This window comes from Xylocopa sonorina, chromosome 7, assembly GCF_050948175.1.
Source record: "Xylocopa sonorina isolate GNS202 chromosome 7, iyXylSono1_principal, whole genome shotgun sequence".
Classification (NCBI taxonomy): Eukaryota; Metazoa; Arthropoda; class Insecta; order Hymenoptera; family Apidae; genus Xylocopa; species Xylocopa sonorina.
Window position 1 is genome coordinate 6,401,154 of NC_135199.1, and position 288,358 is coordinate 6,689,511.

General features: G+C 43.2%; 13 protein-coding genes across 34 annotated transcripts in view; 4 read left to right on the top strand and 9 right to left on the bottom strand.

Moving 5' to 3' along the window:
- Positions 1-52,532: 52,532 nt before the first annotated feature.
- On the bottom strand, positions 52,533-59,953 carry LOC143425152 (sodium- and chloride-dependent GABA transporter 1). The gene is made up of 11 exons (XM_076897704.1): positions 59,728-59,953; positions 55,863-56,159; positions 55,285-55,419; positions 55,067-55,195; positions 54,829-54,982; positions 54,369-54,740; positions 54,084-54,300; positions 53,621-53,773; positions 53,338-53,541; positions 53,057-53,227; positions 52,533-52,813 (listed from the first exon to the last, which is right to left on the bottom strand). Exons 2-11 carry the CDS (start codon positions 56,152-56,154, stop codon positions 52,676-52,678), a joined length of 1,965 nt encoding a protein of 654 aa, XP_076753819.1. The 5' UTR covers positions 56,155-56,159; positions 59,728-59,953; the 3' UTR covers positions 52,533-52,675.
- Positions 59,954-62,946: 2,993 nt separating this feature from the next.
- LOC143425148 (uncharacterized) lies at positions 62,947-77,590 on the bottom strand. Of its 2 annotated transcripts, none has more exons than XM_076897699.1 (9): positions 77,505-77,590; positions 68,887-68,986; positions 67,730-67,850; positions 66,675-66,885; positions 66,135-66,530; positions 65,391-65,753; positions 64,737-65,015; positions 63,477-63,692; positions 62,947-63,321 (listed from the first exon to the last, which is right to left on the bottom strand). In XM_076897699.1, the coding sequence occupies exons 1-9, from the start codon at positions 77,578-77,580 to the stop codon at positions 63,170-63,172; spliced, it is 1,914 nt and encodes a 637-aa protein (XP_076753814.1). In that variant the 5' UTR covers positions 77,581-77,590; the 3' UTR covers positions 62,947-63,169. The 2 variants fall into 2 exon arrangements, with proteins under 2 accessions (XP_076753814.1, XP_076753813.1); XM_076897698.1 differs by lacking the exon at positions 77,505-77,590 and adding an exon at positions 69,576-69,699.
- Positions 77,591-79,022: 1,432 nt separating this feature from the next.
- Positions 79,023-86,344, top strand: LOC143425390 (pre-piRNA 3'-exonuclease trimmer). The gene is made up of 12 exons (XM_076898133.1): positions 79,023-79,213; positions 79,292-79,526; positions 79,605-79,883; positions 79,960-80,164; positions 80,253-80,357; positions 80,442-80,549; positions 80,619-80,715; positions 80,791-80,890; positions 80,966-81,049; positions 81,131-81,219; positions 84,850-84,948; positions 86,184-86,344. The coding sequence occupies exons 1-12, from the start codon at positions 79,083-79,085 to the stop codon at positions 86,251-86,253; spliced, it is 1,602 nt and encodes a 533-aa protein (XP_076754248.1). The 5' UTR covers positions 79,023-79,082; the 3' UTR covers positions 86,254-86,344.
- A 13,843-nt stretch (positions 86,345-100,187) lies between these two features.
- On the top strand, positions 100,188-143,521 carry Serca (ATPase sarcoplasmic/endoplasmic reticulum Ca2+ transporting SERCA). Of its 6 annotated transcripts, none has more exons than XM_076898121.1 (14): positions 100,188-100,668; positions 104,824-105,015; positions 122,734-122,751; positions 127,615-127,697; positions 129,423-129,809; positions 130,032-130,519; positions 130,605-131,610; positions 131,694-131,914; positions 131,997-132,132; positions 132,209-132,361; positions 132,434-132,567; positions 132,653-132,770; positions 132,887-133,004; positions 140,251-143,521. In XM_076898121.1, the coding sequence occupies exons 2-14, from the start codon at positions 104,898-104,900 to the stop codon at positions 140,277-140,279; spliced, it is 3,009 nt and encodes a 1,002-aa protein (XP_076754236.1). In that variant the 5' UTR covers positions 100,188-100,668; positions 104,824-104,897; the 3' UTR covers positions 140,280-143,521. The 6 variants fall into 6 exon arrangements, with proteins under 6 accessions (XP_076754236.1, XP_076754235.1, XP_076754231.1 ...); XM_076898120.1 differs by having other exon boundaries at positions 141,401-143,521; XM_076898116.1 differs by lacking the exon at positions 140,251-143,521 and adding an exon at positions 134,316-134,514.
- Positions 143,522-145,294: 1,773 nt separating this feature from the next.
- LOC143425380 (actin-binding Rho-activating protein) lies at positions 145,295-149,031 on the bottom strand. 2 transcript variants are annotated; one of them, XM_076898122.1, is made up of 4 exons: positions 148,879-149,031; positions 147,353-147,483; positions 145,882-146,131; positions 145,295-145,681 (listed from the first exon to the last, which is right to left on the bottom strand). In XM_076898122.1, the coding sequence occupies exons 1-4, from the start codon at positions 148,894-148,896 to the stop codon at positions 145,574-145,576; spliced, it is 507 nt and encodes a 168-aa protein (XP_076754237.1). In that variant the 5' UTR covers positions 148,897-149,031; the 3' UTR covers positions 145,295-145,573. The 2 variants fall into 2 exon arrangements, with proteins under 2 accessions (XP_076754237.1, XP_076754238.1); XM_076898123.1 differs by lacking the exon at positions 148,879-149,031 and adding an exon at positions 147,974-148,130.
- A 13,698-nt stretch (positions 149,032-162,729) lies between these two features.
- LOC143425155 (myelin regulatory factor) lies at positions 162,730-207,912 on the bottom strand. 5 transcript variants are annotated; one of them, XM_076897712.1, is made up of 18 exons: positions 207,656-207,912; positions 172,187-172,280; positions 168,325-168,522; positions 167,909-168,000; positions 167,506-167,828; positions 167,101-167,364; positions 166,549-166,727; positions 166,026-166,242; positions 165,594-165,752; positions 165,164-165,493; positions 164,770-165,029; positions 164,341-164,685; positions 164,084-164,255; positions 163,915-163,990; positions 163,700-163,812; positions 163,342-163,595; positions 163,033-163,258; positions 162,730-162,836 (listed from the first exon to the last, which is right to left on the bottom strand). In XM_076897712.1, exons 1-18 carry the CDS (start codon positions 207,702-207,704, stop codon positions 162,762-162,764), a joined length of 3,426 nt encoding a protein of 1,141 aa, XP_076753827.1. In that variant the 5' UTR covers positions 207,705-207,912; the 3' UTR covers positions 162,730-162,761. The 5 variants fall into 5 exon arrangements, with proteins under 5 accessions (XP_076753827.1, XP_076753825.1, XP_076753826.1 ...); XM_076897710.1 differs by having other exon boundaries at positions 167,515-167,828; positions 168,313-168,522; XM_076897711.1 differs by having other exon boundaries at positions 166,026-166,230; positions 168,313-168,522.
- A 1,362-nt stretch (positions 207,913-209,274) lies between these two features.
- Positions 209,275-219,108, bottom strand: LOC143425137 (tyrosine-protein phosphatase non-receptor type 5). 5 transcript variants are annotated; one of them, XM_076897660.1, is made up of 9 exons: positions 218,770-219,108; positions 217,983-218,187; positions 213,448-213,640; positions 213,151-213,349; positions 212,848-213,063; positions 212,350-212,760; positions 211,979-212,274; positions 211,688-211,897; positions 209,275-211,605 (listed from the first exon to the last, which is right to left on the bottom strand). In XM_076897660.1, the coding sequence occupies exons 3-9, from the start codon at positions 213,468-213,470 to the stop codon at positions 211,491-211,493; spliced, it is 1,470 nt and encodes a 489-aa protein (XP_076753775.1). In that variant the 5' UTR covers positions 213,471-213,640; positions 217,983-218,187; positions 218,770-219,108; the 3' UTR covers positions 209,275-211,490. The 5 variants fall into 5 exon arrangements, with proteins under 5 accessions (XP_076753775.1, XP_076753774.1, XP_076753778.1 ...); XM_076897659.1 differs by having other exon boundaries at positions 217,983-218,194; XM_076897663.1 differs by lacking the exons at positions 217,983-218,187; positions 218,770-219,108 and adding an exon at positions 214,407-214,590.
- Positions 219,109-240,973: 21,865 nt separating this feature from the next.
- On the top strand, positions 240,974-244,320 carry LOC143425654 (sorbitol dehydrogenase). The gene is made up of 5 exons (XM_076898625.1): positions 240,974-241,131; positions 242,396-242,653; positions 243,337-243,574; positions 243,741-243,919; positions 244,060-244,320. Exons 1-5 carry the CDS (start codon positions 240,994-240,996, stop codon positions 244,261-244,263), a joined length of 1,017 nt encoding a protein of 338 aa, XP_076754740.1. The 5' UTR covers positions 240,974-240,993; the 3' UTR covers positions 244,264-244,320.
- A 76-nt stretch (positions 244,321-244,396) lies between these two features.
- On the bottom strand, positions 244,397-247,531 carry Lac (septate junction protein lachesin). Of its 3 annotated transcripts, XM_076898622.1 has the most exons (6): positions 247,248-247,531; positions 246,671-246,912; positions 246,337-246,593; positions 245,847-246,250; positions 245,429-245,549; positions 244,397-245,311 (listed from the first exon to the last, which is right to left on the bottom strand). In XM_076898622.1, exons 1-6 carry the CDS (start codon positions 247,291-247,293, stop codon positions 245,290-245,292), a joined length of 1,092 nt encoding a protein of 363 aa, XP_076754737.1. In that variant the 5' UTR covers positions 247,294-247,531; the 3' UTR covers positions 244,397-245,289. The 3 variants fall into 3 exon arrangements, with proteins under 3 accessions (XP_076754737.1, XP_076754738.1, XP_076754736.1); XM_076898623.1 differs by lacking the exon at positions 245,429-245,549; XM_076898621.1 differs by having other exon boundaries at positions 244,397-245,549.
- Positions 247,532-250,612: 3,081 nt separating this feature from the next.
- Positions 250,613-258,995, top strand: LOC143425567 (anoctamin-4). 3 transcript variants are annotated; one of them, XM_076898469.1, is made up of 15 exons: positions 250,613-250,856; positions 252,324-252,657; positions 253,738-253,885; positions 254,495-254,777; positions 254,857-255,008; positions 255,066-255,311; positions 255,437-255,636; positions 255,706-255,843; positions 255,909-256,126; positions 256,198-256,506; positions 256,569-256,878; positions 256,967-257,172; positions 257,261-257,551; positions 257,627-257,929; positions 258,381-258,995. In XM_076898469.1, the coding sequence occupies exons 1-15, from the start codon at positions 250,818-250,820 to the stop codon at positions 258,390-258,392; spliced, it is 3,189 nt and encodes a 1,062-aa protein (XP_076754584.1). In that variant the 5' UTR covers positions 250,613-250,817; the 3' UTR covers positions 258,393-258,995. The 3 variants fall into 3 exon arrangements, with proteins under 3 accessions (XP_076754584.1, XP_076754582.1, XP_076754583.1); XM_076898467.1 differs by having other exon boundaries at positions 250,614-250,856; positions 254,854-255,008; XM_076898468.1 differs by lacking the exon at positions 258,381-258,995 and having other exon boundaries at positions 250,614-250,856; positions 254,854-255,008; positions 257,627-258,190.
- A 4,205-nt stretch (positions 258,996-263,200) lies between these two features.
- Sos (Son of sevenless) lies at positions 263,201-271,339 on the bottom strand. 2 transcript variants are annotated; one of them, XM_076898465.1, is made up of 20 exons: positions 270,818-271,339; positions 269,628-269,891; positions 269,458-269,541; positions 269,251-269,331; positions 269,024-269,173; positions 268,716-268,924; positions 268,452-268,635; positions 268,118-268,364; positions 267,787-268,011; positions 267,334-267,697; positions 267,058-267,250; positions 266,743-266,979; positions 266,459-266,614; positions 266,193-266,375; positions 266,000-266,117; positions 265,596-265,885; positions 265,294-265,519; positions 264,804-265,129; positions 264,396-264,651; positions 263,201-263,593 (listed from the first exon to the last, which is right to left on the bottom strand). In XM_076898465.1, the coding sequence occupies exons 1-20, from the start codon at positions 270,923-270,925 to the stop codon at positions 263,502-263,504; spliced, it is 3,993 nt and encodes a 1,330-aa protein (XP_076754580.1). In that variant the 5' UTR covers positions 270,926-271,339; the 3' UTR covers positions 263,201-263,501. The 2 variants fall into 2 exon arrangements, with proteins under 2 accessions (XP_076754580.1, XP_076754581.1); XM_076898466.1 differs by lacking the exons at positions 269,628-269,891; positions 270,818-271,339 and having other exon boundaries at positions 269,251-269,327; positions 269,458-269,524.
- On the bottom strand, positions 267,765-275,443 carry LOC143425568 (uncharacterized). Of its 2 annotated transcripts, none has more exons than XM_076898470.1 (5): positions 275,149-275,443; positions 274,685-274,798; positions 274,293-274,415; positions 274,073-274,190; positions 267,765-267,775 (listed from the first exon to the last, which is right to left on the bottom strand). In XM_076898470.1, exons 1-4 carry the CDS (start codon positions 275,259-275,261, stop codon positions 274,076-274,078), a joined length of 465 nt encoding a protein of 154 aa, XP_076754585.1. In that variant the 5' UTR covers positions 275,262-275,443; the 3' UTR covers positions 267,765-267,775; positions 274,073-274,075. The 2 variants fall into 2 exon arrangements, with proteins under 2 accessions (XP_076754585.1, XP_076754586.1); XM_076898471.1 differs by lacking the exon at positions 267,765-267,775 and adding an exon at positions 272,195-272,424 and having other exon boundaries at positions 274,089-274,190.
- Positions 275,444-282,439: 6,996 nt separating this feature from the next.
- The window catches only part of LOC143425213 (uncharacterized), a 7,913-nt gene continuing 1,994 nt past the window's right edge, over positions 282,440-288,358 (bottom strand). The window contains exons 2-4 of the mRNA XM_076897841.1: positions 287,263-287,385; positions 283,311-283,428; positions 282,440-282,569 (exon numbers count right to left, since the gene is read on the bottom strand). Of these exons, the coding sequence (XP_076753956.1) occupies positions 282,519-282,569; positions 283,311-283,428; positions 287,263-287,385 (292 nt within the window). The 3' untranslated portion in view covers positions 282,440-282,518. The remainder of the gene's footprint in view (positions 282,570-283,310; positions 283,429-287,262; positions 287,386-288,358) is intronic.

Below are 288,358 nucleotides of genomic sequence, written 5' to 3' on the forward strand. Positions count from 1 at the left end.
ATTCACTGCGAACCGTAAATACTGACAGACGTAAATTTATTTTACTGAAAGTTGTACGAAACGAATAATCTGTTACGTCTTTCCATTCTCGTACGCGCGTACGTCTCAATGTCGATACTTGACGCTGATTGGCTCTGTCATCGATGAAGGCGCGAAGAGAATCATGGGTAAAATCTTGTTAAATAGTAGTTGACGCGAGAGTAACATGGCGTACGTATGTGACGCGTGAATTCGTGGCCCTCGTAAGTGAAAATTGGTAACAGAGGATAAGAAACAATGACAAAGCGTGTCTCAACGTTATTGCATAGTAACCAGAAGCTCGAACGACGAGATATACGCATAAATGCGTGTAGAGAGCGGAAATAGTAAAATGTGTGACAAATAACTGTTCGTTGAATCGTGATAAGCAGCAAGGATGCAGTATGCACGTGAATTGTTTAATCAACCCTTGACAGCCATTGGAGGTACAGCATGTTCCTGACAAATATCAAATGGTTGCCATTCGTCACGTAAGTACTATCTTTTCCTCTCTGTGTATATGCACGTCAGTATCTACGCGAGTTTAATTCATAAGTGATATGACTTTTTAAATGTGTCAAGTATTACCTTGCCAGTCTTTGATTGCGAGTGACACAGTTATGACCTTATCAGAATTCAATCTTTCCATCACTTCGTTTTATTTAGTTTTAAGGGATAATCTGATACGTTGTCGATGACATATTTAATTTTTTACGAACAATTTAGCTCTCTCCACGTGAAAAAGATTCTTGGCAACAGATATCAAGCAATAAATTTACATCGAACGAGCGATATTGTGTGTAGGAAAGATTGTAGGTGCTGGAAAAGGACGTTCAACAACCTATTGAAAATTGCATAAAAGAAGTTTACTAAGCAGACGATATCGGCAGGCATTTTGCGAGCGTAAACGAAGTAATCCTTGTAGCTGACACGCGCTACTTTGCCGATAATAAATTTTCTAGGAAAAGAATTGATCCCATCGAGGACACGACGTCTACGTAGTAATTCTTTTTTGCATTTTAAGAAGCGCAGCTTCCCAACGACAGCTTACAAAAGTTTCTACCCGACTTCCATGCAAGACTAACAGCTGTTTCAAGTTTTATATTTAAAAAAAAAAAAAAATAGTTCGCGAAGACTCGTTCGCGAACTCGCGCTTTTTCTCGACTTTAGACTTAGAATTTCACGTGAAAGTCTAATCAGAGCAGAAGAGGCCGATCGTTACTTCGTTGTTGGTACAAGCATTGAATTCTGATTTTCTTTTCATTCCATTCAACGATGTGTTTAATGAAAGATATAATAAAGCTTCAATATAATTCTAGTTCCTATATTCTACGAAATTCTAACGAAAGCAAACTATGTACAAGTTCTACCCGTAAAAAAATACCATTCCGCAGTCCAAGTAGAAAATTATTGAAACTACCGCTGCGCGACAGCAACCCTCGAAATGTAAAACGATCAGTAGCGTAACAGGTTATCTCTCTCTCTCTCAAAAAAAAGGTACACACACATTGATGCGCGTGTACAGCAGAAGGGCGATATCGTGGTGGCTGTTTTACAGAATACATAGAGCCACTTAGTCTCAATTTCAAGCTCGGGCTCGCCATCGCGTACAGCTGTACACGTCCCACGGCATTATCGTTTCGTCGTGGCTCGCCCGTTATACGATAGCTCTATTTCACGTGTAGCTACGCAGAGCGGAGATTCGATAAAAATGTAAATGCGCCCAAGCATATTTATGTCGCGAGTCGATCGCGCGAAAAATTTCAATACGCGACCCCCTGTTTTATCGGTCCTTTACCCTCGTAAGTGTACGCTGTAAACCGCGGCAGGCTCGCGTGAGACTCGCATCAATTAGTCCCTCGGCGAGCGTATCAGTAGAAACTTATATTGCTCGGTTGCAGCCTAAAAATTCGTGTAAATCTCTGATACGCGATTTTAACGAGCGCAATAAACCCTCACCACTTTTCTAGTTCAGAACGTTGAAAATAAAGAACCACGAGCAGAGACATAAGGATTTTTCGAGGGTGTAAATTTATTATAATATATTCCTCGCGAAGATGTATAAGAGGTAGCCAGATGGCGTAAACGGGGAAAGGGGAGGACGAAAAGATTTCTTGGATCCACCGTCGATGGGGATGATTTCGTGTCGCAGAAAGGGATTCGATTAAATGTAAAATAGCCTCGTTTCTGAACGCTGTCTCGCGACTTCTTTCACTCCCACTGTCGGAATTATAGATCATAAATATTAAAGCTGGATCGCGCGCTGCTCCGTGACCGAGTGCTCCCCTTGAGGACGCTCGAGCGACCCCCTTGGTTCCTTATATTTAACGCGCAGGGATCCAGTAATTTGCAGATCCAGTCGAATTTTACGGAAAGTTCCGAGGCTCTCCCGTTAGTTGCTTTTCTTTGGCTGGGCACGTTCATTCATCAACCCTGTGCGCCAAGTAATCCTCAGGGGGGATGAAATATCCCCGGGTTACGAACACGGTCCTTTGTAACCCTCGAAATGAATAACAGCCTATCCCATCGGCTGGCAAGGAAATGGTAAAGCGATATGAAGTATCGACGCGTATCCCCGTGAAAAGTGGGCGAAAAGTCCGTGCTCTACGCTCCTGTTTTCCTATACCAACGTGCACTTTAAGCGCTGAAGTATTACCATTCATCGATCGCGGCCCGCTACACGCCCGTAAGGAAAGGGCGCTGGCAAAATATAGCGGAAAAACACTCCTCTCGCTTCAGGCTGCCGTGTTTCCCCTCTTCCGGAATATCCTCGAAGAAATCGTCGGAAGTAATGACATCTAGCAGCATCGAGCTGAGCGAGAATGTACACCGAATGATCTCGTTCGTATCGTGTTTCAATTTCGAGCGAGCTTCGCTTACTGGCGAGCGCACGACGCGATAAATAAAGAAACGAATGAACGAGCGGAACGTTTTGGTATATGGCGAATAGATGTAGCAGGTGAGATTTGCATTCTCGCCTATGGGTTTTTGGTAATTGGTACGGTATCCTGATGGGGATCGGCGTGATTCGATTGGCCTGGTTCTGTCGAGCTTAGCGTAACCACGATATTCAGAATGGGACATAAACCAGCGCGGAGTTGTCTCGCCGTATGGTATCGATCCCATCCAATTCTAGAAGGTCAGAAGTGGGATACATCGTTATTAATTGCACATCAGATCGTGCAACACGGTACTAATCTAGATAATTGCGTTGTACCTTGCGGATCGAACATCCGGCCGCCTCGGCAAATCGCAGCTGGTTAATTGGTGAATCGAAACATCGAAATGCGCCGATTGCTACCCGGTCTCCGATCGTTGCTAGACGGAGAAATTTAATAGAAACTCGCCTGAGTTTCGTAGAATTTTCTGCTCGAATCGCCTTGCTAAATGTCCGTTTCTTTATATTTTTTTTTTTTTACCTTGGAAAAAAGTAACGCGTGCTTTGCGTTACGGAAGCCTTCATTTTCCATGAATAGCAATGAATTCTCGTATGTAATTAATTTACATACTAGTAACACCGCGACTAAATGGTTCTGTTTCACTTGAACCCGGGTTCGGCGAGCGTGCAGCGTGTTTTCCACGAAAATGTATCGTGCTTCGCGCGTGTGTAGCGTTCGGCTACGTTTGTGGGCCGAGTTGAATATGAAACTTTACTGTACGAACCAATAAGAGTATACTGCAGCGAAGCAACGATGCGAGATCGAGTAATCACATTTTTCAACGACAAATGTTAGCTTGGAAGAACGACTGGGATTGACGATAATTAAACGTCGTTCTTTCGTTAAAAAGTAACAACACGGTACTCGGAAGGATAAACGAATTTTCTCAGCGAAATTTATGAAGAGACAACGACGATAACGCGAAAGAACTGGTCTCTGTTCTTTAACCAGGTGTTTCCCGTAGGAAAATATCGCGTTCCGTGAGAACGTTTCGAACGACTCGTATCAAGGGGAGGGTGAAAAAAAGCAGACAAATGCAAGCGTTGCGTGAAGCCAGAAATTCGAAGCACGCGACACACATCATGCCACCGCGGTTGCAATAAGTAAAACCTTATCTCGGCTTCATTTTCTCGAATTAAAGTCGCCCCTAAATGACGATTTTATACGCCACTCGTGCGATCGCCAGCTCGCATCGTGGAGTTAAGGCGTAATTTCGCCCTGCCCGTACAACTGTTACGTATTCTGTATCCGCGAAATTATCCAGTCGAAGCTTTACGTTTCTTTCCAATTTTCTGTTGTTATCGCCTCTATACGTACAGCTTATCGCGAATACGCTCGGTAATTTCGTCTATCGCAATGAATGTCGCTTAATATCTCTGCGTAAAGGATGCTTCGCCATATTCGCGGAATTCTAAACAACGTTCTCTGCTTTAAGAAAGCCTGACAAATTTCCCCCATTCCGGGAAGCTCGAAGCAAATCTCTCTGCTCTCCGGCAATTCCACGCAATTCTTTTTATCCCGATTGCGATGAATGCTAATTGCGAGCAATCCGTTTCAGTCTAGAGGACCCCAAACAGTACTTTCCACTTTAAAAAAATCGTTGGAAATCCCTTCGCCTCTGCCAATCCCTCAGCAATTTCTTCCACCGCGAACTTTTCTATTGTAATGCACAACGGGAACCTCCTCCCGCTTCCTTTGAAACGGTGTAACGTGTTCACCGCGAGCGGCAAACGCAAAGGAATTTATCGCACGGGCGATAAATTCCTTTGCGTAAAAGTTACCTTGAGAGCAAACTTTGGTAATCGTCGCGTGCATGTAAAAAATGGCGGACACACAGAGACGCGACCGTAGAGCTAACGCGAGGGATGATTCTTTGGGACCAAAAAACGATGTACGGAAGGGTGAATTACTTTTTCGTTCGAGAGAGACGCTGATTGCTCTGCGTCCAAACCAACGACAGGGTTTCACTGGTAGTTTCTTCTGGCGCGTCGCAAAGTCAAGAAACGACCATTCCCCTTTCCTGTCTGCACCCTGGCCATTGTTGCTCGAACTTCCGCTGCGCCGCGCCGCGTTAACGCTGTTGGTACACAACGACAGAGTTAACTTTGCCCATTCATCAGTTGACCAAACACACTGCTGACCAAATTGAAGCGTTTTCATCGCGCTCTAACTCTTCCTCTCTTTCTAGTGGCCACCCTTCCATTGGCGAAGCTGACTGTGGAGCGTGCGCCGTTCCTACGCGATCGAGGATGTTAGCTTCGGGACGGAGAAATGCAAATTCCCCCTCGTCGAGTGTCGAACGTGCAATTAAGCCCAAAAGGAACGCTCGAGTTACATCAGATCTGTTAGGTCTTGTTACTCCCCGCTGGGACACCGCGCATGTGGAACGCAGTTACGACGGAGGTTACGAATTCAGGATTGGCCATCGAGATTCCGTCGCTTTGTTCAATTTGCATTCGTGAAACGATATTTCTATTTAGCAGAATCATTTTCATTTACATCTGAATACGAATATTCAGAAATAGCGTATCTGTTTCTTCTGTGTGTGGGGAAATTTAACTCGAATTATCTGGCTAGTTAAGATTTTATTATAGCTCGCGTGGTTCGATCGGATAATGTCGTATTTAGGCCTCGCGTAGACGACTCGGGTCTGGTCGAAGTCTGGGTCAGATCTAGATTAGTCTCGGATTGGATCCGGGTCAAGTCTGGGCTACGAACAAACCGTCCCGTTCCACGGCTCGGGGAATAAAAATTTGTCTTCTTCACGGGGAGAGATTGCACCGGAAGTTCTCGATTCTGTTCAAACGGGAAAGTTTCCGCGCACCCGTACGCCGGGTCCTCGATGAAATTCTCATCGAACTTTTGAATTCAGCGAGCCGAAGAACTGCGTGCCGCGGGTGAAATTGATTCGTTTTTCTTTCGCCGTTAGAAGCGCGAGGAGAGGTTCTTCTCGGTAGCGGAAGTATGATTGAACTTCTCGAGGAAACGAGTATCTACGTGTGTATATATATGTAATTGAGGTAGTTGAATCGGAAATGCGTATCGCCTTCGTATCTCTCAGTTAATTTATATAAGATAACGCGATGGTAATTTGAAATTTACCATTATCGCAATTAGAGATTTTGTTAGCGTTTATTTATTATACTATGTAATTAGAGACGCTTTTCGCGTTGACGATATTGCGGTAATTCTACGTTGCTGGATTTAATTTTTTTTTCTACGCCCTCGATCGGTTGCACAGTGCTGTAATTTCGTGTCCGTTGCGTTCTGCCTGTGGCAATTCTTTCGTTACAGCTGTCAGCCGTGGAATCGTCCAGGGACACGTTAATTGCGATTCCACGTTAACTAAACGTCGTTTCAACGCGTTACGTGCGTTACGTGCCAGCCTGACTAATATCTCTCGTGACAAAGACGATCTCGTCCAACGTTCACGCTCGCGTGAAGCACGTTACGAGAACGCAATGTACGCCTCGCAACGTCAACCCCTTCGCGGTGGTTCCGATCGAGCAACTTTAAAGGCCACTAATTTGCGGCTCGATATTGAATTAAGTTCACAATTTAAACGCAAACATTACTGAACAATGAAGCTGATGGGGAAAATGTAATTGTCCCTTGAAATTCTTTGTCGTCGTTTCGCGTTAATTCGTTCGAGAATGGGATATTGTATTCCAATCGCGCGAGTGTAATTCTGTTACCGTGGTAATCGTGCGTATTTCACTTTCCGCCAATTTCTTTCGGGAGGAGCGTGTTTTAATAGCGACGAGAATTGTGGATGAACGCGAATGGGGGTTGGCGAGTGCGTTTCATTTCGCTTGCACGCGAAAGACTGGCTTGGTACGTTCTTCTGCCTTTTTTTTTTGCTTTGTTTCTTTATTGAATTCTTTCTGATGGTTGAACTGGACTTTGTGATTTCAGATTACCCAGAAGCTCACCGGTGCATTTACTTGGGCAACCTAGTTAGGTACGCGGTGGCGAGATAAGTCTGTGGCGGTATTAAGATCGGAGATTACGCGTCACACGCTTGGGCTTCGTACATATATTTAAAAGTCCGTTAAAACGACATTAAACGTAAGTACTGTTTAGATATACACGGCTGTTTATCTTTCACTCTCGCTCGCTCTATCTGCGAGAACGAAACCGGGAACTGGCCCTTTGAGGAACACCTTAACGTAGCGCATAAGTGAATATTTTATGCGATTCGGTAAACACGCCCGCGTGATATTACCGAGTGCATTCTATTTTCTGCGCAAGTGCACGTTTCGATGTAGTGAAGTTAATCGGATTATTCTTGTGATTTTACGTATCGATTGTCAATTATTGTTCGCTTCTACAGTCTTTTCAAACAGAGCGATCGCGTTAATAATTTTTTTCAGCTCCAAATATATCTTAAGAGCATATTATCTACATACAGTGTAAGTAGTTCCAGTTATGCATTAAAATTGTGGTAGAGTAGTTTTTTTATGACTTGATAGCAGCATAAGAAAGCACGAGAAACGGTCCACGTCTCATTAAGAATTGATCTGATATTTTAGGATTCTTTTTCCAGAGGAAGCGTCCCAAAGCGAACGAGATCACCAGTTTCAGAATATTTCAACACATCGCAGCGAATTGACTTTGACTCCCACGACGACGAACTTTGTCGTGTATCACATACGATGTCCAAAAAAAAAGAAGAATGAAAGGGGAAAAAAGACACGTCGAACATCGCAGTGTCTTTTCTCGCCCCCTTACGATGTTTGCTTGTGCTCGCTTCTGTTTGATCGTCTTGGCGAGAAGAGAAGAAAAAAAAGGACGAGAAGATCGATGCATAATGCTTGCGAGTTCAGCGAATCTCGCGGGGTTCGATGGAGGCGAAACTCGAAGGCGGGGATCGTTCGATCTTTAACGCGGAGAGACGGTGTTTCTGAATAGTCGTTTGCATACGAATCGCATCCATCGTACGTAGAATCGCTTGGCTACCGATACTTCGCTCAATGCCAATTATTCGACTACCCGCGACAGCTTCGTTATCGTTTGCCTATCGTCTCATTCAATTACGCTCGATAATAATAGTAATTACACCTCGTTTCTTTTCGTTTTACTGCCTGGTACTTTGCTATTCTCGTTTACCATCGTTTAATTTGTTTGTTCGAACGATGGCGAGACGATTAGGCGAGCGTGTGTAATTATTCATGCGATTACTATCTGGGGACGTTGCATGACGATGCGGTGTACTGTCTTTATCGACTACCTTTTAATTCATGACACATTTACTTCTCGCTCTGTACCCAGCTATTCTTCGTTATTTTTGGCTGGGCTGTATATCTTCAGAGAATTTTCTTTTACATATCTACCTTCCATTGCTCGTATTCTTCAGCGAGCTACTTCGAGATACAAGTCAGCGATGTTACCGTACAGTGCTGTTTTACACGCCGATACATATTCATCCAAAGTTTGTTATCTTGTCGTGCAGTTTGCATGAGGGCGCATGTATGCCGCTGTAGAACGTCTCCACGTAAAGAAACGAGATCTCCATTTCGGTTGCTGAATTCTGGATTACGCTACGAAATTTTAACGTACGACTTTCAGACCTGTTACGCGTACATGAGATTTGATCGAGTTGCATCGCGATTAAATCGTTGATGTCTTATCGTTATCGATAGTTTCTTTCGTATCTTTGAATCCTAAACGAGCACCAAGGAAATTATTCAGACAAATATTCCAAGCGCAATCAAGAATTCCATTTTCTTTACCTCGTTGGAAATGCAATTGGTAAGGGTCCGTTTATCCCGCCTCGGGGTAATAATTTATCTGCAAAAAGGGAATTTTCGCAATGGAAATTTCACGCGCGCTTACATTGGATCGCGTAGGAGCGCGGTGCATACGTATCTCGAAGAGGGAAGGCAATATATCCTTTCATCTTGCGTGCTGAATTACGCGAATTCCTACTCTGTTCTGGTAGACATTACGCCCGGAAGAGTGTCTACGGATGCAAATTCTCCAGGCGAATTCCTTCGCGAGGGTCTCTCAATTTACGAACGGATATAAATAAGCAGCCTGATATATTTTAATACAACATTGGTAGCCTCGAAGAAATTTTTATTCCTTTGGTAGCGCTCGTCGTAGCTTTTAATCTCTGGACACAATTTTCAATTTCTGGAATTACGCTCGCGTACTTTCAGCGTGTCGTTTCCGCGGGTTTTCGTAATTACGGTTTTTCACGCTCGTATTACAATTTTATTCGAATCCGACGCGATCTCTTATCGCTGTGGAAATTTATAGGTCGATCGTATAATTTTCTCGTAGAATATAATAGTCGCACACGGAACGGGGGGGAAATTGTCTTTCGAGGTTCCATTTCCGCGTTTGCCGCGTACGATTGCTGCGAGGTGGACCCCCCTGTGTAACTCAATGGAATTTTTCAGCGCGTATTCGAATACAATATCAACGCGTTATCACGGTGGACGTGGCAAAGCGATTCGTGGGATTAATAAACGTTCGTTTGGCGGAATTCAGTTGGTGGATTAGCAGCGGCGGGATTGGTGGACTTGAATATTTCACTCTACGTGGAACAGGATATTCTAGTTTATGGCTGTAATCTTCCGAAGCAATGCAACTATAATATCACGGACGATGTTAAAGTCAAAGCCCTTAAACCCCTCAAGGGTTCCGTAACGCTTGAATTTTTAACGGCTCACGGTCGTTGATTGCCATCTTAACGAAATAGTTGGAAACTTTCGAGGCGTCTTAGCTGGTATAAAAATTGACGACTTGACGCAAATTATGGGACGCATAGCCCGAGGGAATTGTGGCTCGAAGTAATAACAACCCGGATGGATAGCAATTACCCCGTCTAAACAATTTAATATTGTCAGCGAAGATCGCGTTGCGCGTAGACCGCGTTCATTATATCGTCACGCAAGGTTAAGTCGATAATTAAAACGATGGTAATTAATTTCTTCGAGGGAAAAGGGTTAAACCGTGTCGAATTAACGAAGCACAAAATGGCGGACGGACAAAGCGGGATGAGATGAAAAATTTAGATCCTATTTGAACGTTCAGAAGGCTGGACCAATTTTAATAACGTTTTGTAAAAGCTGGACTCTCCAATATTGTTTGAGGTGTTAATATTTTCATAAACAGAGGCACCGTTGTTTTATAGAATAAAATGGGAAAATTACGTTTGTATTTTGCGTTCGATGGACGTTTCCAATCAATTCTAGTTCACTTTTACGCGGTTATATGTACATACTGTTAATTAAAATTTTTGTTGGAGTTAATCTTGCAGCACAGCTGCTACAAAGCATAAGCATGGAATTGTTCGACGCCATTCTACTCTATATTTTACTATTACCAAACTTCGCCATCGAATGCCAAGGTCGTTTATAACAACCGGAAGTACGACCGTGAGAACTCGCAACCTCTATCATCGCGGGAGCAACATAGGTAACCGTGAAATGTCGTAAATGTCACACGTCCGTCCGTCGAGAATCGTAAATCCTATTTTAGTCCGTCGAAGTGATGAAATGTTAATCAACCAGAAGCAATCGGAGAGATCGCGAAATAGTCGAACGAATATTCCCTCCATATTTGGTAGAAACGAGCCGTACACAAATATATTTCCATTAGCCGTCCCCCTGTCGATTTCACGAAAAATTCGACGCGTTATTTTCGCGACCGGTTCTTTCGACGAGCTGGCGCGGCTACAGTGTCCCCGTAAATGAACGTAATTAGTAATTGGCGCAGCGAGTAATTGAATATTGACACATATCGAATATTGATTTTTCCGGCTGCATCGACGCGTTGGAATTCGGCTGATTGCTCGAGCGACGACCCTTCCCCTCGTAACGGGGGCGCGAGTCGATGTTACGCGGTCAATTTTCATAATTCATAAAACCGATTTTATCGACTCGACGCCTCGGATGCGTTGATTAATAATGCGGCACGGTGTTCCGAATCGGGTCTCATCCGGTGGTGTTATTTCGATTTCCATCGATATTTATTAGACTGATATTAAATTTGCGGAATTGAGATCGCGATTATGTCGTCTGTCATCTTCACGCGAAACAGAGAATATTTTCAGAATGAACGTAATCTTAATTGGGTACACAAAGCAATGCCATCGCGAAGTTATCGAGGCTTGCCAGAGAAGAAAGTTCGAGGGTGACTTACGTGAACTCTATAATGGGAGGATTCCTAAATTTTTAATTCGAACCTATCCCGGCTGCCACAAAAATTTTACGATTCCTCTTAAATTATAGATCGTAAACTCTAGAGAAATATGGGGTGCTCCAAGTTTCGAATAAGCCCAGTCTCGAAGTCCTTTAAACTTTAAAAATTTCGACTGCTAACTTCTGAAGATACGAACCGATCTATGGATGAAAGCTGGATAATAACAGTTGGAATTTTGCACTCTTCGAAGGTGCAACATTTAAGGCCCACCATGTATTCTTCACACACATACTCGTTCTTTCATTCTTTGGAAAATTCGCTGCGAAGGGTTCTCGACGCGTAACAGGGAATTCCCTTATGAAAAAGGGACGTTGACCGCTTGAACCAGGGACGTCGAGTAAATTGTCGCCACGAGAACGCGGATCTTGGCAGAAACGATCGATACTCTTGGTGAAAAACGTCGTAGTAGCAGCATTCGACGATGAATCGTTCGCTAAACATAGAATTACATTTTGGTTGAACGATACGGTAGATCGAAGCCAAGTGACTCGACTATGTAACCGGTAGAAGCACACTTGAAATCGAGTTGACTGTAATTGAAACAGCTGTTCGTCATTCGGAGATAATTTCGCCTGAATTCGAGATTGGTCGCCACGACGGGAAGTTGACGCGGACTACCGATCCGCGATAATGAAATTGCAGGTTGCGCGATGTAAATCGTGGCGATTCTATCGTCAAGGCACAGACAGATTGCCGTACTCGTGGTATATTCTTCTCGTGAGAAAGTACACATTCGAGCAGGTGTGGAGGGTTGATTGTAACGTTTCACCTGATCGATACCGTTTTAACGTATCCGCCAAAAATTCGATCAAGTAGTCTATGTACCTTTAATATCCCCTACGTGTCGTTTCAAACAGCTTCGTTTACATCGCGATCAATAATTTTAATATTCAGGTATCTTTAATGTTCACTTTTATATCACCTCGTGCAATGACTCTTGATCCAATCGACTGAAATACACATCATCTTAAATCCATTGTAGATCCCCAAGAATAGCGTCACCAACGCGGTTCGACGGGGAATTTTGAACGTGCTCGTTCACGAAGAAGGTAACCACCCCGGAAGTCGGCGAAAGTTTGCAGAATCGTGGCGAGTCACAAAGAGAGGCTGTAAGAATGCGTCCAAACGAGTGCATGGGCTGACTACTGAATTACAATGTCCGTTTTCCTGCACGATCGATAACGCCGGAAATGTGAAGTTTGGCGTAAGTTCACTGGTCGAATCACACTTCTTCTTTCCAGCGCCCACCGCTCGCTTCCACCAGCCGCACCCTCGAGTCGAATTTACATTTGGGATTTGTCAGTGGACGAGGTAGGAAACTTTAGACCGATAGAGCGGAAACTTGTCCGGAAGGGAACGAACGTTCGACGTCCGGTGGGAACCAGCCGATCTTCGGTCTGACCAACGTCAAAGGCGATTTTATACATAGAAATGGAATTCATGGGATGCTCGACGAGAGGTCTCCCATGCGAGGACGAAAATTGGAGAGCTTTTATTTTTTTCCTCTCTGTACGTCAAGGTTCCACGCGTCGATCAGACGAATCCGTGTGATAAATAAGTGAGGAAGGGTGCAACGTCGCTCGAAGGATCGAATAATCCTGCTGCTTTCGCGATTGAAAGGAGCACTTCGCCGGATATTAATATTGAAAAGAGGAAACTTGCGAACAAAATTTCAGGTATACTCCTCGATCGCTGTTTCATATAATTGCACTCGATATTCGAGCGATCGTGGAGTCTCGCAAAAGCGATCGTTCGGTGTTTAAACAAAAAAAAAAATGAGAGTACACGGGCGTTTCAAGCTCTCATCGTTTCCCTTTTTATCCTTGATTTAACTTTTTGCGCTTTTCAAAATCGTTTCGTACCACGTTCCATTTGTAATTGATACTCGATTTCATTGTAATTTGTACTTTGGCACATTGGCTCCCATTGTTCCTCGTTGGAAACAGTATTTTTTTTTTTTTTTCATATTTCAAACATTGAAGTTTCAAACTGTTCAATTGACAGTTCTGTTCGTGAATAAGTGACATCTTGTATTTTATATTCGTTCCGTACATTCTCAGAGAGTAATGAATCGTTCATGAGAAATCAGAATACTCTTCACGTATAAAAACATATATATGTAATAAGAATAACAGCAATGCTTGCAATGCTTCCTCTTAATAGCGTATCGCATTTTCGACGTTTACATTGAAGAACAAATGTTTATTTAAAAAAAGAGAAAAAGTAGAAATAAGGCGCTTGCAGCCCTCTCCGCGTCGTTCTCAATTCCCATGTTTTCGCATCAAGAAACCACTCGAGCAGTTCCCTCTCAAAGGAAGAATAAAACCCAAAGAATTCACCTCTGTCCCGCGATTCGTACCGCAGATTATTTTTACAGCGACGCGAGGGGGGTCACCCTTTTATTTCACCCGGGAACCAGGGATATTTCCAGCATTTTCGTGGCTCGCGCAATTATGTCGTACCGCTAATACCATAACGAGTCACCCAGGTTGACCCTGGAAACATTTAATCCCGCTTAATACGGTGCATCCTGTGTCTCGCGTAATTCTCTAGGTAAACGCGAAAAAAGAAGGAGTGTGGACGAAGCAGAGGAGAGAAAAAGGCAATTCTTCTCGGAACGCAACGATAGAAACGTCTTTCTTTCGTCGGAAGTCTCCTGCTTTTCAATCGCGATCTCTTTCTCCTACTTTTTATTTTGACTCGCGCCCCGAAAGCCGGTTAATTAAAATTTCAATTAAACAGGGATTCGGACAGGCGCAAAGGGAAAGTGTGCCTCGGCCAGGCTCGTAAGTCACCGGAACGGGATTTCTGTTCGCGGTTTCGAATGTTTAATTGGCTCGACGAGGGCGCGATCTGAATTTCGAGACGTTTTACTCGCGAGAACGGCCATTTATAAATCTACAAGCGTTAGCTATTGCGATTCTTGTAAAACCACTCTTAAATTCACTACGTAAACAATCTTACCTTTAATATCTCTGTATCAATTAAATTTCCAATAGTTCGCTTATACTTTCGTGTAGCTATACATATGGATGGTGAATTCTATGGGATTCGATTAAAATTCGCTTATATTAAAACGCAACGTCGTTTAAATGGTACATCGAAGGGGTTAACCGTGCGTTAAGCGGAACGAACGAGGCGGGGGTCGTAAAAATCGTCGCACATTGAATCGTAGGCACCCGCGGACCAGGAGTAAGCCTCATCCATTTTAATAAACGCGCCGCGCGACTCGGGGTCTCGAAATTAATAATTGCCACGGGTCCTCTTGGGTCGCGTTATGTAAAACGCGTTAAAGTTGAAGCCGAGGGCGGAAGGAAGTTCCCGTTCCGCTCCCGCAGGATGATAGTTAAAAATCTCGAGAGGGACGTCCCTTCTTTCGTTAGGGAAATATCCAACGGGAACACGGGGCTAGTGTTTGCGATAACGAACAGCGTCCGTGTCGCTCGCTGACAATTAACGGCCTTCGAGAATCCTCTCGTTGAACCACTTTTCCCTCGCTCGATCGACAGACGGGCCTTTGCGATCGACTCGTTGGCTTTTTCGTGACAACTGTCATAAAAATATTCGAATCTCGTACACGATTGTTTTATCGCGGAGCTGGTAGTAGCAGTTGCGTGAAAATGGAACGGAGAACGGTCACAAAAGTATTCGAATCCCTTTGTCTCGATCGTCAGTTTTTTGGGGATTTCTTTTCTCCAATCGATCGTTGAGAGAAAATCACGAGAAAGTGAACACTTTAAAGTACAGAGGAATTCCTGGTCACGACGCGAAGTTTTTCTTTGAACCCTCCACAGCGAGTAACGTCGTTTTCTTGCACTAGTGTGTAACTGTTTTATCAGAAAAAAGGGTGAAAGGGTGGGACAGTTCGCACGAGGCGAGCAATTTTTCTCTCTAGGTATACTGTATCCGGGAGAAAATAACGGACGAACCAAGGCGAGGGGAACACGATTCCAACGCAAAGGGAGATAGCCGGTGATTGCTATTGCCGCGGTTCGCGCGAAAATCAGGGGTGGCGTCGAATACGCCGAAAAGGTTTCAAGTATTATCACGCGGCTCGAAGCTTTGGCACGATATCGTCGGCTGATAACGTTACACGAGAGCTCGTTGCGTCCCACGGCGACGAAAATTGAGGGTCGTGCCACGGCGTTGGTTCTCGTATAACCAGCCAGCGAAACCTGTTCTTTGCGCCCGCTCCGCGTGTGCTCTTTCAGAGGGGGTGGTTTTCGGAATTTTATGCACTTCTCGTGTTTGTTTCGCAAAAATTATTTGGGAGGGATTGCAAGCTGCCTGGCGAGATTCTCTTTGCGTTCAACGTTCCTTTGTGGAACGTTTTTACAACAGACGTTGGAAAGCAAATTATTGAAAACGAAGGGTCCATAAATCACCCCTTGGATTCCATGGGAAGGTTAAGACTATTCGTTTGCTCGCGCTTCCTCGACCAGAAAGCGATTCCGCAATTAGAAAAGTAAATTCTTTCGAGGAAACGACTGTCTCTGGAGAATGCTTCCATTCTTAAGCAATTTAGCGAACGTCTCGGTGTTGAAATCACCGCGAGCGCAATTAGCGCGCATCTGGGGTGGAGATTAAAAGATCGCTTGCGCGTTAACGGGATTGGAATATATGGTTAGAGGTAATCACGAACCTCCAGAATAAACGCAGATGTTCGCGATCTTTCCAAGTTCGAGGAACCACATTTTTCCAATTTTGACACTCTAAATCTTTTGTAGCTCGAGGAACCACATTTTGCCAATTTAGACGTTCTCAAACTACAACGCTTATTTTCGAGACGATAAGAACTGATTTAAGCGGTGATCAGAGAACGAACCGGAACTAGTACGAGGACTTTAATACCTTCCACCATTTAATTCGTTGGAACGCTGTGGAAGGGTGAATTAGCTGACGCGAGAGCCCATGTCGTGGTGACTAGAATATAATAACCGTATCGATCGTCGCGAAGACGAGGGTGCGTTTAGGCTCGCTTATGCAAGAGGAGAAATATATTGCCACGAACCTAATGAACGTCGCGATTGTCTTCAGACCAGCTGGTGTAATATCGAGCAAGGGTGAGTGTCGACAGACACAAGAGGAACACTGTAACGAGATGAATTTTCTGGACCCTTAAAAACGGCCGAATGCGCCGAGTTCCTCTAACGAAAGCAATTTCGTAAATCGATTTCCTCGACCACAAAAGTTTCTATTAGCGCGTGCACGGATGAAAGTTTTCACGGCTGCCAGGGGTAACAAGTAAATTCACCCTGGTGGGAAAAGGAATTCATAGCGTGGGAGCAACGCGAACTTAAAATGCTCGATTCTATTCCTGCTACACGGCCTGCTGGGTTTACGAGCTTCTCGAACCTGTTCTTCTTCCGCGTCGATCGGAAACTTGGAACGACGCGTTATTTATGGAAGACTGAGCTCGTTGGGGTGAATCGATGTCCATACAGGGACGTTTTTTGGTCGCTCCTACGATCTCCGTGACAATTTGATCAGAGGCGCCGCGGAGGGAAGTGAAAAAACTTGTTAATACACGTGAACGATGTGGGATTAAACTCGTTGAAAGTATGGAAAGTCGAACGTGTTTGCCAACGAGAAATAATCTCGCATAATTTCAAACTGAAACGTGTCTACAAGAAAAAAAAAGTGTTTCATCTTCGTAAAGTTAAGAGCAAAGAAAAAGTTTTAGCCCCCAGAAGAGTGGGCTGAACTTCCCATTCGAAACGCTAAATCACCCGCAACCCCTTATACGAAAGATCCGTTGTATAATTTTCCCATAAAGGGATATCCACCTAATGAAACGACCGCTGCTAACATGGAACGTTTTAAATATTCCAGGCGAAACAAGCATGCGGAGAAGACGTTCAGAGGTGTCCATCGAAGAGGTCGAATTGAAAATTACGGCTAGGAAAATTCACCGAACGAGCACGGGATGAGCAAGCATCGTTATGACACGACGTTGGTTTCGCGAATGGCAAATAGTTCGCATCCAAAAGGATCGAAGAAGTCGAATTGAAAATTGGAAAGAAGGAAAATTCGCCAAACGTGCACGGGACGAGCAAGCATCGCTATGACACGACGTTAGTTTTGCGAATGGCAAATAGCTCGCTGGGACACACAGTGGCAGAAGGGTGGAGGCTTTGATAGAAGCGGAAACGGCAAGTGGCCATGTTGCGGACCTCCCGTGGGATTAAACAAATAACCGCGAGCGAGCACGCACACTCGAATCGGACACACCCTGCGCCCTTGCACGAGCGAAACGTTACAGGGGCGGAAATTCGGGACGTCGTCGACGGCGTGGTGTACGCGCGAACCAAGAACCGATTCTCCGGAGGGTACCTCGTTGGATTTCCGCCCACTGCCATTACTTCTCGGCCCAACATCCTCTTGGACGGATTCAGACGTTTTCGTGTTCTGATGTTGCGCGTTGAAGGCAACTGCGTGCGATGGGAAGAGCTTAATTCGCGACAAATCGATGAACGGGGATGGTCTGCGAGTTATGTCCCGTTGGAGTCGGTTCCATTTGAACAATTTTTATCCGTAAAGGATGGATAGTAATTTTTTTTCAAAGAGAATATGATACCTTAATGGATTGGACAGGGGCTATGGTTATGGAGGTGTGTTTTATTGGGTTTTAGAATTTTAGAGGAGTGTATTTTATACGGTGGTTTATTTGCAATGCTCTCGTGATGTATTGTAGGGCATTTGCTGGGTGTTGGAGAATATATTATAGCTGCTTGAAGAATTGTAAGATTCAAAAGGTGGAGTAGCATTTTTATGGTAGAGGAAGATTGGTGCGCTGGTTTCAGAATGAGGTTTTACTACTTGCATTTTTGAACGAGGAAAAATTGCGCGAGATATGTCGTTATCTATTGTGAACGTGAAGTATTATTTTTAGCAACAAATGGCTAGAGACGAAGGATATTTTCGACGCAAGAACCCGTAGCAAGACGACTGTTTTTGACCGTGAAGAATAATACGGATCTCTTTTGAAAATCACTTGGACATAATTTAAAAAGGAAATGAAGTTCAGAGTCGCCCAATATAAATTCAGAAGGATTCCTTTCAGCCGCCAGTTTTAATCAAATCTCGTCCCAACCTTCCTCTCCGTCCAAGGATCCGCACAATCAGACGAACTCCACACGAATTCCACTAACCACCCTACGTGCGACAGTTCATCAAATTTCTCCACCCATTTTACGAATTCTCTCGTCGAACTTCGAGGAATCTCTCACGAAGACGTCTCATAAAATTACTAACAATCATCGTCAACAACCAGAGAGCAAGTTTAAACGTCGAATTAATCCAAAAAAAAACTAGAACGACCAAACGAGAGGAAGAAAAAGAAGACACGATGAACACGAACGCCATCGCGACGTGTCGAGACGCGTCTGAATGCGCTCGTGTGCGTTCGACACAAACTGTGGGATGGTAAGCCGGGGGATGCAGCCAGATCCGGCGAACAATGGAGGCAACGGTGAAAGAGCCAGAAGCGGAAGAACGGAGCCACTTGTTACGCGCTACGCTCGATGGGAGCCGTGTCTTCGGTTCGTCGTACGTTAAACTCGGTGAATTTCGCGGCACGATCGATATCGTGCTCGTTCTACTCGTGTCCCCTGGCCAGTCGATTCGAAACAGGCTGCCTGTTGGAACGCTCGCTCGTCGACGTTCCTCGAATCCCAACGAACCGATGGTAACCGCGAAATGGGCGTCGAGAGACGGCGGACATCGCGTTCCTATTACAACGCTCGTTTTATCGTCGCTCGTGCGTCTCGACAATCTACATTGCACACGACGCATGATCGATTTCTTCCTGGAAACCGTGGGCGAAAAAAGAACGTAGGCGATGCGACGCAAGGTTCATGCCCTATTTTCCCATTTCCGTAGTTCGTTTCTTAGAATTTATAGAGGTGGAGCGCGTCGCGAAGATGGATGGCGATAAGTTTGTTGGGTTTCCCGTTCGCGAGCACATGAAATTTCAATGGGACACGTAGTACGCGGAGGGTAGACGGAGGATCGATAACGTTTGTTTTAAGGAACTAGAGAGCGTTCTGGAAAATGCTACGAAAACCCTTTGATCTTACGCATGGTAGAATTTTCAATACGTGTGGGATTTGCTGCGAGCTACATTGGTTCTCTGGTATTTCCGTGAAGCCAGAAATTTCATGATATTCGTTTGAGAAGTGAATACATTCTCTCTTGTTTCCTTGAAAAGGTTTCGGTTACGCGGGTTTGCCAAAGTTTTAGTTGGTTCAACGTGGAGTATGATAACGTAGAGGGGTTGACAAATGACCGATGGGGGGTGAGTTTCTTTGCAAGCATCCGATAAAAAATTAGGAAATGGTTACTCACGTCAGTTTCGAGAGCCCCTTTTAATTAGCTCGCCCGAGCGATACGAACTTTTTCCGCGTAATAACCGTCGACCGTGGCGTGCACTTAACGAAACTAGGTAAAAATCTTCCGTGCAGCGAGCTCCATTTGTCACCGTCACCAAGAACTTCAACGCTGACAACGATCAATTCTTGCCGAGCATGGTAACAGGTGTCTGACTACCATTCGTCGTGCCCGTGAACAAATAGGCACCCGCCTCGCGACTTCCGTTACGAGGTGCGATAAAATACGTCTCTCGACGATACGCGACTCGAGCCAGGGGTGGAATTTCGTTGTCGATCGTCGCAGGATTTCGCGAACACTCGTGAGAGAATTTACAAGCCGAACGAACTCGGGAGATATCAATCGGATAATCGTTTAGACCCATGAGCGACCCATCTGAACAACATTCGTTCACTGGACGCAACGCGCGAGAGGCGGTACATCGATCACAAATCGAAGCACACGATCGAAGCGACACTTCTCCAATTCTCCCGCGGGAAACGGTGCTCACTTGTTCACGGGCGTCGATCACTGACTACGATCACTGATCCGTCCGGACTCTCGAAATACACCCCCGCGAGCGCGTTCTTCTTTCACTTGTCCAACTCCTCCCCCGATCGGGAGGATCAATCGCGAGCGGGGAACGTGCTCCACTCGAGTCGAGAGACACGATCGAAAGAGAGGGACCACTGGCGTGAACGGGAGATGGTCGCGAGGGATGGTATATAGGGTTTCGTGGTGGGTGGTCGGTGGGTATATAGCAGCGTCGAAGCGGTTGGTGATGGTGATCGAGGGTTGATCGCGACGGTACGGTGTCTGTCACTGACCTTGGGGTCCTCCGGGTGTTGCTCTCCTAGCTGACGGACGCGCGGGAACCGAGGCTCATGTCAAGAGTCGTTCGAGCGACGACGGGCTACCGGCGAGCGACTTTGCGTGGGTTAAATTGGACCTCGTGATCCTTTGGACTCCTGCCGCGCTCTGTGCGGTGGCGGAGCGCGCGTACCTTAGCGGGACGCGCGAACACGCCGACGCCAAAGGCAGGAGGCCACCGTTGCACCTGCGCCCTGGCCACGATCCTCCTCCTAGCCGAGTTGATCAAGCCCAAGCCCGTTTCAACCGGATTCGAGCACCTGACCTCCCTCTTCGCCGCACCTGAACGGCTTACGTCGAGGGAACGTTTTCTGTGCTCCTCTTCCCTTTTCTTCTCGCCTCTCTCTCTCTCTCTCTCTCTCTCTCTCTCTCTCTTTCTCTCTCTCTCTGGTTCTGCACCCCCCTCGAAACGCGGACGCGCGCCGCACGAGGAGCTGTTTGCAGGTGTAACTGAATTCGTGTAATCGGATCGGTGCGACAGAAGTGCTCGAATTGGGCGGGGGAATACGAATTTTCCTTTTTTTTTTTTTTCTGTTCAACCCCGCGCGCTCGAGAGGAGCGGACCCACTTGATCCTTCGAACTGGAGGGGACTAGTCGTTTCGACGCGAAGGACTTTTTCATTTCGACGCGAAATACGTGTAAATATGTTCTGATTCATGAGGATTGCTTTGAGTGGCTTAGTAAATGGGACAGTTCGGTGGAGAGGGTTGATTGAAGTAGGTTTAATAGATTCAAGGGTGGTTTCGATGCGAGATGGGCTTCTATGTAGTATCGTTCCCAAGTCGCAATCTTTTTTATCTTTATGGTTTGCTTCGATAAGACGTTGTTATCCATAAGACAGCACGATGTACGAGGGAAACAACGCTGTCGTGCTCGTGTTTCGCTCACGCTCCAGGTTGCTAACTAAAAATCTTGTCGCGCTCCATTAAGCAGCGCTACCCTTCCAGGCGAATTGTGTTTTTTCCTCACGAGGAGGACGCAAGAGTCCCGGCGCCTATTTTCGCCAATAAAACTAGCTACGTTCTCCCCTTCGACGAGCAAATCTGTTTATACCGCCTATTATCCTTCGCCTGGGCGAGCAGAGGCGCAGAGACCGTTCGAGAGCTTAAGAGACCGACTCGAGCGAAATTCGCGAGGCAAATGGCGGCACGTATTCATTCGTAGTAACCGTGTTACCCCGGTTAAACCGTTGGTGATTGGTCTCCGTGCAAGAAAACGTCTCGACTCGAGACGAATACTCAGTCGTACCTCGTGGATACGAGGTATCTCGCTCGTTCAATTTCTGACAAGAACAGATCCCTCTGCTCGCGATCACCTACGTACAAGACATAATGGCCACTGTGCTGTTGGCTCACGAACCGATCCCACGTCAGACGTGTCGCTTAACCAAACGAATCGGTGTACACAATGGAAAAGGTGTCCGAAGCAAGTGTTACTCTTGCTTCCCTGATAGTTGACAGGCCTTGTAATTGGAGGAGTTAATGGACTGTTGACAAACACACGCACACATAGAATAGTAGTAACAATAATCACAATATCAGCAGAAATAAATCGCCTCTATCGTGCAAAGGTTGCATAGAAAATAGTTAACATTCAATTCTTGCTCGAGTGGTGTCCTTTTAAACACTTCACTCGACGATAGCAACTGCACTTCTCGTAGGGTTGGAATTTTTCGAGCGCGCTTCTCAAGCTTTCACAATTTGTCTAACGAAGTGCCGTTGTAATAGAAATTCCGTTACATCTTGCAGATACTCGGAGAGGAAGTACAAAGAACGAAGAGCGAAGTTAAGTTTACCAGGGGGGGCGGAAATATTTTCAAACCGACGGTCAATGTTTGCGTTAAATTTCCTCTGGTATGGTCGGTCACGAAATCCTTCCTCGCAGCATTTCCGGACAATGGTCGTTCTCTGCGCGTTTTATTTAAGGATCAGCGATTCTCGCACCCTGCTCGACACCCACGGTTCGATTCGTCGGGGCGCGGATGCTTGTAGGAATAAAATAAAAATTCACCGTAACGTCAAGTCACACGGTTGCGTCTATCGATGGAATTTTTTAACGAGATATCAGGACGTTGCACCCGAACGTTTCACTGTCGGCGATAAAACGGTGAGAAACGGCGTCGCGATGAAAACGGGAGGGAAATAAATGTATATAGTCCGCTATGAAATTATCGTGCTGCGAGCGTTTGTCGAATTGTTACCCTTTCGACGATTTATCCGTTCGATTTTACGCAGTCTAGCGTTTCCTGTTGCGTGTTCTTCAATCGACAACCGATTCAGCGTGGACTCGACGATAACGCCTCGTGAAACGCGTTCCAGTTTTCTTTCGAATAATTCAACTCGCTTCATTAATCGTACACGTACTACTTAGACATTGATAATGTTATTTTCAGCAGAGAGATCACAGAGAAAGCTCTTTCGAAACTTCGACGATCGTTCTTGAAATTTCAATTAACTCGCCCATCAATCGTTTCGAAACTCGCGAAAGAAATTTTACTAGAGAACTAATTAAGACAATCGAGAATTCGAGCAAACTTGAATATTTCGACTGGTCGACCGATTCTTCGTCCCATCGCGAACTTATTTCGTAACGGAAGTAACGCGCGTCCACCCAACGTCTTCGCAGTCCACTTAGCGTCTCATTATTCGTGATAGTTAACAGCATTGAGGAGGATTGTGCATCGTTCTTAATCCTTTGCGTTCGAACAGCGATTCTCACTCGCCACGATGTTTCGCGTGGCAACTCGAGCAGCTGTATTTACGCTGAATTTCGTTATCTCCAGTTGATAAATACGAAGTATTGGTTCGCGAATATGTCCCTTAGGCTGTTTATGTCTTCGGTTGGAAAGTGACATTGTGACGTAAAATTCGTCTACGACTGTAGTCCTGAATACGATGTGTCGAGCGTTAGTACAGTTTCGACGGTCGTAGCGAGCACATTTGTCGCGAAATTTTCCACCACTCGTTCGAAAGTTTTAAGGCGAGTTTGATTTTCAATTGATCATGATTAAATTGGTGGTAGAGCAAGTGTAAACACTAATGACGTATCGCGTGTGAGAAATAGAGAAATTAGTGTAATACACAGTGAATTCGGAAGTAGCAGTTGATGACCCACAAGATCCTGGCAACTCAGAATGCCCTGGTAAGTGTTTTGTGTAATATCACACTAAACACGACTACAAAACTTGAATTTCGATAATTATCTTTTTCAAAATGTAAACTTTAAAATTGTCTCGAGTTGCAGAGCCGCCTGACTAAAAAAGCCGTCGAGCGCAAAGGGTTAATTAACTCGATCGTGCCTCGTGCACGAGCCACGTCACGATTTATTAGCATCAATGATGATAGAACAACGAGATTGGTCGTTAAATAGATCGCCACCTTCCATCGCGAGATTCTTACTCCACGTCCATCTTTTCATTTCGCGTCGCGTCCCGTCGTTTCCGTTATTCCACGATGCAACTCGCTCGTTAAATCGATACGAAGTTGAGCCATTATAACCTCCAGCCACGTTTTATCTTCTCTCGTATACGACCTCTGGTATCGGCTGTTTATTTATTAAACGCAGGTTGGATAATGCGTGCGCACCGACGCACGCGATAAAGAATAAATGATGCAACGGTGTTTCTTCTGACCGATGCCACTTTTTACCTGATAATATATGTACCTGGAGTCGAGGCGTAATTATTTACGCCGCGTTACCAGCGATGAGAACAAGTCGCCTCGTTAAAACTAACAAAGAACACGACAGACGTGGTCGTAATTATGTCGCGACTATAAATGATCGCTTAATTGCGATACAAACGTCCTGGGTGTCTTCTGGTGCTCGTAACGCGATTACCAGACAGGGTGGAACAATGTTCGATTCGTTTTGGACGCTTTAGTTGGTCGAAGAGTTTTTAAAACGCTGCAACTCTTTTCAGGTTCGTGAATGGGATTCTTCTTGGTGTCGAGACTCGACTGGAGGAATGGGATAAGGGATGTTTGTGTACGATTTATTACGAGCGAAGTTCGTTTCATGTTTAACGCGACACGATGTCGACGGACGCTCGTAGAGAGACTGGGCTGGTTCGGTGATTTTTCAATCTGTTTAATGGAAACGAATTGGGGGGGTGCGCTGGATAAAAGGAAGCAAGAGAATTCTATGGAGGTGGCGTCAAAATCAAATCCATAGCCGGGTCGAGGTTTTCTACAAAGTTGATTGACGTATTCGTTAGAAAAGCCGATAATTGATGTACGACCACTCCGTGTTCCCCGCACGCCATTAAATTCGATGGAACAGTTTTCAATTAGTTTATAAACTTGAAATATCACACCAAGTTCGCGTCGATGAATCCTTCGACGCGAAATTCCCTCTCTTGCGGTTGATTGACTTGGCGCAGTTTTAGAGCAGTCGATTTTGGATATTCGTGAATCTTGGATGGCGATTCTTTCGCTGCGTTTCGAATATGTAACATCGCGAGGATTAATTAAGACAGCTTGAAATGTTTAGCGATATGATTCTTAGACCAGTCGGTTTTGAATATTCGCGAATCTTTGATAGCAATTCTTTTGCTGTGTTTCTAGTAAGTAATATCGCGAAGACTAATTAAGATAGCTTGAAATGTTTAGCGATATAATTTTCAGACGCTACAAGTATGCGTTCTCTTGCACACTTTAATGCAAGTATTTCCTACGAACCAAACATTTCGAATCCGTAATATATCGTTAGGTAAATAATATCTTCGATAGCAATTCTCTCGCTGTGTTTCAACTAAGTAACATCGCAAAGACTAATTGAGACAATTTGAAATGTTTAACAGTATAAAGTTCAGACGCTACAAATATGCGTTCCCTTGCACGCTTTAATACAAATATTTCTCACGAACTAAACACGTGAATCCATAATATATCGTCAGTTCTTTTATTTCACAATAAAATAGAAAGAAGAGACCAAAGGGTGGTGGGTGACAAAAAGGGTGTATTTACTAGAAACAAGTACCGAGGGATACCATTACCGCGACTGAAAAGTCACCATTGTCCGTTTCATTCAGCAGCACGATGAATTAAAAACGGCGAACCGCGAATGCTTTCCTCAAGCGGCGCACACAAGGTGGATTCTCGCACGACCGCGTGTGTATTGTGAGCCTAAGGAAATTGTCAGTGTCACACACAGGGTCTCTGATGGAGCCCACAGTTCGCGCTCCTCGACACGCAAAGGAGTCCTTGAAAAAGAATCATCCCCTCGACCACAGAGGGGCGACGCTTTGAGGAAGTCGCGACAATCGCCGGCAAACGCTGCGTGTAACCCCGTTTAAGCGTCGTACGGGAGGGTTGCGCAACGTGACACGTTGCGCGGCTGCGAGCACCGCACGCTGCGTGTAGAGATGGGTTCGAATGCGCCTCAAGTTGGGTCAATAATTCTTGAACACTTTGAAACGTCGCTTGTTCGAAGAAGAGGTGAGAACAGTTGAGATAACGTCGAGTGAAGTCCATGGATACTTTCCTTGTTCGACAGAAAAAATTCTTACACTTTATTAACCAGTAACAAACTACAGATTACATTCTCATGTCGCGTGTACAGAAGAATGATCAAACCAAAGTAGCATCTAAGTATCAAACTAAAACAAAAGGTACGTTCGTAGTCAGCAGAGTTTTCGTGAGAAATATCGAAAATTAGAATCGATCGAACCCAATACACTGCTCTCGTATGTACAAAACAATGATTAAAAACTTCAAATACCTTAGAGATATCACAATATTTTCAGTCAACAGAGTTTTCATGAGAAATATGGAAAATTAGAATCGATTTTGATTCGCGAGATCGAACTGCAACGATATTCCTTGATGAACAAGTATAAGAAACTACAGATTACGCTTTGTAGTTTCTCGTATGTACAAAATAATGATCAAACCAAAACGAAAGGATACATTCGCACTCAACAGAGTTCTCCTGCGAAATATGGAGAATTCTAATTGATTTAGATTGGCGAGATCGAACCCATCGGTAGCTGCGTGACAGCTCGCGCACACAGCCTGGCTGGCTGCGTCTGTGTGCCGCGTGAGAGGGCACACCGCCGCCGGAGGGTTGGAAGAGGGTGAAGCAACAGCGAGCGCCACCAACTGGGTCAATACTGACGTCCCTGTCCTTCGTCAGCCACCCTTCACGTCCCCGCGGTGTTCTTGGCCGCCCCTTGCCGGGGCCATCGCCGAAGAAAACGCTCGTCCGCGCGTCCACTTCCGGGGGCGAGGCGCTGGAGGCCTCGAGACGAGATGGGGGAACCGGAGACGACGCTCGTTTCGTGCCTGCTCGATCGTCCGGGGCTAATTTTCTGCTTGGAATCGTTTAACGAGAATGATCTTCCGATACTCTGGCGCAGGATACGTCCGTAGGACGAGAATGGAAGAGGGCTGCGTGGGTGTACCACCCCTTTATGGAGTCGGAACGAAATTACGAGGAGCAGAGAGATTCATTTCTTTCTCCTCTTGGGCTTGGGCTGTTTCTATGTTTTTATGGAAGTGCACGTTTTATTGTTAGCTTGTTCTTAATTTCTTTTGCAAACGCGAGAGGATTAACGAAAGGTCAATACAGAGTAATATATATATCTGTTTAATTTTTGTAGTTAAAGTTGAAGATTTCAATGGTTATGGTCTGAAATTGTATATACGATTTGTATTGTGTTTCGCGTGTAATTATAGCGAGATATTTAAATCAATATAAAGCATACGATGAAACAGCAAGAGAAGTCGAAAGAGGCTAAGTAAATATTTTTATGGTTAGAGTTGAAAATTTCAATGGTTATGTTCTGAAATCTTGTGTACGATTTCTATTGTGTCTCGCGTGTAATTATCGCAAGATATTTAAATCACGCGATACAAATGTACATTTTTATTGACAAAGCGTACGAGTGAACAGCAAGAGAAATCGAAAGAGGTCAAGAAAATATTTTTGTGATTAGAGCTGAAGATTTCAATGGTTATGGTCTGAAATTCTGTGCACGATTTGTATTGCGATTCGCGTGTAATTATCGCGAGACATTTAAATCACGCGATACAAATGTACATTTTTATTGACAAAGCGTACGAGTAAACCGCGAGAGAAATCGAAAGAGGCCAAGAAAATGAATTAAACACGCGATTGTTCCGGCAAACGATGTTGTTTCGCGTTTTATAGGGGGAACAAGTATACTTTACTTCGACAAAAGCGGTATGAAAAACGGCGAGCGTGCTGCGTAGCAACGTTCCTCATTTTGCTTTTAATTAACATGTAATTCTTACGCGCGAGCCGCAGAACGCGATTTTACGCGTCATTACTCTCGCACTTATTAAAAGCAAAGCAGGTTTATGTACCATAGCGAGAAATTAAGCTTGTTCTTTTCTTCTTATCAATTCTCGATGACGCATTTTTAGGAGCATCGATTCTTCGTACAGACAATTAACCTTTGAAACGAAATTCCGTTAAAAAACCTCGAGCAAGATAAAATTGTTATCGAGACAGCCTGCTGAATCGATTGCAACGCAGGAAGTAACGTAGAACCGGCTGACGAAAGGAATTGAATTCCCGTTTGCACGGACAAGCGTGTGGAGAGGCGAGTGTGGATTGAAGGAGCGTGTCAAAATTGGCTGAATACGTAAAAACTGAAATCAGTTGAATAATTCAGGTACATCCGGTCGCTTTGCAGGGGTTAAATAAAACTGCATAATTGAACGTCCTCTCGCGGATCTATTAATATTTTGCTTAGCAATTTCTTCGAAACGCAGCGCGAAAGTTCCGTTTCTTCGAGGTATTAGATTCACGAAATATTTGTGCTCGCGCTGTTCGTCGAAATTACAATTCTCTTATCGATAAACTGCACGGTATAAATTTGTACGATGACCTAATTCTTCCATCAAGATCGCAGGTAGGAGAAAATCAACCCTGGCGAGACAGTGGAAGCAGTCGAATTCGGAATAGTTAAACGTGAACGATCAAAGGACCAAGTGGATGTGCATTTGTCGACTATTCTGCGAGCGTAAATCAACGACAGGATTCTAATTGATTACTGGTAGCGTCCGGTTTTTGATCACGTCGATCCAGCAATAAATGGCGGTATTAATGATTGCAAGGGGACGATAAATCTCGAAGGATTCGCTGGCACGTTCGAGTGACTCGGTCATTAACACGTTCGCGAATCACACCGTGTCTCACGTGAAAATTGATGGTTAATGTGGGCCAGGCTGCTTCTAAGTCGTAAAATCACCGTAATTCACTCTTTCACCGTCGTTTTCTGGCTTATCGGGGGCCCTGGGCTTGATGACCTCTGCGAGCGTATTTTTATCGCGATCCACGCGAAATTCAGGTCGCGCGGGTACACCCGGGCTATATCGCGGCTCGCGAAAAACGCGAAACTGAAATTTCGAAGGAGAAAGGGAGACAGAGTGGTCCGCGATCGATGAATAATGGCGAGCGATAAACGATGACGATAAGGAGGCAGCGATTCTGATAAAACGTTGAGGACAAGGCCTGCAAGACGTCTCTGCAGGATCTATGCGGTTCGAGTGGACTGTAATAACTCGTAGTGGTTTCATTTTCTCCCCGTTTCACGTTCACTGTGAATATCCGTCGCAGAAATTTGAGAAACGATATAAATCGTCGAACGAGCCTCGCCAAAAACCTTCTCTCGCCCGTCGTTCGAGAGTCGTATAACTTTTGGGGACGTGGCCACGAATACGTGACCCGAAGAAAGTCTCAATTATGGCGTCGAGTCATTTTTATCGTAATTAATCTCGAGGCCACCGCGCTCGCATGTTTACAACGCGTCAAACACGCATGCACTACTCTCGGCACGTTAATTATAGGCCAGTGTCTGACCAGCTAGAAGTTCGTTAAACTAACCCCTATCGCGATAGTTTATTCTTCTTTCATTCGCAGACAATGCATCAATTTTTATATCTTGCTTCTATCGGACTTATTACTTCAATTAAGAATATCTATAAAAGATTAGATATATCGAATAGCATAGTTGGCAGTAATTTCGATTTTATTTTAATTATCCGCGAAAAAGTGACAGAAATCACGTTAATTATAGACCAGTGTCTGACCAGCTAGAATATCATTAAACTAACCCCTATCGCAATTGTTTGTCCCTCTTTCATTGTCGCCTACTCGTGCCTCTGTGCATCATTCACTTTTATACCTTGCTTCTATCGGATATATTAGTTCAGTTAAGAATATCTATAAAAGATTAGATACATGGAATAGCAAAGTTGGCAGTAATTTCAATTTTATTTTAATTATCCTCGAAAAAATGACAGAAATCAGATTAATTATATATCAGTGTCTGACCAGCTAGAAGTTCGTTAAACTAACCCCTATGGCGATAATTTTTCTTCTTTCCTTGTCACCAGTCGTGCCTCTGTGCATCATACATTCCTAGACTTTGCATCCACTTTTATTTCTTGCTTCTATCAGACTTCTTACTTCAGTCAAGAATATCTGTAAAAGATTAGGTGCCTCGAATAGCAAAGTTGGCAATAATTTGTTTATTTTAATTATCCTCGAGAAAATGACAGAAACTAGCGACGAGGATGAAGAAAAAGAGTGGACGAGGCAGCACGCGAGGCGTTGGATAACTATTTATCAGATAACACCGCGTAATTCTTGCGAATCCGTGCCTGTCGACAAGCTGCACACAGCGTCGAGCGGTTTATCCCGACTAACACCTCCGCCGCACGCCTCCACTTCCGCCGCGAACTGGAGCGCGCCGCTTAACGAGTCGAAAGCTGCGCTTTCGTGGCCGCCACGAATACCAACAACCGGTTGGTGTCACCGGGTTAATCGATGCCTCGATGCGCCCGCGAAAAATAAAGACGCGGAACGTGACGCGAGCGGGTAAACCGTGATTCCAAGCGGGACCAGGCCACGTTTCATCCCCCATTGATCTTTCCGTTCACGCCCGGAAGCTTTGCGCGCCAGCCCGCCCGAGTCGTCTGTCAACTCGTGCACCGAACCACCAAACAAATTCCGCACGAACGACCCCACGAACCAGTTGCTTCGTTGTCTCTATCAGTTCTGATCGATGCGCGTCCCTTTATCCCACGCCCCTATTTGGTCTCCACTTTTCTACGTGGAGGAACCTGCGAATCGCGCAAATATTCCGTTAAGAGTGTGTATCCTCATCGCGAGGCTAGTTATGTGGATTATCGCGAGCGTTCAGCCAGATTTCGCGTCGTAATCGCGCAACGAAGTGCACGGTTGAATTAGAGGGCCGCGGGTTGATTACTCTAATGGCAGATAATTGAAATCTTTCGCAGTGGTAACAATTTCAGCAAGTTGCCGCGGAGAGTTACTTGGAGATAGCGAGTGCCCAATTAGTCCGAGGATTAGCTCGCCAGGAGGAAGTAATTCCGCCGCCCATTTTCGGTCTGATAAATAGCACCGGCTCGTATTAATGGGACGGCTCCGTCGTTTTCTTAGCTTCGACGCGTTCCACGTGTTTTATAAATTTCGCTCCACCTGCACGGACCTGCTCAACTATCCCCTCGTTTCGTTCTAATTACTCTGTTTGCCCCTTATTCCGCGGACATTAATTCCCCGCAGTTTCGCAATTCGAAATACTCCACGCTGCCCGCTCGATGGAACTGTCCGACTGCTTCGAAATTAATTGCGATTCATTTAATTTATAGGAAACGACGCGCATATCTCGATAAATAAAGCTATTACTCGGCTTCATTTCGCGCCCTTCGTTTCGCGAATAAGTTCAGTGGTTGCTCCTCGAAGGTTCGTAACGAAAGATGCGAAATTTATGGCGCGCGATATGGTTCGAGTCCTAACGTGACCCAATTGAAAACGGAGTCGAATAAAAAGTGCTGCCTTCATAGACGAGTCGGTCGAGCAATCACTTAGTCATTATCGGATACAATGGCCACAGCTCGTCCCACGTAACGAGCAAATATCACTTTTCCTTCCGTCCCACGAGTCGATGGGGCCGGCGTTATTAATATGGTCCTCGGACGATACGGTCCGCTTTGTTTAAAATCAATCTTACGTAATTACCAGCCGTTCTCGCTCGGCTACGGGCTACGTCGAACCGCGAACGAGAGCTTTCCTCTTAATTAGCCGCGCGGCAGCGCGACGACGACGGTCTATACGTCCCCATCAGGCATTATTCGCGGCACGCGCCTCCGGTTTCCCGTGTCTCGCGTCACGTCCGTTCGTTTCGCTCGCGACGCTCCGCGCGGGCACAATTTTCCTCCTCATTGGAGGAAGTATAAAGGCCCCGCACCAGGATCAGTCCCACGCGGCAGTTCTCGTTCGATCGGGCACGTTTCACCGATTATTTAATGCCACGGACGTTGGACGGATGCCACGCGGTTGTTAATTAATCGATGGCGCGTTCAGTCGTTGAATACAGGTTTGCGTCGATGCATGGGTTTTCAAGATTCGTGATTTAAGTTTCTGGGTTTGGAGTATATGATTTCTAGCAATATTGTAGATATTCGAAATAATTTTCGAATATAGCTTTACGTCGATGCTTAGGTTTTCAAAATTCGCGATTTGTGTTGCTCAGTTTGGGATATTTGATTTCTAATAATATTGCAGACATTCGAAATAATTTTTGAATATAGCTTTACGTCGATGCGTGGATTTTCAAGATTCGCGATTTGTGTTTGCTGGATTTTGGGTATCTGATTTCTGGTAGTATTGTAGATTTTCGATATAATTTTTGAGTATAGCTTTACGTCGATGCATGGGTTTTCAAGATTCGCGATTTGTATTGCTGAGTTTGGGGTATCTGATTTCTAGTAATATTGTAAATATTCGAAGTAATTTTCGAATGTAGCTTTACGTCGATGCATGAATGTTCAAGATCCGCGATTTGTGTTACTGGATTTGGGGTATCTGATTTCTAGTAATATTGCAGATATTCGAAATAATTCGAAACGAAGTCGTGTTTTGTAATAGACGATTCGATACGGAAGAGTTCCCAGCGTAGAGGGTTATTAAATATTCACTAGTTATCCGGCTGAGCTCTGGTTCGATCGTTAAATATCTGATGAAGTTCCCAAAGAAATTGGTAACCGTAATTGCGAGATAATCTAACTCCCAAACGAGGAGACTATCCGAAGAAACGATATGGTATTGTGTATCAAGTAAAGAGAATAATGTTGGATTTAAATCTGCGATCGTTGCCACGAAACAATTACGTTTATTTTACGAAGAAGGAATAAGCTGATCGCGAAGACAGAACGTACACGCAATTTATTTCTTTTCATTTAGATTTTACGTCAGACTGTTACCCGTAGATGGTGTCCGTAAAAACCGTACATTTCGCGCGCAGCGACAGGTGTCTGGTTCTTGTCCGGAAAGAATTTTCGCAATCTACCATTTTTCACATTTCTCCCCGTCACTGACTAAATTCTACCCGCATCTCGTCTCTCATTTTCGCTGCGACGCGTCTCGCGCGAGACGCAACGGCGCTGGCTTCCGGTTCCACGTTGCGCTCTCAAAGAATTGGTAGCGTTGCAAGGGTTAACTGGTGACGAAATTAACGCGAAATCGGGGCGCAGAACGCGTGAAGATCGGTGGACGGACGAGAATGATCGTTTCGCGGAAGAGCGGCGATAAAGTTACGACGATATGCAAATTTATGTTTGCTCCCTTAGCCGTGGCCCTTTCTGTGCCCCACGCGAAACGACTTTCGCATTCGAAACGACGCCATCGCGGGGATTTACGCGCGCCCGTTTCACGATTTGATACCTCGCCGCATTTACGTGTAATAGGAAACGAAAATGATAGCACTTTACGACACGCGAATGCACGTTTATTTTTCTTGCGTCCTTCGATCGTTCCACGGTGTTTCTCTCTCTCGCTGCCTAAACTTCTATCGTCGACAAGTCTTCCACTTTCGAGTGGTTGATCGTAACGGTTACACGGTGACCGACGACCAGTGCGCAATTTAAGCAACGTCGGATCAAAGGAAAATATGGCTGGACGAGAGGGAGTTTTTTTTTTCCTCCCTCTGATTCTCATTTTGCGGGACCACGTTATTTAGGTGACTCAAGGGTCACCCTGTAGGTTCTTTACAATGTTATATCCGCGACGTGGGCAGATCGAGAGTTGAAAGTTTAACGAAGCTGCTGAAAATAGTTGGTATTATAGCGTGCTCGTGGTTTATGCCCGGAAATATGCGTCTGATAGCGTATCGGTTGTATAAAAATTCGCGCGAAAGTCCATCGAAGTCTCTCGTTTCTTAACGATTCTTTTTTTACGATTTTCTTTCTAAATTCTCTTGGCACGATGGTTTTTCTTTTAACGAGATTTCTTCGCTGAATCTCATCTGTTCTTTCAATTAGCGTTGGTTAAAATTTAAGGCGACATTCGTCGTTTGTTAGACCTGCACGTGAAGAAACTTGAAATGCACGCCATCAAGTAGTCGCTATTTTTCCTGCTGCACGACTCCTCGTTATTATCGATATCTCATCTAAACAAATCAGCGCCAGCAAGCTTCTCAAGCCTCGAAACTGGAGCAGTAACAATTCAACTTGACGCGAACTCCCTGTCTCATTTGAATATTTATAATCCACCCGCCAACGCCTGACAAAACTTCCAACTAGCCACGCAGTTCGCCGATAACCTAAACTAACATCCAATATAATCCTCCAATCAGCATTACTCGGGAAGAAAAACCTGGATACCATCCAAAGCACTCGCAGACCATCCAGAAACAGTCTGATATCCAGTCGAGTAACAGAGCAAAGTGCTAGAAGTAGTTAGTGTCGCGTGTATATGTAGATAGAGGTACTTGTAAGTAGTTTCGTAGTTCGTTAGTCAGCCCAGCAGCGCCAGAAGCTACGTCCCCAGTATTTTATTAATTCCACTGAAGCAGAGGATTCTTGATAGTTTCTCTAGAAATCAGTTGCCACCGTATTTCCTTACTTTTTATCGAGACACCAGGTATAATTTCTGTGCTGAACAGCACGTCGAACACGCAGAACAGCTCGAAACGTCGGGACCATGTAAATACGATCTCGACGGTCGAATTAATAATTCCGCTACCGCCCAGCGGAAGTGAGCTCGCCGCCATTTAAAAGGCCGCGTTGTCTGCTCGCTAGATATATTCAATTCGCGGCTATCGCCGCGGAATGGACAACTGGAGGGATAAATAAAGAGGAAGGTACAGATAGAGGGAGAAAGAAAGGAACACTGCGAACAAAAGGTGGGAATAAGGGCTCGTTCTTTGAATACGGTGGCGCGTGATGTTCGACCGCCATATTATGCGTTTCTCGATCGTCTAAAGGCCGGATATAGAGGGGGATGTAGACGCGCGACTCTTCTTTTGTTCGACGGCCCTCTCTGAGTTTCGGTCCACGACCGCGACATCGCTCATAAATCTTTCAGAGCAATGCATACAAATGCACAGGCCGCTTTTTATAGAGCCTCACGAATCGCCGGAGACGAATACCGCGGCCTGGCTAAACCGAATCGCACCGAGTCACGGATCAAGGGAGCCAGACTCCTCGCCATTTCTTTATCGCCTTTTTCTCATCATCTTCACTTCATTCCATCTTGTCCTATTACTTCCTCTTTTTTTCTCTCTCTCTTTCTACCACCTCTATTCATCCAACCCTACTGTTCCTCCCCTTCTGTCTGCATAACCTGCATAGTATACCTTATATTTAAATACATCTCTCTGTACAAAGTAAAAATACCAAAATATATTGCCTTTGCACCCATGTTCGAACAATATTTGTTGAATATCCACGTGCAGTATCTTCTTCTTTCTCATCATCTTCACTTCATTCCATCTTGTCCTATTAGTTCCTCTTTTTTTCTCTCTTCTCTCTCTCTACCACCTCTATTCATCCAACTCTACTATCCCTCTCCTTCTGTCTGCATAACCTGGATGGTATACTTTATATTTAAATATACCTCTCTGTATAAAGTAGAAATACCAAAATTTATTGCCTTTGTTATTGTATTCGAACAATACTCGTCGAACATCCACGCGCAGCATCTTCTTTAATTATTTATAAAAGTAAACACGCACGGTTGTACATGAGCTTACAATTTTCTATAAATCTCGTGTGCAACCTATTTCTCTATCGCCACACAGCTGTCTCTCGCACCCTCTTGCTTTCTTTATCGCTCGCGGATCCTCTTCTCCCCGTTTCTCCGGTTGCAACCCCCGTCCGATACGGGGTAGCTCCAAAGACAATATAACACGGCGAAGTCTCGGTTCGCTAGTCACTTACGCTTCCTCTTCCTCTCGGTGGTGTTCTAACCGAGAAGCTTCGCCACCTATTTTCACCCTTTTCAGCCTCCCTCGTCTACGTCCGACTACTACTTCCGTTCATCCCCGTCGCGCCGCACCTCCGCGAGGGTATAACGCGCATCCTGTTCGCGATGAAAGGGCCACAGCTTCCCTTTTCTTCCATCAACTGGTCGCCTCTTATACCCACGCCTCCGCTTAGCTGTTTATCGCGAAGAGCTGCGGATTTTCGATTCGACGAACGACCCTTCGATTCGTCTCTCAGCGTCCCTCTCGATTGATTCTCCATTGATTGTCGATCGTGCTCGTCGCTTTAGCGATATAGATTCGAACGGATGGAACGACAAACGAAATGCGTAGTAAATAAATTATTTATAACGTAGAATTGCTTTGTCTGTGCGTCTCTGTTGGAGAATTGAAATATGTCGGGGGTACTTGTCAACGTGTGCGACTCGAGGACGATCGTACCTCGATCGTCACCCTTTGTAGCGCGTCTCGATTTAACATAACTGTAGAACCCACCCTCCATTATTCGCAGAACAGAGAAGGACGCGGGTAGACAACGGTCGATCAACTTGGGGCATTATAAATATTTATCACGATCGTTCACCGGTACTGCTATATTTGAATATGCAAAATATATCGTCCCGTGTTTAGCTTTGTCAAAAATGTAATTAAAAATGGCATCTCTGGTGCGTTCTCCAGCGTGGTTCGCGATATGAAACGTGATTTCTCTCATCGACATTGCAGACTATGGGTGACATAGGTCACAGTGTGAGTAATTTATTTGCTAGTTAAAAATTGGGCGCATCACGGCTCCTTGAAGTTTTACAGCCACACGATGGGATTACATTCGAAGAGCTAGAGAAGCGAGTTTCACATGCAAATCATCGTTGATACACAATACGCGAGGCGATTTATGAAGGGGCCCGTTGCATAAATCCAAGATCATTCCAGACATTCGTGTCGCACGCGAGTCAAGCTCGCTCCCGTTTCTGCATCGTTCTGTACCGTTATCGAACCTCGAAGCACTGTGTGCGTGTCGCCCCCTTTATCCGGCCTTTATCCACCTGAAAAAAACTTGCGAACCACGTCCTGCCCCGAGTCGTTGTATTTTATGCCCAACGATCGACGTCAAGATCGTCGTTGATCTTTATTACGCATTCAATGATTTTGTGTTTGCATCAGTCGTAGGAATATTACCATTTTTTTCTTTTTTTTTTAGCAAATTATAATTATTGTAATCGTTGGACTCAGTTAGTCTTGAAAAAAACTTGCCAACCACGTCCTGCCCTGGGTTGTATTTTATACTCAACGATCGACGTCAAAATCGTCGTTGATTTGTATTACACAGTCGATGATTTTGTGTTTGCATCACTTGTACGAATATTGCCATTTTATTCTTTTTTTTTTAGCAAATTATAATTATTGTAATCGTTGGACTCGGTCAGTGTTGTATTTGGGACTTTTTGAGGGTATATATTCAAGTTGGATGGAGTTCTCGTCGAAAAGTAGCAATTTCGAAAGCCATTATGCGGTTATTATGCAAATGATGCTCGTTTAAAACTTGCCAGGGTATTTATCTCATTTATCTTCCTCCTTTTAAGCACAACAGGTGTTTAAAAAGACATAACAATCGCTCTGGTGGAACCATCCGGGAGCATTAACGTTATCTTCGCGACTACACTCTTTCCACCGTTATTTCTCCTGCTTTTAGATCGAAGTGTATAAAATTCGTTTAATCCCATCGAGAGCTGGTCGAAGGGAATGAAGAAGCTCTCGAGGAACTCGAACGCCAGTTTCGCAGTCCTCGAAGCGTCATTTGTCGAAGTTCGAAGGTGGCTCGTGTTCCAGAGACAAACGTGAACGGATTAACCCTTTGGCGTCGCGGGACGAGCGCCCAGTACTCACTCTCGATACGAATAGCTAGTTCAGGATTCAAAGGATTAAACGAGAGGCCGAGTTGCGATTCGTTCTTGAAACGAACGAATTTTCCCACCCTTCGACTTTTCTCTTTTTCTCTTCTCTCGCCTCCACCGCCCTTTTCCATCCTTCGCGATGCATAAAAATTTTGCATAATCCCCGTTGGAAGGCGAGCGGATAAGATACTGTCAAGGCTAAAGCGATAAAGATCACTCGTTGCTTTTAGGGCGAGATCCTCTCGGGTTGCATTAACGAAGCCCAGTAAAACTGCCCTCGCGCTTTCTTCCGGGCAACTACGATGCACCGGACGGAATATAAAACGCGAGAGAAAGCAGTGATTCATAAATAATCGAGAGACAAATTGCACGGGGACCTGCTACCAAATGACTGCCGCGTTGGGGGTCGAACAGGGGGCGCGTCGATCGTTTTTGGCATCCTAATTCGCTCTCTCGCTTCCTCTTCTTCTCTGCGTGGAAACAACACTAACCAAGTTCATCGATCATCTTTCGAACCACGCACTATTACCACATCCACCGTTTTGCGAGAGTAAAAGCTCTGTCGATTTGATCTCTAATGGCCAACGAAATGTTCTTCGAACGTTTCGTCCCGCTTCGACACGGTGTTGCATAGATATCGCGACGATACGCGATGTTGTTCAACAAATTTGTATATCCTTGATGCAATCGACGAAACGCCAAATGACTGCCGCAGAGGGGCTCGAACGGAAGCACGTCGATCGCTTTTGGCATCCTAATTCGCTCTCTTCCATTCTCTCTTTCTCTATGTAGAAGCAATTCTAACGAAGTTCATCGATGATCGCACTATTACTACATCCACTGTGTTGCGAGAGTAAAATCTGTCGATTCGATCTCTAATGGCCAACGAAATGTTCTTCGAACGTTTCGTTCCGTTTCGACACGCTGTTGCATAAATGTCGCGACGATACCCGATGTTGTTCAACAAATTTGTATATCGTTGTATATTCAATGGACGAAACGCTTGCGCACGACTCTCGTTCGATTAAGCAACAGAAAGTTAATTGGACTGCCTGGTGACGGGTGGAATGATCTCGATTAACGGCAATGAAAATTAACGGGGAATTAATTCCCCGTGTGCTTAGTCGACGTCGACCGGATTCTCGCGTTTTAATTGAATCACGAGCAGTATACTTTCGAAGAGAATTAACGTGGGAAGTTCGCCCCGTCGAAGTTAAATCCACGCTGGGATGCAAAAGTTTCGCGCGGGTGAAGAGGTTCACGTGTGCCGTTTACGGTATTGGCTCGTTATCCGCCGTTTCCACGGCATCCATTATGAGCCCCTCGAACTTTTCATGGTTCCTCGAGAACGCGTACGCCTTTAAGGGTCACCCTTAAAGGACCCTCCGTTTACGATTCATATCGATTTTACGCGAAGTGAACGTCGTTCACTTCTTGCGATATTGAAAAGCCAACGGGTTGATTATTCTCGATGCAGACCTCCTGGTCGCGTGGTCCACGTTCTCGTAGCTGAGATTACGTTGACGAGAACTAATTTTGGTTGTTGCGACTATGTAAACGAGTTGTTGCGCGGTACAGTTGGCCATTGTGTTACTCATTTACATTCCATTTTATTCGCTTCGAGAGTGGAAATCTCATACGTCGCGATGTTGCATCTATCAGATCTGGGAAATCGTTGAAAATGACAAATATTATCTAAGTTGTTGTTACAGTTCAAGTTTCTACGCATAGAAACGAATATCTCGCGTTAGAGTAACTTACCTCCTCGAAAGAAACGATATTTCTTTCGGGCATCGTAAACGCGATCGAAGGAACGCAACAAGGACCAAAGGCAGGACGAAAGAATTCATTTCACGCCACAGCGAAGTTAAATACTCGAGAAAAAATCGTTAAAAATGAGAAATCAGTTACAGTTCAAATTTCTACGCATAGAAACAAGTATCTCGCGTTAGAGTAGCTCAGCTCGTCGAAAGCAATTATATATATTTCTTCTCGCATCGTAAACGCGATCGAAGAAACGCAACGAGGACCAAAAGGAGGACGAAAGAATTCATTTCACGTCGTGGCGAAGTTAAACACTCGAGAGGAAAAGTTTGACGGCGATCCAACGATTCCTCGACAGCGGTTACAAGACAATACACTCGAGCGGTCCGCGCGTCACGTCCCGAAGTTTTTAACGCAATAAAAGAAAAGTTGCGCGGTGCTTTGAAGTTACGAGGCTCGCTCCATAAACCTCGAATAAAGAGCGGCCGCCGCCATTCCCCTTGTTAACTTTCCATTTTAATCAGGCAAATACGTAATTAGTATCAACGCACGCAGCGCTCCCAACGCTCTGCCAACGAACGCAGCGCACCGCCGCTGTGTTAAATGAAAAGTTCTCGTAGTTGGAGATTTACGCGGCGACTTCGCCGACTCTGATCAAAGTTTCGCGCACGCTGAATTTGTTTCGTCGGGTCGAAGAAGCCTGCAGGTCGCTGCCGTACCGTCGCCACGAGTGAGACCTGCTTTAAGTCCAACCCCTCGAGAACCAACGCGGTTGATCGATCGGAAAACTCGTCGCGGTTATGGTGAATGTCGAACGAAGCTTATTAATTACCTGACGCGAACCAGGTGCAAACGAGAGAGCTTCTCGTCTGGCAACAAGTTTCTCAATTTAATTCGCTGGTTTAGCCGTTGAACTTGTAATTTGTTCGACTCTTTTTTTTAGGATTATCAACACGCGTCGCTTCTCGATTCGCATCTCGTATTTTGTCGAATCTTGAGGTTATTTACTGCTGTTTTTTTTATCGATTTAACGTTGCATCGATAGCAGAGGGATTTTTTCTGTTCTCTTCGGTGATGTTCGAGCTGTACTCTCGTTACGACGGTAATTTGTTGGCAAGATGAATGCGTCGCGGTTCTATTATATTTAGAAAGGGTGTTTCTCTCAAGTTTTGATAGCTACCCGAGTTTCAAGTGAGAGAAGGGGGTTAGGGATGAATAACAGCCCTCGGCATCGAAGTCAACCGAGGGCCGAGCGGAATTTTTCGAAGTTGCCAAGTTTTATGTACAGCAGTTTCTGAAGTGCATAATCTCGCTGGCAATTTCACGTGGCCGTAAAATGCGGGACGAGGTATAACAGAACGGGGAATAACTTGGAGGCAGAAAGAGATCTCGAGCGACGACTGTTAAAAAAAAAACCCTCCTACCGCCCTCATCCGCGGATTAAATTCTATTCCGTCCAATTGGTAACTCTTTTTCTATACTAAATCCGGCGAGAGTCGCCTGAGCCACGTCGAGCGTCGACGAAATAGCCGTCTGACATTTTATCGCCACCCGTTGCTATTTAAAATCGCTAGATCCGCGTTTTGACCGCGCATCGACGCGAACCGTTGACATTTCGAGCGTGAAGAATCGCGCGGGAGATCGTGCCTCGCTGTTTAAACAAAAAATTTTCATAAAGAAATACGAGTCGACGTTCCGTCGAGCAATCCACTCGTCGTGGACTGTAGAAATCGTGTTCCGTGACAATATATGTAGGACACAAACTTCAATCTAGAACGAGCTCTTAAAATTGCAGATCTCGATCCAAGTGCTCAGAAAAGAAATAAATCATAGTTGTTGTTAATAGATAAATATGAGCTTTATTAATTAAAAGGCTTCGAGCTCGACCTCTTGAACCCTGTTGCACGCAGTCGCTTCACTTATTTCCTTGACAAGCACTCTTCTTTCGCACCTCGACCTGTCGAACCCAGTTGCATGCAGTATTTATTTCGTTCTAAACATTTTGACACCCACGCATAGTCATTCGCACGCACTCCAAATCGTTCACACCCTACAAATATTGCAAAAATTGCATTTCGAAGTCTAATCGCGAAACTCAGACGAGCCAACATGAGAATCCAGCAAGAGTGTCGAAGAACATCCTTCGACTTACTCTTCGAAGGATATTTTAATAGCGCGCTAGAACAGAAGATCGATAAAGCAGCGATCATATCGCAAAATACAGGCGATAAAGAATCAATGCTACTGATTAAACAGAAAAGTTTCGAGCGTGCGACTGCCTCAACCTTTCAGCTGGAAATAATCGCGATTCTAAGTAGACCACGCCATGTCGAGGCGCAGAAAAACAGAGTGGAAGTCCTCGCAATTACGCCGCGACTTTTATCTGGCTTTGTTAATGAAAACAGCAAAAAGCTCGACGCGAGCAACGTGGAGGGAGCTTAGCTTGTCGCGCGGAGAGGAATGTCTCGCGTGGTATTTCCGCGGCCGTTTGAATTCATAATGGCCACGGAAAGAAAGACGGTAGGGTTGGACGCGATAGAATCAGAGCTCGCCGCGCGTGACCGTGGATGGCACAGAGACCGAGATGTCCCCTCCATATTGTTTCATGGAACTTTTATAGTCTCCTCGAGCTTTAACGAACGGAGAGGCTTTGATAGGCGTTCTGCTGCACTGAGAATTCTCTTCAGCGTGGAACTTCGGAATTTTTTCACATGCATCTCTTGGATATTAAAATTTATTAGAATCCAAGCCACTAATAAGAAAAAAATTATTCACAATATTATTACAACGATTAAGCTTAAACTTGTGACTGAAAAGCTGCGATTGCATTTCGTAGCTTATGAAGAAGATCGAAACAGCGACTGAAAGAGCAGAAATAATTGCGTGAGGACTTTAGAATCTCTTCTAACGCATTTCTAAGATATTAAAATTTATTAACATCTACGCTAATAATAACAAAAAAATTATTCATAATATTCGTACAACGATCAGACTTAAACTTGTGACTGAAAAGCTACGATTGCATTTCGTAGCTTATGAAGAAGATCGAAACAGCGACTGAAAGAGCAGAAATAATTGCGTAAGGACTTCAGAATCTCTTCTAATACATTTCTAAGATATTAGAGTTTATTAGTATCCACGCTAATAATAAGAAAAAAATTATTCACTATATTATTACAACCATTAAATCTAAACTTGTGACTGAAAAGCTGCGATTGCATTTCGTAGCTTATGTAGAAGATTGAAACGGTGACCGAACGAGCAGAATTAATTGCGTGAGTCTAATGAATTATGCAGAGGCCGTGACGCGGCGGTAAACAAAGGCTCGTCGATAAATATTGCACGTAAAACACGGTCACGACAGGCGGTGGCATTATAACGGAGCCGAAATGTTGCGCCCCCGCGTAGGGGTAGCGACAGAACGTGGGCGAGACTCGATGGTAACGAGACGTTAAATATTCGAGGGACGCCGCGTTAGTGTCGATTTATGGCGGGTCGCTTAACGTGTCGCGCGCCAAACTTTTCACACGATGGGATAAGATGGTAAAAGAGGATATCTCGAGGGTAACTTTCCGATGAGAATGTCCTGCATACGCGTTCCTCGAGCGTGTCTTGTGGAGCGGTTTGGAATTTGACTGATCTATTCAGTGGTGCTTTAAAAAAAAACTACAAGGTTTGCTACAACGTTCGTACGTTTTATTCTGGAGACGTCTTCACTTGTCAAGCCTTCGAGATTGACTGAACTCTCTTTGGCAGCCCAGTCTTTACAATTTTTTTTTCGTCGTCACTGCTCAGTATAATCAACTAGAACGTTTTTTCGCTGGAATGATATCGCCTTTACTTTTAGAACTTTTTTTTTTTATTAAAAAATCTGTAATTGTACTCTACTTGCTGGTTCTTACCAGGTAATTGTAAATTTCTTGGTATGGAGATAGACAGTTTTGCAGCTCTCTTTTGAATTTTCGACTTCTTTCAGTGGAAAGGTCTGTGTTCAAGAAAGATGACTCGAGATTTTCAACTAAGCTTAGAAGTGCAGTGTTGTACAAAGGTTTTCGCAGTTTTCTTATCGTGTTATAGCGAAGCCGTGTTATAAGATGCCGTGTTGTATGAGAGCTACCTGTACTTAACAGTGAGAACTTAACCAGAACGAAAATACATCAGTGACCATAACAGATGGCCATTTCATCTTTCACGATGAATTTAAGTTCATTTCTCTACTGTCTTTAAATTACGCAGTAAATGAAACTAACTTTTCGCGATAGTTTAAAGAGAGACTGTGAAAATCTCGATGCTAGCCGCTACAGTCGCGCAGGCGTCCTCGACGAGACTCGGAGGAATCTGAGAAATGGGCGAGCGTCGTCGCTCTCGAAAGGATTAGACAGGATTTGTATAAGACGGTCCTCTGGAATCGTGGATCCCATTTCGACGATCCAGTTTTACCGTAATTACAACTCCGCTTGCTTTCCTACAGTGGATTTTCGTTTAATAACCCTGGAAAGAGACGCTCCTCGTCTTCTGTGTTCATTTATCAAAATTGAAAGGTTACCCCTGCGAACTCCAGGTTTCGATTGAAGTCACTGTACGCCTCTGCGTTTCGATAATCGTTCTCTTTCGACGTAAAAACTTCCGATGCAGTTTAGTCTGCCTATGAAATTTGAAATTAGCGCTCTTAGTAGACGTAGGTAACTCTAGTCCTGAATTCTAGTCAGAATTTAAGGAAACCTTAGGTAGCTCGCGCGAGTGTTGCATATTAGAACTAGCAATGCATAATTTGTGGTAAACTACGGTTCATCTATGAAATATTTAAAGTTCACAGGCGCATAACTCTTTTAGTCGAACTATCGTCTGTTTTTTATAGTTGTACGATGATGTCGTTTGAATTCTACAGGAATTAAAGTTCGTGCGAAAAACTTTTTTCGATATCAACGCTGATGATTGACGACTGTTTGAGCGTTTTCTTGGAATGATCTGTTTTATTGTTGAGGCTTGTGGTAAATAAAGCTTGATATATGCACGAAAGTGTAAAATATCGAACAAACCACTGCATAACTGAACCCTCTGTCACCGGAACTAGCGCGCGTCGTAATCTTCGAGATTCGTGGCTGCAGTTCCGCAGTCAGGAAACCGGAAACCCCGTAAAGTATCTCGATCTGAAGCTCGCGTCATAGTGCTTCGTCTAACCATGTTTCATCTCGCAGAAAGACGATTTTGCTGAGTAAAATTGCATTTTGAATCTAGTTCGATGAATCTCGAGTTCGAGAATCTACTTCACATTTTGTTCCTCGCAAAAGTGGAAAATCTATTTACGATAATTTTAACGTACACTCCCTTCTCGTCGATAAAGAGAAACCGTCTTCGCGAGAAAGAAATCGATTCGCAAATAGTTCCTCTTAACTTCGAACACGAGAATTGCAATCCTCGAAGTCGAGCGTTCTGTCAAAGGCGCGAGAGCGTTCTTGGTCGACGGTGACAGAAATCTGGTGCTTCATATCGCTTCAAAGACCGCGAGAGAGGTCTAAGAAAATTGAATTTAATAAATTACCGATCGTAACCAAACCCAACTCGATATTTATCGCATTTCGAGCAGAAGATCGCGATCGTTTACGTTAGTCGAGCGGCAATCGAGAGATTCGATCGTGGCCGGTTCAACGACCGGATCGACCGCGCTGTCCAACTTTTCCAAACTGCACAACTTCTCCCCACTTCAGCTAATCCCTCGACTTCTAACATCGTAACGATCTTTAAAAGTTAAGGCTCGCTCTCGCGCGGATCGATACGAGGTTACGAGGAGCAATTTAAAAGGACGCGCGTGTCCCACGCTCGAACAACTTTTCACGGTTCCTCTTCCATTCAGCATCTATTGGACCACGCACCTGGAGGAGATAAGACTCGACGCAGAAGTCGCAGCAGCGGCTACGTCGGCAGTTGGATCTAGCACTTGGAGTGACGCATCCAACTATAATAATTAACTATAATAATTAAACCGTTCGTCTTTATTCAGACACTCGTCATAATTCACTCAAGGAAACATCTGGCTACCAAACTTCCAAGTTTCACAAATCCTGCAAAAGCCCTAACCGACACGTAGCAACGATAAACTCGTAAAGCAACAGGATGTCGTCTCATCATAAACCTCAAAATTAAGTCTCCGTAGTGAACCTTCAAATTCATCATATACCATATATCTGATCGTTTTACTGTTTTATTGTCTGCTCTTCTCACCAGTCGCCATCGACTTACAATCCTTAGACCTACTCTTCGCGCCTTCTTGAAAAAAAGAAGCGAATTTACAGATTTTCCACCAATAACGCCTCATCTAATTGCTCACACCCTTGACCAGTTCTTCATACAAATTCACTATAAAACATTCTGACTTCATCGCTCAAGAGCTTAGTAGAAATTCAGATTCAGACACATCAGAAGACCAAAAAAAAAGAACACTCAATCTTTGTCGATTCATTTTAAGTTAAATATAATTGTAGTTCGTTAAGAAATCATGTCAATTGCAATTGTATCTAACTATTTCCCTATTACTGTAACACTTATTAGGGTGCACGTTGGAACAGTGACGAAAAGGTTCGTGACGAAAATATTTACACCCTTCGTTGGCTTATCAATCGAAAATAAGCCTCATCGTAACACGTGCTCAAACACAACCCATCTTTCAACCTCTCCCACGTAAGTCAGCTCTCATTCGCACTCGACTTATAAAAACTAGTGCGCGTCATGGATCCACAATTTGGAGCATTTTGTTGCGGAACGCGGGTCAGTTAAGACAAAACTGACAATGTTTAAGCGATTTGTCCTCTTCGAGAGCCAGCAAAGGAGACTCGAGGCGCGTGAAACGGAATTGCGAGGCTGTCTCTTTCTTTAGTTGAGACACTACTGGTTACCCTGTTCGTTCGAGATGAAGCGCGATAAATGTCGACTCGGTTCCCGTGGATTTCAGCTGGTAACATACAGGCGTTCGTAGCAGCGCACGAATAAAGCTGCGAGGCGGTTGTAAATCAAGTCACGTGCCCCTCGTGCGCGAAACAAAAACTAGCTGGCTGGCTTCTCGCCACCTGCTCGACGGTGACGAAATATAGGGCTACTTCGCCGTGGATTTAAACTAGATTTCTCCGTCGAAGTGGCGCTCATTTTTCTGGATCCCTGCGCGAGGTGTTCAGTTTCGATGGATATTTTCCATTTCCGTTCGAGTGTCTCCGATTGATTTTCCAGTTTTTCTTTCGTCGATCTCAAGAAGTTCACATAGCTTTCGAATCGATCCACCGTGGTTACAATAAAAGAAATACTATTTTTTTTATCCACGAAATAGAAATTAGAGGGTGAAAGAGAATGGAGACTGTCTTTATTCTCAGTTAGTTAATTACGATTAATTGAAGGGGTTCGTTCCAAGATCCTCCTCTGCGCGGCACTCGAGCCTGCGACGAGGGTTCGAAACGGACGTCTTAACCGTATTCTTTGAGCAACGCGAACTACATTATTTGAAACGGAAGCAGCCGGAAGAGGTGTTGTCATGGCGACGACGTCCGTTTCGGGATCACGTACCCGAGACTGCGTATCCTCCGCGCCTCTTTCCACGAGAATAACGAAATTCCTGTTCCTTTGGAAGGATGTGGGAATGTTTCTGCCGCAAGGGTGGTTTTTACGATTCTTCGATTGATAGTTACTGTAATCGATTGCTGTTTCATTTCTATATGTTCTAGACTAGATTATGAACCGTGGAAGAAAAGAAAGAGGAAAGGAGCAGAGTGGGGACGCGATAATTTAGAATAGAACGAGCACGAATGATAGAAATAAGGGTTGAACAATTCGAACGAATGGTTAAGCTAGATTCTGAATAAAAAGAATGAATAAAATGGTAAAGCTAGATTCTGAATAAAGAAAGAGAAAAGCAACAAAGTAGAGACGTGATAATTTAGAATAGAGCGAGCACGAATGGGAGAAATAAGGGTTGAACAATTGGAACGAACGATCAAGCTAGATTCTGAATAAAATATATTATTATTGTTATACGTTATCGAGTTAAATGTGCAGAATAATTCAGCGAAAATACCTGTCGATGGGCCACACAATTCTTAATTTATTTTTAAATTGCACACCAGCGTGCACGTACAGAACAGATTTATTGCTCGTCGAACCGCGTCTCGCGATTGAAAGGCGCCACGGGATTCAGATTTAGGTAAAGACAATAAATGCGTGGAATAATATTCGATCTGATGTTGATGTACGACTGGTCGTATATAATCACGTCACTCTGAATGTAATCTGGCCAGCGGCGGACGCGGGGAACGCTACGCCTCCGTCGAAGCTTGTTAGAAGTTTCTTTCACGGAGTTCCGCTCGTAACACGCGAACGGAACAATGCGATTGCACGAGACAGAGAGCTAAGTGGTCTGCCGAGTACAGATTAATTGATCGCCTTGGTAGAACTGGGCCAATGCCTTCCCTCGCTGCTCGTTGTTTCGGACACATTTGTCAAATCTAGTTCCCCAGTCGCAATTAGACGAAACTCCATTTCTGCGACGCGTCCCTCTCTTCGTTTCAAGACCCTCCACCCCTTCTACTCGGGCAATCTCGCGCGATCCTCTAGAAATCCAGCATTTTTAATCACATTTTCGCAGAGTTTAACGGCTCAGCTTGAAATTCGTCGAAACGACTGCGACTCTGCGATTTCTCGCGCGAAAAGGTGCAACGCTCGCTATTCAGTCTACGTTCAAAGTATCCGATCCTCCTTCAGACAGCTGTTTCTTTCGCGCACGAAGTATATTTTCCAATTAATTACGTTCAATTCTAAATTATACAGATCTTCGAATCAACGGAAAGATCTTACCTTAATCCAAGGGTAAATCTAAAACTAGCTTCTCACTATCAAAATTCACGTAAAAATTTCCTCTGAAAGAAACCAGGCGAAACCGATTCCGTAGTTGTATCCTGATCTTTCGAGCTCACAGAAAGCCGCAAAATAATTCCACAATCAACCCTTCCGATTCGCGCACGCGGAAATCCCCGTCAAATCCAAGGTTCGAGTTTTGAAGCGAGCGACAATAGACGCGGGTCGTTCGTTGGTGCCGGTAGCGGCTAGAAAAGGGGTGGAAGAGGGAGAAGAGAGGAAAATCGGAAACCCTGTACAGAATTTCCGATTGAATCCGTGACAAAGGCCTCGCACAATCAACGCGTGCCGCGTGTCGTGCTTTTTTCTCTTCTCACTTCTCTTCTCTCTTTTTTTTTCCCCCTGCCCCCCCTCGTCCATTTTCGTTGTACTGTTTTCGAGTATTCCGCGGGATATTTCGTTTTCTTTCCCAGGGCGCGGTTTGAATTTTTCACGGACGCGCAACGGATAAAGTGCGCGGCGTATGACGGCTGGCTGTATCAATTTTTTTTTCTACCGGCGCATAAATCCCCAGTCGTAAATCCTGGCCCGTGACGCGGGATCCATTCGCGCGGAAGTAGTTATCCGCGCGCGCCTCTCTAAATTGGAAATTTTATGGACCACGCCTGAGGCTTCTGTCTGCGATGTAAATTCCAACCGGCTACTCCGGTTGGAAAAAGCGTCCAGAGTTTGGATCTCCTTCCCTTTTATTCCTTTCCTCTGTTTCCAACCCTTTTCCTCGTTTTTACGTCTCGAAGCATCGATCTGGTTATCGATTCGAATTCTCATCGAACGTGTCGTTCCCGTCTCGTTTCTCTGCCACGTTCTCGACGAATAATCGAGAAGCGTCCTCTTCTACCTTCGATCTATCTTTCTCGCCTGTAAAAATCGGTGTAACGAGAATTGATAGATATTTACGATCGAACTTTCGAAGTAAGTTGGTTGCAATGATCTATGCAACGCGTCACACCCATTTGCTTCTACACTTCCAAAGAATGTAACTTTTATAGTCACATGCATCATGATGGCGCATCTAAGTTCAGCGTTCCAAAGTAAGGGCGAAAGCAGTGCCATTTATGATTTTGTTTTTTGTATATTTCTTGAAAGTACAGAGGGTGGTTTTTGGTGGGTTTTCATTGGGTTAAGGAGGATGTACAGTAAAATACGACGCTTGAATGGTTTATTAGATTTCGTTTACTGAAATACACTTGTTTCCATCGGAACGGCTGGAGTAAGTGCCAGTTGTATCTTCGTGTCTTGATTACCAGATTATAGTTTGTAGCTGGAATTCGCACGAGTATATCTCGAGTCATTCGAGAATGTTCCCGTCGCGTTTGTTTGTCGGTTCATCGTGCAATTGCCGCGAGACTGCGGCTCGCTAAAATTTAACGGCGGAAACGAAAGTTTCGAATGTCTCTTTAATCGCGAGATAATTCAAGAGATACACCATCGATCGTCGAACTCGCGACAAACATCAATGAAACTCCGTCGACTTTCCGCTAATACGCGAAACACTCGCAATCCGCAGAATAATCGTGAAACAACAAAACGAAAGCGTCGACGATCGCTCGAAACGAAAATAAACCCCGGTTACGTTCACCGCGATCGCATTTAATTCTCGCTTACGAAACAGTAACAGCTTCCAGGCAGCCCGTCGTTGATTGTTTCCAGAAACAATTGAACCATCCTTTAAAAATAAAAAAAAAAACAATTACAAAAAATCGCTGGAAAGCATCCACGCGAATCTAAATTGAAAAAGAGATCGCTCTGGCAAATACAAAATAATTCCCAGCGGCGAGTCGCACCCCTCGTTTAACCCTCTGAATGCCGCAAACCGATCCACAGTCGATCGACTAATCTGAATCAGAAGATTAGCAGCTCACTCAATGCAACACAAACATCCGTGACCAGGTTCCGTCGTTCCTCGAGCGACATGGTTGCGTCACGCGTGGACGCTAATTAAGAGCGCCACCTCCGCGCACATCGATCGCAGACGAAGCAAACATCGATCGACAGATCGACAGAGACGCGTCGACAGACACGATTCTCTTTGTTTGCTTCTGTTCGACTTGGGACCAAACTCTGGTGCGTTCTCGATATTAGCGCGGGTGGGTCAACCATCGATTCGAGGGTGGGAATTTACTTGTCGCGCGTTCGAGCCGCGGAGGAACGACCAGAAGTAGATTGATTATCGGTAATTAGCGAGCATTCGTGTCACGGCTAATCGTTCGATCGATTAACGAACCGGGTCGAAAACGGAATTTCAATGGGGCTTCTGTGACGCGCGATGACACGCGTCATCGTTTCACCCTGTTTTAGTTTGGTTCAGTATCGAGCTAATCGATTCGAAGTAACGCGATGGATCCATTTAGAGATGGTTGATAGCAGCCATTGAAACTGAGAACAGGACATGTTGCAGATCAAAGGCTGTTACGATCGAGATATTTCATTTTTCGATAGTTCTTCATCGACATAAATTCGATGAACGTATTTACGATATATACGAAGAGATGGGTTCGATTTTTGTTCAATTCTATCGCGAGCTTTTTCAGGATACACGCAATTCACTGGACGATTACAAAGCGACCATCGTTCGTTTTCTGGTTCGCATAAAATCATGGTAACGTGTAATTATTATGGGAAGCGTCGATGCAGAATAATCGCATCGTGTAACAAAGAGTTGTAATAGAATATAAAGTAACGTCGTATAAAGTATTTGGAGGACTCTATAGTACAACATTAACAATCGTTAAGAACCGTTTGAATTACGCGCACCGCGTGGTCTGCAGACGATTTGAACGATGGAATCCATGGTTAGGCCTGTTTCTCACGTTTATTGCTTCACGTTCGAGAACTAAACGAAGCGTTGAGTATTCCAGCGACTCGTGACTCACGGTTTTTTACGAATCTCTACAGCTATTCAGTTTTTATTTCAAGCGTTCGTTTTTCCTTTCCTTCTTTTAATCTACGCTCGTCTCAAACAATTATAGATTCGTCTCGCTTGTCTCTTTTCGCGAACATCGTTCATACGAAATATAATTATAATGTAATTAACAGTACCTCGAATAATAAATACTGGAGAGTGTCTTATCGTTAGTGACTTTAGGATCGTCTGTCGATCTAATAAAACTAATCGTACGTTCTTATCTTACACTCGTAGCTTTTGCATTCGCTGGTTTCACAGTTCCCATCGCTGCGATTCAGAAAACTAGTTTAAGAAAAACAGAGGGTCGAGCAATGTCGTTTGGAAAATTGTTGGCAAACTCTGGACAGCTGGTATCTCGTGAGTATCGAAAATTCTGGTACAAATTCTGGTACAAAGTAGTTCGTTCGTTAAACGAAAGGCTGAGTGAGAAAAATGAAATGTACGAATTATACCAACATCTTCAATAATCGACTGAATAGTTCCTCTTTGATAAAACGTTGCTATCGAACAAAATTTTGTGGAACGCTATATTTTTCCCACTCAGCTCTTCAAATATAAATATAAATCTTTTCTTAATAATTCGTGTCTCGCAAAAAATACGCTCAACATTTACTTCAACTTTTTCTCATAACTACTTGCTCTAGATTCGTCAGCTACTCGAAGCCATCCTCGCTTTTTACTTTAAATCTCTGTTTCACCGCTAAAAACCGATCGAGCTATCGACTAAGCTATTTCCTTCGTGTGGAAGAATCGTTCGCAGGAGCATCGCGATCGACGATCGCGATAGAAAAATATATGCCTCTTCGATCTCTCTATAATTACAATCACGTGTAATTGTGATTACAATCGCATCTAGCGGTAACTAGTGTCGCTTGCTACTGTCGTAAAACAATTTCAGTTTACTTTCCAAAGCCAGCGTTTCCCAAACTTGTCTCACCACTTTATTCTTCAAGAATTTCTATTCAACACCAGAGTAACTTTGAATTTTTGCAGACAACATTTCGTTGCTCTTTAATCTCGAATTTCATAATTTTTCACGAAACAATTGGCGTGTACAGTTTGAGTAACGCTGTTCTAAGAAACTTTTTTTCACTGATGGCATTCGCGTCGACCAATTATAGAAGGAGCGAGGTCCCACGCGCGAAGGGTGTTTTGGGTGCAGCAGAATGTCGAATTTCATTCACCTGTTGTCACGCGTTTTCACTCTCTTCGATTCACAACCCTCCACATCGCTCACGCAAATTCGTAAATGAAGAAAATGTTTAATCGCAAACGCATCATCGAATCTAACATGCTCGCAAGGTACATCGAACGTTTGAGAATCGTAACAGATGATAAAACTACTCGAACGATCCTAACACGAGTCCAACAGCCGTAAATTACTATAATCTTGTCTGAAACGTTTCGTCCTCTCTGATCGACAGTACTCGTTCGACATTTCTAGTAAACGATTGAGATAAGTCGAGCTCCTCTGCGTGTCAAACCTCGCTCGTTAAGTCCTTAAAGTGCTACGATTAGTACCTACGGTAGGGGATAAAGAGGCGTTATTTACTACAGCGATCATGTTTGACTGAGGAAACTGTGGTTCTTGGTGATCAAACCAGCGCTGCTCTCTGACATTGGCATCACTGCTGATTTCTCGCCCTTTGGTAGCTTCGGATGCGACTTCATGTTCGGCTGCAGACCTTTCAGGATATTCTGAAACCAGGTACAGATCGACTCAATTTCTCTGCTAACTTGAAACGAATTTAGAAATAAAATTGTACATTTTAAATTAAATTTAGTCGAATCTGCGAGAGCAACCATATTGGGAATATTAAAGCATGAGAAGTTGAAAGCAGCATCGAGGAAAACATTTATGGTTCCAGATGTCGAGTGTGCAAGTATCGTCGTTTAAATTTGTCTTTGTTTTGTTTAAAAAGAGGAGTTCGAAAGAATCACCTCCTTAATGGATCCTGGAGTGACGATAACGTAGTAGACAGCGTAACCAGGTATCCAAATCATGGATGACAGACTGAGACAAACGCCCACCGCTTCTGCCCATGTTGGATACTCGTAATCGCTGCCGTATTTCAGTGGCTTGTACTGGACGCATTGGAATACGAATATGAACTGGAAAATGAACGAGAAATCGAACGAAATTACTTCGAGTAACGCGTGTATATTTCATACAATTTTTTGTCCATTGTTATCAATCACTAGTTCATCGAACTGATACTTACAGCCATGATAACAGGAGCAAAGAACACCCAGCATATGTACCAAAATCTGTTCAATCGTATGCCCATCATCTGGCGAATACAGTCGCAGAACTTCTTCGCCCCGAATATCCACGAAATCGCGATCGTTTGGAAGAAACAGACCCACAGTATCGACATGCCACTGGCAGAGTAGAAGTCCATTAATTGGAATATATAAACTCCACCCTGCAACACGGAAGTTCGTCTGACAATTTCAATGGGAAAGAAAGGAGTAGTCAAGATTCAATAATTTTTTTATACTGACGTGAGTCACCATGGGGACACCCAGCAGGAACATGAGACAGCAGATAGCGATGGTGAACTTCTTTCTGTGGGGACGAAGCAGATCTGGCCAGTTATCAACGACTCCGGTAATGAAGGACTCGACGATGCAGAATTCGCTGTCGATACCCAGTATCTATCGAAAGAAGATTAAAACAATATTGTTTCAATCGTAAACATTACTTAATAAATCTAAGCAAGTGACTCCAGCTTTTATTCTAACTAGCTTTCGTAAAGTCAAATTCGTCATCTAGAGAACTTGAAAATTGAATGCCACATGGTAATTACTTGGAAAGAGAATCGATGCAACCATGTTTTAATAACACATATTCCCAATGGAACACGAGGAAAGAGAAAGAAATGTATCATTTTGAAGTGCTAGAGATTATTAGTCTCAAAAGTAGCAGAGTGCGCTTTCTCAACCTGTTAAATTAAACCTTCCTTACAAGCAACATGACGAAGAATATCGTAGCCCACATAGAGGCACCAGGAAGTTTCAGGACCACTTCTGGATAAGTAAGAAACACCAATCCAGGTCCGCTCTTCACCACCTCAGATACCTCTGTACCTTGTTCCAACGCAATGTGACCCAGAATGGAGAACGTGACGCAGCCAGCCAATAGACATGTCAACGTGTTCACCACGCAAGTGATCAAGGCGTCTCTAAAATAAGAAACTCGCCGTACGAAACGATCTGAACTACCTAAAAACGAGAGAATCAGCGCTCTTACTGGTAACAGTTGTGATGGAACTTGTTGTACGACCCGAGAGCAGGCAGAGCCCCGGTACCAATGCTGTAAGCGAAGAAAATTTGCGTGGCGCCGTCGATCCACGGGCTAGGCGACAACAGTTCCTCCCATCTGGGTGTGACGTAATAGAGCAACCCTTCGTAGCTGCCGTCCAATGTCACCGCTCTTCCCAAAAGAATGAAAAGCACCACGTAGGGGAACAAGGCTGAAAACCAGATGATCTTACCGCTCTGATGAAGGCCACGGCGGATGATCAAGAACACGAGCAGCCAGCCGACGATCAGGCTACCAAACAGCTCCCATTGCATGCCGCCAATGCTTTCGATGCCGCTCGTGATCCCAAGAACCCGTCGTCTGAAATTCAGATCACATTTTGTCTCATGAAAAATAGAGAAGTCAAAAAAAGAATTTGTGAGAAGCAAGAGAGAGAGCCTTCACTTACTCCCAGTACTCTTCTACAGGGGTAGTATGGTGAGGGATGCTGATGTTACGCGTCGAATTTGTACTCGACAGGGTGGTATTCGAGTAAAGAGTATCGTTTAACTTGTCGATACCTTCGATACCATCGTAACAATTGTCTGTGTTCCACCAGTTACCTGCAACGTTAAGAAGCGTCATTGAGTACTGGATAATAGTGAGTTTAGAGGTGGTTGTGTCTTGTTATCGATTGGTTGACTGACCGCAACCCTTCCAAGGTACCCCTGGTATGTTGACAAGGGTACTTATGAGGTAGAAAAGCGTCCAAGCGATTATGATGCAGTAGTAGACGTCTAGGAAGAACACGATCGTCATGGTAGCGTATCCAACACCTGAATGTAGTATTACACGTTGTAATTAATTACTTGTGGATGTTGGCGTACTGAGAGAAGGTTGAATATGAATTGTGATTTGAAAGTACCTTGCAGAAGAGGACACAATTGCCCCACCAGAGTCATCCCTCCAGCACCAAGGTACTGGCCAATAGCCACTTCTTGGAAGAATATAGGAATCCCGCAGAACAGCATCGCGATGCCATACGTGATCAGAAAGGCACCTGAATCGTGACAGTCGAAATGATCGATTCGTAATCGCGTTTCAATTCGAATTCCCCGAATTATGCCCCCGTTTAGAGGACACAAGCGTGGGTGGGCATGCGATTGTCAACAGAATATGTATTCATGGTCGAGAATTAATTGCCTCGCTTAGAGAGCTATGTGTCCCCCGTATTTGATCGCGCATCGTGTTATTTCAACGTCATTGGTACGCAATACAAATTAAACGTTTGCTTGTTTAGAGTATTGAATTTCCAATGAAAATCTTTCCTCATAATTTCATTTAAAATATACGCATATCTCTTAAGAGTTTCAAACCTTTAGAATTAAATTTGATCACGCTTCTTTAAAATATTCCTGTAGCTTCTTGAAACTCATAAGATACGAATGTTCGCATCGAACAAGCGCAGTCAAACGATGAATTATTTCTGAAAAAAGAACTCACCGCCTCCGTTCTTGTAGCACAAATACGGGAACCTCCAGACGTTGCCAAGGCCCACAGAGACGCTGATGCACGAGAACAAAAAGTCCAGCTTGTTGTCCCAACCCCCGCGCTCAGCGTCCTCCTCGCGGTTCCCGGCTTCCGTCAGCCTAGCCTGGGGCGCTGCAACCGTCATCCTGCCTGCAGCGCGCGACGACTCCCTCGTCCTGTCCGACTTCGCCTTGAACTCGATGAAAGTCTGCTCAGGATCGACCTGGTCCTTCTCCTCGCCCCAGTAGTACATCTTCTCCGGCATGGCGTCTGAAATCACGCGATACGTTGATCGTTCGGACCGACGCGGCCTTGGCCGTTCGACCGTGACTTTGGCTACGCGAGACGGATTATTATTGGGTTAGGGTTACGTAACACTGTCCCGCCACGCAGCTGGCCATCGTCGTTGCGAAGATCGCACGCGATTCTTGGAGGAGTACGCTGGTTACGAGGCATAACCAGGGGTGGTTTCGCGTGGGAGTTTGTCGTCGACGAGTAATTGGGGTTCGAGTTAATGGAGGGTTTTTAGATGAGAGTCTTACTTTTTAAGTTCTCTATATGTGGAATCGATATTGGTAGATAGCATTGTGTGTGCAGAAGTTAGGAGACGTTTTTGGAGGAATGCGAGGCTATTGTTGAGAGCAGAAAGGGTGAATTCTCTTCTTTTGAGAGAACGAAGGGGACGCAAGTAGGAGAATGTAATCCCTTCTGTACTATGGCTGGTTTATTACCATGAGTCTCGAGGGGTTTGGAATCTCTTAATTTGAAACATTATTCCTTGCGTCCTTTCATTGTACCATCAATTTCAGACGAAAGCTTTTAATTTTCCTCGTTTTAAGTTCCCGCGTTGGAGACATTTTAGGACGACCAGTTGAAGAAAAACGGAACGCGGTTCGTGGTCGTTTGACATTCATGATACTATAAATTTCAGAATATTCTCGAAAGAAGTGCACGTTCGTTAGCTACGTCTAATGCGTCGCGTCATTACTCGCGCAATTCAAGGATTTCTCTCGTGTTACACGGCTGTTTCATTCCAAGTTCTCGTCAGATTTTAATTGAAGCATTCTCGTTGGTTTTTCAAAGATAATCGTAACGAGCGCGAGCTTGTTTGGCGTTCAATGTGTGGACAGTGCCACGCGGTGCTCCAGTCTCGCAAGCGAATACAGCTATTAGTCGTCTTTATGTGTGCTTGGATGAAATATGCGAATGAGGCCAGGTAAGCTGGACTGAGTTACAATATTGGCTTAGCTGTGCACGATCAGCCATCAAAACTCGATTCTCAGCCGATAAACAAAACGGAAACATCGAATTACCATCGTGCAATTGCAGTTGATGGCTACTGCTCGCGTTTCTAATGAAGAATCGATGTTTATTATTCCGCGAATCGATAAGAAATCTCGTGGTACACTGTACACAATGTTCAAGCCATAAATTCTACATAAATTTCAAGTCATAAATTACATAGCCTCGTAAAAAGAAATCCGTACAAATCGATCTTTTTGAAATAACAAAAAATTTCTTCAGCGAAAAGAAATTTTTCACATTTCAGAACATTCGAAGTGAATCGTCGCACGTTTGCGTTAATAATATTTCAAACTCGTTTCTGGGAATTCATTAATTTTCCGTGCCTCGATTCCTCGTCGACTGAAACGCTCTTCAGCGCGCCACGTCGAGTGGACGCGCTTACATAGATAAATTTAATTAACGCGACAACGGATTTCGCGAACGGACAGCACGCAACGTTTACACGTCGTTCTCTCTTGTAAGCTTTTCAATTCGCGCGTTCATTACTGTCACGCGTGCCACGCTGACCTTTATTCCAGTTCAATCTCAGGATGAAAAAACAACGCGACAAAGACTGTTGCGACGATGCGTGGCGAGCTGGTTCATTTTTTCGCATTGCTCTTAACGCACGATCGATCGAACTTGGGGTTACTCGAAGCTCGTTGGACGCGATGCGTTAATTACGATGGAATGCATCTTGTTTCACTCGCGAAAGTTTTACTGGAAACTCAATGTTCCGCGTGTGTTACGGTGATTATGTGCTCAAATTAATTTCCGCGATGTACTTCAGCTACGAGTACCATCACTCTGCGCGCGAGTTAAACGCGTTAACGATTAATCTGCTGGGCTTTTAACTGCCTAAGCTAATGCGATCCTCTTAGTCGTAATTGTACTAAAAAGTGGAGGACAAAGGACAGAATTTTGGAATTTTATCGAGAAATAACGGTAATTAATGATACTTTGGAGTTTTGTGAAGATAACGTGGAAATTTTAGGGTGATATCACTAGATTCTGTAAATCCAGTAGTACAAGTCGACGATTCAGGCGCAGCTATAGAAATCTGAAATTTAACCGCGTCTTTGCGTAATGTTGTGCTAAGAATTAATAAGAAGACTATATATTTCATCATCTAATATCAGTAAAATATTAAACGAGTGATTATCGAAGGAGAAAAGTTACTTCACACTACAGTTCTCGTTAGCTGAAGTCTCGCAAGCGGAACGTTCAATTAATTGCTGTGACTCCTACGTGTGTCCTCATTAATTAGTCAACCAGCGAAGAAATACCAGCTTCAACAGTCTAACCTTCCTCTAATATATCGATTGAAATATGTTTATTCAATATAAACGAAATGTCGCAAGCGAGATATTCAATTAATTGCTACAACTCCTACGTGTGCCCTCATAAATCAGTCAACCAGCGTAGAAATACCAATCAACTAGCTTCAACCATCTAATCTTCCTCTAATGCATCGATTGAATATATTTATTCGATATAAACGTCATATTTATAAAAATTACCGACAAAAACTGATCGCCATTGGTATTCAACGACAGCAATTGAATTAATCGCGAGGAACCCGCAACGACACTCGAACCCTTCGCTACTTTCTCTCTTAAACCCCCTTAATACTTCCATGGCGATGTTGAGGGGGGTTATTTTTAATCCGATCCCTCGTGCTCGCGAGAACTGGCTGCCCATACTGAATGGGAGCGTCCCCTTTCCTCGAGAGGGTTCTTTACTGCGTGATTCGCGACCCGCTACCCTTGTTATCGCTGGGACGATTCACAGGCGGCGAAAAAAAAAGGGGGACAGGGCGAGAGGGAGAGAAAGAGACACACGCAGGACACGTGGCTGCCTTCCTGTACACGTGTACGAGCACCAGTGCGTGTGTTTGTGCGTTACTGAATCGTATCGCGCGCTCGTGCGCGCGTTCGCACACAGACAGGCCCCGTGTGCGTGCGCGCGAGCGTGTTCAGCCTCCTTTTGTACACAAATGCACGCGCGCGCGCCACGGATGCGAACGCAAAATCAATAGGAAACTTTGTTACGCCACGTTACGCGGTGCACGTGGATCTGTGGACGAGCTGGATCGTCGTTGCTCGTTAAGAAACAACCCTTTTCCAGAATTCTTCCACATTGAGACGTTTGACGATCCAGATCGATTAGTTTTCGTGTTAATTGGGGACAATCGGTGGTTGTGAAGGAATTTCGAGCGTGGTGTTCGTTAGAAGACTGTGGTATCGGTAAGAGAGGTTTCTGGATGCTAATTTTCCTTGATATTTCATTATTTTTAATAGCAGAGTAGATATTGTAGAATTTGGATGGATGTGTCTTCAGTGGCTTTTGTGTTAATTAAGGGCAATCAGTGTTTGTGAGGGAATTTCGAGCGTGGTGTTCGTTAGAAGACTGTGATATCGGTAAGAGCGGTTTCTGGATGCAAATTTTCCTTGATATTTAATTATTTTTAATAGCAGAGTAGCTATTGTAGAATTTGGATGGAGTGGTTGAGTAATTGTTATAGAATTTATAAAAAGTAAAGCATATATCTTACCAAATGTTCCTCCAAGTATTAAAACAGCAAGGTAGTCAAAGTTTCACGAGAATATACGTAGATTCTGGGGTTGTAACGTTTTGCTAGACTCCCTCGTCGTCTGAGGAACGTTCACGTCCCAAGCAACCCGCAAAAGTCTTCCTCGGCTCACAGAGGACGACGTCCGCGAAGGAAAACAAAATCGTTCACGCCCGATCCTCCAGCTTCTCGTGGACCGCACAAGAATCGCGATATACTCGACTCGTGGCTCGATTTATCGATTTAGAAATTTATTTACGTGTGAGTGGTAGCAGCTACGCGATTGACACGCTTTCGACTTCGTGGTGGTTTCACTGCGTGAGAGATCGCAACGAGCGTGCCTCGTGTCGATCTACCCTGCGAGGGTTGTTACGGAATAATGCTCGGTCGCGAAACGGGGAGTGCTACCCCTTTTGGACGCATGCGTGGCCGCGAACCACCCCCTCAAGACACTTGGGGCGAACTTGTCCTGGGCTTCGAGCCATCAGGACTCCTCGCCTCGATGAATTATCGAGGAGGATCGCTGGGGATGTTTAAGAACGCAATTTCGAAGTCCCGTCGATCGTTCGAGGCACAGTTTGTCCTTGGTTTTGGGAATTTTCCGCATTTTTGGGTCTTCAGATAGAGATTACGAAGTAAAACAGAATCGTGATTACGAAAAATACATATGAGTATAATTTTTATGGTACAATATAGTACAATATCTTCTACAATCGTTCTATACTTATATTATCCTATTTATATCGTATTCTGTAAGGGTAGAGAAAATAATGAGACGCGATTACTCATCTACCTGGTTTCTGAGTACTGCACAATTTCTCTCTGTCTCTTCTTTAAAGGTCTCGTTAGAGAAAATAATTACTCGTGCTAATAAATGATTTTCACTGTTACTCTTACCATTGTTAAAGCGTATACGTCGTTCTATAGTCCTCAAGCATCATTATATCCACGAGATCTTCAATTTCTTCAACTCGCACACTTCCAACTGTCTAGTCATGTCGTCATATAATAAATTCCACAGGTTCAAATCACAGATCGCTGACTCAATCCATCGCGAATTCATCGAAACCCGTTCGACACGCGATGTCTTCATAAACAACCCCCTCTACCACCCACCCCTACCGCAACCAGGCTTCGCGTGTCATCAGAAAAATCAATTTCACAATTCATGACCCCGTTCGACTAACGGCAGCTCAGAAAATCGTCGCGTCGAAATTTTCCACCCCAAATCGAAGTCCAACCCCTCTCAAAACCACTTCTAACAATACCAATGGTGTCTCACGACGCTTCTTTCAACATCCACTCGACTGATCGCTACAGTTATTCGGTATAACCGTGTGGCAGCCACGTTTGTAACGTAACTGCCTTGGCGAGAGGTCATCCGAGTCCTGGATGTCGTTCACCACGGCCACAGTGTGCAAGGACTTCATCGAGATCTTCCTTTGGGGGTCCTTGTAACTGGCGAAACTCGGTTTGGGCGTCCAGTTGGTCCCGTACGAGATGGGCGACACTTCTCGTCGCGGCTGATGGACCACGTCGCTGGATATCTCCGATCGACACTCGTCGCAAACGGAACTGGCCTCGCTGTCGTTCGTCTGCGGACATTTCTTCTTCTCCAAGGGCTCCGCTTGCAACCAGTACGATTGGAACGCGAACGTAAGGAGACTGGATTTAGTGGTCGACATGGAGTCAGGTTGTGGGATAAATAAAGAGATTCGAGGCTGTTAGAGAATTTTAGGGAAAGCTGACCTTCTGAGGTACGAGTCCAAGTAATTTTTGCTCAGCTGAAGAGCATCCACGATGCCTGACAGAGATCTCAGGATAAAATTCCGCGCTCGATTCGTGGAAATCGCGCAGTCTAGAGCGATCGTGGAGATCGACATCGAGATCAGCCAGCTGATGAAACTGGATGACATCACTGGCGGTCGTAATGGCGGAGGGTAGTAGGAGGACCAAACCTGTTGCCACCATTGACAGGAAACTTTTCTGTATTCTGATTCCTGTGGACGATACTGGTTTTTAGTTATTGAAAGATCATCAAATACTTTAAGAATTGTTTCTACTACCACAACTGTAATGCAATAGAATTCTATGCTATAGACAATTTCAAGCAGTTCTACGTTAACATCTAAATAAACGCATCAAAGCAGTTTTACAAAGCAACAGTAGTCTAAAACCGCAAACTAGCGCTACCGCGACTGTAACATCACCAAATTCTACGCTATCGACAATTAATTTCAAGCAACACTACGTTAACATCTAAACAAACGTATCAAATCGACTTTACAAAGCAACAATAGTACAAAACCGCAAATAGGTGTCCAAAAAGAAACCTCTACTCACGTAACTCCAAGCAGCCCAGACGCAGCAATAGACCAGCCTCTGCACCATCAACCAGAACCACAAAACCGCGATGGCGACGACCCAGCTGACCATCAGCTTCGAACACAAACACCCTTTAAACGTTACCCCGGCGCAGAGCATCGCGAAACATCGCTCGACGATACCTGAACAGCTTTGTACAACATCGTGGAGGCAGCAGCGTGGGCCAGAACGTTGCAAGATGGCGGATTCCTCCACAGGACGACCGCCACCGCAGTCAGGATCAACAACGACGGCAGCGTGTGGATGAAGTCGGGTCCAACTGCGATCTTGGCGTATTCTCGGAACACCTTGTGCTGGAGGAGGAGGACTTCGTGCGGCACGGAGAGCAGGGTGCCCAGCTGCGAGTCGAGGGCGTCCAAACAGGACATTGCGGAGGAGGCTGCGCAACCAGCCTGGTCCCTGGCTAATTTTGTCCAGCCAGCATCCAACGCGTCGATGGTTAGAGTTCTCGACGTTAAGAACGTGACGTTGCGAACGAAATGAACCGCGGCGTTGATGCTCCGCTGTTCCCTGCTCCCATCTTCGTTCTTCTTTGGAAAAATCGACCATTTGGGGTAACTAAATTTAGGGTTGTTCGAGTTTTTGATGGATACTTGTGGTTGTGGATGAGATGATATTGAGGATGATTGTGGTAGTTAGTAACGCAGAGGTTTGTATAAAAATTTTCGAGACATATACTCGATAAAAATAGAAGGGAATACATGAATTGTTCGCCATCGTTTGTGATGGCGATTGAGGACGATTGTGGCTGTAAGTAACACAGAGATTTGTATGACAATTTTCGAGATATTTATTCGATAGAAAAATAATAGCGAGTACATGAATTGTTCGAGGTGTCTGTACAAATTTCACGAGAAAGAAACTTGCAAGGAATGCATCTTAAGAGAAGCGTTTATTTAAAGCAGACTCTCGCTTACGATTAAGGGAGAGAACAAATACAATGCTAAGTCTTTAGCCGAGGCGTGTATATACTTCAGTCTGTCTGTATTTATTTACAACTATATACACGACCTGCACGATTCTTAAGGAAGCTAGCAGTCTATATGAGGAAGTAGTCGGGACCCACGAAAGACCCGCACTTGGGGAAGTCTTCCGGTGCTGGTACCATGTCGTTCGCCTCTCCTACTTTGAGTATCACGTCCAAACCCCGCGTCCAATCAGCTGCGTGCTCGTCTCGTAGCATCCAATAACCTGAACAATTTCATTAACAGTAATAATTAATTATTATATTTAAGTAATAATTAATCATAAAAGGAAAAATGAGAAGTTCGAGTTTAAACTGTTTACAATGAAGCGTTTTGCTTCTTTTTTGTTCGTCAAGGTGAAAATTGAAAGATCACGAGTACCTGGATTATCCGCTTTGAACCTGAGAGCAACTGCGCCGAATTTTGGTACCACCACGGTGTCCTTGGCCACGGTGCAGTCGAGCTTCCGCGAGAACAGTTCGCCCTTGTCGTCCAGGTTCTTAAGCTCCTTCAGAGAAACGCTGCGCCCGAATTTTCGAGCGCCCACTATGTAAAAGCTGTAACCGTGTAGATGATAAACCAGATCGTCGAGACCACCTATCGAAAAAAGGAAAAGAGGACGTGAATTTTGAATAACGATCACCTTTTAACTGTTTTGAAAAATATTCGTAAAAGCTTCTTGGAATTGAACAGAAATGTTTATCCTTCGATAGACGACGCAGGTGACTCGTTGGTCTCGCACTTGATGATTTCTTTTACAACATCCGTCTAAACTCGACGCGACAAGTTCGTCGATTGCAAATAGAAAAGTTAAATGAAAGTTCCAATAAGAACAGAGAAATCGTATTTCAACACTCGCAGGTAACTCCTTCGGATGGGATAAACGTCGCGATCAATATTTCCAGCTTCCGTAGCAGGAATATGGATCAAGGTTCTTAACTCAAGGCCACGCTCCAGCGAGTTTGCTCAGGTTATCTCGTCGGATCGTTGCGAAGCAATTTCTCTGCGTATATCTTCACGTATTTATCCTTATCGTATTAAATATAATATATTAGCAATATCTCGAGCATCCATTTCCTTTTAAGTCGCGAGTTTCGTAGTTTGTTCTGATCAAAACCGGAATGCTTGTTACAATTAACTCGACGCGGTCGTGTTTATCGTGGCTGCAATTGGAAATCGAATCTCTCGTTTCATCGTGGACGAAGCCCCACGACCGAACATGTATTAGGTAAATACCCCCCTTTGCATGTTTTTGAAATATAAAACCTAATGAAAAAGTACCTTCCTGTACAGCTAGATCAAAAATTCCAACGGCATTTTAAAGAGCGTTCCCTGGCGCATCTTTTAGCATAGAAATTAGAGAAAATAATATTTTAATAAAATTCGGAAAAATTTTGGGAAATTGTTTTCTCTAATTTCTATGCTAAAAGATGCGATTAAATATCTTAATTGCTTGGAATATCACCGTCGAGAACTGCAACCACATGACTCTTTTGACTCAGCTAAACTGTCGACGTCCCAAGAAAATAATGATAACAATATTAAGCATTTCAACTCATCATTAGCAAAAGTTTACGATTACTAATATCGTCGCAGTCGCGTCGAAAGGGTAGAAACATCATCGAATCGAACATTGGTTACCTTGATCGAGCAAGATGACCTCAACGGTCGCTCCAAGCGGTATACGTCTTACATGGACGCACTCGCAAGCGTCAGCGAGTGCAGCGACATCGCGACGGCACCGTCGCGACGACAACGACGTGGTCTCGTTGTTCTCCGTGCGAGCGTCGTCCTCCTCGGGAGTGGACGAGCACAGGGTGTCCGCAGAGACGTCAACAGCCTGTGTCAACAATGGCGACGACGGATACGTGAACGTCGCGTTGTTCACGTTCAGTACTCTCATCCCCACACCAGTGTTCCCTGAAACAGCAGGTGTATCCGGTCCGCTAGACGTTTAATTATCGACTGGATCGATTCAGACGCTGTCGATGGACAAGTAAATTGCAGATTGTCGAGACTGGTCGTTAGATCGGCGTGCAAGCGCGACTATTAACGATCAACTGGAGAGATACGGTGCTCGATGATGGACAGCTTCCGGTTTTCTCGTGTCCACGACTCGCGTCAACCATCCTCAACCCCTTTCGCCGTTCACTCGACGCGAATATCGATTCTATGCGGATATCGATCTCCACGTTGCATTTAAATGTCTAATTAAACCCACGCCGCTCTAATCTAACCTAATTTACTCAACAGAGGAGAAGAAAGTAGGAGAGAGGGGGTGGAGAAGTAATTTACCTAAGATGTCGTTCGTCTGCAACCTGTAATTAATTGGTAAACGAATGGTGACGTCGGTTTTTGGGTTCGCAAGCACTGTTGGGATCTTTCGTAGTGCTTGTATCTCTGTCACGCAGAGGCCTTCAGGATCGTCGCATTTTTCTACGGGATCTGTGGTCATCGCGATCCGACGCGCGGTCTCCTCGACTTCCGTCTGACCGATAGGCTCCGTCGTAGACGATGGATCCTCGGACACGCTTCCTTTGTAGCTGAGAATCGCCGCTCCGTTGATTGGTCTGCTGCCACATTCCTTCGACGCGTGCACGTTCATCCAATAGGTGGCCACTCGTCTGTTCGCTTTCAGAATTACGTCCGCCCTCTCGCCTGCGGTGCAATTAGCAATTCTTTAGTTCCACCGTGTAGTTTCGAAGATAATCGAATTTTTATATTCTGTATTACAATTCAACGTTACACCCCGTTTGCATGGGTTTAAACTTGGACTTTACGGAACCTTGAATTTATTACTATACAATTATTCTCTTACGCGATGAACGCGCGTGCAAATTCACGGTTACTCGCTCTTGGCTATCCAATAAATAATCGATAATGGCAACTGGTTCTCCGTGAGATTTCTAAAATCGATCGATTCTAAAACACGATTACTAAATGCTTCGAGTATCCCTGAAATCGACCAAAGCAATCCTCTCATCCACCCAATCCACGTTCCATCCATCTATATTCGAAAGTACACGCGTCGACGCTCACCTTTGGCTAAAGTAATCGAAGTGACTTGTCGCGGTTCCACGGGCTGGCCATCGAGAGCGATCAGAAGAAGCGAATGAGCGTCGACGGACATGGTTATCGGACAGGAACCAGCACCGCCAGCGTTCGCGACACGGAACCTGTGACGACGACCAGGAACCACTGTGAACATGGTCAGAGGCACCCTTGGTCCATCCGGCTGGCGTCCTCTTCCGTTCACCAAAATGGTCGCTGGTTTCGCGCGACCCTCCGTGAACGCGATCTCTGGCGAGTGCTGCCACTGGCTGATCAGTACCACGTGATTTGGGTCGTCAACGTCGTACAGAGCGCGTTGTGGGTCCTTTATGTCCGCTTGTTTCACGATCAACGCACCGAAAATTCCGTTACCAACATCAGTTCCTGGAATGAGAGAGATTTTCTTTGAAATTGAACTCTTAAAGGTGTTACTGTATTTTTGTCAGTGATACTTGTCACTAAGTCGTAACGTGAAAGGTTCGAGATCGCTAATAAGAGCAACGTTACCGACTACGAGGATTTAATTACCAGCGTGAGCGTGCCACAAGTGGGTACCAGCCGCAGAGGCGCGGAATTTGTATTGGAAGGTGGTGTAGCTGGGTATCGGGCATTGGGTGACCAATGGCGCCCCGTCCATGTACGGGGACTCGATCTGCGTCTGGCCACGCCAGTGGATCGCGGCTGCTTTACCCGGAAGTCGGTTGATCACGTCCACCACTAAGATGTCGTTCTCGCAGACCTGCGAAACGAGAGATCTCGTTCGAACGCGGTTTATCCAGAAGAAATCGTGCGTTCTCTCGAAGGAGGTATTTTGAACGGTACGATGGCGAACTCAGATGGATCGAAAACCGGAAATGCAAGTTACAGTCGACTTACTCGAACTTCTTAAAGTTATGTTTCGCGACAAATGAGTTGAAGTAACTTGTAGATCCACTTTCTGTAGTTTTTTGTTCGAAATTCTATTACCAAAGCGTTCGATTTCAAAACTCGCGTTTAAAATCGAGTCTCTATACTCCTGTTTCGCGAGCGAGCGATTTAAACGCGAGCTTACGTCCGCAGAAATAATTCGCTCGCCATCGAACGGTGTTATGTCACGTAATACCACTCGAATGCGACTGCAAATCGTCGTGACGCAATCTGGCATGGACATACCGCGGATAACATCTCGTAATCTCTCGTAACGGGAATCTGTTGGTTCCCAACGAGAACCAAATACAAAAATTAATCTCTTGTCCTCAAATAGGAAGAAATCGCATTTCTTTACAGATATATATATTTCTAAAATTCGTTTGTATAAAAAGCGATAGAGCCTCGCGCACAGACACGATCAGTGACCAATACTCGAGGTCATCAGCTCTATACGTTTAAACTATACTTCAATTCTTTAAAGAGATTGCGAGGCAAAGGTCACTTCCAATGCGTGGAAACAAAAAACATTGTAGTATAATAATAAATCGCTATTAGAGCGATTACATTACTACATTACAGTATAATAAAAATAAATCGCTATTAGTTATTCCAGCAGAATTGAAAAGCTGAGTGAAAAAATGGCGCGCGTGGCGAGAGAAAGATTGGAATACCACCTGAATGGTTGGGCCAGGTAATTGTCGATTGGCGGTGAATACACCGCGTCTGTGTCCATCCGCCGAGACGCAATGATTAGACAGGCAGGCCGTCTCGTTTTGCGGGCAATCGGCACACGATCTGCGGGTGAAAAGAACGCATAGATTACTGGGATTACCGGGACAAGCGTCTGAGCGCGAATCGAACGATCGACGAACGCGTTGCGTCTCGCCTGACGGCCTTCCGCGTTTCTGCCCGCGAGACGTTACGTAACGGTTGTTGGAACGGGCAGCTTTGTCGATGACTTTGGAAGAAACGATCGCGCAGCGAGCCTCGTTTCGTATACAGTCTGTCGCATAAATGCACGTCGATGGAAGAGAAAGAAGAGAAAAGTATTGTATGAACTTATGTTCGATGCGTCTTGAACTTTGAGTTGCGGATGGTTGAGGAGAGATTTGCCAGGATCGAAGGATAAGACGAGGAGGATTCTTCTAATTTCGATTTATTTAATTATTTGAGATTTTGTGCATTCGTGGCATCAGACACAAATAGCGAAATTACAGTTTATGATATATGAGTTAAAGTAACTTGTAATTTCACTATCTGAATTTTTTTCTAAACTCTGCTACCAAAGCAGTCATCAACTCTTTACTTTCATTTTTCACTTGCGAACGATTCGATGCATTTAATGCGATCAGAACGCGATTTAAGCGAACAACGCGAGCGATAGGGTACGAAATTGGTTTGGAATCGTTCGAGGAGTGTTTGGTATCTTCGAGAGGGTACCGGAAGTGATCTGAAGAAGCGTCGAACGTTCTCTTCAGTCGTTCGTAACTCGAAAACCGTGATGTATCGGGTATGCGTTCGTATGGTATCTTTTAATTGTTTCAACGAGTGGATGTAGCTTCTGAAGTATCGACATAAGTTTATGAAACATACTGTACGCTATAGATTATCTTCTCGCGTGGAAGCATCGATTATTGTAACGCGTGTTCGCGAAAGTATTCTAGTTTCTTCTAATTGGACAAAGTTTCAAAGAATGAGAAATGGAATATACAAAAATTTGATCTGTTCAACACTTTTTAATCGAATCTAATCAAATTGGATCAAATTTCTGGTTGTCGTTCGCAAAATTAAACGACTTATCACTAAAACAGTAGACAAAAAGTGATCTTACTTGCTAAGAGACTGGAACAGTTCCAATGTGAGCTTCACGCGACAAATCATCGGCCAGTCCAAGTGGTGGCATGGCCTGTCGCAGGAGAGGAATATTTGCTCTGCAAACAACACAAAAACGACAAAATAAATCAACGCAACGTAAAACCCGATCTGAACGAACCCTCGTTCGCTCGTTTTCTTCGTTCATTGATCCATTTGATCAACTCAATGAGAAAGTGAACGAATGTACACTGAAATAAAAAAAAAAGGAAAGACACGTCAAAAAATCAATTTAACGAATCTCGTTCAATTTTTTTTCAGGAAGAGGTGGCTGGCTTCTCTCAAGATACGTCTAGAATAGAAAAAAAAAGAAAAGACACATTAAGAGATCAATTCAACAAATTTCATTTAATTCTTCTTCAAGAAAAGGTGACTGACTGCATTCAAGATTCACCTAGAATAAAAAAGAAAAGAAAAGGCACATCAAAAAATTATTTTCAACGAATTTCATTTAATTCTTCTTCAAGAAGAGGAAGCTGGCTCTATTCAAGATTAGTCTAGAATAAAAAAAAAAAAAGAAAAGACACATCAAGAGATGAATTCAACAAATTTCATTTAATTCTTCTTCAAGAAGAGACGACTGGCACCATTCAAGGTTCGTCTAGAAAATCCTCGACTCGAGAGAAAACGCGCGTCACCCGGACTTACTGGGTCTGTAATTGTTCACGTGCAAAAAGGTAGCCGCAGCGGCGATCGTTAGGACCACGACGAGGAATCGCAGCGCGTAGGTGATCAGCGTCACCGCGTAGTCCGTGCACTTGGCGGCTCGCATCGTCCACCTGGTTTGTTACGCGTCGATAACAGTAGGTGACTGCATTCTCCTCGCGGCCATCGGATCCCAGAGGGTCTCGGAAGCAACCCGCAGCTGCTCGGACCTCTGGGCGCTCGGGTGGTTCTTCCTAATCGATGCAATCGTTAAAGAGAAGAACCAAAAAAACATCGAAGAAGAAAGATGACTCGAAATAGAAAAGTAGAAAGCATGATTCTTTTTTTTTTTCACGCGTCTTTGGGTGACGGTGAATCGATGGCCAGAAATTCTGATGTCAGCCAGAGTGAAAGTGAATCCCGCGAGGGAAAAAAGCGAAAGGAATAATCGTTCAGGTGAAGATGAAAGTTCGTTTCATCGGCAGCTGTTTCGCTTCCACCGCTTGTGGACAGACGAGGAAATTATTCACGCGAAATCGACGCTTTTTCTTCTATCTTCCTCTCCTCTTTTACCCATCCATCTGTCCTCTCAATTTAAAATAACTGGTAGAATTCTCGAAATGATATCTTTGATTTACTCGTTGGTAACAATCGAAGACTGTAATGCTGGTTGCACGTAACGTTTACCAACGATGCTGTCGAATAGAAGTAACCATTGTTACGATTATGTTACTCCTGTTATTAAATTTATCGCGATTCTAGTGATACTAATTGTTCAACCTCGACGTAAGTACGCGCACTCGTTGCGTTAATCGTGATAAACGCAGAAATGCTTTTGTGGAACGATCGATAAAAACTGGTCTAGCCCAGTCGATCTCGATAAATTCTATCTAGCGTTTTTCTCGATTTTCCTATCCTGCTGGAGGAGAACGGGTTTCCGAGGTGAACGATACACTTGTCTCGATGTCGTAGCTGATATAATTGAACGAGATTTCCTGGGGAATATCGCGCGCAAGAGGACGCATAAACCGGAAGGACGTTGAGTAACGTCACGAGGAAACGCACGAAGGCCATTTAATCTCCGGTCCTCGTTAAATTGGGTCGTTATTATTACGTAAAAACTTGTGCAATCTTTCGCGTGACAGAAACGCTATCGTGAGCCTCGTGTCCAATGCTGGTCTCGTTTACTATTCGATCCACCATCCCTTTAATTAATGTCTAATTGAAACTGCGATACCACGCGCTCGTTTAATTCTGTTATTAAAAAAAAAACGATCGCTTTTATGATAGTTTTATCGTGAGTGTTCGACTCGAGGTGAGAGGACTGTGCAAAGATAAATAGTTCGAACCAGCAGCGAACGGAATTGGAACATCGAGCGGCAGGTTCGATCGAGGAAAAAGGGAAACTCGACGAAGAAAGTTCGTAGCCGGAGAAGAAACTTTATGGCCGCGGGTTTATTGGTTGATCGGCTACAAACCTTCTAATTACTATCGAGCTAACTGTCCACAGTGTTTTAACGCCTCTTTGAACCGCATTTGTTCCGTCTCGTTGAGCAGAAACGTGTAACATCGTATCGAAAAACCGCGATATTGGTTTTAATCGATCTCACGAGGAACGGAAAAAAAGATAGAGAAAGCACTCGAGCGATTTCGATCGAGCGTCGTGAAAATCGAGCGGCAAAGAGAACAGTGGCTCTGGTCTTGTTGTGGACTGCTGAGACGGGGTGAAAAAATACGCGAAAGAGCCATCTTGGAGAACCCTCAGTTTCACCGAAAAGGAACGATACGGGAAATAATAACTGATTCAATTATTTCTGCTCGATTTCACTTGGGAAAGCTGATCGATTATCGCGCGAAGAATGCGTTCGTAATTCTGGCTTGATCTTAGCCTCGTTTGCGAGCCATCCAGCGGCTGCCATTTTGGTACCACTGAACAGAAGCACCAAAAGATAGAGCGATACAAAAACGTCTACGTGTGAGAGTATAGCGAGAATGTGGAGTTGAATCGATGATCAATGATTATGCGAACTCCTATTTTATTGAACCTGAACCCGGCGCACGTGAACACGTGAACTGGTGAACGCTGTTAGGCTTCCCCGTGGACTGAGGCAGTCGAATTTTCAGAGCTGCCATCGAACCGCAGTCCACTCTCCACCTCTGCTTTTTCCTTTCTCTTTCTACTGTTTTCTTCGTTTCTTTTGTCAACTAGTACACGTCTATACCCGCGTGTGACCTAGTAGCGTTCTCAGATCGGTCGTCGAAGGGTTCAGAAGGAAACGAGGAGATCGTGAGAAAGAACTGGTCCAATTTCTCTTAGAACTCTAGTCGATTCTTAAATCGTGATCGTTTGCGTTAGATAATTCGATCGAACAATTTCGTAATAAGTGTCCACTTTTTTCGAACGAGATTTAAGAGTCTACGAGAAATTCGAGTTACATTTCCGTACTATTTGAAATCGTATATTGCGTCTGATGGACAAGTATTAGAAAAATCTTTGTATATCGTTTGAGTTCACGTTTTTTTACAATGAGAATTCGTGTTTCTTCCTCGCGCGAGTGAAACAAATTTACCACGTGAACGTGTAAAATTAGCTTCGTAACCAGTTGTACGAACGATTCCTCCTTTCAATGAGAACAGAGGGGAGCTCGATCCACGAGAGATTAAATCGCGCAAAATCGTATCCATTCGCGATCGTCCGTGTCCAATTAGATCTAAGTAACGAGGCAAGCAATCAGCGTTAGTATCTCTGTCTATTTCTCAACGACGATCCACGGAAAATTCGGCTCGCGTGATCCAGCGTCGATTAAAACTTGCGCAACATTCGCTTCGTATAGCTCAGCGAAGCAGCACGTGCAGAAGCGGATTCGTACCAGCAAACGTTCAGATAGCTGCGAGCAAACCGATATCGAATCACGTGTCGAGAATTTTTCGAAATAACGCGCGAAAATTCAACTCCATTTCCTATTTATACGTGTATATATATATATTTATGCTTCTATTTTATCAATTCGAGAAGACGACAATCCCAATGAGAATTCAATTCGAATGAATCGACGCGATATGAAGTCGACGATGGCGAATGATCGTCGAGAGTGAAAGCGTGGCTCCAGAACCGATGACCATCGAGAAGAATGCGATTGTTTCTTTAAGCTCACTGCACAGATACCAATTATGCGCGATGAACCTGGCACCAGGTTGCGGCCGAGACACTGTCGCGGTTCCCGTGGACGACTGACGAGCACTTTTGACCGAAATTTCGTTCCCAGAACTGGCGGTAACCTTTTTTCCCTCTCTATCCCGACCCTCCCTTCCCTTCGTCCTTCTCTCTCTCTCTCTACCTCTCTCTGTGTCTTTTTCTTTCGATTTTTATACGTATCCATACGCATTTCATAATCACCCGTTTGTTCGTTTCTCCTCAAAACAAATCGTATCTAGAAGCAATCGTCCTCTTCGTCCGGGTAGACGCGAACACCGCCTCCCCCACGACTGTCCTCTGGTAGCGCGGTTACCATCGAATATGTGTCAGAGACGGCGAAATGGTCAGTGAAAGTTCGCCCGGAGGAAGGTGCCAATCGAGTCTCCTCCCTGGGTTTCGACTCTACACGCTTTCATCTAACCATTTCTCCCGTTTCTTCTCGTTTCTTCTCGTTTCTTCTCGTCTTCTCTCGAGTTTTCTGAGGATTCTTTCGTAGGTAGTTTCTTTTCTCCGTTCGTTTGCTCGATTTATCGACACGGTTCTGCGCTTGCTCGAGTTAATTGGCTGGTGTAATGGGATCGATGTAGCAAAGTTTGACTCGATTAGCTTATCCGACGCGTTTAATTGGGAATTTCCTGATGGACGAAGTAAAATCTATTTTCTTGGCGATCGCTCGTGATTTGATTGCTAATGTCCCTCTTCGAGGTGGATCGTGCGTTTTAATCTGATCGCGTGATTTTTTGCTCCATATCGTGCGTGCTTCTTATTTTTACTTTGTACGAGACGAACCTGATATTTTGTATCAGATGCATTCGAAATGAGGATGGAGGAAAAGCGCTGTAATAGTGCAATAAATTGTACGATATTATTAATTATGAATAACCTCGTGAAACGATACATTTTCTGCTACAATTTTGTTCGTTTTGACCGTGTGTATAATTCAAGTTAGATTAATTATATCCTGGATACCTATAAGTCAAATCTTTATCTGCATTACTCCATCTACTCGTGCTATCCATCATTAATGGTCTGGAGGCTTTAATCAACTCTTAGTGACGGTACACGAATACTGATGGAATATAGAAGTTACCAGCGATATTTGTCATCTTATAAAACGCTCATCACCAGCTTATACATTATTCCTTCACAGTTGAATGAAATTTCTAAAATTCAGATACCATCTTGTCGTATCATTACCATCTAATCTAAAGTTTTATATAAATTACGTAAAGCTGATTGTAGAGTTTAATTTGAAACATTATTTGAAACTTATTATTCGATAATTATCATACGATGAAATGAAAATTCATTTAGTATTATTATCAGTCTCGAAGAACTTGTCGCAGAATTTAGATAATTAGCAACAGTGAAGAATCTCGCAAAGTACGCTTCGAATTAATTTTTTAAAGGTCCGCGCAGAGAAAGCTGAATCATTGCAGCCTCTTTTGCCAACAACTTCGTGACGAAAGTGTACATATGCATTTACGAAGAATACGCATTTAAATATGACAGAGTTTGTTCATCTCCAATACAACTATCTTCTCTTTTGTAAACGCTTCATCTTTGTCCTGCCATCGACACAACGACCCAGGCCATCCCGATTTCCCTTTCGCTGATGGCGGTTCTAAACAGTCTTGGCCACTCGTGGAACAAGTGCCGTTTCTGCGAGGTACGCACGCACCCAAACCACCGCGCTTTCTATTACACTTGTTACGACGATTCGCTTAACTCTTTCATCGACGTGTCACTAATTTTTAATACGAAACTGCGCGAGAGAAAATAATTTTACTTAATCGACAAATGAAAAGAATTTCGCGTGTTTATTAATACGTCAAACGAGAGCAATGAAATTGCGTTAATTTGTAACTAACGTAACTAACAAAGTAATTAGAACTTGTCGAATTTCGAGTCAACAATGTTTCAACTTGATTCGTCTTCGATAAATAATTTAATATTTTATTTTAATCTAAAACTGTGCGAGAGAAAATAATTTTATTTAATCGACAAATGAAAAGAATTTCGCGCGTTTATTAATACATGAAACGAGAGTAATGAAATTGCATTAATTTGTAACTAACGTAACTGACAAGATAATTAGAACTTGTCGAATTTCGAGTCAACAATGTTTTTCAATTTGATTCGTTTTCGATAAAGATTCTCTGTGATTAATATTTTTATTGGTATTTCCGATTTTCAATTAAGACACACTTCTGTGGCGGCTTGTAAGTAGTCACTGGAAGTGTTAATCACTTTCCAAACTCGCTAATTGGGAATCGCAGTGCCGTCATGCGAGTGCAAAGAAAGGTTCGTGCGTATTTTTTCTATAGCCAGTTAAGATTCCGCTTTCCACTGGCGGAATGACGTTGAACGCTGGTTGAAATTATAAGTTTATGTATCCGCGTAAACACGCATCGTTTACGGCTGATAATTAATTACTTAAAAAGTGCATTTAACGCGATCGAAACGCAGACTCTCCTATAAATAACTTATTTAATTCTGCAGCAAAAACGAAACTGATAGCACGCAGAATTAATTTCACGTTCGACGCGAGAACGAAACTTTCAGCTTGTAATTACATTATATTATATTCGAAGATGTGTTCGACGTTTAAAAAATTAACGGAGAACGAGCAGTGTAAGACACGAGTCGAGCGTCCAGCGCTTGGGTTCGACGCGACGGTTTAATAATATTCACTCGCTTTCACTTTCCATTGGAGAGGGGTAAGCCATTTTTTTCCAAGCTTCTTTCGTCCGCGAAACTTTTGTTCTCGACGAGCCTCACGACTCTCCACGTCTCTGGAATGCGTCTTAAACAGTCAGGAAGCGATCTTTGGTTCCTCGCAGACCGATTTTACGAGCGTTTTTTAGTCCTGCTTCGAAGGCGAACGTCCACGCCAAAAGGAAATACACTCTCTTTCTCGGTTACGTAACTGCCGACGAATTACTTTCGTTCGGGGCCACTGGAACTGGTTTCCCATTTTATCTCCAATCCCGCTTCTAATTGTTCTCGAGACACGACTCTCCAATTCATCGATATAAAAAATAATATATATACAACATATTAAATCAAAGAATTTCTTATAATTTTCTATTTCTTTGATAATTAGAATTTCAAGAAACTCTTGGCCCAAGTAGTTTCTTTCTACTAGTTTATTATTATTATTACGTCTCGACGCTAATTGATCAATGCCAATGATCGAAAATATACAAAGAAACTCGTAAGGTCTTGGTTCGAGTAATTTCTTTCTTCCGCGAAGAGCTCGAATTATATTTAAGACCAATTACTATGATTACCATTACGTCTTAACACTGATTGATCTCTTCCAATGATCCAACAGCATGTATCACGAACGTCTGCTAATGTATAAAGTAAAGTGTGACAGAAATTGATACCTCGCAGAGTGGAACGAATGATAATAATTTATGGACTTAATCTATAATCGTTTCCAATATACTCAGACTTTACTGTGAACCGTCGACGTTGCGAAACAAGTTCGCGTACGATCTCGAATTGTCGATTGTCCCTCGTGGTACCCGTTACTTGGGGGTGAAAGTGAATCGTAACAGCGTGTCGTGTTTTCACGTATAAATAAGGTGACAGACGAGACGAGTGATCCCAGCTGGTAGCGATTAACAGCCGAAGAAGCTCGAAAACCGCGACGGAAGCGCTGGCTTGGGGCTCAGAACCGGAAGAAAGCGCGGACGGTTGCCTGGCTGTGGGCGCGCTTTCACGCGCGACTTTCGTCTCGTGTTTAACATTTCGCCTGACGATTAACGGACGGGTTTAACGTTTTTACGTGGCGAGGAATTAATGGACCGTTGATTGGTCTCAACCATGGCTGTTTCAAAGTTTCGATCGTAACTGAAGAAAAGAGAAAAGATCGATCTTCGAAAGCGTTCGAAGATCGATTTGGTAATTGATTTACGAGTTCTAATATTCTTTGTGTAGTAATAAATAGTGTTTTTAAAAATAAAAGCTAAAGAAATTAGTATTTGCAGATAGAAAAAGGTGTTTGTTGGAATTTTTTGTGTGCGTCAGGGTCTACTTTCGCAAATTGTTGGAAGTTCGAGTTGTGGAAGAGAAGACTCGTGATTTTGCAGTGGTAGGATAAAGACGAGTTTGAATCGCATCTGCTGTAACCATCTAACGGTTATCGTATTTTTGATAGCAATGTTACTGGCTACGAATGAATATTCGCGCGAGGATAGCCAAGAAACGCCGCGATCTTGATTCGAGTTCGTTCACCTGCGTTTTTACCGCCCATTGCGAATCATTCCGATATTAACCCATTCGAAACGATCGTTCTATCCATTCGATGTCATTGTGCGTTCGAAAACCACGACAAACTATGCTGGACACCGTACAGAAAAACCGGAAATACTGGAACCGCTCAAGCTCGTACGTTACTCTCAACGACAGACTTGGTATTCTGCAACTGAACTTATCTGGAAGCGTTGTCTCGACTCTTAACAAATTAGCAGACAGTAGAATACTTTCCTTGACAAATTTCTATTCTCATCGATAGTAAGAACAGCATCTTCCACGATCAAATATCCCATTCCTCACGAAATTACAAAAGAACCGTAAAATCTATTATTCTACTTTACCAAATTCCCTTTCACGATAACAATTCACTGTGTGAAAGAAATGTTTGTGAACAAAAATTACCATCAATCGTTGTACGAATTCATGAAAGAAACTCCACTTAACGACACCAACGTGGAAGTGACACTGACCTGGAATAGGCGTTAAGTAGATGATGGTCGCGACCACGGAGCTCAAGCCGACGAATATCGCGAACCTGAAGAACATCGCTGTAAAATCACCGGTGTACTCCGTGAAAACGGTCCCTGGTGTCGCGTACGAGGATGCGGCACACTCTGCGGGTGGTACCAGCGTGGAGACGAAACGATCAGCGAGGTGAACTGGCCGGTTTCGCGGCCGCGGATATACTAACACGATAGCGGCAAGTTCATTGCCAGAGAGAGAGAGAAAGAGAGAGAGAGAGAAAGAGAGAGAGAGAGAGAGAGAGAGTTGTTTCCCGATTAAAAAGAAGGATCTTTCGACAGACGGAAACGGCCGCGCGTCGGCTCGCGCGTTCTCTGTTTTGCTCTTTCAACGCCGTCCACCACGCGTCGATCGAGTCACGCGAAAACTGTCGACGATTCTTTAACGATACGCGAGACGCGTGTGATCCAGCTGACACGATCAGCGGACAGCCGACGATTATGCTCGAACGGAAGCGTCGTACTCGCGTATTGGAATGTCTGCAACTTGCGTGGAGAAAGGAATCTTAAACGGCAGGGTAGCTGAATCGTCGTTATTCCTTACTTTTACGCCAGTTCGTAGTCGTCGCTCAGATTAAACGATACGAATGGCATTCAACGAAACGAGATCTTGATTTCCTGGATACTAATTGCGGAGTATTGCGATGAGGACGTCGAGCGTGGATCGAAACGTTCGATGCTTGATGGTGTTTTCTGTGAGAGGTAGTCAAATTGAATAGTTTGCGTTAGTTTGAATTAACGTGTGGCTATGGTTTTTGTTGTACAGTTCAGTGGGGGTTTGTTTTAATATTGTGATTTGAAGTTGTGAAGTTATTAGGGAGCGAGGATTTTTTCAACATTGCTCCGAATTTTCTTTCCTAATTTCTTTCGCGTTGGTTTCTCTTTTATATAAGAAAGAGAAATTTGCAAATTTTTCTTTTTTTTTCTTCAGCGTTAGGTAGAAAGTTTTTGGATAGAAGTTGCATGCTCGAAGTTTTCTCGGCTTTCTTTCGTAAACAGATTCGTGGTCAGCAGTATTGTTTTCAGGAAGTAGAAAATGCTGGCTGGAAATTCACTCTCCAGCGAGAAAGTGGAATAATTAATGTATGGATTCCTGAATGAGCTACTTCGATTTCTTTTATCGATTAATTGTTCATAACTATAAGTAAAAATTTAATAAATATTAAATTATATTAAACGACCATTAACAGACGAAATTGTCTATTTTAAATGGTAACAGAAATATAATACATTTTACACATGTATAAAAGATACTTGTTTTTCATTTTTAAGATAATATCATCTTCGATTAAATAATGTTAATACGGTCAAATTTTTAATAATTTTCTGGACAAATAATTTTCCATACAAATCGAATTTCGAATGGACAGATTCAAACAAAATTTCATTTAAACATTTTTTTGACTAAACTCTCTCCTGCCTGATAGGCTTCATCGTCGGTCCTTCAAGCAGCTTGGTTAGGTTATATTTACGTGATCGTTCGCTGGTGAGCAGAATCACAGTGTACATAAGTAATTATAATTTAATATGATTGAAGTTTCGGAGAAAAACTTTCAATCTTTGTATCCAGAATTAGAGAGTGTTATAAACAATGCGTCCTTCATTGCTATAGACGCTGAATTTACAGGTATACATTCAGAAGAAAATTTGAAGCCTAGGTTAGGTTCACTCGAGGTTTGGGAAACATCGTAACTTTTCTTGTATTTTTCGATCATTCATGTCGTTTTTATTTACAGTCTGTTCGATACACTCGAGAATCGTTATAAATTACTGAGGAAAAACATTCAACAATTTGTAATCGTACAGTTTGGCATTGCTGCGTTTCATCATGTTCCTTCTAAGAATACTTATGAAGCGAAGTGCTACAATTTTTATTTGTTTCCAAGACCTGTACCTTTTAGGAACAGGCAGTTTACTTGTCAAGTATCCGCCTTAGAGTTCCTTCATACGCACAAATTTGATTTCAACAAGGTATATATCGTCGGTACATGTTTTTGGTAAAGTTAAATCATCGTACATTTGTAACAGAAACTTCGATGTATCTTGCAGCTTGTAGACGAAGGTATTTGTTACCTCGACGAAGCAGATGAGAAGCTATTGACTCATCATTTAGAACAAGGAAATTTATTAAATAACTTTGATCATTTATCGTACGAGGAGGAAGATGTTTTTAAGGATTGTAAAAATAAAATTTCTGAGTGGCTCAAGAAGGACAACAATATGGTCTCGATTCAGGTGGAAACTCCTAGTACAGTTTTACAGTACATGGTACATAAAGGGTTAAGGAATAATTTTAAAAATATTTGGACTACCTCAGGACATAAAACAGTATGTATATGACTCGTTTGTTATCCCTTTTTTTTATAGTAATAAAAACCGATGCACGTGTTTGTTCATTTTTCAGGTAGATGTAATAAGAGTAACACCTGATATGCATGAACTGTTAGAGAAAGAGGATAACAATCGTTTGGAAAAAGCATTGTTAGACTCGTACCTAGGGTTTTCGAAGATATTCAAACTCTTGTCCTCGTCTAAAAAACCTATAATAGGGCATAATAATCTCCTGGATTTGATGTTCATACATCAACAATTTTATAAACCACTGCCAGGTATCGAATGAATGTATTTAAAAGCAGGTGTTTAAAGTACATTAGGCATTGAGGATGTATAAGTAATTAAAATTCCTGCATATTTCAGAATCGTATAAAGAATTTAAGAGTAATGTGCATTCGCTGTTTCCACAAATATATGATACAAAATTCGTAAGTTTTGAATTACGAAAAGTATTGAGTAAGGATGAAGGTAATGGATGTTGACAAAAAAAGTTTAATTATTAATGAATGATATTGAAACCTATATACTTAAATATTTTTTTTTTCTTTCAAGCAACCTGGAAACTAAATTCATTAAGTACTTTGTACGAATACTTTACAAGTGAACAATCATGCTTAACATTCAACTCGCCACGCATAGATTTAAGTGAATATTCTTTAGGTAATAATTGTTCTAGTGATTAATTAAACTTTATTGCCATGTTGCTTAGAAATTTTATTCGTATTTTAGATATCAAAAGTTACCATAATGCTGGATGGGATGCTTACTTTGCGGGATATATATTCATAAAAATGGGACACATATTTTGCGTTAGCAAATTTGGAATGTAAGTTTGCTAATGTACTACATTACTTAAAAAAATATAGTTTATTATATTTAGATTTCAATTAATTATTTACAGGGGTTTGGAAGAAAGATCGGTTACACATTCGGAATTAATGAACAGCGTGAAGGACTGTGTAAATTGTGTAAATATAACAAGAGGCAACGAAGTATACATGGTAAGCTAAATATACTTATTAACACCTGAACAGTACATGTAAGATGATATTTCAATTACACCATAAATTGTTTAGAGATTCGATGGACCGGATCCAACGCTTTCAAGACCGGAATGGCTTCACGTGAAGTTAAAATCATCATCTATAGATCCCAAACAGGTATTTAATCCTTCAAACATAAAATAATATTCAAAAATTCTCCTTTTAAAGTCGTTTCTCGCTGTTCAATTTCTTTTCTAGTTAGTCGAGAAGTTTTCAACTTTTGGCCATGTGGATGTGATGCCCTTCACCCGGAGACACGTTCTGGTGGCTGTCGCGAATCACAAAAGGTTAGTGCGATCAACTTCACACAGATGACATTTCTCAAGTCATTATTGAGTTAGACATGCTTTGCTCGCGTTTCAATATCGTTCATCTTCACTTTCGATCCGCCTCTCGTTCCTCGCAATCGGAGACTTTGTTCAGGAATGCTTCCGACTCTGCTCGCGGGCAACCGATTTGTCCGATCGCTGTTCCGAACGTTATTTCTGATTTCTAACAATGTATTCATTGCATCTGACGGCCTGCGAATAACAGTCGACGCACCCAAATAGTTTCTAGCGATCAGCACATTTAGCGTGAAACAAATTTAAACTCTGTTGTCGCCTAGCATAAATATCCTCACGGTTGGCCGTCAAGCTGACATGAGGCAGGCTCTTGCGGTTACTCGTATTTTACGCTTCGCGCGTCGCTCTATTGGGGTTACCAAAACAATGGGGCAAGATTAAAGGGAAAAAGTGCAGGTACTACACGGCGAGCCACGAGCAGAACCGGTGAACAGGTGACGACCTCCGTCGACTATCTCGCGCGCCGTGCCCAGCCTTTTCTGTTCCTCTTGTTAACATTTTACTTCACGCACCGACCAAATATAATTAGGTATTAAGTACGCAGTTGGTATTTTAGTATGAAGCTGCCTCGAACTAAGGTGCCGGAACTATTTTGGATCATATCCAAGGGCGACCGTGTATACTCGTCGTTGCACTTACAAAGTGTGATATCGATGCACGTGATTTTATATGACGTAACCGCGTTTTCGTTTTGCCAAAATTTGCCCTAGTTGATACATCCTTGATACTTTACCCGCGTATTGTCCCGCGGGGCTACATAGATCAGCGGTTCTCAAACTTTTTTTTCACCACGGCACCCTTTCGTGGGGCTAAAAATATTTCACGGCTACTTATGTTATCCTTAAAGCGGCTTTTACATCTGTTGCCCATGTTACAAAAACAAATTCTACCACTAAATTATGAAATTTTAGTGAAAAATTATATAGGCATTTAGGGTCTGATTTATGGTTTTGCGTGATCTTCTTGAGTGGATGACAGACCAGACCGAAGTTTGCATGAGAAACGACCCACAAGTGGAGCAAAACTTCCCTAAGAGGACACTCTCACCCTTAGCCTCGGAGGCAGTCAACCTTTGACTTTAGAAGAAGTAGTTTAGAAACAAGTAAGGACTTGGTACACCAATCTGACAACATATAATTTTAACCAGTTCCTACAATTAAATATTATTGCCACGGCGTCTAGTTTGAGAATATATAGATAGACAGGTACAGTCTTTTGCATCACAGCGAGCAATATGTAAAAGAGTTGGAGGCGCGGACAGGTGCCTATCGGCACGAAAACTCGTTCCTTTTGTCAACCCGATTTTTCGACGCAACAAGACCGATATAGCATTACCAGGAAACGGATTAATTATAATCGTACGCGCTGTCAGTGGAGCATCAGCAGGAAAACTATAAATATCGTCGGAAAAGGTGAACGACCGAAGATTGTACGGGCCTCGTTGAAGTACTTACTCGGAAGCCGATAATTTAGGATACATTACGCCTCTTCCGGCTGCGAAAATACACTAGCTACTAAGAAATCCCGTCGATTGCTTCGTTTCACCTCGCTTTATCCGTTCGTCGCATGCAACACTCTTTACTGTACCAAATAATGTAGTCGTGTCTGCGTTACGTAACGCGGAACGCGAGATGTGTAGCGCCTTTCTAACGATGAGAAAAAGCGTGCAAAAATATTTCTAATCACATAGAGGCTTTACTTGTACTTTTTCGTCGTTGATTACGCGCGATTACGTCTCACTGTACACGCGAGGTACTCAACGACGTCGTTCTATACCTCGTAATATCATTTGACAAGATCATTAAGTGACGCTAGTGGTACGGTGGAATGATATAACGTCGTGCAAGCGATGCGTATTTAATGACACGCCACGATGGTGGTTTCCTCAAGCTAAGCGGGATATACATTATTCACGAGAAGAAGTCAATATCACACCGTGGCAGGGCGATTCTTGTTTCACTCGAGTATCGGAGTCGTTGAAACTGCCGGCAACGGCTCTCCCACGCGGTTTATTTTTCCGGCTGGCTCGAATACGCAATCGATCGGGTTTTCTTAATTCAGACAGCTTGAAACCACAAACCGCCGTCAGCGTCGATATCATCGTAGGATCCATTAGGATCGCGTTTACCTTTCCTATTCATCGTGCTGTCGAAACAACGAGCGCTAGGGAAACGGTTGCATCCGACTGTGTTTTCGATCGTAAATCCAGATCGCGCCACGATGTTTGTTGTTCCGTTTAACAGCTGAGGACGACCGCCCATCGGAATCGTTCGAACTCGATGAACTGGTCCACTTAATTGTCTTAATTATTCTCCAGCTTCATATTAATATCAACAAGACAAAAGTATCAAATTCGATACGTTAAATATATATAATAATTTGATTGGAATATGAAAGTTTGAAAGATACAAAAATCTTCTTCTACTTTTTTCTATGAACATTTGGATCACAGAATTTTTTGGAACTTTAACCATCCCTAGAATTCTTACGAAACAGCGTGAGTTTAATTAAGTAAAAAGTTTTCATTTAAATGATTTCACTCGCTTCCTGGGAGAATACCAGATAAATTTTGTCTCGCGTCTCGAAGAAGACAACGACAACAAGACTGTTGGAGCCACGAAACAATAATTTCTACGGAGAACGCGAAATGGAATCGTTCAACCCTGTAAAGTCGCAGTGACGTGGTTCCCCGCGGATCGGGTGACTTCATCGCGCTCGAATTAGATCGAAATGAATTATCTGGTGGCCCGGCTATCAAGTGTGCATTTTCACGAGCCCGATACATTTTCTTTCGAATCGTTAAGCGTCCGGCACGATTCACCACCACCGCGCGCGCGTTCCTGCGTTATAAGCGTCAGATTTTCCACGTCGCTGGCATTCTTCCAACCGCTTCCGTCTCTTCGTGCGTGTCGTTTCCACCATCGAACTCTTGCGTACCGCCCGCGTGTATCGCATCGTTCGAGTTAAATGAACCAATGGAGCCAGTCGTCCAACGTATTTCATCGTGCGCTTAAACCATCGAACGATCTAGGGGATGAAACTGTTTGGGGTTGCACCGCTTCGTTCGCAATAAAACTTTTCGTTTCGTAATTTCACCTTATTATTCAGAACAAATATTGTTTTCCATTTTTATATCATTTTCACAGCTTAAGATTTTCCATTGCTTTTTTTTGAGATTCTTCAAAAGGTACTTTGCTTGATTGGCTGTTCGTTGAAATAGTAATGGAATAAAACTTTTCGTTTCATAATTTCACCTTATTATTCAGAACAAATATTGTTTTCAATTTTTACAGCTTAAGATTTTCCATTGCTTTTTTTGAGATTCTTCAAGAGGTACTTCGCTTGATTGGCTGCTCGTTGAAGTAGTAATGGAATAGTAATTGAATTAATTGAATAGGAAGCAATAAGGTGAAATGGGAACGCGAAGGAATATTGTTATTTGTTAATTCAATGAATTTTATTAATTCTCCGAGCGCGTCGAGGAGACCAGGCCGCTCGATCGATACATTTATTTTTACCCGTGTATTATTAATGCGTTGTAAATCGTGGCCGCTTGAAAAAATTCTGTTCCAGCGCGCAGTACATACTGCAGCACTTCAAGTGCAGCCAGGAATTCCAGGTGGCACGGTACAGCCGCTTAAGGCACGCTGCACCCATCACTATCTGTTTATGGTAAGTCTGAACACTTTTCTATACATTCCACATTTCAATCTTACAACTTAAACAGCAAAATGCTTGTTTTTTTTATTAAGACACAGATTTAAGAGCATCGATTTCTCTCTTCATCCGTTGCATCTCTAGAGAAAAGGGTGGCAGTTTAGAAATATCAACCCTTTACACTTCTATATCGCTATATAGTCATTTAAGTTAGCATTACATTCTAGGAACCCTTGTCACAATGTACTCTTTCACTTTCTGCTAAAATCTGTGCATCCTTCTTAATTTTTCTTATTTATTTTCTTCGCGAATATAAATACAAGCACAAACGGTCGAAGAGGACAACAATGGAACATCTCGATGCGATCATTCGTGCACGGAAAATGTGGTACGATCCCGCAATGACTCACTGGATCTAAAACTGAGTCGTTTTATCAACCGATCCAAGAATCGCGCGGGCCATTTGCGACACGGTTAAATCATCAAATCACTGTAAAACTCGCGATGTGTCCTCGACAATCGCGCGTCTCTCCCTTTGTTCGCAGCCATTCCCAGATTTCCATCGATATCAGTCGCGAGGCTCGCCATCGAGACTCGCCCAGCGAAGAAGCGGCCTAAATCCGATCCTCGTGTTTTTTTCACCTCGATTCGAGGCTGCCCGCGTTACGTCGAACAAATTAATGGCCAGTAGGGTCGCGCGCACCCCGCGGAATCTCTAATTAGCATCGAAGATTGCCGTAGGCGCGTAAGTCGCGATCGCCGTGCCAATTGTCGCGAGGCTAGGCTTCGACGCTGAGGACCGTTCCGATCCGATCCGTGGCGTCCATCTCGCTCGTTTCGAAACGAGCCTTTACGTAATCGCTCGTCACTCGATTTTCGAGAGGCGGTTTTCTCGGAAATCGCTACGCGAATTCTGACAAATCCCTCGTGAAATAATCGACGAATATGCTCGCGAGGTATAAGAGAAGTCTTCGCGATTCGAGAGCTTCAGACGAGCTCGTCGAAGCTGTCTTAATTAAAATTTTCTAGAAATCTTTAGAAGAAGCTGCTGATCAGGATTCGTAGGATCTCTGCTGGGAATTAATTGTTTCTAATCGAATATGTTCGCGAGGATATAAGAAGTCCCTCCGTGGTTCGAGAGACGATCTCGTCGAAGCTGTCTTAATTAAAATTTTCCAGGATTTTTTAAGAGAAGCTGCTGAAGAGAACACGCAGGATCTCCACTGGGAATTAATTGTTTCTAATTACAGGAGCGGCGTGGTCTTGTCCGGTGGCATGTTAGCCTGGATGATTAACCGAATGTTGGTGAAATCTTCGTGAATCGAGCGATCCAGCTAGGCTTTGTAATTAGTGTCGCTCGTGACTGCCTCCTCCTGTTGCGTAATTGTTCAATTGTAATTACGAAGCACGGCCACAGTCACGATAACGATCGCGTAGGAGTAAGTGTAAATATGGAGTCGAACCTGTGTACAGTAATCGTGATTCGTACGCATCGCGAACAGGATCAAGTTTAATTATATATCAATGCGTGGGAGACGAATTTCCGGCACGAAATGTGAATTTTAATATCAAAATTTATTTTAAATTCGTTAGAAATTTTTGCTACCTTTAAACCATGCAAGCTTTAAAATCAAAAGCTTGCAACTGTCTCAAATATTTTCTGATCAAATCATATCCTTCATATTCGCCTTCGATTTGTCTTCCATGGTATTTGATACATAATCAACGAACTTTCCTATAGTAATGAGTCACTAGAAATATTGTATACTCGTACTTGAAACAGAATAATTCATTGTATTTAAATAAACTTCGCCGCACGACACATAAGGTAACGCTCGCAAATGAAGAGTCTGTATATTCCAATAACAATTATCCCTGAACGTCAACGAACAATTATGTGTGAACGAATTTCTCAGGTCACTGGACCAGCCCAATTTTACACCCCCGTGAACGCAGTGGGCTGGCTACCACAGAAAACAAGAGAAAGAAGCGATCAGGAAGATCCGGTGAAGAAGCCAGCAAGAAGAAGTCGCAGACGTCTGCTGCCTCTCGCAGATTCGTTGACGACCACCAGCCACGGCAGAGCTATTTAAATGTCAGATAGAAATCGCGACGCGGAATCTTCGGCTAGAGCTGTTATTATTATTTCTCGTTCTGGTTTGTCGACGCCTCGGGCCAGGGCTGGTCCGCCATCGTGCCAAACCACTGTGCGTTAGCGGATTAATCCGCGATCACCATCGCGAGCGATGGTCCATCGATCGAGATCACCTTTTCGTTCCTCCCAGTCGCGCTTCCTCTCCGCCTCGCGCCTCCTTTCGCGCCCTTCGTCGAGCGCGTCGCGTTCAGCCGCTGCCAAATAGCTCGTGTTAATTAACGAGACGTCGACGACTGGTGCAGGCGTCGAGAATTCCTTGGGGAACTCTTTGCCTGCGCTCTGAACTTCAAACTGTGTCGCTGCGTAAATGGGCCACGTAGTTATCAATGGTGTGTCAATTGTACGAAGCAAAAATGGCTTGGAATAGTCGAAGTAGAATTGCAATGAATCCAGAGTCGAGATGTAATGGTACAGATTAGTAAAGTGGAAACGAAGATAATTGACATCGCCATTGAACTAGCCTCGACGTTTGACAGAGTCGATCGAACTCGTCTTTGTTCACCTCGATTCAAAACAAAGGTCCTCGTGAATGCAATAAAAGAACGAAAGGAACGAGAGGAGCACCTGACAGGTTGTATCGTAAAGCTCGCTGCAATCTTGGCAGAGAGTCAGCTTGTCGTGCTCTGGAACGAGGAGCCAATTCAATTTGCTACCATCAAACAATACTTCGTAGTACAGGCGACAGGCGACCGTAACAAATCATTTAACGATACTGCAAAATCGTCTACAAAATGTCCCTATCAATCTATCAATTGGTGAACAATTGAACATATACAAAATTCATCATCGAATAACAACATCGCAATTGCATTATATAGTACATAACATCTTAACGACAAGATCGATCAAAACGCCGTTTCTCATTACTCGAAAGCCACCCAACAACTGCACCAAAGGCTGCAATACAGTTCTCACCCAACTGGTGTCTTTCGCGCGCGATTAATTGTACCTCGCGGTGGTCAGATCGATACGAGCGGTCCGTGTTCCAACGTTAATGAATGAATATGATAAAACAGGTGGGCAGCTGGTCTCGAGGATAAGAGGAATGCATTCAGAGGGGCGTTGGGACGGCGCTAGGATGCTGCTCGATGCTACTCGCTCGGGCACTTGGCCGCTACTCTGCACTTATCGCGAAACCCCGATAGCCGAGGAAGAGGCCAGGCCCGTTCCACGATATTTCAAAAGTTTTCTCTGGCCACCACCCAAGGCTAGAACACTCGAAATAACGCGGCAGCAATTCGTGTGGGCGCCGCACGACGGACGGTCAGAGCCTGGTCGCGATGGTGTCCGATGGCAGGTGGATTCACGCTGTTCCTCCGGGTTCGCCGGAACTCGACCACGGATGCAAAGGTCGCGTGCAGTAACCAGGTCTCTGGAACTGGGTTAAACATATTCGCTGTCTTATTCGTGGTGCTAGACGCCATTTTGGACCACTTGGACCCTTGCAGAAGGTCTTCGCGAGTTGGAATACAACATTGTCCCTTCGTTTCGAATATTCATCGGATTGGGAGTAATTATTCTTTTCTGTCGGTGTTCTTCGCAGTGGTTGGAAACGAGGGGACGCGATGTCTTCGTGCATCATTGTTCCTTCGAAATTGGACGATCGCCAAGGTCAGTTTCCTAAATGCGAAGCTAATTCCCAATCACTTCCAGGTGTTCATCAGTTCTTCCACTACGGTGGCGCGATGTTTTCGTTTAAGAGTCTTCCCTCTGTTTTCTAAATTTGTTTTAAATTGCCAGCTGTTTGAATCCTGATCGTTACCTTTATTTTCAGTTCGTATGTATGCGATACATTAGCGAAGAATGCGATCGGAAAGTGGTGCGTTAATTAGCGTAACGATGGAGGACCTTGAGGATCTGATCTCGCGTAGACCATGGCGCAAGAAGTATTCTCTTTCCTCGAAATGGGGACCAGTTAACGGAAAATGGTACCATTGCGGTGCTTCAGAAATTTCGCGTCGATTCGAACAATGGTCGTCCATCGATTCAGCCAAGTACCAAGTAGAGGCGAGCACGTCCGTTTGGACCCTCGTGGCGACTGGCGAGCGGAAAGAAGCGCTGATTGAAAATACCCACGTGCCGTTCTGGCCTCATCGTTTCGAAATCCAGTGCAGCTGAGAATCGTAGCGCTCCACGCAGGCACAGGCTGCGCTTTTCCTTGGCATGGACCGAGCACCTGTCGCGCGTCGCCCTCGGTGGAAAAATAGCCGTTCGCGACGAGGAGGAACCGCGCGCGCCATCGCTGATACAGAGTAACGCGATTCACGTGGCCTGCGGTAATTGCAATTACCACGGTAATTACGAAAATAATTGTACTTGTACGCGATGACGCGAGCTGAGCTAAGTCGCGATTTAGAAACGTGTCACGTTTTCTTTTTATTTTTATTCCTCGTCAATTTGGACCATTGGACCATTGGATTTAGCAGGTTGCTTCTCGAATTCAATTGACTAATTACCACGGTAATTACGGAAATAATTAAAACTTATACGCGATGACTTGAGCTGAACTAAGTCGCGATTTAGAAACGTGCCACATTTTTTTTAATTTTCATTCCTTGTTAACTTGGACCATTGGACCATTGGATTTGTCAGGTTGTTTCTAGAATTGAATTGATTTGACAGAAAGACGAATTATTACCGATCACGGTTCCTCGTTTCGAGTTACGAATTGGGAACGATAGAATCGATGAGATGCTAGACACGCATGGTGAAAGGTCGAAGAAATACAGACCCAGCCCTCGTCTGTTAATACGAATGGTGATATAGAACAGGGATTAATCGAGCGAGCAATAAAAATCCAGCGAATATAAACGATCGGTTTTAAAATAGCGCAGATAAGGGAAGCGGACGATGGGGTGGGATTGAAGAAGGTTCCCGCTGAAGTGGCGGAAGTACGAGAACCGTCTTTCTGGATGGGGGTACCTGAGGTCCCAGCGACTTCTTGTTCGAAAGCTGTGTAGGACTATTTTTGTCCATAAGCTGAATTGCGGAAATAGCCTAGCCTAGCCCCTGGCCTAGAGCGTAGGCTTGACCGGCCATAATAGCGCCTCTTTCAAGGATGTTCCGTGATGTCACGATTTCTTTAGCGAGACAAAATCGTACGTCATCGACCGTCTAAATGACGGTTACTTTAATACCACGTAAATCACGCGAGCAACTGTACAAATCTGTTGCGAAAAATAATTTCAATCGCGTTCCTGTCTTGCAACATCGCGATCGTTACTATCGTTTGTGAATCGTAATTCTAATCGTGTCACGTAAGTGCGCACGGTTTATCGGTATCGAGCACTTTGAAGCACGCTGTCCGTCGTTGGATGGCTGACATTACGTCTTGTCCGATCACTGAAAGCATACAAAAATAATCCGACATTTTAGAGAAGCGCCGTAATATAAATACTTGTGAACACATTCGTCGTGGTCGAATGAACTTCGTTTCGTCAATGAACCTTTTTCTGTCTTAACAAAAATTCTGAAGTCTATCCGTTTCGAACCATTCGATTTTAATTGCATATACTTACAATTAATTTTTGTATCCGTCTCATCTAGATACTTGAATCTAACCAAGCGGAATTTTAATTATTCCAGAACGTTGTAGAACATAGATACGTGGCTGGCAGTTTCATCTAAACATCCTACTGCACTCTGGTTTCCTGAGAAATTATCTGCTTCCTACTTCACGTATTTCCTGAACAACCCTCCACACTTCCTAACACGATCGTACAGGATAAACTACAAGTTGAACTCCTAATATCCAAGGTGAGTCGAGAAAAAATATTAAAACCAAGACAATCAATCCTTTTCCTTAAATCATGAGGTAAAAACTGTTTCGTTTCGTGAAACACTGAATAACTGATTAAAAGCTGCGCTGAAATAACTTATATCACTCGAGAGCTTCGCACAATTTACCAAGAATTGAATAGTTACAGTAGACCAAGAAGTTAGAGAATTAAAGAAGTCTTAGGTTCGAAAATTGCAGCGTTCTCCAATCTCAACCTTGATACTCTCGAAGTTCGTGAATTAAGGCACCTCGATGACTCGAAGGCGTTCTCCACTTTCAAGTTTTCTATTAGAGACACGAGGCGATGAATGATTGATTAGAAGCTGCGCTGAAGTAACTTACACCACTTGAGAGCTTCGCAGAATTTACCAAGAATTAAATAGAGTAGACCAAGAAGTCAGAGAATTAAAGAAGTCTTAGATTCGAAAATTGCAGCGTTCGCCAATCTCGACCATGATACCCTCGAAATTCGTAAAATAAGGAACCTCGATGATTCGAAGGCGTTCTCCAATTTCAAGTTTATGATTAACAGCTGCGCTGAACTAACTTACATCACTCGAGAGTTTCGCACAATTTACCAAGAATTAAATGGTTAAATTAGACCAAGAAGTCAGAGAATGAAAGAAGTCACAGCTTCGAAAATCGTGGCGTTCGCCAATCTCAACCTTGATAGCTTCGAAGTTCGTGGATTAAGGAGCCTCGATGACTCGAAGGCGTTCTCCAATTTCAAGTTTTCTATTAGAGACACGAGGCGTTCAGTTGCTCGAGAGCGCAGCACCCCATGTGCCAAGCGGAGCGACGCGCGCACGCTTGATGGCATCACGGTGACGACGACGTCGACGGGGCAGAGCCGGTGCGTACACGCGATAATCCGCGCGCACCCTTGACGCCAGCCTCTCCCGTCCACGCTCGGGCCAAGTCCGACCTCGGTCTATCCTTGCGACTATTTTCGCGCGTAACGCGTTTCGACATGATAGATGAGAGTTTTCTGCGTTTCCTCGACGTCGCCGTTGCTCGAAACCTGCCAAACATCCCCGTCCTCTTACCAGTGGCAGGGAGGAACGTCGAATAATTTAGAACCGCGGACAATACCTGTCGTTTCGCCACCGCCTCGCCCTCCGCTTCGATCCGACCATCAGAACGCTTGCCAGACCTGATCCTCTCTGCCTCGTTCGAGCACCCATTGTGTATATACCATATTCGATGTATCAATCGTAAGAACGTCGAGAGGATTGTTCGCTCTTTATCAGTTTCTCACAGGATTGTACCACGTTCGACTTTTTGAATTTATTGGTAATGAGCATTGTTGATTGCTTAGCTGATTGGTTAACTCGTTGGCGTCACGAGTTTATATATACACGGAATTTTCCTAAGAATTCCAGTATTTCTCTGTAACGAAGAGGTAGGTAGGTTTATAAAGATGTAAATGTATTTTTTGTATGATATAGATGGGTTGAAGGGTGCAAATGGGTTCTTCTAATTTTGTATTTTCATTTTGGCTGGCTTTTCATGTTGATTTCTCTTTGTTGAAGATCGAGGAGTTGTTCTTTCTAGAGGGGCTGTTCTTCAGGCAATTGTGACTCTATTTCGATTACGCGTGGCTCGCAAGAATTTCAACGGCTACGTAATGCTCTTCCATAAACATAATCGCTGACTCGACGCCAGCAAACAGTTACGTTCGCTCTGTTCACCTCGTCTTCCGCTCCGCTGTTTTCCTTTTCGCGTGCAATCGTGTCTACCGGTCATGTGGAATTCATCAAATTGCCGTAAAAGTTCTGTTTGCTCGTTCCATCTCGGTTTTCGGGGAAGAAAAATAATAGGAGATACATTGTATGACTTCACGCGCACAAAAAATCGTGGAATTGTTATTTTTAATTCTCCTTCAGCGTTCATCATTTTCCACTTTTCCTCTCTGTTCTGCGATTTTCAATCGTTAACATCCCATTTAAAGCACCAAATTACCCGTTTCCCTCGCTTCGACTCCGTTCTCAACCCCATCTTCCACGAGGACGAGCGTCCCTGAAACTATACTGCTTTAAAGCAAAAAAAAAAGGACAGGGTTGGGTATATATAAATTTCACGTGTTATTTATATGGAATTTTCCTTGAGAATCGACCCTACTTCCTACCCCATTCGCATCCCCGCGCTGCTGGCGCTAGGATAAAGGTTCCGCCTCAATGGCCATCCGATGCAAACGTCCGCGAAACGTCACATTCGCGATGTCACCGGTCAATATCGACGTCGAAACAATCATCGACGTGATACTTATTTATAACCGTTGCACGTGTCGCCGTGGATCGAATTAAAGCGAACGTACGCAGTGTAGGTTTTTTTGGCAGCCGACCGAGCACGAGTAGCCGCCGCTAGCGAAAATCGCAAAATTAAGTTCCTGGCACCGGTCCGTTCCGACGAGATTCCTCGAAAAATTCACTACACGGCCGGCTATCGCGCGGTTTTTAACCAGCGAGAAATATGTCTCTCAAATAACTAACCGTAATTCAATTTACACAACGTACAAGTAATCTACACGTTTACCTAAGAAGTACTTACTACGACAAAAGATTGCATTTATAAATCTCCCTATCTAATTATCTGGTAATCACTCGATGATAATCACTCCGAATATTAAAAAGCAGCCATTCGTCCAGCAAGAATCGAACAATCAAACAATACCCCCTTATCCGTGTTAAACCAATCCTTAATTGTCAACCTCGATGTTCTCCCAAAAAATGGCGCTTAAATCCAATATACCTGGCCGCGCGTATCAAAATTAGAGTGTGGAGAGATCCAACGAGACTCGAGCATGGCCGTTAAGGGGTAATCGCGGTGACAGCCGCTATTATACTCCCGTTGATGCCAACTCTATCGTAGGTAGACTCGGCCGGCTGTACGTACAGATGTCGGACTATATTTGGGACGTTGAGCTACGGTTACTTCACTGGCCCAGTTGGCCGTCGATCGGACCCCGAACATATTTTTAGTTTAGGTCGCGAGAGCGCGCGCGCGCGCGCGCCACTGGGGATCCCGCGAGCGCAGGTAACGAAGACGCGCGCCGCGACGCCCTGAACCGACCCGGACCAGGCCTCACTGCCGTCTTTATTATTAGAACACCGCGATCTTACTCGCACGCGAGATTTTACATAAGCGGCACCGATACACCCCGCCTGCGTTAACCCTGAAAGTCTGAACGAGCGCGGATTCGCGAGTGAGAGAGAGATAGAGATAGAGAGAGAGAGAGAGAGAGAGAGAGAGAGAGAGAGAGGAGGTTGTAGGAGCGTGCCCGAGGAACTTCGCCACGGGACGATTCCGTGCGTTTGATTCGCGGCTGTCACAGCCTCGCTTGACAGACGCGACTACCACTGTCCCAGACTTCCGGCCGGAAGGAATGCGTCGGTGTGACGCAACGTCTACGAGCCAAAGACCTGTTGTTATTCTTCATCGGCACGTGCAACCGTGTACGATCGTTCGTGCACTCGAGGATTAAGGCTTTTTTTTTTAGGTCCTCCACTGGGTGGGGTGTAAACAGACGATGGTACTTGACACGGTTCTGTATAGGCGATGTTGTTTGTGTGGCTCCTCGTAGTGTCGTCTTGGTTCGCGTACCAGACCAGGCTCGTTCGATGGATTCGAGGATCGTTTTATTGATGAAGATGTTGTATGCGTAGACGTAAGAACGAATGGCAAGCTAACGTTGATTACAGACATTTTTCTGTCTGATTGATACGTGGTTGGTACTTGGTTCCTAGTGTCAGGATAATAGAAAGGATAGTCTTAGTATGTTTTAAGTTTAGAAGGTAGAAGGAGGCATAGTACGCGAATTAATTACCTGTTAAGCAACAATTCTGCAGTATGTCACAAATAAACTCTATTAAATAACTGAACATTAAATTTGGAGTTCATCCCTTTCAATGTAATTGAAGGGACTGTTCAATGTTTCAAGTGTGATGAACCCTCACGATTCACGGTTTCGTTCCGAATTTTGGTTAGGTTTCTCAATGGGACGATGGGTAGGGGGAATGCGTGAATTATATTCTCCCAGTTCCGTTTCTCTGTCGACCAGAACCAAGGAACCCTCATTCATTTCCAGACGCGTAAATTATCTCGGCCAGCTGTCCTACGTCGTCTACCGCCAACCACAGAAACCTGCAACGCGTACATCTATCAACGACACTTTTCCTAATTTATCATCGTTTCCAGCTACGATAAAGAACCAACCTGTTCGACCCGTCTTCCGGATACCACCACCCACGCATCGAAAAGAAAACTCCAGAGGAAACCCATAAATACAATCTCGCGTGTAGAAGAGTCTATCAATGAAATTTGTCCTCTTAAATCAGCTGTTAGCTCGCGATCTCTTAATTATTCGTTAAACAAAGTGTCGCAAATCAAAACCTGTGAAACGTCCTACTGCACGTTGATCAGAGAAGCCCAGAAGTTAAGACTGCTCGTCCATCCTCTTCGAGAACCGTTTCATGGGCTCGTATATCATTTTAACCGCGAACATTGTATTACAACCGATCGAGATTGATCCCACAGACGACTCTATCAAGCCGCTAGTTAGTACAGCTCATGTGCCACGAGGGATTAACTCGGACATTAACAGTTTTTCGACAGGACTTAAATCACAGTTGAAATAAACACACTGTCCACGCGTGAACCAGAACGATACCTCGGACACCAGCCCACTTGGATGTCCGTCAGTTCGCTCGTTTGGTGTCCCATAACACGGTGTGAAACGCTTCCATGCGATTAATTTTACGAGCCAATCGTGCGTATCTCTTCGTTCGTCCAGCGTCCACGCGGTCACGGGACGTCTCGCCTCGCGTCCAAACGATGTCGTCCCTGTCGTGCCCGCGCGATTCAACGCTCGACACTCGTTAAAAAGTGAACGCACCCAGAGGCGTCCGCGCGTTATTCTTAGCCGATCGTCAGGATAACACGAAATTAGAACGGCGCGGCCTTTGTACGTGCCGCGTCATTAGTCGTCCGCGGTTTACTAGCGTCCCTGGCGGGCATCATTGTTGCCAGAATCCAGAATAGACTCTACTAACCCCTATCTGTCGTCCCAAAGTCTCAACTTTGATCCCGCCACGAGGTCCGCCGTCTGCGGATCCTCGCTGGCAACGCGTCCCGCGTTCGGACGTGATTTGTTGCCCGAGAACGAACGCACGGCTGGGCTTCGTGATCCCTCGCTCGGACTCCATCTTCGTTTCTGCATCGAGGGTACCGCGCGATCAGCTCGCACCAACTCTTCTTCCTCGAGTCACCGTCAGGCATCGTTGAAATTGCTATTTTCGACCGTGTTTCTTGCTTTTCGTGGTCCACAGAAGACTCTTCCTCGTGTTCCGTCCATTTAATAATAATATCGAACGAGTAGCAGCAATTACTCGAAAGATCGTTTCACTGTTCAAGGCCAGTCGCTCATACAATGTCACTGTCACAGCTGCATCAAGGCTCGTTACTTGTTAGTCACTTATAGGTGCTGGTTTTTTAAGGACAGCTTCCAAGAAGTACTTGGAAAGCTCGCTGGAGGTTGTTTCACTTTTTCCACGACGGGAATCATCTGTTACTTGTTATCATTGATGGGTTCGAGGAGGGACGCGTCCCGTGAACTGTCGCGGGCCCGACACCCGGGTGTCATCGTCGGTGTTTAGCACTTCGTTTATAAAAACGTCCATAAATAAAATAGTATTTGGCGTGAGCGGCACTCGCGGGCCGGCTAGCGCGTGTCCGACGCTCTATTTTCAGGGTCTGCCCGGCGAAATTCACGTTACCGTGGAATATCAAAGGTTCCGGAACACGTGTTACGCTTAATAGAGCCGCCGTTAGGGACGAGCCTCGATCGCGGCGTTAAAACTCGATTTAGAAGGCGTGGATCGAGAGATGGACGCTTGGGAACGATGGAGACCTTGAGGTCACTCCCTTCATCGAAATGTGAACGTGTATATTCTTGGTTTTCGCGTGAGGGACAAATGAGATTGCCAGTTGAAGAATTATTTCGTATATTCTTGAACGTTTAAAATGTTTTAGCTTCTTTTTTTTATTTCGTTTTAAGAATTGTCGAAAGGAGTAAAAGAAAAATGGAGAACCGCGCATTGGTGCCCCGAGACAACGGTACACCGCTTAACTTTTACGTAACACTTTATGTTTCACCTAAAAATAACACCATGCTTTAAACCGCTGCTTCGAGTAAGCGACGAAATAACGGCGTCTATTTTTGCCCGCCGTAATGAGAAAATACCGATGGCCTGTGTACCTTTTGCGGGACTTATTAGCGGATGGTTCCTGGTAGATAGTCGTCCGAGCGCTATTCTTTTGTCGTACCATAAAAACGCGGTCATATGTTAAGTTATAAATTTTGAAATTATTCAGAACGATGATACTTCAATTCAAATAATTTGCAGGCTTATCTCGCAGATAGATATATATTTACAATTAATTATGAAAATTGTACGACATATCTTGGGGGCAAGAAATCATTTTTATTCGAATAGAAACAATTTCCACGTAATTTTGCAACGTCACAATTTCATTCTCGCCCATGGGTTCTGCTTCGATAAAAATTTCTGGCTTTCCTCTATACCTCTATGGTAGATCGTTCGTCATTTAAATACAGTTCGAAAGAAACTAGAAATACCCGAGAAATTCTCCACGAAATCCCTGACCGTACCCAAAATCGACCTTGTCCCTGTGTCTCATTCAAGGGCGCTCCATTTCCATCGTTCTCGCTGGTATTTTCCCGAGGTCTCGATTTCGCTATATATATTCCACCACGGGACAAGGGTTATTTCTGACCAGTTAATATATTTTATTCTCCACGATCTTTTCCACGAATCGATCGAAGCTCCTTGGTCTCGATCGAGGAATCAGTAACAAAGAGCATTCTAACTCTTTCTCCACGCATATACGAGTCGAAACGTGTTTTACTCGAACGAAAAAGTTCGAGAACTCTTCAATAATACTAAAAAGAAGACAAACGTAACCTCAATAGCTATAACCTAGAACTAACGCAGCCATCCTCTACTGCAGTGCCACGCCAACTGTTTACACTGTTAAACCACGAAACACGCTATGAAACCAGTGAAACCGACACCGTAACTCGTCTGTACGCAAAGAAATATTAAAAGTAGCATAAAATCTCTTACGCGAGTGGCATTCTGTCATAAACTGACTTGACTATCCTTCTTATCGAAATTCAGCGAGACTTGCGAGTCTTATTTGCGATGTTGCGTTTCCATGGACTATTAAAATGCACTTAGAAGTCGTGCAAGAAGCGGACCGTTGACCGTCGCGTTCATCTCTCACTTCTTCCTCCCTTTTCGACGCCCATTCGTTACCAGCACGCTCAACCCTCCTGCTCTCGCACTTGAGTCGTTCAGGCGCCGCCGCGTGGGCAGCTAATGCTTCTTTTATGCTACTATTTACGAATGACGGTCTTGATGCGTGTACACGCGAATCCTGATGCATTAGAATCGACTAGAGAAGACTGATAAATACATCGACGATTGGGTTTTGTAAAACCTTACTGCATGTACATTCGAGTGAACTTTGATCTTTATACCGCACATCTTCTCCCTTCACGTGGCTTTGTCTCATGGACTCTTATTATTACTTCTCGCGTTGTTCTTTACTCGAAAATTATTTTGAGAGTGGATTATTATATTACTCGATGCGCGTATAATTTTTCTTCCAGACGACAAAATTCGTTTCCCTGCTCGCGAAATGAAAAATCCCATAGGAAACGAAGCGCGTTCACCATTGTTGGGTAAATAAAATTTTTGTTTGAAGCGCGTCGCTGTCGAGCGGTTAATAAAGTTTATTTTAATTAAACTTGGAACAAAAGCCCGTAAATGGCGCGGCGTGGCCTGTAATTTCGCTGGGTAATTCCTGGCGGTAAAGGTTGAACGTTCGACCGGCAGGTTGCGAAACGGAATCGATGATCCGGTGGACGGAAAATGTCACGGGCGATCGCTGAGGACCAGGCGCGTTTTGGCGCGCGATTTCCGCGACACGAGCGGGCTGAGGTCGACTCCTCGGGACAAGGAGTTTCGCGAGCGAAATTAGTGCGGAACAATTACAGAAACGAAAATGGCACGATCCTATTTTAGATACGCCGCGTACTCGACCATAATTACATAACCGGTCGCGGTTTTCGCGGGAGGAACGCGAGCGATTCGCCAAAACGGACGTTCGACGGCCGTGAAACGACGCGGAGGATCGAGATCTGGTCGCCATGTCGGGTTTGCTTCCCGGGACGACCCGAAATCGCCCCGCGAAATAACGAATTCCCGCGCGACGCTCGACCATCGGCCGTTCGATAGATTGTCTTCGAGGATGTGTCCGATATCGCATTTGGACATACGCCAACCACCTATTTTCGATCTTGAGAAAAATGCGTACCTTGAACGTTTCCAATAAGAACATTGTGCGGCTGCAAACTGAGTGATGGCTTGTTGAAATCCTCTTGATCTTATGTACGCGGTACTGACAAGCAAAATCGATTATGCCGATTGGATACAAGCTCATTTCGGATCTAAAATTGTCTTCCGCCATTTGTCAATTTGCATGGGTATCTGTTTTCTTTTCTCTGCCTTTTTTTTTTTAAAGATGATGCTTGTCCAGAGTCACTAGGAATAACTAATGGTAGGCTGCTATTACGTGGAGTACCATGAATTACAGTACCCTTCCAAGAAGGTCATCTTAACATTCCTCCTTGAACTTTGATCGATCAAATTTTCATTCAGCTCCCTTAAAATTCATACGAGAATTCATCGTTGCGAATTATCGAAACGGGACCACCTCGAGCTTAAAAACCTCGAAACCAATCTCTCTTTCAATGAACAACTTTCACCAGAGTTCGACTCGTTTAGAAAAAAACTCATAAATTTATTGACACAATTCCTTACAAAAAAAAATCGTTGATGTACATTTTCTATACAAAGAAGATAATACAATCATTGAAAACTTAGAACGCACGCAGAGAAGCTCCTGAGAGAATACGACACGCAGGATGGTCGCAATGGCGACCGCGGTGTCCTGCATCCGGAAGTCGCTGGAGCAATCGTCGACGACCATCGTTCTCTTGAATCCTCCTGCACTCGAGAGCTGCTGGTAGCACCGTGCCACTGGTCCCCGCAATCGTAACGATCTTCGGATGCGAATTCGAAGGTTAAATGGAAAAAACTGTCGACGAACAGGGCGAACCGGGAGGCCTGTGACGGCCGCCGCCGGGACCACTGGCTTCCGGCCAGAGTTTTCCCTCGTTCGGTGTCTCGCCGCCAGGTAGCGACGCCTACGGACTATTTAAAGGAATTTCGGCGAGGTCCGTCGCTTCGTTTCGTTCAGCAGCGCAGGCGTTGCCCTTTGAATGTTTGTTTGTTTTCGCCCTCGACACCCTTCATGCAAAGAGGATAGCAGAGGAACAGAGGAGGAAACCGCGCGATCTCACGATACGATGTTCAGGGAGGAGTAGCCGCATCGTATCAGCGTGGAGAGGCTTCGCAAGTTTGCCACAAGTGTGATCGCATTCGCCGTACACTCGTCGCATCGTTCGTTCTTCTCCGTACTGTTCCTTTTTTTTTTTGTTGCACTTTGACTGCGAAAAACCACCGTTCGTTCCGCTGGACACGAAACTCGGACGGTCGGTCGTTGAAGAAGCGACGAAGTGAGACCGGGACCCAGCTGAGCAGCGGTGCCGGTTTCGTCGGGCCACGAGACGACTACGACGACGACGACGAGGAGGAAGAGACGTTGCCTGGTGCGAGAAGAGGCGTGAAACGAAGAGCGAGAAGAGGCAGGATCGGTAAGTCTCTGCTTGCAGCAGGATCGCCAGGTGAAACACGGCTGGCTTCTCTCGCGAGACACCTACATAAAGTGTGTTTTTGTGACGACGATGTACATGTACACAAGTGCGACACGAAATTAATCGCGGTAGCGCGAGGAGACACGAACGATTAGCCGAGAAGTGTTGTGTGCCAGGAGAGAGATAAGCAAACAGGGACTAGCCCAACGAGATCGTGAACCATTTGTCGTATACGTTTGTGGGCAGCATTGAAATGGACAGTCGTGACAGAGATCGTACTACGTCGAGGTCCTTAAGTACAGTGTACAGTGATCGACGAGTTGATCGAGATCGATGGAACACGCTCGAGTTCAGTTGAGAATTCCAATAATCGGAGAACTTTGTTCGCATCAAGTTCGAACGATTCCAAGTCGTGACGTATCACGTTCGTGGAATGTTCCCTTGGAAAGTTAGGCTCGTATAGGGAAGTCGTTCGAATTGGCCACCTCGTAAATAGTTAGCTAGAGTGGCGATAAATTTGGTTACGTTTTCTGTGCGACAGAATAGAATTCGAGGGGACGTTCATTCGTCACGTTCTCCAGTCGATTTCGCGTTGTCAGAGCCGCCCTGCGACGTCCGTCGTCGAACCAGACGACGTCCAGCGAATGTTGGTTACTTCGAAGTGTATCAAAGCAGTCCAAGTAGTCAGCGAGGCTAACATAGGCGGTATATTGCTTCATCGTACGTGTCGATGTGAGGCTCGCGTTACATACAACCACGACCTCTACTTGTTTGCCAACAAACGTACTACATCTCCTATCTTTATAGCCCGTCCGACGTGTTGCATCTCATCTTCAAATAGAAACTGTTCCTGCCGCGCGGCCAACCATCGCGAACATTATATCACGGCCAGCGGCTATTACCTAACGAGCATTAAGAACATTAAACGTTTAATCCTGTTTCGATCCGACTGACTCATCCCTCCGTCCCGAGCGCCCAAAATGGTGTCCCAGAATCTCGAGATCGTCGCGCGATCCGTCGCGGGACCGAAAGTCGCGGTTGCAGTCGTCGCAAGGTCACCGCGAAAGTAGAAAATAGACAAGCGAGGGAGCACGCAGGTTTTCGCGAGCAGGATCCCCCGTCTAGGTTGACGTCAATGCAAGAGTGAAAAAACGAATTGGAGAGGACGAGGAAAAAATAGATGAAATTTTCGCGCGAGAGTTTGGCGGATGAAACAGAAGGCAGCTTGTCCAGTCGGTGGAACAGGGATAGGGGTAGCTCGCGAGACAGGGACGCGTGGAACCGCGAGGGAGGGGTAAGGAAATCAAAGTGGCTGCTGGCCATCTCTGCCAAAATAATTAGGAAGTCGCCCGTCAGAGACGTGCTAAAATCGTCCGCTGGGGCACGCGCGATTTGGCCGGCTAGTCGCGTCCCGGGCGTGCGAGCGAGAGCTGGTCGTTCCGGACGGTGTTTCGAACCGGTCACCGAGCGTGCCGACAGTCCCGTGCGACCAATCGACCAGCCTTAACCGTCCGTCTCTCTCGTCAATCAATTTTGACGCGCGACTTTCGTCCAAGTTTACGACCGCGCGTCCATTGATATGGTCGATACTCGCTCGCGTACCTCGCTGCCACGTGACGATTCCTCGTTTTAGCATCGAAAGGGTTAGTTGTCGATGGGATCCTTTTCTTAGACACTTTCGTACGTTCGAGCGTGTAGTTTCTTGGGCAGGAAGGAGAGAGGAATGGGTTGAGTTTCCGCTGAGGCCTCGTTCACGGTTTTCTTCGCTTGGAATTCGTTTATTGGGGTTCCATGTTCGAGTGAGACTTGCTCGAGCAAGACCACGAGGCGGGTTTTAAAGACGCAGAGTCATTGTTGACCGATTCCGATGACCGTAACCCCAATCGAATCTCCCAGCTTTACCGCTGCTCTTCCATTCACGCTTAAGTTTAGCGCTAACCTTGGCTCCGGCGTTCGCCGCACTGGCTGCGACCTTTGCACTCGATTTCGAGTCGTCGTTGACCTTGAACGTGCGACGATCTAATCGCTTTAAGAAATTAGATATCGTTTTGAAATTCGTGGACAGAACGGAGTTATTTTCCATCTTCATTTTCTTTTTCTCATCTTCAACCTCTTATCGTGAACGTGGACGCAGACACGCGTCGCAGACGAAGAACGTGGAAGCCTAGTAACTCGATAAAATCCATCTTTTTCTAAGAAAAAGTATTTATTTGCGCGCGCGTCGGAACGATTTTGTTGTAGCATCCCGCATTCTGTAAACTCGCCGGTTTACGATGTTTGGAATGTCTAAATGTGCTTGATCCAGTTTAATGACTAACATTACCACGACACGGGGAATCACGGTTGCTACGAGGAGCTGTAAACTTAACCGTGGAAGATTGTAAACTTAATTTTAGATACACGTGCGGACGTTGCACGTCGAGTACGAATATATTACATAACGCGTAACTTCGTTCCGTAAAGAGAGGGTGAGAAGTAAGCAACAGTTACAAAAGAAAGTATTCCTCATCGTAGTAACCAGTGCCATTCTACCAATTCCACCACCAATCATTACGTTCGAATATTCGAACAGATCACTAAAGAAAAGTTCCACGTCCCCAGTTACATAATCGCGTCTGAAAAATTTCATATTACCGTCTGCAGCCTCCCGGTCGTCTCGTTACGTAACCAGAGAACTGGCGGACAACCGCGGTTCTAACCCTGCCCCGCTATTTTAATCGAACCTGTCGGTTCAGGCGCGAAAATCGACGCTCGATCGGCGAACGCTCGATCGCGGCCGGCCGCGATGGAAATTATATAACGACAATATACGCGATGTCCTTTCGGGTGTCTTAAAATACGCGCCAAGGAAATAGACTAGCAGAAGAGCGAAAATAGCCGAGTGCGTCAGAGTTGACGGAGCGGCGTCCAGCCAATGGCGACGCTCCACATGCTCGGTTCATTCGACTCGCACGCATTTTGCTGCGGCACGGTGCGCCGCGACGTGACGCGTCGTTCACGCGAAAACCACGCGGGTGAACGAACCGGGGCGCACCTCGTTACGGGAATCCCGCAACGTCGTCTTCGAGAAAGAAACGCGCAGCGCCGGGGCGGTTCGCGAGCCAGTTTTCCCGGCCAGCAGCCCGATTGGCTCGATTTATTTACGTTTACGAGATCGCAGACGGCGCGCAGGCAACCAACGCTACAACTTGTTAATGGCGCATTCCGCGAGGTGGCGCACGTGTGCAATGATTTGCCGTTCGCCGTGTCAGTCTTACGGAAGAGGAGGTTTGCTTAGCATTTAGGGGAAATATATCGTGAGGAAAATGACGTGCGTCTCAAATTTCTGTGCCCGCGTGTCGTGATACGTCGTGCCCCGGCCGTGAAACATCTCGTTTTAGTGCCCGCTGAAGTTTATCCGTGCCACGTTCCTTTCGTTTTCTCTCCTCTGCCCGTTCCCTGCCCCTCACTCTTTCTCGCTCACTCTCTCACTCTCTCGCCCTTTCCTTCCCTCGCTTCGTCTATGTGCTCGAGTGCATCTTTAGGGACCTGTAGCTAACCTAAATATTCGACAGCCGTAACGTAATTTCTCTGTGACACGTCGCCAACGAATACATCGCGTTTGTCCCCGGTGAGTTTACCCGTGGTTAATCCTGGTCTGACGGTGTGCACGCTGCTGTCGAACGTACGATCGAGGGAGATCGTGTCGCGTGCACGTTGAAGTGTTTCGTGGCCCCGCGACGAGGTTTTTTAACCTGGCTCGCGGGTCTGCGTCGAGGAACGCGGCGTGCACGCGGCGATTCTTTTTGCATCGAGTCCTTGTCCGGACCTATTTCCCTGGAATCTCGGTTTCGACACGTTTCTGCGAATCGCGAACACTTGCGAAAGAGATCTGTGTAAGATACGTTCTCGAGCGAGTCACAGTGTTTCTTGGTTAGAATCCAAGTTTCAGGGTCTGTCGGAAACTCGAACGCGCCAAAACATTCGTCTTCGTTACCGATGGTTTATTGCTCCATTTATTTTGCCACCCCCTCCCGCTCCTCGCTCGCTAATTTATACTGTAAATTTGATATCTTTGTTATCCGTACTTGACACATGTCAGTTAATGTGCGTAGGCCATTCGGTGGTAACACCTTAGATCGATGTTTAATCTCCGATTACTTGTCTGAATTACAGAAAACCGCAGTGTGAATGAACGTGGATAACCACTGAACAGATAAGATTAGTGAAGTACTAATACAGAGGTAACCATGGAGGACGGCCATTGCAAAACAGTGGAGGAGGTGTTAGGTTTCTTTAACGTTGATCCCGACAAAGGATTATCCATTGACCAGGTCAAGAGGCACCAGGAGAAGTATGGTCTCAACGGTGAGTAACTTACTAGCCTTCTACGCTACAGCTTTCACATTACAGTATCTTTGATTCGTACGCATCGATAATCACCAACTTTATAATCGGAGAATCTTTAGTACCTAACAAGTCCATCTTACATTACGCACGGCTGGAATAGAGTTAAGCGCAGTACAATTTTCAAGAGACAGAAACACGAATCAGTGTTACGTTGTACAATTCATTGGAGTGAACCTTTGAACTGAGAGAAAAGGGAGCGAAGAGCAATAGCTTCTTCAGTCTCTATATAAAATTTGCACAGTAAAATCGTTTGTAGAAGCTCGTCCAGTATTTCATGCAGTTAGAGTGCGATGCATCGCGAATCCATTTGCCTAATGAAGTCCAGCGTCGTGGTAAAAAGTGACTTTATCGAGCTGCCAGTATAGTTGTTAGCATTGGTGCGTGGACGACGCGCGATGTTTATCCCCACCATGGAACGGTACCTCTGCCAGTGGTCTGGTACACGTGTTCGTAGCCTCCTCAATGACCCGCATCGAAACGTCCTGCCATTTCACCGACTTATTATATTCTCTTTCCACGAGCGACGTTTCCTCCTGCAACGCCGTCATCGAGGCCCCAATCCTAGTTTTCAAACGAGGCAAGATGGCCACTCGTCGCTCTTTCATTCAGCATCGAATTTACGTCGACCAGAGACGTATTTTATTACATTATAAATTAGGTTCATCGCAACCACTAAACAACTAAAAGCATGGAAGCTGTTTGCTAGTAATATTTCATTCAAAGGCTGTTCCATCCCCGCGAGGGATGTTTTTTTTTTTATTGCACCATAAAACAGGATCCCAATAACTTTTAAATAGCTCCGAGGAAAATAGCTACTTTGCACGTTGCTAGTGATATTTTATTCAGTGTCTCGTGGCTGTTCTATATCTCCTCGAGATAGCTCGAGATTATTCGCTACGTTGGAAGTCGCAACGAAATTTGTTCGTTCCTTTTTCCCCCGATGAGAAAAAGGTCGACGTTTAAAGATAAAAGAGAGAAGAGCGAACGTGGAGAACCGGCAAGGTTGTTCCTGCGAGTTGGCGTTGTATTTCAAAATAATAATAGATCGTGCATTGTCAATAGTGGCCTTGGATCATTAGTATCGCGGCATTCACGGACAACCAGTCGGAAGATGTGCGTTACACCTTTTCTGTAGTGGCCTGGAATACCTGGCGAGTTGACGTAAAATCGATTCGAGACGCGTTTAACGTTTAATCACGCGTAATTCAATACACAATTACTCATAAATTCGAATCATAACGATATGGCTACGTTACTCACGTTCGTTATGAATAATTCAGTTTATTGCATTACGTGGGAACGATTAGTAAAATTAGAAAAAATATTCCAGCGTTCCGTTGCACCGATCATTCCTAACGTAATCGAGTAATTTTCTCGTCTCGAGTATCCTTTCTTCTCGTTAAATTCAATTTACGATACGTTCTGTGTACAGTGCACACGTGCTCGTTTAACATCACGAAGTAACGCGTTCGATGGATATAAAATGCTGCACGAAAATGGTGAAAAGAGGCTGGTGTAACGTCGAGACACGTACTCGTAGCTAATCCACATATTTTCATCACGAACACTTCCCGATTCACCGTCGAAACCAGTTAACGTACCACTGAATCGACCCGACGATCCGTGAATAAGTCCACGTCTGAACAAAAGCCTTCCATCACGCTGGCGAAACACGAAAAGAACCACCGTTACATCAACGAATAGCCTCCTCTCCTTTGTTATCAGCACCCCGGCGAATTTTAATGGAACAATCGCAGGTGGCATCCGTCCTGTATTTTCGCTGTGAGCTCATTTAAGAGCTGGACGATAAAAAGGCTCCAGTAGCTCTCGAGGATTCTGATGAAATTTCAATGGACAGAAGTGAATTCAGAAATTAAAGATGCAACGATCGTGTACACTGAACGCTCTTCAATCAGTTTGATTTAAAAATACAATATAAAATTTTTGAATACCAAAAGCCGATACTTAATGATTCACAATGAATCAGCGCAGTGAACCAGGACTAGTAAACATTTCAGAACAGTGAAATTTCGTTTCGACGCTGTATTAAAACCTAAACAATCACTTAATTCAATTAGCTACCAAATGCGACTTGTTTACGTGCTAATTACCACCTAAAATTCGCCCAACAAGCGTTACTCTACTAAAGAGCCTGTCATACTCATACATACTATGTTAACAATTTATTTTGCGATTGAAGTAGCCTCAAAAAAATTGATCCCTGTTTACCCAATTCCATAGCTATTTACTCGCACAAAATACATTACCACACGTGTGCACGTGTAGGTTAAACGTGCAATTTCCACTCGCCCAACAAGTGCACACGTATTCACCTATTGGCACGATTTACAAACGATATCAATTCCGCGAGGGACGTGGTGGGGGTCGATGAAACGAAGAGGAAAGCGGTACGAACTTAACCAGCCAGGCTGTGCATTATCGATTTTCTTCTACTTATTCCCCTCGCGGTGGTTTTTCTTCGAGGGAAGTCCGGTTCGTCCACGTCGACGAAGGCGAACCCTCGCAGCGGCGCTCTTGGCCACGTGTTTGCTCGATAGTGCGTGACGTAAGTCGGAAAAGTTGGCGATTGCTGCGTTATCGTGACCGCGAACACCGATTGTTTCCAGCGTGTACGTTGCTCGCCGATTTGCGTACCGCAAGTCACGGCTCTCGCCTTAATCTTTTATCGTTTCGCTTTCCTGCCAAGCTCATATCGATCGTTTCCTTCCGATTGGAGCCTTCTACGTCGACCGATCTGTTATTATTACCTGTTGAACGAGTGGAATAATGGTTTCAAGGATCTGATCGGTAGCGAGGAAGGCTTTGAACGATTGATTCTCGAGTAAGGAAACAAGCGTTGCTTATTTTGGATATTAGTTACACGTACACTCGAGAATCAATTTGTTTAATGAAAATTTGTTAAATAAGGCTCGTACGAACGTTTGCTCGGTGTTTGATTGATAGAGATCTTAAGATCTCTGCGCTCGTCGTGATTTTTTAAATTATCGTCAGTTCTTTTAGTTTTATTTCGTTCTTTTGTGTACATTCATCTTGTCTGTCGAATTGCACCACTCGTTTGCATGTACTGCGTTTCTAGCGTGTTTGGTTGAACAAAATTTGCAATTCATCCGTGAACTTGCATTTTTAATCGCACAGTGTTTACTTTCGTTACGCGAAACATTGTTTTTCGTTTGTGTAATTAATACTAGTAATCTGTTCTATACTCGAGCTTAGAACTTGTTTGCAGATCGATCATAGGTCGATTCGCACCATGCATACTCTCGTTGCATCGTGTACAGAATTGTTCTTCGTACTCGTAAACAACCACGCGTCTGGAAATTGTTGAACGTTAAAATTGGATTTGCGATGATTGCGTCTAATTCGAGGGATTAATTCGATTCTGTTAGCTTAGATATACTTGTTGATCTAATTTTCATTCGAAGTCGATCACATCGAGTCGTTTAATTAAATAATGCGAGTTAAAGGAATTGCTCGATGGATGTATAAATTGTAAACAATGTTTAAAAAACTAGCTTTTTACTGGAAAAATTAAGGCTCAAAGGTACTAAGAATGAAGTCTGTCTCTGGACATCCACAAAATTATTTTTATAATTATTATTTCGGTGAATCTCGGCTCGAATCCACATCGATTACCGTGGAAATTCGATAAAAGTGATAATCTGAACGCGACCGGGGTTAATACACCGCGACACGTTCGAACATTATCGGTTATTGTCGTACGATCTCACTTTCCACTCATTTAATTATGTCATCTGAACTCGCGACGATAAGCAAAGATTCAGAAGACTCCTCGCATCGACGCTCACCTCGCGATATCTCGAACACGGTGGCATCTTTCGAATCGCGATCGCTACCAACGACTGACTCGCTTCTCGAACTCTCATATTCTATTCCTTTCTAGAATTTTAGCATAATCCTTGAAAGGTACCAAGTATGGTAACAACACTTCGTACCATTCATTTCGCGTGGCTATCGAACAACAGAAATGAATAGTAGGCGAGGAGCAACCGAACGAAATGAATAAAACCGATATCTGTACACGATACGTTTCATAATTCCCTAATATCTACGTAAACTCATATTTATGCGAACGCATCGAATCGAGATTTACTTCACGCTCCGTGTATCACGATGTCCACGTTATTTTCTGTATCTTTGCATATCGCACGTGTACCTTTGACCACGGGAATGGAGAACGTTTCAACGCGTCCATTAATCGTCCATTCCACAATAATCGACATTCTGGTATTACCAAATTTCATTTAAAAGATAAAGGTTTTCCCTCGTTCCTCGAGCATGCGATTACAGTTTAACTCGCGATACGAGGCGGCGCGCTTTGTACGCTTGTACGCATTTTAGAGAGCATCAGAGAGTCTCTGATTCGCCACGAATCTGGCGGCGATTTCTCGTCGTAATGGGCACGATACGGGTGCAGCTCAGCTAATTCGATCGCTTCCACCAGCTGTAAGGGGGCGCGATCGTACGCGAGTCGTTTATCCCCGGTTCCAGAAATATTCGGAAGCGGGCGTCGACACTCGCATTAGCTTGTCCGCGGGGCGCGCGTTACGATTTTTAATTCCCGGTTGAAAGCGTGCCAGCGTGGCGACAGTAAACCCACGGGAGATACGATGCAAATAAGCGGTGGTCTTTTTACGCGGACGAATAAATTAGAGGCGTATCGCGAGCCGAAACCTGAAGCAACGTGGAAATAAAAGGTCGCTTTGTTCGATGCTAAATCGACCGTGTTACGAGCCACTCGCTCCTCTGATTCGAAGCTGCAGACGAACGCCTCGAGGACATTTTGCGTCGAATGCATTTTCTGGGGTCGAAGTAGATTTCTTTTCCTTTTTTTTTTTTTTTTACGATATTAATATATCTCTTTCGATATTTGTTTCAAGTATTTGATTTTCGCTTGTACACGTGATACACGTTTTTCTTGGATAACTGTAGTTTCGCTGGCAAGTTGGCACACGCAGGAATCGATACAGCGATCCGAACGTAGTTTGTTTATGTACGATGCGATATTTGATTTGAACGTCTGAATTGGTCAAGTTATTATTAGAAGAAATAATACACGTAGCCGGAGCGCTAAATATTAATATTGCTTTTTCTCATAAAAACTTCGCGCGTCTGCCTTTTCTCTAGCGCCGGGGATCTCGATTTCCTGAAAATCGAGGGGCTTGAGCGAAAACAGTGTCTGTTATTCCCGCGTAGAGCCCATCATCCGCGCTGTTACGTGACATTTTACGTAATGCTGCGCGTACTGTAAATTCGTGTGTAATAAATTCGAGAAAAGAAAGAGGAATTTTTGTGTTCAAGTTGAGATTGTTCCGCGAGACGTTGGATCGATTCAGATCGATCAGCATCGATTTTATTCCACGAGCAGCTACTGCTAAAAATATCGGTACAGTTTTCTGCCGTTTCGAGGTCGTCGAATCGGAAATGTATTTACTTTTAATATTCGCACACCGCGGGAAGAATTCGCGAACGCACTCGCGCAGCTTCCTTTTATCGCGGATTCTTGCGTGCGCATGTACACACACGCCAGATAACGAAATTACGCTTCAAATAGGCCAGAACGACCTTTAAATCTACACGAGTGCAACGCGTCGCTGCGTAAATATTAATTAACACACTTTTTTCTTCTTCCTTCCTTTTCTTTCGCTAGGATAGAAAGATCTGCCAGCGAAACGCGTTACCAACGGTTTTAACGAGTGGCATTGCGCTAACCACGTCGTCGCGTTCATAATTCAACATGGTTGCCAGGCGATTTCCTTTGGTATGGAGAACTCGAGGCGTTCAAACGTTTCTGTTCTGTTAAGAAACGTGTAGATTCCATTGTAGCAACATTATCGCCGCTAATTTCGTTATTTTTCTTTTTCTTTTTTTTCTTCGAGTCGAGGAAACTTTAATTGCAGACACTAGACGACGGTGTTGTTTCAGCCTCGAGGCTCTCGAAATACAAACGTCCACCACTTTTTATGCTCGTACGTTCGTATGAATATTTCATTCCCCGGGCGCTTAAATTTTTTTATGGGCCAGTTAATGAAATCGAAAGAGCGTAACAGCGTAGTAGAAAGTTAGTGGTATCCAAGAGTGTTCTGTGGCGGGGATCGCCAGTAATAATTTCTTCTTTAGTACGAAAACAAATAATTTATCTCGCGAATCTGTATCATTTACATTCCTCCAGAGCATCTATTTTTCTCTTTACCTTTCAAACAAATTCCACCGAGTTTATCCGGCTCGCTGTGTATTTTCATTGAATCGTTTAGGGACTCCCACGTGTTACGGATCCATTCGAGCTGAATCCACGATTACTGCGACAATCGCGCGTGTAGAGAACCATTTTTGAATTTGTTGCTCGAAATGTAAGGTAAATTCGATGTTTATTAACTTCGCGTGGAAGAAACACTCGGTTAAGCTTACTCGAGCAGGAAAGAAATGATTATACTGTTTCGTGGAACTTGGATTTCACTTTTATCCCGAGGAAAAGCTCGAAGAAGTGGTTGGCTGTTTGGAGAAGCGACGAGGGCCCCTTTTCAGCGCATTCGTACGAGTTCGTTGCCTCTCTCGCGGACAATGGCCAGCAAAACGCGGGTCACTTGCTGCGACTCTTCTTTAGATCTTTGCTAAACGTTCAGTCCTTCGTTCAACCATGAAAAATGGCTGATTATTTATCCTAAATATTACTAAAAACTTGAATATTCGTTTTCGTTTGTGTGCTTGCTCGATTTTCTTGACGTTACCAAGAGATCCGCGCTCGCCACGGAAGAATAACAGGTTCCTTTGAAATAAAGCCGATCTCCCGGGAGTATCTAAAATCCGTGTTGTGCCAGTGAGTCATCCTCTGAAAATTTCCTCCCTTCTGTCTGAGGAACTGCCTCTCCAGTCGCAGAAACTGCAGACAGTACATTGACTTTGGATCGTTGAACAATCAGAGACGCAACTGGTCGCCTCCACGTGGACGCCTCGTAATTACGTCGCCTCTGATACCAGAGATAATTGGTATCTCGTGGTGGCAGGTAATCGGCGCCGATAAAACTCGCGGCGATCGCGCGCTTGATCGATGGATCGATCATCTTCGCTTGTTAGAAGAAGTAATTAAAAATATCGTAGACGCAAGAGGTTTCGTATTTCAATTTATTTCTATTGGAACGTTATATTATTCTCCTCTCGTTTTCTATCTTTTATCTGGAAACTTTAATTAGTACCTCTCGGATACTTCAAACGTGGCCCCGTCTGATACGTACGTATTCGATTACCGTATAAATTGCAGAAAAATGAATTGGCGATATTATTCCGTCGAGCGGTCGATAACGCAATCAGCGTGTAATTTCATCTTTCGCGGGAGTTTATTATCGTTGGTAATATGCGGATGGAGCACGGCGCTCGGCGTTTTTCACGGGTCGCTTTTGTTTGGTTGTTCAACGGGAGGTACGGACGTTCTCCTGGCCACCTTCTACATCGTAAAGCTCCCTTGGAAATTCACCGACGCGATATCGCGGGCTATCTACGAGATTTCGATCTCTGTCCACCATTTTCTTAATCGGGAATTAGAATGGTATCTCCTGGATCCCACGCGTCGAGTATTATTCTCTTCTTCTATCGTTGAACTCGTGTAAATTCGAGCTTGACCCTCATTTGAAATTTTACGAAATATCTTATTTTCGAGAACGCGTGGAAATCGATAACAACTTCTCGTAGAACAGCTCTTGGTGTACCTCGAGAATCGTAGAAACATTTTTATCGGCTGCAGAGATTAGTGTTTCACGTTCGCGCTCGGATTTTCCTCGACACGAGGAATTTTCCTGGAACTTGGTATTGGTTGTTGTTGAAACCGAGTGGTGATGGTAAAAGTCTCCACGCTCGATTAGATGAGGAGGATAATGGGCGAGAAATACAGCGTGAAACAGTCGTTATCTGGTAGCGGTGCTATCTGAAACGTTCGTCGATGCAATAACGCCAGATGCAAATTGCCTCGCTTGTAGAGACAGTCTATTGCAAACAGAACATCATAGAGATACAATGTACGCGTTATCTCCGTTATGATTCGCGACTCAGATAGGCGCGCGCGTTAAAGTCTGCGCCAATTTCCGTTTCCGCTCGATATCGCGTGACTGTCTGTTTCATCGACACCAATTTCGAATTGATCCTCATGATTTTGCGATAAATCAGTCCATTTGTAGATCGATTGGACAATTACAATTATTCTCAAGAATTAATGTGCAAAGAAAGTCAAATTTTGATACTCTACAAAAGGCATAATCTGAACGCTTGTTGCGCAAAACGCAACATACGCAAAAATATCGTACGCTATATATACGAGTATAAGAGAAGTAATTATAATTTCCACTTATGTGCAACGAGATTTAAGGAAAATTCGAAGCAGAAAACACGTCGCGAAAAGAAAGGGAAACAAAATGTATATTGTCCCAATGGGTTCACGCTCGAGGAATCCCGAGAATCTTTCCGCTACCGGTTCCCCAATGGCCACTTTAGTCCGACGCAGGCATATACACCTGACGTGGTCGAGTTCGAGCGTAAGCAACCACGTCAGAGTAACTGGTTGTCTGATTCATTATTAATAAGCTCTCGAGCAGGGAACGTTCCTCCACGCATTTGTTCGTGGCGTCGTGTGTACACTTGGAATCTGACGATTTGAAAGATCAGTTTCAAATATTCTGAAAAATTCATCCAGCGATAAAAATAGATCTTACAAGAATGAAGAATGCAATAATTAATTTCTACATGTAGAGATGTCCTCTGAAAGTAGTTTATTTTCCTTTGTTTGGACGAACAGTAGTACAATCCGCTATTATTGAACAGAGGTTAGTACCAGTTCGTTGGTCCACGGCTTCGTCACTTTCAAATATTCGTAAAAATTCATGCAGCGATAATAATACATCTTACAAGAATGAAGAATGCAATAATTAATTTCTACATGTAAAAATGTCCTCTGAAAGTAGTTTATTTTCCTCTGTTTGGACGAACAGTAGTACAGTCCGCCATTGTTGAACAGGGGTTGGTATCGGTTCGTTGGTCGACGCCTCGTGTCGATCGCGCGAAAATCCGGCCGCGCTCGGTAAATCGCGCGTGTGTCGCAGCAAAATTGCATTAGGAGTTATCGCGGCAAATGGGGTTAATTCGTTTTAAGGCCGCTATTTAAAGTTACAGCTCGTTAACGGCATTCGTAGAACCGCCCCGCCAGCCGTTCGCATCTTTCGTCGGTGTTACGCGACCAGCTTCTTCCCGGGTTTTCCCTCCCTCTGCGATCTTTTCAACGATCGGTTCACCGTTTACTCGCTGCGAAACGGTTTTAATCGCCCTGCGAACAGCAGGGTGATCGACGAGGCTATTTGTGGCTAAAGGGTGACTTTTACGAGCTTGTCGCGTCGCGATGTCCTGTTGCTGGTTAAAATACAGATAAATGATTCCTTTGCAATTGTTTTTTAACAGTAATCTCTCTTACTTGAAATTTTCCACTGCTTTTTATACGGTGTCCATGAAAATTAACAATCTTTCTGTCTTTTTTTCTTGTTTTCAAGTAGATTTCAGGGATAAACCGCGAGTTGCGGTGCAGGGGATATTTTCGTGTACACTTTAATTAAAATTTTTTTAAGTGGATGTGTTCTACGAGAATGTACGTCGTATATTTTTAATTGTATCACCTAACGAGGCACTCTCGCTAGTGGATTCGTGAGACTGGCACGGAGCAGCTAAATTAGTAGGGCCATACATATGTAGTGGATTAAAGCAATTAAATCGTGTTATAGTCGAGGATACGCTGGGACCAGCTGAAAACAGTTGAAACGAGTGTCGCAGTTTACAGCGAAAATTGTAGTTTATCGATCTTCAAAATACGTTCAACGAGGTAACAGAAATGCAGTAATAATCAGAGGCTGGACGCGTAGATTGCGCCTGAAATTGACCACGATCAAGTTTACATAATTGAAACGATTTAACGATCCCTTAGCTCGCGCGAGACTAGTCATTACCTTCGTATTACCTGTGCCAATTGAGTGTTCACGCGAACCAGAAATTGTCACCGTAATCCCTTGAATATTAACAAATAATAAATCTACATCAATTTCTAAATAAATAGCCACATCTAAAAATTTATTGCAGAACAATAAATATTTCTAAAGGGTTAAAAACTCGATGAAGTTCGCAGATTCGTCGAATTTCTGACGCGTTCAAACACAGATCCGCCCATTTGAAAATAGAGAGCTTCGATGCACGAAGTGAAATTGTTGATGACGATAAAACCTGCGATATTTAGCATCGAAACGTTTTAAAGAACCTTCGTTAGAGGTAAAGAAGAACAGCAGAGGAAGATGAGCGCGTCGAATCGGTTCGAAGGAACCAAGCGTCCGGGCGAAACGAGAAAACGGCTCTGGCAAGGGTTTCGAGGGTAATTATTCGCGCGTTCACGGCTGGCCACCGAGCGGTGGACGATTTTAGCAATAAATTTCACGCTCGCGTTGCCTCCGCCGATCGATCGTAACTTCTTCGAGCGGACGAGTGTGTTTGCGAGCGCTATTTCCCGTGGATGGCACGAATACGCGATTAACACGCGATAAAGAATGCCGACGAGGCACTCGACCGTTTCAATGGAAACGGGGGCCATTGGTGACGTTAAGTTGAAATATCACTGGAAGCTTTTTTTCTTCATTGAATACGATATAAAAAGAGTTCTCGATGTTTTATTCCTTTCCATCGAACGATTTAAGTAAAAATTTCTATCGCATGAATATAATTGCACGACCTTGAAAAACGTGGTGGTGCAATTATTATGATTTCTCGGAAGAGAGGAGAAGTCCATTAGTTGTGAATTTTCGTGCGCGCGTCTTTCAGGGGTTGCGATTAATTGCTTCCTTCCATGAACGATCGAGGAACGACTATGAATAGTAATTTTATTAGGGGAGAGAGAGAGAGAGAGAGAGCAGAAAAATGCGGTGCTCTCGTTAGAACGCGATTCTGGCATGCGAGTCGTACAGTTGCGTGCTCGTGATTGTTCCAACTTTGTTTCAACGGCACCCTTGTTCCTCGAATTAGCAACGTTGTTCCTGGGTGATCGTTGCGTCTTCTAGAGTAACGAAAATAGAACATTAGGGGATATTCGTCGAGATCAGCCGTCGCTGATTAAGGGAGAGACCAAGGGTGGCAAAGTTAGGGAGTTTCAAATTAATCTCTCTCAAGCTATTAATAATAAAAATGAATTGGTAAAGTCTGTTTAAAAATTTGAATCTAATCACGGCCATTGCCATCGAATTGCTGTAGGGGATGGTAATTGGAGGTCGTCGCAGCATCCGTTGCTCTTGAGTTCCGTAGGATTCCTCGGTTTAAAGATAGCTGCGCCCCGTCGACTATTTCCCAACCTTTCGTTATCGTAATTCATGCCCTGTAATTGGCTGGGAAAAATGCGCACGAATGGTCCACGGTTCCGTGGCGCGTGCTAGAACCGCCTTTGAAGCGCTGATAAATCGTGACACGTGTAGCACGCGGTCTATCGCACCAGAAATAAGTGTAGCATCGCGCTGTGTAGCCTAGCGTAAAATAACCTGGGGGCTTGGAACCTGGAAAGTGCTAGATGACCACGCAGCTGCATCGTAAATAATGAAAAGAACCTCCCTAGCAGAGTCGAATTTCTCGTCGGGGCTTCAGCTTCCGGTTCGCGCCATTTTGGAGTCGCCTGGTGGCCGTCGTTTGGGACATCAACCGCGTGCACCTTGTGTTTCGTATTACGAGCGATTAAGTCCGCCAATTCCCATGATTCTAATCGTTGAAGAACAGCTGATACGCGTATTACAGTGTTCACAAAGTAATTCAGCTTTTGCCAACATTGGCGAACCGCTGATTTAATTCGAGTGGTGTTCAATTAATTCAGTTCGCACGGTTCTTTAATTCCCGATACGAAACGGGTTCGTGGGGCGGAGTATATCCGTGGCACGGCGAATTCGATCGTGCCACGACTTCGCACTACGGAGACGTAATTACGTTAAGGCAGATCCAATTAACATTTTGCTCGGGGGGAACGCGAGCACGCGAATCGATGAGCTTCTACGCGCGCCTCGTAACGGGATGATTTAATAGTTTCTCGTGAATACGCGAGGAGGATGTCACATTTAATAACCTTAATTCAACTCGACGACGTTTAATCATTTTTCAATCATCTCCAATCCACGCTCAGGATGACGTCGAACTCCACGTGTGATAAATTAACGAACAATTAATACGATTTGAGGTAAACAGGAAAGCGATGGCTCGAAGTATTCCCTGATGTTTCAGCGTTCAGTTTTAATCGTGGTCGTCGCAGTTGCGCGTTCACTCGAGAAGCGCCCTCGCAGATGGCGCTTGCAACCCTTACAGGCTCGCGTCCTCGCCTCGTACGGTTATTAAGAAACCTTAAACGCCGCGTTCGAGCGATCCGCGCCTACTCGGACGCATTCTAATTACGACGCCATAAATTACTATTATGCAGCCAGCGGGCCCGCGTTAATAAATAACAATACACCGGCGAGGCACTGTTTTCACTACGCAAATAGATCACCACCGCGGCGCACTTGCCAAAACTTACGTAACCTTTTATCAGATACTTGCATTCGCTGGCATTCCGTAACCTACATTTCAAAAATACACAATCAGATTCGAGAGGGCGGGCAGGGAAGCACGCGAAGTGCCCTGCCCGACTGCGAGTGGTATTTATACCCGGACGGAGTTTCGCTGTATTTTCGAAAATTTTCGTCGGACCTCCGGTTAGGAAAGTTACCAACTTTTCGCGTCGTTTCGAAATTCATCGCCGTGTCCATCTCGATCAGACGACGATCGAAGGATCCTCTAAAATGGCGTAGCGTTTGCGATGCAAAAGCATTCTCGTTCAGTTTCTATGGAATTGGAAAATTCAAAGAAAAAAAGAGAAGGAGAGTCTTTTTTTTATTTTTATTTTGCACACACGATATGAAGTATCGTTACACGTCTGCTGTCTTTTTTTCTTGTCGTTACATCGATGTTATAGCCGACGAGTCGCACGACGTCGCGATCGAGGCACGTTTAATTATTGAAAACACGAGTCGCATGTTGCCTACACACCGTGCAATCCATTTAATCACGTAACGGTGTACTAGTACGATGAAAAATATGGAGGATTAGATTGTTCGAGGACAGTTGACGCATTCGAGACTTGGCGAATCACTGTATAGGTCATACACAATCTTATTCATATGCTCAGTCGGTTGTGCATGCATAGATTAAATAAATTTATTAATTCTCTGTATCAGACAATTCTCTAAGAATAACGAAGCAATATTTCTCTTCAAAGTACTCATATACTCTCTCTCTTTGATGGTATCGAGACACCGCTATACATCACCATATTCGCCACGTTCACCACCAGTGATGCATCTACTTTCATCGATACTCTGACCTTGCATCAATTCAATCCCACGCGATTAATCGGCGAACCGTGATCCTGGAACAACGTAAAAATTCAACCTTTCTCCCTTTTCTGAACATTCTATCGCACCCCTCGTCGAAAACGCGCCATTCACAGACACCCTTTTGGTCGTCTTCCTTTAACGCGAACATGCAAGCAAGTCAAACAAGCTGATAATTAGCGCGCGAAATTCACCACTTCCTAGAAGCATCGCGTCTTTCACGATCGCGTCGCGTTTTCGACCTTGGCCGTCGCGAACCCTCGCCTCGACGGTTCCTCGCCATTCAGACTTACCACCTGCGACACGCGAAACCCTCCGCGTGCAGACGTCCATTAGGCCAGCTGCGTTAATCGATGCACTCGCGAGGCGAAAACTGGAACGCAGCTACGAGTTTCACACTTTCGTTGTAGCTCTGAATGCCAGAGAAAGTGCCATTACGCGTGATCAGCGTTCTTAACGTTAGTTAACTAACTTAAAGCAACGTCGAGGTTTCTGTCGAACTGTAGTGACTGAATTTAAAACAGTTGGATTGGAAAGGGTCGTCCTCGAGAGGCTACGTTATTATTCGAAATAAAATCGCGACGCTCCATCCCGTTTCTACGTTCCATTACCGTTATTATTGAAAAACGCTTCGTTTGCTCACTCCGCGGAGTGTGTTCTCTCCAGTGAACGAGGCTTGAATTTTATATGTAGGTCAAGGTGCACAGCGTGTAAGCGCGATCAAAGAGTGAACGCGCTGCCAGGATGCACAGGTTAATTGGCTTGTTTTTACGTGCGAGATTACACAAGATCGCGGTCTGGTTAATAGACGGTTATGTTAGTTAACCGCGTGGATGACCGCGGGATGTAATTCGCGGACCGCGAGGCACCGCTAAGCGTCCCAGCAATCCAATATCGAGTCGAGCGATTTCGAAGGCCATCACCACGAGGCGATGGCCACTGCATTTTCATTCTGCGAGGAAATTTGCTGCGAATAGGAATCGTGGTGTGATATGGGTCGTCTGGTATCTACAGGGTGAATCTATATTCCGAATATCTACGTTTATCGATATTTAAATTAATATGCTTTCTGGTATCGAGGGTCGCGCGATGCAACGAATAATTTATCTGGTAAAAGGTGGATATTGAAGTTAAATGGCTCGCTTTGTTTATCGACGTGGTCTCGAATGGTTACGTAGAATTATATGTGGAAGTAACAAGAAAAGTAAATTTATTGAGATTCGTTTTATATGGCATCAACGTTGGAATACTTTGTGCGAGTATATGGTGAACAGAGAAATTCCATTAGACGGAAATGTGATTTTATTTAATCAAAAAAATTGAAAAGAAAACCGTTGACCCGATACGTATCGTTGTTTAAATATTAAAGTGTTATCTGTGTAAATAAAAGTAAATTTATTGAGCTTCGTTTTACATAGTATTAACGTTGAGATAGTTTGTGCGAGTTTATGGTGTACAGAGAAATTCCATTAGATAGAAATGTGATTTTATTTTATTAAAAAAATTGAGAAGAAAACCGTTGATATAATATACGTATCGTTGTTTAAATATTAAAGTGTCATCTGTGAAAAATTATGCAAAGATTGTTTGGGATGTAGAAAGAGACACTTGAATTCCCCCAACCAGCTGGTGGCAGCAGTTGCAGCGTTGATTGCGATTTCTTCCTCTCGACAAGCTCCCATTGTCAAAATTGTAAACGGCACCGTCCCATTCGAGCAACATTCATATCCGTATCCGCGCGGATACACGTTCCGCGTTGAATTCCAACGGCGATGAGTTGCTTGTTCCATTAAAAAAAAAAATATCTGGCCGCGACTTTTCGTCCAACATGCATTCAAACGAACGCGAGTTATTGAAAGCTTTTTATTAACGAAAACAAGTGTCGTTTCATCGACGATGCGAATAATTTCTATTAAAAAAAAATAGAGAAATAGTATCATTCGTTAGAGCATTTCAAGCTTCCAGTTTCGATCGCGGTGTCTCAAGCTCCATTTCCGTGGAGAACTAGATTCGAAATGCAACACGGACTGCTCTGAATAATGAGAAACGTACCAGACTCGAATATGTCACGAATAATGCATCTCACGAAATTGCTGCTATTCTCCGCGATAATTATGCCCGTACCTCCATTTCGTATCTCTCACGTTTCGTTTCTACCCCTATTTTCTCTCCCTTCGTCTCATAATTCCTTTCACATTTGATCCAATTAAACAATTCAGAAAATATTAAATCTTTCTTATATAGATGCTAAATAGAAATTGGATTTGTTTTTTTGTTTCTATCTGTTAAAAATCACACGGCTGTTCGTCTCCTTTAGAAATTCGGTCGCGCGTAGCACGGTCATTCGCGAAACGCAAACAACCCCAACCCTTGGCCAGGCGCCACGTTCTCGTACGAAAATTCGCGGCATCCACGTTCCACTTGTAGATCAGACGGAAACGATCAATTTTCCATTCGCATCCGACGCGTACCGCCAACTATTTCAAACGGAACGAGCGATCCCCGTGTTCGCAGCACCGATTCGAAGTAATCGCGTTCTCTTCTGACGAAACCTCCAATTCATTAAGATTATTCGCACGCGGAATGCTCCAAAAGAGCGAGGAGCAGCGAACACGTACGATAAATGATAGCTCGCGGACGCTTTGAAGGTTTCCAAGTTATTTAAAGTGCTTCTAGTTACGACGATCGATGACATACGCCTTTCGAGAAGTCAGTGTCTGCGTCACTTTTCCTGCGAACATTTTCAACTTTTATATCTCTCAGCTGCTCCTTTTATTTTTGTCATTTTTAGATACCAGTTCTTGGTCCAATGGATAGATTTGATTAGATGGGGTGGCTTTTAGAATTTACTATCGAATTTGTGCGGTTTATTTTGCCAGTTCGAGTGCTTTTGGGTAGCTCGAAAAGTTTCCCTGTTAAAATTGAAAGCAGCATGGTCGCACGAACGGAAAGAGCAGCTTTCCGTCCCCACGCTCGATGGAGTTACGAGGGTGCGCCTCGAGATAGGGGCGCGTTTGCCACGGAACGCAGCCAGAAACGCGATCGAGCCTCGTCTATCCTTCAGACCCGACGTAGATTGCCCGGGAATCAGGTTTGCCTTCGGTTTACTTTCGAAACCCGTTATCCGCCTCGCAATTTTGTTCCGCTTATCTTTCTACTTACACTTCTTCTCGATATTAAATACGAATCGATGCGACGAAGTCCTTCAAACTCTTCTGTAGGAATTTGTTACGAAATGTGTACGCACGCTCGAGGCAGAAATTTCGCGAGAAAATGTCGAGAGAATGGATGGAAATCGATTTGTTAGAAAATGAAACGTCTAAACAATGATGGAATGTACCGTGTATTATATTTCGTGGCGAATCGAGATTCTCAGAAGTGAGGCGAGCCACCCTTCTCCACGTGTACACGTCCATCAACCCTAATCGACGTGACGCCGCCTAAAGTGTGTCAGACGCAGCACGTGTCGAATCAGAGGCGTCATCCTCCAGGATTTCATCCTAGAATTCACACGGTTTCATCGTTTCGTATCCTCCTCCATAGAATTTCGTTTATCCATTCCCCGCCCTTTTTTACTTTCCACAAAAGAAGAGATGGATATTTATTTATTTTTTTTTTTTCGATGTTTGACAACGAGGATACGTGTCGACGAGTCGTCAGCGCGTAAGGGCGTTTGTTATCGACCAGAAAAACGTTGTTCGCGATGTCGACGCGCGTACGATGCTCGAACAATTCGAAGTAGGCCAGCTTAAAGGAGATGCTGCGAGTTAAGCCGTCGAGATTGCGCGTATGAACATTGCACTGGGATTTTCAAGTTCTAAATGGATTCTAATCCTGTGCGACTACATACGACTCTCGTTCCAGCTTCAGAGGATACTTTATTCGTGTACTGTTTCTCTGCTGTTACTCTTTGTCGTTACACAGCAAATTTTCATTTATTTCAAGAATTTTGCTACTTTTATATCAAGTTTACTACTATTTTTACTAATTACACGTTTGAATTCCAATCCTTGACTATATATGACTCTCGTTCCAGCTATACAGCATACTTTGTTCGTGTACTGCTTCTCTATTGTTACTCTTTGTCGTTACACGGCAAATTTTCATTTATTTCAAGAATTTTGCTACTTTTATATCAATTTTACTACTATATTTATTAATTATACATTTGATACAGTTTTACAACTGGTCACTAATTTCTGTTGTCTTTTATCTGTTTCAGAATTGCCAGCCGAGGAGGGTAAGTCTTATCGCAGCGAAGGGTTTCATCCCTCTGTGACGATCGACGCGGTAAGCTGTATCGACAACAAATTGGCATCGAGTTTGCATAATGCACCGAGACGAGCATCGTTTCGAGACACAATTTCCATTCAATTCGTGCATCCTCGTTTTACACGCGTATACGGGAACGAAAACGCTGTTGCTGCTGTTGCACGTCGTGCGAGGAATTCGCACTGGTAACTGGTTCGGTGAATCGACAGAGTATAACGCCTCCTAATCACTTTTCAGCGTCGCGCGATAAAGTCACACGAAACCTCCATTTATTGCGTCGATTGGCTGATCGAAACACGTCGCAGGATATACGTGGCTTATCGCTAGGCACTCGATCACGATGCTGGTTACATCGATGACTCGTGATCCGACGTCATCACTGACGTTTTTTCGAACGCAGAAGCCCCTTCCAACGGCGCTCGATTGCGCTCAGACGAGCACGATGACATACATAGACAACATCGCTGTTAGACCCGCGATGCCAAATCGCTGATCGGCTACCAGCTCCATCAGAGATTTCGAGTCATGCACGAGCTCATTGCACACCCTTTCGTCACCTCTAGTCTTTGGTTAACATTCAACTTTTAGCTTTTTCTTCTTTGAAAAGAAACGCTCTGCTACTTTCAATCTTCAAGTTCTGTACAAAGTACATCGACGCGAGAGAAATATTTTATTTTTGAAAATTCGCGAATTTTTGCTGTATTGTATATGTAAGAGTAGTTAAACACTCGCGAGAGATGGTGTATGTTTTATTGGTAGTTGTATTTTGCGCGAGTAATTTGTTAAAACCGTTTGGTACACGTATATCAGTCGGTGTTTAATTATTGTCAGAGCGGTGGCCTTTCAATCAGCTGGTTCATCCGGTTAGCCGTTCACGGTCGTCATTAAGTCGCTTCCGAAGGATTTCGAAGTCGTAAATGAGATAGCAGCTTCGTTCCGAACACGCCTCGCACCCCCTTAATTTCCCGGTGAGCGAGGAAAGACTTAAACGGTTTAGTTTCGAAAGAGGGCGAGAAGTGCGTCAGAGAGTTTACGTTACTCTCTGCGAGCGATACAGAAAGAGAAAGAAGAGCGCGTGTTTCTGTGGGTGTAGAAATGGAATTTCCTGTTAGAACTTCAGCTTTCTTAATGAGCTCCCACTTGCTTTATAGGCCAAGGCTGGCCAATTTGCTTTCACTGAAATTCTAATTAAAACCTCGAGACAAAAATTCGATCGGACTCGAGTTCGATCGAGATGCCTCCTCGAATAGATCGAGAGCAACAGCGAGAAGATAAAATGTAAAAGGAGACGAAGTTTCGCGCGGTCGTTGGAAAGGAAAACAGCCATGAATATTCATGAAAACCGGAGCGTTATTAACATCGTATCAAACGATCATCTTAAATGAATAACGAGCGCCGGGTTTCCCCTATTTAGAACGATTATTCTACTCGAACTGCTAGCAATCTGTCGAAACTTGTACCATTTTTCATCGCCAGCCAGGCAAGCCTTCTACCGCACGTATATATATACATATATACCCTTAGACATTACACGTCTGGGGTGTATTTTTGGCCGATTTTCACGTGCAAAGTTAATTACAAACGACTTTTATAGATCCACGATGATGCAAGCGCGGCTCGACACGACGCGCGATAGTCACGCGTGAAATAATTAAAGCGAGGACCCCCGAGCGTAAATTCATATTTCCTGTACACTAAAGCTAAAAGCCTCTCTCCGCTACAAAAAAAAAAGAGAAAAACTTGAAAAATCCTTCGAAACAAGCTTCGATCCATCGAACGATTAAATTTCCTCGTTATCGCGGCGCGTTATCAACCAATCGAGAGAGGCCACTCGCAGCCACCCCTCGTCAAAGGGGTTGCTCGAGCGAAGACGCTGAAAACGTGGAACGCGTTAAACGTCGAGGCACTTACGGGCCACACGCCCAGTCCACGAGTCCATAGCAGAAGGCAGACGACGTGGATGATAGAAAGCGTCGTTATCGAAGCGGGTCAGGCATCGATGCACCGTTGCATTACCCTTTCACGTGCACGCGCGCTCTCGCAGAGCCGCGAGGAGGAGGAACGCCGTCTCTCTGTTCGATTCGCGGGTAATTGCCAGCCGACGATCGACGCTTCGGCCATAAGGTGCTTTATCACCTTGCCTAGAACGACCTTCGACGCAGAACTGACCCGTTTCCAGCGACGCTCGCGACTATGCCAGCCCTGAACGGCCAAGGATGGAGGCCAAGAATATGTTAGGTCGGGCAGGTCTTGGTTTTTCGAAGGCTAACGCAAGAATCACTTCCGCGTCGTGCGATTGTTTCGTGGTATTTTATATTTTTACATTTTTCGCGCTGGTTCGCGCGTTATTTTTATTGATACGCTATCGCGTAACGCGATACTCTTGTGACATGGTTTCCATGTGAGCGAAAATTGCGACAGCTCTCCTAATTTTATATTTGTGCTAAACTATATCTTGGATTTTGTATTTCATAATCGTGTGCATCATAACTTGGTGAATGCAATTTTTATAGAACGCAGAACGAATCGAATTGATCTATGTTTTACTTATTTATACGAGGATTGACTGTAGTTACAAAATATTGATTATGACAATAATTGAATAGTACGCAATAGATCTTTTGTTAGAACTTTTTCAGTACCAACTTTGGTAATCATAATTTTATAGGCATTCTATATCGATCACCGATCGAGTCGAGTATTAAAAGGTAGACAACGAATACCACCTTTCAATCGCAAGATCGTACAATTTTGTCAGTATGCATATTGAGTTTACATTCGAAGTTCGATGTGAAGCGGCTCGTAAAACGAGGCTGGTAACTCGATTTAACTTGAGGATTATCGAGCACCCGTTCGCGAGCGGGGGCGTTCAGTTTCCCTTCCGTCTTAACGACGCGACGAATCCGGTGCCTCGAGATTGGAATTCCGAATTTCCGATTCACCAATATCCGAGAGGCTGAATTGGCAATTGGCAGCGCTGTTCCATCAAGCTGTTCGCCGATGAAAACGTCTCCGACTCGGATGACCCTACCGCCACGGCTCATTATTCTTCGTTTCACGTAACCACGCGCTTCCGTTAACGCTAATTTCGTATCGCGAGGCGCGCTCCCTTGACGTCGAGCCGGCCAATCACGGCGGCGTTAATGAAATATCTTTCATAATTCAACGACACCGAGGCTGCCAGTGAAATCGACGACGGACGACGCGACGACGGACGAGCCGAAACTGCGTCTATCATTCTCGACTCGCGAGGATGATTCGGTCGGGACCGTCATCGATCGACCAACAATATCTTCGCGTCGCGTGGACAAATACGGTGATGAAATTGACACACGCTTGCACAACAGCCGCCGAAAGGGATGCCGACGACGCGTCGCACTTCGCTTCGATTGCCTCGCGGCGCGACGCTCGTTTTGTTAACTTTGCGCTCGAATATCCGACTGGTACCTTTTCGCTTCGCGAATGTCACCTCGTTTTACGTTCTGCGTTCTTTTACTTTTTTCGAGTACTCTGTGAGAGCTTTTTCGTTTCGTTCGAGGAAAGAGATGGTCTTGCTGATCGAATTAAAAATTGATTGGTCACTTTAAGTGAAATGGAGCACGCTTCATGTAGAATATCAATTCGAAGTTCTGCAAATAGAAATATAAAATGCACTTCGTATTAGAAGAAGAAAGTAACTTGGTCACTTTAAGTGAAATGGTGTACGCTTGATAAAGATTATCAATTCGATCTTCTGCAAATAGAAATATAAAATGCACCTCGTATTAGAAGAAGGTAACTTTGGTCACTTTAAGTGAAATGGTGTACGCTTCATATAGAATATCAATTTGATGTTCTGCAAATAGAAATATAAAATGCACTTCGTATTAAAAGAAGAAAGTAACTTGGTCACTTAAAGTGAAATGGTGTACGCTTGATAGAGATTATCAATTCGAAGTTCTGCAAATAGAAGTACAAAATGCACTTCGTATTAGAAGAAAAAAGTAAAAAGTCAGAGAACGATCGCACGATATGGTTATATATATTTATACATATGTATGTGTATATAACGAAGTTAGAGCTCGAAAAGTGAGCGTCGAAACGCATCGAACGTGCGAGGGTAGATGGCAGGCGCGCAACTCGCGGGAGACAGGGATGACAAGGCGGGAACGCGTTCCTATAATTGGGCGGCAATCGGATTTTCACTCGCGTCTGCTCGCAGGATTACAATTAATGAAATCGTCGACCGTAGAGAGCACGTTTGGAGCAACGTGACGTCAATCGAACGCTGGCAAAAGGCAGTTGCCGTCAAGGTCTGCGCTCCGATTACTCCCGTCCCCGCAATCTTTTTCCTAGTCGTTTTTTCCCTTTCGACTCCCTCGTCTCGAGCGTCGAGTCAACAGGTTAAGGGCTTCTTCCCTTCGAATGCTAATCAGAACGCGTTTCACGGTTAATTTCTCAATTACATCCTCTCGATCCTCTGTTCTGTTACGCTGCGGTTAAAAATCGGGAATTTTGCAAATGGTGTGGTCTCTTGGAACTTTGTAAGAGTAGAGAAAATGCCAATTCGTTGTGTGACGAGTGAAAATAATTTGAGATAAACGATTTATCGTGGATACTTGTCTTATCGATGTATTCTCGAATCGTATCGACGATGCAGATTAAATTCAGCGTGCTTAAAATTTGCACACGGATCGTGCGCGGCGCTTCCTGTTTATCGAGACGATCGTCACTGTTGCGAATTGAAATTAATTCGCTAATCTGCTTTAGAGGCGGATTAAAATTTGTGGGGCGGTAAAAGGAAGAAAATCTCTAACGTTCTCTCGTTTTCTTTTTTTCTCTGCTATTTCAGGAAAGTCCATATGGCAACTCGTCCTGGAGCAATTCGACGACCTTCTAGTTAAGATTCTTCTATTAGCCGCTATTATTTCTTTTGTACGTATTCAACCGACTTACTTATGCGATATCTATTAATTTATCCACACTGATAATCCGTTCGATATCTAACAGATCCAGGAACGTCCGAAATTGTTCTTAATCTAAGCGCGTGATTATTTTTGGTCGACGGGATAGATCGACGATTTTATCGATTAACAATTTTTAGTCCCGCTATCTGAGATAGGCATTCTCTGCACAGAAGCTAGCCAATTATTAATAGATCAACGATGTTTGTAGATATTCATATTTTTACGTACGCTTATTGAACAGAAATGCCTTTTTAGAAATAATTGTACGCTACGTTTTACGTATTTTTCTCAATACTTTTTATCACGCAAAATAATGGATTCTATGCATCATCTGTAACACGTTTTTGCATAATCAAGTGCTGAAGCTTAAAAAATTTACAGCTTTCGAAACTCTTTCATACTGAATGATAAAGATTGAAAGAATATTTAAAACTATTTTTTACTATGCAAAATGATCGATTCTGTGCATCATTCGTAACGCATTTTTGCATAAATCAAGCGCTGAAGCTTGAGATATTTTCAGCTTTCGAAACTCATTCATGACGGCTAATAAAGACGGCGGCGCTAATTAAGTTAAAGGAATGCAGCAGCGGAGATTCTTTTCGCAGGAATGTAGCCTGAAAAAATATCGAACCGTCTCGATTATCGATGATAAATAACGTACGCGAGCAGTTATTGTTTATTTTTAGACGTGACGCGTAACGATGGTAATTAATAAAATCGAAGCGCTGTATTATATGCTCGTCCGCGAGCCGCTAAGTAATTGTTAGTTAGCTTCTCGAAGTCGTTACTATGTTTACGAGAGAGTTCAAGGCTCACTCATTATAAATACATCTGGTTTCAAAGCTGAAAAAAAATAGCGCATCATCGATCTGTCGCTGTTGAACGAGAGCGTCGTTATCCTTAACGCGTGAGCAGGAAAATCGTGGAACTGGATGGATACACGTCGTTCTGCTCGGTTGTAAAACTGCGGACGAATAAAAAACCGCAGAAATTTTTCCAAATTCAAGCACTTTAAATACGAAAATATGTAAATCTTTTAAGCTTCATAAGTCTACTAATCAGCCATAAACTCCGTTTACCAATGATCAATGACTTATCATTACGTTATTTCTAAATTTGTTTAATTTAACAAGATAAATATTTAGAAACATGTATGACAAATGTTTCCGATTTTTTGACAAAAATTTTCCATTATTATTAAAATTATTATTCGAAAATTCGATAGCTGATTATATAACAAGATCGTAAATGTTACAGGCAAGAATCACATTGATCGCGTTCATCGATTAACTGAAATAAATACCATCTGGATAAGCAGATTAGATAAATGTCGCCGACCCGTTCCATCTCTGGAATGTATCGACAACAAACGTATCCTCGCTTCCTTTGTATTTAACGTCCCCTGTTATCGCGTGTTAATAACCGCTACTGGCTGTAAAGTTATCCGCACACGCTGTTTCCCTAAAACATTAAAACTCTGCGTTAAAACACATACTTTTAGTGCAGATTGTGTATCAGTACATTCCATCGTGCACGACAAAAGCTTTCTATATCTTAATTACCAATGTACGAAGCTTCTCACATATCCAAGTATCGCTAAAAATGATTACTTCATCGTGTCCACAACGTGCCATGGAGAAAAGTATGTCCTTGGTGACGAGTGTTGATCGTGGCGTTTGGAAATTCGCAGGTATTAGCTTTATTTGAAGAGCACGAAGATGCGTTCACGGCCTTCGTCGAGCCCTTCGTCATTTTGCTCATCCTCATCGCCAACGCCGTGGTCGGTGTATGGCAGGAACGTAACGCCGAGTCCGCGATCGAAGCGTTGAAGGAGTACGAGCCCGAGATGGGCAAGGTGTTAAGAGGCGACAAGGCAGGCGTCCAGAGGATTCGCGCCAAGGAGATCGTGCCCGGGGACATCGTCGAGGTGTCCGTTGGCGACAAGATCCCCGCTGATATCCGTCTGACCAAGATCTTCTCGACCACCCTCAGGATCGATCAATCTATCCTGACTGGTGAATCTGTCTCTGTGATCAAGCATACGGATCCTGTGCCTGACCCACGTGCCGTCAATCAGGTTGGTCTATCTTCAGTATCTAAGCATTGCGTTTTGCAAGCAAAAAGATAGGAAAAGTATCTTTAATGAACTTTGAATTTTGAGATTCGAAAGATCGAACTGTAGAAAATTAGTTGAACGTTCGTTGATGAATTTTGAATTTTGAGACTCGGAAGATTGAACAGTAGAAAATTGGTTAAACGTTGGTGGATGATTGATTTGACTCTTTTTATTGTTGTATAGGATAAGAAGAACATCCTGTTCTCTGGTACGAACGTAGCCGCGGGTAAGGCCCGTGGCGTAGTGATTGGAACTGGGCTGAACACCGCCATTGGTAAGATCCGTACGGAGATGTCCGAGACCGAGGAGATCAAGACGCCCCTGCAACAGAAACTGGACGAGTTCGGCGAGCAGCTGTCGAAGGTGATCTCCGTGATCTGCGTCGCTGTCTGGGCCATCAACATCGGTCACTTCAACGACCCCGCCCACGGTGGTTCCTGGATCAAGGGCGCCATTTACTATTTCAAGATCGCCGTAGCTCTCGCCGTGGCCGCCATTCCTGAAGGTTTGCCGGCTGTGATTACCACCTGTTTGGCTCTGGGTACCCGTCGTATGGCCAAGAAGAACGCCATCGTGCGTTCCTTGCCGTCCGTCGAGACTCTTGGCTGTACCTCTGTCATCTGCTCCGACAAGACTGGTACTTTGACAACCAACCAGATGTCTGTTAGCCGGTAAGTTTCGCGAACGTGTCGATGGATGTGGTCGTGGTGACGTCAAGGCGATTGGTCGCATGAATTTGGGGAATACTCGTTACAGGATGTTCATATTCGACAAGATCGAGGGCAACGACAGCAGCTTCCACGAGTTCGAGATCACTGGCTCGACTTATGAACCAATTGGTGAAATCTCTCTGAGAGGCAAGAAGATCCGCGGTCAGGACTACGAGACGCTCCATGAGATTGGCACGATCTGTATCATGTGTAACGACTCAGCCATCGACTTCAATGAATTCAAACAGGCGTTCGAGAAGGTTGGCGAGGCAACAGAGACGGCTCTGATCGTTCTTGCTGAGAAGATCAACCCGTACGGTGTCTCGAAGGGCGGACTGGACAGGCGTAACGCTGCGATCGTTGTCAGGCAAGACATTGAGACGAAATGGAAGAAAGAGTTCACCCTGGAGTTCTCTCGTGATCGTAAATCCATGTCCTCGTACTGTACGCCCCTGAAACCGACCAAATTGGGCACTGGACCGAAACTGTTCGTTAAGGGCGCTCCGGAAGGTGTGTTGGACAGGTGCACGCACGCTCGCGTCGGCTCTAACAAGGTACCACTTACGTCTACCTTGAAGAACCGCATCCTGGACCTGACTCGCCAGTACGGTACTGGCAGAGACACTCTGCGCTGCCTCGCTCTTGCCACCGCTGATCATCCGATGAAACCTGACGATATGGACCTTGGCGACTCCTCGAAATTCTACACGTACGAGAAGGACTTGACCTTCGTTGGTGTCGTTGGCATGCTTGATCCACCGCGCAAAGAGGTGTTCGACTCCATTGCCAGGTGTCGCGCCGCTGGTATCCGTGTAATCGTCATCACTGGGGACAACAAGGCCACCGCTGAAGCTATCTGCAGACGTATCGGTGTCTTTGGCGAGGAGGAGGACACGACTGGAAAATCGTACTCTGGTCGCGAGTTCGATGATCTTCCTCCAAGCGAACAGAAGGCTGCCTGCGCCAGAGCTCGTCTATTCTCCCGCGTAGAACCCGCCCATAAGTCTAAGATCGTTGAGTACTTACAGAGCATGAACGAGATCTCTGCCATGGTAGGTTATTCGATCGATAGTAGATGTACAGCCAGCGTGATCGATGATGTTGGTTGCAATTATCATTCTTCGATTTACTACAGACCGGTGATGGTGTGAATGACGCGCCCGCCTTGAAAAAAGCCGAGATCGGCATCGCTATGGGATCTGGAACCGCTGTAGCGAAATCTGCATCTGAGATGGTACTGGCTGACGACAACTTCTCTTCCATCGTCGCTGCTGTTGAGGAAGGACGCGCCATCTACAACAACATGAAACAGTTCATTCGTTACCTGATTTCTTCCAACATTGGTGAAGTCGTAAGGTTTGTACGCGGAGGCTTCAATGTCCGATGGATGCGAAACAGTGCAAGCAAGAAATTGTACGTTTTTTCCTGTGAATTACAGTATATTCTTGACTGCCGCCCTTGGTCTTCCCGAAGCTCTGATCCCTGTACAACTTCTGTGGGTCAACTTGGTCACTGACGGTCTTCCAGCCACTGCTCTCGGTTTCAATCCACCCGATTTGGACATCATGAGCAAGGTAATGTTGCCAATAGATGAATCGTTTAATTATGAAAATCAAAAAAATAATTATAATTCTACACATAACGTTACAGCCTCCCCGTAAAGCCGACGAATCTCTAATTTCTGGCTGGCTGTTCTTCCGCTACCTAGCTATTGGCGGATACGTAGGTGCTGCGACTGTTGGTTCGGCCGCGTGGTGGTTCCTTTACAGCCCGCACGGGCCGCAAATGAACTACTATCAATTGGTAATTGTGCTTTAGATATTATTTACCGAACGTTTATCGACAGTCGTGATAATTATTCAAATTGATCCGTAGACTCATCACTTGGCGTGCGTGGGCGGTGGCGAGGAGTTCAAGGGCCTTAACTGTAAGATCTTCACGGATCCTCATCCCATGACGATGGCTCTGTCTGTACTCGTAACCATTGAAATGTTGAACGCGATGAACAGGTAACGCCGTATGAACGAGAACACCTCTGTTTCTAACACGCTCGAATTTGTATTAATTTCTACTTTATTTTTTGTTTACTTTCAGTTTATCTGAGAATCAGTCTCTCATCACTATGCCGCCCTGGTCTAACATGTGGCTCATTGCCTCTATGGCTCTTTCTTTCACACTCCACTTTGTCATCCTTTACGTCGACGTCCTTTCGGTATATAACGATAACAACAAAAAAGAGAATTGTTGCTCGCACGTTATCTTTCCTTCTGCCAGAGTTGCTCCAACCGCGTTACGAAATAACGTCGATCATTTGCTTGTCTGTTTCAGTCTGTATTCCAAGTTACCCCACTAACGGGCGAGGAGTGGTTCACCGTAATGAAGTTCTCCATTCCAGTGGTACTTCTCGACGAAACCCTGAAGTTCATTGCCAGAAAGTTCACAGATGGTGAGAATCCACTTCACACAGTGCATTGGATCGTTCTTATGTGGGCTGTGTTCTTTGGACTATTAAGTATTTGTCCCATATAGAACGTCCGTGAAAACAGAAAACATTTAATCTAACAAACAGTGTTTTTCCTATGGAAAACATTTTTGCAACTGAGTTCTTGGACTTGCAATTGCATTTAAACGAAAGAAAAAAAAAGAGAAAAAAAAAGAAAGGGAAAAAAAGAAAGAAACCGAAGTTCTTCCCCGTTTGCCCGGGAAGCATCGAAGATAAGTTATTAATTGAAGTGCGTTTAAGTGAGATTTTAACCAGTTTGACTGTTGTGCATGGTGTTAGTACAACCAATACAGTTTTGCCAACCAAGGCCCACCATGCCCGCATTACACCGTACCCTGAGGTCGCTCTACAATCATATACATATATATATATATATATATATATATAATATATATTACGGGTTTCAGTGGCTTCGAGTGATGGGAAAAAGAGACCCCGCGCAATCAAAACAATTGTGATTGTTAAATTATTTTCTACGAGTGCCTTTTAAACATTAACTTTCCCTCCGCAACAACAACAAAAAGAAAAGAGAGAACACCCATCGATGTTTTTTCTAATCCTGTTACGTTGGTACACCTGTTCCTACAGCCACCATTTTGAACACACGGACACTGCATGACGCGCGAGCACAATGCACATCTGAACAACGCTAATTCTCTTTTTCTCCAATAATTTGTGATTACGTCGTTCGACTTTCTCAACAGTTGCACCTTACTGTTTCTATTCGTATTACACGTCTCTGACGATGTCTTAGCAGCACACGAACGAAATATGTATCTTATATTTTTTTTATTTTTTTATTATTTCTTTTTTATTCTTTTTTTTTACGTATACGTACATCGATGAGTATACATGTGTGAATTTTTGTTAGTAGACGAAAAGTAAGGCAACATGGATAAAGTCGTATACCAACACTTTTTAACAATTAGTTAAAACATCGACAGAACAGGGTATTAGAGAGCATGTTGCATTATATATTTTGCGGTAGTTCTATTTTTGGGCACTTGACTTTTCTAACGCACAGCAACACACACCACGTAATACGTTTTTTTTTTCTTTTTTTTCTTTTTAATTTAATTCATTTCTGAGAAAACGATCTTAGGTATACTAAAATTTCCTTTTTTTAATTTATTTTTCACTCTTTTCTCCCTCTCTATCTCTCTCTCTCTTTCACTCTATCTATCTGTCTGACACTAACCGCTTTCGTTGTTGCTTATTTCTCTAAAAAATTGGTTATTGTTCGTTAATCCCCAGCATTCGGAGTGTCCGCTTCGATCGAGACGTCAAAGCTGGAACTGCCTGATCCGTTGCTGAAATGTCAACGCAGAGATTGTGCATGAACTACAGAAATGAATGGATCTCACTTGTTCTCAACCCGTCTAATACTATGTCTTCCTTCCTCCGTAGACGAATAACTTGCATGCACAACTGTATTACCAACGGTACATCCCTCAACTAAACAAACAAGGAAAAGAAAAGAAAAAAAAATGAAAAAAAAAACAATATTCACCTCGTAGAACGAATCACTGTCAAACGGTTAACAACTCCTGCTGTGCTTCACGCCCATCTCCCCGATCGTTCCACGTTGCTCGCGATCTTACTAATCGCTCGGTATTCAGTCTGTTTCGACAATGACTTAACTTCGATCTGTGTACAGGTAATACGAGCAATAGTTTCTTATCTACACGTACTACTACCATGTATTTAATATCTGTTGTTCGAATACGTTTGCACGGCAGGATCATTCTAACATTGTTGCACCTTCATTGCATCCACTCTGTTACCTTCACGTGTACCTCAATTGGGTGTGACTTTACACAAATCCGAACGATCAACACCACGCAACAGATTTGTAATAATTCACTAATTCATCGGACACGGACCGCGGGGGCCACGCGTGTGTAAGATACGAATAAGGAGCATTGAACACTACAGATAAGTCACCTCTTGCGGTTCGTATCCATGCCGTGTTAATCTTCCCCATCCCTTACAGATGGTGGTCTGAGAGAGCGAGGACGCTCGATCAGGAGGCGCATCTTTGTTCCTATCGCGGACGGTGGCTGGACAGCTTGCTCTTCGACCATCCGAGACACTTTCTCATTACAGTAAATTACAAGTGAACAGTAGTTCAAATTTTGTACAAGGTGAAACTAAATTCCTAGGTGTTCAAGCAATGTTCGATAAATTGACAAACTGGTCATCGCGGATTACTGTAATGGAAGAGTTGAAGCGAATTGTTGAGCAATGCTTAAAGAAGTGGAACGTGGTCCAGCCAGTTGTCTGAAAGAACTGTACAACTTCACCTGTAGATACCTTCACCTCGTCTTCTTCTTCTTCTTCTTCTCTTACGTGTCTCCGTTGTTACTTAACGATACATAGAAAATTGCTCTAGCATCGAGCGAGGCCTCGACTTCAGACCCACCATCGCGTACACACACGCTGTATATTATACACGCGCCACATGCGAGAGAAAGAAACGAAGGATTCGGTATCGTCACGAGTATACGTGGGTCTTTTTAACGCATCTAACTCCTGTCTCTTAGTCATTTCTCTCATTCGGGGTTTTATAAGTCGTACGATATTAGGAAGATACGAGGACAATGTCGTTCGAGGGTCGTGTTTTCAGTTTCTTTTTTTTTTTTATTATTGTACGCTGAGTTAGGGCGAGAAATAGGGCAAGTATAAAAAAGAAAAGAAGAAAAAGAATGGCCGACCGTTTCTCTCGACCGCGTGCAAACGCAACAAGACTGACGATGTGGTCAGGAGGAGCGGTTCGCGTACATTTTTTTCTTTTTTTTGCGTTCGTAGAACACGAGAGGCGAGTTTGTTCCCTCTCGCGTCTCTTTATATACAATTTCTTTTCCGTTCTGTGTCCACCGTTCGCTCGACGCGACGAGTGCATAATTAATTTAATTTCTGCGTAAAGCAGCGTCGGTACGCAGTGTTACGCGTCTAGTGTAATATATATAAATATACATATATATATTAATTATCGGTTAGGACGTGATACTACTTTGGTATGGGCATAACTAAACTTAATCAGACCCGTGAATCAGTGAAAAATCAGGGGGGGAAAAAAAAATGAAAAGAGTCCGCGATGAATACGATTCGTTGCGTACGCGTATCCTACGTGCATGGGGGCGCAGAGCGATGGGTGCGTACGCTCGAACACCCTAACGTTACGCTTTTGTTTGATTAGTTTCTCTTTTTTCTGTTTCTCTCCTCCCTTCTGGAACGTGCCGAAACACCCACTAACTTGTGCGTTTTTTTGTTCGAGAAGTAACGCAGTCTACACTTTTGTACAGCGAGAGCGATTAAGTCGATCGGTCGCGTATTGGCACGAGCATCCTCGCCGATTCCTGCGCGATCGCGCGGTCCAGACATTAAATTACCGACGAACGCGCGATCGACGAGGAGAAAAACGAGTCGTTCCCTCGAATTCAGTCGTCCTGTCGGCGCAGTGATATCGCGAGGATCGCGGTGCCAGTACCATTAGCGAAAAATAAAACGAGAATGCAAAATGAAAGAAAGAAAGAAAAAAAAAAAACGAAACGGTCCGACAGCACTTCAACGACGCTCAATAAACGTTGACCAGAGAAATTCTTTCTTGCGTTTCACTCGACGTTTCGAACGTTTGTAAGTACTATTTGACGTGTTGGTGTGGATTGTGTTCCCTTTTTTCTTTCACTTCTTCTTTACGTTTTTCATCTTCCCTCTTACCCCTACGTGTCTCTCGTCCGTCTCTTCGCTCTTCGACGGAAGACCCGCGTGGAAACGAAGAGGTCGAGGAGCAGGGCAGAGAGAGTGCCATCGGCGAAAGTGAAGGCGAACGAAGCGGTCAGCGAGCGATCGATCCGTGATCCGCATCCGGTGGACGCGATCCGCGATCCTCGTAAACGTTCGAGCGTATATCTTCTTGGATCGTCGATCGAAAGAGAAAATTATTTTGGAACTCCACGGAAATGTCTATTTTCACCTACGCCCATCCCTTAGGCATCCTCGAACCCTCTGCCATCCGAAGAAGATATAACTCGAAACGAATCAACTGAGAATTGAAAAAGAAAGAAATAGAAAAAACGAAGAAGAAGAACTAGAGAAGAGTTACCAAACGTTTCGCTGTTCTCGCAGTCGTGGATCACGGAAAGGCTCGCTGAACGCTTCGATTGGCGTAATTTAAAACGATAGAGCTACGATGATGAAACCACAGTCGCATCGTTCGTGCAGGAAGTACCTATTTCTAATGATAATAAGATAATAAGAATAATAATAATAATGATTAATAACTTATAATAGAGAGTGCGATTACATTGAATGAATCTTTTTATTTTCTTTTTTTTTTAACGCATACTATCATCGCCACAGACGCACGTTGTGACCAGCCACGGTGTGATTATCCTAATCAATCAGACGCTGATGGTCTTAACAAGTAACCGGGGCGAGATTCGAGGTCGTGCGCGTGAAACGATGGACGAACGATCACGAATCATTTGTAGAATCGCGAGTGAATAGAAAACAAAGAAAAAAAAAGAAAAAGAAGTAACAGTTTAGATATACACGTACGATCGACGATTGTAAATTAGCGTACGTTTTAAAGGACACGCCGGTTAATTTATAGGCGGCAAAGCATTTTTACGCGCGCACAGCGGCTGAACAAATATTCGCGAATCGTTGATTTCCATCGAAAATATTTTCCTCGTGACAACCAGCCGGGCGCGACACTTTATTTATACCAGAACAATCTGTAACAATGTAGCTTCTTTTCATTTTTTCGAGGAACCCAGTTATTTTAGAGCGAGAGTGGTCGTCGCAAAATTTTGTTATCCTATTTTTTTTTTTTTTTTTAGTATCAACGTAACAGTTTCAAGCATTCAACTTAACGAACTATCGTTTGACGCCTTCGTTCGAATTCTAGAAATTTTTCTTGATGGTCGTGATTTAAAAGGAACTTAGACTGAACGTACGACATTTACATTTGTATAACGTGTAACAGAGTCGCAGAATTCGAATAATTGCACGATCACGACGCACTGAAGAATATATTGTCGATGGGGATCGGTGAACACCGCGAGTAAATTCTTCGGTCGCTGTAGATCGCAGGAATCGAGATCGGAAGGCATTGATCGCATCGCGGCTACGATTCGTCTCCAAAGCAATTCGTTAATCGACGGTACGACTCGAAATGCGTTGTAATAAACGAAGAGAAACAAGGTATGATGTGTCACTAATGCGTGTTCGAAGTTTCAATGATCGGCCTATGACTAGAAAAAGCTAGAAGTCGCTCGACGTGGTACGGTGTTGCCATGATCGAGCGTGGCGTGTACGAGCATCGAACACTCAATACAATATGAACCGTGATTTAAGTGTTTTGCTGTCCAGTTTGTCTCCATTCACACCTGCGACTACGTTACGCCTCCCCTTTTTCTCACTTGCTCACTTTACTCCCCGTCTCTTCTGATTCTCTCGCTCTTGTATCTTATCCCTTTATTGTACTGCGACCACCATTTTGCGGTTAAATTTGCTAGAAATTTTTCTGTCACTCTGCAATATCTTCACCTTTCGCTTGAGATCCTGTGAAGGTGATTGCTTCTGTGCTATCTTCTGAAATATTGTTTAATTGAAGATCGATGCTTGCAGAGAAATTTCTATCATCGTTAACTACCAAATCTACCTGGATCAGAGAATTTTCCAGGCTCTCCTCTTCTAGAAGCACACGGTTCAATTCAGTTCAACATCGAGCGAATTGAACGGTGTCAGTTACCACTAAAACAGTATTAACATTGATTCAAGAGATCAGTTCGATCGAATTGGATTCGCATTATACTTTGCGTTCGCTCGCCTCATTAACAAATCAGCTTTACGAGAAATCGTCAAAAGGACCTGACACTCATCGGCGTTCGTTCGTGGAGCCGGAAGCGGAACCAGGCTCGAAACCTCCATCCATGATACGAAGCTCGAAACCAGCCCACTGCCATTTCGCGCTCTGTTATATACGCCATCATCATCATCGGCCATTCTGTGTCCCTTCCGGAGTTGTTTGAAACATTCTTTTGCATGCGTCCTCTATGGATGAAAAAAAAACGAGACGAGAACGTGTAAGAAAATAAAAAAGAAAGAAAAAAAAACAGAATTAAGTACCAAACACCAATATAACTGTCGTGTTAGCCTGGAATGAACGAAAATACAAAACTGCTCCTAATCATGAAGAAGTTGACCCCGACACACGTTTTTTTTTTTGCTAACTCCTGCCTGCTGGTGTGTGAAAACTATTCAGTCACAGAGCAAAGACCGACGTGGAGGAGAATCTAGCCCCGATCGTGGACGAACCAGGTAACGGTTTTACTTTTTCTCCATCTCGTTCTTCTATCAGCTGATATACTCTGATTATGTCCCCGTTTTACCCATAGATGAACGCCCCACGACACACGACTCGATGTTCCAAGACCAATTACTGCGACACGCACAATAGATACGAAGAGATACCATTTTTTCATAGCGAACTTTACTCGATTAGAACGATTCGAGCGATTTAACTGCTTTTTTATTAGAGACAGCGAGTTTTTGATACACAAGTAGCTGGCTTTTGGCCCCAAGATACTTTTTTTTTTAGTTTGCTGTTCCCATTGACTGCTGAGTAGAACATTTTTTGGGAAATTGGCTTGCATCTTTTGTGGTAAATGATTTCTAGTCGAACGCATCTCGTGTCAATTCACGAAACTCATTTTGAATATAATTCGATACTCTTCTACTTTACATAAACCACGAATCAGCCTTCGATCTAACACAGAAATTAATTCCACTAAAAAAGAAGCAAAAAAAAAAAAAAAAAATTAGAAAGCCGCAATTAACAAAACTTGCCAAGGTGCTAAGAAAATTCACGCGATGCGTTAACAGAAAAAGAGACTGCCACGTAAACGCTCGAAACATTCCGATTAGACGATCCAACTATAAAAAAAACTCTCGATTCGAACTGGATGACGCACTGACCGAAATCACACGATCCTCTCTACTGGTTCTTAATAATCGAGAGATAGAGAACAGAAAGAACAGGAAACGAAGGAACAGCGACGATACGTCCCGTGGTCATAAACGTGTCCGCCATCCGAGGAACACCTGTCGAATTCGCGACGGCTCGTTCCTCGCCGATCGATTTCCTCTTGATTAATCGATGTTACGTGTGATATGCTTGCAGTGGCACCGCCAGTGACGCCGCCGAAATAAACCTCGGGAACGCGGTAGGACGAAACTCGACACCAGTCCGGGCACAGAGAAAACAAACCGTCAGAATGGCACTTAAACAACACCCACCCAACCAACCACCCGCAAGCAGACCGTTGGGATCGAGCCGGAAATAACTAGAAAAATCGATTCAAAGAGAACAAACAAACAAAAAAAACCTACAAAAAACAGCAAAAAAAAAAGAATTAATAATACGTTTTAAACACACGAGATCGCATCAGACACACCGCCGACACTACACACACGGACACGTACAAACACGCACACGCACACAGGGCTACACACAGAACACAGGAGAGGCGCAGTATATATATATATACATAGGTATACAAAGAAAAGGAAACAGAGGCGAACGAAAGTAGGAAACGATCGGGATGGCCGCGGTTTTTTTTTCGTTTGAGTGGTGTGTATCGTTGGTAGAACGAGTATGGCGAGAATTTCAGTGTCTGGATCGTCTCTATAACGGGTGAGAGACCGTCACCTCCGTTCGACGCGTCTAATTTCCTAACGGAAGGTTCGCTGTGCGAAAAGACAAAGCGTGGATCGTTAACTTGGACTTCGAATTGGTCCACGATGGCCATATGCGAGCCATAGTTGTTCGATCTAAGTAAAATACCGTCTTGAGACCTGGTTCGAGCAGTGAAGAAAGCTGCGAAGCGTCTCGCCATACTCGTTCGACCGATTCTGCTCAATTGTAGTGATCGCGCCCTGTTAGAAGGGCGTTCAGGGAAAAGGGGGGGTACTCGTCGTCCAGGGCGGTGTTCGCCATCCGCGAGCGTTCTTTTCGGCTAGGAACGAGAACTGAGAAGCAGAGAAATCGAGAGAGAGTAAAGAGGGAAGAGCGAATGGTCGGTCGTGCACCATCGAGATTCTATGCTTCGAGAATCCAGAAAGGTGACTTAAGAAGTTATCTCGCGGCGGCATCGGGAACTCACAGACAGAAAGAGAGAGAGATAGAGAGCTAATGCGAGCGTCTGATCGGAGAGCAACCGTTACGTGCCACGCTTACCTCGAAAGAAAGCTGTGCGCGACACGTTCGAAATGAGAAATCGAATCGAAAGGGGGAATCGAACTAATCGATGTGTGCCTGTGTTATGTTACAGTAAGCGAGACGGTGGTCGACAAGTGGGGCTAGGCTTGGTCCCGCTCTGCGACGCCACGCGTGGTACCAGAGAACTACCGCAAATGATCGATCTAATTAATTGAAGAGAGTTACAAATGAACGACGATACCATTAAGAAAAACCGTAGGGAAAAAGAAGCGAGCGCAGAATGGATCTCCTGGATGTGTTTCGACGAGATCTTAGAGTACTTCGTGGGACAGACGAGGACGCGTACAGTCGATGAGGAAGAGTTAACAGAGAAGGGAACGTTAAATTCGTATGATTTCTAGCGGCGATGATTTCGAGACCGCTCCAGCGACGCGGAAGGGAGACGATGGATCCACCACCACCCACCTGTCGCGTTCTACGCCATTTCTTGGCTGACTTCCGCGCGCCACGCGCTGCCGTCGCTTTTCCGTTTCATCCACGCGAAATTGTTCTTCGCTCTCCGCGTAGAGCGATGCTTGTTGTCGCGACCGTGTCGTCGGTGAACGAGGCACTATCGCGAGATGGAAATCGAAATCGAGACTCAATGGACAAGATCAGATACGCAGAGAATGGTAACAGATACATTCTTGGAGCTTTGGTGTTTCGTGCCAGAGCTGGTCAAGAGCGTCGTTTCCTCTGTTTAGAATGGAACAAACACTCACTAATTTCTGTCAATATCGGTAGAGTTTCTTCTGACGTAAGCTTCTCGCTTTACTCGTAGCACTCTACTTTTTTTGTTTTTTTCTTGTTTCGATCAAGCGTATTCTGTTAACCGTGGAATCGTTGATTTGTTAATTTTGCCAGGGAACTTGCTGTTACCATTTGTTTCATACCTTTAACGTTTACTTCTCGATGGTCTCTCGTTTTGTCCATTTTAGTTTAGTTCCTCTCTCAGGCTTCTTCCGCTGAGTTTTATTAATCTCCTTTCTTTGACTTTTTTTTTATACAATTCTTCTCTCTAACTACGCGCTCTAATTACCTTTAAAAGACAGTTTATACTTGAGAAACGGAGGTAGAAAGTTTTTTCCTATTGAAAATTCGTGTAATCACAAATTTGATAATCGCGAACGAGCTCTATGCGTCTCTACGAGGATAGCAGATACGATACTGACGTCAAGCTCGTCAAGCTCAGCCTGTCTTCCCTTATACAATTGTTGAAGCTCTTCCGGTTGGAGCGATTTCTCGACGAAGAAGAAAACCGGACGCATCGGATTTCACGGACGACGAAGAAACGGAACCGACGAGGAAGCGCGCCGTTCCAAGCTTCTCGAAGAAGCGCGCACGCGGAACCGGAAGCGGCGGGTGAAACGGTGAAACCAGCGTTGGAGAATCGAAGCGGGCATTATCTACCTCCCTTTCGTCGTTGGATCGAGTGGTACACGTTTCTCGGCAGGAAAGAAAAGGAAGAAGAGAAAAATCTAAAAAACCAGGACGAACGAAACGATGAGAAAAGTGTTTTCTCGTCGGTGACGTAACTTTCAACGGAGGCTTCCGGCGTCTGATCGTGGTCCCCTCGTTCGCGATGATGATTTGCTTCTGTAGAAAAGGGTCGAACGATCGCGGAAGCCTCCGGACGCTCGCGAAACTTGCGCCACCAATGAGAACGCGAGAGGAGGGGAATAAATGGGATTAGAAAATCGAGGGGTTGGGGGGAGAGGGAAAAATGAAAGAACAAACGTCGACGAAGCTCGCGAGAATCGAACTGTTGTACATAAGAAGAATTGAAGTAAAACACAGAAACATTAAGTAACGAAGAGATATTGCGTTGTCGCGCGCTACGTTTAAAGAGAAATAATTATTATAATTATATATATATTATTATGGTTATATAAGAGACATTAAATATATATATACATATATTTTTTTCTTCGTGAAGAAAGCGCACAGACAGTCGCGGGGGATGGCGAACGAAGCGCGTCGATCGGACGGACGCCTTGGTCGAGCGAGAAGGATTCCGAATCGACGACCACGGTCACACGGACACGTATACACACACGGAGAACCCCCTGTGCTTTTTCTTTACCGCCCGCGTTTCCTGATTTCGAGTTTAGCGGTTTTTATTGTTAAGACGGAATTAACTGCCTGTGAATATTCTGATTGTTAGGAAGAAATTATTTTTTTTCTGTTACCTCGATTCCGTTTTCTTTCCTCATCTGTCATCGTCGAACGACCTGTACGAGCGATGATATCTTTCGTTCCCGCCCATCGCGAGCTCCTTATCTGTAATCGTTAAAAAAAAGAAACTGTCGTTCCCCGTTTCACTTCCAGTTTTTTTAAGACTGACCACGAGTCGCGCGTGTATATTCTCCCCTCGCTTCTGAAAGCAACGTTGGACTGTTCGATCGAGTGACGTAACTGGCGATACGAAACTGCGAAATGCTTCCTTTCTCATTTCAGTTTCGCTGAATCCTTGTTTCTTATCACTTGTTTTTACTTCCTCGCACGTAACGCGGGATTCGAGTCGGTTTACCTTCGCTGTCTGTGCCAGGAGGGGCAGCCAGCCGTGTGGTTGTTGCTAATTTTTTTACCTGAGATTCTCTTTAACGAGTGATACGCTACTGGCCGCGTTAGAACCTGGTGTGAATGTATATTCGTTTTAATATATCGAACAATAAACTTGATTCCTGTTTTAAAGAGAGTGTCGCGACACTTTTGAGGGAGAACTCGAAGGATCCGAGGGGCGATCCCCTTTGCAATCGTTTGGCTCGGTTAATAGCAACGCGTAGAAATCGCTTGAACCCTTTCACGGTGTAATAGAATAAGAGATTCTACAGATTAGATAAGGAGAGGTTTTTTAAATATTTGCTATTCTTTTTTAATTCGATGTATCGTTCCCATGTATACGATTTAGGGTGTAAAGCTTGCAACGCCACTGTCGATGGCTTTGGCTACACTGTGAAAGAGTCGAGCGGAAATAGTTCGAAATAGTTTCTCTCTAAGGATTTTAAATATTAAACACTGTTTGCTCATAAATCGTAATTAACTACGTGGCGATAAGCGAGACTAGGTTGGTGAACATTTCTGGCTGCTCGCGTGAACGAGTCATTGGTTCGTCGATTCAGAGATAACCGATGATCGAAACAACCGAGTCGTCGATAGTAAAATACACTCAATGACGCCATTTGACGATATTGAAACAATTCGTTTCGAGTTGTTCGATCTTTAAACTGTTCTATCTCCTCTTAATATCTCTCTATGAATATCTTCTACGTATCGACACCTTTAAACGCTTTCTAAGACTACCTTTCGACTAGCGATTAAAAGCTTTGCGTAAACCTTGCGAGATCCATCGTACGGAACAGGAATAGTTGAATTTGTTATTACACTAAAAGTAAGTTAAGCGCGTTGTTGCAGTATTTATTAGAAGAGGGAAAAGAACCTGAAAGGATGACAGTAAAATGATCTGGTAATTCTTCCGTAGAAAGGAACGATCGTGTTGCGAGGAATGATCGTTGGTGTTTCTTCTTCTCACGACGATATCGAAGGACGTTGCCTAATCATTCTCGCTCGATTCGTCCAGGTCGAGGCACGCTTGGAGACGCTTGGTTCTCTAATTCTTCTAAGAACGGCGACAGATCTTGCGTTATTTTTAATGTTGTACGTGAACGACTCTGTACGAATAAAGGTTTGGAAGTAATGGAGTCGGTGGTCACCATTGATCCTAATTTTCCAGTAAAACTGACGTCTGTCGTTGCAGCGATCGAGTAAACGATTCACTACGTTGTCTGGCATTTTTTTCTTCTTTTTTTTCACTTGGAAAACGCTCATCGCGTCCAAGAATAAGATCCGCAGAGGAACCAATATGGCGTCTGGTTACGTTTTACAAATGTATGGAACTGAATAGATTTTAATTTAGAATTTGATTACGGGAATTTGTGATCGATGGTTTTAAAAAGGAAGAGATCAGTTTGTTTTTTATAAAAATCTCTATTTCTAGCAGCTCTATGAAGATATCACATTGCACGTTTCTTAATTAACGATCTACACCATCTCGCTCTTCGACCTCAACCTCTCGACCACTCATTCGTTACACGTACGCTTCCAATAAAAATTAACAACTATACAACGATCGTTCGCGATACTCCTACCAGCTACGCGAAGCGAGTAAGCACCGTTAATCGAGTAACGCGGTCAATCGGGTTCTCCAACGTGGAATTGAAGAATGGAACGGTCGACAAGGAAGGTGTTAACTCGTCGGTAACTCCTTCACAATTTCTTGTACCCGTTGGTTGTACAACTCGCGTATTTCCTTGATTGGTTTTATCAGATAAATTGGTACATCGTCGTCCCGCCTCTGCAACAAATTATTAACGATCGATCACTTCGTAGGATTACTTGGAGAACTATTTTCATTGATCGTGTACGTTCGATCGTTCATTCCAAATTGGTAATGAACTTTTAACGTTTCCTCGTCTGTTCTTGGACTCGTTCAATTCGTATATTCGTATATTTTAACGTATCTGCAAGTAAATTGTGAGGACTCAGTATTTTTACCTGGAACAGAACCTCTCCTTCGAAGTCCACCAGCTTCTGCTTCCTAGCTCTCAACAGAAGACCCACGCATTTGTTGCTGATGTGAGTGTAAATGTTGAACAAATCGCCAAACGTGATCGCGATGATCTCTGGTTGGTCCCTGCACGGTGTGCCCTCGTCGTGGATGATCTGACAGAGTTCGAACACCTCTTTCATGATGTGCACCGCGGCTTTGCGGCCACGGATGTCCGTCAAAGAACCAGCCTGTGGTCTGAAATCATTCGAATACAGGATTATTTTATTGTATTTATTTTTATAATTTATTGTACATTTTACTAGTTTTATTCTACATTTTATTATAATTTCTTTTATATTTCCCTCTTTAGAGTTAAGAGAGAGAAAGGTATATAAGAAAGCTATAAGAAAGAGTGAGACAGATTTTATCGACCCTGCTCTAGAACCCCTAGTGACATCTCTGTGAAGAGCACTGAAACTATTGCCCGCCAAGTTTCAGTGCTCCTCCAAGAGATGGCGTTAGTAGTCTTCAGTAGTTCACTTCGCTGTCGATAACGCTGTGCGACCAGTTTGAGCACTTTTTACAGAGATAGCGCCATAGGTTCTAGAGTAGGGTGGGTAACATCTGTCTCACTCTTTCCTATAGCTTTCTTATATATCTTTCTCTCTCTTACCTCTAAAGCGGCAGATATAATTTATCTTACACTTTCTATTCAATGAAAATTATAAATTTCTTTATTTAATCAACAGTACTCTAAAATTCTGTAATATACAGGGTGATACACTACTCACATCTATACAGCTGTAAGTTTTACAGCTGATATTACACCTGAGAAGCAAGTAAAAATTTCACATAAACCTAGGTCTGATTTGCAAGAATAGTAGAGAATTTTCGTTGAAACGATACAGGGGTGAGGAGTGGAGTCCTTTATGTAGATTTTTGTAGGCATGAATACTGCAGCGAAACAGCATAAAGCTGGAGCTGGGATGTCTATAATTCGACATAAAAAAATAGTTCTTTCATCGGTCTTAGCAAGCAGGGAGTTCTGGTCATGGCCAGAAATATTGGACTTAAGAAACCATACCTGTCACTCAAGAGAGCCCTACAAGAGTGTGGTAGTCTCTGGCTTGGGATGCAGAGAGTATTGTTGGGTCTCTTGAGCGACAGGAATGGCTCACTGGTAAAATAGAGATTATTATAATAGCAAATCTATTGCTCTTTTCAATATTGTTTGTCATTTTCTTGTAGGACTTATAGTTTGGAGGGTGCGATCAATAATATGAAAAAGAAATCCCAATTTTCTCTGCCATTTTTGCAAATCGGATCTAGGTTTATATGAACTTTCTTGTTGCTTTCGAGATGTAGTATCAGCTGTAAAAATTTGTCACACGAGTAGTGAACCAGAAATAGTAAATTCGTAAAAACCATTTTCACCAATTTCATTTCTCTATTCGTTTGATCATTGATTAAACTCACCTGCCATACTCTTCCTTCGAGAACTTGCGTTTCTCGATATTCAGACCGGAGGTGAACGGGTTCTTGCTCTGTTTATCTTTGTGCTTGTTCGCATACTGGTTGAACATCGCCACTTTGTCGCTGAGTGATTCCTGAAACGTCGAGACAACCATTATCATTTCGAAACTAACATTAACAGTACAAAAACATCAACAACGCCAATGAAACACCGAATGAACGCGAGTTAATTAAATAAAACACCTTCGCAACAGAAATTAATGTAAATCGCGCAGCGTTTAGAGGCTGGTAAGAAGAATGGCGAAAGGAATGGAGGAAAGTCGAGCGAGGACTGGCCTCGCGTAGTTGGAACCAACGCTGGGGCTTCTGATCCTCTTAGTCTAGCTGTGAAAGCATTCGTCACACGTAATCGTGAAAGCAGCTTCGATATATATATATATCGTCTCTGGCATTCGTTTACTCGTTAAATCATTTATACCTCCAAACGAGAATTAATCGACTTTAAGGAATCTGCATTTTGCAAAATACGTTCAACCAATGTTGGATTTCAATTTCTGTCCAAATTTTACTTTGAATTATATAAAGAAATGTTGGAATATAATGTTCTAAAGAAGGACCACTTACATCCATGAAGAGGCTGATGGAAAACACAGTTCGTATCGAAAAACTGTTCGAAAATGTCAACTTGGTGAGTGCTACTGTTCTGTTACCGACGCGCTCTGGTTCCTACGAAGGACTGAGGATTTTCAAGCGAGAGTTGCGACCGCAACAGTGTCATCTAATCAACGATGTTGGACGGTGGCCAAGCTGGACCATTTAAAGAGCGACCCTGGCCATAAAAGACACCTGGATGGCATCCTGACAAATTCTCGCCGCGACTACCGCGCGCGATACGACACGTGAATTCGTTTTCGCGAATCGAGGAAAACGATCGCACTACCGAATAGCAATCTTTTCAATTACGCTTGATGGATCATATTTGCTTCTGTCTGCTTCTTAACAAAAATCTAACAAGATTGATAATCTAAAACGAGTTCAATGTAAGTCAGATGAAGCCAGAGTTTTTTTATTTTCTGCGATGAATTGAAATTTATAAGAAGAGAAATATTAGCTTATGAAACAGTAATAATAAGAATAATTACGCTTAATGGATCATATTTGCTTGTGTCTGCTTCTTAACAAAAATCTAACAAGATTGCTAATTTAAAACGAGTTCAATGTAATCCAAATGAAGCCAGAGTTTTTTTATTTTCTGCGATAAATTGAAACTAATAAGAAGAGAAATATTAGCTTGCGAAGCAGTAATAATAAGAAGAATAATAGTAATTATTAAATGGTAATTAAGGACAAGAAAGATAGCCAAGAGAGCGTGGAACAAGCAGAACCGAATAAAACTGTAAACAGCTTGATCAGTAGTAGATACGCGTCGCAGTCAGACAAGTTCACTGTCAAGGCCGCAGCCAAAGCAGTCCCTCATGCACGTCCCAAAACCAAATAGTCCAGCGTTCAATACTTCTCGTGATACTCACATACATCATCGAAGACATCCTTCAGTCGCGGAATAAAACGAAGTTAATCAAGAGAAAAAGGAATATATCAAAAAGAAATCTGCTGGTACACCAAAACAACTAAGCGACCACGATTTAGGTAAACGTAATACTGTTTTGGTACGATCGAGGAATCGGAATAGCGATTCGTAGCCGGTGTTTCCCGCGCGTTCTCGTCGACTCGTCTCTAATGCAGCGTCGCGACGCCGCGCGTCTTTTTATAAGACGCCCTGGCCACGTCAAAAATCTCCCACCAGCCGATTACGCCGGTTCGAGATATTTGCCGCGTTTCCGTGCCAATTCCACGCGAGCGTCCGCCACCGGAAGTGACCATCCCTTCAGTTCTGTACGAGCTGTCGCGTTCTTTTGTAACCCCTTCAAGTATGCAACCGTGCGATTGATCTTCTTACTGACTCGAAATCCTCGAACTTACACGATCGTATGTAGCTCTTTTTACGATTTTTCCAGCAATAGCAAAGAAATTTCGATAAAGGTGAGGTTTTAGAGTGGTTCATGCGGATGTTGCGCGAAATGACAGAGGTAATAATAGGAACAACGGATAGTGATGGGTTTCGTAAGGTGCGCAGAGGTATTTTCGTTTGTCCAACTGAGTATTTTTGGCCTGGTCGATGGGCCTTGGACGGGGAGAGCTGTTCGTGGAGAATTGTTTGGAATCTCGCGGAGGCTGTTTGGAGAGAGTCGAGAGTATTGTTCGTGTGGGATGTGGTATGGTTTCAGGGGCGTTTATGGCTCTCGATCAATTCTGATTTAATTGATGATGATATTGTTAGTTAATGACGAGTAGTTTATGAAATTCGTGTTATGTCTTTCATCGTATGTCACTGTTATTAGGATAATTAGGGGTGACAGTAATATCTGTAGATTTAGAATTAAAATAGACGGTTGTTGAATGAATGAATGGATATAATATTAATATTCATGTAGGAGTGAAGATATCGCTTAATGAGCAGTTTTACTTTAAAATTTGCTACTTCCTGGAATATCAGGCTTCGAGGAAAATGCTTGCATCCGTCTAAAGGAGAAAATACGCAAACGTATCGAACCTTCATTTGCATCGATACGCGCTGATCGTTCTGCTAAATTTAAATGCCAGTATCTTTCTTTGGAATTCCAGTCGCCGCACATGGCCTTAATTTTGAGCGCTCGCTTGCCAAATTGGAGTTCTGTTGAACACGCAGTTCCTATGGCGCAAATGTCATGAAAGAAATAACATTTGCACTATTTTACTTGGTGAGCCATTATTGCTAAGGTCTTATCGATCATTAATTAATCGAAAGGTGCCAATCTTCAAAACATTGCATCATCTAAAAGTCTCTAAACGAGTTACTCAACAGAAGAAATAAACAAAACTCGAGTCCTGCAGTAGCATAATTGTTTTTTCCTTGGAAAACGAGATTTATCAGTGTCTTTTAACGCCATGTGACAACAATCTAATTGTCTTCTTTAATAATACTCGACACGTGTCCCGTTCGCGAGTCGTTAGCAGCCATTAAGCGTCTCCTTGGCATCCGAACGATCCTCGAGCGTCGTTTTCGATCCGATTCGGTGCTCGCATTATCGATAAAATCGGGCGGCGCTCAGAAAGTGGGCGAAAACGCGCGTGATCTGATTTATGCGCACCTTTAACGGCGGTCCCATGTCGGGTTCACCTCGTATATCTCCGTTTTTGTCAGTGACAAACCGTTTCTGGTTTCGAGTTAATTTCGGAGATAGGCGGACGCGTTCCTGCTCGTTAAGAGGGACACGTACTCGTGCTAGTTCCGGTGCCGTTTTGGCAACGGCTTCGCCCCAAGTATCTCCTAAATTGCCACGCGTACGTCGCGTGAAACCCGTGGTAATTTCGTGCTCGACGTTCCAGAGCGAATTATCACGAAACTCGCGTCCACGTGAGTTTCGTTTCGCGAGGAAAGAATTTAGAATAGAATCGAGCAAGCTTCTTCGTTCAGTACGTATAATATATATTGTTACGTCGATTGCCTTCTGATTTGTTTCTCGACTAAAAAAGATGTAAAATGGTATGACACTTTATTTTATTTTCGTTCGATTAGTCTTGCGAATTATTAGAATTCTATACGCGGACGATATTATTGATACACGACGGAAATAGTGGGATTAGTAACAGTTTTCCGCGGAAACCACGACCGTATAATTATAGCAGAGCAAGAAGGCTATATCCGGCTAGGCAGATACTCCAAGTCCTGCTATCGGAACTTTCTGTTACACGAGCAGAGTGTCCGTTTGCAACAGATGCCTTCTCCCGTTGCGAAGATCCAGTACACCAACTCGACTTCCTCCTCCCTCGAAATTAATCCCGATCGGACGCGGTTATCCGCGTCGACAAATTCACGCGATTAAACCAAATCCAAGAGGACGCGTATAAAATAGAGCTGTTTCGAGGAAACCATCGATTTCAAATCTTAATATTAAGCTAACTTCTACGATTAATAGACGAAGTTTATATGCCGTTAACTCTTTCGATAAACCACCCCAATAGTTCATAGAAGATAAACGAAGAAACCTAATTCTTCACCGCGGAATGAAACTCCAAAAACGTCGAAAGGATGCGTATAAAATAGAATAGTTCGAAGGAACCAACGATTTCAAATCTCAATATTATACTAACCTCTACAATTAATAGACGAAACTTATATGTCGTTAACCCTTTCGATGAACCATCTCAATAGTTCATAGAAAATAAACGAAGAAACCTTCTTCTTCATCGCGAAATGAAACTCTAGCCTCTTAGGCACTATGCTCCACTATAGTGGCTTTCGCGGATGTCATCTTTCTGTACGGATTTAAGAGTAAAGTAAATTGTTACAGTTAAAATGCGTGTATCATATCTGTAAGAAAAATTATAATATAATCATCAAGCACTTAATTCCAATGTACTCGTGTAAAGAACAGCATTATCCGTCACACATTGCAGTGCTGTATCATTTACACGTAATTCGCGTTAAACTCTGTCGTACAGAGAAACAACCGTGCCTAAGAGGCCAGAAACGTTCAGACAAATCGAAATTTTCCATCGAGACGAATCGCCCAAATTTCACGACGCGTGTTACAACCCTCGCGATCCTAGAACAGAGACGTATCCCCATCACTGACCAACGCAACGGGTCGCGAGTGAGTCACGAGCCTCGCCACTAAACAGTCGTCCCACGTAGCCGCGTACGACGATCCATCGGGATAACCGGGAATCTCTGACGCACCGACGATAAATTTAGTGCAACGTCCTCGATAGAACGCCGGGTGGCCCACGCGATCCGGAGGAATCCGCGTCGTCGTAGCCACCAGCCGTATCCTCGTAGCCACGAGGCGTTCATTGATCGCGCCCAGAGCAACGCAGAAGCCGATCTAATTCAGCGTTTCCGGCTGGGACCGGAGGTGCTCCTTTTACGGCTTCGCCAGCAGCCACCGTCCGTGACGGTGACGCGCGCCGCGACGGAAGAATGCTAAAAGAAGAATGGCTGAGGAACGCTTGGTACGCGACGCCCGCGTCTCGAGTATTTTGCGAGAATTTATGCGTTGTCTCTGCTGTCTCGTTTCTTTGATTCGTTCGCTGATTAATAGGAGAGATTCCTTAACCGTCTGTGGGATGAATTTGTTGCTTAAATATAAAGAGGTTTGTGCAGTGAGAAATGAACGATGAAGAGCGTGGTTTTTGATTATTGAATTATTTGTTATTAGTTGTTTTGGAGGTATTGTATGATTACGATGCATACATCTTGTGAGAAAGCTGTAATTATTTGGTAAAATATCTATCTATTAGTTGGTTAAATGTCCATCGAATTCCATTGATTTTGAAAGTTCTCCTTCGTCCTTCTTTTTATAACAATTATATCAAAGAGAAAAACGATCAGTTGATCAGCATAGCTTAAAGTAATCGTTGTGGACACCTAAAGTATGATCAGAAATAATAATATCCCATTAAGTCTTACGAATAATTGATACGTAAAGAATAGTGAAGCATCTTTCTGATGTCTGACTTATGTCAGACACTTTCACTTACGCTCACGCGTTAACCCATAAGTCTCCCTTGGACACGATTCAAGTATTAGACGCAAACTATTTGTGCAAAATCACTATCAAAGACTCGCAGTTACTCTAAAATACTTCCATCGTGAATGTTTGTTTAAAAACACTTTCCATATCCCTCGCAAAGTTGACGCACCATTTATGTCTGACTTATGACTGATATCTACTGTTTCAGAAAGCCATAGAGGAAAAGTAACGAGTCACATGCTGGTCCACCGTCCTCCCGTGCTTACGAAAAAGGTTTCTAAAATTAATCGGAAAGAATTCGACACAGCAGGCGGCTCTGTCGAGCATTTCGCCGGCGACCTTCGCGATGGCGATGCTCCACGACGCTCCAGCTCGTCCCACGCTCAGCTTTCGTTGGTCTTCGTGGTGAACAACGTCGAGGGAGTCGATCGAAACGTAACGCGCGCTCGATCAGTGCTCGAGCACGTGCAGAAGGTATAAATAATTCCAGATGATGCACTCGCTGCGTCTGAATGAAGCTGACAGGCCATGTCCTTGCGACAGCGGCGCCAGCGACCTTACTCTAATTGTTCTTTGGTGCAACGAGCCACGCGAGGGCGATTAACTGAAAGAATTAATTACAATGTTCGAAGAGTAGGATTTTTTTATCGTCTCCTGCGAATATAACGAGAAACGAAGAAACCTTTAATTGAGGAAATGCAGAAGTGCCAACGAAAATGTTTCATTTTAATACAATACGTGCGAGGGTGTTACGAAAGGTAAAGAAGATGATGAAATTGTGAATTATGAGATGTGTACGTTGGGACAAGTTTAATAATAAATGGGCAACAGTTACAGCTGAACAAGTCGAAGAGAATATAACAATATCACCTACGTTAATTCCAGAAATAACTAAACAATCATCCGGACCAATGTACAATAAAATTCTATTTTATGAGGACGAACGCCAGTCTCTCCATTCTGCAAGAGGTACGACTGTTAAGAGGAGGATTATGCAGCAACCATTGAAGAAATCTCTTCCATCAAGCAACACTAACTATAATTAGATTAATTATACATTTATATATTATATTATTATATTAATTGTACATTTTTCAAATAGTATTACGCGTACATTAGTTTTAAGCAAATATCTCTTCTAATATCTCTTCTATCAACCAACACTAATTATAATTATATTAATTATATATTTATATGTTATACTATTATATTAGCTATGCATTTTGTAAATAGTATTACGCGTGCATTAGTTTTAAGCTAACTTTTATACTTGCAACATACGATATGCATTAGATTGCAGTTATAGTAGTGCAAATGCATATTATTGCGTTACATGTATAAGTACTATAAAAATATACATTGTAATCTTCATTTGTAGCGCATATGTTAATTATTTATTTAAATAAATCAATTATTTAAAAGAAATACCATGAGTTACATCATTTACCTTTAACTTCATCCACCACCTGTCCTTCTTCCTCGTCATTTTCACAAGTAGAAGTAAGATAAATTACAAAATTTCAAAATTATCGAAAAATTGGGAAAGTATCAGGAGAACATGACGTCATAGGAGGTATCGGGAATTCCAGGAATTCTTGATGACGTCATTTCTAAGAAGTGGCACTTTCGAATACCTCCTCACATGTTATGTTCTCCTGATACAAAGTCGGATTTTCGAGATTTTGTTCGAAAAATCGGCAAAGTATCAGGAGAACATGACGTCACAGGAGGTATGCTTGCCACTTCTAGGAAAATGACGTCACTTCCAAGAATCGCCAGAATTCCTGGAATTTCTGATGACGTCATTTCCAAGAAGTGGCACTTTTCGGATACCTCCTCACTACTTATGTTCTCCTGTTACAAAGTCGGATTTTCAAGATTTTGTTCGAAAAATCGGCAATGTATCAGGAGAACATGACGTCATAGGAGGTATCCTAATAGTGCCACTTCTTGGAAATGACGTCATCGAAAATTCCTGGAATTTCGGCGATTCTTGGAAGTGACGTCATTTTCCTAGAAGTGGCAAGCATACCTCCTCACTACTTATATTCTCCTGTTACAAAGTCGGATTTTCAAGATTTTGTTCGGAAAATCGGCAAAGTATCAGGAGAACATGACGTCATAGGAGGTATGCTTGCCAGTTCTAGGAAAATGACGTCATTTCCAAGAATCGCCGAAATTCCTGGAATTTCTGATGACGTCATTTCCAAGAAATGGCACTATTCGGATACCTCCTATGACGTCATGTTCTCCTGATACATTGCCGATTTTTCGAACAAAATCTTGAAAATCCGGCTTTGTATCAGGAGAACATGACGTCATAGGAGGTATCCGAAAGTGCCACTTCTTGGAAATGACGTCATCAAGAATTCCTGGAAATGGCGATACCTCCTGTGACGTCATGTTCTCCTGATACTTTCCTAATTTTTCGATCGAAAACTCGAAAATCCGACTTTGTATCAGGAGAACATAACATGTGAGGAGGTATTCGAAAGTGCCACTTCTTGGAAATGACGTCATCGAGAATTCCTGGAATTCCCGATACCTTCTATGACGTCATGTTCTCCTGATACTTTCCCAATTTTTCGGTAACTTTGAAATTTTGTAATCTATCTTACTTCTACTTGTGAAAATGACGAGGAAGAAGGACTGGTGGTGGATGAAGTTAAAGGTAAATGATGTAACTCATGGTATTCCATTTAAACAATTGATTTATTTAAATAAATAATTAACATATGCGCTACAAATGAAGATTACAATGTATACTTTATAATACTTATACATGTAACATAATAATTTACATTTACACTAGTGTAATTGCACTCTAATGCATATTGTATCCTGTAGGTATAAAGATTTGCTTAAAACTAATGTACGTGTAATAGTATTTGCAAAATGTATAATTAATATAATAGTATTTCAAATTATAATTTGTGCTGGTTGATAGAAGAGGTTTCTTGAACTTCAATGCATGCTGTAAGGTCCTCATTTCCATTTCCATGTTGTGTTATCTGTAACAGGAAGGAAATGCAATCAACTAACAAGTACAATTTGAAGTGAAATACCCTTGCTAATTTTAACACCTGCGCAGCGGATTCGACAAGCCTCTGGCACTCGTCGCTAAATCCCGAAGTAATTAGGCGAAACCGCGTCACGTTGATTACATAATCACAGCAAGTTTGAGTCATAAAATTCGGGAGATGACAGCTGCTCGCATTACCAGTGACGAAACATGCGAATTCCTTCGCGAGCAGACAAATTGCTCGTTCTAAATAAATCTTCAGGTGCCACGGATGGGGATAATGCGGCGTCTACGGAAGAAAATAGAAATTTCTACGATTTTAGGATATTTAACTACTCGAAAAAGTTCACAGTCCACTGTACTCTACTTAATAAAATTTATGACACGAGCACGACGGGAAGCAATTGTTTATTTTCCTATAATAACGTATTGCACTTTTAAAAAGAAAGAGCATTTGGAAATAAATTTTTCAGAATTTTACAGGATAATTTTTCACCCCATGGTGCTTTGTCTGATAAAATCTATGGTATAAATAAACTGGGGAACGATAACACATTGAAATTTAAAAAAAGATCGAGCTTCTCAGAATAACTGCACCATCGTTGCGCTTTGTTTTACGAAACCTGTAACGCGATGAAGTTGGTGGAAGAAAGCGCGTTTATTTCGGACAGAAGCGACTGGGATCGTTCCTCGTCGATAAAAAAGAGGAAGTTATGCGAGTCTGGAGAAGGTCGCGAGCTGGCGCCCGACCAAGGTCACCAGCGATGGAATTTACGACCTTTCGAATGTTCGACGACCCTCTTTTGTGCCACTGCTAGAAATATCTTCGACAGGCTCGACCTCCGTACTAGAACCACGGCAGGAAGCTTCATTGTTGAGCTAAAATAGATTTAACAACGACTAGTGAATTTCATTCATGAACTGATTCAAGTAAACGTTCAACTCGACGTTATTTCAATATTAGAATTATTTATTATTATTAGAAATTAATCATTCATGAACTGATTCAAGTAAACATTCAATTCAACGTTACTTTAATATTAGAATCATTTATTATTATTAGAAATTAAGAGTATAGAAATTGTTGTATCTTCTTCTGTTTGTATTCTCGACATCTCGCGCCAGCTTTCAATTTACTGATTTATTTAGAAATTAAATAAACGCTTCATTCTTCTTACCTAACGCCAGTCGAGGACCATTCAGTAAAGAGGAGTCCACGTATCGACGGAAATATGCGCGATTCAGTGGAGGATCTTCTAGCAGTCTTCTATTTCGGATGAGTAAGTGGCTCAGGTCCAGGTGAGAGAACGGGTATTAATCGCGAACACAATTCGTGACTAATTTCAGTAACGACTGCCAAATCACTTTGCCGGGTGTGCTACTACTGAAAATCATCGAAACTCGACGGATAGACGCGTGTCGTTGACACTTGTTTCGTGTCGCAATGCTGTTGCTTCGTGTACGTCGAGTTCCCTCATCTCCGTGGCAGTAAATTTCGCGCAGCGTCCCGTGAACGGTCGATTCACGGAATGCAATTTCACGCACGACGCCCGCACGTCGCTGAGCTTCGACGCGGAGGTGCAGCTGATTGCATCTTTGAATTGGAGTTCCAAGTTTGTAGCTCGAAAGCTTCCACTTTTGAGCTTCTTGCATTTGGAATTTTGGAAATTTTGGAAATTTAATATGTCGAGGCTTCAAATTGGAGTTGCCAAGCTTTAGACATTTCTAACTTTAAAGTTTTCAGCTTCAAGCTTGAAGCTTCTCTAATTTCAAGCTTTCGAGTTCTCAAACATTTTATTTCTCGACCTTCGAAAGCTTACTTTTTAATTTTAAAGCTTCCAAAGTTTTCAGCTTTAAGCTTGAAGCTTCCCTAATTTCAAGCTTTCGAGTTCTCAAACATTTTATTCTTCGATCTTCGAAAGTCTATCACCTTTCAAACTTCCAACTCTTTAAATCTCGAAACCTTAGTTTGAATGAGCTACAGCATTTACATTCGCACATCCGTGACAGACAAAGCGAAATCTGTTCGCAACGAGGCTTCCGGAAACAGGACGCGCAGTCCAGTTTCTGGTAACAAGTTGTAGACAAAAATATCGAGGACAAGTTCGTCTAAATAACAGATGAGTCCGTTCTCGACGGTCAAAGAGGGACGGACGTCAGATAGACGCGGAAATCGACGCTATTTCGAGACCAGGAACGATATTTCCGTCCTTCCGCGTCACATCTTCGGCCTCCGCGACACGCCTAATCGGCGAGCTCTCGTCTGAGCGTTCCTCTTTGACTGGCATTCTACTTGCGCGGATATCCGCCCCTCCACCCACCTCCAAGTAAAATAAATACGATATTTCCGGGTGAAACAGATACACCCATTCGCGGAAGTTTGCACCAGATACGTCGGACGTGGGTCTCAGAAAATTAATTTCCAAAAATATCTGACGCGATAAAATTCAATAACAATTAATTAAACACATTTGAGTCGCCAGTCTCGAATGTTTCACTTTCGATTTGTCGAGAATGCAACGTGCATCTCGACTTTTTCATTGAAATGGAAACCTTTTATTGCTGCCAGACGTTGGGGATAGTTTCTGTTGCTAACGTTCGAGAATACGACGAGTTCAAAGGATGCAAATTGTTCCTAGTAGCTTATATACTTGTCTCTATGCAAGAAGCACTTGTCTCCACTTGCTCGACACAAGTTACGACCGATCTTTGCGCGTTAAAGAAACATTGGTCGTCCCCACTTACTTCGTCTGACTATACAAGGCGCATATTCTACTTGTCTGACTAGCGTCGACTCTTATGCTACTTGATCAGCCAGAAACGAGTCTCGTTTTGCTTGTCTGTCTCGAATCTTGTTTCGCTTAACCGACTGAGGACGATACTCTTTCTTTGTGCCACTGTTTCACGTATACATTCTCGTTTTAACTATTTTATTTACAATTTGTTTAACTCGTTTACTGTCTCGTTGAGGAAACGTCCACGAGAGCCCAGAACTTTTTTCAGGATTAGACGACACCAATTGAAATAGACTTTACTTATTTATATTTAGAACATTCTAAAGAGAAAAAGTGAAATAAACGGTTTTTTAAGTTAGCGCAAGTATGTGTCGCTGTAGAGCTTAATTGTTCGGTTCAGATCGCGTTTCAACGCGTCTTTGTTAATTGAACGTTTGTCACATATACGTGGCGACTGATAGCGGACGAATTAAATCGATTACAACAGCTGATCAACTCGAACTCTAACGTGAAACGATTACAACTTTGGAGCAATATCTTTATTTTCCTACGAATACAGATTCGTTACGTGTATGTATATATATATATATTTCTCTTAACTGTACGGTTTCATAAATACGTGAATATAACATTTACATGCGTTTCCCTTCGTTTTTCCTCGTTTTCTTTTTTTTTTTTCAAATGTACATAAATAGTACTGTGAATCGTCGCGCTTAATAAAATACAATGGATACGTTTTAATATTAGTAGAAAAGAGAAACGTGTTACATTGGAACAGAGTATAACGAGACTAGCGAATCAATCGTTCAATTACGTTCGTCCATCGAGCGCGATTAAACGTTCCTTCGATAAATTTCCCTTACTTTTGCTCGAATTACGGCTTGCCCTCGTAAATTACAAAGGAATAGCAAAAACAGAGTGTTCTTCGCGAATAGAAACAAAAATCTCGTCGAATCGTTCGATCGAAAGAGGAATACTTGAACAGCTTCGTTAAAAATATGTTTACGAAGATGTACAATATTTATTCGCTCGAAGTAACGATAGATTTGTCCGTTTCGCGAGTGCAATTCGTGATCGACCGACAAATGATACGCTTAAGGGTAGTTCGACGCTTGGTTACATGATTTCTAGCCGCTTAGAAGGATAAACGTGTTCGCCACAAGTGGTACACGCGCCATCGCTACTCTAAATCTATATGTACAAGTCCTACTGACATCGCTCGAAGCACGCAGCTTCCTTTCCTCGATTATATAAATGTCACTGGTGATTCTCGTCTCGCGTGGATTAATGTAAAGGGCGTCGAGAACATCGTTTACCTCGCGACGTTACGCTACCACTGTGATTACAATTCATCCGCGTCCCTCCTTCGTTTAAAGAATCCTGTCCAATCGCAAAGTCCATCGTACAACGTGAACAAGAAAAGATATGTATGGGTGAATCGTGTCTTTTCTTCTTTCTGTGCGACGCGAATCGGTATGATACAGTAAAATATAAAGCTATAACAAATTCTGATACGTTACAGTAACATGACAGATGGTAATTAACTTGCAAGCAACGATAAAGCATTTTGTGTTTGCTAAAAAAAAAAAGAAATGAAGATGAAAAATATACAGAGAGAGAGAGAGAGAGTGGGAAGAAGGAATGGAGATTATTTATAAAATCTTTAAAAGAAAATAATACATGTAGTATATAAACAATCTTCCGTACAGAATTTTTGCTGATCCATCGTTTTAAATAAATTCTGTATAAAAACAACAGTTACACGTAAAGGGGATTAATATCATTGTAACATCGTATACGCACATTCGTGCGTAACTTACAGTTGTGTCACGATAATATTAATACATATGGAACCACGATTGATGTTAATTTGTATCAATCGAATCGATAATTAAAAATTAGAAATTGCACGTGAAATATGATATATGTATATATATATAAAAAAAGAAGAAGGAAAAGAGAAGAAGTCAAGTGGCAAATGGAGAATATAACGAATGGAATAATACTATGGAACGTGTCTGTAAAATGGAAAACCACTGGAAAAGATCTTTAACGCCACGATGGGATATATCAGGGCGTCTTAACCGCGGCTACGCTTCTCTCGATTACGTATAATTACTGTACAATAGCTAGTTGTCTTCTTTATACACGAGGCTGACACGTGTGAACGTTAAGCTCGCGCGTGTGAGCTTATTTCTCCTGGAAAAATATATATATATATGTAGCTACAATTAATGTTCGCTTAAAACTTACAGTAAAATGTCTTCGCTGGAGGAAAACGTATGGACGGCAGAAGTGACGCTTGTTGTATCGTATATACTCGTGCAAACAATTGGACAAATTTCAAGAAAGCGTAATGAAAGAGAACTCAATTACATCTGAACTTATTTTCTACTGTCCTTTTTCTTTTCGAGGAAGTCTTCTGAAATTTTTAAAATTTGAACAATTAACGAAGAAACAAGGTAATTATAAAATAAAATCGTAACAGTACAAAAGTATATACGATGATTTTAATTTAACTTAAATGAAAGTAGAATAGCGATAATATATATATATAATATATTGTTCTGCTTCGTTTTGTCGACATCTTTTAAAATCTATAATGATTAATAGCACGATAGCACTTGGTGAATTTCGTGAACGGAAATGAATATACCTTCAATTTAATTACAGGCGTGTAGTAATAATAATATTACCATTATAACAGTATTATTAGCAATATAAGTGATTCGATGATAATAGTGATCTACTCGCATGCAATGGATAATTTCTTACAGAGTACAAGTGTGAACAACGTGTATGTGTATGTGTGTGTGTGTGTGTGTGTGTGTGTGTGTGTGTGTGTGTGTGTGTGTGTGTTTGGGAGTGTCTGTATGTGTGCAATTAAATCTACCGTACGAAATGGACAATTATTATACAAAATACCTTTTAGGAACTTGAAATTCTATGATAACGCGTGACGTCCGTGAGTCGAATTCGAAGGGAGTTTAAGACAAAGTGAGACCTTAAGCTAGACATTAACTGAATAATTAATATTGCTTTGTACACGTTTAACAAACAGGCATCCTTCGATAATCATCGAACGATCGATTAAAAGCGTCTGCCCGATCACAAGGTTCATCATTCTCCCGCAGAGGACTAACCGTATAACATCTATACCGTCTGCCTCGCCTCCTCTACACGTTCTGTCTTTAGAAATCCTACACGTAAATCGATAATTTAATTGATTAAAATATAGATTGTACATGGAATAATAATCGACAAGTTAAAACTAAGCCTGTACCAGATGCAGAGTCGACTGGGACATCGGCCAGCAAATCTCTGTTCTCTTCATCATCTTCTTAATATAATGCAAACAGCTATCCGATAATAATTATAATAGTATTCTGTACATGAGTATAAATAACGTAGAAATGATTGGAACGTTAACTCTAGATTGTAGTTGATGGGTGTCCAGATTTCGAAGCGATTGATTTTGTACAGTATCTTACACTTATCGTTAGAATTTTCAACAGGGTAGCAGTTTCACGTACCTGGTAGAGGAAAAAAGAAAGAGAAAGAATTAGAAACGTCTCGATCGTCACCCATCAACTGACAAACAGTCTTTCCTCGATTCACGCGCAATTTCACTTTCAATCAAATCGATAAGCTCTCGAAAGTAGCTGATTTGTTACTTTCTAAAAATCTTCAACCAAACGATGGAATGACAATAATTTCACGTTAACAATTAATTGCTCGCAGCGTACAAAGAGTGTTTACCGCGTAAATCGAGGGACGAATCCACTGCTCGAGCCTGTAACACCTATCCGTTTCTGTCGATCGTCCTGACCGCCACGCTATCTGCTATTTCGTAGTAATATATAAAATACAGTTACAGATTTATCTGACGATATGTGTACATATAGATATATTATCAAATATTGTTGTATATAATTTGATAGCTGAAGGAAATATGGAGACGGAATACGTTACGAAGGCACAAGAAGGTCCTGCTGCGCCGACACTCAACGATCTTTCTCAAACGGACGCGTGAAACTCCTCGCACTGAGCTCCCCTACGAGCGTTCGCCGTTTTATAGTTAATTATTCGTCGCAGTCTCGATAAAAGTGCAACGTGTACTCCAAGTAATCGACACCGTGTTTATTCTTACAAATATTCTGTAAAAGAAGAAAAATTGCGATGGTTGAACATTGAGCTATAAAATGTATCTTGGAATTAGTTCGGATTCGACTTTAAACCTATGCAGATTTTTAAAGAATCCATTTGCATTTAAATAATATATTGAAAATGATCACGTTTTTTTACACGATCGTGATATATATATACTTAAATGAAACTGATAAAATTGATTACCTCTTGCGGCTGTACAGTAGGCACGCGAAACCTTAACGTTCTCCTGAAATAGTGAGCAACATCGAGGGGAAACGATTGGTCGCCCCTTTGATTGTTATTCTCGATATCAATTTTCAGTTGAGCTTGTTGCTGCATCGTGTATTTCGGGCCGCACAGCGGAGACTCGTCGACGCCAGGATTTGTTGGCGACGAGCACTGCTGCACCAGACCGTACCAAGGCATTCCACTGAGACGCAAATGAAGAAATTAGACCGTGAACCACGAGACAACTGACGAACCCGTTAGAGTGTCTAATTATGAGAAACTTACATGAAATGTAACGTGAGCTGAACGTCTGGCATGTGCTTCGACAGAGGAATGGTGCAAGTAATGTTATTCGGAGCGTCCTGCGAGGACGCAAAGCAATACTTTTGATCGAGGGAAGCGTTAAAGTTCTCAGCTACTATCCACAACTGTGGCTTAGGCTCTGGTGGTAATGATCCTGCTGCGTTGCTAGCTACTTCCGCCCAGTCTCCACCGCTAGTATCTCTTCTTGTCCTCTTATGCAGATACTTGTAATTATTCTACGATAAATAGAATGATTTTTAATATTTCTCAGAATCATTCTTAGTGTAAGACTCCTCTGGTTTTATTATTAATATGTGAAATATTAATTGATAATTTGTACCTCTTTAACGAGCGTTTGAGTGCTTGGATCGGATGGGCTGATACCGTTCTGAAAGCTTTTGCTTATTTTGCGTTTCTCCTCGTGCACGCTTAATGGCTGCTCTATGTGATCTGCTAAAAAATAAAGACGCCATTTTGGTACACATCAACGATGGTACTCTCAGTTAAATTGTATCGTACACGTTCGAGGCTCATGTGCTGTAACGCGATACTTACAGATCGACTTCTTTTCTGGTGGATGGTCAGGCTCGGAGTCTTCAAACTGAGGAATCTTCGGTATACAACAGAATACCTGAAAGTATTCATTGACATAGTTTCAGCTTAATATCGAAAGCAAAACGGAATGAAACGCGAAAGTACGCTCATACGAAGAGAAAAGTTATACCTGACACGGATTCGCAAATCCAGTAAAGTGTCTGGGACAATTGGTAGGTCTGCCCAATGGAATCAAGCCTTTGCTTAAGGACGAGTCCACTTCTGATCCTTGATCGTTCTCGTCCACGTTACTGGGGATAGCACCGGCACCATTTCTGCTCAACCAGTTACCAGGGATCTCGCTAAGGAATTAATTTCACGTACTCGTTAGCATTTGTCCGTGCAGTTAAAGCCTCCCTCCCTGCATTAACACCTTTAACCACGAACCTGTTCTTCTCTAGCTTTGGTTGCGGCCCCGAATGACTAATGGGATACCACATTTCTTGCGAATAAAGCTGCTGTTTCGTGTGAGGCGTCTGTGTGGAAAACGCGTTGCTCTTCACAGACAAACTGCTGTCCAGACCTCTGCTGTGCGATCCGTGCTTCGTGTACAAGGACGACAACGTGCTGTCCAACAACGAGTTGTACCGAGGATCGTAATTGGGTGTACTCGAGACCGTGGACGGGTCGGCTGGTCTGATTGCCAACATTCCATTGCCAGCCACCGCTGACCATTCTAAGCTGCTACGTTTTTGATATTCTAAGAAGTATAACGTCGCCATTGCGACTAAGCTGAAACCACAAAATCCAGATCTCAATCGTTTGACGAAAACGAACGCGATTTGCGAGCGGGATTGTAGGGAAGTGCTCAATTACCAAAACGCCATGATAAGGATAAGTATAACGATGATAATCTGGATGAACTTGTTGCTGCAAAGCAGCTCGTCCTCCCTCTCGCCCTTCTTCCCTTTTCCTTGAACAGTAGTCTTACTATTAATCGAGGATGAGTATTTGTTACTTGATATGCTAGAGATTGTACTAATCGAACTTTTCAGGCTGTCGCCCCGTTTCAGCTTCGCCAGCCGTTTGTTTATTCGCTCCAGTTGGTCTATGCGAGTCTCTAAACTGTCCGTCACCTGAAAGAATCGCGCACAATTTTTATAATACAAGAAAATAATGGCGTTATCATGTTGCAAAAAAAAAAAGTGGATTCTACTGGTAAATTGCTAAATCTTAGGGAAAATTAAATATTATTAAATATTATTATTACTTTGCACAGTTCTTTGACAGCGCCAACGTTCTCCATAAATATCCTCTCCTTGTTAACTACAAGGAAGTTCTCGATCCTCTGGCCATTTGGAAGGACAATGTCCCCTGCTGGTAGCACAGCTTCCGGCAGTATCTGCTGCACTTCCTGCGCTATGACTCCAGTGTCTTCTTGCTGCTTAATGCCCAGACCAGAATGCTGCGCGAATTCCGGCGCGTATCTATAACGGACCACTCTTAATTGTTGCACGTTTCGCAGCTGCTCGCGTGTGTCCACTTCCTGCACGTTTTGTTTCGCTCGAGCGTCGCTGGGTTGGACGATGTGGCCAGTTACCTGTGGAGGATTCGATCCAGAAATGTACACTCGTTTGGAGACGCTGATACTGACGCTTACTCTTCTTGATTGCAAGTGGATTCTAACTAAACGACAATACCTTCATATTGCCATGAACGACGAGAGCCTCGTCTGGCCTGTCCGTGTTAATTCCAACTCGTCCAACATGGTAGAGGCTGTCGGGTGCTGCTCCTTTTTGCCAACCACCCTCTGCACCCACGCCGCTGCCTTCTGACTCGAATTGTCCTGGGTTACTTGCCTGTATTTTCGTTACAATTCTACTTGAAGTTGTGTTTAAGAACTATTCAATGTTAATTTATAGCGTGGATAATTGTTGGAGCTGATAGAAGAGATTCAGAGAGTTATATGTCTTGTTATATTTCCTTTCGTTTAATGTCTAAGGATAATTGTATATCCTTATTGGAATTTATGTAACGCGTTTCTATTCTCTCTATAATAAATTATAGAGGGTTTTCAGAACTATAGACTCTCTATCCAACACCACTGACGCTGTAATTGGGATAACAATTACCCTGACGATGATTCTCTCTGACGCATGAGCCACCACTTGATAGCTGGCTTGGTCGGCGGTGTGAGCGTGCAGGCCGACGACTAAATGGAAATATCGTTGATCCGGATTCGGTTTCCCTTTCTTACGCATATTGTTGCTGGTCGTCTCGCTGAAGTGAAGACGGCCAACGGTTACCTTCGTAACCCGCTCGCCGCCTAGTTCCACCCTGAAACCAGCTCTATTTTAGTGTAACGTAACCATTTTACATTTGTCGGGGGTGAACGGTTGTTTGAATTTCGCACTAAAGGTTCCGAAACGTGTTTGCCTGGCAGTTCTCGCGCGACGTGGAAAATGCGAAACAGAAAAGAAAATTAATCCGTCCGTTTCAACCCTCAGTTAGGCGGTGCGTTTCGCTTTCTGGCCGTTTCGTCGACGATCTTTAGAGCTTTAGAAACGGCATCCGTAATAAGCCATCGTAATCACGCCTAACGAAGGGTCAATAGTAATTTATCTGGCTGCTTTGTAGGTTTGTCTGTGTACTTACGTCACCGGATGAAACGGTTTCTTACTCCTGTCGCTCTGGCTCTGCTCGACTCTGATCGTTTGCGTCGGGGACTCGACTTTGACGCCGTAAAAGTGCAACTGGAAGCTACTTATCTTTTTCAAACCTTCACCAGTTCGGACGAATATAGCCTCACCTTGGAGCTGAGCGTGACAAGTAATCTGGAAAAGCAGTACCGCAACCAGTTCTGTTTTAGTACCTCAATAATGTGGGATAACGAGAAACGCGTTTAACCCGAGGTGGTAAATGGCAAACAAAAAGAAACGAGGGAAGGTTCGATCAATTTTAGCGGGGAACAGTCACAACTAAGATACTTTGTAACGACTGTGACTTTTCGATAAAAATAAGATTTGCATAAATTCTATTTTTCGAAAATGATCGCTATTGATGTGCCGGTTGCCTCAAGACTGAACAAGTTTCACGAGCAGACGTACATTCTAAAACAAACTTCGACGCTCGAAAAGTCGATTATCGCTAAAACAAGAATACATTCAACCCTCTTTCCCAAAATATTCGACGCTAAACACTCGATACCTGAAAATGATTCTTCTTCTGGCAAACGAACGCGTCGTCGGAGTTACTGAAATTGAACCCCTTGTCAGCGTCGACGCGATAATGGGGCACTGGAAGTTCCTTCAGATTGTGATCGCAGAGGACGTGCCAGGAGGTCTGCTGAAACGGGTGGAACCGGATGCACTGGTAACTGGCGTCGATGTAGCTGTTATCCGCCACCTCGTCGCCGTCGAGGACCGCGCTGCTGCTGCTGCAACTGTGCTCGACCGTGCCCAATTCTGGTTCCTAAAAACGACACGAACTTCTCAGACAAGTTTGACGCCTCTCCCCTCTCTACTATAACGCGAATCGTCCTTGATCAACGACCACTACCGTCTCGCGTGTCTCTACATGATTTAGCGCAATTATAATGGTAAAACATTTTACTCGTTGCACCTGCTTCACATGGACAAGACCGTCCTGGCTCAATTTTCTCTTCTTGGGGGCCGATTGAAGGGAGGAGTACAACGTGTTGATGTTACCAGGACTGTGCTCGTGCGGCAGAGGCACCAGAGTCTGACCTATCTGCTGTTGGGGTTGAATGTTGGGGGTTGCTGGCCCAAGATGAGACGTCAGCACCGAGTGAGTCAACAGCATGGGGTCCGTGGCTGTCGTTAACGCCCTTGGCGATGCTGGTAGTAAAGTTGGCGCGTAGTTTGCTTGATTTCCTTGGTGATGAAGAAGCATTTCTTGAAGAGCTACCTTTTGATCTGGAATTCATTAAATGAAATAAATCGACACGCTGTTTATTCAGCTTCATCGCTCTTAGGGGTTGTTCGACAGGACTCACGTGGCGAATGTACGTGTTGGGTGTCGTTGTGACCTGGCGGCGAATAGGGTGGTTCGCTGCCACTGTCCGGTGGGCTTTCTGGTAGTGCATGTCTAAAATCAAACAATCAAAGTACTCATTCATGGCCTCTATAACAACTACCATCAGTAAACATTGTAGATTTCCACGTTTCAATTTTAAAACAGTGAAGATAGCTTAAATACCAACCATGTTCCCAAATAGAAATAGACATCAGCTCATTATCATCAATTAAAATAAGAATAACAAAAATAATAAAAGTAATCGAGTCAAACTGACTCAGCCCAGAAAGGGAAGGGATAAGAAGCGTTTAAGCCGCGAAAGGCGGCCACGACAGACTTAATCGCGGAGGTTGTAATTCCAGCCCTTGGCCGAACTCGACTTACGGGTGAACGTACGATTGCGGATCCTTGTATGCGGCGCCATTCGGCACGGTGGTGGTACCGGACGTGCACGTACTCGACACAGGATGACTTTGGGTAATCGGCGATGGCAATCGAGACGGTGGCTGTTGACCGGTCCCCGCCTCCACCCTGCCACCGTGCGTCGCTGTTCCACCCCCGTTCTCATTGTGCGCGAGGGTGTCCGCGAAATATCTGTCATGAAACAAACAGACTCGATAATCGAACAGAAAATTCTACGATGAAACTCGTTAGTCGAGAATCGAACGTTTTAAGCCTCAGACAGACTGAAAAATCGCGATCCCCGACTAATCGAGTCGCGACACGAAATTATTAGATATATATGAAAAACTGCGAGACCTTCGAATTGATACGTGCGTTGTTACGATGTTTCTTGCTGGAAATTGTCTGCAAGGAACTGGCGATTATCAAGGACTTCGTAGGAACGGAGGTTTTGTTTTATTTAGTCTCTGAAAGTGTGATATCTGTGAACGTTAATTTCGAGGAAACTTAGAGGATTCGTTGGAAATAAGTACTTAATCGATCTGTCTAGTATCGATGCTCTTTGGTGCACCTGTTTCTTGGAATATTCTTTGAAAAAAAAAATGCAACTGCGATTTTCCTCGAGTCGCGTGCCAATCGTGCGTGCAAATTATCGGCACACATCGTTATCGTGCCGTGATGGGAATGCAAATCGACTTCTAAATTAGTCTTCCATCGCGAGAATGAAATTTACGCCACAGTAATTACGAATCGTTGATCGATCGTTCTTTCGATGCACTAATTATTCGCGGTGCAATAGAACTGCGGAGGCTATACGTTGATTCACGATGGAAACAATTGATTAATTGACAGGTCCGTAGTCGCGAGGGCTGATTAGTGTCAATGAATTAATCTCGACGGATTAAAAGAAGAACTGGAATTAGATTTTCGGGTTTCCCGTTTACGGATTTTCTACGAATCCCATCCACTTCCGTTACGCGATCCGTGCAACGATTTACGTTGAATAACACGTACGACTATATTGCTCCCTGTAATTATGCAATTATTCTGTCGGGATTTCAAGTCCTAGGATCCTTGATACTTGTACCGATTACCATTGAATATTTGCCAGCTGACTTGAGAACAGTCTGCTTCTCCATTTATTCAGAAGCTATACTCGTTTTGTTGCAAACATCTTCGATCTCCGATTGTGATCGTCGATTATTGTTCACAATGTAACGTATGAAAAAAAAAATCGCATGTACGACGGGACACGAGATTGTCGATAATAATTGCGATGATTTAACGACACTGTAAATCTTCGTCGAACGATTGAAATCGCTGTCTTCGAGTGCTATGAATATTTATCGAAACTGGTACAAAGCGAGGCGACATCGAAGTTGAATTATGTTACAAGTTCTGTGAAAGGCTTGGAAGTCGTGAGTCGATGTGCAACCAGATTCAAGCTTTGTCTTAGCTAGTGTTTGCTCGACATTTGTCTTTGATGGTTGTTCAAACGTTAGATCTCTGAATTTCTCAGTAAGTTCTTCTTAATTTTGATTTGTAAGTGAAATTATTGGTCCACGAGTTTAAGATCAATTTTTTTCGACACCATATCCAGGCTCGTGTCGCGGTAATCAATTACAATTAGCGATAGAAGAATGGTCATCAATTAGAACTAGAAATAGAAGAAGATTTCTTTATAGTTTGAACCCTATTGACTCAAGGCGCGGCAAGGGTCAAACATAGACGCCATTATCGTTACTATTCACCCGACCCACTGACTACCATGAACTCTTCACGAATTAAACTTTCTATGTTTCATTTTAATGACAACGCCTTCAATTCAAACGACAAAATCAATTACAAACACCTCTGCGTAGCAGAAAGAAATTCTTTGAAACTTGAACCCAATCAACCCGCAAAGTAGAAGGGGTGAGCCACAGTCAGCCATGCCATTTATCTACAAATTCAAAGTGAGTCTCTATACTTATTACACAATAAACGTAACATAAAAATATCAAAGGATGATGAAATTATCTTCTCGTCGATCAATCACTAATTTAGTCACGCGTGGAATAAATGAATTTTTCGAGTGAACATCTTAAAACGACGAGTTAGTTCACCATTCGCTCTCAGAGTAACATATCAGCTGCAGAAAGCTATTGATCAATTTTTAAATATCTCGTAATTGCTTTTAATTAATAAATATGCGGCAGTATGGTAGTAATAACGATAATCTCAAACGATGATGTTGGTTTTCATTGGAAACCAAATCCAAAAATGAATCTCTTGTCCTCGATTGAGAAAAGATGGCATTTCTTTACAGATATATATTTCTAAAGTGTGTTTATATAAAAGACGATAGAGTCAGTAACCGATGCTTTAGGTCATCAGCTCCATATGTCTTAACTTTAGTTCAGTTCTCCAGAGAGAGTGCAAGGCAAAGATCACTTCCAATGCGTGGAAATGAAGAACAGTATAGAAAAATAAATCGCTATTAGTTATTTATGAAACCAATTTCCAGCAGATGATGAAATAGAAAATTTCCTTTCTGGACGCGTTCAATAAAGTTTCCGCAGAAAAGTCGAGCGTAATGGCGAACGCACTGATGGAACGTTTCCCGCGCTTTCGACCCCGTCGTAGCAGCCGCGACGCAGCAGGGATCAAGGGTGAAGAGAGCTTCCATTCGGTTGATCCGTGAATGAAATCTGGTTCTGAGATGAACGCGGGGCCTTTAATGGGACGAGTGCGTTAGGTTGGATTACCAGCCCTGACGTGGCCAGCACTGATTCCATCAATTCCGTCCAGCCTGTCTCTGTCATTATATCATTACACCTCTGCGGCCGCTATCGTACGATATCTGTCTGCTCCTTCCACATCCGCGCGTGGACAAGCGTGTGCGTGTGCACACGCGTGTTTAAGCAGTACGGTTGATAACATGCATCGTCTGCACGCGTTTCTGCGTCGACGACGCGTCCTTCTTCTTCTTACCACGCATTGCACAAACGACACTCTGTGCAGCGTCTGCCATCGCTTTTTGATTGTCCTCCTGAGGATTCTGTCGCGTGTTTCGTGGCGAGGAGGATAAATGGTGATGGAGTTGCGTGGTTGGCTGTCGTTGGCAATGTGTGCGTGTAGGGGAAAATGTTTGATTGAAAGGATAGTGAAGTATATGGAGGAACTTAATTTTTTTGTTGGTAGATGCAGTGGTTTTTATGTCGCACAATTTTTTTTCTGATAGACGAATGAATTAAAGTATTTTTTGATACTTTTATTGTAGTTATTATTAAATGGAAATTTGAGGAGATGAATTTATAAATTTGTTTAGAATTTTTGTCAGTGAGATTCAATGAATAGTCGTTGGAAAGAGTTACACGAGCGGTTTGTATCGGCGGATGATGAAAATCCGTGGTTCCGATTGCAGTGAATGTTACACATGTGCACGTGCGCCCGTTGTAGGCGTCAACGATGGCTACCCATCGAAATCGACGTAATTGTCACACGAAAGGAGCTATCAGAGTCGTGGTTTTCAATGCTCGAACATCGACGGAAGCTGCATAATGCATAAAAAACAAAACAGCGAGAAAATAATATTTTTTAAGAATCTTCCACGAATTTGTACTCGAAATTAATGAATATTCTTCAGTAAAGAGTTTGCGCGTTAAGATTTGCAAGGATAACGAATTTAATTCATCGCGTTTCAAACATTCTTAACGAATCGTGTACAAACAGCAGCGTTACCCTTGAAACTAATTAATGGTCCGATGGAAATCGGAGAATTAAAGAACTGCGCGAAACCTCGACGATGTTTGCCAATATTTTTACGATCTTCGATATTCTACCAAGCGTATTGGACAATATGGAATGTACTTACGTGGCGGGTTGATCACTGTCGCTGTTGATAAAATCTTCCAACTGCGAGAAGTCCAAGGCCTCGTTGTCTATGCCTCCGACGAAATCGCTCCGACCTGAACAAAGAAACGGGTTACCGGTTATCAATAATACCGACAACTGCCTCGGGAGATCACGATAACACGGACGTCATTTAAATATGCCATCTCCAGCCGCCTTGTCGCTTCAAAATGGCCGAGAGTAATCCTCGACAGAATCACCGCAGTCAATCTCAACTTAAAAGCCACATGTCTCTGCTAAAACATTTTTCTATCTCTATTATCCATGCAATAATTTAATATGACGCGACAAAATAATCAATTACACACATTGTACTTGTAAACATTACCAAACAAGTACAAACGCCCTGTAAAAAATAATAAAAAATCGTATAGCGCGGTGAGAGATGAAAGAAAACAATTTTCTATTCGTCATAGATAGAATAGCGTTGTTTGTACACAGTTTGGAGAAACTGGATTCGAAACGGGAATAGAAAGATGGCGGATCGAGCATCATCGAACCTGTCCCATTCTAACTTGATGCATCGACGCGAGGGGCGCGTTTACACGTACGAGTTACGTCTCGCGACGAGCTCGAGGAATGAGGATGCAGCTAATTCCACGTGGGAGTAATAGCAAGGCAGGTGAGAACGACGGCGGCGATTCACCTCGGAGCCACCCTAAAGGTCTATCGGGCGCTCGATTTCGAAATCGCTCGGCTGCGCGCTCTCCTTGGAATTCAGCGCGCGTCTGCTTCGACCAAGTCGTTCTCCACTCCGCGATTCGCTTCTTAGAGATCGCAACGAACAACGACTGGACCCGTTTTTATCGATAACTACTCTGCACTGTAAATAAACGAAAATTTTTAGGAAGATGATTCATTTAGAAAAGGAAAGAACAGATTGCAATTCAGGGCGCGTCTGTTTCGAGCAGGTCGTTCTCCACTCCGCGATTCGCTTCTAGAGATCGTAACGAACAACGCTTGGGCTCGTATTTATCGATAACTATTCTGCACTGTAAATAAATGGACATTTTTAGGAAGATGATTCATTGAAAAAAGGAAAGAACAGAAGTCACATCGTCATGGATCGTCATAAGCGTCAGCCTTTAAATCTCGATAGTAAACAGGAAGAATTGATTTTAAATAAAATCGCGAGGAAAGATTTGTAAATTTGCACGCCATTTAAAATTCCAAAGCACAATTCATTATAAAAAAAGTACGTGGCATTCGATGGAATCTCGAAATTCTTAGGAAGATGATTCATTTACAAAAGAAAAGAATAGAAGTCACATCGTCAGAGATCATCATATGCGTCAGCCTTTAAATTTCGGTAGTAAAGAGGAAAAATCGATTTTAAATAAAATCACGAAGAGAGATTTGTTAATCTACGCACCACTTAAAATTCGAAGACTCCAAAGTACAACTCATTATAAGAAAAGTACGTGGGATTCGTTGAAATCTCGAATCACATGGTGACTGAACGCGCTCGCGAGATATGACTTCGACGATTTACACGATTGTTAAGGAAACTGGCAATAACGGGCGATAATAATGAAATCGTGTGGTAACGCGTTTTAATGGCAGCAGAGTCGGAGAAAGTGTGAGTTCATTCAGTGGAGCGAGTTTTACGAGCAATTGAAACTCGAACAAAGTATCGGCGCTCGTTCAATGGCGGTCGTTGCGGTGGATCTTAGAGTTTCCTCGGTGAGTGTCGCAATGCTCGCCTCTGATTTCCATGATTTCGATTAAGCCAGAAAGATCTCACAGTCGATCGATCGCCAGAGAAATTCTCTCTTTGAACCGTTAAAAAAAAAAAAAAAAACGAATGGTTCACCATTCGCGAACGTAGCGTGATCAAATAAAAGTACGATAAACTTTAAAAGAAACGAAAATTCGCAGGAGTGTAGCTCAGAAATTCTCTCTTCGAACAGTTGAAGGAAAAAAGAAGACGATCACTTCACTATTCGTGAGCATAGCGTGATCAAATAAGAGTACGAAAAATTTTCAAAGAAACGATAGTTCGCAAGAGTGTAGCTCAAAAATTTTTTCTTTCAACGATTGAAAAAAAGAAGACGATCATTTCACTATTCGTAAACATAGCGTGATCAAATAAGAGTACGAAAAAATTTCAAAGAAATAATAGTTCGCAAGAGTGTGGCTCAGAAATTCTCTCTTCAAACGGTTGAAAAAAAAAAGACAAAAGTTCACCATTCTCGAACGTAGCGTGATGAAATAAGGGTACGAAAAGATTTCAAAGAAACGAAAGTAGCTCCATTTTGTAAGGACGAAAATCAGCGGGTCCTGAATAAACTGAGCGCATCGAGGGGGTCAAGAATCAGGCCGTGTTTCTCGGCTGCAACCGTAAACTCGTACGCGCACGAAGAATACAATGCGATCACGCAGCCCTGGTACACTTAAGCGTTTAAGACTCCATGTCAAGTGTCATAACTCGTGGCTTCCGGTCGGCCATTCACGCTGCCCGGCGAGCGTAAGGGCGCCTCTAAGACTTCGCTCCAAAGATACGCATCGTACGAGGTTAAGCGACCCATCAATGAACCCTGTTCACGTTCACAAACAACGATTAACCAACGAGTATATTGTTCGTACGCCTGACACGGATACTGTTCCTCCACCTCTGCGCGAGTACGCGGCGCAATGCTGCGGAGCAAGCTCTGATTTTCGCATTCCAGGTATTTAAATGCCAATGATGATCAATTTCAGAAAACAGAAACGTGGACGTTAGAAAATTAGTTAACTTGTGAACACGATCAAAGAAATCGAATGCTTCGACGAAATTCGAAAAGTCGATTTATCGTTAATCGTTTTGACTCGTTCATTGTCGATATTTAAAGATTGCTTGAGAAGCTACTTAATATCGTATAGAAAAATAAGTAATGGCTGTTTTCTTTCGAAGAAAGGACGGTTGATAAAACGCCACTTTGGGTACGTAAAAAGTCTAGATCTATCTCATGCTCGCCCTAAAAATCGGTGTTTTCCTCTCTATACATTAACAGAACGCGAGCTCGCGGTGGTTATAAATATGAAGTCGAGCTAAAAGCAACCATCGACGACATTAAAACGAGTTTACGCTCTTCCTCGAACCGTTTCGAAAGCATCGCGTCCGTGGAAACGGAGATGGGAACCGATCGAGGGAAAACCTGTAATCGTCGAGGAATGCTCGACGATAACCGCTGTTTGCGTGTTTCCTAATGCAAATGCACGTATGACGAAATAATTCCTTGTTATGCGTCTTGCTGTTCCGTTAAACAACGCTGAGGACGCACGTTAGAACCTTCTCACTCCAGAGAACCCAACTTCAAGTTCGCTTTCACGCGAGACGAGATACCGCGGTAAACAAAAGCAATTTAAACTAACATCTCGCGTTACCAAATTGCAAACAATTTCTTCAAAAATAATCGTACAAACTTCAAATGAACGTTCGTTTCTCGGGCAGTAGTCGAAGGAACAGGCCGCACGGCCATCGTCGAAGGTGAAAGAAGCCACGAGGCCGCGGACACGTGAGGAAAATCGTAATGCGCGCTCTTCCACGAAACCGACGCCGCGTAAAAGTACACTTTTGCGTCTACGCTTTGCATAATCGACCGCGTTACACATTTTTCGGGAATTTATTCCCGATGTAGTCGACGAACAACGATGGAATCTTGATTGGTCAACTGTTCTTCGACGCTTGGAATCGACGAGAGGGAACAACGCGACGACTCGCGACGCGTTTCGAGCGTTTCTGGTGGAAAATGGTGGTATCTGTCACTGTAAAAGGGTGAAATCGGTCGCTTAAACGAGTATTTATTTCTAGACGAGCTCCACGAGTCGCTAGTTCGATGATGAATAGACAGAAAGGAGAGAAATTAAACGAGAAATTTTGTTTGGCGAGCAAAAAAGGGAGTTGGTCGATCGCACGCCATTTTGAAACGGTCAACCGAGCGACCATTGGAGACGCAGACACGTATATAAACTCGAGGCCGATATAATATACGCGACAGAAATTTGAGGGGTGAATTATACCGGTGGTTGGACCGTTGCCAACCAATCCCTCCTCGAAGTATCGACCAAACACCGCCCTTGGCTGCACCAAGATGGACTTAAATCTGAATATTATTACTACACCCCGAGCCAACGTAGATATAACTAAGCAGCTGTAATTTTAGAAAGACGACTGGTTTGATAGCCAAGCTGCAATAAAACGTTTTGGATGCGTCTCTTCTTAAGTTCGTCGAAGACGATTTCTTTACAAAACCACGAAGTTTTGTTGGTGACGTTAATCTACGTAAGGTATAATTAATATTACTAGTATTACTATTATTATTAATATTACTATTATTACTATTATTATTAATGATATCGTTCGCCATAATTTGTACGTACACGTAATTACAGTCACAAATCAGAAATGTGAACCGTAACGCGTGCCACGTTCAAGAAACACGAATGTGTCTTCTAAAACATGGTTCAAATAAAATGGAGAACGTTAGTTGAAACGTAAGACAGCGAAGAGTGAGAAAGAAACAACGGAATACTCGACGTAGAAAGGGAACGAGCTGTTTCTAGAAGGTCTCCGCGTGCCCGAAGAAATGGCGTTCGGGAAACTGCGAGGCTGGGTTTTTCCGATCCGGCTGAACTGAAAGGAAGGTATGAGAAAAAGGATGCGAAAGTGAGAGAGGAACACGCGTTCGGCTCGCCGCGGAACGGTCTCATTGTCCGCGGCGGAATCGTCGCGGCAGGATGAACAACTTTCTAAGATAAAAAGAAAACGGAAAAAAGAGAAGGAAAAAGGAACGATTGTCTTTTTTTCCACGGTGCGCGCTGCTAGTTTCACCGTGTTTCTGCCTTTTGCGTAATAATTACATTGTTATTAGGAACAAAGCGACGGGAAGTCGTTAGGCGACTCGACGTTAATTTCACGTTTAATCGGGAAACTCGAAACAGTGCGGACCATGAAATCGTTCGCCATGTTGTGTCTCTTCATCGCGACACGAGGGTGAAGAAAAGAAGATTCTCTTTGGGGTAATCGAGGGTTAAAATCTCATTTTCTCGCCATTCTAACAATCTGTATAAGAAATTACTTGCGATATCATTGAATTGAACAAAATAGCGCTGAGGAACGGTAAAAAGTAGATTTTATTTCGAGAGATGCGATCGAGAAAAGAAGAAAACTCCTACGAACGACGTAAACATTTTTACATTATATTTCAACTATGAAAACATCGAATTGTACCATGTTATTAACTTGTTTTTGTACTATGAATGCAACTTGGTTTGTAAAAAAGGAAAACAACAGGCAATCATTAATCATTTGATTGTCTTATATATATATATGTATATTTTTCAAAGCTGACTTTCTCCAATAACAAGAAAAACGAGAGACTCTTTCGCGATCGAGGCAAATCGAAGATCGCGAGCGGAACGAAAGTTCTTATCGGGCTGACCATCGAAACTTCATCAAACCGTATCATTTGTATCAAGGATATCGTTTCACGTGCTCGCTGGTGTAATTAACGTCTACGTTGTTACGCTGTTTCGTGTTTACGTAAGTTCGTGCGCGCGAACAAGTTCAAATTCGCGATGGACCGAGCGCGGAGAACCTTGACTGGAACGATCGCTCGAATCGGACCGTTTGGGATCGAGCATCGATCCTGGCTAACCGTTTCTCTTGGCTTCTTTCGCGGGTCAAGGCTGTCCCCTCGATGCCGTCACTCATCGACGACCGTATTTTGTCTATCGAATCGAAAAAAAACTCCCTCGACTATTTAGACTCGTACGTCATCCATTTTGTATCGCCATTACCAACAGCTATTCTTTTTTAAGCAAATACCAGTCGAAATTGATGCTTCGATCAATATTGACAACGAATCCTTCAGTCAAATCATCGAGCTATACAAATGTTTGCATTACACAATGATCAAAGAAGGTTTGCTTAATCATTTAAGCTTCTTTTTGTTTCTGTTAAACTAAACGTACCAAATTTACTCGAAGACCTTTATAAATCACGCAAACTCAAAATTGATGTACAGACTCTCATTGCACAATTTAAATTGCAATCAAATAGAGTTAAAATTTAATTTAACCACCCTTTTACTTCTACCAAACTGCAACCGTTCACGAGAGAGGCGTGATAACGATAATTCACGTAACGTTCGCAACGATCACCATAAAAGTTCCATATATAAATCGATCGATAACACTAAACGCGATTAAAGCCAGAATCTCGTATCGAACAGGTATTCTTGGAACGCGAACGCTTTCATTCTCGCCAATCTCTCATCGTTCAACGACCAACGGTCCTCTTGATCGACCATAGTCAACGCGATCGCGCAACGGGAACCGGAAGCGGAGGACTCGACGGCGGGACAGTTGCGCGGCGGATAAAAGCGGTAAAATTCGCTTCAACTTGCGACGTTGGCGGACACGTGGACGCGTGTACGTGGGATTGTTGGCTATTGAAAAAAGACGACGCGCTTGTCCGAGCGACGACGTAACGATCCGCACGTGCACCAGGATCAGTCGCTGAGAACTTACGGTTCGCCGGATGCACGTCGCCTCGGTTGATACGAGCCTCCGTCGTCGCCACCCAACGGCAGTCTCGTACGTGTCTTTGAGGAAAACAGAGGCGTTTCGTAATAATTAAGATAAAACGTACGAAAATAATGATGCAAGGCTTCGATTAAAAATAATTCGCCTGCTTGATAAATAAGTGGAGGTTAGTACATTCACGGCATTTTGTTCTCCTCGTGACTTGGAGTAAATTAACCGACGTTATATCGCATCGACGTAACGTTTGCCTTGTTGTTCGATTAAATGGCAAACGAAACGTCGCGTTAGCTTAAAGTTAATTCGTACAAGCCACAGAAGGTTCGATTGAGATAGGATCTTTTCGATTGAAAATAAACGTGAGAACAGAGGCCTGGATTCGTCAAGAAACGAAAGAGGAAGTTCGCTAACGCATTCGTTGATCGCCAACCAGGAATAGAAAAATGAGGATTTTAATTAGAGCTCGCCAGGCGTAAAACGGCTCACACTTTTGCCCGGCTCGCTTGATCGAGCCCGAAACGATGCAAAATAAGTTGCACGTAGACCAGCAAGCCGGCTACTTTCTCCGCGAAGGCAAATAGAAATGCGCCGCGAATGGCTGGGTCCGAGCCGTGTCGCGTCTATGAAAATTAGCTCGCTTTCGTTCGTCCCAGGCAAAAACCCCGCCTGTTGCCCGCGGAAGCGATAATCGTGCTAATTGCCCGCAACAAAAATCGGCAGAAAAACCTCGATACGAGATCTGTATCCCACTGGGTACAGAAATGTACACGATACTTTCGATCTGTCTCGATAACGTTTCTCAGATACTAACACCCTCTACACTAAGAAAACGATCTACCTTCTTTCAAGTATGAAGAAAAATCTGAAATGTTAAACAATTTTTGGGATTCGAAACAGAAACGATGGTCAATGGCTTCACCTGTCGCTGGAACTAATTTTCAACAGAATCGTTTTTCAACCAGCTGACCCGTGGGACCTCCGATACCCGGTGCTAGCTACCAGAACCGGAAGGCCGCTTAAACTAAGGAAGTTAATCGAGCCGAATCGGACGATTTCGCCCCTTTAATCGCGCGGCAGCTGGCGGACCCGCCGCCGCGTTACCGTTTAAACGATCGCAACGGGGCAACTTTTTTGTTCACGGTAATTACGGGGCCGCTGGGGGGATGCACTGGCCACCGACAGGTGTCGAGGCCCTCGAGGGCACGCAATCCTGCCGATTTCCAGGGATAAACGCAGGGGGCACGCGTCTCCCTCGAGACTCGACCCGGGTGTCGAAAGAACGTCACGTGGCGACTCGAAAGGGTGCGCGAGGGCGGCGAATCAGAACGTAATCGCTCGATTAGCGAAACATCGGCCGATAACGAATCGCGCGCGTGATCGCGAGACCCGCTGGAACTTTTTATATAATGGAATCCTTGTTCCGGGGATTTTTAATTCTTTAATTGCGCTCGTTACGTTGGATTCCTATTGATAAGACGTGAATCGTTATTGCGAGACGAGCGAGACGTGGCATTTAATTTCTTGTATGATTTGCCTCGCGAGGATCGCTGGATTTAATTTAAACGGTGGTTTAAAACGATTTAAGCGAGGTATTGGAATATCGAGAGAGCTTCCGAGGAAATCGCGACGATTTGTTCGAAGGATAACATTCTCCTCGTTCCGTGATGAAATGGCATTTTTATCGGCTAACGGACAAGCTGTTCGCCCGTCGATGGAATGTTTGTTATATATGATTCGAAATCGCGGACATATCTCAATTCCTGGGCGATCGGAACGCGTGTACTGCTGTTTCTAAAGATGCCACAGAAATCGCACGAATATCTTGCATTAACGAAGATGAGAGAACTTCTTATTCTCCGTTGTAATTAATTTCACCGTTGTCCGTTGGCAAATATTTATCGACGTCATAATTCATTTTCAATGAACTTCGAAGGATGTTATCGCGTTTCCCGGAAGCCACGACGAGTGGAAATGGTCGTGGCGCGCGGGTCCATGGGCCGCCATTATGGTAGCAATGAAAAAGCTGTTTCATTAGTACCCGGAGAGAGTGACGGAGGCGCATTTCTCCATTGTTCCACCACGATATAATAATCGAGCTCTCCGGAGAGTTGCCGGTTCAAATTATAGCCAGCCACGACTGTAATTATTATTACGCTATTTTATACAATATTTCTCAACAGAGTAACTCGCTATTATGCTTTATTCCGATACATGTGATTACTTCAATTTCCTTATTACCTCTCGTCCCGTAACAATCATTGAAACCACTTTAATTGATCGTAAATCAACCCCTTTTATTTGCAATCCTTTCGGTGAAAAATGCAGACGATCTAAAGATTAAAATACTTAATAACGACAATGATGTTTGATCTTACTTAATACTTGAATTAGAGATTTCTGAAGATTACACTTCCTTAGGAAACATCTTCTATTAATTTCGTATTACTACCGTATCATATTACTAATTTACTCGAACGTACACTGGCTCGTTCCAAGGCAGAAACAAGTAAAAGGTCTTCTAGATCCTCAATGACTCAAGGCTCATTAAAAAGCAGACGAACACATCAATCTGTTACTCGTTATCACAGGGAAAAAATGCCAAACGACGAACAGTCACGTTCGACCAGCTCCCGATACGACCGTTTCAGATTTGCCACTCGATTTAGCGGAAAACTCGACGAGCCATTCGATGCGCGATTACATAACGCGATACGTGCGAACAATACGACGATCTCGTAAAACCGCGGTTCGACGGGAAGTTCCACTAACGAGCGTTCCAAAGCTCGCGTGAGAAAAGCGAGAGAGAGAGAGAGAGACCAGCGTTTAAAAAAAAAATTAAAAAAAAGCTAAAGATACAAGAATAAAACGCGAGGTTACAATGTCGTATCGTTCGAGACCGGAAATGCGGCTCTCTTCCACCTACCACCTGTTTTGGTATTTGGTAACCGGTTCGCAGCCGCGTACCAGTTTCGAAGGAGTCGCTCGCGAGTTTAAATCACCGATCCACGCGATATTGGCGCGTGAAATTACCTGCAACGGGCAGCAATCGACGCGCGGCAGTCTGATTGATCCCAGGATCCTCGTGGTGCTCTGTCTGATGGTGGTTCCTTTGATTCTGCACAGGATCATTTGACTGGTGCTGCAGCGTCCACGGGAATTCCATGGCGAACCGATTGAATCACCCCTCCAGGTTATACCACTCGCAGGTGACCACGACGGCACTTGGTCATCGCACTACATAATCACGTCGAATCGATCAATTCGTCGTTGGAAATCGGTGAAACCACTTTGAACGGTCCATGTTAACCAGAGTATCTCCTCTTCGAATAAACAATACCAAAATTCCTCAATATTTCCCTTTACGATCGGCTCACAGATCGAATTGTCGTCCCATTCGATGCATCGCGTGTCTGGAATTCAGACTCGATCACTCTGTTGGTTTTCTCATTGCAAGAATGTTTGTATATCGTGTCCAGAAAAGATGGAGCAAGGTTTCTCGAGGAGTATTCACACTGACGCGCGCATCGATACTTTGGAGAACGGAATTGGAGTAAATAACGCTGGATACCTCGAGGCGAACGGAAGGACGATGGCGGCTCGCGGCCCTTGTTTGCCTCTGGCGAAACGAAACGGCATTATCGTGTTCCTCCGGGTATCGACGAGGGTCGCTGGTGCCACCACCATGTTCTAGACATAGTGGGGGTTCCCTTGGCCGATTGGAGGGCGGCGCTTGCTTCGAGCTTCTTGGCCGAGAGGGGTTGCTCGTTCGTATCAAAATGCCCCAGTATCTTGTCCTTGTATTATAAACGATCTTTTTTTCACCGGTAAATTGTACGATAAGCGTGGTCCCTCGTAAATTGGTTAAGTTATTGCTGATCTTTTCGAGGGTGTATTCATAAAATAGGGGATGATTGAGTAAATATCGATGCTCGAAATGTTTCTATAAATATGGGGACAAGGTAAAATTTGTAATTATCGAAATTGTTTCGAAATAAATTAAGTGCTGTTGAGATGGTATAATCGCCTCTTGCGCAATTGATAATCAATTGCAAATGTTCGAACGAAGAAAATTCAAGGAAAATTCGTAGTCGTTTGTATTTGATTCTTTTATTGCGCTTGTTCGACCACCATGCTTGCAGTACAGTGAAATTCTACCCTGTAAAGGGGTTGAAGAGGGCGGTGCTTCCATGGAACTTAGTATCAAGAGAGATACATCCATCTGGTGTAAAATAAGAACTATTATAACCGTCGCAAAGCACGTATTCTGATCGTCGAAAGAAGCGGAGGGCGCGAATCGATACGAAGAAAGAGAAACTAAGAGAAGGTATCGCAACAGTGTAATGGCGCAGCACGAATTGCCGTTGTAAACTCTGACTCTGTTTTTGTCACTCGAAAATGGCGCGAAGCCAATCAGAATCACCGTTTCCCGGTTGCGTTTTGAATAATTACGTCCTTCGTTGTTTTCTTAATTACAAATTAGACGCGAGTGGAGGAAAAATGGGGGAGCGTAAAAACGTCGGAAGTCTGATTGGCGAACAAAAGAATTACGAGACAATCGAGTGACTCATGCGAGCGACGTTAGACGAGCACTCGCAGGTTTCAAATATTAGAGGCGACGGTGTTCAAAGTTCGATGCGTGCTCGATGTGTCATCTGGCATCGCGACGGTTTTTACTGACGTTTTTCTAGTCGAAGAGCAAGCTTCCTTGATAGGAATGAATTTCGAAAGAGGACGAGCGACATCGATTACCAATTACGGTCGCTAATGGCCAGCGTTTACGTTCGAGCTATCCGCAGCGCACGAACGGAAACAACTCGACGGCACGAAATTTACAAATAAATTCAAACCACCCTTAATTCGAGAACTCACGAACAGAGAACCTGATCATAAAGATAACGTGTCGCTTATTCGTAACGTCCCAGCGAAATTAAAATAAAAGTCGAAATTAACCACGGATAAAGTGTGTACTAAAAGTTTGTCAGTTCACGCTATTTACTTCTTTTTTTTTCGTACGATTTGAATCTCGATTAAACAATTTCTCTGTCGGAAAAAAGCCAGCCATTAGAGTACTAAAGGAAATGGAAAGAATATTATTAACGAACGATTGTTTCGGTAAAAGAAGTGGAACGAATCGTTTTTGCGATCGATCGTTAAAAGCCTGGTGGTATTTCGACAAACATTTTCGACAAACTCCATCATTTCGTCGTCGATCTACTTTCGCGATTTCCTGTTGCTGTAATAATAAGAAGAACTCGAAGGAACAGTGAGTAATCTCATTTTTTTCACCTCCTACTATTGCAAGATAAAGTCCAACAGACTCTGACTAAAAACTCCATTTAAACCCACCCTGAAACACTCTTTCAAAATTAGTTTCGTTTGGCTAAATACAGATAAAAACAGCATCCAAGCTGCAGTACGAAAAAGTATGTGTAAACGAATAAATAAACGTATAAACGCGTTAATAACGCGTAAAAACGCGAAATTCTTTCGATAACCACCTGCTGTTCGTGGGGTCGCGTGCGCGCAGCCCATGGGTGCGTGTAATCGCACGCATTAAGTGGCCGCGTGTGCTCCATCAACCCCTCCGTTTCTGTCGGTGAAAACCGGACACCAGAGCCAGCCAGCGATCCATTCCCAGGCCAGCCATGAAATTCTTTCCTAACAGAAACGTAGTACGGTAATATGGAAATGTTTGCTCCCGGTTAAATGGCCCACCCATCCGCGACCCCCAATTACGTGATCCGTCCGTGCGTTCCCTCCACTTTGTCCCCAGCCACAGATTTCTTCCCTCTATCGACCCTCTGTACGATCTAGTCGGGGTATATTGGTTTCTTACACTTGTAAATTCTTTTGCTTGGTGGTTCTCAGATTTTTCTGGCTGAAGAAGTTGCGTCTTGTACAATTTATAAGTAAGTGTTGGTATAAATTTGTTTGGTTTCGTACACTTGTAAATTCAGATTGCTGCGACATTCTTTCGCTTAGTAGTTTTCAGATTTTTCTGACTGAAGAAATTGCGTCTTGCACTATTTATGCAAATGTTGGTGTAAATTTGTTGTAACTGCGTGAATCAGTGAAACAAATTTTTTTTCTGATTCAGACGACGAAGTAGTAGAATAAAGAGTAGAATCGATGCGCGAAGGCAAACACGCGGCTTACTAATCCACGTTCACGTGCTCCGGTATTATGATAATAAACAGTGAGCAACCGTTGATCAACCTTGCATTACGCATACTCCGCGACGTTCCAGCCGATGTGGAGGAAAGAAAGCGGGGAAAAAATATTTTATAACGGGGCAAAAGGCGCTCGTTTCGATCGATGACCAATCGTATTCATACCACTCGTCGGATATGGATAACAATTAGCATACGCGTCACATTTTTCACGCTCGTGCCTCGATCTCCGTAGAATTACCGATCTCGAAGGCGCGCGCAATTTTTCCGCGTCTGCTTTCCCCATTCTGCGTAGTCCTCGAAACAGCACAGAAACAACACCAACGATAAAAGATATTAATTACAATTGCAAATTTCTCGCTCTTGAATATTCAAATAATAATTTCTCTCCTCGTGTTTGAGCTCGCGATTCTCAGAAAACATCGTGATTAATGTGGCAACGATCCAGCCGATAGTACAGAGTAGTAAATAAAAGTTGTTACATTTTTATCACGTGTTATATAATTGGATGCATCGACGTACAGTGGAATGGAGAGTGCATTGCCGTAGTATTTTGCGTGGCGAAAAATCGCCGGAAAAAAGAAGGTATCGGCGCAACTAAACGCGCTGCGATGTTGTTCTTGGTCCTCGTGCGTTACCTCTCGGTGATCTCATTGTTTGAGCTTTTATCGGCCCCTTATCGGGATTAGAAGCGATCTTGAGGCTTGTTCCGAGCCGCGAGCACCGAACCGCGTTCTTTCATTGCCGATTGTAACGCAACGCGCGTTGTTATCGTTCGCGAATTGAACGTTGCGCGTCTGTTTTCATGCGACGCGGCTAAGTACGATTGCCAGAGGGAGGAATGCTCGTGGTACTTTTCAATTGGAAAAATTCTTCCTCGCGTCGATCGAACGACACTCGAAACGTGCCATTCGAGCGCGCAAATTACCACGATTATATGCGAATTACTGATTACAATAAATATGACGAAAACTTTGTTCACGATCTCTGTCTGTTAACTTCGAGACGAGCAAAACTCCTCGTGTTGTTCGAACGACACTCGAAACGAGCCATTCGAGCGCGCAGATTACGCGAGGCTAAATCTGTAATTACTGATTATAATAAATGTGATGAAATAAAGTCCAGGATCTCTGTCTGTTAACTGCGAGACGAGCGAAACTCGAGTCGGTAGAAAGCGACAGTGGCACATCGGGATACTGAAACAATTTACGCAAACGCCACTGATTTAGAAGAGTCACGGTTCAGACGAGCGGTGTCGGCGAGGAAAAATTGCACTATGCCCGGCCTCCGCGACGCTCAGAGAGCTTCCAAGCCGTGACCTTAACTAACTGGAATTAGTGTGGCAACGAGAAAATTATCACGGTCGTTTAGCAATCATCCTACGCGATCGTTCGAGTTAATGCGAAAGCCGCGTACGCGAAAATTAAATTCTCAAATGAAATGCAGTTATCCTAACTGATACGTTGCCATTTTACGTCACCTCTTCCCGATGCCCTTCGTATATTCCTTCATTCTCTTATCGAATCTCAGTCAAATTCGCATGCAAATATACATGTCTTGTTTCTTTCTCTTATTCAACTGTCTCGTTCTATTTTCTGCGTCCAAACAAAACCAACTGTAATGTTTCATTTTCAATGTTTCTTTCGCAAGAAGAGAGAAAGAGTTATCTTAATCACGTATTGTAACGGAACGTCCGCTAGTTGACGAGATTAGAAAACGTTGAAACGTTTACCTCGATACGACTGCGGGTTATCTGAATTAGTTAGTTATCTGAACTCCATTGGGACAAAATTTTAGCGACTGCTCACACAGAGTCCCTTGTCTGATCACTGGCGCTTGATCTATTGGCGGGCGCCATGTTCCCGCGTTCAGTCCCAATAAATAATAAATAGAAACAACTGGGTCCCGCGATACCAACATCGCGAAACTAATCCAGTTATGTGAGCTACTTATTCACCTGCGGGTTTAGAGATAAACGAAATTTCGATGTAATTAGAATGCGTAACGAGGAGTACGAAACTGAGATGCATTTGACAATAGAAAATAACAAGGAACGCGTGTTTGTTTGCTCGATGGAAGTTTTAATGTGGCTAATTTTTCACGTCCACTCCGTGTCACGCTAGCACGGCAAATAAATTTAATTACGACGACAAGTATCGTTCTCTTTCGATTCCTCGCCGTCTGTTTCCCGTTTCGTAGGACGGTGAAATTCTTTTACTGGTTTCGATGCTTTCCAGCGGGGCATTATTTCCAGCGTCAGACAACGCTGGCGTGTGGACATGCGACGGGAGATTTTTCTTCGTTTTTTTCCTGTATAGGAGACGAGCATGAATCCCCCGAGGAACACCGATAACCGTATTATCGTGCTCGAACGTTTGACGTCCGCGTGCACGTGTCTATCATCGGTTCGTGTCTAAAACGGACTCGACGATCGACGGGTTGCAGTTCTGGTAAAAAGTGATTCGAGGCAGACCTCTCTGTTTGACAAGAAATATGACGTAAACTAGAAAAAAACAAAGAGAGAAACGTGCAAACAAATAAAATTCGAGTGGTATTGCAAGTGTTCTTGTGCGATAATTAATAATGTAGCATACGAGATGACTCGAGGTAACGATCGATTGACTCGCGAAGATCTTGAGATTTGATTGATTTAAGGCTGATCTTGAGAACGGAGTCATGAGGCAATTTAGTGTGCAGTTGATAGTCAGTTTTATAGCGATCATGAGGTGCGAATTTCGTGGAAGTATAGAACGTGCAAGTCAAATAACGTGACACGGAGATAATAAAGTTGCAAATGATAAAAGCACACTGATTACAGAGCGCACTGTCGCTAAAGTATCACGCTTAGCACTTAGAGACCTCTGAACCAACGATAAAAAATATTGAAAACTGTCAGAATCGTTGGCGAACGATTCGATATCGTCCACGACTGTTGCAAAAAATCAGAAGGATAACGCGTGCACGAGTACGAACGCTCGTATCGAGATGAAACATGTAATTAAAGAAAAAAAAAAGAGGAAAGAGATATTTAACGCCACGATTACGTCTGCCTTTTTCTTTAAAATACAATCGCGTCGCGTCGCACAATGAAAACGGCGTTGAGAGCAACAATTCCTCGAGGTAATGGAATAACGAACGAATCAATTAAGAGCTCCGCGCGAATGCCTCGCATAAACATACAATAATACCATTCTCACATTTCAGTCTTAATAATTGGATTCTTCGCATTTACCTTTCAAACTCGCGCGGGTTCCTCCCAACCCCCTGCCCCGGCGAATTTCAAATGTAAAAACCCACGGACACACGATCATTTTCTACTTGTTAATACCTGAAAGGAAGAAATATACACGTAACGCGCGGGTTTCACCCACTAAAATTGCTGTTACGTGAATCGACGTCTTCTTCGCTGCTCCGGGTACCAACATGGCGGCAAAATTCTAATCAGATACTAACATCGCGTCAATTTTCCAAATAATCGATATTTCTCATACCTATCGATCGATTTTTTCATCCACGTTACCTTCATAAATTATTTTTTTTTTTAATCTAATTATTATCGTTCTTTTAAGAAAATATGTAGAGACACAATAGTAGCGAAAATATCCAGCTGACTCGAGCACGATGAATTACCATGGCCAACGTCATTATTATTAGCGTTACTGCGACTGTCGAAGGTGGATTGCGAGCAATTGCGCGCATCTATCGCGAATAATTCTTGAAGAACCACTCGGTTCGCATTCCACCTCGCCTGGTATCGATTCTCAGGAAACTTTGAGAAGTCGCAATGGCACGCAGACTACACGCATACCTCTGTACCCGAGAAATTCATCTAGAAGAGTCCCTTCGCCTGAAAGAAAGTCCACCCGGTTTTTTCTGCGCCATAGAAAAAAAAACTAGCGAATCGTTTCTGGCATCGCGGAAGCCGATCGTTCCGTTCCATTCCGTTTCTGAACTTTTCATTCATTCGTCGGTTATCGCTGCGAAGATCGGCTGGTCGCGAGCGGAAAAATCGGTGATCTAACACCACTAAGCGGCTGCGACGAGCGGCGAGAGACGAGGCGGAAGGAAAACCGTGAATGGCACGATCGTTCGCAGAGAATTCGTACGATCACCTCTCGTCTCGCTCGCGTTTATGTTTACTCTATCGCGATGCGTCGCGATCGCGAGTCGCAGCTACGTCGTTGCGAATGATCGCGAGCTTCTGCAATTGGAGGCTTTTTAATACGCCTCGACGATTCTGCGTTGCACGCGTACCACACCTGCGACACCTTTCACCGGGCACGTCGGCATGTAAGTTACGAGAAGCATTTGCCCGCATATCAAAGACATGGTCACCCGTGGTAATGCGTTACCATCTGCGTCTTGCGACTAGGGAAAAGTGTCAGCTTCTGAAAAGCGAGACACGCCGCCAGATGATGTACATTGGGACTTGAACACGATTAAACTTGTGTACACGATTATTAATTATTCTCGTATCGAACAAATAAGGAGGTATACGAGCTTTGTGTGTGCGAGTTAACATCGTTACTGGCGATACGAAATTCCCTTATTTTTATAATTTCTTATTTTCTCGAAGAAACGACGACTTGTTTAAATTCGAGTGGGACGATTAACAAAAGTGGTACGCGCGATGTTGATATTATTTCGAGACCACCTAGTATACGAGCGTCGAATACGATCGAACTCACGATCGCAGCACGGAATTCCCTTATTTTTATAATTTCTTAACTTCCAAAAGAAACGACGACTTGTTTAAATTCGAGTGGGACGATTAAGAAAAGTGGTACGCGCGATGTTGATATTATTTCGAGACCACCTAGTATACGAGCGTCGAATACGATCGAACTCACGATCACAGCGGATTGTCAGCAATAATAACGGTATTTCCTTCGCGTGTATGCAACGAGGATACACAGGAGGAGCGAGGGGGGCGCGAGCGCGCGTCTATTTTTTAAACATGCTCTAATCTGGCCGATTTGCATACTGAAAGAGTGTACCGCAGCAGAGTCGCGACTCTTGTTTTCCGCTTTATCGCTCGTTTCGGTCAAAATAGTGACGACGATTCGGAAAATAGACATGATTCACGACGGCCGTCGTTCAATCCGCGGCAGTGCGCTTATTCTACTTGAAGCAGAGCCGAGATGACGTTCCCCGCAAATTAACCAGCCAATTTTCGCTTACTACATCGCCAGTGTACTTTCACTTGTTTCAATACCTCGTACCGCGGTTCCTTTTTTTTATCGACAATTTCTTCTACCTCGATACGCCGTTGCACTTGTATCATTGGAATTGCGTTTCACTTAATTCGCTCAAGTAAAGCTAGAGGAAATCGTGTAGCTGTTGGTTTCGTGAAAAAAAGTGTATCTTCGCTCGATGCAAGGAGATGACGAGATAAACGAAAGATTCTGAACGAAAACGCGTCTTCTATGCAATACGAGTCGTTATTACACTATATTCTTCCATTATGTTATTACATCGTACAAGAACCAATTCCCCCTACATAAAGAGACTAAGTAAATATTGCGACTATTTAACTGAACTACCAATGTTGAAAGAGAAGAAAAAAAGAATACGAGTACTCGTTGGCATTTTCTGTTTCTGAACCATTGGCCAGCTTCTCGTTTACGATTCGCTTGACCCCGTTCTTAGTAATTCACGACGATCCAAGCTCCACGATCGAAACGAGTCGAGTCAAAAGAAATCGCGTGGTTGATTCGACGAGAAGAACGAGAAGACGCGACTTCCTTGCTTCTCGCGGCTGAACTCACCCTTGGCGCACTCTGGAGGATCCTCGCGTGCGTTCGCGAAGTCATCCCCCAAACGACTGACCCGTAGCCAGCATCGTTCGTCCGTGACGTACTTGTCCACGAATGTAAACGTTGCTGGCCAGCCAGTAAATATGGTAATACGTTGAATGTGGGCGTGCACGCGTAATATAATATGCGTACAACCGATCAGAGAAGCTGTCGCGTGGACGCATGCCTCCTATTGTGGCGCGGTTATTCGGCTTCCAAAGGATCCGGTGTTGCGTAAAAATCCGATCGCGTAACTGGCGCTCGTGAGGATCGACGAACGCGTTTTTTGCGAGCGATTTTTTCAAGAAAATCATTAGATTCGACGTCGAAAGGAATTGGAAATGCGATCCTGAGGAATAGATACTTCTTTTGCTACTTTAAGATATGCACTTTTCGATCAAGGAACTTGCAAATGAAATGCCAGGTACTGTCAGAATTACTCGTCTCCGTTATCAAACGACACACACGAATACAAAAGGCAATTACTCGAAGGAAAAAAAATCGTACGCTTACGACAGAGTAGAGAATCTAAACGCCTCGGAACAAAGCGAGAAATCTATTAAACAGCGAAGCCAACGATTATGAACGATAGCCGACACCTGATATATGCGCGTACCGCATTTGAATACCAGATTCATCGTTCGTGTTCCCACGGAGGCGAAACGCAAAACTAACCATACAATAGAGGATCCAATAAAAAAAAGAAGAAGAAGAAGAAGAAGAAGAGGAGAAAAAAAAGGAAACATGGATGCTGAAGTTCCCAATTACGCAGAAGCACGCCACTCATTAGCAATCTCATCGACATTCAATTCGCGGCGAGAAAATGTAATTTGCATGAAAACCTCGCAGCCGGAGAACATAATAAACTCTCGCATTGTGTTCTCGCGTGCGTTAAGAGGAGCTCATATGCAAAACTCGAAACAAGAACGCTCGACGCCCACGCGCTGCTATGGGGGATACAAATCCGCTGGTTTCGGTGTGTGTATCGGTTGGTAAATCGCGGCGTATCGTAGAACAGGGACCAAATAAGAAGGTACCGGTTGAGAAAGGCGCGAGAGAGAGAGAGAGCGAGAGAGTGAGTGAGAACAGGCAGAGGGGTATTTGGCGTGACCTAAACAGAAGACACGGCATCGAGACATCAAGAGGAACAAGCGAGGCCATGTTTCTTCCGTAATGGATACGTTCCACGGTTTTCTACCTCGGCATTCGATACGCGTTAAATTGTGGCCGCGCAAACAACCGTTCGGGACCATTCGTCTTGCGATCCACGGACGATAATTGTCCTCGAGGCACGAACCGATTCTATTCTTTTCCATGGCAGTTACCGTGATATCAGTAATTTCGTAATTCGTTTGGTGATCGGTGGGAACGCTGAGCCTCGCGCCGTTGGATGGATATGATAGCGATGCCACCCCTATTTATTTCGAAATGCCGCATCCTCGTGCTTTATTCTCGTATATTCGAATTACAGTGATATAATTACACAATCGCAGTGGTACGATCATATAACTGGTGACCATATGTGCCAGAGATTTTTGTTTCAGTAAAAGAAGCTCTCAGTTCAAAAAACTACCCTCGTCGCGCTTAAAGGGTTGAAATAATCCTGAGAAACAAAATTGAACGACTACGTAGGACACTGATGCACAGACGTAAATCGATTAACCGGAGTGTGCTGTGATTATCGATCGGACAATTTGCAATTTGATGTAGGAAAAGAACGCGGACAAGCAATTCGTACAAGGACCGTTGTGAAAAGGGGGTGGGCGACGACACGGGATTCCGTGCACGTTCGCTACCTTTGGGTCCTTGGCGATCCTTGCTCGGTGTTTTTCCTGAATTGTTCGACGATCACGATATTCGACGATCCGTTCTCTTTCTTTCGTTCACGTGAACGGTTCGCCAGGTAGAACGGGCAAAAATAGAAGCTACGAATCGTGTTGCTGTCTACCGAGAAACTTTGATGGGCGTGATGGCCAACGGAACAGGTTGCATTCGTCTCGATGCTTATTCACGGAATAAATATTTACGATGCACATATCACTCTTTCATTATTACTACCAAATCGTTTCGTTACGCGGATAACCGTGTAGAAACGAGTGTATTCAATTCTCTAATGAATTATTGCTTGAAAGACGAGGCGCAATTAAGCGACTATTCTTTAAATTTAATTTGATCGGATGAAAACGTGAATGAACAATTGCGACTCGCGAATAAATTGTTTAAGATGTGCATTAACGTGGCTGAAATTATCACTGGCTTGCAACTCTGCGAATTACGTCCCTCCGGAAGATAATCTTGTCGCAGAGACTTAATTAAAACTTCTGGGACACCACGATTACGGTATCAACTTTCTATTCGCTATAAACAGTGTTGCTTCAACAAAAATCAGGTATTCCTCGATGATCCAACACGATCCTTCATTCCTCATACAAATTGTCTATAATATACACGCGGATCTTCTCAAGCCCCAAATAAATTCTGTCTCTAAGGGGTGAAATGATGGTAATAGAAATCTTCTAAGATCTACAAGCCCAGAAATCGAGAATTTCATACAAGTAGCAAAATTCCAACAACGTGGGACGAGTATGAGAATGTACAAACAAGTTTTATCGACTTCTAACGATCCAAATAAATTCTGCCTTTAAAGGGTGAAATTGTGGCAATAGAGATCTAAGATCTACAAGCCCAGAAATCGAGAATTTCTTGCAAGTAGCGAAATTCCAACAACGTGGGACGCGTATAGAAATATATAAACAAGTATTTCATCGACTTCTAACGATCACTCAATATGCAAACTAGTATAATTCGAGAGAGTAATGGATTATTGTAACGTCGACCGTGTTGGCCGACGAGAAATCTAAATTACATAGCCTGCACGCAGGCGGGCACAATTTTCCCACTATTCGTGACCGGAATGGCCGATCGAACAATGTTCGAACGGCATCGAACCGATCCACTCGACCGCCAACGGAGAGTGTAGTCACCTTGCAACAGCGGCTACAGGATCGAGTGATCGATGCGTTCCTCTCATAGTTGCGGCGTAGAAAAGTCGCCTGATTCCCACAGTGATACGCCCGGTGAACTTTACCTCGTGAAATCCTGGTGTCCCGGCTTTCACCGGTTGCATCACATTTACGATGATACCAATCCAGCACGGAGCACGGCTCGGGCGACTCTAATGCCGACAGAAGAGCACGACTGCGATCGTTTCAATGGAGCTTGCACATGAAGATCAAAACGAGCGTACGGATCAGCAAGTATGTAGATCGCATTCGTACGCGAATTCATCAGCTTCCGTTTATAATGACGATCGCGCGCGAAATGGTGGATTCGAAGCTTGAAATAATTCGCGTTGGACGATGTCGAATGATCGCCACGAGTCGCGTCCATTGAAACGTAGCAAGCTAAGAAAACTGCATCAAACTTATCCTCATCCACGAATCCATCACCTTCCGTTTAAATGACGATCGCGCGCGAAATGGTGGATTCGAAGCTTGAAATAATTCGCGTTGGACGATGTCGAATGATCGCCACGAGTCGCGTCCATTGAAACGTAGCAAGCTAAGAAAACTGCATCGAACTTATCCTCATCCACGAATCCATCACCTTCCATTTAAATGACGATCGCGCGTAAAATGGTGGATTCGAAGCTCGAAATAATTCGCGTCGATGAACGATGTCGAACGTTCGCCACGGGTCGCGTCCATTGAAACGTGGCAGGCTAAGAAAACTGCATCGAACTTATCCACTTGGACGAAGGCTCGCGAGACCCACGCCTCTGTGGCATGCAGATCTCTATTTCCCTTCGTCCCCCGCGCGCGACGATCCCTCAAGGCTCCGTCTACAGATCTAACGAAGCGGACGAGCCGGTGGAACGATCGCGAGGAGAACGCGTCGTCGCCGTTGGAGAACCGTTGCGCCCACGTGAAATACCAGCGCGACACGTGAGCCACTGTGCGCGCGACAGGATCGATCCGCGGGATCGATCGGCGCAGGAACAGAATTGCCAATTGCCGATCCGCTGTCTCGAGTCGAACGACATCGAACCAGACTAATTTTGCAACTCTCTGCAACCAGTGATCCTTTCACTGACTGTTTTCTTTTTTCAATTGGAATTGTCTGATTCTGGTCACTTTAATCTGAGAACGAGTTTACGAGAACGCAGGATATGCGTATATATCTCAGCAGCGGTGAAAGGGTTGGAAATAATAAATTATAATAACCGGAGGAAATTAAACTTAATTCTTTAGAGTAGATCGATCGTATAGCGATTCGTGATGCAAACGATCGCTCGCAACACCATTTGAGTAATTTGTTGGAACCTTTTGTTGGTCCACTTGAATCTACATGACGTGCGTATATTATTCGATCGCGTGATAATTCGATACGGGACATACGTAACTACAAATATGTATAGTGGCTGCTCAATTTCAGCGGTCGTGTAAACATCGAAGTAACGTTAGAGTAATTGCGGATACGTTAAGAAATACATTTTGCAGCTGGTGCTACGCGTTTTGCGAACAGACGACGGCCTGTGTTCGCGACGATCCAAGAATTTAATCGTCGTCGAGATAATGAGGGACGCGGAGGTGTTGGTGCATCCTCCTCGAAGGCGATAGCGATCAATAAAGGTGTTGCCTAAGAGAGAATGATTAAAGCGACTCGTGGATTTCCACGAACATAAACAGACGGCACGGTTGGCAAAGTAACTACCGTTATTCAGTATTTTTCCACGGTCCAGATGAAAGCACGAACGATCCAATTTTTTGCGCCATCTTCCGTGCCCCGAGCGTTCGATCGAATCATCAGATTCTTTTCAATGAAAAGGAAAAATGAGAAAAGAAATTGGGAAGACTGTTGGTTACGAGCAAATGAAAGACCAGGCTGGTTAACGAGGGATGAAATAGTTGCGAGAGGCTCGTTTCGTTGGAAACGTTTATTTTTTTTTGCTCCAGCGTACACGAGGCGAATACGCTTGCACGTGAACTCTACGAGAACCGACGGAAACCCGAGTTCCCAAGCTACCTGCGTTTCCGATTCTAACCGAGATATCCAAGTAATTATGCTGTTAATATTTGTTTCCATATTACTACGCGAAGCGTGACTCCGCGTCGAGCAGAAATGCATCGAATCGATTGCGATAGAATTGACGTTACAAGTCACACGAGTTATGCTATCTCGTAACTTGTGATCGAATTCAAGTTTCGAAGTTACCTTATTTTATAACACATAATCGACTCGTCGTTAAACGCGAGATCGTGTCCTTTTTCCCTCTCGTGACGGTTCGTCGTCGAAGAAATCGAAATTGTTCGCGTAGAATCGTAGAAAATTGCCAAAGAGGCTTCCACGACGCTCGAGACTCGTCCTCCTTCGCGTGTGCCTCGTGCACCAATTTATCAAACGTGATATTAATCATAACGTCACTACTCCAAACCCATACATCATGCTACGCTTCCGGTATCATTAGGAAGGGAAGATACAGTAGGCAGCGGGCCGATGGTTAACCGAATTAACATGAAAGTCGCGTAGAAGCAAAGAGAGGGCAAGATAAAAGCGCGTAGAGCTTCGCTTTTGATATTTTCCACGCTGCGGTGCGTATCGTGCGCTTCCTGACCTTTTTGCACACCGAGATTCGCCAGCATAAACATCCGCGGTCTAATCACACGTAATCGTCCGAACTGATCGTTGAAGCGTCACGAGTAATCGTTGGCAACTAATCATCGTAAAACCCGAGGATTCAAACATTTTAAAGCATAGCTAATAGAGATTAAGATAGCTGCGGATGCTACCAGCTATCCTTGACTGCATAAATCGCGCTTCTTCGTCTACGTTTTCAAATAAGAATCTGAACTCCATACTTTTTATATGAATATTAAAAAAGACAATCGGCACTTCGAGTTCCCAAAGTTTTCAGTTCGAAGAATTGCGAAATCACATTTGGATTCAAACATTTTGAAGCATAGCTAACAGGGATTAAGATAGTTGCGGGTGCTACCAGCTATCCTTGACTGGATAAATCGCGTTTCTTCGTCTACGATTTTAAATAAGAATCTGAACTGGATACTTTTTACATGAATATTAAAAAACATCGACACTTTGAGTTCCCAAAGTTTTCAGTTCGAAGAATTCCAAAAGCACCCCCCCGAAACTACCCCTAAAGTCACGAGATGATCATCATCGTCAAACCAAAGTGTCTGCCAAGAAAAAGAGAATCGATCGTAATCGTCGAGCAAAGGTGTATCAAGCATCCCATCCTATCCTACTCTTTTTTTAATTCGATCGCGAACAGTCACTCGAGCCAAAGTACCGCGATAGACTTTAATCGCCGCTGACACGATCGTTACGCTAGGCTCCGACCTTTTACGGCCGTCTTAACCTACTTAAATATCGCGCGCGCGTTACGCGCGGGGATGCAAACAATTTGTCGGAGCCGGAGTCGTTTCGTCTCGACGGTGTCCGCGCGGTGCCGAGGCCGCCGCGAAAGATCGGTTTTACATTATCCAGAACGGCTCTCTTCCAGCGCATGTGGAACGTCCGCGCGTTCCGCGATCGCCGCGCGACTCGCGGGCCCGCTAAGTAGTCCACGCATCCTCTCTCTTGCATTATAAACAATCTCCCATGGAAATCTAGAACGGCCGGCCGTGGCGAGCTCGCCGCGGCTCGTTTCTGCGCCGCCATGTCGCGTTAATCGCCGTGTGTGTCGAACCAACAGCCGCGATCGCCCGCGTCGATCGACTCTCGGATGGTGCTCGTTAAACTCTGTTTATTTGGGAATCTACGAAGAGGAGGGATCTCGTAGGTAGCTCGGCTCGCTTGGTACGACGGTCGATCGTCCGTTTGGTGATCTTAGCGTTCGTGCGTCAATGTTTACGCGGGAGGAGGATTATGATCGGTATTATATTGGCGATGAAGTGTCGAAGGTTTGAAGATCGATTGGATCTCTTTAACCAGTGGCTGATGTACAGTTTTATTTTACGATCGAAGGCCAGAGAATTGTATGAATCGCAACCAGAATGAATTGCATTTACATATCGGTCGGTCTTCTCCTCGGAACTCGGTTAAATCATGAATATTCAAGATCCGCTCGGATCGGCAAAAAGTTCCTCGAAAAACCGATGCATGTTAACAGCGTTTAGGAAAACGGTAAAAATTAACGATAATTACTGTAACAGACGTTGCTTAAAACGCACGTTAATTTCGACGATTAAGCATCTATATGGAATGGTGCAAAAAAATTGGACGAGGCAAGTTCATAAATAGGGACAAACAGATTAAGGCATCTGTTTAAATATTAAAACTCTTGTCCATCTAAGAAGCGCACGATTATATAAAAAAAAGGGAACAAGAGAAATGCGAGTAGACGTAAGAACAAACACAACTGCATATGCACACTCGCGCAAGAAATTTAAACGCTCGTCGAACTGTAATAACGCGAATTTGATCTTCGCACGAGTACGTGAATACAGTCGACTGTACAAGGGACCAGCGTGAATGATGCGAGTCGTCATTAATGCCACAGGCAGCGACAGTTGCGAAACGTTCCCGTGACTTCCTCAAAATGCATTTCCCTATCGAGCAACCAGCTATACAGCCCGGGGAATTACGCGTAGCGAAAGTTTCTCGCGTGTCCCCCTTATATTCCGTTTCTAACTCTGCTTTTTATTCGGATCACTGGAGTGTGTGTTCCAGCGTTTACTGGTCGAAGGACGAGGATCGTGGAAATCTGTTAAGAATCCTCGTTCAAATTGAAAGCCATATTGGAAGTCTCTAGAATGAATAAAGATCGCAGGACGACAGACTCGTCTGTAAATCAGGAATTATCGCTTGCATCGGCGATGACTTTGACTTCCGAACCCGGAAGTGGCGCGTACCCGCCCTGCTTGACGTAACGCCAAATTAGAGGTTCGTGCGTGGGCGTAATCGAGCCTCGACAAGACACCGAGGTCTCAGAAAACGCCGATGGGGAGGAAAAAGAAGAGTGGAAAACTGGTACCCGATCGAATGTTTCGTGTGCCGGTTTTATTAGGACGAAAGATCCCATTAGAATACACGAACGTCTGCCCACCCCTCACCCCGTCTAATAGAAATAAACTGGAAAGTTTCACCGCGAGTAAACCGATTAATTCGAGAGGGTTCATCGACGATGCGGGTGTCCAAGGTTTCTTTCACGGAATTTCTCACGCCGCCGTTTTTTTTATCGCCTTTCAACAAACATAATTTCACGGTCGATAAAACTTTCGGTGATTAAGATCGACTTTCGCTTGTCGAGCAGCGACAAAACCATCTTTTTCACTTCGCATATTCGTTACCTGTATCGAGTGTTAATCGCGGGACGATAATTAAATCGTGAAACGAAGGAAAATAAGGAATCATGGAAGTGACGAGGGATTTTGCTCGCCTCGATTGAAATAAAGATCGCGCGTTTATTTTCCTTTTTAAATGATCGAACCTCCGCGTCTGAAGTGTATCGATAGTCCGCGTTCGATCGTCTTGATCTACTTATTGCACAGTATGATTTCTCCGGCCGAATTTCGCGGCAATAATCGCCACGAAACGAATTCGTCGATATAATTTAGCAATCTTAATAATGACTGCTAAAATAAGTGTCCAACTTTTTTAACGAATTATTGATTACAGCTTGACAATAAATGAGAGGTAAACGTTATTAATCGACGATCGAGGCGAGCTGCTGCCACGTATTATCCTCGAATTTTTCGTCCATCAAAGTTTTCCTCGACACTCGCGTGTGTTAGTGTCTAAAGCGCAGGTAATTGCACTCATTGTCTTCATAAAGCCGCTCTTACGATGCAACAATGTCGTTCGTCCGCATAATCAACCTTCCGTGTCGTAACGCCGCGATTATACCAGAAATGAGCGTTCCATGCAAGGGTTTTAATTTCGGTTAACCGTGCGATCGAAACTGGCTGAAAGGTCGATCCAGATTTTCCGACGCAGAAACGCGGGAATCTTTCGCAAATCGATTACGTCGGATGGCATTTCCAGCGCGATTACACCAATTGACGTATGAGGCAACGGGAACATTATCCGTCATAATGGTTAGTGACGATTTTCGTCTCTCGTTATGCTCGCTCGTACTGCCTCAAAGTTGTGCAACGGCAATTTGTTTGATACGAGAGCCAGCCAACGTAGTCCACCTCTCCTGGGTTTACACAAACAACAACGAAGACCGCATCTACGTGATCGTCATTCGTTCAGGAATGCATCGTTTCAAATGGAGACTCGTAAAATCGTGGATCGCAATATACGCGAGCTATGCTGCACGAGGAATCGAAAGGAAGCAAGAGTGAAAGGGCGAAGGTGGAGGAAGAAAACATTGACGATATAAAAGGTTTACTTAAAATACTGTCCAAACAACAAATCGACCAAACGAATCGCAATGGCGCTGTTCAAGAGACCATCGAGAAGTGACTTTCAGCCAGCGAGAGCGTATCCTTGAAATCTCCCGGTTCTCCATTTCAGGATCTCCGTCAATCCGGCGTCGTTCTTTCTAATTCATGCATCGTGGCGTGCGCGCGAGTAATTAGATGCACAAAACGGATCTCGAGATTCGTACAGGCTCTCGTTTCTGCGATCCGTGAAAGGAGAAGGGGATGAAGAAGGAGGAAATCACTTTCCCCAGCTCGAAATTTTCTTTGCGCTAATTGAAAAGAGAGAATCGAGAGGCAGGGCGCGCGGATAAAATGCTGGGCAAACGTAATGGTAAAAAGATCGAGCAGGAAGGTATGCCAGGCGTCTCGAAAAAGGCTGCGTTTAAATAACCGCGGAAGCGAATTTTTCGACGCCGTCCGCGCGCAAGAATAGGCCGCTGTTTACTTTCACGAATCCGTGTGGCATGCAAAGGAAACAAAGCCGGCGTTGTGGCCGAGCCGCGTGATTGTGAAAGCGCACGGGGCGCCCGGTTGTGGACACAACGGGATCAAAGAGTCGCGGCATCGATTAAACAAACCACCCCTTTGGCGCGTCCCCTTTCTTCCAGTACGGGAGAAGGACTCGCACCGACACTTCCCTAGCTGGGACGTGTGTCTACACCTGGACAGAGAGAGCTCGTAAAGCGAGGACACGCACACGCGAGGAGGAGGAGGCACCTTAAGGGTGTAGCTTGGGGAACTTTGCAGTTGTAAACAGGCCCCGCCAGAGCTGTGGCGAACAGGTTCACCCACAGGTGCGTTCGCAGTGACGTATCCAGGCAGTGGGAATTAGCTGTTGCGTATCGAAAGGGAGCGATTCTGTCTGACATTTAATCATTCCCGGTGAAAGGTCATAAATTGAGGTAATCCAAACCGTTCGAGCGGCCCGCCTGGGTCTAATGTAGATTCGTGAGTTTTTTTTTTTTTTCTCGTTGAGAAAGTTGAGAACGTTACGAGCGAGCGTTGGAATCGAGGAACGCGTAGTCGATGGAAGGTATCTTTGATCGTCGTTGAAAGAAAGGGATAAGAAACCGGTACGGAATGCACGTGTGTGATAAATAGGTTGATGCGGCAACGAATGCGACGGGGAGGCGTTTGCATAAATAATTATAGTTCTTAATTAAATCCACGCGTTTCCTTCGAAGTCTTAACTCTTGTCAAAAGTGAAAGCGTCATTATATTTAAAGGCTTGTTGTCTCACAGTAATCTAGATGCTGTCGGATCTAATATCTTCAAGTATGAAAACTAAACGATCTGGGTCAGTGATCACACCTACCTAATTTGAATATTATCAACAATTACATGTATATAAAGAAAGGTAAAAATTAAAGGGAAAAATATAACTACTTAAGTGTAATTAATTGGCAAACGTGATGGGAACGACACTTCTGTCGTCGTTATTCCCAGCGAATACCGTTTGTTTGGATTCTACCCGCGTGCAAATGCATGTTCAACGACCCTACCTGCGTAAACAAAGATCAGGTGTCAAAATCTCCGTAATTCGCTTGTCGCCTCGTTGTACGTCACGCCAACCATTCCCCTATTTGCATACGCACACGTATAGAGTGGATATCCCGCGGGTATTGCAAAAAGAAAAAAAAAAGAAACAGAAGAAGAAACGAGGATGTCATCAACGACGGCGTTCCACATCGACTTCCGCCTGGGCAAATGACTGAGTTTTCGTGAGAATCCAGGTCACGGAGACAAAATGCAGTTTCGTGCGAATGAATTTGATACAACGCAAGATTCAAGCACGAAGATAAAGTTTTTAAGTACACCGACGAAACGCGCTATTCTATCGCCATTTTGGTATCCCATCAGTCGTCCTCGAAGACAACCGTATCTTAGCGCGAATCTCACGCACTCTGTACCACACACGTCCAATCATAAACGAACCGTTCTACCGCGGAAACAGAGAAGAGCTCCACGTTTAAATCGCAAATAATACAGCAATTACCGGTGTACGCGCAACGCTACGGGGGCAGAAGGAGAAGATGCGCGAAAAACAAAGGACTCCATAACCTAAAAACAATACCAAAATGGCTACCGTGTCCGTTCGAACTCTTTCCCCATCCCACGACACGGAGCCATCAAAATAGGCCCCTCGAACAATGGAACCGCTCCGTATATACACCTATCTACGATCTTCCGTTACGAACGAGAACGCTTCATCGCTGACAAAATGCTCGTTCGTGTTTCATCGTTATTTATACCCGTCCGAGGCGAGTTGTTCATGCCAGTGGTCGCATGACGCCGCGTGGCGAATGGGATCGGTGTATAACTCGAGACGAAGGGAAAGGGACGAGGGAAAAGGGACAATAACGGTGATAATAACGATAAGGTGACCAAAGGGGGCAGCGTGGTGCGCAGGACGCGAAACCGCGGGCGCATGCCCGCGGCAATTTCGACGAAAAGGCGGAACCGACCGAGCTTTTCCCCGACCAATGTGTGCTTTTGTGGGTGGCGCAGGACGACCTCCAGCTTGCGCGTTGCTTTCCTGAACGGCCATGTCGCTAGACCGCGGTCCCATAACTCATCCTTCAAAGTCCGCCGATCGCCGATAAGCCCAGCCGGCGATCGAACGCGGTTTTATTGTCGCTGGCGTGTGCGTTCGTTGTCGAAAATAAACCCCGTTCGGGACGATCGATCCTGCCGACGGTGGAGGTAAATAAAATTGCCGGCGTAACGGTGGATCGACATGAAATCGCGAAAATGATACGGGCACTTACGTGGATATATGGTCACGCGTAGATGAAGATACGAGAGGGGGGAATTACAACGCGTAGGAGATGAAAGGAGTAGTACGTGATTAATGCCGTTCGAGGGAACGTGGGATCGATTGGTTTGGGTAATACGTAAATTTCTGGTATAAATAGAAGGTATTAAATGGAGAAAATATTTAATGCAAAAGCATAGATGTATATCGAGTAGATTTAAATATCGTTTTTCGAAGAAACCTCTGGTTGGGTCGCTGGTAATGTTAGAAAGAGCACCGAGGAAAGTTGACGCGCTCGCAGAGACGTAAGGGCGCGAGTAGCAAGTAGTAAATTGCCTCTCGTGACGACACCGTTTGTTGCAATTTATGGCCGCCATTACTATATGGAGTATAATAAACTAGTGCTACCGGTACGGCTTACCTACCATTCGTTCCTATTTATAGACAAATTCGACGAAGGTGAAACTAGAACGACAGATGCGCTCGTCCGCGGAAGAACGGAAATGTAGGAGGATATTCCTCTAATCGATAAATAGCTCCAGTTATCGTTGCTGGCGCGGCTCGCACCGTCCATTTTGCGAGACGGACACGCGTTCGTTCTGTCGTCTGTGTTTCATGTAAACGAACAGGCAGAAAATATATCCGACGTGAGTTTAATTATTAGAGCAGAAGAGATTAACGCAGGCGACGTCGAGGAAGACAGATTCGATTCCGTTGAATAGACTAATTCATCGGACGTCGAGCTCGAAGGATGGCCGTTCGAATTATTCAACAAACCGCGAACACGATGCAAGCGCATAATTTATTCGGAATATTCAAATAGTTTCACGCGCGCGCGTGAACTGCATACGAGAAACCGATTTTCTCGTCGATTTCCTACTTGCTCCTCTTTCTTCGATACGTACAAGGCTCGATCCGTCTGAAACGTGGCGAACGAATTCGATGACTTCGAGGACCAATGAACCGCGATGAGCATCAAACGAAATCGGTAGAGACCGGTGTTTACTCTCGCGTTTAGCGACCAGTTTACAGTTATAGCTCGTGATAAAACGTTCGCTGTACAACCGTGCGTCTCGAGTGTCTAGCTAGCCTTGTTATTCTCTGTTCCCTGTTGTTCTTTTAATCGCAAAAAAGAATCCAACTCGAAGACGGAGCTGGAGCAGGGGGGGGATAAAAATTCGTCGAGTTGAAAGTCAGTGAAATTTTTTGTCAAATCGACCGTGATCAATCATCGCGATATGTAGAGCTAGAAAATCCTCCTTTCAGTTTCTTACTTTCTTAATTAATCATCGACCACTCGAAATGGAACGCGTTCCAACTGCGATTAAACAGCGAAATCTGCTTAAAAATCCAGCAACTCATTCGTTATTAATAACACTTATTAAATGAAAAATAGTAGGAAGTAATAACGAAACGGTGAGTATAAAATACAGCCCAAAGGCAACCATAAAACCACTATGTAATGACGTACAAGGTAACCCAAAGATCTAATCTAAATATCCAAGAAATACGGAAGAAAGATCCCCAGATAACGTCGCCGTGCATACAGGCTTCTTTTCCGCCGGAGCATCCACTAATTACACAACAAATACCTAAACGTGGAGCGAGCCGTGTTTTCTCCGTAATTCATATGTACGCCAGTGACTATCCATGCGGCACGCTTCGCTTCCACCTGATTGTGAGGCAAAACGGTCCCGATTACCTATTCAGCGCTGCGTGGAAAGAGAGGCAGCAACGTTTCATAACCCCCTTCGCGTTCCGTGGAACTTGAAAAATCGTCTGTTTTGAAACAGGCGGGAACGGGGCCGCGTCCGACCAGCCGGTGTTCCTTCTAGTCAATGACGCGTGGTGCGAGCATGCAACCACGTCCACTCGCGTCCCCGCCGTTCATCCGCGCGCACAACTACGTCGCCATTAACGTTCGTTTTGCGTCGTTGCGCCGTTCCGCGTGAACCGGCGATAACCACCGTTCGAATCGGGAGAACCGCTTCTGATTTTACGAACGACCAGACCCGCACCACCGTCGACGCAAGAGGGAGCGCCGCGGTGCGTCGCTGTTCGAACCTTGGCGCGAACGAAACGGTGGGAAAAAAAGTCGAGGATGATCGAAGATCGATCAGAATTGTTATCGTTCATGAGAAAACTTTCATAAATGCATCAAAGGTAACAGATCGAAACGAGAGAGCGTACATTTCGTGGTCGTAAAGATAAAATACTTCTGTTTAAAGTTAAAACTGTTTGATCGGCGGAAATTGACCCGGAAACGGGGATTAAAATCTGACTACGGAATATCTCTGTTAACTGTACTCGAAATTCGCGCTCGTGCAAGCTTGCGTAATTCCGCACGGAGAGAATTAATTAGCGGCGAGGAAAGTTCGGTGCTTGCTATATTTAACGCGGTCGTACTAATTTCGTTAGCCGACTGCTTTCACGGTTATCACCGTGACACGAAACGACGCTCGATTCGCTACGGGAATCGGCATTCGTTGGCCTCGGTTGAACTTGCGGAAACCGCGGCGAGGGAACGACGCACGCGTACGGGAAAGTCGGCCGAGAATCGCCGTCTAGGAGCGTGGAACGCGAATTAGTCGCGGGGCCCCGGTCCCACGGTGGTCAGAATGGACCGTTTAATGGCGGGCGGATGATCAAAAAGTGAACGTAAAGCGCGTTCGTGGCGCGCGCGTAGCGTATTGGCGCGCGGGTTACGGCCAAGTATCGAGCCGTTAATTTCAAATAAACGGAAAAGCACGTTCACCGCGCGACTTTCACTGTCTGCCCTGCCGCGGCGAGCATAGAGAATACTGGAATTGTTGGCAAAGACCGACGAATTGCGGTAATATCCGAGAGAGCTCGATCCGTCCAGCGGATCTTGACGATCCGCAGACAACCAGCGACGATCGATAGAAAAAATACTTCAATGGACACGGTATTATCTTCTCGTTTCTCTCAAACGACAATTCGACGAAACTATTATCCAATCTCTTTTTCCTCTTTAAAAAAGAAAACATTGTTTTGAAACTAAGCAATTTTAATCCTAGATTTACTATCCTTAATGACTCGAAACAACGTAAGTAGCTACGAGCGAGGTGAAATCTACCGGTTGCCGCTATCAACGACGCTCGACGTGTCTAATCATATTTGTCTACGAACGAATAATTCAATGTAATCGGATAAACGAGTTATCCGCTTGTGTACCGCTCGCAGGAGAGCGTGCTCGGAAAGATCAAGTTAAACGAAGAGAAGCTGGCATTACGCTGCAACCTCCGACCCAGATAAAGAATGCTACGGTGCACTCGTTGCAGGTGAATGCACCCGGCACTCGAGGGACCAACCACGAGCACGTTTATTCGTAAAAAAAACTGTAGAGTATAAAGATATCGAATACTTTTCGAATATCCGTGACCCGCGCTGGGTTCACCTGCGATCCGTTAAAAAGACTGTCAAGCTCTGTAGCAATCGAGCAGTTTCGACGGTGATTCAATGTTTACTCGGACCTGGGCAGATCGTTTTACGTAAATTATCTATTGCACGCGTCAAACCTCTGGTATCGTAACATCGCATTACTTCTTATCGCTGTTCGACTCGAAAGTACCGTGGTATTAATTAAATCGACCGTGTCGAGGTCTGGATTTCTCCAGTATCCAAAAAGTAACCCTGCTTCGCACGAAACGCAGACAGAATTTTAATTAATGGTTGCTGCAATATCGAAAAAGAAACTTGTTGAATTCGATTAGAAATAGTTGGAACGTATAGAGCGGCTATTAGATTTTAATTTACGTTTCCCCGAACTCGAGGAATTCTTGGTACGGATGAGCGAAGTCAAATTAACAAAATGGCGAATTAATGGCTGCTCTAAGCTCCGCGCTGGTCGCCGTTGTGCATAGAGACACCGTCCGCGTATTTATAGAGGAGTAAATGGCAAGAAATGATGCAGCACGATGCATTGAACTAAACGTGTAACAGGTATGCGAAGGTGGTTTTTCCGCGAGTATGGAGGGGAGGTGCACAGTCAAGGCAAAAGTAGGGTAAATGTATCCACGTAGCCGCACGACTCTCCTTTGCAGATCAATCAGAGCGAGCTAAGAATTTTGCAAACAGAATACTTTGAATCTAAACGATTCAGAAAGGATCTGCGAGTGATCCCGTGCGACAGCGATGCCTGAATAATTCATCCGTCCCGTTATAATCGTGCTACGAACTCTATAACGCGACATATTTACTTTCTAGTATCGCGCTTAATATATCCATCCTGCTCGTTTTCCAGAACATTTTAGAAACTTGACTCGCGAGAAAAACAGTCCCGTCCCCGCTCACCCATTGTCGTCCAATCGAAAGGTTGTTTACATAAACACGAAACTCTGTGAAAAATCAGGGAACGGAAAATTCCTTGACATTTTCGAAACCCTTCGACCGCGTCGTGACAAAATCGCCACACTCGCTGACCTCGGGAGAAGGAAAACGGAGACGGTCGCGCGTGGTGTGTGTCAACGCGACACGCAGGACCAACGATGTTTATCCCGTGTCATCTGTTCGAGAGCAAGGAGAAACGAAATACGAAAACGCACGATCAACCGTGTCCGGTGCGCTGTTTAAGGTCAATGTACGGGAACGCGAAGCAACCGAACGCATTAGTAAGTACGCGCGAGGTATACAGCGAGGCGCGACGGAACCGCGACATTCCCGTCGCTGTCACGCTTGTCAATCGCCGCGAACAGCTCTGCTGGCGGTGAACGGTCCCGACGAAACGTATTGCAGCCACGGAACGGGTATAACAGAACGGCTGGCGATGGTACTCACCGAGAATCGCCTGGAGGGTTTGCTCGTCCCCGTCCCCGATGACATCCATACCTCCGTTGATAATATCGGACCCCTGAGATCTTCCGGGCCCGATCAACGGGCCCCATTTTGTCTCCAGGCTACGATGTCACTCGACGCGACGTCCCACATAGTACGCGACGTTTAATGTAACTCTCTTCCGTTTTTCGTCTCTCTCTTACACTCTCCCTCTGTCTCTGTCTCTCTGTCTTTATTGCTCCTGGTCGCACGATGCACCGTCTGTCCCTATTTATCCGTGCACTCCACCACGAAATTCCGGCGAGCAGTTCGCGAAAACGTTAACGCATTCCGCGCGGTCACTGTGTTCCACCGTGTTAAAAAAAAAAGCCCCCTGGTAGAGGCAGCGACACGATCTACCAGCGATCGAGAATCGGCATTAGCGAAACACGACAACGGGAGCACCGCGCAGGAGAACGAAATTTATCCGTCGCGCACGATACGTGGTGGGACCAGCGGACCACTTCGAACCGTTTCGCGTGTTCGCCGTTTATTTTGTCCCCGGTTGCACGATCGACGAAACGATTTCACCGTGCGTTTTATTTCACTGCCGGACTCGTACACCCAGGAGCCGTGTCGAATCCCGAGGCGCGGACTAAACTTGAGTTCCGTGCCGACACCACACGCGCACGAGACGTAATACATGCAAACGCGCCCCGTGCATGTCGCGCCGAGAGCGAGCTGGTCACGTGACGCCCTTCAGTCTCCTCTACGGCGGCGTTTGAAAGAACCGCGCGGCGGCTGTCGCTCGTCGAAATGCGCGTCGTTTTCGTGGTGAAACCGTCTCGATTCGATCGTACGTCGCGAGATTATCAAGTTTGTCCAAGGTGGAGTTAATTGAGCGTACTCGTCGAGACGAAACGACGGGTTATGTGGTTTTAATCCGCGAAAGAAGCTTCGAGTATCGTCGAAGAGGTTGGCGACACAAGATGGCGGCACTGAACTGCATCTCGCGCGGTAAAACGAAATCTGTGGATCTGCTGGGCATCGAGATGCTTGCTTGGGAACGACACTGGTGTTCTTTATGGAACGAAAGGATTTCTTCGCGTCCAGCTCAAGCGTCTGCAATAAAGAAAGGTATGTTTGTAGTTGATAGTTTTGTATGTGCAACATATGATGCGTGAAAGATTGAATTTAAAGGTATACGATGTATATATGTCTTGCTACTGTCTCTTGTTAGCACTTTTAACGGTATATATATGTAGACGTATTTAATTAATGAGACAGAATACGGTCTAATATTAATGGAATGAAGAACAAATTGTCGTTATCTAGAAAAATAGACTTTTATTCTTGGTAAATAATCATCGTTATACCTTACAGCATTAAATCTATAGAACGATCGTAACGCATTTTCTGTGTACACACTTTGCATCTTAGAATCTAAGAAATGTTAGACAGGTGATATGTGGGGGGAGATAAATACAATCCTTTGCAGTAGATGTACACTACGATTAGATTGTTTTCATAGCACGTAATGCAAACGTTTGATAACATTTTACACGGGAATTCGTGTTTCAAACTCATAATCAAAATGGCGCGGTCCAAGTAGAATCCATGACTTGTATCGAACGAGCCTTTATTCGTGGCAATAAATAAATATATAGCTGGTAAAGAAAGCGGAATTTTTAACAAACAGAAAATAACTTAACATTTGTACAAATCATATTATAAAATCATCGTAAAGCTAGAAATAATTATTCGATTAGAAAATAAAATCGGTAAACATAACCGCGATAGTACTCCATTTGCTAGAAAAGTACATATAAACAGTGCATGGGTACTATAAACATTTATTACGTCACATAAGTACAATTGAACACCAAAGGGCTTCTAAATTGTTATTATTGTTACTGTTACGTTATTAATACGTTTACATTAAACTTGCCCAAGGCTTTATATTCATAAATAATTTACTCTTGATCTGCTTACACAAATACATAGTCTCTTAAATATATTTTTGCTCTCTGTACAACGTATGTACAAATATATGTATATAATATGCTCTAATTAATGTATGTATACATATCACAATCTTTCGCTCAAAAGTCCACGTTCACACCGCGTCCACTTGCAAGACAGAAAGGTTCAGAGGCGTTTATATCGATAATTCGAATGGTAGATGTTCACAACACGTTCGATGAATAGACTGATTATGGTTTTGAAACAACATCTGAATTTGCTACGGCACCATTCATACAGACAATTGCCAAGGCTGTTCACGATAATTTAAATTCGAAACGCATAACCTATGGAAATAGTTCACACACAAACTGGACTTTGATCAGAATCAGTAGTAAAAAAAAAAAAAGACGAGACTCAAAGTACCGCGCAACGGTCATTAATTATCATAAATATTACAAAGTTTGCAATATATCTCGTTATGGTATGCGATATTGTTAAATACTAATAACAACTTTGGTATTGTTACAACGTCAAAATCGAGCCGTAAAAGTTCTACACTGAGAGACATTGCTGTTCAAACTATTGCCATTCTTGTTAACAAACTCATATCCAATTTTATCCCTATAAGCTCGTAAACTCACACTTATTGTCAGCTACATACTAATTTATAAACAAGTAAACCGATCGTCATCGAGGAAAAAAGCCGTGACCTTTATCAATCACTATTTCACAAGATTGTATTTGGAATTTCATAATTTTAAATGTTAATTCACACACATACTCGAAGTAGTAAACAGAATAAATAATTACAATTTTGTACGTAATACTCGAAGAAAATTCTATACAACTTGTTTTACTATATCGGAAATCTCGATAAACTTTGCTTTGCAATTCAGATCAATAAATCCTACAATTTGTTATTCTTTTTCTTCTTTCTTTTTTTTCTATTTTTTTTCCTTTTTTGTCAAGTGAAAGTCTACATTTCTTACAACCTTACATATAATTTATGTCATGAATTTTGCTTTATATTACAGAAGCATATTATTTCTCTATAGTTAGAATTATAAACTTATATAATAAAAGTATTGTACTACCTGCATTCAGTCTTTGTTGATAAATTAATTAAAGGTCATGGAAATAATTGTGTACGTGTAACTGTAAAATTAACTAGGAACTACACAAATAGGATAAAAATATTTTAATCAATCTGGGTCCCAATTTTGTAATCATTTGCCTTTCTGTAGTTTACGATTTTATCGTTTCAAAATAATTGTTTTAACCGTTGCATTTCTTTTTCATTTCACAATGATTTCACTGCACTAGAAAAGCTAAGAAAGAATCGTTCGTATTGTAGAAAGTACATGAGTCTGAGAATACCATAGATGCAAATGTTTATAAATGACAAATCTAATTTTTAACCACACAGAGAATGCATAAAAATCTGAATCGATATTCTGACAAACCCTGATAACTCGTTAAGTCGAATTGAAATATTTTCCTCTTCCATTTGTCAAAAACAGTTTTAATTCCGTTTAAGAATTGCGTACTCCTTAGAACATGCGTCAATAAACCGTTTTTACCTTCGTCTTGAGCTTTGTGACTGATATTAATTGTCAACAATTCATCATGGCAGTATAGAAATGGCAGCTTATTTAGTGAGACGTGACTCATCTTGAATAGAATAAGATCAGGCGAGAGACTCGCCGTACACGAATCGAAATTGAGATTCACCTCGTAGGATTTCCTTCGCGGTACACATATTGTTCACCTGGACGAAGTAATACGTTGCAGACAAAATTCTACAGTCGTTTCGAAAACCTTTTCATCGTCTGAGACGAAATTTATCTTTTAATAAACTCTTTTATCAATTCCCACGATCACCTCATCTAAAGCTTCAATCTCCTGAACTCGACGATCTACCACCGTCGAGCGTTTGTTCATATAGGCAAAGTGCACGGTGAACGAATTCGTATTGTTCTGCCGTTTGAACCATACCTCCTCTGTCGTATCTAAAGACAAAATTAATTCTTAAACACTTTACCATTTAAACTCAACATATTTTTTAAACTTGATTTAGAACGTATTTCGTACCTCATTTGGCATAAAATGCCCAAAACGTCTACATTCCCATCTCGCAATAGCTGGGTCATACCCGTAGCTAAAGCTATAAAACAACCAGTCCGCCCAATTCCTGCACTGCAGTGGACAATGACCGGTCCTGGTAAAGAATTTACCTCTGCAGCCAAACTAACCAGTGTATCCACAGCTTGAGGTACGGCATGGTCCGGCCATGAGTCATACCTATAATCATTGGTTAGCCACGCGTTTAATGGTTTGTTGATACTAAGTAAACACGTGAAATAAGAGCTATAACTTAATTACCAATAGTGCTGCACGTGTCTTCTCTCTCCTTCGTGTCTAAGCTCCAAATCTCTGATCGTATAGCCTTCTCTTGAAATGATAGAGTTAACAACAATAGTAAAAGGTCCAGCTTGTATGCGACTATTTTTATCCAGCGGGAAATATGCTTCGCATTTTGTTTTCGCCGCTTCGTGTAGTTTAGTCATCATAACCACTGCAGGAGACTTTTCTGCCCAGACCATTTTCCAAAAATCGCCCACCGTGTGGGCTAATGGTCCCTGCGTTGCAATATAGCGAGCATCTTCTCCATCGTAACCCTGTTAAGGCGCAAATAGTAAATAATACATCTGCTCGTCATCTATTATAACAGTTTAATTCTATCTTAAACGTACCCGTATGTAGTTAGCGTTGATATAACTGGAAAGAGGATCATCAGAAGCACCTGGTAAAATCACTCTTGACTGCGGGTTCGGTAGTACGGAACAGTATCTATTTTTCACACCAGATCCACAGATGTCTAATTTCTCAGGCAAGTTCAGTGGAACTTCCCAAAATTCCTTATGCAATGACACTGGATCGCTGACTGCTTTTCTTAACTGAGCTCTCGATAAAACATTTCCAGCGCTTAGCAAAAATTCTTCCGCGGTACATTCGCGAGTGGGTGTTACGACGTGCGGTGGACTTTCCGGTGGTGGTGCTAATTCTATAGTCAAACTTGCGCTCGATCCACGTCGTTCTAATAATCCTTTAGTTTTTATACGTATTGGTTCCGGTCTGCGTTCTGGTGTGGCTACTGACATTACCTAAAGGCAGAGAAGTTTATCACAATCCTTTGGAAATTCTTATTTAACATTTAATTACATTATCTCTAACAGTTCAAGTAATTATACCTCTGGTAAACCAGTAGTTTGAATAACTGCTCTGACAGATTGAACAGGTTGAGCGGTCGGTTTTGCTGTAGGTTGATGAATCCATTCAATCGATGATTTTGCAGGTTTGATAGCCTTTTCTATGGGGCCTACAGCACCTTCTTCTACCAAACCTCTCCTGTCACCATCTTCGGTATCCTTTTCACGCGACATTTGTCTCCGCAGCCATAACAAAATCTAAACATAGCACGCTGTTGTAAATATTCTGTCGGGGTATACATAATTGTGTAATGACATAGATACGAAATTTGACTAAAATCTTACCAGGAATGTAAAGAGAATGGCGCCACCGATGGCGCAAAGTGCTACGAACAGGAACAATTGCCAGTCTAGCCATGATAAGGTTGCAGTGGAGCGTACCTCCTGTCCTGTACGGGTACTAAGTTGAGCTGCTTGCAAATCCATTCCAGCATCATCCAGTCCCGTTATGGACTGTGGGATCCTGTGTATGAGAAGTTGATATCTTCAATTGATATCAAATTCATTGTCACATGAGTCATTGATATTCTTCCAGAAATTAACAAGCAGCTATTAAATATAAATGTTTTTTCAATGATATACCTGTGATGAGATCGAGCAGACATTCCCTCGGTAGATGGCAAAAAAGGAATAGGCAGCACAGTGTCTGTGTGCCACCTTTGTTCTGTAATTAAGTAAAACTTCTCCAAGGGGCCTGAATTATCATCATTGCGTGAAATGTCATAATAATTTGCATCATTTACATAGTGGTTAGTCAGAGGGGTACTTGTACCTCCTGCAACAAAAAAGAAATCAAATTTCTCTTTAATTTATCGTCGATGTTAACAGTTTGAAAAGTAATCTAATCAATTTATCGTAAAAGCATTTCATCAGATACCCCGGTAATAACGTGCTTTAACGTCAATTCTCCGTACACTCACAATAAACAATTAAATTTCGCTTATCTCGAAAACAGCGTCCGATTATCTCTAAGATATTTGTTACGTTACAATGTTACGTTACACGTGGAAGCACACGCATTTGATCGAACCCATACACCGACAAACCGTTCAATGATTTTCATCCGTTAACGTAATACCAAACGCTTTCCCGTGTACACGTATAGCCTGACAGGCAACGGCACATTCCACTTAACGGCGACCCGAACTTTTCCACGTCCGGCGAGATGCTTCTCGGAAGTTCCTTCCGACTTCCGTGCCGTTACGCAGGAAGTAAACATCGCGTTAATTTTATGAACGGAGCAGCGCACAAGGAAATTCTGAAGCGGGGAAGGGTGATAAGCCGACGAGCAGATGTAGTGTACACCAATGAGAGAGCCGCATGTGACAAGTGGGATGAATAGACGTCGTTCCAGTCACCGACACAATCGTGCACGTATGCGTGCGCTTCCTATTTACACACAAACACGAAAACTACATCCTGTTTTCTGACACCGGTGTGTACAAAACAGCGCGGACACTCGTGCGCGCACCGGAAGGGACCGCGAGATACGTCTGAACGAGCGAAGGAGAAACCCAGAAACGATCGTATTCGATAGATACCTTTCGTCAGGAACAGGTAGACGAGAAACGCGAGGATCGTGCGATTGAAAATAATGTACGTGTCGCGATTTGAATGTAGCGGCTGCGTGTACGTGTAAACAGCCATGATGATGTCGGTTAGGAGAGAGACCAGGCGGTCTCGACTGCGCAAGCCTCTCGTTCGAACTGCCGAAGACGCTGTTCGTGTACCCTGACCTGGGCTTCGGTCCCCTTCGGCCTTGTAGCCGGTTACATACGGGAGGAAATACCGACCAATGAACGCCGCGCGGCACGCAACCGGCGTCCAATCCCGTAGACAGTTTGCCACCAGCGCCGGGATTTTGGCGGGAGGGACTCAAGGTGAATGAAAGCGAAGCACGTGCAACTAATGATAGTAAAGTGCATTCGGAATCAAGTTTTACGTTTGCTCATTGAGCCCAGCAGAGAAAGAGAGAGAGAGAGAGAAGCGTTCTGTTCCCCGTCCAGAATATACACGACGAACACGCTTCGCTCCGACTCGTCCGATCCAACGCCGCGTTTTTACGCGGACGGTGTCCTGTTCACTTCCGGTAGCACCGTCTTTTTTCCGTTACGCTATAACAGGGGGACTTCTTTCAACGATGCCACGAACTCAATCTTTTCTCACCGCGAATCGCTCGAATAGTTTGTCCCGAAGAATGGAGAATAGAAGAGGGAAACTGGATCGTCGAGAATTGTACTGTTTATGTTGGATTCGTCATTAACGAAATTCGACTGATGAGTTAATCGTAGTGCGAGAAACACGTGTACCTTTGTAAGAGCGTTTTATGGGTCAGGGATAACCATTGCGGTGGTTAACATTATTAAAAGAAACAGTTTTCCGTTGCGCTGACGCATCTGGGGATGAATCACTCTATAGCCACGCGCTATGAAATAAAAGTTTCTCATGGAGAAAAGAAAGGAAAGGGAGGAAAAAAAAAGGGGGATCGTTAGTATCGCGTCTAGAGCAGGCTCGAATTACCGTGTACTAATACGCCGTCGAAACACTGCCTCATGTTTGCGTCAAGCCCTACGCTTTTCCGTTTGCCAATCGTGAGACAATTCCTCCGACGCGCGTCCTCTTCCTCGATCCGTTTGAAACGCGCGGCTCCGATCGATCGATGCATAATCAACAATGAGACGATCTCCGTTTATCTCGTGACGGGCGCATAATGGAGAACAGCCTTGATTGTGTCAGGTAGAGACACAAGGCGCACGCGATGCTTGATTAGCTCGATTTTATCAATTGTTCATCGGTCAAGACAATATTGGATCGGGCGGGCGTCTAGGCGTTGATCTTACGCATTTCTCAAGAATATCTCGGTGATTCAGAAAACCGGATGTTGCCCATTCATCCCTGCCATACGCCCGACATCCAATATTCGCTGTGTCGAATCGGTTCTCCTGTTCTGTTTATGCTTCTGTCTTCTCGTCTTGCGAAAGGAAGATTACGCTATGAAAAAAATAGAGAAGAAAAAGAAAATCAAACAATTCTTCCGCTTGCTGAAACTTTTCCACATCGTCGTTCGAAACGTTTGTTTTCTGAATTTCGTACAAGTTTTCGTGAATTCTCGCGCGCCTCTTCGATCCGTTTGCCGATCAGCAATTGAATATTATGATCTTTAACTGGATTCAGATGAAATTTTCTATCCAATTAAACCGATCGGCTACGTGCTACAGCGATTACTCATGTAGCACAGTAGTTGCACTGTGTTCTCTGAAGCCGACGTTCAACGAACTCCTGTTTCTCTGAAGCTGGCTAGCGACGCTTGTCACTCGACAATGCTAACCGACTGTCATTGTTGCAACACCACTGCCGGCTGAAAAATCAATAACCAGCCTAGCAGAACCGAATCTTCGAACCTCCGCCGTGTGTACACGACGTATTCGTGAATTAATTGACTCGAACTCTGGTCACGGCCGACCACGAGCAATCCTCGCTGCACTGGTAAACAGGCATATTCCGTGGTACGATTACCCGCATAAAACTACTTTCCGCACGTAATGGAAACTATGCTTAACTTATTTCGAATAACACTCGAATCATTCGACGTTTATTTCACAACGCTTATCGATCGCGCGAACGACTTTTAACATTCGACGGCACCTTTTTCAAACCTTTTTTTTTAACAATCTCTGAAGGATCGAATTATTTTAAATGTTTAGCGTTCGTCTCGCACGTCACTAATTATTTAGGCAGACGGTGGAATCGCGACGAAGGGAGTGCGAGACGAGGGGAATTGGAAGAGATTGATGCGAATCACGGGAAGAGAAAATGGACGGAGGACAGATCGAACCAGTTGGAGGGAAAGTTATTGGCGGAGACGAAATTTAACGAATGCACGCGAGCGTGGATCTGTACGAAACGTAGGGCGGTCGCGGCACCGACTAAATTAGAGACTCCATTCACCCTTAGGAGGGAGCTTTCGTAGGGCGCACGCAGCCAGACACGCACTTGCGTAAAATTACTCGCCGTCGATTCGGCGAGGAACGCGTGGGTGGTATCGAAATGCCATTCAGAGGGTTCTTTTTCTACGAGAATCCTACGGAAGGAGTACGACTACGCAAAAGCAGAAAGCTTGAGATCCGACAGAGCGAAGTATTATTTAGACTTTTTACTATTTTATTAGTAACTATAATTTCACGTAAAAAATTCAGTATACAATCAGTTATATCTTTGCCTGATGGAATTTATAAATTGACAATGGGTATCAAGGGTTCTTTTTTTTATAAGAATATTTTCCTGTCGAAGTAGTACGACTACGTGATACTAGAAAGCTTGAGATTCGACAGAACCAAGTATTATTTAGACCTTTTACTATTTGATCATATTTATGAATTTTTTATAAATTGACAAAGGATATCAATAAGTCTCGAACGTAAATTTTTTTATTACATAGAATCGTTCGTTCTCGAGTTACATCATCAATCAAGGAGAACCGCGCAGATCGTACGGTTAAACTACAATTATAAATTATACAACGCGATGCATTGATGTTTCCTTGCACGCGAAAAATCTCGAACCACCCTATAATTAGCGTGATGCAACGAGGCACGATAAGCTGTTAGTCAAAGGATTTTGCCATCCGCATGGCTGGATGGAGGCACTCACAGTGCCGGGCGTGTGCTCAATGAAATCTCGTTTAACATTTACTATAAAGCCTTCGTTATTCACCGCGAGTCATTGCCCGCGCACGGTCCTCGCTGTGAACGCTGATAAAAGCACTTTTCAAAATCGCCTGTCGAAGGTTCCGTTGATCATCCCGCGGTACACACGCTCGATTGCCTTAAAAATGTTCAATAATCGTATTGTCGCGCGCAACATCGTAATATTTCATCGACATAGAGAACGTGGTCGAGTAAACGCGCTTAAGTTGTTAGAAAATTTCGAACTTCCTTGGATAAAACGTAAACGGGGAATCGTGGACGAGGTTTAACGATCGGGGATAGAAAAACGAGGAAAAATTACGAAAGTTCGCGGGGGTGGGATTATTCTTGAACGCGTGGGTGGGAAAGAAAATCGTGCAACGTGGAAACGGTTTCCAAGAGTAATAAACATAACCACTCTAAAAGCAGTACCTTGATGTATCTTTCTGGGGTGTTCTACCCGGCCAGTCGAGGCTTCTTTGTCCAGAAAAGTGGCTGTCCCGACCTGTTGGAAACCGAAAGAAAAGGGGATAATCCTACAGCAATTTTCTCAATCCTTGCTCGTCGAGCACGCGCGACGACGTTCGCTCTTCGACTTCCGTTCTTGATCATCGACTTCCTCTTTCTCGCATCGTACCTGAAATCTTGCGAAAAATCGTGTCGATGCCTTGCGAAACTCGCGCGGAATGCTCGAACGAACGTCGAACGCCTTACGAGGGGTGAAGGGCGATAGGAAAATCGCAAAGTGGCGATGTAACCTGATTTGATACCCGTTTGGGGTATTAATATTTTACGAGCATCGCGTGATTGCGTCCTCAACGAAAAATGATACGACTCGTCTCCGGTAAAGTAGATTAGACTATGCCGAATCGATTTCCCGGCGGTGGGTTGTCTCATGACAGAGAGTGACTCATAGGAAATCTACGTGACCGTGCGTCTCATTCTTTTAATTAAAACCCCCACAGAGAGCCAAACTTTGCTAACGAACGGTGAATTTCTTATCCGCCAATCGAATCGCGATTTTGTCAGGGACGCCGGGAAAGTTGCGACGAAAAATTGGTCGTCGAGTCTACCCCTAATTATCCTCGCCTTATTGGTTTACGATAAGGGTGCAATTCACAGTAAGCAATTTCCAAGTAATGAGTTTCTAATGAAAACAAATTTTACGAGATGTATCTGTACAGAGTGGAATCGTTGCTTCGCTCATGAATGTACTTACCACTTGGAATCGAAATCCTTGGGTAACGCCCGTTCACCTTTAAGTACACATAAAACACTCGTCAGTTTGTTCCTCGACCAACACCGTGTTACCCGTTCCGTGTCCCCTTTCACTGAGCGTGATCCTTGAAAAATTCATCGTTCCACGTTTGTCGCGTTTCAAGCGTAATGAACGGCAAACACCACCGTGACGGTCCATTCAGAGGTACACACCGGGGCCAGTCGAGATCTCGGCGTCGATTCACCCCTCGGCGTGGCAGCGTTACGAGTTGACCATCAGCCGCACGCGTGTACGCCGCGTGAGATAATTTCTCGCCCCCGTATCTACAACCTGTCTCTCCCTCTCTCTATCCGTCTCTTCCCCTCTCCCTTTCTCACTCTCTTCGAAACCCTATCTATCTTTTCGATTTATCAGTCCTCAACCCCTTTCCCACCGGATCGGAACGCCGCGATTCTAACCCGTCTACGTGGACGACGCGGTCAAGTCGAAGCGAGGAACGAGCCCGTGCGACGAGGTGGATGAAAGTCGCGCGACGCCGGCCACTTGCATCGGACGCATCTGAATGGCGTCTGAACGGGTTGCAAAATGACGGCCAACTGCATTCACCTCTTTCGGTGGCCGTGGAGGGTGGCTAGGTGGAGTGCAGACGCGCGCATTCGTGACACGGATACGAGGCGACCCACCTTCCCCTCTCGCACGGTGCAACCGAGCCCCGCTTCATCCCTCGTACAGGAACGAGCGTACACAGACCGTTGTGGCCGCCGATGGGTGTCGGTCTTTCTTCTCCTATCGTTGCACACGTACACCAGCGGCGCGCGGGTACACGTAGAAACCCCCTGGCTACCGTTGGCCGGTTACACTACCTGTGCATACTTTATCCACCCCCTTCGCCCGACCACCCCCTTCCGGTTGTCACGCATCGTTCCTCTTTATCGTAAAGGACTCGTCGCCCGTCGGGTTCGTCGGTGTGTCTCTTGCTCGTGTTTCTTTCAGCTTCACGGGTAACCAGCTTCCACGGCGCATTATATTTTCGGATAGTTCAGGGACGGTTCAATCTCGCGTGGTGATCCATCGGGCCTGGCTGCGTGCTCGACCTATTTTACAGTCGTTAGGGTAATTCGGTTTTTCGAAGGCGTTCAGTGGAATCGGCCGGGCGGAAAGGCAAGGGCGGATCGATCAACGCGGGCAGCTTTTAAAATAAATCCTTTTAGTCCCCCTCCCCTCCCCTCCCCCCCTTGTCTTTGACATCGTTCAATCGCTATTGGGCTGCGGTCCGCGAAATGCGATCACGATGAATTTCTAATTAAAGTTACTTCTCTAAGGAGAACGATCTTCGTTTCGATCCGCGCTCCCACGGAGGACATTTTTGCACGCGCGAGAACACGAGTCTGGTCCCTCTTTCCGTCTCTCGACAAGGGCGAAGATGTCCCGCCCCTCGGCGAAGACGCCTTTTTTGTCTTCCCCGACGGAAACGAGTCCTTTTAACGGTGCATTATACTAATGCAACGCGAAGGGCGGCAGAGAGATGAAAAGCGAAATGGAAAATAGTCAATCGACGTTGACCAGCGGAATGTGGAGCGGATGGAGAGTAACTCTTCGATTTGGATGCCGTTACATCAAGCTTCTCATACGAAGAGTAGTAATGAGAGTCGTCAGTTTCTTAGTACATCTGGAACAGTGAAAACGAGCGACTTTTCAAATAGCAGCTACATCCCCTCGACAAATAGTAGCTTGCAAACAATATTGCATAAAAAGTTTACAATCAAGTAATTGAAGGATTCGTACCAGACTTAAAGAGTTCTATCAAGAAAACAAAAGAGAATACATCATAAAATGTGTGTTCTATATCACATATCGGACGCTTAACTTTGCACGACGTAAAATCGATCGAGATTATCGACCCAACTCGTCCCAATTCGTATTTCGACCGCCTTCATTCAGTCTGACGGCGACTCGAGGGAAGAGCTATACCACTTTTCAGTTATTCTATTCGTATCTCCCTGGGCTGGTCCGATTCTTTGATTTCGACCGTGGCCCCCCTTTTTCCCGCCGCCGCTCCGTCGTCCCACCATCAACCCCTGTGGAACGTCTACCTTACCCCTCTTTCGTTCATCCGTGCCCGAGTAGCAATTGAAAGGGTACCCAGAAAGGGGATGTTGGGGAAGCGGAATGCCGAGAGGAGGGAATGTTGAATGAGGACTCGAGGTTGGGACGAGAGCTAGCTAGCTAGCCGGCTAGAGGGGGTTGCGAGCGAGGGGTTTGGCGGGTGAAGAAGTCGTTTGGAGGGGGCGAGACGGGGGAAAACAAGCTGGCCGAGAAGGGTGAAGCAAGGGGCTAGAATGTAGGCTAGTCTCGTGGGCGAACCGCGTCCCCAATCGATACACACGCAGCAAACCACTTCTGCATCCCCTACCCGGACCTTTGATTTCGTTACGATCTCGAATCGAATTGGCCGAGCTTCTATCGATCCCGCGCGATGAACTCGGTCGCGCGTCTAGATTCTAATTCGTTCCCGGTAGAAAAGACGAAGATCTAGAGCCGCGGTTATTTTTTTTATTCTTTTCTTTAACGACATCGCTGTTCGAGGGTTTTCATATATTAGATTTTAGGACTTAGAGGAATTTAGAGATCCTTTTAACATCGAACGAGTGAATTGAACGTTAAAAACGTCCAAGTTTACTGTTCTAATTAAGCATACTCTAGTTGATTACGAACATATCGTCGAAGAGATTAATATAACTTCGTTGTTTCTTCTTCTGCGGTTAAAGGGTGATTTTTTTATTTAGAATGCGTTACGAGTCGAAGAAACGATATCGCCTATTTCCAACAGTGAAACACACGCTGCCTCTATTAACGCCCACTACGCGTGTATACACCTATCCCACCGTTATGATACACGCACAAGTACACTTATGTAGGTGCACGCACACAGTTAGGGCCCACCTACGCCTCGTAACATGTAGAAAAGCAAGTTAATTTTATTTCCCCGCGATAGACGGGTACGAAAGCACGTTGCTGCACACCGGAAGGTTATACAACTGTAAACGAAAGTGTTTCCGATATCGTTAAGTTCGATCTACTTTCCTGCAAGGAAACGAGATCTTGCAACCATCGAATTATCTTGTATCCCTTGCCTGCTTTGGTAACTGCTGGAGAGAAATCAATGGTTTGCAACGATTGGGCAATTTCTAGATTCGATCGATAAAAGTATCGATATCGTTTGTAATTTGCCATTTCTGTTGGTTAATCCTAATATTAACGACTGTCTCGAACATTTTCTCTCCACGGTCGATCCGGATGTCGTAAATTAATAAGACCTTCGTATCGTAAGGATGGAAGTTAGACGACACGAGCTACGCCCGCGTCTGGCGTGGACAGGTGATTGACGAAGTGCTTTGACACACAGGGGCGGCTGAAGAAAGAATGAAAAAAAAAGGAGATCGCAACGGAACTGCAATTGTGCCTCTAGCAAGTGCAAAAATGGACACGCTAAAATAGTAGACACACGTTTCTGTTGAGAAAAAATGCTAGTGGATTCGACAAGTATTGATGCTGTAATTTATCGACGTATCTCTGCATATCGTATTTTCGATGAACGACATAGAAGTCCTGGCAGAAAATTTTAAACTGCGCGGTTGCTATGTTGTAAAAGAAATTAAACCATACGACGCGTCTACATCTTTCCTTTATCAACTTATCTCGACGAACATCGGATGGTACATGAACGCGACTCGAAAAACTCCTGCGCTATTTAAAAAGAGAAAAAATAGAGATAATCGTGGATGATTTATTTTCAACAATAAAATGTCGAGTAGCCATATCTAAACCGTCGTCTTCGATTCCACGAAACGGTAACGATGAATCGCGTGCGCACGTGCAACGATACAGCTGCGAGCCGCCATTCATCCACCAATTATTTCGCAGTTCGATAGGTAAAGAGAAAAAAAAAAAGAAAAAATATCCGGGATCTGAGGCGCTTCCGGTTTATCCGTGGTATCGCGATTTTTATTCAGCCGTTAGTCGATCTGATCGCGTCATTTCCTCTTCCGGTCGGCAGATTCGCGCTCAAGCAAGTGTATACGTGCGTGTATACATCATACGCGAGCGCAGATCCGATCCGGGAGGACGAAGAAAAATTCGCTCGAATAAAAAGTCCAACGCTGGGAACGAGAGACTGGTCCGTGGATCGAAACGACCGAACGGCTGGCCCGTTTCTATTTTCACGCACCACACGCGCCGTAGGTGGTGATAAACGCTCCATTATACTCGAATCACCGACGAAATCCCGATGTTTTCTTTTCCCTGGCTACTTTAAACGGGCCGCGATCGCGTCACATCCGCTTCCGGCGCGCCGCGTCGGTAACAGACGCGACCTTCGCTCGTGGCTCCACGAACGATCCCAACCTCCGCGAAGGTCACGGCTCATCTTGGTCCTGATTTTTCGACCGGTTTCGCACGCGACACCGCACGTGCTTCGCAGAACCGTCGTACGCACGTTGAATGGTTAACTCGACCGTTTAATCAGTCCAACAGGTCCTCCAATAAGTCGTCGCTTGAGTTACTCGCGCTCGAGTTCCGTTTCGTGATAGCTAGCTATCTTTCGTACGATATTTTTCTGCGGATCTTCGAATTCGATTCGCAAGCTAGTTTAATATCGCTCGCGCGATTATGGTTCTATGTGGATAGCTTGTAACTGCTTAAGCCATTCTTGAACCACTTAGGAGTCAAACTGTCGAGATAAGCGTTAACGTTTCCTGTAAGATAAAGTGTGTGTACGTAAAAACGGAAATTGCTCCATCGAGAAATTTTGATATTTGAATATCGTACTGATAAGTGTGCCTTTATCTTCGTCGAGTGTTAACCTTCTTGTAGATATACGTTTTATGAATCAGAGAAGATCAGATGGTCGTGAACATTTTTCGCAACAGTACTCGAATAAAGTAATAGCGAAAATATATAAAAAAAAATTGTATTTTAAGAAATTTCGTATATATCTCATATACAGACTTCATTGTAACGCGATTATATAATTTTGTGTTTTTCCTAAACGATATTTATGATAGTATAACGCAACGAGATTCTCCGCCGCTTCCGCCACGATTCACTGAACAGTATAATGTAAGCATCGAAGGCGGAGGCGCGCAAAAATCGCGCAGATGAATGAAGAACAGAGCCGTTGATCCGTTCTCTCAATTACATTCCATCCTCGAAAATAGCCTTTACGTAACGAGCCCATAGAGGCATCGCGATTTCCTCCGCTCGGGCGAACGTACGATACCAGGGCAGCGCTTAATTAAACCTAATCGCTGCGCAACATCTGCGTTGCCAGGTTTTCAAGAGAAGCCAGGCTTCGTTTCGCGCATTTCTGAAATCCGGAGGTCTACCCGCGGCAACTTTCGTTATTAACGCCTCGCGAGCAACTCCCGCCGCACCGTTTGCACGCATTCATTTCCCAATTTATACGTCGACTTCTTTTCTAATTAAACGTTCGAATCGTTGTAAAAAGCTTTCGAGCAACGTATCAGGCTATTATATATAATTAATACGATTCACGGGCACGCGAGTTGTTCACCTGCGATGGATTACAAAAGCCGCTCCAATTGCATCGGTTTCTTAACACGTTGACGCGCATTTTTGACTTTACGATCGCCCTCAGAAACACTTTTCTTTTTCGATTGTTTATGACTGCCAAATCGGGTGTAAGTTGTATGTTTAGAAGTGGAAATTATCACATTTGGCCACAGTTTTTCCCAAAAAACTTTCGACGGCTATAATCGTCATTTGCTCAAAGAAACAGCTAATATGTTGTCTAGCATGCTATCACTTTTTTTCTAGATGTGTTACTCAATAATTAACAAGTGTAAACTTAACGCTGTTCTTTTTTTATTGATTAAAATATGCACGACGGCTATAGCCGTCATTTGTTTACATATCGCCAAGGATCGGACGGCTATAGACGTCATTTGCGTCAACGTGTTAAATAGAATGATAGTAGACGATGGTACGATTCCAAAATCTATTCCATAATTTTTTGTTTAACAATTTTCTACGATCAACCGCGGGCGATTGACAAACCAAACCGAGTGCGTTAACTCGTGCGTTAATTTTTCGTTATTCGTGCTCGCACGGTAATTGGCTCCCTTGCCCGTATAAACGAGTTTCTAGCGTCGAGCGGACTCTCCTCAGCATCACCGTGAGCGATCGGAAACGACACGTCCGGTTTCCGGTCGCGGAACGGGAAACCGTCCTTCGACGCGTACGTGTACACGAGGAATCAACGCGCAAGCGTGGTGAACAATCGACGATTAATCGGAACGCGAGCACCTCGGGAATGCGTAATTGCGAAAGCGGCTGAAAGGAGATCGCCTACGTTTCACTTCGAGAAACGGGAGTACATCGTGTACGCGAGTGTCGGGTTCTCGAATGGAAGAATGAATCGTCGGACGCGTAATCTCGCGCCCAAGTTTGCGGCCTCCATGGTGTCATTGTCTCTCTGTTAGTCATCCCCATGAATCGTCTGGTCTGCATGCGATTTAGATAAGTGCGTAAGTATATTCATATAGCTGACGGAATCAGAATACGAACGTCGTATCTGTCGATTTTTAATGAGTAATTAATTTAACGCGAAACAGTTGGAAGTTTCTTGGGTTTCTTCAAATATTTGGTCGTAAGCGTAACACCGTGTTTGGTAATTATTATATCGATAGGTTAAGTTAATATTTAACTTGCAATTAAATCGTACTCAGATGTACTCTCCTCGTTGATACATTGTGCTCTGCGGTAGAAACGATTAAAGTGGCTGACAACAGTGACGAGACGAGACGATCGTTAGCTACGGAAGCGTTGAATCGGTACGATAATAATCGTATTATGAATATTCCTGGATATCGGTTTTTGATCACTGCTCTTCCGGATGTACGATATCTAATATCTTCGCTAAATATCAACCATCGATGGAACCGAGCAGAAATAGTATCCGTTTACGAATTGCGTAATTTTTTCACGGACCATGAATCCCTAATATTTAATGTTAATTAATCGAAAATCAAGATCCACGCGCGATCCATGTTAAAACGCGTAGCACTTTTTAATTGCAACCTCTTTAACCGTTTTCCCTCTCGAACGTAATCCAGCGATCTTCGCGGATTACGAGACAAACTGTTTAACTTTTAATTCGCCATCGTCGTTACTCGCTCCCTCGACCAGGCTTTTAACGGTGTTCCGAGGAGAGATTTCTGCGCGCAGGGGGTTGATTTTCTATTGAGAGGAGCGAAGAGAGCAGAGGTAACAACAAAAGCAGTCGGTACGCAGGATAGGACCGTCGAGGGGACCATTTTCTTCAAATCATCGTTTAAAGGTCCATCCGGCTTCCCTCTTAGGACCCCTACGTGGTTACTTCCGCCTAGACGCTCCGCTCGCCGCGTATTGTTTCCGTATACCAGTTTTGGGACAGTCGGCCAGAGGGAAGGAAACATTTTTGCCGCTTTCCGTTCCCCGGCCGGAAACGGATTTCACGTTCCCTTCTAACCGAACAACCATTCGAGAGCAAAGATCCGTTTACGACTGTCTCTGTGGGCCAGCCATTTCTCGTTTCGTCAACGGTAAACCAGTGAAATTGAAATTGCACAGCAAGCTCCACCACGCGAACTGGTTTCTCCACGCGTTCACGTTTCGTTTCGTACTTTCGAATTTTTTTCTGTTCGCAACACACGAACAATCAGTTTCTTAAGATTTCAGATTATTCGTCGAGATTTAAACAACTGTAAATTGTTCGATTAGAATCTATCGATGACTGAATCCTTTGATCTCCAAATACTTCCCTCTTTTTTTCATTTTCGTTTATAGTTGAAGTTTCGAATTGATAACTCAACTACGGAACATCGTTTCTGCACGAATCCTCCCGTTTACCCAACGAGACGTAAACGACGCCGTGGACGTGGAACTCCAGGACCAAAGGAGCTAATTATAAGACGGATCTCCCTCGATCCTCCGTGCTGGGAGATGAAATGAAACGAGCGCCGCGTCGTTTGCGTCACACGTTTCTCAAGCGAATCAGGGCGGCCACGACGCGAGTCACGAATAAGTGCAACGCTCGATGGGATCTCGGTGAAAATGCAATTAACGCGCGTGAGAAGTAGCGGTCCGATCGACGGGTCCGCGTTTCGTGAGAGATTCAACCCCTCGTGAGAACCGACGAAACGCGCGTAACTCCTTTTTTTTCTTCTTCTTTTCCCTCTTCTTCTTCTCCTTCTTTTTTAGACGGTTTACGCGAGGAGACGGGAATCACGCGTCGGCGAGCCAACGAAAGAAAAACGTCGGGACACGTGTTCCTCGGTGGAACACTTCTTCTGTCGGAATCCACCGTAACGACCGTCCGTTTCCTCTTCTGCATAAATCATCGACGCTTTAAAATCCGCGTACGTATACATCGCGGGACCGAAATGGCTTCGATCCGTCGCGTTGTCCAATGAGAGCGCAGGAATTGAGAATTCGTGGAGCGCGTGGAAATCGTGTTCCCTCGAAACTCCTGCGTGGGATTGAAAATTGCGATCCCGTTCCACGAAGATCTAAACGTGGTACAAATAAAAAGGGGACAAGATCGATTATTGAAGTTATTCACGTTTCCAGAATTGTCTGAACCGACTTGTTGGTAATAGGGAATTTAATACATTTAGATGAGAGCAATCGATACGATAGTATAAATGGCAGGGTAAATTCAATTTTACATACACGCTTTTCATGTACACCTCTGCACACGGTTGATCGTGAATATCGTAAATGAATGTCGCGATTGTCGCCTTTCGTACAGTTGGTATTCATTGCGTCCGCGTGGGGAATGACGTTTAAAAAATGTATTTTTCCACGTGCGACGAAAGGTGTTACAATGATGACGCGATATCGCGGAAAATGAAACGGAAAATAGTGTTAACGGGAGTTTCCATTGTCAGGCTGACAAGTTAATTTGTAGCCGTCGAGCTGATATCTTATTACCCGGCTATTCTTCGAGCTTCAACGCGAAAGAATGTACAATTTTTCCACCGATATTATCGATGGTTATTAAAGCAGTTAAAAGTAGCATTATCCACACGAAAGTAAACCGGCGTTGCGAAAAGTGTACGCACAGATCGGTCTAATTAAAGGAAGGAGAGGGATAGATGACGATCTCTCTTGCACTGTCATGCTCGTTAAACAGTATATATACCGCGGTCGCTCTCTTCCTTTTCCATAGAATGGATCACGTACACGCAATCGTTGTATTACTTAATAGCTAGTTTCGTTCGAAATTAATTGAAGAATTAGAACCAGCCGCTCGGAATCACTCGCGATTAGAAATTATGTTTCCTTTGGTAAACTTTTATAACAGACGATCGAAGAATCTAATTTTGCCAGCCAAGAGACTTCTAACTATTTTAATATATCATTTTTGTATTATATTTTCACCGAGAAAAGAAAAGAATGGAGGATGTTGAGTTTATTAAAAAATAAATTGGTATACATTTATCTATTCTTTGACGAAGAACGATTTCGCAAATTCTAAGCCAAGTCCAACCAGTCGATCGTCTCTCCTCTATCCGCGAGGGCAGCATGACTCACCGTTCGTAATTTTATTCCAAGCAATTATGCGTTTCACCCCCGGAACGCGCCGGATACCGTGTTATATTCTGAAAGTGAAACGGAAGTACACCCACGTCCAGCAAAAGGCTTCGTTCATTAAGCTGCTCCTCCTACGACGTAATACCATCGACACCAGGCCGAACCTCGGGGAGCATTCGTAATTAGTAACTAATTAGCAAAAGCGAGCGTGACGATTACACTGCAAACGAACCGTGTCGAGCTACTTTTCGACCAGAACGCGGATACGCTCGACCGATCCGCTCGATATACTTTCACGTGGACCTTGTATCTATTAAAAAAACAATGTTTCAGGGAATTTTTGAAATAAAAAGTCGCTACCAGCAAACCCAGAGAAGCAACCTATAAAAAATACAACAGTTGCACTCCCAAAGCGTAGACACGAGAATCGTTGAACGATTCGATTCGTGATTAATGCGATTAATAACGCGAGCAGGAAAGCCAGAAGAAAAGAGAAAGGGACCAAACAAAAAGAAGATATCTGGCGCGATCCACAGTAAAACAGTGCCCTCTGCGATCCTCGTGTTCCATTCACCTACACCCGCCGTGCCAGCCGAACGGAAACGCGGCGGACTTCGGGCGTTCGCGGACAATGTACAATTTGGAGCGAGGAAAAAGTTCGCCCGGAAATAGGTAGCGGAGGAAAAAGTAGCGCGAGATGAAAATAAACAATAATCGCGTGCCTCTTGTCGGACGCGACGTAGGTGACAGAGACGGAGACGACGACGACCACGACGAAAGTGAGGGAGGTAGGAAAGAAGACGGTGACGAGGGGCAGGTTCCAGCGAGGGGGAGGAAGAGCGAAAAAGAGGAACAGCGAGAGGAGGAGGGAAGGAACGGGCGAAAAACAGCGGCGTGGCGGGAAAAGGGGGATCGAAGAGAGAGAGAGAGAGAGAGACGGTCGGTTGCTCGATAAAGAGAAACGTCAACCCCGCGCATACGCATTGCGAATATCCGAGGTATCTTCAATGGGCCGGTTGCCCATTCGCATCCGCTGCAGGGGTAGAGCGGCTCTTTCATTGAGCGGCTCCGTCGCTTCCGCTTTTCGTTCATGCATCACCCTCTTTCTCCTCCCTCTGCGCGGTGCCTCTTCTGGCTCGCTCTCTCTGTCAATCGTCGTTCCTCTTTCGCCAGGCTTTCCGCCTCTCCTCTAGCTTCCTAGTCGAACGTCGATTACGACGTTCCTCGTCGAGTACAGTGGTACATCTCGCGTTCGCCTCGATCTGCTTCGTCGATAACGCGAGCGGATTGAAGAATCTGCGAGGCCTTTGGGTGGAAAGGGAATTTTCGAGGGAAGGGGTGGTTGCATCCGCGGATAGGCGAGATCTTTTCAAGCGTTACTTGGTTTTTGTTTGGCGAGAGGAAAGGATTAATTGTGAATGATGGGGTTTATGAGAATTGCTGGCGAAGCAGGAAATTGAATTAAACCGTTTCAATGGCCGTAGACGTAAGGAAGAGACCTCGTGATTTAGGAACCCGAGTGGAGACTCGAAATGCTCTGGAAATCCAAATGATATTCAATCTTTACTATCTTGGAGTTCAGATGAACTCATGAAACACTCCATTTAAGAGCACCCTTGGTTGTGATTCTGACTACGCAGCAACGATATGATGCTAGAAATGAAAACAAATGGATACCTCTGCCTTCAGAGGTCCCCGTTCTTGCGTCTAAAAATTTATTCTCGGTCCCGGGTTACGTATACTCAAGCCACAAAGGGGTCGTCGTACTAGTTTCCCTGGCATCGTTCTTGGTTATTCGTGATAGAACGAACTTTCGCGTCCGAGTTTCTTGAATAAACTCCGCCTCGACCTTCCGTGACTAACGAAAACAAGTAGTAAATTCGAAACGTTCGTTCTATCCAGCCAGTAATGCCCCGCATTCCGTTTGGAACGCGACTCAAAGCCGTAGCTAGGATCTGGTTCGAACATTTCCCTTCCTTTACGATCCAGGACGCGAGATAGTAAAGTAGGAAGGTGCAAGGCGGTCCTAGGCTGTCGGGAAGGATGGAGAGAATTGATCTCGGCGATGGAAAACGGGCAGAGCACCAACGGGAAACAGAGAGGGAAAGAAAGAGAGGGAGGCGGTCGCAACCTCGACGTTTATTTCTCACCGTTGGGAATTTATCGTCGCCCTTTTATTTCTCCCCGTAGCTCCGCAGCGCTCTCTTGCCCCTAGCAACAACCCTGCCTGGTAATTACAAACTCGAAGAAGAACGATTCACGAGAGAAAGCTTTCCCACCACCGCCGCCATCGTCGACGCACCCACCCCTAACCGAGACCCGACCACCCCCTTTTCCGCTTCGTCCTCCGTTCCACGATCGCGCCCCAGTCCACGTCGATATCGACCTGGCAACATAGATTCTTTTCATTCACCCACCCGCGTTTCGACCCCCCTCAGCCCTTAGAACCACCGTGGGTCGACCGATTTTTCATTCCCGATGGAAACTATACGTTGTTTATCACCTACACCCACGCGCGCGCAATTTTGACTTCTGTTCTCCATTCGCGTGTAACGAGCAATAACAATATATTTCCCTGAAGCCTCTCTCTCTCTGGATTCGAGCATATTTCGAACCATAAACGCTGCTACTAAATTGTTTGATACCTCGAAGCACGTGAATTATTCCCGCCCCGGTTGATCATCGTGGGGCTTGTTTACGGCTGTTCACCCCCTTCTTTACGATCCTGGCTTAACCAGTAACCGAAGGGTTATAAATAATTTTATCGCTATATTCTACCATTTACGAGAGTTGCACCCGGGTACATTGAGTTATGTGAACGATTTTAATGGGTCCCTATATAACACGTATTGTTCGTATCCCAACGATCGTTTCATAGCCATAGTTCTGTTGCCCCTACGTTTAGTTCCAAAGTGCGTACCTATATTCCTTCTACCTGCGTTTTATACTTTTTTCGACATGTGTTCAGTATTTTTTAGAAATTCTATCGAAAAATGAAAAAATGATTTCAACGCGAAACGTTGGGCGAGACGAACAACGAGCAGAGCTCATCAATTCTTTCTCCTAGGCTACCGTGTTTCGTGGAAATAAAAAGTCCGATTCTGAGACGATTATACGCCAACTCCGTTTGTTTCATCGCAGATACAACACGTGCGCACGTGCAGCCAGGCTATAAATCTTCCACGACTTCGTCGTCGAGTTTATAACGGAGATGCGCGTGCACGTTTGCGAATTACACATCCAACGTGGATTCGCGGTAGAATCGGAACGACTGTTCGAGGAACGATCGTTTTCTAAGCCCAGAATCGCGAGGATCCGTTGCACATCCGGTGCAGACGCCATGGACTTTTAAAAGTTCACTGGTTTGCGCCATGACTCATCCATTGGAACGGGCATTAATTGATCAATAATTCAATTACCACCTGCCTTCGATGCAGTGCCGTAAAATCTCGTCTATATATTTCTTTTGTGTTTAATAAAAGAGAAAGCGAACGGAACAAAGAATTTCTGCAAACTTGTCAGGATCGTGATATTTCATTTGACTCGTAGTGCAGAAAATTGATATGGGCGATGTACACGAAAGGTTAGCCAGAGGAAGTTCAATTCGTCGAAGACAAGACTTAAATTCGCTTACATCGAAAGGTTAAAGCACTTTCGCGAAGCTAAATTCGTTCAGAATGATTCTCGATTCGGCAAATTGAAATTTCACGGATTTCTCGAGAACCTTGCTCGGTCGTGAAAATAATCTATCGCGTAATTTAATTACCGTGCTGCAATTGCGTTGCGATGCGTTATTAATTCGTTCTGAACAAATTAATGTATTTCTTAATTAAATGTAATATTAATGAAATTGTAATGTACGCATCGCGATTATCGTTTCGTAATTCAATTAATGCCCGGCTTTTAATTAAATTGTATTACGGGTATCAGCGCTTTGGTGTCGCGAATTCAATTAGTCCGCGATAGCAAATTCTCGATACGTTTCAGTCGATTTCAATTTTCGAAACGATCGCGAAGGCAAAAAGGGGTCTCGAGACACGGCAGATCTTGACCTATGCCAATCGATCGACCGAATTAGCATTTTCCGACTTTTCAATGAACCAACCGCTGCGGCAGGGATGGCGCGAGGGTAATACGAACTGAAATCTCTGGGGCTGGCCTAGTTCGAAATCAGTGACGTCGACCAGGTCCATTCACCTCGCGTTTCTTTCAGGAGCGACGCTGCCGCGGCTTGTTCCTCGCTGAAACTCGGTAACGAGCGTCGCCGTGAATCGGTTGTACTATATTCCCGCTTGATTCCTCCCGCCAATGCTCGTAAATAATTTATCGCACAAAGAGATCTCCTCTTCTTCAACAGTAACGAAGAGAACATACCTCGATACGAAGAGGTATTTGTTTTAGAAAATTCCTTCGTCGAGTCAGGTTTTGGATCGTATATTACTGTTCTTTAGATCTTCGATGAGGTGATTGATTGAACAATTTCATCTTCGAGCATGTTTCTCTTTCAAATTTTGTAAAATCTTTTTGGTTTACCTAATGGTGTCTATTGGAGCAGTTTCAGATGGAAAATTCAGGGAATCAACGAGAGTTTCGCAAACGCTCATTTTCATTCGTCCACGAGAAAGCATCGAGAATTTTTTATTCACCCGAGCAGGCTCCTTTGTTTACTGAAAATGAAATACAGCGAGACGAGAGATAGATAGATACACAGAGAGAGAGAGAGAGAGAGAGAGAGAGAGAGAGAGAGAGGGCGAAAACGCGGATACTAGGGTGACCTATTTCGAGAGAGGCAATGTCGATGGATTCATTCATGCCGGGGGCTTCCTTTATAAACGTCCACCTTCGAAACGTTTCGCATGACAGCGGACCGCGTAAAAGGACTTGGCGCAGAAATCGTAAAATCCAATCGTCGATGCGCGTAAATCGCCTCTCCTTTTGTTTTCGTACTACCTTCGACAATCTCGAAAGCCAGACACGACAGCCGGACATGAGAACAAAAAATAAAGGAAAATACTGCACCATTCAATTATACATGCACGTAAAGTAATAAATTATGTATCCTAATTCTTTTCTATACCAAAATAGCCTCAATCTTGTAATTTATTACGTTGAGGTGTAATTAACTCAGCTTTTTAAATTCGCTATTTACGACGTTACGCTATACGAAATCCTTGGATCGATAGCCATCGCAAAGAAATTCCCTCGGATATCCGTCGAGAACCGAAGCTTCTTCAGTGCGTCCCCTCGGTTATTCCCAAAGTGGTCGACAATTTTCGATTCCGCGGAGACGCTTCGTTAGGCCGCGGTCTCGGTGACGAGTGGCCCAGCTTCGACGAGGAACCGACACGAAACGGGGGTTGCGAGAACTCTATGGCGACCTAGTTCGCGACTAGTGACGTCGACGAGACCATTCAACCAGCCGGCTCAGCCAGGAACACCGTACCCCCGCGCAGCAGCGGAACTGGGTCACCCTCGTATAATGCATCCCTTTCAGCATCCTTGGACGTTCATAAAAATAGAGCCGCCGCTCGCTAAACGCGAACATCGTCCGCGATAAAAACGTGTCGTGCCGCGCGAGACGAGCAATTCGAATTGCCCGCGCCAGTCACGATCGACAACGTCGATCGATCCGGTTCGAGGGAAGTTCGAAAGATCTTCATTTCCAAATTACGTTTATTAAATATAGGTAATTATTGTCGAATTCTGTGAATTACATTCAGAGCCGTTTCTTTCTCTTTATCGAAATACTATAATTGTCAGGGATTAGATCTAAGGATTTAGTTTTGGATAAAAAATTTGTTGATTTTAATAATGGGTTGGCGAATTTTGTTTTGCGTAACAAGATTTTACGTAAAAGGATTCACTTTTGTGACCCACACGCGTGATGACTGCACGCCAGCGTTAATTATTTTCCCAGGCATCGCTGGGTTAATAACAGCGAACCGTTACGAAAGAAGAATTTCGACGAGTTACAACGGGACTCGATAATTATATCAAATCGGGAGAACGAGCTGATGGACAGCTCGCAGAGTCGTATCCGGTTGTTTATAAAACATCTGTTTCGAAACGTGAATTTATCGCGTCGAAACATTCCATTTCTACATGATTCCTCGGTGACGTTTTTCAAATTACGTCACTGGTGACAATTTTCAAATAATCATGAAGTTCCGTACGACTCGAATAAAAATCTGCTCGCTGTACGTATCTGTACATATTTTTAACGAATATTTAAGCGATTTTAGACCCGATTTTAACGAAAAATTTGTTTTAAATTCGTAGAACGAGTGTGGACGTGAATAAAATTGAGAGAACTTTAAAGTTGAACGAAAATCTAGTCCCAACGTGACTGAGGAAGATTACCTCGCGAATGTAAAGGGCGGCCACGCACCGAATGTTTGATTTCTATTCTCGTAACCCTCGTCCTTCGGACCCCTTTTCCACAGGGACGGAAAGAGGTCGCGCGTTTCCGGCTTACGCTCGCTCCAGAAGAATTTTCAAAGGACCATCCGGCGTTTTGCCGTCTCTACGCGTCGCATACGTACAAGGCACAGAATTCTACTCGCGAACCTACGAACCGCCCCAGTTCCTCGTGAGTTCGCATCCCAAATCAATTGTCATCCTTCAAACAACACGTATTTCAAACAACTCGAACGAATCCCCAAAAATAACGTAATCCTTAAAAATACCAACATGATAATGAACCAATCGTCGATGCGATGAAAATAACGGAGCGCACAGAACCGGATGGAAGACAATGCCCAAAATGTGGACACGTTCGAACACAACGGATTGTTTTCATTCGACGTGAATAATTAGAATGGGAACCAGGAGGCGGCGGATCTAATTATAACACGTGAACGCGGTGAAAAGATCCGGATCGGTGAAATCCCATTTACAGTTTCGCTCGTAGGAGAGAGGCACGTGGGTGGATGGGACAAAGGAAGCCGTTCCGAACTCTTCTTCGAAAGAGGACTTGAACGTGGCGCGACATCCGGAAACACGGCCCGACACCTGCTCCCTTCCACGGCGATTAATTCGCAGCCAAAGCCGCCCACGTCTTCCTGCCTGCGCCCCTTGGTTTCTTACGCGTTTCCGTCTGGCCAACATCTGCCCGCCGCGATTCCTCCTATTCGCCATTAGACGCGTCCGTTCCTAACGTCTTGCCTAAGATTGGGCCCCGTCTATTCTGGTCGCCGCTTCGTTACATTAACCCCTATAAAACCCGCTGATCCCCGCTGACAGCCGTGTCGACAGACCGTCCGAGGAAATGGTTGCATAACCGCGAACTTGAAGCGTATCTACATACGTATTCGTATCTTGCGGGTGTCGGTGATTTTCCAGTCGTAAATAACGCGTCTGGATTTCGCTGTGCTATTTATATCGCGTGTTCTGCCATTTCTAGTTCATGTCCCGGGTAAAGTCAAGTGGAAAATTATTCCGTTCTCCAATGGGCGATTTGCAGTTTGGCGTTTTCTTAATCGAGGTGAATAGGATGCGCCCTTTACGCGGACGTTGAAAGTTGAAGGATTTTTTGCAAGTTTGTTCGTACAGGTTACTATTATACTTTGGCTACTTTATTTCAGCTTGCATTGTTTTAAAGTTTCGAATTTTAACCCTTTTCAGTAAATAAAAGAAAGAAGAAGTATGAGTTTTATAAGTGTAAGTTGCAATAAAGTTTGAGAGCTGTATTTTATAAAATTAGTAAGTAAAATTATTTACAAGTAGTCGAGAAACTGTCCTTTGAAGTAAATCTCGAATAAAACTAGGGAGTTGTTGACAAGAGAATCCAGTAGTAATTGAAAATTGTGAAATTTAGACATTTTTTAAGCGGATAGAAATGTCTGGATCGATCGAAGCAACAGCGGAAGTTAAGTCAATCATAGATTAGAATCGAGTTTAATTCAATGAATAAATCGTGTCGGACGATGAAGTCACTGGGACAGATTTTCCAATTATTATGAGCAATGCATAGTCATTGGATGAAAATGCGATAGTTTGAATTCAATGAGCAACGATACGTTACACTCATCAGCTGATTGAAACGCAGAAACGTAACCTTCTTCCCTTTGTTTGGTAGCTGAGGCTTATTTCTCGCGGAATGATTAATCCTCGGCTGATTACGCGAGATGCCTAATCCGTGACTTACGAACAGCCACGGCGGTTGTTCACCTAACGCGTAATTGCTCGGCCTTCTTTCCGCGTTTACTCTACAATTCACAATTAGACATTCGTAATCAATTCCGTTGTTTAAATTCACGCGACTCGATCAAATCTATTTCTCGTCACTCGCATCATCCACACACTCTACGCTTTCCCAAGTTCAAATCTCTAAATTAAAACTTCCTATTCACCAATGACTATCCTTGAATTCTATCAGGACACTCATTCATTTACTCAAACTATTTCACAGATATCTTCGTTATATTTGCTTCATTGATGGCATTAAAACGATAGCCAAACAAGGACAGACCACTCTCAAACCTCTCGTCATATAATCCTTATTTAATGAACAAAATCGAACCTCATAGAGGAGTGGTGGGTTTTTCGTCCTCGAGAATTTCCTGAATCGAAGGAGGAGCCCGGTGTGCGTGCGTTTCCACGATCCCGATCGAAAGAGGGGGAGGGGTGAGTTGACCCGTTGACCCAGTTTGTTCCCGGGGGTTGAATGAACAGCACTGAACGCGATGACGTCATTCCCGACCTCATTTCCGGTTCCCGGTGCAGCCAGCTATCCCAGCTCCGTCCCGTTGACCCGAAATTTCTCGTGGATCGAAGGACGTTCGTTCATCCCGAGCCACTCTGCCGGCCATGAATGAATTTTCCGCATACGCGGTCTCGCACGCCGTGGAAAAAATCGGGCACCCCCTCGTTGCTCGCCACGGGGTCCATCGCGTATTCCATGGTCGTCCATCGACACCTTCTCATGGAGAATCGTGGTGTTAGGACATTTCGATTGTATCTTCGAGTAACTTTGTAACTCTCGAGCCGATATTTGCGGGGGACTTACGAGCGTTTCGCAGGGTTGAATAGGAGGGCGTTGGGTAGTCGAAGTCAAGCTACGAGGGAGGGAAAATGGAACTTTGTAAAGGCTCTGTTTGATGTTGGAATAAGATTGTTTGGTAGAAGAGTCGAGATGTAAAGGATTTTTTTGTTTCGTTGGAACGCGAGCTTTGAAGTGAAAGACATTCCTGAAGGGGTTAATTGGGTTCCGGTTGATCGAGCGCGGGTCCAATTTCCACGGAAATTCGCGAACGGACAGTTACGAGGAACTCGAACGTGTAACTTTGAACAAATATCCAGTCTGAGTATTGTATTCGTCTTGCGAGCTCGTTAATAACTTATTATAGAAGCGTGATTATTATTGCACCAGAGGAGCAGACGCCGAAACAACCTCTTCCCACCGGCTGAAACACATTTCTGTTTAATTACATATTAACCGAGGTACCGTACGCGTTTAATTACACCGCGTTTAATTACATTCTGAAAAGAGTTCTTCAACCTCTCGCAAACAGGCGATATCGCCTGGAAATTTATTGTAACCCCGGTTTGTTTTCAGAGAATAATCTTTCGGCTTTGGTTAATCCTCTTCGATATGCCAATCAGAGCTAATGAGGGATAACAAACAAAAGAGAGAAATAATGGAAATGTATGCTTTAAGTTGGTGGAAAAAATAAAAGGAAAATATCTTCTACAGTTTCGGGATGAGAAATACTTCTGCATTGTTATAACTACAAGAATACGTACAATAGTGGGTCCCAGAAGCGAAACTTAGGGAAACTGTACTATAATCGTTTCGAAGGGTCTCACTTTCAAGCTCGAACCTTCGACACGAGGACGCATTGTAACCTGTAGCGTCTTTCGTCCACAGAGATCACTTTCCAACGCAAGATTTACGACCGTCAGGTTGTAAATTAAACGAAACCTCCCTTGCAGGGGTGTAGCAAAAAAATGGCGCGGAAATACCCCTCAAACGGGCTGATTTTCACATTGACTTCCACAATGTAACAAAAAATAATATTTCGTATTCTTTGCGCTCTGATAAGAGTAACATGGTATACAAGTTATATCATAGAGATAAACTTTTTATATAACGCTATCTTGTAAATAAGCTGCGGCTTATAGAAGCAAGTCGAAGGGTAAACATTAAATGTTGTTGCTGTAATCGAAATTGAGTGACCTATCAATCGAACCGTTACGTAACACGTGCACATAATTTCAGAAAATCTTCGAATCCACATAACATTTAAATACACAAATTATTTTGCAAACCGCTGCGTTCAGAACGACGCTTGATCTTATTTGAATCCAAGCATTTTTCTCTTACAAATAATATCTCTACGCCCATACGATACATCGTAAAAAAATCTATTTAAATATACTCTTCGAAAGGAAAAATACAATTTTTCCAAATAATCTCTGGTTTCGCTTCAAAGCCAGCAATAAGCCAGATTACTTCGTTCGTTCGAACCTACGCCTACGCCCCTGCGTTTCCAGCCCATTCATGGTGTCGGTGTCGGGGTGGGTTTTCGAGGCTTCGCTCGTTAACGAACCCGATTGTCCGGTGAAATTTACACCGTGAATCGCGCGTGTACCTGCCGGAACAACGAAGTGGTTCAGGTGTCGAGGTGGACCGCGCCAGGTACAAACCAATCGCAAGCATACGAATCGAACACAAGGATTCTACTCCCAGGACGATCTTTCGTCTGAGATACCGCTTCTTGGAAAGGATACTTCTCTCGCAGCGTTCTTCAACGAATAATTTACGAGCCTCACAAATTTCACGAAGCCATTGATACGCGTGACGAATACCACCGAGCTTTTCAACCCCTCGCGACCTCACCTGCTCGCCACCCTTGGTTCGAACTTTAAAGAACTTTTCGTTTTGCATGGACGATCGTGAAAGAAAGAGGGTGCGAGGAGCGGATAGTTTCTTTAGAGAATACTGGAGGCAATGAGAGTGGAAACGATTAGAGAAACACCTGCTTTGGTGTCTGGTTACGGTACGTTCTGAATGATTTTGTTTGTTCGACGCGATGAAAGGAACGATTGATCTTTTTGATGCTTTTATGCGTTGATTAAATACTTTATTTTGCGTAGTACAGTTTTGCGTTTTCGTGTTTGATATTTTAAAAGTATCAGATTCGAGTGGCATTCAGTCGGAACGCTCTGCGATAGTCTTGTAGAGGAAATACAATGAAGAATGTGTTTAATTATGCGGGAAAAGTGGAACGCGAATACGTCATGGGTCAAATATAAACAGCCTTTATCAGATGGTTGAAACCTCGAGCTACGTAATCATTAAGATTTATCGCTTGCATTACGAATCTCGCCTCAACATTATTAATAATTAAACTTCCGTCGCATTAAAATGCGACGCGGTATCATAATTCTGTACTTTCTGAATCCTGAAATCTTCTACTTTGTATCCTTTGTACAAACGTCACGTTTGAATCTTACACGAGCGGCCAAATATTTTTAGATGAATACAATTCCCTTATCACAGTTTTATCTTGTGCCAGACTTAGCTTCGCGTTTAATGTTTTATGTAATTCTAAATTAAAGCTATTAAAAACATAGATAAAATCGTAAGCCAGAAGCTTTTCTTATCCGACTACGATCCCGTTTTCTCAGCGGAGAGTTAGATAGCGAGGAAAAATAAGAATACTTTCGTACTCTTAGAAATGAAAAAATCAATTCCAATAAGTACAATCCAATGATCGCAGGATATTCACATATACCATCGATACATCCTCCACAGTCATCAATTATATCGAAACCTCCGAAACCTTGACCAACATCTCTTCTACCTTGAATATCACCTTTCAATTCCCTTGGGTCGTACTGTCCAAATAAAACGATCAGAAACCAACAATGACGTGCAATCCATGGAGACTATGTATAAAACTATAAACATAACATATATTTTTATCTAAAAATTGTCCAATCCACAGTGAACCCAATCAAAGCGAATATCTCCGTATCAGCTTCGAAAACGATTAAAGTTAACGAATTTGAATAATCAATATTAGGAAAGAATGGAAGAAAAAGTACAGTAACCTCAGCCTCGTGTAAATCATCTTTCCACGAATCAACGATTAATTCTAAACCTCTAGAACGTCGACGTCTCTCCCACCTCGAACACCATCGTCCAATTCCCTTGCCAGTGTCCTTAAACTACTCACAGTGTGTACGATCCAAACAATTCCCGGTTCGCTATTATGCACGTTAACATCTATTCTTAGAAACCACGCGGTGGCCGCCTCAGGGCCTTCCGATAGCGGTCATCTGAAATCGTTCCTTCGGCTAGTCAACGTTCGTCCGAAAGACGTGACACAACACGTATACGCGGACGCCGCGCGAGCTGCCATCGCCGGGGTTAATTAACCGAGACAACTGCGAATACGCAACCAAACGACGCGAGCCACGTTTCCAGCCGCGGTTCCTATTTAATTCCCATTCGCGTGTACCCGCGAGATGGCGTGCCCGCGTACGCGACAATATTCGGCGATTAATATCGGCGCACGGCACCAATATATAAACAAGAATATGTCGTAACGAAGATATATAAATGTTGGACAGAGACAGGGAGCAGCATTAGTTAGACGGCTGACTGTTCGAACGGGCACCGCTATGGAATTTCTCAGCTTCGACGTGAAGAGTCGCACCCTCGCGCTGCGGAGGGCGGAAGTGCCGAAGCCGGGACCGGACGAGGTGCTGATCAGAGTTGCTTACAGCGGGATCTGCGGCACCGATCTCCACATTATTGAAGTATGTCGTATTCGTAATGGTTTCTATGATATTCGAGTTGCACTGGATGCGCTCTTCCTTTACGATGTGATAAACATATCTTTGTCAACCTGTTTGGTCATTGGTTTCGTTGGTGCGAAGACGGTTTCCGCTGGCTGGAACAGCGAGATTTATAGATCATAATATAGATAAACGAAGATAAGAAACGTTTGAGTCGAAGTAAAATATTGTTGAATAATGCCTGAAAATATCTTCTCTTGTAAGTTCTACTTACCTTTCGAGTGCCGTGCCAATTTCTCGCGGCGTATCGATACATGTCCGATTTCTTCAAAGCGTATTCGATTAGCTTAATTTAAATGCATTTGTCTCCAAGAGAAAGACACTGTGTATTGTAAATTAAGCGGTCTGAGTTTTTTAATATCGTGTCTGTTTCTTACCATACATCTTCAATTGCGCGTGGAAACGGGACGGAAGATCGTAGGCGGCGAAAGCGATCCTCTGCCGTTTTTCGCGTCGAGCATTCATTAAAAGATGAAAATTTCTTTTTCATCCCACGGTTACGTGACTCGAACGCGCCTCGCGATCGCGCCACAGATGAATGTCGGATAATTTCTTGACACGTGGAACAAGCATTTCCAGAGACAGAGCCGGTGCACAGTTACATCACGATATCCACCAGATACGGTGTATCAACTGCGTCTGCAACTCGTTCGATCGATCATACGTCCCCGTGTATGTAATCTCATTATGCTGATTGGAATAATACCACTGGTACGACGACCATTTTCGAGTTTCCTCAGCCGATCCGAACTCTGGCGGCACTCGCTTCATAAAGAGCTTTACATAGGAAAACATGCTTAAACTGAAACTTTTATGAAACAAGTTAACCCTTTGAGTCACAAATTATTTATTCCTGACAAAGACTCGTGACTTTGCTAAGCAGTTCTTTGAATTAAATTATGGTGTCTCATTTGCATAAAATGTCTTCGAGGAGGTTCCAAAGGAGAGGGGGTGTAAACACGTTCCCAAGTGAGGACGTTACGTTCAAGTGAGTGGCAGTATAAGTTGAAGATTCAAATTATTCAGTACGTTCTTATACAAAGATGCCATGATCGAAAGAGTTAAAAGAAAAGCCATACAAATTTGGAAATATGTCTTTGCGTAACAGTTTGCTTGTAATAATTTACAGTGGTCCGAGTTTTCTTCGATTGAAGCAACTGTATTGTACGTAAGCATACAATTTTTTAAGCGATTTATTACAAAAGAAATACTTTCGATTGTGCAGGGTGCGTTTCCATGTAAGAAAGAAGGCTTCCTCACTCTTGGCCACGAATTTTCCGGGGTCGTAAGCGAAGTTGGTTCCTCTGTGAAGAGCATAAAGGTTGGCCAGAAAGTAGCGGTCGACCCTAACAGCAGCTGCGACAAGTGCACTTATTGCCACAATGGAACTTATCAACATTGCAGTGCCGGTGGCATTAACAACACGATTGGAATCTACAGGGATGGTGGATTCTCGACGCACGCCCTCGTTCCGGAAAGCCAGGTTCGTCTCTACTTTTATTAGTCTTTGAAATTTATTAATATGATAGTTTTATCATTCTGAGACGTTATCCCGAGTATTTTTAACTTTCTAAAAGTATCTCGTTTCATATTTAAGTTCATCCCATGGCTCGTCGGGGCTCCATGAAAATTACACCGACCCATGGGCGCGTAATCGCATTTAAAAATACATTTAAAAAAGTTATTACAGTCGCCTTCAGCGAAGTTCACAGGGCTCACTTTAATCTCGATCGCGAGTAAAGGGGACGAAGTATGCACGCCTTTTTAACTAGGGTCGATTAAATCTGGCCAAGCTGGCTTCACGTCTATTTTAACGTAGATATAATTTTATGAAAAAAAGTACGCGCGAAATATAATTAACTGTCACGGGTGAAAATTTTTCTTTTATCCACAACGGATTATCTAGAACGGGGGTTCTTAAACTGGGCACAACTTGTTCTAAAATTAACTAAACTTCCTATAGACAAAGAGGAAACAATGAAAAATTCATCCAAACAATTTCATTGATCGCATTAAAAACCGCTGAGCACTATTTTTTTCTCTTTTTCCTGAGTATTCGAATCGCCTTAAGAATAAGGGATGCTGCCTTGTTGTTGAACACGTGTAGATACGTATTAGCGTCAAACAGATAATGAATTTTTATTGCATGTTTTCTTCTTTTTCCAGGTCCATGTACTGCCCGATGGTGTAGATTTAGAGCAAGGCGCATTGGCAGAGCCTCTCTCGTGCCTGGCTCACGGTTGGAGAAGACTTAACGGCGTCGATGTCGGTAATAAGGTGCTCGTAATTGGAGCCGGAATCATTGGCATTTTATGGACCTGTTTGTTGCACTTGCGCGGTCTTAAGAAAACCGTGACGGTCAGCGAGCCTCAAGAAAAACGGCGGCAGCTGGTGTCGAAATTGGGTAATGATAATCTTCGATTCTTGCTCTGAATTTGCAAATAATATACATGTTTATTTAAACCTTCCTTTTACTTTCACTTCGCATTGATAAAACTCGTGAATACACGTGTAGATAAAAAGTAATTATTCTATGAAAGTTAAGCATTGGTGACAATTTTATTTTTCAGATTTGGATTATGAAACAGTCAGTCCACAGAAATTGAAAGGTTCGTACGACCTGATCATAGACTGTAGTGGTTCAGCTCCAGCTATTGAGGGGGCTCTTCCTTTGCTAGGGCCAGGTGGTCGTTTATGCGTGTTCGGAGTCGCTAATCCCCTAGCGAAATTCAGTATCGAACCATTCCAGGTAAGTTATTCATGATTATTGCATTGTTACTTTTCCAAGTATTTATCTGAGTCACAATGATTTCGATAAAACTTCACTGTCAAGGAATTGTAAAACAGTCGGATATAAGTAGCTCTTAATTTTATTTTATTTTCCGGCAGATCTACATGAAGGAATTGACAATCATAGGTGTAAATATAAATCCTTTCTCGTTCCCTAAGGGACTGGGTTTATTACATGCGATGGCCGATAAATATCTGAATTATGAAAAGTTAGGAATTAAAGTATTCTCGTTATCTCAGTATCGCGAGGCTCTCGATGCTTTGAAACGCGGAGAGATCAGTAAAGCGGTGTTCAAATTATAAGGGGGAAATTACATAACTTCCGAATGTAATTAAAATAAAAACAATTTTTTATCTTAATTTCAAATGTGTTCGATTTTATTTAATATTAAATAAATGAACGACAAATAAATGGCAGATATTGAGGAGGCTGGAATGTGTCATAATTATGTCGTTTATTAAAATCCATATAAGTCTAGAAGTAAATATAAAAATGCAAACTCGTAAAAAGGTCATAAAAACTCTTACTTATCTGAGATTCTACGTTCCTTTGCGCTTATAATACCTTATAAATTTTTCCAAGAAAGACGAAGAAACGATCCCTGATATGAGTAGTGCAGTCTATGCGCTTGTCAACACACAATAGAAAACATCCTAGTCGCGATCGTACATAAATAATTTCAACTACAATATACAATCGTTGGTCTATCTCTAAAACTTACATGCTTTGCAACGTGATCAAGGTACTAACATGTATATTAATTTTTCTTTACCTTTTTTTTTTCTCATTCGCCGAACAATTCATATAACAAGGCAACTATAGAGTATTATTACTTTGAATTCTTCTAATAGAGCATTAACAATTATTTAAGTTGTATGAGATTCGAGACTCCTAAAAACTATGTTAAAGGCTGATTTATATATTCATAACATTATTATCAATCACTTCTTCGTGTTTATCAGTTGCACTGATATAAGGGAAAAGACTATATAATATACATATATATCTTTCGAACTATTGTTAATATTATTTGTTTTTTTTCGCTATGTACCACTATGTACTATTCTGGAATGTTAATTTGTACCTTGCCAACATCTATTGTACTGCTGGCCCCTAAAAATTTGCATTATAATCGCTAATAATTAGTCAATTTCATTTGTAAGTAACTACAAAAATAATCATCTAGTTAGAGTTAAAAACAAATCAGGCCCCTAAAGTTATGTTAATGATGTTTCTAATATCTATTAAGAACGGTATACCACAGCACTATCAGCAACCAATTCGTAGAGCTGCACTGAGTTGCTGCTGCCCACTGAAGTCCGGAATAATTAATATTTGGTATGGAAATTTCTGTAAATTTTTAAGATTCGTTTACTATGCAAAACAGAGTGAAATCACGTCACACAGCAAACATAAACGTTCGGATGCGAGAAGCAGTGGAAAAAATGGTTTTCAAAAGTAACATACCTCATAACAACTGTAATAAATAAAACTAAGACTACCAAAGGTCCTGAAGAGATTGGTACTACTCCAGCCCCATAATAAAGGGCTTGGCCACAAGCTGGTGGACACACAGGGACAGAAGTTTCTGCGCAAAAAAGCAAGGAAAAGTCTAGAGCATGCTAACTACCCTAACATAACAAATGAATGGGCTAAAAATTAAATTACTGCTTATTCAGAGATAAAATAAACAAACGAATTGAACTATATACAAAATTACATAAATACGATAAATAAACGTTATCATTACATCATCATGCACAATTTTATAAATATACATACATATTTATCGATTCTACGGGCATATGTATAATCAATATTACGATAAAAAACAAACAAACATTTATATCATTAAATCGATAAATATACTCTACTCTGAACATACCGAATAAATCAACGGTCGTTTCCGCAATTCCCAATTTGTTAGAAGCTCTGCACACATATTTTCCGTACTGTCTTTTCTCAATGGTAATCACTCTAATTGTTGTATCGGTATACTGATCAGCAGTTGCAAAATGTGATATACTGTAATGCTGATTATTGGACAACTGAACATCATCTTTTAACCATACGATGGCTGGAGGAGGATAAGCTTCTACATGACACTCTAAGTCCATATCGTACTGCAAGGCCTGACCAAGTCTCGGTCTAGGTGCAGTGATCACAGGCGCAAATTCAACCTCAACGTTAATATTACGTCTAATTCCACGTCCCACTCCGTTCTCGGCGACGCAGTAGTACGTACCACGATCTTCCTTCCGAATTCCAGGAATTTTTAACATGTTACCACTGCAATGTTTTTTTATTTATTAACAAGAAAATCGTATCGAACATTTAATGTTTGATACATCATCGTAGGTCAGTTAATTACCTACCGATAAATAGAACCACCAGTTGGTAAAATAGCATTGTTTTCTCTACGCCATGAAATTCTAGGCGTAGGGAAACCGCCTGCATAGCATTCAAGTTGCACAGGCTGTCCCTCTGTGACGACTAAAGATCTGGTCGAATTGTCACTGATAACTGGTGGCCTACGAACTTGCAGTTCAACATTCGCGGACACGTAATTATTCACAGATATTAAAATTTTGCATTGATAAAACCCAGCATCAGTCTCTTGGATATCTTTTATCTAAAGAGTACACATTAAATTAGTAACTAAATTATCCGACTAAAATAAAATGCTTTTCAAACATAATGTTTAATTACCTGTAATACAAAGGTAGATTGAGCTACTTCGTACCTAAGAGAAAATCTACTGTCTCTTATAATTAAGGAACTACCGTGTGAAAGAGGTAATTGTTCGTTAACAGTGTCTTTATTAATTTTTGTCCATATAACTGGAAAATCTGGTGCGTATTGTACAGAACAACGAAACTCAACAGTCTCTCCAATATCTTTAATTTGCTCTTGGGAAATATAAGATATTGTCGGCGTGCGTTGACCATTAACTGAAAAGCATGACAAAGTTTCCGCTTAAATCTGTTGGCTTGCGTGTTAACCTTACAACATTTAAAACTCTAAATAACTTAAGTCTAAACGGATACTGAATACGTAACTCATTATGTGACTTTGTATAAATATCACAACAAATTAGTTACGTGCAAAATCATAATACATTCTCGTGTAAGTAATGTTTGTAACGTAAACATCCAATTTCGCGTACGGGGTTATCGGTATTCTCCATTATTTATTAGCTTGCGATAAAGATACGGTTTTTATAGGATCGTAAATATCGTGTCTCGTGTACGAGTAATGAGTGCAAATAAATATCTTTATTCTCTACCTGCATAAAAAAAGGCAAACGTCAGGAGTGTGAAAATGGTCTTCATTATGACACACCCAATAATGCACCTACGGTACCCGAATGTTTCCACTCTTCTTATCGATATATATAATTACTTAGTTCACTTAACATAGAATTCGTTCGTTCGTCAGACACTTAACAGATTGTTGCGAAGCGCAACAATCTATGTTAATGGTAATTTAACAATCGTTTTCGTGGTTGTCAAACAACGTAACTAAGTGGCAATGAAGAGGAAGTAATGCTCACAGGTGTCTGTTGACCGAAAATAAATATGGCGAACGACGCTACATCTCTGATCAAGCGAAATACTGCGAGCAAACGGAATTTAAAGAATACATGGTAAACTCGAGACACTGATCGACTTAATTTCACGTCGTTTATTTCAGCATTTTCTTCTCTCTTCGTTATCTAATTTCGTATCCACGGTAGCAACGATTTTAATCTAGTCAATAATCGCGAACAAGACTCACTGCGTTCATTCAAACTTCCAGTGCAGTGAAATATGTATATCACATGCAACGGTGAATTCAGCAAACTATATTGGACCTTTTCTGCACAAGTACTTGGTATTTCAACAAAACACTCTTCATTAAAACTAATAATAGAGTGAAAAATAAATCAGTTGCAGTGGTGTCCGCAAGAATGTCAAAAAGGTAACAATGTACGATAACAGTACAATACAATAGCAAATCTAATAATAAATTAAAAGTAGTATTTAAATGCCTCTGAGGGGGGTATTTCAATTGCTATTAAAGGGACGATCGCCTTGCTTTAACTCGTCGCTATTGTATACATGTACACGTTACAAAGTTCCATACGCAAATTGAAACGTTAAGTATAGCAAAAGCGAAGTTAACAATTATGGTAAAATGTCAAAGTGTTATAAGATCGACAGACATTTTCTATCGATCACCCTTCTTTTTCAAGTATTCTACGTGACTTTCAGGTAGGTCTTTACCGTGAAGGTTACGCTACCGAAGTTATAGGCAATAGCAGGAATCTAGTTCCGTACTATTTCAGGAAAACCGTACGGCGTCTATATACGAAACTGGTTCAAGATAAATTTATTGCCATAATGATATCTTGGCAATAAAGAAATTGGAACAACCCCAAAATAGAACCACGATCTTTTAATTATAGCGTTACGCTTTCGCGACCGGCTGTTTCCTTTGTACGGGACGTGTTTAACATGAAAGTCGAGAAACACGCTAAATAATACAGAAGATGGATCGTCGTCGATATAGCCAACGTACATTAACCGCAATTACGTGGTCGCAACATTGGCCGTTCCCCAATGTGGATTGTAGATGTTGCGTGCAAACATACGCTCATCCCTCTGATGGTATTTCAAGTTCATGAGAGAGGCGATGTGCTATACTGACACGATACGTAACATATGTTGTGCTCGTTCGGTAACCATAGCGATTCGAAAACCTTATTGTCCAGTATATTCCTCGATCGCATACCTACACGAGGGTTAAGATCCTTGATAGCTTTCTGCGTGCATGTGTGACGCGCATCAACGTTTGTCCATGCGCGATCACACGTGTATATGTGTCGCGTAACGTGTAGAATTTGTGTACTGAATGTATTGTAATGTGTGTTTGTATGTTTGTAGGTGTGTGCATGCAGAAATCTCCACGTATAAATCCAGTAGTATATAACAAGAAGTCATGAACGAATAAGACATCTGGTAGGAAAGAATTACTTAAAAAGTATGTCGTTTAAGACGTTGTTGTGTGTCAAGAGGCGTGATGCATCGATACACTATGACGAATCATTAGAGAGGAACATTCGTAGTCACTCGTTACGTTGATAGTATAAATAAAATCACGTGCACCAACGCAGACATAGTTCGGGTATAAAAGAGAATATCGGCACACTCGCCACACTCGCAATTATGTGTACCTGTGTACGTGTCTTCATTCGTGCAAAGTCGTGTGTACATAGATGCCATTCGTAAATAACACACGCACGACCGTGTGCGACATATAAGTATCATTCAGCCACGAGGAGGTCAGTGTGTCTCACAGTAGTGCGGCGGAAGCGACCGGCATCACCTGACGAGTATGGACAACGCTTGACACTCGAGTACGCTTTACGGATTTCCAAGGAAGTGTGAGAAGTTATGTGAAAATTAAGAAGCATCAGAGAGGATCACTAGTGATCGTGGTGAAGACTTGCTGGATTTTGTATCGCTTTTTCTGTTTACACAAGTGATTTAAGTGGATAGGTGCGCAGCAAAATTACGCAGGACCAAACTCTGTCGCCTGTCTTCCGGACGAGACACGATCGTGATTAAATCGTCTACAAATACGATCGACGACTAATTCTTTTGCATGCTTCTCCGTCAGCTTTACGAGTATACTCTCACGATGCCTGTTAAAAGTTACAGTTGCAGGACACGGTGTCTTCTTCGATAATGAAACATTGTACAATTCTCAAGGGCATACAGTATACCGGCAATAACTATTGAAATAATCAGTCAGAAGAGATGGGACCAGATAAGATAATAACGAGCTTTCTAAAATCATAATTAACAACTGACATGCAACAACGTGCACGGCAATGAAGTGGAAACAGTAACGAGAAGATTATAAAGATCGTAAGTACGGAATAGACATTCGAAGTAAATATTTTACGACAATGTGCCTACGTGCATTTCACGACGCGATTACAAAGGTCGTACTTAATTATCTGAAAAGTTTTCGCTTTGGACAACGGATCCATAATACATCTATCTCGGATCTATCGACGTGAAAAACTCAACCGGAATGTCAGCACGTTTCCTGATGGGCCAAGGCCGTGCGAGCCTCTTCAGGTCGAGAAAAGTGACAACTATAGAGTAACCGGCTGGTGTCCCATTCATAATTGAGAAAGAGAGCGAAACCGTAGCGAGGTCGCAGCCTCAAACTGTAATCGATCATCGTTTACTACTAGACGAGCGATTAGAACCGATTACCTCCGGTTTTACATACGAACATGTCGATCGAACGAGATTCTCTCTTACATGTTGTCGATCGATTAACAACCGGAACAAACTCAGGAAGACAATTTATTGACGTGCCTGCATTTCCTTTCGCGATAGAAAGTGATCATTCTTGCGAACAGTATCAACAGCCAGCTGCCACTACTTCAACGCTGATCGTTCCACGTACGAGTTGACTATTGTCTTTTATTTCTCTCCTAACAATTAGCTATTTACGTGTAATGGGAAGCGCGAGAATCCTCGGAATCACCGATTCTCAACGGCGATAAAGTGCATGCGTGGGAAGTTACGCGTTACCTTGAGATTTTCAGTTGCGAGTGACCACGATAATTTGGCGGCAATTGTCGCGTTGCATAGACGTATTATTTAGCCTGAAACGTTTACCATGAAAATAGCTGGATCGAACTCGTTTCCTGTTGGAAGAAGGTGTATTCCACTGCCGTCTCGATTTACAGGACGACAGCGCCGATCAGAATTACCGGCGTGTTTGCATTTTCCTTAGATGTCACCGATGATAGAGGATTATTCTCGAGGTTGTTTAGAAAGCCTTTCTTAACGCAATGGATAACAATGAACTCCGTGTCGAGGATGAAACGCAGGTATCATTCCTTTCTATTTCTTTGTTGTCGTTATTGTTTTTAGATAGAGACAGAATAATCCTGTTGCTAACAAGAACACGTAAATTGTACGTAGGTTTGATATTTAATTGCAACGATGTACTGTCTATATGTATATTAATTTTGTATCGGTATTCATTATTTCTAGGGGAATTGTTATATTTTTTTATGTAAATATACCTTAGACTACTTAATTGCATGGATAGATAGAAGAACTATTATATTATAACTATTTTTATTATATAAAACTTACAAGTTTTATATAATAATACACTTATAAGTTTTATTGTAATTTATTGTATATTTCATTAGTTTTATTGTAATTTATTGTACATTTCACTAGTTTTATTGCAATTTCTTGTATATTTCAATAGTTTTATTATAATTTATTGTGTATTTGAATAGTTTCATTCTAATTTCTTCCATATTTCAATAGTTTTACTGTAATTTCTTGTATATGTCCCGTTTTAGAGGTAAGAGGGAGAAAGATATAGTAGAAAGCTATAAGCTAGAGTGAGACAGATAGTAACGACCCTGCTTTAGAACCCCTGGCGCCATCTCTGTGAAAAGTGCTCAAACTGGTCGCACATCGTTATCGACAGCGAAGTAAACTACTGAAGACTACTAGCGCCAACTCTTGGAGAAGCGCTGAACACTGGTCGGTAATTAGTTTCAGTACTTTCCGCGGAGATGGCGCCACGGGTTCTTGAGTGGGTCCGTATAATCTGTCTCACTCTTTCTTATAGCTTTTTTATATATCTTTCTCTCTCTTACCTCTAAAGCGGGACATATACAAGAACTTAGAATAAAACTAATGAAATATACAATAAATTACAAAAAAATTTAAGTTTCATGGAATAAAAATAGCTATAATATACATATAATGGAAACGATGAATATTTGAAATAAATGCATCGTTTTTCTCCGTATCTAATCGATGAATCTCGTCTGTGGAACTATCTAAATAATTAATCCAAACTGGTCATGCGTGATCTAAATTATTTGCGTAATTACACGCGATGGTATAAAAATGGATACCGTCGTTACTAAATTATTCAGAAAATTCTAACGTTCACGCAATAACTGGTTTGGTATCTAAATGGATCCTGTTTAGTTTATCCTTTTAAACGTTGAAATTGCAATAAATAAAATTGAATAATTGAAACGAGCTAGAAATCAAAATATTTAAATTAACAATAGGAAACAGTGTTAATATTTGACGTTAATATGAAAATTATTCTAATAAAACATCCTACCACCGATTGTATCGTTCTTAAGCGAGACCAAAAGAAAGAAGGCGAAAAGAATTAGCTCGTATAATGCAAAAAATTCTGATAGATGATTTCTAAACGTACGCAAGGCCTCTCGAAACGCGTGGCATTGCTTCGAGGTAAAAAGAAGTAACACACTGAAAGTAATGCAACAAATTATCAACGCCTATTTTTACAGAATGATCGAAGCAGACGGCAAAGTTCGTCCACGAACAACACGAACGTCTCCGAGCCAAGCTCGAGTAAATCTGAAACGGACGTGAACGCGATGGGAGAGGAGGATAGACCGTCGAAGGTGCCATCAACGAGCTCGACGCCGATGAAAACGAATTCCTCGACGGAATCAGATTCCCCCACGGTGAACAAAAGCATCCAAGTTGGGAGCAGCCGAGAGATGATCTATGAAATGGACAGGAATGGCGTTCCACCGAGCGGGTCGCCAAAAGCCTCTAGATTGACCAGAACCAGCGTTCATCCATCGGGAACGAATCTCACTGCGCGCGATGCTTTTGGTAGAATCGAGATAACGTATTCTCTGTCCAAAGAGCTTTCAGTTTTGGCGTTTATTTAAGTTGGAACTTAACGTAACTTCAATTATTTTCCTTCTTGATTCATGTGCAATTCTAAAGCTCGATGCCACGTTAGCATAGCCATTGAATCAACGCTACCTCGTTTCACGTGTCGTACAGTTTGATCGGCAGCGATTAGTTAGAAATGAGAATGTATTTACTTAAACCTCGGTAAACGAACGTTGCACGTGTCAAGACCCCGACCAGTTTCAATGGTTAATACACGGTATACGTAATGACACGCTAACATAGTAATGGTGAAAATAGGTCTAAGTCAATAAACCGCGATCAATATGCATATGAATGTCAGTGTGTCACGAATCGTGGATATTAATAATGCAGTCGCGACTTCAGCGTGGTCGTGAAGGTAAAGACGTCGCGATTGGTGGGACCCACTGTCGAGCAAACACGTGTCTCCCATTATCGTCTTCCTTTATTCCTTTCGTGGGACGTAAAGCTTTTGATAACGACAATTACATTCCCCTGTTCCACGTGGCATCGCGTTAAAACGTGAAAAATATGCACGCGACTCCTGTATGTTCGTTTGCCAACGTGGACCACCAAGGTCGGAGGATTTTCCATGGTTCGTTGTGCAATCAATTCCGCTTGAGCGTAATAAACGGGTTGGAAGAAACTTTCACGCAACAGGTGCTGACCAATCTATTTGCATGCGCTAGCGTGCTCAATGGAAAACTAATATTCAGAGTTACCACCGTTGAGACTTTCAGGCGTGAGTTGTTGTCCCCTTCGAAGAAACGTTTCGACGTTCCGCGAGCATTGCCACGATCTTATCCAGGATTCAAATGAACATCTGTACGTATCATGCGTGTAAAGTGCTGTTGAAGGAATTGCAATGTCTCTAACAGGGCATAGTTCACACCTGAGAACCTCGTTAGTGGTTGTATAATATAGTAGTCGTGCGATGTTTGATCGTGAAAGCTGCGTATCACTTTGACGCTTAGAGTCAAGTGATTATTTCAATTTTTCTTTCAAATTAATCTAATTTCCTTCTGTTTGTCGTAGGTCCTAAGCTTACAATACCAACCACACCGGACGACACTCCATCGTTGCTGGACACACCGATAGTTTCTGACGACGTACCGGGCGATTCGTTGCTGCAAAAGGATTCGTCTTCCGAGGCGGAAGTGGACCCAGAAACGCTTTACTTTCGGTGAGTTATATAAATGAGTTTCCGGGGAAAAAGGAAACGGAAAATAAAAGTGTACGAAGTCCTACATATTCGCATGTTAATACGAGCGGGCATAGCGGACGAATATAATGAATACCCTGAAGACTATCAGAAGTATTTCTATACTTAGACAGTAATAGACGGGTAACGTTTTACAAAGAGCGGTGTGCGTAAAATAACGACGTTTACATAATTAATCTTCACATCGCGTGGCCTCTGTCAGCAAATTAGATTATTGCGATTTTATGCCTTAATAAGTTTACGTCAGTTGCGGCTTATTTCTGTTCGTATTGGAGTTAATTTTAGACACGCTCTCTTTACGCTCGCTATACATATTCACCTTACTATTGGATTATTCTGAAAGAGTTCACGATTTTTCAGTTCCTACATACGCAACTTGGACGTCTTTCTTCAAGAAAAGCTTTCTTCCAAAGTCTTTTAAAATGCTTAGGTATCGTTAAGAAAATCTTGAGCAATCCTTGAAATAACCTTGACTACTTGCTGTAGAACTGATCGTCGTTTCCTAAAAGACTATCAATTATCCAGTTGTATCTCTCATAAATATCGTATAATGTTGTGTACCGCATTCAGAGATGGTCGCAGACGAATCGACATGGTGTTGGTGTACCAGGAGGAGAACAACGGAGTGATGACTGAAATAGAAGCGCGTCGAAAGGAGCAGAGGCGCGTCTTTCAGCAGAATCTGTTGAAAGAGGGCCTGCAGCTAGAATTGGAGCCAAAGGAGAACTCGTTCGACGGGAAGACTTACTTCTTGAAGTTACACATCCCGTGGAAGATCAAGGTTCAATACGCCGAAGTGATGAACTTGAAGTTACCCACCAAAAGGTTCATCACTATTTCCGTTAAGGCTTGGGTACGTCTATCCCAACGTCTGAACACGCACGAAGCTATTAACTGACTCACTAGTCGCACCTGTTACTTCCTACCAGCAGGGCGACGAGAACGGGAAAGAAAGACCAAAGCTTTGGGAGAAGTGGATGCGATGGGTGAAGTGGATAGAAAAGATACACACTTGGGACACCAAGAAGTATCCAGAGGAGCCTAGATTTTACGACAGCATCGACTCAGGCGATCGAGAGGAAAGGTAAGAGACGCGGAAATTATCTTTCAGATTGTAATTACAATCGTATTCCTCTTATAGATTCGTAGTGAAAGATAGGGATACGGCGTATACGCCAGCGCAAAGGTCTTTGATAGTAATGCAAATATTGTTGAGGGCAAGGTACGACGAGACTCACGAAAAAGCTGGTATTCGTAGACTTTTGGCGGATGGCACTTATCTCGATTGTTACCCGTTGCATGAAGGTCCGTACAATAAACCCGGACTCAATGGTGAAATCCTAGACAGACACCTACTGTACTTGATATGGGCTAGACCTTCCCAATGGTATTTCATACTTTGTACTTAACATTACTGTACTCGTTGTCATATTTGGTGTTTAAACATATTCGTTTTAATTAATCGTTTAAGGAGATTGGAAAAGATGAAAATAGAAATTATAATGTTATCAGGTATAAGAAACAACCACTTTGGTTGATCAGACGATATTTCGGCGAGAAAGTGGCGCTTTACTTTGCTTGGCTGGGGTTTTATACGAACTGTTTATACCCCCCAGCTATAGTCGGTCTTTTATGCTTCATGTACGGTATTGGAAGCATGGATGGACCTGACAATATACCTAGCAAAGAAATATGCGATTTTAATATAGCAGGTACATTTATCTCACGTAATTTTTGTTCTACTTGTTAATCTTCTATCTCGTTAAATAATTTCTTCCTAGGGAACATCACGTTATGCCCTGTTTGCGACAGAGCGTGCTCGTACCAAAAGCTGGGCAATTCCTGTTTATTTTCAAAGTTGACCTATTTATTCGACAATCCCGCCACTGTCTTCTTCGCGATCTTCATGTCGTTTTGGGGTATATCATATAAGTTAGAATCTCATTCTTCGACGAATATGTTTATCTTGTTACTTCTTATTCAGCCACAACATTCCTTGAACTATGGAAACGGAGGCAAGCTGTAATAGTCTGGGAGTGGGATCTACAAAACGCTGAGAACGACGAAGAACCAAGGCCCGAGTTCGAAACGACAGTGAAAACGTTCCGAATAAATCCTGTGACCAGAGAAAGAGAACCATATCTACCTTTGTGGTCTAAGGCTTTACGTTTCTGTGCCACGGGTTCCATGGTGTTCTTCATGGTAACAAAAAAATTGTCGAAATATCGCTGATAGAATTCCAATCCAAATTTGATCGATTAATTTGCATTTAGATATGCGTAGTTTTGGCCGCTGTTCTGGGAACAATCATCTATAGGATATCGCTGGTATCCGTGTTTTACGGTGGTGGTGAATCATTTTTAAACAAGCACGCGAAAATTGTCACATCTACGAGTGCTGCTCTTGTCAACTTGGTGATTATCATGATCCTCACGCGAGTTTACCACCGTTTAGCGCGATGGATGGTGAACATGGAAAACCCCAGAACGCAGACGGAGTACGAATCCAGCTTCACCTTCAAAATTTTTCTGTTCGAGTTCGTCAATTTTTATTCATCGCTCATTTATATAGCCTTCTTTAAGGTTTGTAACGACGGACATGCTTATCGTTCTAAGTTAAGAAAATTCATCGATGATTATTATAGGGAAGATTCTTTGTTCATCCTGGAGACGCGGAAGCAAGATCTTCCGAGTTTGTTCGGATAAAAACGGACGTGTGCGACCCGGCTGGGTGTCTGTCGGAAGTTTGCATCCAACTGGCCATCATAATGGTCGGCAAACAGTGCTTCAATAATTTCGTAGAGATATTGTCGCCGAAATTGTGGAATTGGTGGCGTAAAAGGAATCATGTAGCCGCTACAAAGGATCACGCGAGGCGGTACACTTATTGGGAGAAGGATTATCAATTGCAGGATCCTGGAAGACTTGCTCTGTTCGACGAATACTTGGAAATGAGTACGTGTACTCGAATTGAGTAATTAAGAACTGCTATTGCGTGTCGACGCGATGTTTCTCGCAAAACTCGATTGATTCCCTTTCACAGTTTTGCAGTACGGATTTGTGACTCTGTTCGTCGCCGCGTTCCCATTAGCTCCGTTGTTCGCGTTGTTAAATAATATAGCCGAGATACGACTGGATGCGTATAAAATGGTGAAAGAAGCGAGGAGGCCATTAGCGGAGAGAGTTGAAGATATAGGCGCCTGGTACGGCATACTGCGCGGAGTGACTTACGTTGCAGTGGTATCGAATGTACGCGTTAACTTATAACAGCTTCTCCTCAATCTTTTTTTTTTATAGATCGTCAATTCTTATAGCAAATCTCTTACGTTACACGCAGGCATTCGTTATCGCCTACACGTCAGATTTCATCCCTCGAAGTGTCTACGCTATCGTCTACTCCCCCACGCAGGACTTAGTGGGCTACATCGACAGTTCTCTGTCGGAATTTAATACGTCGGATTATCGTGATTACATGAAGAGCGATATCGACAATAAACATCCGGAAACTTGTCAGTACCGAGGCTACAGGAATGGGCCGGATCATCCCAACGATCCGTACGGTCTGAGTCCGCAATACTGGCACGTTTTCGCGGCTCGTTTAGCCTTCGTCGTCGTATTCGAACATATCGTAAGCTTCGTCGTAATTTATCCTCGATGAATAATTAATTGATTATTGAAATTAACACCGTCGTAATCCCATCAGGTCTTCGCTTTGACCGGCATAATGAGTTACGTGATACCGGACGTGCCTCATTCTCTGGCGACTCAACTGCAACGGGAGCGTTTGCTCGCCCAAGAGGCTAAGTATGAGAAAGGTATAAAGAGCAAGGACGACGAAGAGGATATTTTGTCGGTACTCAGGGAGGCGGGAAGCATAGGCAGGGCTGCTGGCGGCGCCAGAGGTAGCTGGGCGAGGCGATTTAGCAAATTGAGCGACGGTTTAGATGCCCACGTCGATGTAGCTTCCAGGCACAATAGAAACGGCGAGGGCTCGACCGTATGGGAGGTGACATAATTCCCTGATCATAAGCACCAATTGCGTTCCACCCTCGAGAGAAAATGTACTTAAAAATATTTTTTAAATGTCTTGTTCATTTGTACAGAATACTTTCTCTAGATGTGTGAACATTGTACTTAACTCTTTGTGGTTCGGTTGTAAACTCTATCACTTCATATTGCTTTTTTCAGTGATATTCACGAGAGAAATGGATATTTTTCGAATCTTTTTACATAATTGAATTCACCATACAAACATACAAAATACATACAATTATAGCACATCTTTAGACTCCAATAGGTTCGAAGGGATCGGTTCAAGTGTCTTTGCTATAGTTGTCTATGATGCCTTGTATAAAACGAACCATATCTACACCTCAAGGGGTTAAACCAAGTCTTACATATATACGTAATTAAAATAGCGAGTACAAATGAATGGAATGATAATTGTGATATTTTAGAACTTTGCGTGACGTGTGCATACTCGAGATGAGGAACGATCAAGTTCACATGCAATTAAGTGATAAATGCCAAAAGTATTTCAACGCTTTTTAAACGATCGGAAATCGTTTGAACATTTTTACGTACGATTATGAGGTCAACGCATCGTGTACGATTCAGGATACGAATGCTATCAGTATTAACGAACGACGAGAAACGACCTCTTTTGTGATGCTTAAAAATTTAATCTATTTTATAAAATTGTATTTATAAATCAAACTAGGTTTAAGTCATAACGTTAAGATCGTAATAGAGTATGAATAGGAAGTATGGTTAAAGAAATACTGATGTTTGTTGTTCCTAAATATTTGATCTCGTGACAAACTTTCCATTTTTAACCCTCTATAATCGAAATCTTGTCTGCTTGCAAAGGGAAAATAATTGCTGCACAATTGAGTGGGGTTTCCCATTATAAAGGAAATCTCGGATTAATAACTCGGATTAAGCGCTATAGAGGGTTAAAGGAAAATTATGTATATACATGTATGCTATTTTAAGCATCTTTTTCTATTTAAAAAGAGGTTTATCATTCCACCAAAGTATTTATCGATTAACAGAAACCCGTGTAAGAATGTGAAGAATTTGAACATTTTTATCAAAAACTTAAAACAAAGAAAAAAAGGGAAAGAGAACCGTAACTGTAATAACGTTGAGATTTTGTCCACGTCTTTCTACTCGTAGAAACATTTATAAAAAAAATACATGTATCATACATAAAAAAACAATAGTGACGCAATCGGTTGTTCATGTTTCTGTTGTACAAACGACCACCATTGTTATTTAGTTCATTATATAAAGATTGCAATGTACATATATAGACAGCGAAGGTGGATAAAGGGTCCTCTCGGAATCTACACAATATACTATTTATTATATATAACTTCAATGTCTCATTCTCCGTTTTACGCTTGACATTATTACAATAGTTACTATATAATATATATTTATAATAGTATACATACATGTGTAACACTAGCAGAGGTGTTCTCTTCCGCATTGGCCCCACGTTGGGCGCCAATTGTAAGACAACTGAGTTATTCGTGCGGAGATTTGCGAGGAGGCACAACAACACCAAAGGAGACTCGTGAAACCTCAGATTCGTCAATGCTCGTGAGATAACTCGCTCAAATGGAGATTAGAGACAGGAAAGAGAAGGCATTCAAGATACTAGATACATCTAGGCTAAATGGACGCAGTGTACAACTATCAGTTATATTCTCGTTTAGTTACCCGAATAATTACCAAAGGTATGAACCCCTAGTAGCTACTCAGACATCTAAATTGTTATAAAACTGACAATTAAGCAACTTAGAAAGCCAAATCCACCGGCTCCATTTCCTGTTGATTAGTTCCGAGTATCAATTTTACAGAAACCAGGTTGATTCTCCTTGGCGTTGATCAGTTTCACTTCTGAATCAGCCCAATTAGAAGTCAGTGGTCCTCCTACCTCTACTGGTTTTTAAGGAAGTACCGTTTCCTCGATTGTGGCAAATCGACAGTGGAAGGAAGGAAGGTAGAAGATTGTCGTCCCCGTATGAGTCCAGTTTAAATCCGTCCTTAATCTAGTGAGCGAGCCGCAATTACCATGTAAGTGAACGTTTGCTTGACTAGCAGAGGGTCTGCGAGTTAAATTGTAATCGACATTTTAGGGTACAAAGGGCAGAGTTTGACCTCTGCTGGTAAGTGAAGTTCAGGTCCACCCAATCAGCGAAATCTTCTAGTCGTTTACGAGGGTTCCACGATTTATGAAATGACCGAGATGTTTGCTTGTTCTTCGTATTGCCGAATGTTATTCGCAAGTTAACGTTATTCTTTTTATACAAGTATATATACACTTTACTTCTCTTACTTCAAAGAAAAAGAGACCATTCTGATGGACGCATTAACTCAAAAATGATGCGTTCTATGTTAGGTAAGAGGTAGGAAAATATAGCACTTAACTAGATCCAGGAGGAGCATTGAAATTAAACATGGTAGTTGGTGGACGTCCCTGCAACGGTTTTGGTGGTAATTTCGGCGTTACCGATCCTGAAAATTTATCAGATTATGCAAAAACGTGAAACACATTAACCGATAGTATATACTATAACGCGTTAGTAGCGTTACACGCGCCAGCAAGACATCAGAGCACCAACTCCCTTCCTTTCACCCTCCCTTCCCATCCACAAACTTTCTCTATCTATCGAATAATACTCACGGAAGACCTCAACTCCCACCCACACGAGGAACATCACCAAGACACGGCGCAGCCACTCAATGGACCTTGCAACATTCTGATAAAGGATAAACAAGAATAAAGCCGAATGAAGACGGCGTTGGAGAAAAGCTCGTGGCGAATGCAGTAGCATCCAACCATCTTTTCGAACAAGAAGATAAGACCAGCATCCGAACAAACGGAGGTCCTAGAGAAAGCAACAACTAAGATTTTCGTCTCACCCTGCACCGCTAGGGAGTTGCCCCAGCGATCAAGTTCATTGGCCAGTTAGAAGACAAGTTCATCAGGATATTGGACCGATGGATTAAACTCAACCCCTCCCCGATTCTTAGTACCACTCCTCTGGTCCAGTACTCCATCGAGGTCATTGCAACAGCTCATGGTTAAGCAACTCCGTCATAATCTCCAAACCCAATGGGACGTACCGTTTTAGGGTCGATTATCGCGAATTTAATAGAGTCACGCAAAGACGCATATCCCTTCTTCGTTCAGAGGTCGAGTAAGTCCGCCATCGTATTCGCCCTCGCCAGGCGTGGCCTATTCCACTTGGTGAAGATATCCTTTGGGCTGATGAACGCCACTGCAACTTTATAGAGGTTGATGGACCGTCTAGTCTGACCCGAATGAGAGCCCCACGTTTTCGCGTATCTGGATGATATCATTCCTGACCGATCTGGATGACAGGGAATTAGTTCACCCCAAAAAAGCCCGCACCCCCGTGATGTAAGAGAAGGGCCCACCCAGTCTGTGAAGTTGCTTCGTCGTTCGCAAGGGTTTCACGATTTGTGAAATGACCGAAATGTTCGCTCGCTCTTCGTGCTGCCGAATATTATTTGCAAGTCTTATACATTATTTTTTTTATACAAATATATATACACTTTACTTCTCTTAGTATACAAATACATATATACATGATACAGATATATACACGTTACACATGTACATATTCATTTTTTTTTCTGTTTGCTATTGATTCTCAATTTATATGCATAACTCTATATGTATATTGGCCTATGATTCATTCCATACTGCACTTTCTCGCGTCTTCCTTTTTAAAATCTAAAAGTGTATCACAGTTGTGTTGAGGGATAGACAGGGATTATTTTTTCCTGTTTTTCATTTTTTTACTTCTTGTTTTCTTCAAAGAAAAGGAGACCGTTCAGACAACCGAAATCGATACATAGCCCATTCAGTCAGATCTCCTTGGATCTGATGGACGCATTAACTCAAAAATTTTGATAAACGGCTGCGATGAAATGTATCCTACATTCCTGGTAATCTCTTTTTTCGAAAGCGACATTCGTCCTGCTTGCAAAATGGTTTACCTCGCGATATCTCCAAAAATACAGGCTATCCTAAAGGTTTCCCTGTACCAGTTTATTTTAAACTGCTCTATATAACATTTCAATTTTGTTTCTTGCTATCGAACACACTGGAAAAGATCGCATGGAAATCAACTGGGAAACCGCGCGTGTCATGTATCTCGTAAAATAGAAAATTTGCAAACTATATAAAAAAGTAATTCGTCATTTCTGTACAATTTAAAAAGAAAGGTGGAAGAATTTCAATGCGTTTCCATTCCTATTTTCTTCTCCCTAAATCGTCTATAAGTAAGAACATTTTTAGCAATTTGCCCTACAAATATTATTGCTTTTGTGATAAAGTTACAGTGATGAATATTTCTTTTTTTTTTTTTCATAAGGAATCTCGGAGTAAAAACAATTTTTGTTACATACTCGTACGCTTTGCAACATTTAGTACAACGTGTATGTGTGCGTGTTGCGTGTAGTGTAGATACAGAAATTTTGTTTGGAGCAAACATTATCGTGGAAATGACTATGCTTTCTCTCTGTTTCATTTGTGATTCGTACGCATATTAAAACTATCGTGCATTATCCATCGATAAGAGGCTAAAATGTGGAAAATTATCAAAGAAACTCTGCTCTGTTAATTTATAAAAATACTTTATAGATCTCAACAACAAAGATTGATACGCTCTATCCAGCCAGGCGTTTAATCTGTACACATTTCATTTCTTTGAATATTCTTCACGGTTAAATAGCTTCAACTGAGTTCAATCGATCGAACAAGATACAAGGCCTTATATTTACTAGTTACATATTCGCTTGGTAAAAAAACCTCTAAAAATATACTATACACGATAAAACATTCTATATCATTTCGAAAAATAAACTTTCAATAAAAAATAGCGTCACATGTGTTAAAAAGACAAATCGTCGAAAGGAATGTAACAGCATCTCATCACGTATGGGCCGTGTCGCTAGAGAAACTTTTCGTTGAATTAATGCATTTATTAATCGCATTAGTGCGTTTACTGATTATACTTCGATTGTATCCGGCCAAGGAATCGCAATAAATATTAGATCGTAACATATGAACTGTCCGTTCGAGCCTTTCCTGGCTTTTCAAGAGAAATCAAACGTCAGTTAATTCTCTTCTATTTTCCCCCTATAGACGCAAGCCGCATCTTAAAGGATCAAATATTCCTAAACCAAGGGGTGACAGAAAATATATTTTCCAATCGTATAAAACATTCGAATTTTATTAAAATATTTTAAGAACTTAAATCTGTTACGTTGATTCTTAAAGATTAATTAAAAGTGAAAGTGAAATTTATTCCAGCAGCAAGAAACGGATATTTCATATGTTATGACCTGATACATTTCGATATGAACCTTCGATTGGCTCTTATCTCCCTATAAAATGTCCTGCGACAATGTTACGCGAACGATGTCGTGTTTCGCAGTGTCAGTCATGACGGACAGGCAAATCCTTCTGAGTGGACTAAATCTCGATTTCCAAATGATGCGTTCTATGTTAGGTAAGAGGTAGGAAGATGTAACACTTAACTAGATCCAGGAGGAGCATTGAAATTAAACATGGTAGTTGGTGGACGTCCCTGCAACGGTTTTGGTGGTAATCTCGGCGTTACCGATCCTGAAAATTTATCAGATTATGCAAAAAATGTGAAACACATTGACCAATAGTATATACTGTAACGCGGTAGCGTTACACGCGCAAGACGTCAGAGCACCAACTCCCTTCCTTCCGCCCCCATCCCATCTCGGCCCTTCCCTACTCTCTAAATAGTACTCGTGAAAGACCATCTCGCCCCACCCACCCGGAGGACACCACCAGGATGCGAGGCAGCCATCCAATGGACCTCGCAATATCCTGGTAAGGGATAAATAAGAATAGAGCCCGGTGAAGACGCCGTTGGAAAACAGTACGGGCCGGACACAGCAGCTTCCAGCCATCTCCCCGAATAAAGAGATGAGGTGTCAAGAGCCACGGCGAAGAGGATGACGTTGCTGCGTGCGATACCCCGAGCTAATTAGGAGGTCTTATTGTCCCCGCTATTGATCCCCCCATCCCCAAATTCACGGTGTTGAAGTGCGGGTTTATTTCAAGGCCAGCCTCTGAGCACAGAGGCTGACTCTTTCGTGCAAGACCAATGCGTCTTAGCATGTCAATTGCGCTTCGGTGCTACTCCGGAAGGTAGCTGGCGCCCAACCGTCCGTATTTGCACAATATTGCGAAAAACTTGCCCGCGTGGGCCATTCGCGTGCGAAAGCTTATTCGTACAACGAGGAATTAATAAAGACCGTTATGATACAAAGTGATCCATGCAATATATTTTAATTACAACTAGAAAAGGACGTGTAACTTGTACCACACTTTTAAGAATAGATTTTAATTTTATAAGAAGGGATCGGTTCCTTTATATTAATCTCTTTACCGTTAGGTTGCGTAGGTGGAAGTTTCGTAGGACTGGGCCCATTGAAAGACATGTGTCTTCGTGGATTGACAGCACTCGGGCACGTGCTCTCCAACGTGGAATTCCGCCTAGCGAGTAACGCCGAACAGCTTGGATTCAACGTGGTAGGAAGGCGAGGCGGTAACGTCACCGGTGGCAACTCTCTTCGAGGCGGTAATGGCGGAGGAGGCGTACCGTCCCGTGGGGGAAGTATCGGTGCGTTCGGAGCTTGTCTTGCCTAAATACATACAATGATAAATAAAAACATACGATATTGTCACAAATTACAGTTCTTTCTTGATTTTTACAGAGTATTCCATCTACACGAATTGTTGCAGATCGACGAAGGTAATTCTAGCTTATATCAATTAACAATTTTATATAATTTACCTGTTGCGGTGACTCGCTTATGGAACTTTCTCGTTTTCTATGAGATCTTGGCGGCAAAGGGGGCGGAGGCTGGCTGGGAGGTACGTGGCTAGGGGACGGCGGAAGTGGCATCGCAGCACCAGGACTTCCACCCGATGATGGCAAACCGGTCAAAGCACCCATTACGCCAGTCGTTCCAGAATTGAACCCGAAGTGGCTATTCTGCGGTTGGTGGTGCGGAACAGGCAGATGCCCTGGTGAGCCCAATTGCGGGCTGCTACCAGGCGAGCTGATTGAGAGTCCTGACATGCTGAGAGGACCTGGTGAACCTGGAGGTTGAGCTGTACCTGTATTAACAGTAATGTACGTCTACTACCTATCCAAGCACGCTACGTAACAAAGTAAGAAATGGTTCTTTCGTTCCAGTTAGTAAGAAAAAGAAATAATAAATCTTGTCAAAAAACAAGCGACCCGCAACAGCATGCTGAATTGGAAATCGTAGCGTACGTACCTCCTAGTAGAACAGGTGCAAACACAGTGTGGTCCCCTACGTGAGGAACTGTAATGTGCGAAGCAGGCGGAGGAGTTTCTGGCAAATCCGGCGGCGGTGCCTCCGGCGGAGGATCGTGTAGTCTTACACTAGAGGCTACAGCTTGCAACGGGGCTGGTAATTTGCCACTCAAACTTCTAGCTTTAATGCCCGGTGACTTTAAGTTTAAGTCTGGCCATCTACGGGGCTATAATGATAACAATAACCATATCGTTACTAAAGATAGGATTGAACAATGTAGTTATAATTTTAACAGAACTTACGACTCTTGGTGGTTGCCTACAACCTCTGGGTTCTACTTCTAAGCTTTTCTTGTACAAATAATTGCTTATATCTGCCTCTTTCATGTTAGGATCAAAGGGTGACAAATTCTCAATGAAATGTCTTATCCTATGCTCCACTAAGAGACAGTAAGGTTGATTTTGGTACTGCTGAATCTCCCCGGTTATCTCCGCCACTTTCCGTCGTTTACTAAAGTTTATGAGTTCTGGGCTTCCCCGCAGATAATCAGGATTTCCTTCTTCAATGTGTAGGATGTTAGTCAGGTACATGCCTTTGAACAGAATTATTTAAATTGTTCAGTAAACATTAATATACATTATATAGTATTATATATTAACACAAATCTATTTAAATAATTGTAAATCGTTTATTTATTCTAATTTACCAAAAAATGGTACACAAGGTGGATTAATGGATCGCAATTTCTCTTGATACTTTCGGAAATGGCCGTTATTTAGTTCTCGTGCTTCTTCCAGTGCTTTTTCCAGTCGTGCTGGTATTTGCTATGAATGTGCATTGGAATATATAAATAGCCTGCTTTAAAATAATCGAAAATATAAAATAATACTGAAACATACCTGAAACGTGCACTTTAACCTAAATACAGACGCAGATCCCATGGCGCTAACGATTGCTAATACACCGTTAAAATTGTTGAGGTCTTGGAGCACCATCATAATTTCAATTGCTCGCGACACTATCGCTACTCTCTCCTCAAAATTCTCTGCTTCCACTATAGTTTTCTCAAGCCATAGTGTAAACTGGAGAAAAAAAGAAATTGTTTTCTCCCATCATTGCCGAAATGCAATTAATCTACATTAGAAAAATTTAGATAGAAACTCACGTTTGTCGTATGCTTTATCATTTTTAGTAAGTTTGGTGATGTCTTTTCTTTGTCCTTCTTAGTCCATACTGAACCTACTAACTCCGAAGGCTTAACAGTTCTGTACAGCTCGAACTCTAATAGAGTTAGTTGTCTCGCCAGTTCAATCGGATGTAACTGTAATTAATTAGAATACAGAATTCATATAATGCGCAAAAAAATCTACATCTTACAAATATAGGATATAAATTTGCAGGGACATTTACAATCTAATGATGATAGCGATTTCGTTTCTAACATATTACCGTTAATATTCCATATTCTTCTTCAGGAACTTTTAAATGCCACTCAATCGGTGGTGGAGATCGTTCGAAGCTAAACGTGATAGGTCGTTGTTCCGAGGGTTCGCATTTTCTTTGTACGATTTTTATCACCGAATCCACCCATTTCCTCATCGATTTCCCACTTACTGTATCTAAAAACAACTGTAATCTTTCCAGCAGATTTCTATCGCGTTCGAAATCATAAAAATGATGATCAACCTGCATTCGAAAGAACATTTAAATAATTATTACAAAATTCAGATAATTTAGATTAAGTATAATAAAAACGCTACGAACCCAGTGTCTTAAAACATTTAAAACTCTGAACTGCACAGGTTGACAGAATTCTTTTCTATATCTCTTCCAATCTTCCCTCGCAGTTGTTTTACAACCGGCAGATTTTTCATCCTCACCGTAAACTAACGAAGGATCTGGTATGTCAAATCTTTCGATTAACAAAGACAATAGTTCTTGAGGTGAGCAAAAACTCCTGTAAAAAAAAGCGAAAAAAATTTGTTGATTAAAATTCAGTTTCGAGAATATTAATGTATATCTAATAAGAAGTAAACATACCTATAAGTAGTAAGGAATGTTCGTACAAAAGCTGGGTCGGCGTATATGTGATAAGTTAATCTCTCCACCAGTTTAACCAAAGTCGCGCCCTTAATTAATGGTACACCGCCATTTTCTCTGGCTTCCAAAACTATATTCTCCGGGCTATCTTGTTCGGCAAATTTATATAAATGTGGTGGAGGTAACTTTAGCGGATGCTTCCTTTCTTCATCCAAAAGGATACTGTCCAAAGTTCGTTCTAACATACTCTTTGTATTCAACATTACAAGATCCGCCATCCAACTATTTTTATCCTCGACGGATTTGGCAACAAGAATAACACTAGGGTGGTTCCTTGGTGCAATTTCAAAGGCATTTTTTAATTCTGAAAAACCAATTGCTTATTTTATACAATTTGAACGTTTAATATTTAAAAAGACACCGCAGTCTTCCTTTTCCTCTTCTTAAACGTACCTTCAATATCCTCCCTATCGATAATATCAACTTTTCTAATAAAAAATCTTTCTTTCAAACGTAACTCGCCTTGGTGAGGTGGATGACCCACAACACCAACCGCTGCGGCGGTAACGCTAACTCTTTTGCCGCCACTCGGTTTACAAAGGACCAATAGACCGTCGAAAAGAAGAGCTCTTCGTTCTGTTAGCCTCTTTCCATTACTTACTTTTCCCAGCATATCCTCTGCACAACAAAAATTAATATACATAATGAATGCGAGTAATCGAGGGTATACTGTCTGCATTTTTTTGGCAATATACAAAATGATATTTATTTTATTTTTTCATACCACGTATAAATTCATTACAACATTGTCCAACATCTCTTTGATCCCAACCATCAACAGTTTTTTGTAATTCACTAGTTTTTTCTAGGGCTGCTTGTCTCCTCACTCTACTTTGCATTCGTAGACCTGTATCCTTTTTTGGTAGACTCGCCACAGATTGTAACAATTCCATCTGCAATGGTCTTAAAACACCTTGCACTTGTTCCAATGTCTCACCATCTTCTATATTTCGTGTTCGCTTGTGTAATACCTAAGTAAATATATTATTAAAATATTATTTAAATAGTCGAACGCTGTATACAATAAAAGTACAAATATAAAATTATTTAAAATATACCTTTATATAGTCAAAGTACAAAAGACAGTGCCATATTGGTTGTAATAAAAGTTTTGGCAAATAATATTTAACAGCTTCCTTAAATCCGTGCCCTGCTGCTCTTAATGCTGCATTGGCCTCAGGTCTTGATAATAAATTTGTTAAAACTTCCCGACTAGGTGGACCATTAATGTCTTTTGCATACCTAAAATTGGGAGATTTTGTTATTTGTGGTCCTCTGTAAAAAAGATATTTAATTATTTAATATAATAATGCTCAACGAACTTTATGTAAACATCGAATTCCGCTGCTTCTGCTAGTTCTTCAAAACACGAACCAACTGTGGGCGTTTGTTTCTCTTCTGTAATCTCCATTATATCTTCTAAACTACCAAGTAATGTTACAGTAACTTCGTAAATATCCATAATATTACTGAAGAGCGCTTCAATTTCAGCTTTACTTTGTGCTAACTTTGCAATTTCTTCCCGAAATACCTATTTAAAAAAATTTTTAATATTCAACTCGTATATTTAGTTTAATTACGTAAATAATAACGAATTTATATATTATAATCTAATAATATGCCATATTACCTTAATGATCATATGGAGATCACGTAAATAGTGACGTTCATCGTGTATGAGATCCCGTACAGATTCCTCATAAGTTTGAGAAACCACTGCACCTAAACCACTTTGTGGACCCTCTGCATAATCATCTTGATAAAACAAATCCATTAAAACCTGTTAACAAAACGTTTATTAATCAATACATGTTACAAAAATATAGTAGATACTAAGCTTGTTGAAAACTGTATTACCATATCAGCACACATTGCAACTCTTATATCTTCACAAGATATCTCCACATGGCGTATGTTCTTGACATAGTTTCCAGCTAGCTGAAAAGAAAATAGTCTTAAACATTTTGAGGGAAATAGTGTTAACATATGCAAAACAACAAATAAAATAAAAAGAATAACAATAAAATAAATATTATATACAATCCAATGATAACTTTTACCAACCTTCAAGATATCTGCAGAAATATATTCCAAGACGCCTACCACAAAAAGACTAACTTGTAAATCAATTTTCTGTTGTAATACTTCCTGTTAACATAAAAGTATATGATTTTATATGTAGGAACAGACGTATAAGAACATACCTAAATAAAAAATTCAATTTGTTTAACTACCTTTTGCAATAGTTGATGAATTTTATCAACTGGAAGAACCAGTGGTGACTTTTTCTTCCCTTTCTCCAAGGCATCTCTCGCATCCTTAAGTGCCCATCTGTCGATAGGTGTAGGAAATGTGCGCCTCACTCTTTCTTCTACATCTTGAGGCGTGTGCGGAGGAGGGTGACCGCAAAGCATTCCCAGCAGCCTTAAGATTAAACTTTCGACATAGTCCAAGGCATCTTGTCGAGCTTCAAGACTAGGATGTACTTGCTCCAATACCTATTTTACATAACTCCTTCGTTAAGTCGCAACAATGCCATATCGTTCGGAAAAATGAATATTATATGAAATAAACATGTACTAGTTCATAAATTAAAATTGTTACTTTTTGTTGAAAAACTATATACATGTCAGAGGAGGATTACTTTGACGCAAAGATATTTCATGTGTACTATCGTCCGATAATTCTCACGTAATTCATACATTATTATAATCCACGGAATTAAAACCAATTAAGAAATACAATCATTAGATAGATGAATTATTAAAGCAGTTTATTATCTCGATAACATCTAATATATTTAATAAACTACATTCTTGTTTAATTGGGACACTGATTACAATATTCAATTACATGTACATGTTTGAACAAACACAAAAGAGCAATCGTAAAATGCAACAATTGAAATACAACAAAAAACAATTTCACTAATAATTTAATGAATCAACTGAATAACCTTTCCCTTCGAACAAGCCGCGTTACACATTTCATCCGCGCTTTATTTACATAGAAGTAGAAGTTTCGGATTCTGAAGAGTCGTAAAAAGTACAGTGCTTCCTCATGCATGGACAAGTGGAAAATATTCCCATCGAAATAGCGCTCGTTGGAAAAATAACGAAACCGACGGGGAACGCGCAACGATTATTTTCGAAAATATTTATTCCCCGTCGGAAATGACGCGTATCTCGATACAAACAAATTAGATAAAGTCCCGGGATCGAACGTTATTGTTACGCTGCTGTTGGGGCACAACAAACTCGTCGGAAGCTGAAAGGGCATGAACACATATACTGGGCAGGCATATCGCGCGATCGATGACAATAGAACGGGCGAGAACGGTAGGCGATCGACGGTGTCCGGGTGTGAAACGGGACACCGGGGCCCTCGCGAGATTCGCCTCTGGTTAAAGATACGAAGGGAATACCTTGCGCAGGGAGTTGACAAATACTCCCTTCCACTTGGCGGCGTTCTCCTCTTTCTGAAAGTCGTAGCCTGACGGCTCGCCCACCACTGACGCCGGCGACGAAAACATCTCCACGTACTGGCACTGGCCAACAAGCACCCGTGAGAATAACGCGCACTGGCTAGAGAACACGCTCCGGAGAGTTCCCGAATTTTACAAACAGCATTTCGTCGGGAGACGAGGAAACATTGACAGAGACGTCTGTCTGTCCGTCAGTCCGTTTCTCAGGGCACAGACATCTCTGTGGGCAAAATGCGACAGCTAAGCCACCCGTTGACATTCCCCCGTGATCCGTACGGTTCCGCCGCCTATTTTCGTCGGAAGCATCTCCGTGGCCAACCCGAGAGTCCTCGAGTTATGCCGTTTGTGCATTTTACACGCCCTTTTAACACGAATTATTCAGTAAGAACCCTACCGCGAGCACTACTACTATCAAAGGATACCATTGCGCGACTCGCATCGATCGATAACTGCGATAGTACTGTCCCCGAAACGAGATTCACAGGTTCGAGATACTGCGTCGATGTGATGCAATATCGATTTCTCGCTCGAGGGGACCCCTCGATATCTCTGTTACGGCGGTAGCGTGCAAGATGTGGTCCCGTTCAATTTTTCGTCACCGTTCAATTGGACTTTTCTACGGTAATATCGCGGTATATTAACTGAATACATTAGATTACGGTTAAATCGCAATGTTTTCTACAAATTTTTACATGCAGATGGTATGTCCGATCTATTGTCATTTAATTATCAACGATATTGAGTACCGTGGCATCGCTCATAGTCAACGAACGCAAAAGTTATCTTTCCATTTTACGAAAAAGTATTTAATCGTGTTACTTATTCATTCGAAATTTTCTAAAGTTAAACGGTGAATGCACAACTAGAATGTATAATAATTTAAATGTTATTTTATTTTTCCAGATATTACACCATAGATGAGATACAAGGTAGATGTATCGCAATATGGAACTTCGTGCGCTGTGACCTGAAATATCGACTGGGCAGAAAAGTGGCAGGTTCTTGGATGCCCTCTGCAGGAAGTTTAGGAAATATATTCAATTCAATCACCGAAATGTAAGTAAACCACTCCAATCTATATCATATTCGTAATTTCGTGAGGATATTTTATTTCAATTTTAGTTCCTCGAACAATTCTAATTAATTGCTCGACAAATTCGTAATTCTGATTATGATATAGTTTATACGTTTCTTTTATACGTCTACCAGATATTCAACTTCTATTTAGAAATATCCAGATACTTCTTATTGATCGCCACCTTCTTTCAAGAAAATAACATTTAAGTCCGATCAATCATATGGTGCATAATGGTGCATAAAGTAAATGTCATTTTAATAACTCCCATAAAAGCGTAGAGGGGTTGACGAGGGTTTTCGATGAAACGCCTAATTTGTTATTCGTCGATAATTTTCCATGACGAATCGATACAGCAAATTTCTTGATTTTTCTGCCAGGGTCATCCTCTCGTGTTTTTCAAATTCGGTGTGTAACCACCTTGTGCAAATTGATTGACGCAGGTCGTTTCCTCGTCGTATCGCAACATCAACTGCAAACATAAACGTAGAATTTATTTTAACGTCGAATTAAAGGGATTCGATTACAATTGAAAACATAAGGGAACACAATTTTCTCTGGGTTTTCGTCATCTTAGCAACATAAAGTGGGTTATCTATGGAGGACGTGAAATAGCATTGTTAGCAAACGTATCTTATGCTTTTGTTTTTTGCCCGACTTTCGTGAACAATATAGAAAGCAATGGCGCTTGGTTTTGCTTCAATTTACATGGCAATTTGCAATTACATTTGTGGGGATTCAAATATAAATAAAATTAGAAGTAATGCAGTGCAAATAGGTCTATACTATTTGATATTCGTATCCAATACTGCAATGACATCGGGTTATCTGACGGCAAGTTTATCTGACGACATTTGCTATAAGTTTTACTGGACGGACATAAAATCGGTCTATATAAATTTCTCAATGAAATTCCGTTAGTTACTCAAGAGCAAATGAACTTGATCTACGCCTAATTACTAAATTTAAAAATACTTCTGTCCTAATTATCAAACCTAAATGGTAGCACGTCCTTATAAGCATAGATCAGACGATCTTGGAATATTTTGAACTCCTCTAAACTTTGGTCTATCGTCAGTATCGTCAGTAAACCGATTTGTCGTACGAATTATTAGAAGGGATTTCTACGAGCAACGATGCATCCCCCGCGTCTACGCCTGAAACGCACTAAAGGGAGAATAGAAGAAGTGATTTCTATGTAAATAAATAAAACAGATGCAACGTATAATAGTACGCACATACTCGAGAGTTTCACCCCACCAGCTGTGACGCAGATAAGAGTTTTGCGTAACTGAGGTATTCGAGCGCCTCTAAAAAAGGACTTCGGGTAAAGTTCATTCGAAACGTTTCGCGTGCCACTAAAAGTGTCTCAAATCATTAGCCAGACACTATCATCGAATTATTTCTGATTCGAATCGGACTAGTTGCGACACAGCTATGCTCGATAAGATGGCGCAAGTTCGTCTCGGTTCGACAAGGATTTATCTGGATCAACATTACGTTCATCTTACATCACGTTTTACGTTTACTCGCGGACCGGCGTCCGCGCGTTGGGAATTTCGAATACGCGAGAATGCGATCTTATCGATGAGGACGGGGAGTGAATTAAAAGGGGGCGAGGGGTAGGAGGAGAACAGAGGCAAAAAGAAAAGAAAAAAGGCGAGCACGATCTTGTGGCGTAGTTCGGTTCGCGTGAATTTTTTCAAGTTCGAAAACTGCGCGGTTCAGCGCTTCGAAGAGACGCCACGTGAAACAGATATCGAGTGCGTCACTGAGGACGAGAAACGTGATTACTACGATCAAGCTCTCGATTAATTTTACTCTACTTAGTAGCGGTCCGTGGCTATGTTTATGCGCCACTTTTAGAAAAAGATCATCGGATGGTAACACGCGAAGTTGCCGTGGAGTTGTCCTTTCTAAGAGCGTACTCGGACTACAAATCGGGTTAATAGCTTCTCGTTGAACTGCTCGATTAAATTTCGATGCAAAAAAGCATCCGGCAGCTAAATTATTTCATTATCGAACTAACCACGATTATTGCACGATACGCGCGTACTGCGTGTACTAGTTATGCTTCTATAAAGCAGGCCAATCTATCTTTCCAATGTTAACAGACACACAACTTAGGATGCGTACCTAATCGGATACGCTGTGTTCCCCTTAAGGCCCAGCTTGCCAGAGAGTCGGAAGAGCTTTTGAAGATTCTTTATGTCGAAGATCGCCCGCTTCTTTCGATTCCTGAAATGCAACGAACACACGATACACTAAGAACAATTACTGTAATACGAGAAACATTATCTCGAAGTGTTGTTAAGTTATCGAGATATGCTTTCAACTCACCTTTTCGTTGCCTCCAGTTGACGTCCACCGCCAATCACGTTCGCCAATTTCAACGTCATTTCCGAAAGAGCGATCAGGGTCTCTAATTCCAATAGCCTTTGATCCGATAATCGTTTGAGCCGTCTGCGTGTGATGCAAAAATTGTTAAAACAGCGAGCTACTTTTAGGATAGGGTCAATCTTTTTGCTCGGTTTCTTTATCATTGAAAACCGGTTCTGTAGTTAATAATTACGAGCGTGTCAATTTACTGTGTTGATTTAGTTGAAAGTGTTTTAGAAGAACGAATTGTTTTTCTTGGAATATTATGTTCCATTTCTATTGAATCGGAGATAGAGCCATAAATTTTCAGGAGAATCGTTTAAACTATAGGTGTAATAATATAAAGTACTCACCCCTTGGCAGCTCCCGATATTTCTTCGTTCGACAACGCCGCGATATCTTTCTCTCCAATTGCCGCGAAATTTGGCAGAGCGTCGTAAACATCGAGCTTGTTTTTCAGCGTGGTCCTACCATCGAAATAACGTCACTTTAATAACAATCGACAAAACTATTTCTTCTTGGAAATTATCTCAATTGTCTCGTTCACCAAAAAGATACTTCGTTCTTAAATATATCTAACTACTCTCAAATATCGTCCAATCACCACTACGAATATACCCTCAGCATAATTCGATTAATTCTAAACACCTCTCAAAGGTTCAAAATTACTTGAAAATGGAATGCGACTCGAACAATAATCCCAATAATTATTAACAAAAATTCACGTACATCAACTCAATGTTACTTATCGTACACGGTTTTCACACAAATACGAAACGAGACAAGAGGTGTTCATTTAAAAAAAAAAATTCAGTACTTGTCAAATCCGGGCCGTGCAGTTGCGATTCCGTTCAAACAAAACAATCCAAACAGCGTCACAATCGTCATCCAGAACTTCCCAGGAGTGTTTTTGCCCTTTTTAACGAACATGTTGTCACGTCGAACCGATACAATGGAAATAGAAGCGAAATAGTAAAACGCGAAAGCGAAATATAATAATAATAATAAACGAAGCCTCGTAAACGAACGCAGTTGCTATTCGCGCTTGAAATTCTCAGTCTTGCAAGTGGAATAAGACACGGTTTGTCTTGTTCGTCTGGTTCTGCTTGAAACTGTACCGTATCGGGTCTTTGGTACGCCGTTATATGTATTCTTGCCTGAGGAACATTCCCCCATCCTCCACCCTCCCATCCCTCTCTCGATCAACTTGAAAAGACATCGCCCGTCGACTTCTACCATCCTACCATCCCCTGTCCGTCGTTATCGCCGCGAAGCGTGTTCCTTTCGCTGGTTTCGCCAATTTCAAAAGCTTCCTCCCCCCTCTGTCAGTTCCCACGTACGCCTCGAACGGTTATCCGCGCGGAACGGAAACAATGGTACCAAACGGAAACGACTTCTCGAGCGAAGAGTGACGCGTTACGTACAGCACGCATAGTTTGTTGTCAGAGCGGGAAAGACGTACCACGCACGCGACTGCTATTACCGACCAGTACGATTATTAACAATATCGTTTGTCTCTCAGAAACATACGTTCAATGGTAATATACAATGAATTCATATTACTGTACCATTCTCGTAGTTATACGTTAAGTGAATTCGTTCGTATATCCTCGAGTGGAAAGTGCCAAAGGTTATTGGCACCGTATGAATTGTTTTGTATGTGCAGTTCAATACTTGTACGTGGAACGATTGCAAGCAACAGATTCGCTGCCAATTGTTTCGGACACGGGTTCGTCACGGGCATCGCTTAATTAATTTACAGCGCAACTGATTAATCTGGTTTAATGTGCCGATAGTAAGCGCCGGAGAGTCTTTTTGTAACGACGTTCGAACAATTGCGTGGATAGTAGAAGGTTTGCTTGCGTATCTCTTACGTGAGCCATGTTTTGCGTTGTTTGAACGCGTTATTGTTACTCGAAGGTGCGTACGATGCGAAAATCTTCTTGGGTATTTTGGTATAATAATAGGTACGCTGGTATCTTTCTGGACTATCCAATGGCTTATGTATAACACAGAGATCGATAATCAGAACGGCGGAGCTTTTAGAGATAGAAGGTGGTTATTTTCGCAATTTTATGGAAACGCGGGCTGATATACAATTGGCGAACGCAAAATTTGCTACAGCTCGTGTATAAGGTCACGTTAATCGGTCGTTGAAGAATTTTTATTCATTGTTTTTGGGTGCTTGAACTTGGCTACGATACTCTAACGGTCAATATTTCGTGTGCTTCGACGTTATTATTTAATTGGGTTATGTAATACGTTATTAATATCGTCGATATTGTTTTATCGAAAGTTTAAGGATGACGTACGGAGTGCAAGTTCGACACGTGGGCCTGCGTGCGATCAGTTCGTTCGATTTTTACGAGCTTTGTACGCTTCTAATGCGAAACTTCTTCCTCTCTGACTCAACGAATAATACGTCCAGATACGGAAATGGAAATGGAAGGAGCATACTGCGTTGCCACTGATTTCATCATTAAATATTAGAAGTTTGTTGCCAATCGATCGACTCGCCGCGGAGAGAAAAACGCTTACTTGTCCTGATAGTAGCCTTTTTCCTATTTTTTTTTTCTTTTTTTTTTATCTCTTTCGACGTTTTTATAGCGAAACGGCGCACGCGTAAAGGATTTTCGAGGAATCGAAGACGAACGGGGGAGTTTCATGATTTCCAAGCGGAAGAATGTTTCAGTATAACTAGTTCTCTGTTTCGTCATTCCGTCTAGCTTGCAACATTTTCACGCATCTTGCACGAAGGGATAATCGTGTCGTTCTTGAGAAATTGAGGAAAACTAATCGCTCGTTTAACGCTGATTAAATGCTGCGAATTAGAGCTTTAATAGGAGAAAATTCATGAAACGGTTTCGTTTAATAGTACCGAAAGAAAAGTATAAAGTATAAAGTAAAAGTATAAAACTGTGAAAGAATTTATAATCGCAGGTGGACGACGGATTTGGTGGACGCAACGGTCAGAAATAATTGTACAAATTTCATAATCATGATACGTGTTATCAATGATAAAGGATAAGTGTATCCGCGTTTGGATTCATGAGAGTTTCATTAATATCTTTAGCTTTTTACGAACGAATCCGAGTAAAACGTTAGAGGGGGAATGAAAATGTACAACGTGATAATATAAAGCATGACTTAATTACAACGTTGCATTTCATCATTCGAATCTAATCGATTGTCTGATACGTACGAACAGATTTTTTAGATTTATACACCAATTTTCATTACGCTTGGTATTATATAACGGATAAATTTCCTGAAGCCAAGCTTTCTCTTCCAATTACTTTCCCCTATTATTATCAATATGAGTCATTCATTTTGAAAGTGGTCTGAGTCCGTTTGTCAGTTATTCGTACAACTTGTTACCCATGAATGAACAGCATATGGCCATGTAATTGATATAGTTAGAAGATTTCGTCAAAAAGAATCGCATAAATGGTGTTTTTTAAGTGCAATAATAAAATATAAAATAAATTAAATATCGTTCTTTTTCCATTTGTAGCACTTTGAATTATATCGTTGGGCTGTTTTGAATTTTATGATAAATCTGATTATTAATTTAAGAGTGACTTAATTCCATTCTTGGTAATATAGACCTCTTTTAGACACACTTAAGCAGTGTAATACATTCATATCTTACATGTATATTTTTAATTTCACTGAAGTGCAAGCTCTTAAATATCGCAATTTAAACGTTAATGTATATAATAACATCTATACTATTATAGTTTCATGCTTGATTGTCATGAGAATCGCCTCGTGTATTCATACTTGATGTCAAGTAAAAAAGTTGTTAACTTCGGCTGATAAATGGGGGGCCGTACAAACAAATTTGTTCACGTCACACGGGTTAATCTTGTCAAACAAAATACTATAATAATGTAATCGGAGTGCACTCGTGGCGGCTAAAGATAAAGCAAAGTTATTCGTGCAAATGGTTCGGTTCTCTTGTCTTCTTTTTTTGTTTTCTTCTCGTTAAAAAGCAGAGAACGCGAGGCTGCACGATTGTGCGAGAACGGCCGTGCGAATATCGCTCGTTTTTCTATTTTACTTGCAAATTGCTTTCAGAGTACTAATGCCGACTTCAGTTACATTTCTAATCTGTAGCGGCGGTTTTTTAGATAGCTCATTTTTTTTCTCCGAATGAGACGTTTAATTACAAAGATTAGAGTGTTTAATTACAGTTCTCCGTTTTGTTTGTTTTTATGGACATTATGGACTTTATCGTCCCCCTTTTTTCCTACTCTAAATACGTTCGACTTGTGCCTTTTTTCAGACGCACGTAGATATAAACGAAGGTAACGCCCCTCCTCCTCTCGAATTCTGATTACCGAAAGCTACGCTATCCTCTTCGTTCTGTCCATTTTTACCCTCCTTCCTCAAACGTTAAAAGAAAAACAACCAAATTCACCACTTCGCTCTACAATTATTCATTCCTCTAACTCACCTATATCACGCGAGCTTCGTAGAAACGAAAGGGGTGAAGGTTTCTCATGCTCTCCTCTTCTGCCTAAAAAATCTAAACTTTCAAAGCTGAAGGGATGTTTCCTGAAAATGAACAGCACTAAAATTTATTCCTCTTCCCTAACATATAACATTCATATGTAAACGTGTAATCATTTATTGCAAAGGCGTAGAGAGAGAAGAGGAAAGGTAAAGAAGGTAGAAGATGGAGGAACCCGACATATCTACCCCATGAGCGAGAGCTCAAATTTATTTGTCCACCCTTAGACATATAATGTACACGAATACACAGTTGTCTAGTGCAAAAGACCAGAGGTGGAGGAAAAGTGGAGGCAGAGCGAGATGACGAGGAACAGCTGATCCACCCCTTGAGCGAGAGCGCATCGCGGGCGTTCGAAGTAAAAAACAGTAAGGAACGCGAAAACAATGTCGCGATCGAAACAACGGAGGGCGTATACGCGTTACGAGCGATATGAAAGTGTGGCTCTCGCAACGAATTTAAAGATAGAGCCAAGGCGACTGACAAGTGAAATCGGTGAGCACCAGTTTTACGTAGCGTCACCGATATCCGGAACGCCGCGCGGTCACTGTAATCGAAGATTGTACAGTTTTGGAGGCCCGTTCTAAACGGATACGTAACATATCAGCGATACACGCTCGGTTGTAACTGCGCACTTTACCATAAACGCTATTACGGAATCGGCCACCCACACGACCTGCGTGTGCGCACTTGTGAAATAATTTCGTATCTTTTTCGCCATGTTTACCAATCACGTTCGCCATGGATGAACCGTCGCGCAAAGAGCAATCATACGAACAATCGTACGGAACTGCAATCCATTTTGGGTTCCTTTGCCATAGTCGGTTCCCGGATCGACGCTGCCACTGCCAGGTCTAACCGCTTTTCCACGAGCACTGCAGGGTTGATAATTTACAACTAGTTCTCTTTTACTTTCTCTCTTTCAATTCAACTGTGGATTATGTTCATTTTGAGTTCAGAATCATATTGTACGAGTTTATTTGCGTCGATACCGGTTTGCATTAAACGTGCGGACATTTTCTTCTGGGGGTTAACGGAACGAACGGCATTCAATAACATGCAGGTCGGTCAGATTTCTAAAATTCGTTCAAAAATCTTGTAGAAATAAACTCTACATTTACCGACGGCATGATATAACTCTCTTATGGTTTCTCCAGAGGGAGCTCATATGCTTGTTTTTAATTATTTTTAATTAACTATACAAATATTTGTTTTCATTTTTCATTGACTTATTGGGCTGCACGGTTCTAAGGTGAGGAGAAAAATAGTTATGAAAAGTAGATACAAATTTATAATATATTGTATAATGTAGCTTCTATTTCCGCCGGTTCGCATGTCCTCCTTTTACTACTTTTTGCTTGTTTGTAAAAGTGCGCAAGGCGAGAAAAAGAGGATTCAAGGAAAATTGACGCAGGAAATGAGTTGAATACGCACGATTTCTAATGTATAGCTGTTTATTATTTTTATTGCGTTCGGATAAACAGTATAGTACGTAAACGCAAATAAACATAAACGACCAGGTAAAATTATATTGTTGCAACGCATGTTGATCGCAGTCGTAGGGTATTTTACTCACAGAAAGAGTCTTTAATACTTTGTCCGGCTTTCTAGCACGATTCGATAGTAAATTATAAATACGATATTAAATAAATAAATAAATAAATAAATTACAGAGAGATAGACGTAAAAAGTACCGACGAACACATTTATACATACAGCTTGCGCAGAGCGAAACAATACGATGTCCCGATAACGTTAGAAGATCGCGTTAATTACATTTCGCCTGGAACAACATCACTTTTTTCCTTCTATCTTCCTTTCTCTCTCGAGTACGTTAATAAATTAATACAACGATAAATTATCTATAAAAAGAACAATAAATAGGACGTGTCACAGCTTAAATTAAACGGCGCCTCGCGCGAGATACGTGCCATCAATGGAATTTTTCTGGCATAATTGTTTTCCTTTAAATCTCGCGGAGAAACGAAACTTCTGAATGCAGCAATTCGTAAATTATTCCGAGTCTTTCAGAGTTGCAAAAGTATTTTTGTAATTCACATTAATCTCATATTGTACTGCGGTTAAATTCTTAGTTTTTCTCTTTTTACAATAAATAGATAAGTGGCAGTAATTTAGAGAAAATGGTACGAGAATCTTTTCTAAGTCTTTACGTGATTCAATTCTTTTTTTTTTAAGAGTGATATTCTTTTATTAATATCATCTCTTTTTTCTGAACTTTGTTTGAGAAGATAGTGGCTGGAGAAATTTAGTAATTGCCGCACGAAGACTGAAAACAATGATCATGAGCGTTAAACGAATGTAAAACGAAAATGTAAAATATAAATTACGGTAAAAACGAAGTTGGTTAGTTTCATTTTAATGAAATCATGCTTAATTGTAGTCTTTTTCTATCTAACGTTTAATATTCGAGCTCTGGAACGCGAACCGTTCATTCATCGTGCATCTTCAAAGAATCTAGCAATGTCTAACAAAATCAAAACCTAATTTAAATGCCGCGAGATCACGAAAGTAAGCCAGTTAATTCTCAACATCTCAAGCACTCGCCATTCGTCATTCACAAATTCTTCCATAATAGGTATAAAACAAGACATTTCGAGTAAAAAAAACTAATGAGAAACGTTCAAGTGAAATTACACAGTTCACTTTGACCGAACGACCTGTTAAATTCGACTAACGTGAAAACAAGTGTTCCATCAGAATATAATACGCATATTGAAAGGTGAATTTCTCCAGAGTGCTATATATAAAAAAACAATCCACTTGATTGAACTAAATTGTCTCGAACATCAGTGAATTTGTTATCAGCTTTGCATTGTTCCCATAACCCTTAATGGCCGAGAGATCTATTTGTAAATATTCTTTTGCATTATCAACAAACCAGTGATGTAATAAAATGCAACATTTGATAAAGAAAACAATGGTGATAAATAAATAAAATGAAAGCTAAATTCCTTTCATGTATCGGGGCCTTTCGTTTTCTATTGTACAAGTGGTATTGTCTTCGTGACGAGGCTTTTCAGCTATTAAGGGTTAATTCTAAATTCGATTGAATCGATTGTCCGATCATAGAGAACCGTGAAATTTCTCCTTTCGGTGCAGTTTCTATGTACAGGCATCGACATCGCAAAAAATCGAACTGACCAGTCTAAAGAATCAATAAATACTATTAAATAAGACTTAAATAAATTACCGTGTAGAAAAAGAAATAAATAAATACTGGAAGGGTTTGACGCACGCGTTCAGGAAAGAATAAAAATCGAAGGAAAAAACGCGGAACGATGGACGTTTCGTTCCTTCAGGAGCGAACGAGATTTCTTCGGACGTTGCCCATCGTTCTGTCTTCTTTTCCGTATTTAAAGTTACTCTTAGTATTCTAATAGTGTAGGTTCGTTTAAAGAGTTTAAGCTCGGACGGAGGACGGTCCGTAATACTGTTCAAGCGGTTTTTTTTTAGGGTCGAGAGATCGTTAGTAAAAGCATTATTTTTCCGTTGATTTTCCATCTCTTTCCTTTTCGTTAAACGTTCTTCTTGGTAGTTCCTCTTGTACTCCCTGTTCACTCACCCGTTCCTCTTCTGTTCTATCGTTTTCCGTTCTCTCGACTCTGTCTTCGTGTTCGCCCTGTGTTTCAGCGCGACTTCGTGCCTCGAAATTAAATGAACCGGTACTCGTCGTCGACACTTTGCTGGCTCTCCTTCAGCTTCTGAAATTTCGAGAGACGTTCATTGTAAAAACGTATGTCCTTTTGCCTGGAGATATTTCAATCGTTCGATCAAACGCAATAATGTAAAAATTGTGCAGCGCTCGTTTTCATTTTCATTATTCACTACTTCTTTGTACAGCCCGTTGTAGTAAAAATTAATGACAAAGGAGACGATTAATTAGAAATATAGATACAGTTCCAATCTGTCCACAAAAATGTACGTATATACGTATTGCGTAGTATAGTAGCCGACAGCTATCGAGAGAAGGCCATGCATCTCGCTAGAGTTCACGACAGAGCAGTTTAGGCGCGTGCCAGTGACACGTTTCATTTTTCCTTAACAGTAAATTATTGCCTCGATTGCATGTGCAATTAGCTTGACGACGGAAAAACTCGGATCGAATCGGATCGAGCTTATCGATAGAAAAAACTCGAATGACTCGGTTCCGTGACGCTTGCACAACTACATGGAAAAAAGACGTCTTCCGTTTTCCGTGGGCGCGAAGCTGTCTCGACAGTTGCTAGAGCATCGAAACTATACAAGGGAATTAAGATTCAGATAATTCTTGTACGAGAATTATTTTTTACATATCGTTCTGAAAATAGCAAATCGTTTAGTTGAACTTTGAGCATGCGTCTCGTGTTCTCTGATATTTTCACGTTCTTAATATACCAGAAGACTGACTTTTTTCTACATCATCTTTACTTAAAGTCGTCAAGGATCGAACGCTTCGAACTTACCATTGGCAAAGAGAGAATCTTCTCGTCGTCTAACAGCTCGGGGTCATTGGCAATAATTTTCATGATACGTTGCAAAGTTTCAAGTCTGTTGCTCGTGGCGGATCTTCGTCTACGACCTCTGCAACAATTGAAAAAAGCACCAAGGAGCTTTAGTAAAAATCCAACGTTTCCTCTAAGTAGTATAATGCGAGATAATTGCTGATATATTAATTAACTGATGTGTCTATAATAATTTACGTCGATCGAATTAACCAGTCGACTCATCAAAACAATGATTAAACATCGCGCTTAATCCTTGCTATATTTTTTTTCCTTTTTTTTCTTTCATTTAATGGATAGCGCGGATCTCTAGTTGATCACGCGTAATACACGTGTCAAAAATAACGAAAGTACAACGCGTGCCAGTAAAATCGACGAGCATGCAATCATGGGAACCGCGCATGGTAAAAATTATTCAACGGACGTTATCAACGACGCAACCCGGAAATATGTGTAACAATCGTGCAATCCACGATAAAACTGGCGCAAACCTCGAGCGTACTTTCCTGTAAGAGAGAAACACTTTTGTAACAGAGTCTGACTACTATCTTTACAAATTACCATTTTCGCGTATTTATTCTTTCGAATTTTGTACTTCGCGTGGAATGTTTCCGGGCGAAAGTTATTCAGGATTAATTCGTGAAGTCTCTGATCCTCGAGGAGTATCATGGAAATTGTAAAACTGCTTCGACAACTGCCGCTCTCGGAATTCGCATTCCGCGCGTAATTACGAATACCGGAAGCCATTTAATCCCCGTTCTCCCCCACGCTTGAAGTTTTCCACTAGACGTGCCGTGAATTTCGACGATGAATTGTTCGAGACGACGAGCTGGTCAACGAATGATCATTGGTCGCCTTGATACCGAGCGACACTCAAGTCCAATGGAATTTGCATCACGAATTTTGCGCCAATCGCGCAGCAAGATGTCTCCGATTAAAATAAAAACGCGGTTTCTTGCGCTGACACGCGTTACAACGAGCCTTTCGCGTTAGTACGGGAACAGACGTCGACGTAGGAGGACTACTTGGTCATTTCACTTTTCCTTTTCACGAGAACACGATCATTTTGCAATATTTCCTTTCATCAACTCTTCTTTTAATGTTCGAAATTGTTCTTCTTCTAAAAATTCTCGACTTACGCGACTAAGAAACTTTTCTCAAAGCCTTTACTTTCGTTTCACGGAGAAATCCTTGCAATTTTTCGAGTCGATGGTTCATTAAGCGAAGCGACGACGTTTAGATCGCGCGTGCTACGTTCGTTACCCGATTTGTTCATTCATTTCGTACCTTTACAACGAAAACGGCAAATGGAAAGGGCAGAGACATTTCTGGAACTCGTTCGGTATGCAAATGTTGGCGTATCGAAACGCGCTAAAACGGAGAATCGTTCGTCTCATCCAGTTTTAAGTGAATGTTCGCGATCCTGGCCGAGTTAACACCCGAATAGAAATTTATTCGTAGGGCGTCCGAAGGGGGATAACCGGGTTAGAGTCTCCATTCGCGTTCCCTATTCCCGCGCCGTTCTTATCCGTCTTCCTTGCGCGCGAATTGTCCCGGCTGCATTATTCCGTTTGCGTAGTTACGTACCTAAGTAACTATACGTGAACGCGTTCAACGTTGAATTAAAAATGCGACGCAAACATTCTCAGAGGAGAGAACGATCATCGAATTGTTTGCCGCGTTTCCAACATGGTCGCCTTCCTTCCGTTACAACCTTTTATTCAATTGAACTCGCTGGCTGCGCGCACTATCTTGGTACTCTCATGTTCTTAAAAAGTTCTCAAAAATACAGTAGATCATCCGTTCGTTATTCGAACGTCCATTATCAGAGTGCATGCTCTCCGCTGATATCGTATTCTCTTTGAGAGTGCGGGGGTGGCTATCCTGCGCCTGGTTTTGGTCACGGCTCAAAGGGAGGTTTGATAAATCATTTGGCGAACCTCTTTCCTTGTATCTGGCTTGCATTTCTGCAAATACCTTCGCGGATATTTCGGTTCGCTGTTTCCATAACACGCTGGCTTTTTTTAACGTGGCGTATAAATAGAAAATTGTTTATTTCCGAGCTTTATTTCTGCAAAATACCACTCGAGGGGGGCCTGATCTTCAAACAATAACAAGGAATATTCAATTTTCAACACCTCATACAATAATATTATTAGCGAGTCTATTATTTTCGATTGGAACGAATTTTCTGTTGCAACGCTCTTGAGTAAAGAAGAAATACTGTTCCCCGCGACATGAATCTCAATATCGCGCCCTGGAAGTTCCAAAAAGCAACGCTGTGAGAAGCTAAGAGTTTCATTAAAATGCTCATATCTCCTTATCGCAACAAGAAACGCAATTTGCACGCGGACCGTGGTTAGCAAAGGGGCGAGAATCATTTACTCCTGGAACTGTGTGATATGGCGTTAATATTGTTTCAAGGCAACGTCCACAGTTCTCTGGAAACTATTCCACGATGTATCCACCGTTGTTAATAGGCCGTTATTTCTCGTTTTACGTGACCACCATGTCTTCGTCCGTCTCATATTCACTGGCACGTTCGAAGGTCTCGTCCCAAGCTGATTTCCACCCTTATCGTGCGAGGGCGGTGCAACAAGTTGAATTTCAATGCTGCTGTTCGCGTACGTGCGACATATTTCCGTCCATTCCTTCTGTTCCTTCCATCTTCTGACAATTTTACAATCTAATCAATTTTCTTCGGTTCGATGTATTCAGGTCGGCAGAACGACTAACGTTCAGGTTTTCTTGAGAAATTTTTGTCTTTACAAATGTAATCGCACGAAATCTTCCTCGTATGAAATTTTCTTATTAAACTGTAATTAATGTTGCGAACTTTTCCACCACTTTTTCGACTTTTCTATTTCAGACCTTTCAACTGGTACACGATACGTCCTTCTCTCAAATATTCTTTGATTTGAACGCGGAAATTCGCGACAGACTGATCGAATAAATTGGAAATCACACGTGGCCAGTCTAGAAATAGAGGATGTTTTACGGCTGACGTATTCAGTTCGGAGATTCCTGAACCTAGAATCAGACTTGTTGCACCACCAGAATAGACATTCCTCCTTTCCTTGTTTGCTTTCGTTTTCCTTTTCTTCTTTCTCTCTTTTTATCAAAATAGCCCATTATTTTCGGACCTGTTTATGTACAGAACGGTGCAACGGGGGCGGCTCTGTCTTACCTCTGCCCGCGGAGAATTAGCGAAACCGGGTACGGATCCGCGTGGGCTTGTTCGTAAGGTGGTTTCCTCTTTTCGCTGTTGGAGGAGGGACATTGACGTCTGTTCCGAGGAGGAAAAGAAGGCGCGTGTGACTCATGGTATTGTCATTTGGCGATAGAAAAAGGGAGCTACGTGCGGCGTTCGGCTGTTAGTGGTCACGTTGAACTTGAATGAACATCGTTACATAAAAGTCCGGTTACACGCTTCCCTCCCCCTAAGAGGTTATCGTTCAGATATTACTAATTTACAGTGATACATTTCGCTACCACACGCGCACGTGCTATCTGTGCGTTGGTTCCCACGGTCAATGGAAGATAAGCCCGATGTTCGACGATAAGCCATGCGAATCACCTTAATCGCAATTATTTCGTGAATTTCAATTTCTTACTCAATTTAACTGACCTATCAATTATATTACACGTGTATTAAACGTGTATATATTCTTAAATCCCTTTATTTTTCATTTACTTAGTCCGATCATTCTCCGCCCAGACAGATAAAACGAAATTAAAATCTGAGATCTAAGATAAGGGGAAGGACCCGGGGATAACGATTAATTCAGATCGAGAAACGCGATTTATTGTTTATCTGTGACGTAATAGGAAAAAAGATAGAGTATCGACGATCGCAACTTTAAATCAGTGCAGATAAAACGGGAGTTCGGTGCGATTACACACGGTTACTCACATCTTAAGCGGATCCAACACGCCGAATGCAACCGGAACCGTCACTACTTTGCCCCTCACGTTCTCCAATCCCAGAAGCGTTTCTATCTCGGCGAGCCTCTGGTCTGACACTCTTCGTTGCCTACTGTAAAACAAAATGATCAAAGAGTTAACAATTTTTGAACAATTAACCGATAATCTTGCAGTAATTTCGCGCGAAGGGGAGTAATTTGAAACAATTCCAAACACTTGACATTAAATTAAATAGGCAAATATTGGCAATAATTGCGCGAAGTCACGGAGAACACGCTAGAGATTGTTTAACTTTTTCTCAGTTACGATAAAAAAACGATCAACAATCGAATCGTTCGCTGGTCGTTGCGACTTGAACGAATGTAATGTCGATGGGCTTTCGCGATAATCCATTTTAAAAATAGCGGCATTATTTCCTCCTTATCTGTGGAATGCAGAGTATATTTTTAACCACTGAGCTTGATAAATGTAATAATCGATAACGCGAGTATTCTTGCATAATTAGATAATTAACGCGGTAGGAATTCGACGGAACGATGGGAAATGTCTAGGAAATAGAAGGAGAAGATACGTAAACGTGTGCTTTGTCACGAACGAACTTTGTTCGATATTTCTAATAGCATTCATGGCCAGAAAATCTTAAGGAAAACTTCCTTATCTGGTTAATCAAACCTATTATTAACTAGATAACGAAGTTCCGTAAGTTTCCTACTAGATACGTATTTATAGGACAGGTGTTTATTATTGACTCGATTCCTCGAACAAATGCGCGCAAGGGAAGAGGGAGGAAACACTGAAAACTGACTCTTCTCGAAGTCGATAGAAATTTTTCGCTAAAGAATGGAGGCATCTATAATTAAACCTGGACACACCGCTCAGATAGAGCTGAATAATTTTTACGTACCATTACCACCGACTCAGCACGAGAAGCGGCAGTTTTCCACTCAGTTTCGATCGTTACACCTGTTTTCATGCTAAATTGTGTAACGTGCGAACGTAATGTGCAATCCATTAACACGATATATCGCGATAAGTGTATTGATATTACGATAAATCATTGCTACGAGTGTAATACGTTAAAATAG

Coding starts and splice junctions, on each gene's coding strand:
- LOC143425654 (XM_076898625.1), top strand. CDS start 240,994: ATGGAATTTCTCAGCTTCGACGTGAAGAGTCGCACCCTCGCGCTGCGG. Junction 242,654..243,336: donor CCCTCGTTCCGGAAAGCCAG/GTTCGTCTCTAC, acceptor TTCTTTTTCCAG/GTCCATGTACTGCCCGATGG. Junction 243,575..243,740: donor GCAGCTGGTGTCGAAATTGG/GTAATGATAATC, acceptor TTTATTTTTCAG/ATTTGGATTATGAAACAGTC.
- Sos (XM_076898465.1), bottom strand. CDS start 270,925: ATGTTTTCGTCGCCGGCGTCAGTGGTGGGCGAGCCGTCAGGCTACGAC. Junction 268,012..268,117: donor TTGTAATGAATTTATACGTG/GTATGAAAAAAT, acceptor TTTGTTGTGCAG/AGGATATGCTGGGAAAAGTA. Junction 265,886..265,999: donor ACCTTGTGTACCATTTTTTG/GTAAATTAGAAT, acceptor TTCTGTTCAAAG/GCATGTACCTGACTAACATC.
- LOC143425137 (XM_076897663.1), bottom strand. CDS start 214,512: ATGGCTGTTTACACGTACACGCAGCCGCTACATTCAAATCGCGACACG. Junction 213,350..213,447: donor TCTGCTCGATCTCATCACAG/GTATATCATTGA, acceptor TATCAATTGAAG/ATATCAACTTCTCATACACA. Junction 211,606..211,687: donor GGCATTTTATGCCAAATGAG/GTACGAAATACG, acceptor TTTTGTCTTTAG/ATACGACAGAGGAGGTATGG.
- LOC143425155 (XM_076897708.1), bottom strand. CDS start 207,704: ATGGATGTCATCGGGGACGGGGACGAGCAAACCCTCCAGGCGATTCTC. Junction 164,256..164,340: donor CCAAAGCTAGAGAAGAACAG/GTTCGTGGTTAA, acceptor TTAATTCCTTAG/CGAGATCCCTGGTAACTGGT. Junction 163,813..163,914: donor ACCAGAAAAGAAGTCGATCT/GTAAGTATCGCG, acceptor TTTATTTTTTAG/CAGATCACATAGAGCAGCCA.
- LOC143425152 (XM_076897704.1), bottom strand. CDS start 56,154: ATGCCGGAGAAGATGTACTACTGGGGCGAGGAGAAGGACCAGGTCGAT. Junction 54,301..54,368: donor TTCCATCACAACTGTTACCA/GTAAGAGCGCTG, acceptor TTCTTATTTTAG/AGACGCCTTGATCACTTGCG. Junction 53,542..53,620: donor GTGTCCCCATGGTGACTCAC/GTCAGTATAAAA, acceptor TCCGTGTTGCAG/GGTGGAGTTTATATATTCCA.
- LOC143425390 (XM_076898133.1), top strand. CDS start 79,083: ATGATTGAAGTTTCGGAGAAAAACTTTCAATCTTTGTATCCAGAATTA. Junction 79,527..79,604: donor ACAAATTTGATTTCAACAAG/GTATATATCGTC, acceptor TGTATCTTGCAG/CTTGTAGACGAAGGTATTTG. Junction 79,884..79,959: donor CTACCTCAGGACATAAAACA/GTATGTATATGA, acceptor TTCATTTTTCAG/GTAGATGTAATAAGAGTAAC.
- Lac (XM_076898621.1), bottom strand. CDS start 247,293: ATGAAGACCATTTTCACACTCCTGACGTTTGCCTTTTTTTATGCAG. Junction 246,913..247,247: donor GTTTGCCTTTTTTTATGCAG/GTAGAGAATAAA, acceptor CATGCTTTTCAG/TTAATGGTCAACGCACGCCG. Junction 246,251..246,336: donor ACTGGTGGTTCTATTTATCG/GTAGGTAATTAA, acceptor AAAACATTGCAG/TGGTAACATGTTAAAAATTC.
- LOC143425568 (XM_076898470.1), bottom strand. CDS start 275,261: ATGTTCGTTAAAAAGGGCAAAAACACTCCTGGGAAGTTCTGGATGACG. Junction 274,799..275,148: donor GCACGGCCCGGATTTGACAA/GTACTGAATTTT, acceptor TTTCGATGGTAG/GACCACGCTGAAAAACAAGC. Junction 274,191..274,292: donor CAACTGGAGGCAACGAAAAG/GTGAGTTGAAAG, acceptor GTTGCATTTCAG/GAATCGAAAGAAGCGGGCGA.
- LOC143425380 (XM_076898122.1), bottom strand. Junction 146,132..147,352: donor TCGAAGGAAGAGTATGGCAG/GTGAGTTTAATC, acceptor GAATGATTTCAG/ACCACAGGCTGGTTCTTTGA. Junction 145,682..145,881: donor AAGGAGAGGTTCTGTTCCAG/GTAAAAATACTG, acceptor AATTTGTTGCAG/AGGCGGGACGACGATGTACC.
- LOC143425148 (XM_076897698.1), bottom strand. CDS start 69,699: ATGCGAGCCGCCAAGTGCACGGACTACGCGGTGACGCTGATCACCTAC. Junction 67,851..68,886: donor CTGTTCCAGTCTCTTAGCAA/GTAAGATCACTT, acceptor TTTCACCCGCAG/ATCGTGTGCCGATTGCCCGC. Junction 63,322..63,476: donor GTTCAAAGCGGATAATCCAG/GTACTCGTGATC, acceptor GAAATTGTTCAG/GTTATTGGATGCTACGAGAC.
- Serca (XM_076898116.1), top strand. CDS start 104,898: ATGGAGGACGGCCATTGCAAAACAGTGGAGGAGGTGTTAGGTTTCTTT. Junction 129,810..130,031: donor ACCCACGTGCCGTCAATCAG/GTTGGTCTATCT, acceptor ATTGTTGTATAG/GATAAGAAGAACATCCTGTT. Junction 132,133..132,208: donor ATTTGGACATCATGAGCAAG/GTAATGTTGCCA, acceptor ATAACGTTACAG/CCTCCCCGTAAAGCCGACGA.
- LOC143425567 (XM_076898467.1), top strand. CDS start 250,818: ATGGATAACAATGAACTCCGTGTCGAGGATGAAACGCAG. Junction 250,857..252,323: donor GTGTCGAGGATGAAACGCAG/GTATCATTCCTT, acceptor CTATTTTTACAG/AATGATCGAAGCAGACGGCA. Junction 252,658..253,737: donor CACTGCGCGCGATGCTTTTG/GTAGAATCGAGA, acceptor TGTTTGTCGTAG/GTCCTAAGCTTACAATACCA.